Here is a 215,161-nt window from a genome sequence, read left to right as displayed (position 1 = left end):
TCCTCCCTCCCACGTGATGGGCGGGCTTCCCGACCATAGCCCCGCCCAGTGTGCCCCCCAGCCGGGGTCTTCCAGACTCGGCTCCGCCCCCGCCCGGGGGCGTGTTCTGGGCGGGGCCGGCGCTGCCGGCTCAGATCGGGGTCAGCTTCACGCTGCCGTAGCTGGAGTTCTCAGTGCGGTAGGCTTGTGGCACGCTGTAGGTGCCCGACACCGCTTCCAGTGGGGCCGCCCCAGGGCAGCTCCAGAGGGCAGAAACGATCGAGCCGGAGGAGCGGGTGCAGCGGGGGTCTGTAGGACTCCTGAGCCAGAGACAGCGCCCCACGGTGCGGCACGGCTAGCGTCGCCGGGCGGACGTGGGGCACGCGGATCCCTGGCGGCCGAGAGGAGCGCAGACGGGGCGGCCGCTGTGGGTCCCAGCCCCAGACCTGAGGCGTCTTCTGAAAGCTCCAGCAGGTCAGCGAGTCCTTGCGGGGATATCCAGACAACTCCTTCCTGTTGGTGGGGAAGGCAGGAGAGGGAAGGCACCGTTGGATCCTGGGGACAAGGCTGAGGTTCAGACCTCGGCTCCTGAGGAGCCTGTAGACGCGAACTCTGCGTTCCGAGGCGAGGACACATTTGTAGGACTCGGGGACCCCTTATGAAGGATGGGAGTTGGGGATGCCTAGCCTCGATTCCTGGGCCCTCGAGGTCCTTAAGGGCCGGGAATCTAGAATTTTCGAATCCTTGGGAAAGAGTATCTGGGAAGCAAAGCAGGTCCCGCCCGAGACCCTTGGAGCCCCGCCCCCGGTCCAGAACCGCTTCTAGGACGAGCCGCAGGTCTCATATTCCTGAGAGCTCACACTAGGAATACCTGGGCGCTGAAAGAGGTAGGGGCTGGGGTCTGAACCTCTGGTTCTCGAGCGTGCTGGAGCTGAAGACTGAGGATAACTGAGTCGGACAGGGGGAGCCGACACCGGGGTTAGGTGTGCTGGCGGCGGTGCCGAGAGAGGACCCAGACTCACTTCGGATAGGCCCGGAAGTCCTTGGCCGAGGTGGTCAGATAGAGCTGATGGCGGTCCAGGACGCCCTGGTCAGATACCGTGAAAGGCTGGCCGGACAGCTCGGGGTTCTTTGTCCAAGGGATTAAAGCCTGAGGAGGATCGGGGGGAGGAGGGATGAAGCAAGGTTTCATACCCATCCCAAGCCCGGGGTCCCAGGCTCAGGATCCCTCTTCCCTGGATGAATCCGAATCCTTCCTGACCAGTCGCAAGCCAGAACACTTTATCTTCGTTCCCCCAAATCAGAGAGCCCTTATGAGGGTCACTCCAAAATCCAAACACTTGCGGGTCGTCGAACACAAGGCCCAGCCGCCCCCCCCCCCACCGCCCCCCAAAACTTTCCCAGCTCCGCCCCCAGACTCAGCTTCCACGTCCCGCCCCTGGAATTCAGTCGCGGGTAGGACAAACGTACCTCTTCGCTTCATCCTCTCTCTAAGGAAGCCTAGCGCCGCCTCCCGACCCGATCTGGTCTCAGAATATTCAAGGCCCGCCCCCACGCACCTTCCGCTACCTCGCTCCGGGACCCCCGCCTCAGAACCCCCTCCCTGCCCCGCCCCGGGATTTACTGGTCGCGCGGCCCCGGCTTCAGAGCTGGGATTTCGGTCTCAGTCCCCTCCTCCTTCTGGCCCCACCTCAAGACGTCCAAGCTCCACCCCCAGGCTCTGTAACCTGATTCCATTCCAGACCATTTAACCCCGACCCCAGACTCAGAATTCCCCGCCCCAGGCTCTCCTAGTCTGGTCCCAAGCTTCAAAGCCCCTCCGGCCCCTCCGCAGGCGCTACAGGCTCTGCCCCAAGGTGGCAGCGGGTCTTCTCCGCTACCTGGGAAGGGCCTCCGCGGTGGTGGTCCGCAAGCTCCAGGGGCTGGGGCCCGACGTAGAAGGTGGGCCTCCGGTCCGGGCCCGGCCGGCCGGTGTACTGAGCCCTCGTCTCACTGCACTGGTGCTCTGTGACCAGCGGGAGGCGCCAGCCGCGGCGTCTGTGCTGCGGGAAGGCGACGCGGGGACCCAACGTGAGGGTGCCTCGTGCTCCAGCGCGTTCCCCACCCCTGACCTCCTCCCCCCCCCCCCCCCCCGCGGACCTCTGCATCCCAGAACCTCACCTTTTCTCCTAAATCCTTGATCCCCACAGTCCGCGTGGGGTCCGAAGGCTCTGGGGCCCTGGGCTGTGCGTAGGGCCCGCCGTGGGTCTTGGGCACGGAAGCCGAGCCATAGGTGGTCTCCCATCTGCTGATGACCTCGTCAAAATCCCAGATGTGTAAATCCTGCTTTGCGGCCGGGGGCAGGGGCTCCGCGACCGTGGACTGGGGACAAGGACGTCGGCTAAAAGGATTCAAGTCTGGCCCGCGAGCCCTGATCTCTCCCTGGCAGTCCTCAACCCTTTCCTCCCAGGCGTCCACGTTCGCCGGCCCCTCCTCTCTCAGACCCAGGACTCTGGGACCCTCCCTCCTCCTTCAGTCAGGGAGGAACGCGAGCGCCCTATCCGCTTTTCTCTCAGCAGGTGTCTGGATCCCCAGGCCTCTCCTTCAGACACAGGAGTCTGGGCTCCCAGTCTCCTCCTGGCCAGGAACCTAGGGTCCTCTTACCTGCACAGTGGGCGGGGGAAAGGGAACAGATGGGATAATGTGGTGGGCGACACCACTGCTGGTGAGATGCCAGTTGGGCCAGGATCCAGGCACCTCGGTCCCAGAGATTGGGGACCATGGCAGACCATAGCGCACAGCCAGGGTGGGACCAGCCATGGTCCCACCCCTGTGGGGTAGCCCAGCAGGAGCAGGCTTGTTGTCACTGTTGCCCCAGGTGACAGGACCCGCCCACCCTGAACCCAGCCAATGGAGGGCCTGCAGGTGTGTGGATGGTTGGATAGAATGAGAAAGAGACCAGGCAACAAGTGACAGGGACTTGGAGAGAGGGGGCACAGAAACGCAAGAGAAGTGGAGGAGAAGAGTCCCAGAGAGAGAGAAGGATGGCCAGAAAAGGGGGCGGAGGGGAAGGGGGAATAGATCAGAGTTTTAGGGAATCTTAGAGACACAGAGACCCCAGGTTGGAGGAGACAGAGGCCACCCACTGCCTCAGGGAACCCAGGAGAAACACCCCCCCCCTTTCCTACAGGGTCCCAGCTCACTCAGCCCCCTCCTCCCTCTGCCAGGCCTGCCTACCTCAGGGGTAACGATTTCCAGACTTCCCCAGGGCTCTCCCTCCCTCCCCGCATCTGCTGAAGGACTCAGCCTGGGCTTTGGCTTCGTGCGTCCTGCCTGCCTTTGATTTGGTTGAAAACTTCCACCTGGATATGGGGGTGGGTGAAGAGGGAGAGACCCACAGACAAATACACAGGGAAATACTTAGCAAAAAAGGGAAGGGAGGCGATGTGGAGAGAGCTTTGAGGAGGAAGAAAAATGCACTCAAGAATGGGTGAGAGGCACTGAATGAGAAACAGAGGTAGAGAGCTACTGACCCAGAGACAAGAGACGGGAAGAGAGAGAGAGAGGGAGGTGGCAAAAAAAAAAAAGAGGGTGGGGAACCACAGATCTAGAAACACAGAGATGTAGAAACAGAGGCAGCCAGTCCCCGCCTGGCCCTGCCACCCCTACCCTTCCCAGGGGCCCAGTCTGGGTTGGTGGGGGATGGGAAAGTTGGTTCTAAAAGAATATGTGTGTGTGTGTGTGTGTGTGTGTGTGTGTGTGTGTGTGTGTGTGTTAAGTCTTAAGATATGGACTGGTGATACATGAAGGGTTACCCCTGACTTCCCTTGGTACTTCCTCACTTTACAGGCCATTTTGTCAAGGCCTCTGCCTCCTCGGCTCCCATTATTTCAACCCCACTGACCCATTCTTCAGATGGGGAAAAGTGAGGCTACCTTCTGCAGCCTGGCACAGGGTCCCACTGACCCCCCCTCATTCAGGCCTCTGGGGCCACTTCTCCTTTTGGATTTTCCTGGCCCATTCGCTGTCCACATGACCCCTGATTCCAGCCAGGAGTCAGGTCAATTGGTCAGAACGTCATGCCACACTCAAGCCGGACACTTCTAAGGTCTATTTCTTTCCCAATATGGGTACAAGTTGGGACAGAAAAGGGAGTAGAAACCTGACTCCAGCTCCCCAGTAGGGCCAAATTCTCTAGTCTCCTGACCTCCGGTCAGTCAACCTTGCTTGTGCTCCTTCTGTGACGGGTGACTCACTACCTCAAAAGAGGACGTTCGAAGCCAACACTTGCCCCATGTGACCACGTAAGATTTCTCATTCAAACCCGGCCTCCCAGCTAGTTGCCTATATGTTCCAGTTTTTATGCTCCCCCACCCACTTCTTGACAGATCACTTCCTCGTCACTCTCTCCAGGGTGAGCAAGATGCCTTCTGAGATCAAGTGGTTAGCAACTGAGAAGCCAAGGGCCTCTGATGGTCGAATCCACTAGAGTTGATCTGACAAATTGTGTATTAGCGCTGATAAACAGTAGACACTCGGCAAAATTGGGCTATTATTATCATCATCATTACCCTCAAGTTCATCCAGGAGAACTCCTACTCATCCTTCAAAACCCCATTTGGTTCCACCACCTGTCTGGCATGGATTGAGCTCTCAGAATCAGAAAGCTGTGATTGCGTGACCATTTCACAAGTTCCCAAACCGAGGCCCGGAGCAGTCAGGCCACCCCTGAGGTCCCTCGGGATCCAGCCGTCTTCTTCCTCTGCCTGCCCCGTTCCTGGGCATGGGCCTCAGGCCCGACCAGTCCGGCTGAGGAGCGTGCAGACGCAGGCAGTGTCAATCCGAATCCATCGCCAGCCTACGCGGCCCTGGGCATCAGCGGTCAGTGCCCGCACGTAGGACTGCTTGGCTTTGCACTCAGATACCCAGTGCCTCCGGTCCACACCCCGGCAGCCCCCTCCCCCCCCACCGGGGCCACCTTCCTCGGTGCTGTCAGCCTTGCAGCGGGTCTCGAAGAAGTACTGGCGGAGGGGACTGCCACCAGCCGCGGGAACCTCGCCCAGCACCTCCACCTCACGCCCACGCAGGTCCACGGCCGTCCGGCGGTCTGTCACCCAGCCGCTGACCGCATCGCACACAGCCAGCTCTCCCCGGCGACTTGCGGGTGCTGTCTCGCTCGCCCCTCGCCGGCTGCGGTTGGCAGGGCGGCCTGCTGGCTCCCCAAAAGTCCCGGCCTCCAGCAGGAAGAGCAGAGGGGGCCCGGCGGGGGTGCCCCTGGACAGGACTACTCGGGGGGACAGGAGGTCCCACTCAGGGGCTAGAAAGGGGGGCAGTGGTAAGGGTGGGGGGTGGGGCTCCATTGGAACGCTGGGGAGGAGGAAAAGGAGGAGGATGGGGAGGGAGCAGGAGGGGCTGAGGAGCATCTCGCTGAGCACCTGAGGACAGAGGGGAGAGCGGGCATTAAGAGGTGAGGGTAAAAACTGAGTAGGGGACGGGGGGGACAGCAGTTGGGAGCTCCAGGCGGACCTGGATGCCAGAACCAGGGGGAGGCCCTTGTTCTAGAACCTGAGGAGGGGGACCTTATACTCTAGGACTTAGATACTGCCCAGCTTCTAGATTAATCACAATTGTTCTACTACTATTGCTAATAATAGCCAACAAATCAACGAAGGGAGAAACACAGGCTGAGAAGTGAGTGACTTATACCAGGCCACACAGCCAGCCAATACCAGAGGCAGGACTTGAGCCCCGTCGGAACAACTCCATTCTGCCTCCTACCTCTACACCCCCGAAGAACCCTAAATCCGGCAGCCTAGAGGAGGTTGACGGTCTCAAAATGCTGAGAAAGGCCATGTCCTGGAATCCTGGCAAGACCCAAGTTCGGCTCAAAACTGCCACTGAGAAGGCAAGACATTTCCTCTGCTATGCAGGGCCTCAGTTTCCCTGTCCCAGAAATCGGCCAGGGGCTGGGAGAGAGCGGTGAGGGCGTGGATGCTTCAGTTTGTCTGCAATATTCTGGAAGTCTCTGGTTCTGGGAAAGAGTGGTGTGGAGGGGACTGGGAAGCAGCAGGTGGTTACCAGACCTGTCAGCACCTCCTCCACCTCCAGGCTCCAGGGCTGGGGGCCCCCAGGCTCTGGGGGGCCCCGGTGGGGGACACAGGTGGTCCCCTCCTTCCTGACATCTCAGGAGAGGGTAGGGGCAGCCATCTAGGGGAAGAAGGGAACAGGCAAGTTATATGGGCAAGTGGGGGGAGGGGACGCGAACACTCCCCTTCTCTGTGTTCCTCTTAAAGTGTAGGGTACCCAGGAGTCAAGGCCGCGCCCCCTTCCCTGGGGCCCCTTCCCTGACCAGGTGATGGCTCCTGGCTGGGATGGGAAGCAGATGGGGGAGGTGTGGGGAGGGGCGAGGAGGGCGGTGGGGGGAAGGGGTGGGAGGGGTAGAGGAGGCTGGAAAAGATTACATCCTCCACGGCCCATTCATCTCCCAGACAGGGCGGGGGCGGTGCTCGTCTGGACCCCCGGGTCCCTGAGGGCCCACACTCAAGAAGCCCTGGGTCCCCGAGGCTGCTTCCTGGAATGTTCTATCCTCACAGGACAGGCCAGGGCCCGTCCGACACTTCTATTGCACATACCTGGAGTGGCTGCCTGCTTTGGCTCGGAGATGGGGAAATGGAAAAAGGGGTGTGAAGGGACCCAACCACGCTGATCCAACCTGGACCCGGAGTGTAGATCCCCAGCTACCTCCTCCCTCAGACCAGAAAGTCCTAGCTCCCAGCAACCACCTCCCCTGATCAGACCTTTGAGCTCTGGTTCCCAGCTGCCTCCCCTTTTTCTCGGGTCCAGATCCCCAGCTCCCTCTCTCACATGCAGGGGTCCGGGAGCCCCGCGCCCTCCTCCCTCGGACCAAGGAGTCCAGACCCCCCCCCCCCCCGCCCCCGCCAGCGCCCTCCTCCCTCGGACCCGGGAGTTCTGGAGTTTAGGACCCTCCTCCCCAGGGACCCCCCGAATACGTACTCCCAGGCCCCTCCTCCCAAAGAAGATTTAGGCCGGGGGGTCCGGTCTCCCGAGACCCTGACGGGGGCGAGCGGCTGCATGGCTGGAGCACTTCCCTCCTGCCTCAGTTTCCTCCGCCAAGCCCCGCCCCCGCAGGCCCCGCCCCCGTCCCTCCCTACCCGGGGGCAGGGCGACCCGGACGCCGGAATCCCGGGGGAGGAGGCGCCGAGGCTCTCACCTGGGGCGCCCTCTTCGGCTCCTCGGCTGCCCCTGGCGCGGCGCGGCTCCTCCTCCCGCTCGCTGGCTGCGGGGACGCCCGCTCGCCCGCCGGCTCCTCGCTGCACACGCTCCGGAGGGCCCGGGAGGGGGCGGGGCGGGGCGGCGCCCGACGGCGGAGGAGGGGCCGGGGGATCCCGCCTTCCACACGCGTGCCGAGACCCCGGGAGCCCGGCCTGGCTCGCTCAGCTCTTGGCCCGCCTCAGCCCCGGGAGGCCAGGCGCCAGCCCCCTTCTCCCTCAGCCCCGGCAGCCGGGACCCCCCCCCCCCCAGCCCCCTCCTCCCTCAGACCCAGGAGTCCCGGCCCCCAGCCCCCTCCTCCCGCAGAGCCGGGAGCCCTGACCCCCAGCCCCCTCTCCGTCAGACCCGGGATTCAGGTCCCCAGCCCCTCCTCCCTCAGGCCAGGAGTCGGGACGCCCAAGGCGGTCCTCCCTCAGACCCAGGAGTCCTCACCCCCAGCCCCCTCCCTCCGCAGACCCAAGGCTCCTGACCAGCAGCTCCCTCCTTCCTTAGAGCCAGGAGTCTGGGCCTGAGATTCCCTTGCCTTGTGCTGCCAATTAAGTGTCAATCCCTGGGCAGATTCCCCCCCCTCTGCTCTCATCCCCACTTTCCCAGGAGCTCCAGGCTAGACATTAACCAGCTGGACTTGGGCAGCGATAAGGCCCGAGGCCCAGGGAGACAGTGGATATGGGGGAGCTCTCCCACAGAGTCCTGTCTGCTGGAATTTCCTGGGTGGGGACTGGGGAGAGGGTCTGTCCTGAGCTCAGATAAGAGAAATTCAAGGTATTCTAGGGCACAGAGACAGCCAAGGGTATGACTTGGGAACACGATGACCTCTGCCCAGAGAAAGAAAATGAATAGTGAGGGACAAAGGGAGACATGGGAAGGGCACATAAACAGAGAGAAAGGGGGGACAGAAACCCAGAGAGAGAAGACCCAGAGAGGGAAGGGGACAGAATCCCAGAAGGGGGACGGAGACCCGTTGAAAAGAGAGAGACCCTAAGACAGACTGAGGTCAGACGGAGTCCTGGGACCGGCAGAGCCCTTCACCCCTCCCCGGGAGCTATTTCAGGAGGAAAGCTGATGCCCATCCTGGGGGGGGGGGGGGGGTCATCCCATACCCCTCCCTCGGCCTAAATATAACATGGCAAGGTGGCAGGAAGGGTGTCCCCGGATTAGGGTGTTCCCTCCTTTTCCCCAGCCTAGCCAAGGCAACATAGAAGGCGCCTACAGTTGTTTATTGGGGGGGGGGGGGGGGGAGGGGCACTTCCCAGCCTTCGAGTGTCCCCTCCGGTCACCTCCATGACCTCTCCTGGCTTCTCCACCTCTTCCTTAAGTACCCAACACATCCCACCCCCTACCAGAGAGACTCTAAGTAACTTCCAGCCTCTGATGGAGTAATACAGGTGAGTTTTCAAAGAAAAGTAAAACACTCTCTGTGCCCCTCCCTCTGGATATCTGGCCCTTCCTCCGTGGTTGCCTTCCAGCTTCTGTGGATCCCTTTCCTCCTCCCCCCCCCCACCGACACACACACACACACACCGGCCTCTGACCCCCTCCCAGGTCACTGCCCTCCTTCCACCTGCTCTCCCTCCTTCCCCTGGGTGTCCTCTCTCCAAGTCTTGGCTCCTCTCTGCATGGGCTTTCTCCTCTTTGGGTCTCTGTCCTGGGTCCTGGGCTCCGCCTTGCGTCTGTCACTGTGAGGAGGTCTGTTCTCCAGTTCTGTCTCCAAACGTGTCTTTCTCTCCATCTCAGAGAGGAGTGACTACCTAAACATTCTATTATTTTCTATCTTTATCAAACCCTGCCCACAATAATCTGTACTTTCTTCCATCGCTCTGTATAGAAAGGTGGTTGGGTTAAATCAGGGGTTTCCAAACTGATTTTTTTTTCTCTCTCTCTCTCAGAGAGGGAGAGTGTGCACACAGGTGCAGGGGAGGGGGGGCAGAGGGAGGAAAAGAGAGTGAGAGCATCTTAAGCAGGATCCACACTGAGTGTGGGGCTCGATCCCACAACCCTGGGATCACGACCTGAGCTGAAATCGAGTCGGATGCTCAGTAGACTGAGCCACCCAGGTGGCCCTCCCCCCGACCCACGCTGAATTTCTTAGCTGCATTCTGAGTTGCCAAGAGGGACCCCATAGAGGTGTGTGTCCCTCAGACCAGATCCCCTCGGATGCCTCACATTGAATCTAGGTAAGTTGCAAGTGGGGGGAGGGGTGGCAATAGCTAAAAATAACAACAACAACATTCTGTAAACCACTGGTTTTAATAAATTAATACAAGTAAAGTACTTTGAATGATGCTTGGCACATAGGAAGCCCTATATGTGTTAGTGATTGAAGCATCCTGCGTCCTCCTCCTCCAAATGCCCTTTGAGTACCAAAAGTCCTCTGAAAATGTTTGGCTTCGTGACCTAGGGTAACACCTTCCCCTCTGAGCCTCAGTTACTTTGTGAGAAACGAGGCTGTAGGATCCAAGGGGGACCCGTGCCTTCCGGCAGGCTGATGCGGCCGTGGGGTCAGGCAGCCTGCCCCCAGTCCTGGACCCTGGGGATGTGCCACGAGACCTTGGGAAGCCACCCCCGTGATCTGAGACTCTGGTTTCTCCCCTGGAAAATAGAGTGTCAGTTTGTCTGACAGCCTTCCTCAGCTGTGGGAGGATGGGGTGGTGCGCCCTGATTTGAGATCTTTGTGATTCTGTGAAAGACAGACTGTGCGTATCTCTTGGGTTCAGAGGCGCTGCCTTTTTCTGCCTTTTTCTTTCTTGGTTACCTTTCTCTTGGGGGCGCTCCGGTCTGTTTCTAAGTCTGATGTCTGTCCCTCTCTGGGTGCCTGACACTCCCCCCCACCATCTCTGTCTCCCACTCTTGATCTCTGTCTCCCTCTCCCTTTGGATTTTCTGCCCCCCGCCTTCCTCTGAGTCTCTGTCGTTCCCTCTCTCTGGGTCTTTGTCTCCTTCTCCCTAAATCTCTCTTCCTCTCTCTTCGGGTCTTTGTTCCCTCTTCTCTGGGTTTCTATCTCTTTCTCTCTCTGAGTCTCCATTACCTCCCAGGTCTCTGTCCCCTCACTTGTGTTTCTGTCCCCCTAACATGTCCTATACACAGTACATACAGTTTGTCCCCTTTTCTCTCCCCTTGTGGCTCTGATCTCCGTGTTTGGAAGCGAAGCTATAGGAGAGGACAGACAGATGGAGAGGGTTTGAATGGCAAAACGATGCAGGTGTAGGGTAAATGGAAGGAGCATCTGCATCTCCCTAGCTCCCCCAGAGGCCCTCTGCGTGAACAACTGAATCCATGGGTCCAGAACCCAGCCCTGCCCCTTATGGTAAGTGACACCAGGCATGTCAGTTCAGTTCGTCTCTCAGACTCCATAACCCCACACTTGCTCCCTGATACATGAATCCCCCCACCCCCCGCCCAAGTGCTCTTATTCTTGGGTCCTGGTGCTACCAGTAAATGCAGAACAAACCAACATGGCCCTATGGAGCCCATACACACAGTCCAACTCAACCTAACATTCCTACAGGACTCACAACGACACAACTTGGTGTAACTCAACTCAGCACGGCCCTACAAGACTCACGTGGTTATACAATTCAGTACGGTTCATCTCAGTGTAGCCCCCTAAACTTCCAGCTATGTAACTTTACACAATTCAACCCAACAGAACCCAGAAAGATTCCCACAGTCATACATTCCAACCCAACTTAACTTAACGTGACCTGGAAAGCTCACATTCGACCACTTGACTCTTTGGGTTTCTACATGACTCACAAGTTCACAGAATCTAAAATAACATAGCCCTACAAGAGTCACAAAGCCACACAACTTCCAACGTGTCTCAACTCAACTCCACAACACCATGCATGAACATGCAGTCAGTCCCAACAATGCCGTGGATGACCACCTCCCTTGACCCAAAATGGCCCCAGGGGACGCATAAAACCACAGAATCCTGCACGATGCAGTTGGACAAGATTCACCTAGACTCAACAACACAGCCCAACCCAGTGAGGACCTAAAAAACGCAACCATGGGATCAAATCTATGTCAACACTTACCACAAAAGGCTCCGTAAGTCTTGCACAACCCAAAGCAATTTAGACCAATGGAGTCTCTCCATCAACTCAGTATAACTCGTTGCCATTCACGGTCACTTAAGGAAGTACCCATAGGAGCTACCAAACCGCAACTCAAGACCCAACAAGACTCAGTGTTCCCCAACTCGTGACCACTTAACCTAGTTCTTCCTCTACCCAACCCCCTCCCCCTAACCTTCCCTTCTCCCCCTCCCTCCCTCCCTCCAAGGAAACGTGAGGTCCTGCTGACCTCCACAGTCCCTCACACTTCGGTGACCATGTGTTTCCCAGGGGGGGCCCAGAGTGGAGGTGGTAGCTCAGGCATCTCTCCGTCCACCAACCCCCCATTGACCTTGCCCTCCAGTGGGCCACAGGGCTGCGTGTCCACATGGCTGTACATTCCGGCCTCTTCGCCCTCTGTCTCCCGGTGGTAAAAGTAGCTGAAGTTGGAGACAATGACCGGCACAGGCAGGGAAATGGTCAGCACACCGGCGATGGCGCACAGAGAGCCCACTATCTTGCCACCCACAGTGACGGGTGCCATGTCTCCATAGCCGACCGTGGTCATGGTGACCACCGCCCACCAAAAGGACTCAGGGATGCTGGTGAAATGGGAATCTTCCCGGTCGGCCTCCGCAAAGTAGACTGCGCTGGAGAAGAGAACCACACCGATGAAGAGGAAGAAGATGAGGAGACCCAGCTCACGCATGGAGGCCCGTAGTGTCTGGCCCAAGATCTGCAGGCCCTTTGAGTGCCGGGACAGCTTGAAGATCCGGAAGACGCGCACCAGTCGGATAACTCGTAGTATGGCCAGTGACATGGCCGGCTGGCCCACGCCCCGTTGCCTGGCTAGCTCGGTGCCTAGCGCCACAAAGTAGGGGAGGATGGCCACAAAATCGATGAGGTTCATCACGTTCTTGAAAAAGGCCGCCTTGCTTGGGCAGGTCGCCAGGCGCACCAGTAGCTCAAAGGAGAACCAACAGATGCACAACGTCTCCACCATAAAGAACGGGTCATCGAAGCGCATGCGAGACAGGGTTCCGGGCACTGGGCTGGAGCCATTCAGCCGAGCAGGGAACTGCAGGGAGGAAGGGGGTCAGAGAGGACCACACCAAGACTGGAACACACTCGAACGGCCACATTTATGGTTTAAATGTCCAACTGCTTCTGTGCAAACTGGTCAGTGGTCACTGCTCCCAGGCCTCCAGTGCCCCAGCTGTCCTAGACTCCTTTCCAGAACCCTGGGGATCATCCCTGCGTGGCTGACTGTAGGGTCCCTGATCCTTCACTGGTGGGGCCTCCTAGAATGGTGCCTGAGTGAGACTCAGTCTCTTCCTTCCCAAAGTCCCACCGCAGCACTGATTTTCCAGATGGGGAGGGTCGCCACCCTGGTCCCACTTCCTCGTGCTCTGCCCTCCCTACCCCCAGCCCAGACTCTAATGGTTAAAGGCCTTCTCTGAACACCAAACCCTGCCCTCATGGCCCTCAGCCTGACTTTATTTGTGCTGGGTTGCTCCTACCTCAGCCTTCAGGCCTCACTCTTCTGTCTCCAGCTCCCTCCAGCCCATCCTTCTCTTGCTTACTGCCAGCCGCACGGACCCCTGATTCTTCAGTCTCTCCTCCCTTGCTTCATTTCTTAACGTACCTGTCTTCCCGCCCTCCCGCCCTCGGCCAGCCCGTTTCTCACCTGCCTCAACCCCACCCAGTGATAGGAAGGTCCTTAGGCCCCGCCTCCATTAAGCTATCCCTTCCCGGCCCCCAGCCCAGCTTTTGAAGGTAAATTCCCCTGGTCAGGCCCGGTCCCTGGGTTGCCCACCTCTCAAGCCTCTTGCCCCACCTGTGATTGGCCGCTCCCCCAACAAGCCCCCCCAATGCCCCGCCCGCCCATAGCCAGGCCCCACCTTCCCGAGAGGCCCCGCCTCCCAGTGCCCCTCACCCCCGCCTTGTAATTGGCCAGATCCCCGTGGACCCCGCTCAGCTCCTCCCAAGCCCCGCCCCTCTCCACCCAGGACACGCCCCCTCACCGGGCCGGCAGCCGCCACGGCAGCTAGCCCCGGGCTGTCGCGGTCGTTGCGGAAGTCGGGCAGCGTCTCGAGGCAGAAGACGACGATGGAGACGAGGATGACGAGCACGGAGACGACGGCGAGCACGCGCGCGGCCTGCGAACTCTCGGGGAACTCGAAGAGCAGCCAGAGCTGGCGCGCGAAGGCGCGGCGGGGCAGGGGGCGCTCGGGCGGCAAGGGGCAGCCCTCGTCCTCGCGCAGGCGCGCCAGCGCCGCCGCGCCCAGCCCGTAAAAGGCCACCTCCTCCAGGAAGACGTCGAGCGGCACGTGCGCCGGCCGCCGCAGCCGGCCGCCGGACTGGTAGTAGTAGAGCACGGCGTCGAAGCTGGGCCGGTGCCGGTCAAAGAAGTACTCGCGGCGCGCGCAGTCGTAGAAGCGGTCCCGGCGCGCCGGGTCCCCTAGCAGCGTGTCCGGGAAGCGGCCCAGCGTCCGCGCCCGCGTCTCGAAGCGCAGCCCGGCCACGTTGAGCACCAGCCGCTCGCAGCAGCCGCACGGCGGCGGGCACCGCGGCTCCATGGCGCGCGCAGCCCCGGCGACCCGCGGACGGACGTGTGGCCCCGACGCCCGACCCGGCCCGGCCCCGCCTCGGCCGCCGCCGCCGCCGCCGCCGCCGCCCCAGGCTGGTGTCCGGTGTCCACGCGTAAAAATAGCCCGGCCGTCCGGCCAGGGCGCGGGGGAGGGGGCGCCTGACCCTGGAGGGGCAGAGGGCGGCCGCGCGCCCTCTGCCGGGGCGCCCGCCCTCCCCCCCAGCCGCCGCCGCGCTGAGCTTGCTTTCTCCGCGCGCATCCGCTTTCGGGTCCCCGTTCCCTGTGTTTCGCTCTCGCCCGGGACCTCTATCCCTCGTCTCTCCGGGTTTCCGTGTGTGTCTCTCGTCTCTTTTTATGAATTGCCCAGCCCCTGTGCTGGAGTCACAAACTTCCAGGTCTTTCTTTCTGTTATCTTCTACATCTCTGCGTCTGGCTATATCTTCATTTTGGGTGTCTGTCGAGGGGTGTATCTCTTGAGTATCTCAGTGGGTCAGTTATCTCTGAGTTTTGCAATTCTAGAAGACTCAGTGCTTGGGGGTCTCTGCCAGTAATCTGTGTCTTGGTCTGTCTGGATCTCCGTCTTTGACGCTTGTATCTTAGGGGTGTGTCTGTCTATCGCTGTCTCCCTTGCTATCTGTCTCCCCCCTCCGTCGGAGTCTCTTCTCATGATCTCTTAGGACTCTGTGTCTCTCTGTCCCTGGGTTTCCGGGGGGGGGGGGGGCTCCCCTTTGGGTCCGTTTCCCTGTGTTTCGGAGTTATGGCGAGTTTCTGTCTCAGGGCCTCTGGAGGACTCCGAGTCTCTGGAGTCCTGTCTCTGAATCTCTTTCTGACTAAAACTGTAGATCGGCTCTGCCACCGGCCTGGTGGTTGCCCCGTCCTGGAGACGCTCCAGCAACTGCAAACCATGAGCCTGTGCGCCCCACACCCGGTTCCCTCGCCGAGGTCTCCCCCTGTCTTCTCGGTCAGACATCCCGAGACCCAGGGAAGCCTGAGCTGTAACCCTGGATAGTGGAAACAGAGGCCGAGCCTGCCAGGAACAGGTGGGGGGTGGGCTGGGGAGATGCCGCAGGGTCACTCGAAGGGACCAAAGGACAGACAGACGATGGCCTTCCAGCCACCGGTATCCTATGACACCGCGTAAAAATAGCCCCATCTGATAGGCTTGGGGGGAAGTGGTGGGGATAGGTTACCCGGACTCCAGGGAATGGGGTCCCGCGCGCCCTCTGCTGGGCAAGTGCAGAGAAGCACGAAGGTTACTCCCTCCGAATGTAGGCCCTCTTCCGTGTGTAATTTCTGGGAAACTATGTCACCATCCTTCTGGATTTCTGTGTCCCTCTTTCTGGGTCTCTGTCTTACCCCTCTCTGCGTCTATGTCTCTGTCGTTCTCAGAGACCCACAAGGAGACACCTTTCTGTGGGTCTCTGAACTCTGTGAACTGAACCCTTCTCCCTGCAGCCATGCCTTACACCCTCATACCTTGCACCCTCCTTAACGCACAGGTGCTCCGCCTTGCCGTTTCTAGACCGTTCTTCCTCCCTCTGACTTTTAAATTTTTTTTTTTTTTTAAGTAAGCTCTACGCCCACCATGGGGTTTGAACTCACAACCCCAAGATCAAGGGTCTCGTGCTCTACCCGGCCAGCCAGGCACCCCCTCCCTCAGCTCTTTTGAAGCTTAAGCTATCCACGGACACTTCCCATCCTTCCCTACTGAACTCACCCCTTCCCTTCTGGCCACTCCTACTCTTTCATGGAAGATTTGAGAACCTGGCTTCCTATCCCTCCTAAAACTGTCATAGGGGCGCCTGGGTGGCTCAGTCAGTTAAGCCTCCGACTTCAGCTCAGGTCACGATCTCGTGGTTCTGAGTTCGAGCCCCGCATCTGGCTCTGTGCTGACAGCTCAGAGCCTAGAGCCTGCCTCGGACTCAGTGTCTCCCTCTCTCTCTGCCCCTCCCCTGCTTGCACTCTGTCTGTCTCTCTCTCTCTCAAAAGTAAATAAACATTAAAAAAAAAAAAAAAAAAAAGGCAACTTTCAGCCCCACTCTTTTCCTTGGGACACCCGCCCAGGCCAGGCCAGATGGTGAGGTCCACGTGGAGAGGACCCTGGGTTCCTGGCTCCCGGCCGAGGCTAAACTCGCAGTTGAGAATAAATCAGGCTTGTGAGTGAGCCATCTGAAGGGCCACGTTCTCCTGCCCCGCTGATGCTCCGGGAGCAGAGGTAAGACCTCCCTCAGCCCCCCACCCCCCACCCCCCTCCAAACCCTGCCCTGATCGCAGACCTGGGACTGTAATAAATGATCTTTGTTGTTTTCAACCACGCAGGCTTTGGGTGGTTTGTCAGACACGCTGTGGCAATAAATAACAGAAACATGGCCTCTCGGTACACAGAGCCCATCATGTCACCCATCGTGCTCTCTCGCCTACCCCAAGCCATCTGCGTTCTTTTTTTTTCTGGAAGTTTTATGAAGCCGCAATTCACATACCATAAAATTCACCCATTTCACCTGTGTGACGCTGGGTTTTTTGCGTATTCCTAAGAGTTGCACATCCCTCCAATCCACTTGAGAATATTTTTGGTAACCCGCAAAGAAACTCTGCACCCCTTATCTGTCACCCTCTAAACGTGCCACCCGCGTTCATGGTCATATGCTCGTCCTTGTCATTGCCGGTAACGACATACCCTCCAAACAAACTGTTTTTATCATCCCGTGCTCTCCTTTTTCCCGTCAACTGAATTGAGAAACTTTTGAGCCTGCCAGCACATAACAGTACATTGACCCTGTTATCTTTTCTTTTCCTTTTTTCAATTTTTTTTAACGTTTATTCATTTTTTTTAATACTTTATTATTTTTTTAACGTTTATTTATTTTTGAGACAGAGAGAGACAGAGCATGAACGGGGGAGGGTCAGAGAGAGGGAGACACAGAATCTGAAACAGGCTCCACGCTCCGAGCTGTCAGCACAGAGCCCGATGCGGGGCTCGAACTCATGGACCGCAAGATCATGACCCGAGCCAAAGTCGGCCGCTTAACCGACTGAGCCACCCAGGCGCCCCTGACGTTTATTCATTTTTGAAAGAGACAGAGCGTGAGTGGGGGAGGGCAGAGAGAGGGAGACACAGAATCCGAAGCAGGCTCCAGGCTCTGAGCTGTCAGCACAGAGCCCGACTCAGGGCTCGAACCGACGAACTGTGAGATCATGACCTGAGCCGAAGTCGGACACTCAACCGACTGAGCCACCCAGGTGCCCCGACCCTGTTGCCTTTTCATTATCTCTGGCTCCCACACCTTGTCCTCACTTCCCTCTTTCTCCTGCTTCCACTGTTCATGGGCCACTGATAAAATCCCTCACTTTCCTATGTCTTAAACTCCCTTGCCCTATGACCCCTCCAAGGCACCGTTGTAGCCGAACTCCAAATCCTTCTGGTAAATCCTTCTCTCATCTACTCTGTGCCTGGCCCTGGGGGGCCTTGACGGGGGCTGGACCTTACATCCCAAGCCCTGCCTGCGACCCTGGTACGTTTCCCTCATCAGTGTACCCTCTGCCTCCCCAAGATGGCTGTTCCCCATCTCTGTTCTTAAATCCCCCATAGCACCCTGGCCCTCCTTACCCTCAGTAAGCTGATCACCTCACTCATTCTACTGAAAACACAGAAGTTACCAGAACCCCTAAAGATGTCTACCTCCTAATCCCAGGGACCTTTGAATCTGTGACCTTATATGGCAAAAGTGAGACTTTGTGGATGCGATTAAATCAAGGCTCTTGAGTTGGGGAGATTCCCCGGATGATCTGGGTGGGCCCAATGAAATCAAAGGTTTTTATAAGAGGAGGGTGGGAAGGTCAGATTCATAGAAGATGTGAGGATAGGAGTAAAGGTCAGATGGAAAAGATGCTACAATGTCAGCTTTAAAGAGGGAGGAAAGGGGGCACCTGGGTGGCTCAGCCGGTTAAGCATCCAACTCTTGATTTCCAGCTCAGGTCATGATCTCATGGCTCATGAGTTCATTCGTGAGTTGGAGCCCCTCTTCGGGCTCCATGCGGACAGCATGAAACCTACTTCGAATTCTCTCTCTCCCTCTCTCTCTGCCCCTCCCCTGCGCTCTCTCTCTCTCTCAAAAATAAAAATAAATATTCTTTAAAAAAAAAAAAAAAGAGACAGGAGGGGAAAGGCATCTGACTCGCTCAGTCGGTGGAACGTGTGATTCTTGATCTCAGGGTTGTGAGTTCGAGCCCTAAGTTGGGTGTGGAGATTATTTAAAAATAAAATATATTTTTAAATGTTCTTTAACATTTATTTTTGAGAGAGAGAGAGAGAGAAGGAGCAGGGGAGGGGCAGAGAGAGAGGGAGACACATAATCCAAAGCAGGCTCCAGGCTCTGAGCTGTCAGCACAGAGGCCGACATGGGGCTTGAACTCACAAACCGTGAGGTCATGACCTGAGCCGAAGTCGGAGGCTTAACCGACTGGGCCACCCAGGCGCCCCTAAAAATAAAATCTTTGAGGGGCGCCTGGGTGGCTCAGTTGGTTGGGTGTCCGTCCAGCTTCGGCTCAGGTCATGATCTCACAGTTCGTGGGTTCACGCCCCGCGTTGGGCTCTGTGCTGACAGCTCAGAGCCTGGACCCTGCTTCGGATTCTGTGTCTCCCTCTCTCTGTCCCTCCTCCACTCTACCCTGACTGTGTGTGTCTCTCTCTCTCAAAAAATAAACATTTAAGAAAATTTTAAAAAGTAAATTTTGAAATATTTTTAGACTTACAGAAGAGTTGTAAAGGTACCACAAAAGTTCGTAAATACCCTTCACCCAGTTTCGTCTAATATCGGCATCTTACTATCTTTGCTAATGACCTCAACATTTTTTTTTGTTAACATTTATTTATTTATTTTGAGGGAGGGCGACAGAGAGAGAATCCCAGGCAGGCTCTGGCTGTCAGCCCTGAACACTACCTCACCAACTGTGAGATCGTGACCCGAGCGGAAATCAAGAGACGGGTGCTTAACTGACTGACCCACCCAGGTGCCCCATGAACTCAACATTTTTTAAGAATACTGGTCATTTAGGGGCGCCTGGGTGGCTCAGTCGGTTAAGCGTCCGACTTCAGCTCAGGTCATGATCTCGCGGTCCGTGGGTTCGAGCCCCGCGTCGGGCTCTGTGCTGACAGCTCGGAGCCTGGAGCCTGCTTCGGATTCTGTGCCTCCCTCTCTGCCCTCTCCAGCTCGTGCTCTGTCTCCGTCTCTCTCTCTCTCTCTCAAAAGTAAATGAACATTAAAAACAAAAAGTGTGAGAATACTGGTCATTGACACCGTAGATTTTTCCTCAATTTGTTTACCTGGTGGTTTATCTTGACTAGGTAATGATTATGGAGGGTTTTTCTCGAGGGGGACAGAGGTGAAATTCCCTTCTCCTCATGTGGTGTAGACACAGGCTACGTCTTACTGCAGGTGACATGAATTTGGATCACTTGGTTACGGTAGTATCTGCTGGGTTTCTCCGCTATCATTATTTTTTTCCACCTGTAATCAATGAATGGGGGAGCCTTTTTGGTGTTGTTGTTGTTCAGTCAGGCTTATTGAGGTGGACTTGACCTACAATAAAAATTACCCTCCATAGTGTATGCTTGTGAGTTCCGGCCAACGTATACAGTCGTGTTACTGCCAGTACAAATCAAAATATAGAATCGTTCTATCACTCCTCGAAGGCTGCGCTTTGCCCTTCCTAGCCAACCGGTCCCCAACGTCCGGCTCCCGGAAACCACTGCTCTGTTTTCTCTCCCTCCGTCCCTGCAGCACTGTCTTTTCCAGAATGTCAAATAAACAAAACCATGCAACGTGTAGCCTTGTGAATCAGGCTTCCCTCGCTTGGCAAAATGCGTTGAAGACCCATTCCTGTTGTGTCTGTGACTGTAGTGTTCCAAGACACGGACGGATGCTCATTTGTCTACTTAGCCACTGTGTAGACATTTGAGTTCCATTTCGGTTTTTGGTGATTATGAATAAAGCCGCAACAGAAATCCATGTATAGGGGCGCCTGGGTGACTCGGTTGAGCATCCAACTGCGGCTCAGGTCATGATCTCACAGTCCATGAGTTCCAGCCCCGCATCGGGCTCTGTGTTGACAGCTCGGAGCCTGGAGCCTGCTTCGGATTCTGTGTCTCCCTCTCTCTCTGTCCCTCCCCCACTCGCACTCTGTCTCTCTCTGTCAAAAATAAATAAACATTAAAAAAAACTAGAAAAAAAAAAAGAAGGATAGGCTTGCTGGGGTTGTATGATAAGTGGACGCTTAACTTTTTCTTTTTTTTTTTTGCCATCAGGAGACAATTGCATCTTAAGACTTTTATTTTTTGCATCGCAAGACTTTCTTAATGTCTTTTTTTTTTTTTTTTTTTTTTTTTTTTTTTTTTTTTTGTAGGCTCCACACCCAACGTAGGGCTTGAACTCATGACCCTGAGATTAAGGGTCATGTGCTCTGTGGACTGAGCCAGCCAGGCACCCCTCTTTTCTATTTTTTTTTTTTTAAACAAAACCTTCCTTGACTTCACCTCCCTCCTCTGGTATTACTGTCTCTCTCTGCTCCTGTTGCCACAAAAACCTCTCTAAAGACTTTTCCCCACCAGAGGTCTTCTTTGGATTTCCCACTGCCTTGTTAAGGTCTCCCACAGTTGCCAAACTTCAGCCGGGATCTTTTGCATTCCCCAGCAGCACTGGACTCGAACCCTGCCTCCTTGAAGCCCTTGCCCTCTTGGCTTCCTGGACACCCGAGTCTCCCAGTTTTTTTCTTACACGAGAATTTTTTATTTTTTATTTATTTTTTATTTTTTTTAAACGTTTATTTATTTTTGAGAGAGAGAGAGACAGACAGAGCATGAACAGGGGAGGGGCAGAGAGAGAGGGAGACACAGAAGCTGAAACAGGCTCCAGGCTCTGAGCTGTCATCACAGAGCCCGACGTGGGGCTCGAACTCACGGACCATGAGATGATGACCTGAGCTGAAGTCGGACGCTTAACGGACCAAGCCACCCAGGCGCCCCAAGAATTTTTTATTTTTTAACAAAAAATTTTTTAAATTAAATAAATTGGTTTAAGTTTATTTACTTTGAGAGAGACAGAGAGAGTGAGCAGGGGAGGGGCCGAGAGAGAGAGGGAGAGAGAGAATCCCAAGCAGGTTCCGCACTGTCAGTGCCGAGCCCCTTGTGGGGCTCGAACTCAGGAACTGTGAGATCATGACCTGAGCTGAAACCAAGAATCAGACGCTTAACCGACTAAGCCACCCAGGGGCCCTTCTTACTTTTTTTTTTTTTAATCAGTTTTTTTTTTTTAAGTTTATTCATTTTGAGAGAGTGCGAATGGGGGAGGGGCAAAGAGGGAGAGGGAGAGATAGAATCCCCTGCAGGCTCGGCACTGTGAGTTCCCACGTGGAGCTCAGATCCATCCACTGTGAGATCATGAGCTGAGCTGAAGTCAGATGATTAACTGACTGAGGCCACCCAGGCAACGTTTTCTTCCTACACTTGCAATCACTCCTGCTTGGGCCCCTTTGCTGGGTCTTCCCCATATTAGCTTCCCTTCTCTCCCAGGTGAGTTCATTCAGTCTCATGTCTCCAGATACCATCTCTAACCCAAAGACTCCCAGATCTAGGGTTCCAGCCCCAGACGTCTCCGTGACTGCCATACATTCCAATGCCACAACGGCACCTGAGTGTCAGACATCTTTGCCATGTCCAAACCCAGAGCCGTGCGATCAACAGGTGAGTCTTCCTCAATAACCCCCTCCACCCACATCTCCCCTCTCTAAATCAACAGCACCGGGGCCCCTGGGTGGCTCGGTTGGTTAAGCGTCAGACTTCGGCTCAGGTCATGATCTCATGGTCTGTGGGTTCAAGCCCAGCATTGGGCTCTGTGCTGACAGCTCAGAGCCTGGAACCTGCTTCCAATTCTGTGTCTCCCCCTCTGTCTGCCCCTCCCCTGCTTGTGCTCTCTCTCTCAAAAATAAAATAAAAACATAAAAGTAAATAAATAGCACCATCAATCACCCAGTTGCTCAGTCTACAGATCGAGGAATAAAGGTTATTACTATTTTTAAAAAATATTTATTTTGGGGAGAGTACGAGGGGAGGAGGGGCGGGGGGGGGGGGGTGGGCAGAGGATCTGAAGTGGGCTCTGCACTGACAGGCTGACAAGCAGAGAGCCTGATGTGGGGCTCGATCTCTCAAAACTGTTAGATCTTGACCTTAGCGGAAGTCAGAAGCTCAACAGACTGAGCCGCCCAGGTGCCCCAGGATTATTACTATTTTTTTTTTAATTTTTCATGTTTATTTTTGAGACACACACACACACACACACACACACACACACACAGAGTGGGGGCGGGGGGGGGGGGGAGCTGAGAGAGAGGGAAACACAGAATCTGAATCAGCCTCCAGGCTCTGTGCTGTTAGCACAGCCAGATGCGGGGCGAACTCACAAATCCGAGATCATGACCTGAGCGGATGCTTAATGGACTGAGCCACCCAGGCACCCCTGCCCTATTTTTATTTATTGTGTTGGCCACAACCCCCAATTTATTCCCCCCCCTCCACAATTTATTCTTTTTAAATGCCTTTATCATCTCCCCAGTACAACGTAAGCTCCAAGAAGAAAAAGACTTTCTCTTAGTCATGTGCTATATATCTTCAGAGCCCAAACAATGCCTAGCATTACACTAGGCGCTGAATGAACAGTTATGATTTAACAGGTTAGACATCAACGTAACACCATTCACGTACGGACTCTTTGCCTCTTTGCCAGGCGGCGGAGGGGTATTTAGTCGTACACACAACAGTCGCATGCGTACAAGATCCGGGAAGTGTGTTAGGGAAAGGGGCGGAGCATCGAGGAGTCTCGCGCACGGAGGCGGTTGGAGCCGAAAGCGAAAGGGGGTGGGGGCTGGGGTTTGGTGCGGTACCCGCGTGCGCACTGCGGCCTGCAGCCAGCCGCGGCAAAGGAGTTTAAGGTGCCCGTGGGCGGGGAAGTGACCTTGCGCGTGCGCAGTCCCCGCGGCGCCGCCAGGTCCCTGTGTGTGGGTCGTTCTGGATCGCGCCGCGCGTGCGCAGCGCGGCCGGCGGAGGGATTTGAGGCTGGCTCCACCCCTTGCCCCTGTCGCGAGCCGAGGCCGCGCGGGCTCGTGAGCAGCGGCCTGGTGCGCGCGCTGGGCGGGCGACTGAGGGAGACCGACGCGGGCGCCGCCGCAGTCGAAGCGAGAGCGGGAGTCCCTGCTGCTGAGGGGCCGCCGCAGCCGCCGCGAGCCCCCGGACCGTCTCCAGGCCGAGGAGGGCGCCGCGCGGCGGGTGAGTGAGACCGAGTGGCCTTACCGGGTGCGGAGCCGCTACCCACAAACCCCTGCGGTGGGCCCTAGCCTTTTCCCCGCGGCCGGGCCCCCTTCCCGCGCCACCGCCGCAGGACCTTTCTGCACCCCTTACCCAGACTCCTCTGGGCACCGAGGCCCTCTTCCCACAGCTCTCCCGCGGCCCCTTACCCACAGGCCCTTGCGGTGTGTTGCTTTTTTTTCTTCCTCGTCTCCGCGGCGCCCTGGACCCTTACCCATAATTCCTTTCGCCTTTGGGGGCCTGCATTTATTACCCACAAGCCCCCAGCTCGAGGGGCTTGTTGCTTACCAGCTTCTTCCCTTGATCGGAGACTTGCTGTGATTCTCGCCCCCGTAACTTGGTCTCCAAGGTGTGGGACCACCAGCCGCCATTGGTTTGGACCTCCCTCGTAAGGATCGCTGAGCCCCCCCACACGCTCGCAGGGAACCTCCCAGCCCCACGGCTCCTTGCTCGGGACCCTGAGACTTTAACTCCTCGTAAACTCTTTTTCAGTCATTGCTGCCCTTACCAGCCTTGCCTCGCCCTCCCACAGCCTTCCCCCGTGAACTTTATATTTCTCGTTCAGATTTAGTTCTTTGCCGTGAGCCATACGATCATTCCGTGTTCTTCCGGGACCTGCTTTAATACTGAGATCTTACTCCTCTTTCTTTTTCTTCTTGGGAGTCCCGGGATTATAGGGGCTTCGTCTCTCCCGGCCACCCTAACCTAAGGCTGTCCTTCCTCCCTCAGACTTGGCAAGATGACCCAGTTCCTGCCACCCAACCTTTTGGCCCTCTTTGCTCCCCGTGACCCTATCCCATACCTGCCCCCCTTGGAGAAACTGCCACATGAGAAACACCACAATCAACCTTACTGTGGCATTGCGCCCTACATCCGAGAGTTTGAGGTGAGTTCGCTGAGCAGACTCTTAGTGGTTTGGGTTCTGAGGCCGGGGAGCTGGATTTGAGAGTCCAGTTTCTGGACACTTTCTGTGTGATTTAGGCGGGGAACTTAACTCTTTCTGATTCTCAGTTTCTCTGTCTTAAAAGGGGTTGATGATGCTTCCTTGTAGGGTTTTTGTTGAAAATTCAGTAAGTAGCAGCTGAGGATTCAGGTTCTGGGGTCAGGCAGTCCTTGGCACACCATTTATCAGCCATGTGACCTTGGGCAAATGGTGTGTTCTCTTAGTTGATTTCTTCATTTTTTGCCAGGGGATAGTAGTATCTTCCTCATAGTGTTGGTGGGGAATTAACTGCGACACTTATTACAGGGCTGGGCACCAACCAGTCGGCGAAACGTCGGTGTTACTGCGTTGACCGGTTTTGTTGTTAATAGGATGATGTTAGTGTGGGCTTGAGGATGTCGGCTATGCAACTGCAGGGAAAACACAAATATGTAACTTGGGCCTCTGTTTTTGTCGTTGGTAAAAACTGGCCTGACAACATCCACCTTCTAAGGTGCATCAGAACACACCTGAGAAATGCTGGCACACAGCCAGAAGTCAGAAGCGGGAAGTTCTGGCCTCAAGTAAGAAAGGGCCGTGGAGGTGGAGGAAGCTGCAGGGCAGAAGTTAGTGGAGAGATAACAGAAGGTTGGCTCTTTAGTAGGATTTGCCACCCTCGGTGAACCGGTACTGGGAAGTGTTATTAGCTAATTAAACTAATTTAATGGCTACAGGCCAGTGGCGTCCTTGATGATGTGGTCATGTGGCAGTTACCGTTTAATGAGTGGCTGGGGAGATCTTCAGGAACTGCCCTGGCCCTCAGGAGGGGTCCAGTCATTGCTTCTGAACTGCACTGTCCTCTTCTTTGGCATCAGCCCTGGTCCCGATCTCTGTCTATGATAACGGACAAATCTTTTGCAGATTGGGGTTTTTGGTAAACACGAAGGGATTGTTCTGATTTTTCTCGTATCTTTAAAGAAAGACCACAGAATAAAAGATCAAGTTTTTATTTGTTTATCTTTTAAACGTATTTTTTTTTTTTTTAATTTTTTATTTTATTTTTGGGACAGAGAGAGACAGAGCATGAACGGGGGAGGGGCAGAGAGAGAGGGAGACACAGAATCAGAAACAGGCTCCAGGCTCCGAGCCATCAGCCCAGAGCCTGACGCGGGGCTCGAACTCACAGACCGCGAGATCGTGACCTGGCTGAAGTCGGACGCTTAACCGACTGCGCCACCCAGGCGCCCCTAAACGTATTTATTTTTGAGAGAAGAGAGCACGCACACACAAGCAGGGGAGGGACAGAGAGACAGGGAGACACAAAGTCTGAAGCAGACTCCAGGCTGTGAGGTGTCAGCACAGAGCCCAGTGTGGGGCTAGAACTCATGAACCATGAGATCATGACCTAAGCCGAAGTCGGATGCTCAACCGACTGAGCCATCCAGACGCCCCAAGATCGAGTTGTTTGTTTTTGTTTTTGTTTTCAGTTTTTTTTTTAATGTCTATTTATTTTTGACAGAGAGAGAGAGAGAGAGAGAGAGAGAGCGCGTGCGCGCGCGCGCGCGCGCATGAGCGGGGGAGGGGCAGAGAGAGAGTCCCAGGCAGGCTCTACACTGTCAGGCGCAGAGCCCGACGCAGGGCTCGAACTCACTGCGAGATCATGACCTGAGCCGAAGTCAGATGCTCAACCGACTGAGCCACCCAGGCGCCCCAAGATCGAGTTTTTGTTAATTTCAGCAGGCATAAAACTGCTCTATCAGGTTGCTGTAGAAGTTTCTGAATTCTTCTGATTTGTCTATTTTTCTGGTCACAGATTGGGAACAGTTTGTGGGTAGCACTGGTCTGTGGACCAGGTTTTGATGCCACTCCCCACCTCCACTGGCCTGGGAACTGTCCGTGTTTGCTTGTTTGTGTGTGAGTGGCTGAGGCACGTGTTGTTTTCTGGATGGGTGTCCCTTGCAATTTCTCCCTGTCCCTCCCACCCTGTCACCTGTCTTCTTATTTCCAGGACCCTCGAGATGCCCCTCCCCCAACTCGAGCAGAAACCCGGGAGGAACGCATGGAGAGGAAGGTATGTAATTTTCATCTCTTGGCCACATGTCGTTTTGCCATTTTCTCTCCAGGATGTTCCCTGACATCAGGGCACTTCTTTCCTCATTCAGTTGTCCACCTTTTTCCCGACAGAGACGGGAAAAAATTGAGCGGCGACAGCAGGAAGTGGAGACAGAGCTAAAAATGTGTAAGTCTCTCTTCTTTTCCCATCTCTTTTTCTTCAAACCTTCTTGCATTTCTCTCCGGCTAATCCAACCCAGGACTCTAATTTGGGCAGGTGGGGTTTTTAGCCCACAAAGTTGGCCAAGTACCGTGTTTGGTTTAGGATTTAGAAGTACAGCGTGGGGTCAGGGTTGGTGGGAAGGGAGGCCTGGTACCTCGGGCTGCACACTGTATGGGGGAGTGCACTCAGGGAGACTCCCACAACCAGCTGGGTGTCCTGGGCTGCAGGACAGATCCGTTATAGTCGCAGTCATTAACCAGACTCACAGGGTCACGTCGGTCTCAAGTGGCCCTTTCTTGTTGGAGTAAGGACGTTGTAGTTGGAAGACTCGGTCTTTCTTTCAGCTCCTGTGAGGCTGGTGAATCGTGTCATTTTGGACCTTATTCCCTGGAGCGGCGTGTTTCCTCAGGGCTCTTATGCAGATGCCAAGCATCTAAAGGCGTGATACCAGCAGAGAGCTCTCTGAGCAATGACTCACCAGAGCTGCCTTCCTGTCCTTTCTCAGACCCTGTGTTCAAACCGCATTCAGAATTTCCTCTTCCCACCTGGTCTCCTTGGATGTTTTCTTCCCTGGAACATGGCCATGTAGCCTTGCAAGTCATGCTCTCTGTTGTTGCCACCCAGTTTGTTTTTAACGCTTTCTTTACTCCTTTCTCCAGTTCGTCACCACCACCTGCCCTGTTACTCTCTGAATGTCCCAGATCTGACCCTTCTCTCCATATGTGTCACCACTCAGGTTTTCTCTTGCTTGGACACACAGTAACCGTCTGATTACCTACGTGCCTGTCTCCACCAAGTTCTTTGGGTCTTTTTAAAGTACAACTTTGTATCATTTTCTGCTAACAGCTTCCTTTTGCTCTCAGCTTAAAGATGAAAGTCTCTTGCCCACTGTTTCAAACTTGTTGTGCACTGTGCCTCCTTCCCTCTGGCTACAGCGGCCTCTTCTCATGCCTCGTTCTTGTTGGAACGTCCCCTGGCATTGGGCTTTTGCCCAGGCTGTTCCCCCAGTCTCTGATGACACCTTGGTTTATGTGTAACAGCTCTTTGTATCCCTGTTCAGCTGTCACTTCTCAAGGAAGCCTTTCGTGACTTCCTTGCTCGGGTCAAGTCACCTTGTGTGCTGAAAGCCCCGAGTCCTGCTACAGGTTGGTCGCTTTGGTCTGCAGGGGAGATTTGAAGATCATCTCCATCTCTACGCTGTGGGTTCACAGCTGCTCTAAGAGCAGTGTTTGGATGCGATTTGCTCACCACCATGGCCCCAGCTGCTATAGGGCTCGGCACACAGAATTGTCGGCAGTTAATTTGGGGAGTCTTGGTTGTATTGTAGGGCACGGGCCTTGCAGTCTGACCCTTGTGCGTTGTAACCCCGATCCTGCTGCTTAACTGCCAGGTGGCCTTGGATAAATCTTTTCTCCCCTTAGAAGTTATTTTCCACACTTTTAAGAATGGGATCTTGGTAGGTTAAACGACATCATAAAGATGTAGTTGGTCGAATTCAGGATGTGGGAAATGGTATAAAACAAAGTTGTAACTCAGTTTCTTTAATAAATGACAAGGAGAAAGGGCAGGGAGTGGACCAAAAACGATTAAAGAATCAAAAGATCGGTCAAGCAAGTGATGTGTATGCTTGTTTGGATCCTGATTTAAATGAGGTAACTGCATTGGGGCGCCTGGGTGGCTCAGTTAAATGTCCAACTTTGGCTCAGGTCTTGATATCATGGTTTGTGGGTACAGAGTCCTGCATCATGCTCTGTTCCTTCAGCTTCAGATCTATGTCCCCCCTGCCCCGTTCTTTTTAAATAAGAGTTAAAAAAAAAAAACAACTAATTTTAAAAGTCCAGTTTTGGAAATAACGGAGTACATTTGAACCCTGGGTTTCGGGTTAAGGAGCTGACCTTAACCTTTTAAGGTCTAGTAAGAGTACGGTGGTGATGATTTCTTTAAAATTCTTTGTTAGAGACTGCAATGCTATGTCTGGTGTTTGATTTAAAATACTTTGGTGGGATGGGGGTACAGATGAAGCAAACATGGCCATGTGTTGATAATTGAAGCTGGTTCATAGGTCTTCATTATATTATTCTCTGCTTCCCTCAGTGTTTGAACTTCTGTATAAGTGGAAAGAAAAAAAAAAAAAACGGGTCGAGTACGTTAGGGTTTTCATGGCCCTAAGAGCCTCCATCTCCAACTACAGAAGTTGGCTCTGCCTTGTCACCGGTAGCAGCTACCATTCGAGGGGACCTTGTCCCTTGTTAAGCAATTGGTGTACTTCATACCGTTGACTTCTCCCAGCTTCCAAGTGTGGCGGGGGGTTATTACTCCCATTTTTAAGATCAGGAAACCCGGGGCTCGTTGAGGGCAGTATACTTCCCAAGAGCCGAGAGTTTCGAAATACTTTTCCTGCCATCTGAAAGCCTGAACAGGCTTCCCGGCTCCATAGGGCGTTTCTTCAAGCTCCTGCTCGGGGTTGCTACCTAGATAATCCCTTTAACCAGGGGTTTTCCAAGGGCAGAGGTGCCAGCGCGGGAGTTCCCTGAGTTTGTGCGCACGAGTGCACCAGCTGGTGAGCTGCTGACCGGCTTCAGTTCTCTGCTGCCCTCTTCCTGCTGACGTCTTCTTTTTGCAGACACATGGGTGTTCTCGGCTCGGCTGCACTAGTTTTTCCCTTTGGCCACACTCAGGGGCAACCCTCGAGTAAGCAAGAACCGCAGAGAGTTCTGCGGTATCCCTTGGATGCTGCCGGGCACCTCCACGGCACGTCAGGAAGTTTCAGGTGTCTGCTGTTTGGCCTTGGTCCTCTCCCCCATCCCCTGCAACCATTGTAGCCTTAGCATTCCTACCCTGCCTGTTAGGCCACCTGCTGCCTGGGGTTGGCAGATGCGTTTCACGTTGCAGCTGTGATGGTTTCAGGTCTTCAGTCAGATGTCCTCATCCTGGTGAGGCCTTTCCTGACCTGCCCATTACAACTCTTCACCCTGGGTCTGTCACTCTGTGATGGAACCAGATGACTTCCTCACCGAGTTTGCTGTCGGCCTCCCCGCATGAGTGTCTGAGCTTCGAGAGGACGGGGCTGTGTTTTGTCTTGTGCGCCACCGAATCCCCGGCTCCGTGCGACGGTTCCGGGAACTCGCCAGCGCTGCACAGATACCTGTTGGACGAACGGACGAGAGCAGTCGGTGTAGATCGAGATACCGGGGCACAGAAAACTATGACACGGAAGGATGAGGGATAGTGAGGAACTGAAGGGGGTAGGCGCAAAGGTGGCGTTGTCTTCAAAGGCCACCGTCGCTTTCCAGGTAGTTAGGCTCAGTTCTCTGGTTTGTAATACATTCCCTGAAGTCATCTTGAGTTTCGCTTGTGTTCGCAGCCTAGCCTCCTCAGATCTGCAGCTTTATTTCTCTGGCTTCTTGCGGCACCCAGCCTGTCATCCTGAGAAGCTGGTGTGTAGGTGTTCAGTGTGGAGCTTGGTAGTTAGAACGCCGGGGCCGTGAGGTTGGGCTGGGACGTAAAGCCGGGCTTGGCCTCTTTGCTGCTCTGACACTTTTCCTCTTCCATGCTTCGGGGGTTGGCTTGGTTTCTGTTTGCAGAATGAGGATTCATTTTCAGCGTGCAGCAGTGTCTGGGCCTAATTATGCGTTCAATAAATTATTAACGTTCGTTTTTTTACATTCTCCTGGGATACGGCATGTCATTCTAAGGGTTGTGCTGTGTCGTGTCACGTGGAAGAACCGCCTTTGCTCTGAAGTGGTCGGGGTGCCTTGGGGACCCCGGCAGGAGTCGAGGACCGCTGTGTGTGCTTGGGCCTCTATAGTTGGTGAAAAGGACTTCTTCCCAGGCCTGACCCACCAGAATCCCCCCAGGAATTGGTTTTGTGATAGGTTTTGGCTCCTTTCTGTGGAGATGGTTGTTCCTCAGTGGCCTCGTGGTAGGAGGGTTGGGAGTAAGCACCCGTTGAGCATTTCGTGCGCTCCAGCACCAGGCCTGGGTTTCTCCCTGGGGCACAGAGGTCATGGGGCAGAAAGCAGGTGGACACTGCTAGGCTCTCTCCCAGCCTTTGAGCCCAGGTTTTCCTGAGGGCTGTGGGTGCAAGCCGTGTCGTTGGGTGGCCGCGTGGCCCCGCAGCTGAGGGAGGGAGCCTGGCACCTGGAGTGGTCAGGCTGCCTCTGGATGCCCAGCCTTCACCTGGAAGGGGCTGGGGCTTTAACATGTCTAGGTCTGAAATGGTGTTCAGACTCCTGGCCCCCATCCAGTGTCAGCTTGAGGTCAGCCTGTCCCCTTCCCCCATCAACCTAAACTGGTTACTGAGATAAAGGCTGCTGTGCCCCAGGGAAACTGGAAAACGGAGCGTGTCCAAGGTCTCCAGGTCACCAGCAATTTTATTCTAACGGTTCTCTGTCCGTCCGCCTTTCTTGCTGTGTGTGACTGTTGATGTTTTCTACTTACACATTCTTTTCTTCTGCACAGGGGACCCTCACAATGATCCCAATGCTCAGGGTGATGCCTTCAAGACTCTCTTTGTGGCTAGAGTGGTGAGTCCCCAGCTCCCCAGCCATGGAGCCCCAGAGAAGCCAAAACCCTGCGCTGCTGAGAGCTTGGGTGTGGGACAAAGGACAGTAGGCCAGGTCCTGGAATGTTCTGAGGGCTTGGGGATGGTTAATTTCTCCCACTTAACTTTGTGTCTGTCTGTCTCCCGGTAGAACTATGACACAACAGAATCCAAGCTCCGGAGAGAGTTTGAGGTGTACGGACCCATCAAAAGAGTGAGTGGACTGGGACGGGGGGTTATTTGAATTGGAAAGGGATTTGATGGCGGGGGGTGGAGGGAGAAGGCTGGTTCCTGGCCCCAAGGATGCATCCCATCATTTCAGGGCTTCAGAGTCCATGGGCTGCCTTTCCATTCTGACTGTACTTCCTCGCAGGGGATTTTGGGTAGCAGGAGTAAAATTAAGAAGTGGTAACTAGCCAAGCCCGTTTGTTTACTGTTGTCTGCGGCTCCCGTTGCTGTGAGGCAGAGGCGGGTAGTCGGGACAGAGACTGTCAGGTCCATGGAACTGGAAGCATCTGCCGTCTGGCCCTTTAGGGAAGATGCAGAAGCGTGTGCCAATTGCCGTTGTGGAGCAAGGCTCTGTGTTTAACTGGCGGGCCTCAATTTCATCGAAAAGTCCCCTGAGCGCTCTGAGCAGTAGTGAGGGCTTGAGATCAGTGTGCGCGTCCGCTGCTGAGCCCGGTGCTGGGAGGGCATTAGTCACCTGGGGCTCTCAGGGACAGGGACGGGGACAGGGTGTGGGTGTGAGGCATCTGTCGCTGGCGTAGGCCGCCTCTGTGGTTGAAAGGGTGGGATTTCCTTGTCTGAGAACTAATCTCTGCGCCGCCCCCCACCGGCTGCCTCCCTCAGATACACATGGTCTACAGCAAGCGGTCAGGAAAGCCCCGTGGCTATGCCTTCATCGAGTACGAACATGAGCGAGACATGCACTGTGAGTACCTCTGGCCTGAGCCCTGCCCTCTGACCCTCTCTCTTCTCTGCTGCCCAGCCCCTTCCTGTCGTCTGTCCCCAACCCCTGCCCTGCCAAACCTGACATTAGCGATGTCTCTTCTCCTCCTCCCTCTGTTTCTGATATATCTTTTTTTTTTTTATATACGTGTTTTTTAAAAAACAAAAACCAAAATCCCCCACAACGTGTGTGTGTGTGTGAACCCGGGGAGGTAAGTGTCACACGTTGAACCTCAGGGGCAAGGAGGGAACTGGGTGGGAGCTGGGGCCAGCTGGATGTGGGGGGGAGGGGTCGGGTGTTCGGGGAGCCTCTCCCCATTCCCCCCACCAGAAGTGGGGGTGGCTAGGTCAGACTGAGGACTGGCCTTTGAACCTGCCCTCTCTTCCCCCCAGCAGAACTGGGGCTGGGCCACCCGACCCTCCGCCTCCCCACCCCTGGCCCCCCACCCTGTTCCTCAGCGGGCAGTGGGCCTGTAGGCGTGTTCGGCGCCTGCCCCCACATCTCCAAAGCCCCCTTTGAGGCCGCGGCGGCGTCCACATGGGCAGGGATGGGTGGGCGGGGGCGGGCAGGGCTGCGGCGTGTCCAGGGGCCGCCGTATTAATTGACTGTTCTTATTGTCACTGCAGCCACCACGCAGCTGGCTTGCAGCTGATGCTTACGCTCCCCTTACAACACCTCAGTGTATGGTTGGTATAAGGGTTTGTATCATGGGTAAGATCACTCAGCACCGCACACTAGCCCAGCTTAGCCAGGCAGTGCAGGAGCAGTGAGGCCTCCCTCCTCCCATCCCCAGTCGCCCCCTCAACCTCCCCGCACCCGGAACCCTTTCCTTGTTTGGGTGCCCTTTGTCCCTCCTGCCACCCCTGCCCCCAGTCCACAGGCTCTCTGGTAATCTTGTCGGTCCCAGGAAGGGAAGGACGGACCCTGATTGGAAAGGCGTCTGGCCTCTCCAGTTGGGCTCCACCCAGCCCCTGACTTAACCTGGCTTCATGGCGTCAGTGGGAAGGTTACAGGAATGCCGAAGACAGGACGCACTGGGGGGAGGGCTCCGCATGGAACCCTTCAACCCTTTGCTCCCTGCCCCCGTGCTTCTGTGGGGCTGTCACTGTGGTGGCCCTGGAGAATCTTTCTGGTTGCTAGATTCAGGGTGCTGTGCCCCTTTTCTGTCTGCCTTCTCCTGGTCGAGGCCTACCTAAGGGCCGTGGTGCCCAGCGGCTCTGCAGAGTGCACGGAATTGGGGATTGGAGTGTGGGAGGGACCAAGTGACAGGCTGCCAGGGGCTGAAGGTGTCGTAGATTCTACTTAAAACCCTTCCGCTGTCTATAGAGACCTAAGAGAGGGAGAGAAAGACGAGCCTAGAAGCACACATGTCACGTGGTTTCTTTGCTGGTACTCCTGGGTTGGGCTTCTTCCGGGGTTTGGGACACTGAACCAGAGCAGGGTTCCTTTGCCTGACTGTGTTCCCGGTCCTTCACTCCCGTCCCCCCACTACCCTCCTCTGGGTTCGGGGGCCGAGCGGCCCCTCCTCCTCAGATCCTGGGCTGCACGCCATCTCCTGGACCCCCGAGGCTGCCCCTTTGGGTGCCAGCCTTTGACCTGCAGGTGGCGGGAGGGAGTGTGGAACTCGAGTTGGAAAAGTCCTTCTATGTGCTGCGAGGGGGCGGGGCGTGTGCCTAGTTTAGCGTGGACTTTACCGGGAAAGGTGAGGGCGCACAGGTTCTCTGAGGCCTCCCCAGCCGCCTTCTTAAATGCAATAAGATAGTCCCGGGACTTTACCAGCTCCTAGACTTGATGTTAATCCTTGTCTCCCCCTCTTTTAAGGCCTCCATGAGGTTTATTTGGGGTCCGCCACTTCCTCTGCCTGCCTCCAGGTGGTGCAGGAGACGTGGTTCCTCTCCCTCTCCACTGGCTCCCTAGAACCCCCCCACTTCCCTCCCTGTAGCTTTAGCTGACCCCATGGTGGTGGGTGTGGGGTCTGTGCGCGTGCTCAGGTAAGCTTGGGGGCTCCAGGTAAGCGGTCCCGTGTCCCCCCCCGGGAAGCCCGCCTCCTCGCCAGGCCCCCAGGAGTTGCCGAGCCCCCCCCATCCCGCTCGGTTTGGACACCCGCAAGGCCGGCATCGGTAAATGGCACCTTTTTCTCTTCCTCTGGTTGTTATTTGGGGGGGAGCGGGCTGGGGCGGGGCAGGGTATTGTGGTTGGTTGAGGACAACTCCCTAGGCCAGGGCTGGGGGTGGGAAACGGACTTTTTTGGCCTTCCCGACGCCCGTGTGAGACAGGCCCTGGGTCGGGCCTGCCCATTGCTGTGCCCTGCCCAAGAGCAGGAACATGCCTCACCCCGAATCTCCCCCTCTACTCCTCGCTCTGCCCGGCAGGCTCAGGCTGGGGTTGGCCTCCCAGTGTTTGTTGAGCAGGGGCTGTGGAGGGAGAGATGGGACGGGGGCTGGGATTGGGTGGCAGTCAGTCGGCTCAGGTAAGGCAGGAATTGTGAGGAGCACCGCACGCCTCCCATGCCTCCCTCCACTTTCCCTCTCCCCCACCTGCTGTAGGGGGCCCCTCCAGGCCCCCTGGGAGCACCGTAACCCCACCCTTCTGCTCCCTGCCATCTCCTGAAGATTTCTCCCACCCTTTTCTGGTTCATTTTCTGTTCTGATGTCTGTTCCCCCCACACTCACCTCCGTCCCCCAAAACACAAAAAAATAAAAAATAAAACGGTGTGAACTGGGGTGCAGTGCGGCCCAGCTGGGCCTCCTCCCCCAGCACGATGTTTTAGGGTGCATGCCTGGGGTTGTGGAGGAGCCCTCCCCCACAGCAGAGTCCAACCTTAAGTTAACCTTCAGTTTCTTTGCAGCGACTTTGGCCGCCTGGACAGGAGGGGGCTGCTCTGTCGGGTGGGAGTAGGCAGGGCTTGGCAGCCCAGGTGGGCGGGTGGTGGTTGGGGTGGTCCTGCTCCCCCCAGTAGCAATTGGGGGGTGATGAACAAGTTCCGAGATGGAGCAGGCCCCTCCTGGTTTGGGAGAGGGTCAGTCTGGCTGTCAGTTGCCTGGCTGTCTGGTGGGCGTGTGCTCGCGTGCGTGCGTGTGCGCGCGTGTGCGTGTACGTGTGCGTGTGTGTGTGTGTGCGCCTGCGCACAGAGTGCCTTGATGGGGACATGGGGGTGGGGATGCCACAGAGCCGGGCCCTGTCCTGACTAGAGGACCCTCTGGGGACTCTTTCCCCCTCCCCCCCCCCCACGTCTGTTGCAGCCGCTTACAAGCACGCAGATGGCAAGAAGATTGACGGCAGGAGGGTCCTTGTGGACGTGGAGAGGGGCCGAACCGTGAAGGGCTGGCGGCCCCGGCGGCTAGGTGAGCACTCCCTGTGTGGGCTGGGCCCCGGCAGGCCTGCATCCCTTCTGCATTCCCTGCCACTTTCTGCCTGCCTGGCTGCTCACGTCTTTCCTTCCTCTCTCCGGCTTGTCTCTCCTCACCGTCATCATTCCTGAGGGCTGTCTTCCTGTTCTGGGTTACTCTCTAGTTGGTGGACTTCCTCTCTTTGTGCCTCATTCTCCTTATCCTGGAAAGTGGGGGTCACCTCAGAGTTCACCAAGCTCAGTATACCAGATGCCCAGCTTGGCAAGGAGCCCCTGGTAGGGTTGTAAATGTCACCCTCTCATCCACTGACTCTTTGCTCTTGCTTGTCTGTTGATACGTTGGTTCAGCAAATGCCTGTTTACCATACTTTTACTTTTTTAAAAATCTTTTTGTTTATTTTTGAGAGAGAGCAAGAATACCAGCAGGGGAGGGACAGAGAGAGAGGGAGACACAGAATCCAAAGCAGCTCTGGGCTCTGAGCTGTCAGCACAGAGCCCGACATGGGGCTCAAACTCAAGAACTATGAGATCATAACCTGAGCCAAAGTCAGATGCTTAACCGACTGAGCCACCCAGGCGCCCCCCATGTTTTTGCTCTAATTTTTTTTAATGTTTATTTCTTTTGAGAGGGAAAGAGAGCCATGTGCATGGGGCGGGGGGTGGGGGGGCTGAGGGAAGGAGAGAATCCCAAGCAGGCTGCATGTTGTCGGCACCCAGCCAGACACGGGGCTCAGTCCCACGAACCATAAGATCATGACCTGAGCCGAGATCAGGAGTTGGATGTTTAACTGACTGAGCCACCCAGGCGCCCTTACCATGTGTTTTAGTCAAGAGCAAGTCTTTGTCTGTCTCTAATGGTCATTCACAGTGTCAGTCAAGGTCAGTTTGGTTGCAGGTATCAGAAATACATTTGAGGGGTTTAAAGCACAAAGGAGCCTTGTTGATTGAGAATCCCACGGATCCTTTGGAGCCCAAAGATGTGTGATGCCAGTTGGCCTGAAGGGGACCTGGTAGCCAGACCTTAAGTTGCCAGGAGCCACCTCTGGTGTCACTGCAGCTTGCTTCTGTCTTGCCTGCTATGTGTGCAGACTGATCTCTTCTGTGTTTCCCTGCACTGGCCCAGTGTGTGTCCTGCTTTATACTCAGTCTTGACTGAGTCTCTGCGTTTTGGGGTGGGTGGGTCTCAGTGGCTCAGCCTTGGGCCTGGACCTGGGTCTGAGGTCTTGCCATCCAAACATGCCTGTTAAGGACCTACTTCTTTGAGGGTGAGTGACAGTTGTCCAAGAAGATGGTCCTCCTCGGGTAGACCTGTCAGATGGATGAGTACTCTGCTCTTAATCCTGCCTTCCCGCCCACTCTTCTCACCCTGAACTTGCCTGTGTGACAGAGACCACACATTCAACTGCTGGCTCTCTGAACAACAGATCGGTTTTTATCTTGCCCTCATTTCTCTGGGGTGGAGTGAGTTCTTCAGAGTGCTGTTTCCTGTTCTGGTAGAATCCCGGAATCCCAGAATCTTCTAGGTCCGTTGGCATTCAAATTCTGCGATAGCAGTACCTAGTACTTCCTGACACAGCATGTATACATGCAAAATTATAACCCAAACAAAAGTTTTATGAACAGAAGTTACCTTTTTTTTTTTTTTTAATGTTTATTTTTGAGAGAGCGAGTATGGAGGAGGGACAGAGAGTCACAGGCAGACTCCACACTATCTGCGCAGAGCCGGATGTGGGGCCCGAATTCACGAACCACAAGACTGTGACCTGAGCTGAAATCAAGAGTTGGATGCTTAACTAAGGCACCCAGGCTCCCCCAGAAACTACCTTTTTTACAGACAGTCTATACTAGTATTTTATATTCTGTTGCTTTACTTTGTTTTTTGTTTATTATTATTATTACTATTACTATTATTTTTTTAATGTTTATTTCTGAGATAGAGCATGAGTGGGGGAGGGGCAGAGAGAGAGGGAGACACAGCATCCGAAGCCGGCTCCAGGCTCTGAGCTGTCAGCACAGAGCCCGACGTGGGGCTTGAACTCACAAACTGTGAGATCGTGACCTGAGCCAAAGTCGGTCGCTTGACCGACTGAGCCACCCAGGCGCCCCTGTTTTTTGTTTATTAAAAACAATTTTTTATAATGTTTATTTTTGACCAGGAGAGAGTAAGTGGGGGAGGGGCAGAGAGAGGGAGACACAGGATCTGAAGCAGACTCCGGGCTCTTGAGTTGTCAGCACAGAGCCCGACGAGGGGCTCCAACCCACAGAGTGCAACCCACAGAATACCTGAGCTCAAGTCGGATGCTTTACCGACTAAGCCATCCAGGCGCCTTTTATTTTTTTTAATGTGTGTTGGTTGCAACCCGTCTAATTGGTGGTGTGATCCATTGCTGGGTTGTGACCTGACAGTTGAAGACACAAGTCTGTTCCGCATCATACCTGTGACGTTCCAGATGCCCGGTCAGTTGCCTGTGCCTGTTAGAACGTTTGCTCTCCGAGCATCCTTTGCCTGTTTTCACCCGGCACTGCTGGAAGTCCTTTCCTTTCGTGGAACTCCGGCCCGCCTCACTGAAGCTTGCTTCCGGTCCGTGTGGTGCAGAACGGTGCACAAGAGGGCAGCTTCTGGAGTCGGCCGGGATTCCTGTCCCATTTCTGCACCTTCGTTGCCAAGTCCCCGTGTGGGCAAGTGACTCTCTGGGTTTGTTTTGCCATCCGAAGAAGGCGCCGTTGCTCCTCAGTTGTCCTTTGACTACTGTGCGTAGACACTTACGTTACATGCTGGTGACAGCAAATCCAGACCTAGTCCTGACTTTCACGGTGCCTAACAGTCTGGAGAGGCAGGAGTTCCCTGCTCACAGGGGCGTGTGCACTGTGAAGCGCCACCTGAAGTTTTAGGAAGGAAATGTATTCAGTCCATGAGTAAATGGTGGGGAACCGGGCAGCGGGGTAGGTTCGGGAAGGCTTGCGGTGGAAATGGTGTTCAGGAGGACCCGGAAAGGGGGAGTAAGTTAACCGGACGCGGAAGAGCAGACCCCAAGGAGAGCAGTGAATGATCCCCCGAAGTGGGGCAGAAAGGAGACAGAGACCGAGAGTGTGAGGGGGTTGAAAAGCGCCCCGAAAATGAAGAACCAGTGGCCAGCTTCTGGAGGCCGCTTGATGGAGATTTGGAGTAAAGGCAGTGGGAAACTTGGAGGATTCGAGGCCGGCCACGTGTTTTAGTTAGGTTTCTAGCTCGGCGTCGTGTCAGGAGGCAGCTGAGCAGAAGGGGTTTGGGAGGCTGTGTGGACTTGGAGGTTAAGGGTGCGCTTTGGAGTCTGAGTACAGGTGTTGACCAGCTGGCGCTTGGGGAAAGGCCTCGAGCGTGTGAACACAGCTGTCCTGTTAAAGCGCGCCCGCCGCTGGCGGTTGCAGGCCTGCCTTTTGCTCTTTGATGCGCCTCGTCTCCCTTCCCTGGGTGCCCTGTTTGGACTGACCCTTTCTCCGCCTGCCCCCGCCCCAGGAGGTGGCCTCGGTGGTACCAGAAGAGGCGGGGCCGACGTGAACATCCGGCACTCGGGCCGGGACGATACTTCCCGCTACGATGAGAGGTAAGATTGGGCAGCTGGTTTCCTGGGACGCGGGCGGTCACATGGGGGAGCCCCGCCACAAACCTCTGCCCACCTCATCCAGGCCCGGCCCCTCCCCGCTTCCCCACAGGGACCGGGACCGGGACCGCGAGCGGGAGCGCAGGGAACGAAGCCGCGAGAGAGACAAGGAGCGAGAACGGCGACGCTCCCGCTCTCGGGACCGGCGGCGGCGCTCGCGGAGTCGCGACAAGGACGAGCGGAGGCGATCCAGGGAGCGTAGCAAGGACAAGGACCGGGAACGGAAGCGGCGAAGTAGCCGGAGCCGGGAGCGGGCACGACGCGAGCGGGAGCGCAAGGAGGAGCTACGTGGTGGCGGAGGCGGTGGCGACATGGCGGAGCCGTCTGAGGCTGGTGATGCGCCGCCCGATGACGGGCCTCCTGGGGAGCTGGGTCCTGACGGCCCTGACGGTCCGGAGGAGAAGGGCCGGGATCGAGACCGGGAACGACGTCGGAGCCACCGGAGCGAACGGGAGCGGCGCCGGGACCGCGACCGAGACCGGGATCGCGAGCACAAGCGGGGGGAGCGGGGTGGTGAACGGGGCAGGGATGAGGCCCGAGGTGGGGGTGGTGGCGGCCAGGACAACGGGCTGGAGGGTCTGGGCAACGAAAGCCGAGACATGTACATGGAGTCTGAAGGAGGTGATGGGTATCTTGCTCCAGAGAACGGGTATTTGATGGAGGCTGCGCCAGAGTGAAGAGGGCTTCTCCCCCCCCCCCCCCCCCCCCCAGTTTTGTTTGGATGCGTTCCTACCCGTCCCTTTGCTGTCGTCCTCTTCCCAACCTTCTTGGCCACCACCTAAGTTTGCCAGCCAAGGGTAGGCGTCTCCTTATTTGTTGTGGCCCCTTGGATTTAAAATAAAATTAATTTCCTGTTGATAACAAGCACCTTGGTTTCTTTGCTGCTTTTAATGTCTTCCCAGAAGGTTGTGTCCTTTCCAGCAGCCCTACTCTGGTCTGTGTCCCAGGGCATGCCAAAAACTTGGGCTTTTTTGACCTGGGGCTGGGGCTACCCCCCACTACCCCAGAGCCATTTAAACTGGGATAAGGAGGTGCTCTGAAAGGTTCCCTCCGTTAGCGTCTTAGATGTCTTTGTGGTTTCCTTTCCTTTTCTTTTTTTCTTTTTCCTTTCTCTTCGCCTAACATCTTTCTCAGGGCTCTTATGGGGCCGTCTCTGTAACCCTTGTCTTGGTGGAGGTGGGGCTCTAAAACGAGGTTACTGTGGAAGCTGTGACTTTGGAAGGGGAGCTGTTGTTGAGGCTGGAGAGCTGGGAAGGGTGGGGAGGTGAAATGGGAGCACAAGCTGGAGGAGGAGGAGCTGAGCCACCCAGGTGCCCCTCCTCTTTTAAATGTTTATTTTTGAGAATGCACATGTGAGAGTGGGGGAGAGGCAGGGAGAGGGACAGATCTGAGGCCGGCTCTGTGCCTACAGCAGAGAGCCTGATGTAGGGCTTGAATTCGGGAACCGTGAGATCATGACCTGAGTTGAAGTTGGATGCTTCACAGAGCAAGCCTCCCAGCCACCCGCGCCATGAGTATTTTTACTTCACACACGGCTCTGACGAGGATTAACAGGAAAGGGGAGGTCCCATCAGCAGTTGAGATTCCAGCTGTTTCTGGACAGAGAAGATCACGTCAGGTGACGGTGAGGACACTTCAGTCTGGCGACCGCTTGAGAAGGAAGCCAGTTAGCCTTGCAGAACCTTGGAGCGGCTCCAGACCACAACCACAAGTGCAGCAAGGGCAGCGGACTCCAGAATCTGTACGCGGACAGTCACCCTCCATTTCAGCCCTCGATGCTTAGGGAGCTGGGTGGGCATTTCCCGCCCAGGCAAATACAGGAGCTACTTTGGTCTTTGAAAAGTTTCTCTGTCTAAAGGCAAACTTGGCTTGATAACCCAGAGGCAGCCTGTCTATTAAGTCTGTCTGACACACATGGATTATGCTATTTGTTTTTTTTTAAGTTTATTTTTGAGAGTGCAAGTGGGGGAGGAGCAGAGAGAGAGGATCTGAAGCAGGTTCTGCGTGGACAGCTCAGAGCCCAATGTGGAGCTCAAACTCCCCAACCATGGGATCAAGACCTGAGCCGAAGTCAGACGCTTGATCGACTGAGCCACCCAGGCGCCCCTCTGGAAAGAATAGCACTTGCATTGCTGAAAACCAAGCACATGGATTATGCTTCTAACTGCTTCAGTCCTAAGCATCCAAGGGTGACAGGCGTTTGAGAAAATCCTGCAACAGGAGACCACGAGCTTAAGTAGAAAAACTGGCCCTGGAAGGAAGACCTTAGGGAATAAAAGAGAGCTCAGTGCCTCTAATTAGCATATTCTCAAAGATCTCCCAGATGCTGCAACTACACTTCTGGAATTGGCTACAAAGAACAGTGTTCTGGACTAGCGTGGCACATGCCGGTTATGTTACATAAAGACCAGTCACGGTTTATAAAAGAACTTGTGAAAGGCACTGGGGACCTGGGCTCGAGGGAGTCTGATGCCTAAGAGAAGGAAAGCCAATTCCCTCCCTTTTTCTTTGAGGACATTTGCCAATTTGGTTTGGGGGAACAGACTCAAAGTGGCAGTCCACTGGGCTGAGTTCACAGAGGTCACACTATGCAGGTGGGGCTTGAGGGCAAAATTATGCTGAGCCAGATGGGGCACTGAGCCCCCAGATCTACACGCAATCCCCACTCAAGGCCTTTGCCAACTGCTAAACTGCTTGCTGTCAGTGCAAGAAACTCCCCGCCCCCACCCCCAAAAGGGCTCACGGGAAAGAACTAGCTGGAGGCTACAGAGTTGAGCAGAAGTGGCAGCGGCCTTGCGGGTCTGGGGGAGACAGGTTGGGGGGTCCCCCCCTGGAGGGAGCAATGGCCATGCTGGAGATCCCCAGAGCGGCCACCATATTGGAGTAAGCCACCAGTGAAACCGCAGGCATGAAGAAACCTGAAAGTGAACCTCATCAGGATTTAGGTGATCTGCCTGCCAGGAGAGAACTTAGCCCTTTGGAGGAAGGTCTCATTCAGAGCCTCTGTGATTTTTAGTACACAATACTCGGCATCTACTCAAACATCATTAGGCACTTTAGAAAGACAAGGACTTGGATTGCTGAAGACCAAGGAAAGAACAGCCAGCAGACCCAGGCATTCTGACCCGGGCATTCTAATGTTGTTCTATATGTTGACAAAACAAGGAAAGGGAGATGGGGGGAGAGGGGCAGAGAGGGAGAGAAGGAATCCAAAGCAGGGCCCGTGACGTCAGTGCAGAGCCTGACCTCACAAACCATGAGATCATGACCTGAGCTGAAATCAAGAGCCAGATGCTTCCACCTCCTGAGCCACCCAGGCGCCCCCAGGATGGAGAGCTTTAACTGAGAGCTGCAGTCTTTAAAAGAAAAAAGTCAAATGGAAACTTTAGAGCTGAAGACATTAACAAGTTAAGAGTTGAGATGCATTCTGTAATCAGATACTTCGTGACCTGAAACGTTCTGTTACAAACATTACAAGTACTAGGGGAGAAAAAGAATTAGACAAACGTTCTTGAAAGTAAAAGAAATCTCACGGTCTTTTAAGGAAGTTAACAGGATATACATCACCAAAACAAGGGATTTAAAAGAGAGGAAACTATGGGGCGCCTGGGTGGCTAGGTCAGTTAAGTGTCCAACTTTGGCTCAGGTCATGATCTCACGGTTCGTGGGTTTGAGCCCCGCATCGGGCTCTGTGCTGACCTCTTGCTCAGAGCCTGGAGCCTGCTTCAGATTCTGTGTCTCCTTCTCTCTCTGCCCCTCCTCCACTTGCACTCTGTCTCACTCTGTCTTTCAAAAATAAATAAATGTAAAAATAAAATAAGAGGAAACTAGATCTGATTCAGAGCCATGGAGGAAAGTCGCAGTTTGGCAGTTTCTAGAGAGCACTTCCAACCCTTTTGGGGTCAGAGGATTCAAGTTTCCAAGGAGTTTCCAGGTTAAAATGAAGGTTCAGTAGCTGAACCAATGGCACTAATCATTTCACAATATACATAAATCAAACCATCATGCTGTTTGTCCGCCTTAAACTCCTACAGTGCTGCATTGTCAATTATTTTTCAGTGAACCTGACTAAAAAAGAATCCGTAAAATTCCTTGTGATGGAAAGTTTGAAAAATTGAGAAGGTGATGGAAGAAAAGCACATAGAAATCCCAGGAAAACAAAAACAAAACCAGAAGCTGTCCAGGAAAGGAAATGGAAGCACAGAACACTACTTGGGCTCGGCAGGAAATAGTAAGTACTCAGACATACCATGAGCACTTGACGGATGGCCTGAAAATCTGGTAGTAGAAAACTACCATGGGAAGAGAGCAGAAAGGTTGTAAGAGCAGAAAATCAATATGTAATCTATTACTAACATCTAACATTGCTACATTGAGACATAGCATGTTACTTAGATACAGAAGCAACTAGAAGATTGAACAGCCATAAGCTGCCTCTTGCAGTGGGGAGAGTTAGGGCGGGGGTAGGGGCAGGTTCTTTTCAGTATCAGCCTTCCTGTATTCTTGGATTTTGCTTTCAACTGGAAACATGTTTTGTACTCTGAGGGAGACAGGGAGAGACAAACTTGATCTAGCTCTCTCCCTTTGCCAAAGCCCTTTTCTGGCTTCCGCATCCCCATCCAGCTAATGGTGCGGGCAGGCAACAATCAGTCTTCTCCACAGTCTTGTCTACATTTCCTATGTTCCTTTGGCCTCTTTAGAATATCCGATACCACTGCCCGCTTCCCCTTTTATTTATTTATTTTTTTTTTTTTTAATTTTTTTTTCAACGTTTTTTTATTTATTTTTGGGACAGAGAGAGACAGAGCATGAACGGGGGAGGGGCAGAGAGAGAAGGAGACACAGAATCGGAAAGAGGCTCCAGGCTCCGAGCTGTCAGCCCAGAGCCTGACGCGGGGCTCGAACTCACGGACCGCGAGATCGTGACCTGGCTGAAGTCGGACGCTTAACCGACTGCGCCACCCAGGCGCCCCCCGCTTCCCCTTTTAAAAGCACCCTTTTGGGGTGCCTGGGTGGCTCAGTCGGTTAAGCGTCTGGCTAAAGCTCAGGTCATGATCTCACCATTTGTGGGTTCAAGTGCATCGGGCTCTGTGCTGACAGCTCAGAGCCTGGAGCCTGCTTCAGATTCTGTGTCTCCCTCTCAATCAATCTCTCTCTCTCTCTCTCTCTCTCAAAAATAAATAAATGTTAAAAAAATAAAAGCACTTTCTTAACAGTTTCTCCCACCTGGTTTCCCTACTACTTTCCTGGCCTTTTTTTTTTTTTTTTTTTTTTTAAATAAAATTTTAATGTTTGTTTGAGAGAGAGAGAGAGAGACAGAATCCGAAGCAGGCTCCAGGCTCTGAGCTGTCAGCACAGAACCTGATGCGGGGCTTGAACCCACGGACCATGAGATCATGACCTGAGTCCAAGTCCCACACTTAACCAACTGAGCCACCCAGGCACCCCCCCCCCCCCCCACTTTTTAAATCTTCTTTCTAACTTTGAAATGTTAGCAGTCCTAGGTCCTCTTCGTCCTATATTACCCTGCACCCAGCGTTCTTGTCCACTCCTATGGTCTTATCCACCACCTTTGCCCACATGCTCAGTACTGCTTTCAGACTTGGGTGCTGCACGGGCTCCTCAGATTCACAATATATCCGATAATCCTTCTCCAGCATAGACCATCTTAACAAGAGGCCCCACCAGCACCTTAGTATCATACACAGCAGATTACCAGGACACGTCCCGACGTTTCAAAATCTGTCCACCTGTCCTCCCTGCCTCTGTCCTGGTCCAAGGCATCATGGGACTGCTGGGAGAGCCTCCTGCTTCCACTATGGCTACCATCCAATCCAGTCGGCACACGGTGGCTGCACGGGTCTTAAAATACACATTGGAATGTCACAGTTGACTCTTAGGAGTTACCATGAAGTCCAACATCCTCATCGTGTGTATGCCAACACACAAGGCCATGCATAACCTGTGTGCCGCCTACCTTTTCACCGTCATGAACCGCTCTTAATGTTTACCCCGTGGGCTCCTTTCTGCCTGGAAACTGATCCATGCCCCACCTCCTGATGAACTTCCCTCCAAGGACTCTAGGTCAGTGTCCCTCCTAGATCATCACCTCCTTACTTCCAATTTGTCACAGTCGCAGCTGGTTGCCTACTTCCCTTCCCCCGTAGACTAAGTTCCTTGAGGGCTGTGGGTTTGTCCTGCTCACCGGAGTGTCCGGATGTTTAACATAACGTTTGTCCAACCAACGTGGAAAAAAAGAGAAAGGGGATAGACAGATGTGGCGGGCAGGGCAGACCGAAACGGAAGGAGTGTAAACAGAAGCTGCGAGAGGAGGGGTCGCAAACCGGACAGGCCTTCGGCAGCCGCGGGTAGGGCAGCCAGACAGGCGTGGCGGCAGGTGGGGCGGCCGCGACGCCGGGAGCTGAGCGCACGTCGGGCCGCGCCCCCGCAGGGGGCGCCCGCCGCCCGGGGCGTGGCCTCGCGCGGCCCCGCCCTCCTCGCCGGAGACCGGGCAGGCGGGCAGCTGGCGGCGGCGGCGCCGACATGGCTGCTCTGGTGGAGCCGCTGGGGCTGGAGCGGGGTAAGCGCGCCAGGGGGCCCTGCCCACCGGCCGCGGCCCGCGTCCGGGACCCCGGTCCCCGCCCCTCCCGGCCAGGCCCCGGCGGGTGGGCGGGCAAATCGAGCGGGGGTGGGCGGGGCGCCGCGAGTCGGCCGTTCGTGGGTGTGGGAGGGTCCGTGGGCTAGCGGGCCCGGGAGGGGCGCCCGCCGCACAGCCCTGCCTGCGTGCGTATGGGGATTCGGGGGCGCAGGGCGCCTGGCTGGCCGCAGTCCCCCTTGCCACCGGCAACTCTGCGGGTGTCCGACTGAGACTCGGCTGTCTCTCCCGGGATCTGTCTGCGTTCGCCCTTACTGGTTTCTGGCCGCATCTCTCCGAGCTTCTCCGTGTCTCTGACTCTGTGTCTATGCGCCCCGCCCCCGCCCCGCAGACGTGTCCCGGGCGGTGGAGCTCCTCGAGAGGCTCCAGCGCAGCGGGGAGCTGCCCCCGCAGAAGCTGCAGGCCCTCCAGCGAGTCTTGCAGAGCCGCTTCTGTTCTGCCATCCGGGAGGTGAGAGCAGCGCGGCGCCGGGACACAGGCGGGCGGCCGCCCGTCCTGATCGTCGCCCCGAGCTCAGGGACTACGCCTCCCAGCAGCGCCGGGGGGCGGCCCGCCTTGGGGTGCCAGCGCTTCGGCTCCGGGTTTCTTCGGGAGTTGTAGTTTCCTCGGGCTCCAGGTCGCGGGGGCGGGGCGGATCCTTGGGTGGGAGGGTCTGCGGGCCTGGACTCCGGCGTTGAAGGGAGGAGGGGGCTGGTGGCTCGCTGATGCTGCTGCGTCCTCATCAGGTGTACGAGCAGCTCTATGACACGCTGGACATCACCGGCAGTGCTGAAATCCGGGCCCACGCCACGGCCAAGGTTGGTGTCCCCCACCCCATCACCCACGCTATCCGCTGAACTGCATGGTCTGGTTTAGTATCTTCCTAAAGTCAACTGTGCCCGTTTCCTCCTTCGTGATTTTTGCCGAATCTATGTACCAGCGCTATTGTTATTTACTGATCTTTTAAATAATCTCACGTTTTACTTAATTGTCATATAAAGGCATCTGTGGCAACCGCCAGTGGAAACGAGTACCGCATACCTGACAAGAGGATACCCTTTAACACCTATACAACGAAAGAGCATTAAACACTGAAATCTTAGTAAACTATAGTTGTATGCTATTTCTTGCCGCCCCCTGGAGGCTCTCAGTTCCTTCCAGGCCTTGTTTTTCTCTGTTAAAAATCGAGATTGGCAAGTGGTGAGTATTTAAGAGGCACTCATACCAAAATGGAGACATTCTCTTTGATGTCTGAAGCACTGAGAGGGAACTAAAAGGGACTCATAACAGTGTGAGCCTGTGTTGAACGGCGGCAGGTGCCCCGTGAGTGGGGAAAGTGATCTGGCCTAAATTGCTCTCCCTGGCCCAGATCCTCCCCCCTCGTCCGTACACCCACCAGGGAGGGGCCCTCACCTCCCCACACTTTTTCTCTCCTAGGCCACGGTGGCTGCCTTCACAGCCAGTGAGGGCCATGCACATCCCAGGGTAGTGGAGCTGCCCAAGACAGATGAGGGCCTGGGCTTCAACATCATGGGGGGCAAGGAGCAGAACTCCCCCATCTATATCTCCCGTGTCATCCCTGGAGGCGTGGCTGACCGCCACGGAGGCCTCAAGCGCGGCGACCAGCTGCTGTCCGTGAATGGCGTGGTGAGTGGGGACTGAGGCTGGGCTCCCGGTCTGTTCGAGGTTAGCACAGTCCCTGCTTTTGACATTCATTCAACATGCACCGCTTGAGTACTGCCTCTTTGTCCAGCCCTGTGCTGGGCACCGCTAGAGACACTGAGAGAAGTTTGCCTCAGCTCCCATATTCAAGGACTCCTTTTTGGTGAGAGAGATAAGACTCTGACTGAAATAATCTTGATCCAGGGAGATAATAATGAGGAAGCACAAAGCATTATGAGAGCCCAAATGGGACACCAGACCAGCGTAGGTGAGGGAAGTTTTTGCAGAGGAAGGAACATTTGAGTTGGGTTTTGAAGGATGCAGAGGAGTTCTCCAGGCAAATAGGGTAGAGAAGAGTATTACTAGCTGAGGATGTTGTAGGTCGGGGCTGTGACTCTACACTCCTCTGAGCTGAACAGAAAGGGCTTGGGGCCAGCCATGCAGGGCCCAAGTGTCAACCTGGGAAGCTGGGACTTCATCTCAAGGGTTCTGGGGAGCCTTGGGAAGGCTGTGAACAGCGGAGGGATAGGCTCAGCTTGGAGGGGTCGAAGGACCCCTTTGGAACTCTGTAGGGGATGGACTGAACGTAGAGACTGGAGGCCAGAAGTTCTAGGGAGGAGGCTAGGTGAAAGTCCCTGGGGAGAAGATGAGGCCTGAACCGGGGCCAGGGTGGCAGGGACAAAGTAGGGAGTCAGAGCAGGAGGGATGGGGCCGGGGAACAGCAGGCTTTGGGGCGGGAGGGGATAAAGGTGGACTTGGAGGTCCGGCTTGGTGACTGAGGGCTTTGAGGGCTTGTCCCTGACATGAGGAACTTGGCAGGTCTGGGGGGAGGAGGACGCTGAGCCCAGAGTGAACGTGCCTCTCCCAGAAGGACACAAGGCCCTGGCAGCCCGGGCTGGTACCAGGCTCACCCACAGTAGGGTCGGGGCTGGGTGTGGGTGGGAGGCCCCAGGCCCAGGTGTCTGTACACCGCCCTGCAGAGTGTTGAGGGTGAGCAGCACGAGAAGGCAGTGGAGCTGCTGAAGGCAGCCCAGGGCTCGGTGAAGCTGGTGGTGCGTTACACGCCTCGCGTGCTGGAGGAGATGGAGGCCCGCTTCGAGAAGATGCGCTCTGCTCGCCGGCGCCAGCAGCACCAGAGCTACTCGTGAGCCCTTTGCCACCACACCCCTGCGGCCTCCACCGCCTCCTTTATCCCCAGAGTCCCAGACCAGACCAGTGACTTCTGGGACCTTGATGGCCACCACCCCCAGCCCCGGCTCCTCTCTCTGGGGTTCTGACCCTTGACCCCTGACCCAGGCTCTCACAAGCTATTCTGGCTAAATCCTTTGGGGGGGTCTCCTAGGCTCACTTTCATCCCAAGGTCTGCAGCCGACTCTCCAGAATCCCTCAGTCCACTGCCCTGGGCCCAGGCCCGGCTCTCTCCCATGCCTCCCCAGGTCCCCTTCCCTGAGCTTGACTCCCCTGTCTTCCCCCTCTTTGCAGGTCCTTGGAGTCTCGAGGCTGAAACCACCACAGATCTGGACCCTCACCCTCACCCCCTCCCCTGTACAGTATTTATTGTCACCGGCTCCTTATTTAAAGATCTTTGACCCTCATTGAGTGTCTGTGTATCTGTCCTGCATCCTGGGGCTAGAGTGTCTTGAGATGTTGGGGTGGGTGGAGAGAAGCTGAAGTCCAGAGACTGCTTTTCAGAGCCTGAGAGCAGAGGCAGAACTTTCCCCCAAGGTCTGAAGGCGGTGGTTGGCCGGCTTCCTAGGCATAAGTCCAAGGCGGAGGCTGGGACCTGGTCTGGGTCCGAGTGCGGGGTCAGAGCCGAAGACAACGTCCCCTGCCCTTAAGAGAGACTGAGGGCGAAGGCCAAGCCCCTTCTGTAGTTGGTCTGACGGAGGAGTCCCGAGAAGCTGCAGAGCCGGTGGGCAGCCTCTGTGTGGGCGGGGTGGAACGAACCATTAGCTTGGTTCGCCAGGGGAGGCCTGCAGGCCGTACTATCGTCAGCGTGGGGGGTGAGGGTGCCGCGTGCAGTTCCCAAGGTGGGCGCAGGGGGTGCAGAGTAAGGTGCACTCGCCGACCAGCCATTCACCCCACCTTCCAACCTGAGCGCGTGTCTCCGGGAGCCGCCCCCGCCTTAAAATCCAACCTTTAGTCCCACCTCACCGCCGGTCCAGCCCTGCTGTCCCGTGCGGCGCTAGGGCTAGCGCGCGCCACCTCCGGGATCCGGGGTCGCGACTCGCATTCCACGCCGCGCGCCACTAGCTCCAGGTGACATCATCCCCCTGCCGGGCTCCGCCTCCCGCCCCAGCCGCCGCACGCCGCGAGCTTATTGGCCGGCGCTCCTTGAGCCCCGCCTTCCGCTCTCCGCCCGCGCGACCCCTCCCAGTCCGTGCGGAGGCGGGGTTTAGCCACCGGCCGGCTCCGACGACGCCTTCCATTGGCCATTCAGGGCCGTCTGTCAGTCTCCTGTTAAAGGGGCCACGACCGCACGGGAGCTGTGGGGGGGAGGGAGGAGGAATTTTTTTGGGGGGGAGGTGGGATTTTGGGGGCGCTGGTGGGCACCCCTGGATCTGGCGGCTTCGGCCTCGCGGGGGGGAGGCTGAACGGTGATAGGGGCAGGGGGCTATTTTAGGGGGTAGAGGTCTGTGAGACTGTGAGGGGGAGGGGGGTCCCCAGCGCCCAAGCCGGAGCCAGAGACGCGGAGCCCGCGCGAGCGGCGGAGACAGGGCTCCGGAGCCACAGATCCGGGCCCCGGCCGCCGCCAGGGGCCCCGCCCGGTCCCCCCACCCCACCCCACGTCCCTCCTGCAGCCCAGCTCCGCCCGCAGCCGCCGCGGACCAGGTAGGTGAGAGCCCGGCCCAGCCCGCTTGGCAGCGCCCACCCCGGGAACCCCTCGCCGAGCCTCCCTCGCCTTGCCGAGATCCTGGACTCCCTTCTTTATAGCCGGGGGCCCTGGAGCCCAGATTCCACAGCCCAACCCCAGACACTCAGGCGTGCCCCTCCCGGTTCTCAGAGTCCCCAACCGAACCCTAGAATTCCAGGCGTACTGCCGCCTTGCGCCTCGTCCAGGGCCCAGGAGCCTGGATTTCTCAGCTCAGCCCCGGGAGCCTCCTCTGGACCTACATTCTCCTCCTCGGCCCAGTCCCGGGAGCTCCAGACACCTGCTGTGGCTGTGTCAGATCTCCCAGCTAGGGCCAGCTGCCCCCCGTCGCGTCTGCATAGTCCCCTATTCGTGCACCGGGTCTGCCCATCTCCAGCCCTCCGGCTTGAACAGCCAGCCCGGTCCCTCAGTCCAGGCCGGCTCGGCGGCCGCCCTGGACACAGGCCCGCTCTGGAGCTGTCCATGGTCAGCTCACTCGGCAGCCTCACCTCCCCCACCTCCTGCTGTTGCTGCCGCCAGGGAGGGGGCGCCTGCGGCGCGGGGATCCCCCCAGCCGCGCCTTTGACCCGGAGATACCCGGGCCCTCTCTGACCCGGGCGCCTGGGCCTCAGGGCTCCTCTGGCCAGCCTCTCGGCCGCGTCCTCAGTACCCCAGGTTTCTGGGACCCCAGCTGCTTCTCGAGGAGTCAGGGCTTCTGAATGTTCCTGCCTAGTCCACCTCAGGGACCTTGGCACCCAGGGATTCAGCTCCCACCTGACTCTGGGAACCCTGTCAGTGTTCACTCCATCTGCCTAAAGGCCCTAGCTGGTAGCCCCCAGCCCCTCAGGACCTGGGAATCGAGTTTCCCAGCTCTTGCCCCCTTTAGAAACCCAGTTCAGCAGCCCCTGTGCCCCTCAGGCAATTATACCCAGGCTCCTGGCACCCCAGCGGCTGCCTGATTAGGGATTCAGGCACCATGACTCTCTCCCTTTCAGGGGCTTGGAATGCAATTCTTAATGCAATTCTCTGCCTTCTGCCCACCTTCCCCCCTTGGAGACCTAGATGCTTTGTCCCAGGTCCTGTATCCCCTTCAGGGACCCAGGGGTTCAGACCCCAGCTTCTGTACTGCTCACCAAAGCCACCTGCCACAGCCCTCCTTCCCAACAAGGACTTGGGCTCCGAGCTTCCATCCCCTGTCCTTTATCTCCAGGAGTCCAGGCCCCCACCAAGTATCTAGACCCTTAGCTCTAACTCTTAGGAACCCAGGTTCCCACAGCCTCACAAACCCCATCTACGTGACCTCTCCCTTGGCCTTAACAAACCCCTGCCTCGTCCCCATATCATCTCAGGTGCTGGGGGCTCTCTACTCTCTTCCCTGAGACCCAGCTTCCTGAGATGTTTCCAACACCCCATCGAGATGTTCCTATGTTATGATGTCTCATCCTCTGAGTACACCTTCTCAGGCTGATGAGCCAAACATACACCCCTTCCTCTAGATGTGTTCTGTGACCTAGGTTCATCAGATGATCTAGAACCTACCCGCTATCTTCCATATTTCCGGTTAAACTGTGCTCTTGCAATGCTCTAGATTCATTCTAAATCTGCGAACACTCTCAGTCAATATCTCTGTTCCGTTTTCACCCAAGGCATATTCTAAATTCTAGACTAGGCAGTCAATTCTAGGCGTGTGTTTCCCTAAGGAATTCAAATATCTTGGTAGTGCCCCCAAGCTAAATGCTGATCCCACCTTCTCCTCACACGTGTTCCAGATTTTTAGAAACCAGAACTTGCTTATTCTCTGCGAAAATTTTATTTTAGGTGTGTTCTAGGCTCAGCCACATCCTTGGCATTGTTCTAGATTCCTTTCTCTCCCCGGGGACATTCTACATTCTAGAACATTTGTGTTCCAGTTATGGGCTCTAGCCTTTTTCCAAACCGTGCTATGAATTTTAAAATGCCCTTTCCTGTTTTAGGTTCCAATCCAATTCTGCGGTCTTAAATCTAAAGGATCCCCACTGAAATGTTGTACGTCTTCCCCCCTTTTCAGGTACTGGGTTCTAGGCCCATCCATTCCCACCTTTTCTGTCCATCTTTTCCCTAATGTGACCTTTGTGTAGAACTTATCTCCTGGCGGATCGTGGGCTTCCTCCTCCATCTGCTACGTTAGCATTCTTAGCAGGCTCTAGGCTCATCTCCTCTTTTTGGAGTCTTCAGCTAGAAATGTCCTCATTTCCAGAACATCTCTCCCCCCTTCCTTTGCCAGCTCAGTCCTTATGCCAGTAAATTCCCAATTCCCAGCCTGCTTCTGCATCTTCCCCCAGGCACTTCTAAGTTCCAGGCAGACTCCTTGCTACTTTCTAGGGTTTTTTCCCCACCTCCGGGGCCTGTTCTCAATTCTGAAGCATATCTTCTCCCGTCTGTCTATCATGTAGACACATGATAAAGCTAAGAGTGTGGCTCCCGATTTGTTCTTTGTTGTACCTGCACCCCTGGTGGGTGTCACTTTCTAGATTATTTCTCCTGACTGGGTTCGTTATGCATTGCATTAGGTATGTTCTTAGATATCATTCTGCACCCCTTTGTGTTCAGGGTTCTTGGGTGACCCAGATACTCTTTAACATATTGGACGGCTTTTGGCTGGTTCAAGATTCTAGGTCTGGGTTCTAGAATGTGCCCCTCCCTCTCCTTAGCCCTATGTGAGGATTTTACTGTACATTTTCTGCCCTCTGTGCTGTATTCTAGGCTTTCTAGATTCTACATCCAGCCTTGCTAAATCTCATTTCCTTCTCAGTGCATTTGAAGTTCTGGAGGGGCTTCTCTAAAACATCTTGTTTGCATCTCCTGAGTAGGTTCTGGGTTTTAGACACGATGTTGGTCTTGACCTGTCTCCTTATAAACATTGTCATGAGTTTGGCCTCTGAGTGCTGGCATGCCGGTGTCTAGATTCCCAGGTGCACCTCTTCAAAGACCAAGGCGACTGTCTGCCTCCTCTCCCAGGTTCCAGGGCCCTCCAGCCCCTCCTCTTCTCACTGGAGTCCAAGACCCCAGTTCCAGGTTTTGGACATAGTCTGCACATTGGGTGGGGCTGGGAACTATCCACTCTCAGAACCGGTTATGCTGCTGCCTGAAGGGACAGAAGGAAAGGAGGGAACAGAGCGAAAGTCCCTTCTGCTTTCCACCGGGCCAGCTGGACCCGTCTGACCTGATGTGTGTGGAGGGAGCGGCTCAGGAGACCTCCCTTTATCTCCGCCCACAGCTCATGCACCCAGATTCCTGGGACCTGGGGGCCTGGACTCCTAGGTTCTGGGGGAAGAGGGGTCTGAAGGCTGGGATTTCTGGGTCTGAGGTTGGAGATTGAAAGCTCAGATTCTTGTGTCCCTGTCTGACCCCCAAGGATTGGGGAAGAAGCGGCTGGAGGCTCAGACTCCTGGGTCTAGGGGAAAGAAGGGAATTGGGGACCTAGCCTCCTGTGACCTGAGGTAGGAGGGAGCTGGATCTTGGACTCCTAGGCTGTGGGAGATGGCTAGCAAATGGAGTGGTTTTTAGATTCTTCTGGAGCTGGGATCCAGATATCTGGAAAATTGAGGGCAGGATTTGGGCTGTATAGGTCACATCACTGTGACCTTATACGGTGCCACTGACCTAATTCTGTGACCCCAGTTCCTTGGCTTCCTGAATGCATGGTTCTCGTTTGAGCTTCCGGTTTCTCACTCATGCAGTGGGTTAATGCCGGCCCCCAGCAGGGTCAGAACAGGGAGAGACTGATTTTCCCATATTGACTCAGGCAATGGGTCACCTGGCTTTGGTTTCTCTGCCTAGACTGGTCCTAGATTTGCTGCCAGTGCCTGATGGCGTCTGGCCTCGGTTTCCCCAGATGCTCTCACCTAGGTAGCTGGGCCTGATTTCGTGAGAGCAATGGGTTTCAGTTTATCCGGTGCCATGATCAGAATGGATGCACCTCAGTTTCTTCAGTACAAAGCCTGGGTTGCCCCGCCTCAGTTTCCACCATGTAGTATCCGAATGGCCGTGCCTCAGTTTCTCGACGGGGCCGGTCTCTGTTCCCTGCCCCCTCCCCACTCCCGCAGGCCAGCACCGCCGCCATGATGTGCGAGGTGATGCCCACCATCAGCGAGGATGGCCGGCGGGGCTCGGCGCTGGGCCCGGACGAGGCGGGCGGCGAACTGGAGCGCCTTATGGTCACGATGCTCACGGAGCGCGAGCGCCTGCTGGAGACGCTGCGCGAGGCGCAGGACGGGCTGGCTACGGCACAGTTGCGGCTGCGCGAGCTGGGCCACGAGAAGGACTCGCTGCAGCGCCAGCTCAGCATCGCTCTGCCCCAGGTCTGGGCGGTACCGGGGCGGGGCTTGCGGGAGGCGGGACCTCGACCGCTGAAGGCGCGGAGGGGGCGGTCCGGAAGGGGCGGGACTTGGCGCTTAGAAAGGAGGGGGGGGGGGAAAGACCTTGCCGGTGATGGGCGGGGCCTGAGCCGCGGAAAGGGGCGGGGATTTAGCAGGGAGGGGCGGGGCCTTCAAACTTCCAGTCCTATGTAATGAGGGACGTGGGGAAAGGATTGATCTAATTGTCCGGTTCCTGCCCACATCTGGACAGGAGTTTGCGGCTCTGACGAAAGAGCTGAACTTATGTCGGGAGCAGCTGCTGGAGCGGGAGGAAGAGATTGCAGAGCTGAAGGCGGAGCGGAACAACACGCGGGTGAGGGGGAGGGGTGTGGGGGCGGGGCCTAAGCGGGGCGGGCGGGGCCACGGGGGTTTGCAGCCTGACCCATCTTTTCTTTACCCATCTTGCCTCCCTACTACCACTGCCTGGCTGTCTCCTCTGGTCCCCTCCTTGCTTCATATTTTCTCCCCTATCTCCGTAATGGTTCTCTCTTCCTGCACTACTGCTTCCTTGACCATGCCCCGACCTTTCATATCCTTCTCTCTTTTCCCGACCTCTCTCCTTTACCCCTATGCTTGGCTCCACCCCTTCCTCCGTGTGTCCGTCCCACCTGTCTGAACCACCCTTGTCCTGACTCTGCCTCTCTTCCCTTGCCTCTTTTCCTTGGCCCGGTGACCTAACCCTGTAGCTTCTCCTTGAACACCTGGAATGCCTGGTGTCCAGGCACGAGAGGTCACTGCGCATGACCGTGGTAAAGCGCCAGGCCCAGTCCCCGGGTGGGGTCTCTTCCGAGGTGGAGGTGCTCAAGGCTCTAAAATCCCTCTTCGAGCATCACAAGGCCCTGGATGAGAAGGTAGGAAAATCGGATGCAGAACGAAAGGCTGTGGTTGGCTGGGGCTTCCCTGGATAGGACAGATTCTGGCTGTGATTGATTGGGGATGTCCTAAATGGGAAGAATGTTGCCTGAGATTGATTGGGACATGCCACTTCAGATTGGGACTTGACTGATAACAGAAAAATTAATTGGGGGGGGGGGGGGCTGCCAGTGGGTGGGGCTGCCTTGGTAACTGGCTGGAGCTGCACACCCACCATAGACAGAGTAATGCTCGTGTTGCCCCATCAGGACGTCCCAGGGGTTTTCTGCCTGTCCTAGACTGGGTCTGATCTCCACTTCACTCTGTCCTGTTCCCATCCCCAGGTCCGGGAGCGGCTGCGGATGGCGCTGGAGCGGGTGGCGGTGCTGGAGGAGGAGTTGGAGCTAAGCAATCAGGAGGTGGGGGCGTGGCCAAGAAGGAGGAGGGACTAAGGGGCTACCAATGGGGCGAAGTTGATTGGGTGGGTTCGGGGCTAAGGGCAAGAACTGACGGCGGAGGAAATAGTTGGACGGGGAAAGTTAAGACTGTAGAGGACAGGGCCACAAGGAGGCTAGGGGGATGAGTAAGGGCGGACTCCATGCTGGGCGGCCAAGGAGAGATACAAGGATAGACTGGGGGTTGGGATGGCCTCAGCAGGACCAGAGCCAGTGAGAAGTAGAATTGGGGGCTCTAGGACTCCCTTTATCCTGATCTCCCTTTCCCGTTCCCAGACCCTGAGCCTTCGAGAGCAGCTGTCTAGGCGCCGGTCGGGGCTGGAGGAGCCCGGCAAGGAGGGGGATGGGCAGGTGAGAGATGCAAGTACCTCGCTCCCCTTGCTTTTCAAGGATCCCCATCCCCGTGACCTCCACTCAGCCCCCTGACTTTGTGATGGTCCGTTTAATGTTTGATGCGATCCTCAATGTCTCTATGACATCTGAAGTCCTAAGAGCCTTACTGGCCTTTGACCTCTGATTCAAGTCATCTAGCTAACTTCTGTGACCTCCAGGACCCTTACTGGTCGTTGATTCCCCTCCCCTCCGTCAACTTTCTCCTTATATCCTCTCTCTATCTCTGTGTCCCCCACTCTGGGTTCTGTCCCTTTTTCTCTCACTGTCCCTACTCCAGCCCCTTGCCAACGGCCTTGGTCCTGGCGGGGATTCGAACCGGCGCACAGCGGAGCTGGAGGAGGCCCTGGAGAGGCAGCGTGCGGAGGTGTGCCAGCTGCGGGAGCGCCTGGCGGTGTTGTGCCGCCAGATGAGCCAGCTGGAGGAGGAGCTGGGCACCGCCCACCGCGAGCTGGGTAAGGCCGAGGAAGCTAACGCCAAGCTCCAGCGCGACCTCAAGGAGGTGAGGCCGGAGCCCCTGCTGGGCTGCCCTCTGTCCCTCCCTCCCCCTAACCCTCCCCGTCCCCCTTCGCCCGAAGTCACAGAGCTCAGGAATGGTGCAGCCTGGATTCAGTCCACAAGCTGTGTGGACTCTCCTCCTCTCTGAGCCTCAGTTTCCTCACCTGTACGATGGGATTTATGACCCTTGCCAGAGGGTTGGAACATGACACATACATGGTAGGCGCCCAATGACTGTCGTAGTTAGGTTATTGCTGGAAAATTCTCTGGGCTTCTAAGTTGAATTCCTTTGTCTGCATTTCACCCCATCCTGGCTGAGGCCCCTTGAGCCTAAGTCCTATGCCCCTGGGACTGCTGGGAAGTGTAGGGTATGGATTCTGGAAGTCATCTGATGAGAAACGAGAGTGAGCCTTTTTCTTCATCATTGGGACTTGCGCCTCAGATTTTGAACCTCGGTGGCACTGGGACCTGTCGGAAAGTGTGGTCCCGCCTCACGGGCTCCCAGACGGAAGTCCATCTCCCATGAGACCCTGGGGCACCGTCTTAGGTTTTCTAAGCATGTGTGACCCTGGGGCTCTTGGGAGATGCTGCCTCCTACATGGAAGGGACTTTTGTTTTTTATGAGACCCTAGGGCACTTGCTCTGTGGTTCTAAGCCTAGGCTGTGCTAGAAGTTGCTGAAAACCTAAGGCCTGGATTTTTTTTTAAAGTAGTTTGTTATTTTTTAAGTAGGCTCTGCCCCCAGTGTGGGGCTTGAACTCATGACCACCAGATCGAGGGTTGCATGCTCTACTGACCGAACCAGCCAGGCGCCCTAAGGCCTGGATTTTTGAGGGAAGTGGGCCAAGAAGAGTGAAGACTTCCCTTCCATGGACCTTAGGTCATCCATAGGGGGAGGGTCTCAGACAGTACTGCCCTAGAAGCTCATGGAAAGCGTGGTACCACCATTTCAACCCTCCGGTGGTCGGTCGGGGTCTTAACGTTGGCTATTCCTGGGAGTTCTTGGCAGGTGTGGTTCCATCATTCTGACGCCCCGATGCGGGAGACTTCATTTCCCAGGATGCCCTGGGGTGTCTGATCCGGGGTTCTAAGCCTACACTCTTTCCCCCCCCCCCCCCCGGGGCTTTCTGGGAGCTGTGGTCCACGTGAACTTTTGCCCCCTCCGCAGGCGCTTGCGCAGCGGGAGGATATGGAGGAGCGGATCACGACGCTGGAGAAGCGCTACCTGAGTGCCCAGCGTGAGGCCACGTCGCTGCACGACGCCAACGACAAGCTGGAGAACGAGCTGGCCAGCAAGGAGTCGCTGTACCGGCAGGTGAGGGCGTGGCCAGGGAGGTGCTGTGGGGGCGAGGCCGTGGCCCCTGTGACCTAGCTTCTCCCGCTCTCCCCGTCCCCCATCCCTGTCCTCCCCCAGAGTGAAGAGAAGAGCCGTCAGCTAGCCGAGTGGCTGGACGACGCCAAGCAGAAGCTTCAGCAGACGCTGCAAAAGGCAGAGACCTTGCCTGAGATAGAGGCCCAGCTGGCCCAGCGCGTGGCTGCGCTCAACAAAGTGAGGAGAGGCCAGGGGCGGGAGTGTGGGGTGTGGCGTCTGGGGATGAGACGGGGGGTCTTCCGTCTAGTAGGGTAGGAGACTTGCAGCTGGGATTCTGGGGGAAGGGGCGGCGTCCGGGGTCCAGGAAAGTGAGGGAGCTTCGAATGCAGGCAGGGCCTGGAGGTTTGGTGGGGGGTGTTTTCTAGTCTGTCCTGAAAGGATGGCTCCGAACGCAAAAGAGACAGAACAGATCCTGAGGAAAAGACGGGGCCTGAATCCTAGCGCGGAGTCTGTAGCCCTTCGAAGGAGGAGCCTGGAGCGCGGGGGGCGGGGCCTGGCATCCAGCCTTGGGGGAGGCGGGACCTTGAGCCCAACTGAGTCCTAGCGGAGCAAAGTCAGATGCCTTGGGGTTCCGTCCACTAGGCCGAGGAACGTCATGGGAATTTCGAGGAGCGGCTTCGGCAGCTGGAGGCCCAGCTGGAGGAAAAGAACCAGGAGCTGCAACGGGTGAGCAGGCGGAAGACGGGAGAGGGTGGGGCTTTGAAGCGGGGGGGGGGGGGGGGGGGGCGGGGAGGGCAGGGGGAGGAGCTGAGGTGAGGGGGCAGAGTCGGGGGCGGGAGCTGAGAGCAGGGGCGGTGCTCTGGGCCGGGGGGGGGGGGGGGGGGGGGCTTGATCACCCCCTTCCGCCGACGTTTGGGCAGGCCCGGCAGCGGGAGAAGATGAACGATGACCACAACAAGCGGCTGTCAGAGACAGTGGACAAATTGCTGAGCGAGTCCAATGAACGGTTACAGCTGCACCTCAAGGAGCGCATGGGGGCGCTGGAGGAGAAGGTGTGCCCCGACCCGACCCAGGACTCCAGTAACCTGGAATCCTGGACCGCCTCTTGCCCGAATCCCGGGGCCCCAGACCTTTCCCCGTAATGTTACTTGAGATCCCACACCTGGGCATTGCGAGTTCGAATCCAACAGACTTCTCTGGTCTGGCTGACACCATTCTTTCACCTGGTCTAAACACCCCGAGGGCTGAATTCGGGGGCACCCAGAGCCTGAGTTCTTGGCTTTTCTCCAAGCCTCTGATCCTTGGGACCCTCAAACTTTGAATCTTCATGATGCAGGATGCCAAATTGTGGGGCTCCCAGGGATTCCCCTCCCCAGATGCATCTTTGGCCCCACAACCCCCATGCCCTCCAGCTCACTAGTCATGCCCACCTCATTCCCCTGGGGTTGCCTTCGGCCAGTCCCTGGACGCTTACAGCCCCCAGGACATGCCTGTTTCAGGCTCCGCCCCTCACTGCGCCCGTGTCCTCCACAGAATTCACTGAGTGAGGAGATCGCCAACATGAAGAAGCTTCAGGACGAACTGCTGCTCAACAAGGTAAGGAGGGGCCTGGAAGACCCCGGGGGTGGGGGGGTGGGGGGGATGCCTGGGACCAGGGACACGGAGCGGGCATTGCTGGGAGAGGAAGGCTGTTTCTCGGGGGTGGGGCAGATTCTGACGCGGTGCTTCCGACTTTCTTCCACCAGGAGCAGCTCTTGGCAGAGATGGAGCGGATGCAGATGGAGATCGACCAGCTGCGGGGCAGGCCACCGTCCTCCTACTCCAGGTGACCACAGTCCTTCTGCCCACAGGAGCCCCCTTGGCCAAGCGCAACCTTTCTGATGGCCGGGTCTTCCCCACCCCCCCGCTCCCTGTCCTCCCGAAGCTTCCGCTGACTCCTGTTATTTTTGACGCCTGACTTCGTGACTTCTGACCTTTCCTGACCTCTGACTTCGGATCCCTCTCCCCGTCCCCTGACCCCAGGCCGTTTCCCATGACTCCTGACCTCTCTTCCCTTTTCCTGACCCCTTGGTCTCTGACTGCCCTCTCCGTGCCCACAGGTCTCTCCCCGGTAGTGCCCTGGAACTTCGTTACTCCCAGGCACCCACATTACCTTCCGGTGCCCACCTGGACCCCTATGGGGCCGGCAGTGGCCGGGCAGGCAAGAGGGGCCGCTGGTCAGGGGTCAAGGATGAGTCCTCCAAGGTCAGCAGCCACTTCTGGGGCCTGGACTGAGCAGGGGGTGGCGTCCAATGGCTCTGGAAGGGGGCTGGGCTGAGAAACAGGGTCTCCTGGACCCATGCTGTCTTTTTTTTCTCCCACAACTCCATCATCCCCACTTGCCCGAACATCTATTCACGTGGATATCCTGCTACCTGGTGAGAACTTTACAGGAATGATGAGGTGGGGAGAGGGGTGGGGTCTGGGGATGGGCAGGGTATAGAATCCTACAGTGGGGGTGTAGGTGAAGAAAGGAAGAGGGCTGGGTCGAGGGAAATGGTGGAATCAGGAGACAGGATAGAGTCATGGTTGGTCGAGGCAAGGGACTTGTCAAGAGACAAAGTCGGGTGGGATCACATGGTGTGGCCAGTCATTTTCAGGGGACACGGGCAGGGTCATGGAGGGTGGACAAGATCAGTACAGGTGAGGGAAGACCCAGCACCTACTTTGGCCACCACCCACCTGGCATCCTTCTGTCCCCACACAGAGACAGGAGTGGGAGCGGTCTGCCCCTGCGGGGTCCATGCCACCCCCGTTCCCTGGGGAGCTGGATGGCTCAGACGAAGAGGAGGCTGAGGGGATGTTTGGAGCTGAGCTACTCTCCCCCAGCGGACAGGCCGACGTGCAGACGCTGGCCATCATGCTTCAAGAGCAGCTGGAAGCCATTAACAAGGAGATCAAGTGAGCACTGGCCCAGTTTTTCTCTGCCCTGCCTGAGCTGACCCCATAGCCCCTCTGGCTCTGGAGACTGATCTGAAGGTCTGAGCGTATCTCCTGTCCTACTATCTTCAAGGAACTCCCCCAGCCCAACGCTCCCTCCAGTAACGAGGATACCCCAGGAAACACCCAGAAGTCTCCTATGTTATGTGCTTCTTATCTATCTATCTATCTATCTATCTATCTATCTATCGTTTTATCTATCCATCTATCTATGTATCCATCTATCATCTTTCTATCTATTCCCCATCCAGTATTCACAATTGCCCAATACACCAAAGACTGCATCCTGAAATGCCAAAGTTCTTAAGCCACTACACCAAGAGTCCTCTGATACACCATGGAGGTCATGGCTTCACACAACTAATGCCCAGAGTCCCCCAGTATCCCAAGAATCTCAACACAACACAAGGTCTCCAATCCAAAACACCAAGAATCCTAATACTTCAAGAACCTCAACTCAAGATACCAAGAATTTTTACCTAATATAACAAGAATCCTCAATTTATTATAAATCCTCCACTGCCATAAAGTCTACCCTGACTTCCCAGAAATTGCCCTATTTGGCAATTTTCTAACAACAACTCTTCGTGGGTCTCAGCAGATATACCAACATGACCACCACTTTCCATCCAAAGTCATTCATTCTGAGTTGAAGCATCGATTCACATACCAAATGACTCCATGAACTTCTACATCCTAGGTGGACCTCAGAGTCTTTGATCTTATTCTGATCTTATTATGATCTTGCTCTTTTTCTCTCCTCCTTGGAATTTGACCTCCCGCTCTGTAATCTTTACGATTTTATGGAACCATGAGCTTATCATCCTGGTAGCCTTGATGCAGACCCTAATCATCCTGTTGTCCCCCATTCCTCCATGATCTCTGGAACTATGATGATCCCTTGACTCCCATTGAACCCATGAGGCCATGATGAATACCCCAAGACCCTCTAACCTCATTGTGCTTTCCCCAGAAATTCTTTGTGCGCCATCAAGCCTTCCTGGCCCTTTGGGATCCCCAGACTCTGTCCCCCATTGCCTGCCTCTGTCCTCTCATGCACTCTCCCCCCATTCCCTCCTCAGGCTCATCCAAGAGGAGAAGGAGACAACAGAACAAAGGGCTGAGGAGCTGGAGAGCCGGGTGTCTGGCTCTGGCCTGGACTCACTGGGCCGCTACCGCAGTAGCTGCTCACTGCCCCCCTCCCTCACTACCTCTACCCTTGCCAGCCCCTCCCCTCCCAGCTCTGGCCACTCAACACCCCGTCTGGCACCTCCTAGCCCTGCCCGCGAGGGCACCGACAAAGCTGTGAGTGTTCTGAAATCCTTCATTTGGTGGGGTGGCCAGGGGAAGTCAGATACGGGGCTCCCCAACAAACAGCAACAATAGCCCCTCACACCAGTGATTTTCAAAAGTAACCTTAGCTCTTCCTAAAAGTTCCAACTTAAAGGGCATAAAGCCTGAGCTACTGAGTTTATGAACCTTAACTTGAACTTTAGTCAAATCTGGCCTGCTTTTACCTGTTTTATGCATTAAGTTTCTACAAGGTTTTTTTTGTGACTAAACATATATTTGAGAACTACCATTAGATCATCAGAATTGACCTTTGGGGAGGAATAAGGTATATTAGTCTTATTTTATTGCCTTAAACCCAGTTTCCCAGCTTCCAAAATGAGTAACTTATTAGCTTTCCTTGAGTCTGAGCAGATCCCACTTCTGACACCAGAAGCTAGGCTACGTGAACAATGGTCAAGCTCCAGTGGGACTCATTGCTGTTATATTTCTGCAACTCACCCCTACTTGATCTAGGCTACCTTCAGAAATGGTACCCAGAACCAAGGCCATTCCAGACACTCCCTAGTAGACATCCCAACTAATGAAGAGCCCCCAACATGACCCCTCCAATTCATTTCAGGATCTCTGCTTTTCTGTCCCCAGAATCATGTCCCCAAGGAGGAAGCTGGTGCTCCACGAGGGGAGGGACCAGCCATACCAGGAGACACCCCACCTCCCACTCCCCGCTCTGCCCGTCTTGAGAGAATGACGCAGGCCTTGGCACTGCAAGCAGGATCCCTGGAAGATGGGGGGCCTTCACGGGGAAGGTCAGCAGGGACAAAGGATGGGATGGGGAGGGGCTTGCTTGGGAGGATGTATCAGGGGGATGGACAAGGACTTGGGAGAAGAGGAGACATCCTAGATGGAGTCGACCCTTACTCTGTCCTGCTCACCCAGTGAAGGCACCCCAGATTCCCTGCACAAAGCCCCCAAGAAGAAGAGCATCAAGTCATCCATAGGCCGTCTCTTTGGCAAGAAGGAGAAGGGACGAATGGGACCACCAGGCCGGGACAGCTCTTCTCTGGGTGAGTACTCTGATGCCAACCCTGTTTTCCTTTCTCTCTCCCTTTCTCCCTTTTGCCCTTCCTTCCTTCCTTCCTTCCTTCCTTCCTTCCTTCCTTCCTTCTTTCCTTCCTTCCTCCCTCCCTCCCCTCTTTCCTACCTTCCTTTGTTCCTCCCTTCCATCTTCTTTTTCACAAATTCACTTGACATTCATGTGAGTCTAGGATGTGAAAGGGGTCGGACTCAGCAGAGGTAGCAAGAAGGAGGAAGGACAAGGAGAAGGCACTCTGAGTCCTGCCTGTGTGACTTGGTGGGGAGAAGGCTAAACAAATTTATTTCATTTACCTCTTTTTAAAAATGGTTATTTATTTCTTTTGAGAGAAAGTGTGCGGGAGCAGGGAGAGGGGCAGAGAGAGGGAGGGAGAGAATCCCAAGCAGGCCCCACACCATCAGTGCAGAGTCTGATGTGGGGCTCGAACTCATGAACCGTCAAGATCATGACCCACGCTGAAATCAAGAGTTGGGCACTCAGTTGACTGGGTCACCCATGCGCCCCAGCCTATTCTTTAGTAGAGAAGGAGAGAGGACCGCTTAAAGGCAAGGCACATGTTGTGCTGAAGCCTGTTCGTACTGGCTTGTGAAAGCCAACTCGCCGGCATTTTTAGTGAGCTGTTTGACATTACCTTGGTAGCTTGAAATTTGTGGGATTCTTTCCGCCATGGAAACCGACAACCACTACAAATCAGGGAATACCCACTCCCTCCCTGGAGAGCTAGTTGTTAAACATTTACCACCTTACCAAGGCCAGCCCTGGGAAGACATCCCCCTTTTGGGGATGTCCCCAATTCACCGCCTGGGAGGTGCAATTGGTTCCTGCTTGGCTCTGTCATTCCCTCTCTGTGGCCTCATTTACGACTCCCTCGGGACCTCTGCTTCCCTGGCATCCTTCTCAGCATCCCCCAACATCAAAGAATCTCCTTCCCACTTGAGACTCTCCAAACTCTGGCCCCTCCCTGCCTCCAGCAGGAACACCCTCAGACGAGACACTGGCCACGGATCCTCTGGGGCTAGCCAAGCTGACAGGCCCAGGAGACAAGGACCGAAGGAACAAGAGGAAGTAAGTGCATGCGTGGGGGGGGGGGGGAGGGGAGGGCTGGTGGTTATATGTGAGAAGAAAATGCTGGAAGGGGATTTGCTTGCCTGAGAACTTGGGAACCCCCAAGTTTTTATCATTTTTTTCCCTCTTCTTTCTTGATTGGACTGGGGGAGACCACTTACAGAGATTCACTTTTTTTTTTTCTTAAAACCTCCTTCCAAATTTTCTACTTTCATAAAAAGTGCTTTGGATGCTCACTTTGGCAATGCATATACTAACACTGGAACGATGCAGAGAAGATAGCTTGGCCCCTGTGCAAGGATGACAAGCAAATTCATGAAGCGTTCCATTAAATAACAAAAAAGGGCTGGGGGGAGGATGATTTGTGGTAAAGGGTCCCATCCTGGAGGGCTGGGGGTCTCTACTCCTGAGAGCTCCTGCCCTAAGCCTCTGTCCCCCAGGCACGAACTTCTGGAAGAGGCCTGCCGCCAGGGCCTGCCCTTCGCTGCTTGGGATGGGCCCACCGTGGTCTCCTGGCTGGAGGTACTGGGGCCCAGAAATGCCCTGATCTTGATCCCCAACTCCTGTGACTGTGACAGCCCTGCCATTGAGTGCTGCCCAACGCCACCCCGCATCCTCCTTGTAGCCCTAAGGGGGGAACGGGACGGAGGCCAGAGGGGGATGAGGCCCTGGGATAGGTCGGCCTCACTGTTGATCTAAACAGCTTCCTCCTTCTTCTCCCCCCATCCCCTGCCCCTTTGGCCATGCCCACCTCGGCCCTACGCTCCTGTGGTCTCTCTCTTTCTCTCTCTGTGTCTCCCCATGTCTCTGACTGCATGGGATTCTCTGTGTCTTCTCTTTTGTCTCCCTCTCCATCTGTGTTTTTGTCATTCCCCACATTTCTTCCCATGTCTCCCTCCCAATGTCATTGGCTTCTTTCTCTCCCCATCTCTCTCTCATCTCTGTATGTCTCTCCTCATCTCTGTCTCTCCCCGTCCCTCTTTCCCCTGTGACTCTGGGGGTTACCCTCTGACTCTCCCCGTTTTTCCCCCCTGCTGTGTCTCCCCCTGACGCCCTCTTGTCTGTTTGCCTTGCCCCGTCCCTGTTGCTTCTCACCGCTAACTTTCCCACCTCTCTGTCTCCCCCTCTCTCCTTTTCTTTCTGTTTCTCTCCTGTCTCTCCCGTTTCTCCTCCCATATTGTCTCCGTCTCCATGCGCTGTCTCTTCATTCCCTCCCCGCCCCACCCCTCCTCCGGCCCAGCTGTGGGTAGGCATGCCTGCATGGTATGTGGCCGCCTGCCGGGCCAACGTCAAGAGCGGTGCCATCATGGCCAACCTGTCGGACACGGAGATCCAGCGGGAGATTGGCATCAGCAACCCCCTGCACCGGCTCAAGCTGCGCCTCGCCATCCAGGAAATGGTCTCCCTCACCTCGCCCTCAGCGCCCGCCTCCTCCCGCACGGTGAGTGTCCGGAGGCCAATCCCAGCCCTTGCCGCCTCAGGGCCCCGCCTCTTGTCCTCAGACTAGCCAATACTGGGCTCGCTAACTCCAGCCTGGTCTCTCAGACTCTCTCCCCTTGATCTCTCACCTGGATTATCCCTGGGGTCGAGGGGTGGGGTGGGGGAGGTGTTCCTCCTCAGGTCTCCCTGCCTTCCCTGTACCCCCACACCTCAGTCTGTCTTATACAGAGGGGACCCCATCCTGGAGAAAAAGCCGAATTCATGTGGTTCCTTATAAACCCCTTGATGAGCACCCCCCCCCCCCCCAGCTTAGCACATGCTGCTCCTTTTCCTCGAGCACCACCCCCCGCGCCCCCCACCCCGTCCTGTTTCTCCTTCTTATCCTTGAGGCCTCACCTCAAATGTCACCACTTCCAAGAGGCCTCCCTAACTCAGCAACCGAACTGGTCACCCCGCCCCATCACCCCAACACATTAACACCTAATTTTCCTCCCTAGTGTTTATTGTCTTCTAATATTTATCCTTTGATCCGTGAAGAAACGAATTCAGCAACTGTTAACTCCTTGCCCTGCTTGCTGTGTGTGTGTGTGTGTGTGTGTGTGTGTGTGCGCGCGCGCGTGCGCACGCGCACGCGCGTTTATCTGAAGCCCTTGAATGTAATTTGCGGACGTCACTACTGGTTAGCTTGAAAAATGACTTCTGCAGGGCACCTGCTAACAATAAGAACATTCGCCTACGTAGCCACCGTGCCCTCATATCCAGGGACGTTACCATTATCATCAAAGTCATCTATTCAGTCTATTTTCAAATTTCCCCTCGTGCATCCCAGACCCTACCAACTGTGCACTCACGAGGAGCTACATAAATGTTTTTGAATCAGTGTATGAATTCCTAACCCGTGGGGTTGCTGGGTGCAGGTGGCCAATAAATGTGACTACGCATCCCCATACCCCCCCCTCCCCCGCTCCAAACTTTGTCCCATTGCTGTATCTGCCACCTCATTGTGAATCCATCTGTGTGAGGTCAGAGAGGTGACGTTGTGCCCAGGACCACACAGCAAAATACCAGCAATTTACCTAAATTTGTCGGACCCCGGAGCCTTTCTTCTTCCTCTTCTCCTTCTTCTGCTTCTGTTTCTGCTTCTTCTTCTTCTTCATGTTTATTTATTGTTTTTGAGAGAGACAGAGAGACAGCACAAGCGGGTAAGAGGCAGAGAGAGAGGCGGGTGGACAGAGATCCGAAGCAGGCTCTGTGCTGGCAGCAGAGAGCCCGATGCGGGGCTCGAACTCAAAACCCGCGAGATCATGACCTGCACCAAAGTCAGGCGCTTAAGGGACTGAGCCACCCAGGCGCCCCCAAAGCCCATGTTCTTTTGCCTGGTACACAGTAGGTGCTCAATAAATGATCATTTGTTTTCTCCTTCGCTGCCTGACCCAGAGCAGTGACTGTCCTTTCTGAGGCAGCAAGCAGAATGTATATAAATGGATCTGGCCTGGGCCTCTAGGAATACTACCCCGTTCCCCTCCCCTATCCACAAGCCCTCTCTCAACCTCCGTAACATCCCTTGTCCCTCAGTCCACAGGAAACGTGTGGATGACACACGAGGAGATGGAGTCCCTTACGGCAACGACCAAGCCTGTGAGTGCCCCCTGCCGGCGACCTTGGGGGTGGCACTAACTGTCCCTGGGGAGGGGTGGGGGGGCGAATCTCTGTCCCTTCGTCTGTCTGTTCGTCCCTCCCTCCCTCCGCCGTCCGCCTGCCCCTTAACCCACCCCTTCTCTCCCCTCTTCCCACTAACGGGTCAGGAGACCAAGGAGATCAGCTGGGAGCAGGTAGGGGGCGTGGGGCGGGACGTGGACGCATGAACAGGCTGTGCACGCTGCATGCACACCCCTCTTTCCCCAAGCCCCACCCCCACCCTCGCCGCAGCGTTCCATCACCACCGCGGGGGGGCGCTGCACTGAGCTGGGCTTTGGACCGTCTCGTTGTGGCTTGTTGGGGGTCGGTGTAAGAGTCTGGACTTTTCCATTGTTAGCGTGGGGCACGGGCCATTCCATTATCGTGAGTTGCGGGGGGTTCAGGGGCTGTTCCGCTGCTGTAACTAGAGGGAGACATCGAGCAGTCCGTGTTCTCTATGGCTGAGAGGGAGTGGGACCGGTCCGTGTACTGGGGCAAAAGGGAAAGCATTTTGGGGAGGCAGGCAGGTCAGGCCTCAAGTTGGGGAGGGGGAGGAGGAGCTACACTTGGTTCTCAAGAAGGGGGAGGCTTGAACTCCCCTGACCTAGGTTAGACTGGGGTCTTTGCTTCCAGTCAGGGGGAGGTATTGATTGTTTCCTTATGCTACAGGGAGTGCAGGACTTTGGGCTGATTCAGAATATTGTCCTGGGCCAGATATAGCATTAATATTTTTGGACAGTGCCAGAGTGATGGATAGATCCATTATCGTTTGTTGTGGGAAGAATCCGTGGTCCTGACTTGGGGGGAGTAGTGATGTTGGACGAATCCATTGTTCTAAGCTGGGACAGTGCTAGCCTAGTGCTTCGCACACCGTGCTGTTCAGGTGCCTGGGGATCTTGTGAGAATGCAGATTCTGATTCAGTAGCCTTGGGGTGGGGTCTGAGGTTCTCCAGTTCCAGAAAGCGCACGGGTGATGGTGATGCTGCGGGTCCACGGCCCCTGCTTTTGAGTAGGCAAGGGTCTATTCTGTCATTCCGAAGGAGTAAGAGACAACTGGATTGGTCCGTTGTCCTGAGCAGAGAATGACCGTTGTCCTCATGTGGGGTGGAAGAACAACAACCTTGGGTCGGGGGCTGGGGTGCACCCTTTCATACACACATGGGAAGGGGCCAGAGGGCCTGACCCCTCCCCCACCTGCCCATGGCCCCAGATCCTGGCATATGGTGACATGAACCACGAGTGGGTGGGCAACGACTGGCTGCCCAGCCTGGGCCTGCCCCAATACCGAAGCTACTTCATGGAGTCGCTGGTGGATGCCCGCATGTTGGATCATCTTAACAAGAAGGAGCTCCGGGGTCAACTCAAGATGGTGGACAGCTTCCACAGGTGGGGGCTGCCCGGCCAATGGGGACAGCCCAGGGCGGGGGGCCTCACTCCCAGAGTCTTTGGCCAATGGGACTGGTGAAGGGACATTCCTTAGACTATCCTTGGCCCTTTAGCCTGGGTTCTCAGGAAATCCTGACTTCTGTGCCCTTTCCACAAATAAGATAGTTCACTAGGAAGAGTCCACGTCCTCGAAAAGCTTAGCTAGTTGACCACATACCCTGCCCAGGGGAACCAATAGGCCCTGCCTGTTGGAAACACCCCAACTCCTGCGAAGGTCAGCAATCCATAAAACTGACCCTGGGGAACAACTCCCCAGCCTTTCCCAGAAGACCGCAGCCAATGGGGAGGGAAGAAACAGCAGCCATTGGGGTTGTCCAGGCTCATCTGTGACCCCACTTTCCCTATTGCTCAGGGTGAGTCTGCATTATGGGATCATGTGCCTGAAACGGCTCAATTACGACCGGAAGGACTTGGAGCGGAGGCGGGAAGAGAGTCAGACCCAGATCCGAGGTGAGTAGGAGTGGAAAGGTCTCCCTGGCAGCCAGGTGGAGGATTTGGGGACGGGCAAGGGAGGAGGTATGATTAGGGGAGGCGGGGGACTGGGAAGGCGGGAGCAGGGGCCTTTGCTGAGGGGGTGGAGCCAGCATGGGGGCGCGGCCAGGATGAGGCAAAGGGGGTAATTGGACCAGCTAGCAGCTGACAGTCCCTTCTGTCCCAGACGTGATGGTGTGGTCCAATGAGCGGGTCATGGGTTGGGTGTCCGGACTGGGACTGAAGGAATTCGCCACGAACCTCACGGAGAGCGGGGTGCACGGGGCGCTTCTCGCCCTGGACGAGACCTTCGACTACTCCGACCTGGCCTTGCTCCTGCAGATCCCCACGCAGAATGCGCAGGTGAGCTACCGCTCGGGCCACACTGGGCCACACTGGGCATCCCCACCTCGCAGGCTGCACGCTGCAACCCTTCCTTCACCTCTCGTCCCCAGGCCCGGCAGCTCCTGGAGAAGGAATTCAGCAACCTCATCTCCTTGGGCACAGACAGGCGGCTGGACGAGGTGGGCGCGGCGGCCGCTGAGGGGTCTCAGCTCCTAGCGGCACCTGTAGGGTCTGAGCCGAAGGGGTGGGGCTTGGCTTTGCGGCGGGACGCGGTTGGAGGCGGGACTAGGGCAGGGGCGGGGTTAAAGGAGAGATGAAATCCGAGAGGTCTGGCGTCAAAGGAAGCGGCCGACTCAGACCCCGACTCCCGTCCCTCACCCTCTGTCTGGCCCCTATACCTAGGACAGCGCCAAGTCCTTCAGCCGCTCCCCATCCTGGCGGAAGATGTTCCGAGAGAAGGACCTCCGAGGCGTAACCCCCGATTCAGCTGAGATGTTGCCCCCCAACTTTCGTTCGGCCGCAGCAGGGGCCCTGGGATCTCCGGGGCTCCCTCTCCGCAAGCTGCAGCCGGAAGGTGGGCGGCTCCCAAATGCGGCAGCCCCTCCTCCCTTCCCCTTTCTCTCTCGGGGTGGGAAGAGGACCAACTCTACATTCCAGAAGCCTCCCTCCGGGTTCCGAAATGGCCTAGTCCCTTCTCCCCCATCCAAGAAAAATGGATTGCTCAGTGTGCCACACCTCGGGGTGTGGAATGGATTACTCCCTCACCCCCTTTCCAGAGTGGGAAATGAATTCGCCCGCTGGCACCCGGGGGACCCTAGATGAATCCAAGGCTGCGGGGGGGGGGGGGGGGGGGCGCTGGGGGAGAGGGAGGGAAACCGGCGTGGAGCCAGGCGTTCGTTGTTATTTCGGGAGGGGAAAATCCAAGAGAGGACGCTTGAGTTTGAGGATCAGAGAAACCCTGCTCTGTGCGTGCGTGCGTGCGTCTGTGTTTGTGTGTGTGGTTGACACGCGCACCAGACTGAACACACCCCCTGCTCTCCTTCCAGGCCAGACTTCTGGGAGTTCCCGGGCAGACGGCGTTTCGGTCCGGACCTATTCCTGCTAGTGTAGGCCTCCAGGTGAGGACTGTACAGGGCGATCTTGGGGGTCCGGGGCGGCACAATGGATCTTCACTGCTCCACGTACTGCCCCGGCGTCAATGCAGGTGACCTCCCTCGGACGGAAGAATCTTCCAGAGGCTGGGCTGTTCCCCCTCCTGCCCAGAGTATGGTCTCGCCGGGGAGAGCGGGCGGGGGAGCTCGCGCCGCGGACCGGACCATCTGTACAGACAAGCGGGGAGTGCGCGTCCCCGCCTCTCAAAAGGACTGGGCCTGGACCAAACCACACGAACTGGACTGAGAGGGGGAAAGAAGAGGGCGGGAAGAAATCCCGCCCCAAACTTCCGCCTCCCTTTTCTCTACTTTGTAATTTATTGATCAGTTTCCGATGGGAGATGGGGGCCCTTTCCCCGCGGGAAGGGAGCGGGGCTTCCCTCCCGGGCCGCATGCTAGGAGAGGCTGCCCGCTCCCCTTTTTCCTCCCCCGTCGCGGGGCCCAAGTCTTCCTTCTTCGTCCGAAAGGAGGGGAGGGGGGACTCGCTGCTACAAGCCTCGCCCCACGTGCCACTCATCCCCGCCCCGCCGGGTCAGGTCGCCGGTGCCTGGGGTCAGCTGCGGGCGGAGTCCCCTCTTCCTCCCCAGTGTCTCGTGTCCCCGGGGCCTCTCCGCCCCCCGTGCTGTGGCCGTGTCCGTGCCCCGGGGGTAGGGGGTGCAGAACTGCGCTCCCGGTTCCCCTCCGGCTCCGGGGTTTGCATGGGAGAATCCTCTTTCCACGATGCCACTGGGCGACGTGGCGTGGGGGGAGGGAGGAAGGTGGGGGAGCCCTCGCCCGAGACTCTTGGTCGGCCTCCCTGCCCCAGGCGTCACTCAGTGATCACGGGTAAAGAGAACTGTTTCAAAAAGCTCCCGTGTTGACTGATTTATTTGCCAGGACCTTAGGGAACCAACCTCCTCAAGAACCCAGGAGGCCACACAGGGAGTGGCCTCAGACTCCTCAGTCCCCAGTGCCCACCCGCGCGCTCCCTGGTGCCCTGAGAATCCAGACCCCACGCCTGACAATGAGGCTTCGGGGAACATGTTTATTCATATTCAATTCAATAAATATGGCTCGTGGGCAGGGGTTGGAGGGCGAGGGAGGTGCGTCTGCGCCGCAGCCGCGCCGCCGGGTCAGGGTTCCGGAGTTTCCAGCATGTCCGCCAGGGCTCTGGCGAGGGGGGTGCAGGGGTTAGACAGCCGGAAGTGTTCAAAGCTCACCCCAGGCACTTAGCTAGAGGTCGCTAATCTGCCCATTTTACCGACAGGGAAATGGAGTCCCAGGGTAGTCCATAACTCAGGGGTCAGTGCCTTTCTAAACAGGGCCCTTAAATTGCCCCCCCTTCCCCCCCCCCCCCCCACTTACTGGTACAGGGAGGAGGAGAAATAGTCGACGTAGCTTCCTGCGGGAGAAAAGAGAAGAGGCTTGAGGGGTACCCCACGGGTGAAATTAGGGGGCCACTTATTCACCGAATCCGGAATCACGCCTAGCTCCGCCCCCTTTTCCCTAATTCCTTCCCTCAATTGAATTCCTTCTATTGGGACTCCTTTCAAGGTCCTGCTCCTTCCTCCTGGCTCTGGGCGTTCCCATTCTCCAGGAGCCCGGGTCCTTCCAATTCTACCTGCTTTGGCCCCGCCCATTCGTTTCTAGGCCCACCCTTGAAGCCTCTACCCCTTCCCTACTGGGCCTCAGCATCAGTCCCAAACCCTCCCTCAGCCCAGGTCCCGCCCCTCCGCGCGCGCCCCGCTCCACCCGCAGCTTTGGCCACGCCTCCGCGCCTGGCCCCGCCCCAAACCTCCCGGGCCCGCCTGCGGGGTTTGGCTCCGCCTCCACGGAGTTTGCCACGCCGGGCTTCGCCCGCGCTCACCTGGAGTGCAGACCGTTTCGCAAACCAGCGGGCAGAGGTAGCAGAACTGGCAGTGCTGGGGGCGGGGATGGGGAGAGAGAAGTTTAAGATGAGATCAGGGGCGGAGCCAGGTTGGGGGCGGGTGCCGTACAGGGGCCTGAGGCAGAGGTTAAGGTCAGAGGCGGAATGGAGTGTGGAGTTGAGGCGGCAGCAGGGGTAGGGGGTTGGGTCAGTTTGCGGACAGAGGCTAGGATTTGGGACTGTGGGTGCCCAGGGGGTTCCCGGGCATCCTGGGACTTGGTGGAACCTGGGTCCGGGGAAGGTGTCACCTGGCACTGGTCGCAGTGCTCTCCCATGTTCTCCTCGTCACAGTGACAATTCTCACATTCAGTACATCTCTGGGGACGGGAGGATTCTGGTTTAGAAGGAAACCCTAACCCCGTTTGGGAGCCACCCGCCAGTCCTCCACCCTGCCCCCTGGACAGGTCCCCAACTCCTGACGGTTCATTACTTCTGCCCCCTGCCCCCCTCCCCCGCTCAGCATCTTCCTCCAACCCACTTTCCTTCCCCCTTGCTTCCCCTGTTGCAGGGCGACACCACATCCCTCTGTCACTGTGGGCTAGACGTGCGGGTGTTTTCTTCGTCCCTACTCCCTATTCTCCTTACAGCCTGCCAGTCCCCAGCCCCATTCCACCTGCCCCTTCCACCCTACGGACCCTCCCCTCTGTCCCCATATCTGCAGGTACAGCTCAGACCTCACTCTCTTTTTCCTAGACCAATGCCCCAGCCTCCTCCCCAGCTCCTGGCCTCCAGTCTGTCCCCTACATGGCCCCAGAAATGTCTTGGTCTGGCACTGCCCCTGCCCCTCCTTTGCTCAGAGCAGTCCCAAGGCACCACCTTAGAGCCCAGGGACGAATTCCAGGGACAGCCTGGATTGGACCTGGGCTGGGGACTCACATTGCAGAAAGAGCAGTAGCCACACAGGGACCCCGGCTGGTAGTTCCCGTACTCCTGGTCGCCCTGCAGGCCTGTGGGGACAGGAGAGCAGCGGTGAAGCCAGCTGACTCTGTTCCTCCCTGCCCCCACCTGGCCAGATCACTTACCAGTGTCCTCACCGCTTTCCTCCTCACTGGAGCCACCTCCAGCCACCTCCCTCCTGGCCAGTGGGTTAGGGATGATGGTGAAGGGGAGCTCATCTTCCTCCAGTCCCTCCTCCTCCTCTTCCTCCTCTTGGTGGTCTTGGCTCAGAGGGGCCTGAACCTCAGCCTTCCCTTCCCTCCTCTCCTCCTCCTCCTCCTCCTCCTCCTCCTGACTCAGGCTGAGGCCGTGACCTTCCTCCTCATCTTCTTCATCCTTCTGGTCCAGGCTGCCATGGCGGGTGTGCTCCTCTCCCTGTTCTGAACTTTCATCATCTTCTTCATGGGAGCTGTGGCCCTCTTCCTTCTCCTCTTCCTCCTTAGAATCTCTCTCCCTCAAATGGCTTCTATCCTTGATCCCCATGTGTTCTGGGGGCTGGGGGCTAATCTCATCTTTGATGGGTCCTCTATGGCCAATTCCTTCATCTTGGTGGCCTTGTTGCCTGTGGCTGGGAGCCTGGTGGCCAAGCTTGTCAGAGACGTCCGCATCTTCCTCCTTGGGGACCTCATGGTGGTGATGGTCTGGGACCGCTGATTTATATTCATCTGGAAAATCCTCTTCCTCAGTGCTCTTGTGGCCTTGGGGTTGGGAGCTTGCAACGTGGTGGCTGAATTTGACTGTGATCTCCTCTTCCTCCTCTTCCTCCTCCTCCTCTCCAAGGCTGTGAGTATGTCTGGGACTCTGGTGCCAGTGTTCAGCGGACACATCCTCTTCCTCATCTTCTTTGTCTCCATGGCCTCGGTGCCTGTGGGCCTGGTGTCCATACTCAGTGGACATATCCTCTTCCTCATCTTCTTCTCTGTGGCCTCGGTGTCTGTGGCTGGGGATATGATGATGGTGTTCATCTGAGATGTCTTCATCCTCTTCCTTCCCGTGGCTGTGATGCCTGTGGGTGTGGTGTCCGTACTCAGTGGAGATGACATCGTCATCATCATCATCAACATCGTCGTCATCTTCTTCTCCGTGGCCTCGGTGTCCGTGGCTGAGGACATGATGGGGATGTTCTTCTGAGATGTCTTCATCCTCTTCCTTCCCGTGGCTGTGATGCCTGTGGGTGTGGTGTTCGTACTCAGTGGAGATGACATCTTCATCATCATCATCAACATCATCGTCATCTTCTTCTCCGTGGCCTTGGTGTCCATGGCTGGAGACATGATGGGGATGTTCTTCTGAGACGTCTTCATCCTCTTCCTTCCCGTGGCCGTGATGCCTGTGTGTGTGGTGTTCGTACTCAGTGGAGATGACATCATCATCATCTTCATCAACATCATCGTCATCTTCTTCTCCGTGGCCTCGGTGTCCGTGGCTGGAGACATGATGGGGATGTTCTTCTGAGATATCTTCATCTTCTTCCTTCCCATGGTTGTGATGCCTGTGGGTGTGGTGTCCGTACTCAGTGGAGATGACATCTTCATCATCATCATCAACATCATCGTCATTTTCTTCTCCGTGGCCTCGGTGTCCATGGCTGGGGACATGATGGGGATGTTCTTCTGAGACGTCTTCATCCTCTTCTTTCCCGTGGCTTTGGTGCCTGTGGGTGCGGTGTCCGTACTCAGTGGAGACGACATCATCATCATCATCAACATCGTTGTCACCTTCTTCTCCGTGGCCTCGGCGTCCATGGTGGCTGGGGACGTGATGGGGATGCTCATCTGAAGCATCCTCATCCTCTTCCTTCCCGTGGCCCCTGTGCCTGTGGGCCTGGTGTCCGTACTCCGTGGAGACAACCCCTTCCTCCTCGTCTTCATCCTCCTCCTCTCCGTGGCCTCCATGTACATGCCTGATGACATGATGGTGATGCTTGCTGGACACGACCTCACCCTCGTCCTCGTCCTCATGGCTGTGGCTTCTGTGGCTGGGGAAGTGGTGCCCATGCTCGGCTGAATCGTCCACATCTTCATTCTCATGACCTCTGTGCCCACGGGCTTGCCGAGCATGCTTTGTGAAGACTCCCTCATCAGGGACATCCTCCTCTCTGACCTCGTGGTCTCGGTACCTGTGGTCTCGGAGTCCGTGACTGTATCCCCCGGAGACATCTTCGTCCTCTTCTCCGTGGCCTCTGTGGCTCCGGAATTGATACTCTCTCTCTGTAGAAACATCCTCCTTCTCATCTCCATGGCCTCCGTGGCTGTGGATGGGGTGGCCAAACTCACCTGACACGTCCTCCGAGGGCCCCACGACTCCTGCATTGTTGTTCCAGTTGCTGGGGCCTGGCCCAGCCCCTCTCAGCTGCTGGGTCATGGCAGGGGGGAGGAGCAGGCTGGCCAGGGCGGCCCAGAGGAGAGAAGTGTGCACCCGTGGCCCACGTTGGCCCATGGGGACAGACAGGCAGCAGAGCGTTGCCCAGGGCTGGCTCCAGCTGCTGCTGTGGCTTTGTGGATGAGTTCTGGGGTCCTTGTCCCTTTTGGGGTCCTTCTCGTTCTTTCTGTCTGTGTCTTTCCTTCGCCGTGTCTCTCTCCGTCTCTGCCTTCCTCCGGCCCTCACTGCTGGACACCCCTCTGAGGCAGTCTCAGGAGCCCCCTAACCCCCCTCTCGGGCCCTCCCTCCCTAGTTCCAGCCAATAGGGTCTCTCTCCTCCCCTCTCTGTGGCTAAATTTACTTTCGGCCCTGAGTTATTCTGGGTCAGTCCCCGCCTGCCCCTCCCCTCCTGTTCTTCCTCCCAGCTGGGGAAGGGGTGGGTGAAGGGGTCTCTCCTTGGCCAGGAATGGGGGCCAAGGACTTGACTTTGGACTGCCAACAAGTTCACGTTTGGCAGCTGCAAAGGTAATGGATAGAATTTTAGTGGGCCAAGTTGCGGGAGCCTGAGGCAGGGGGGAGGAGGGCAGAAGGGACGCATCTGAGAGGAGAGACCCCTCCCGTGGAAGACCGGGGGTTAGACTGGGGGGAGCTTCTGGCCAGAATGGGATCCTTTGTGGAGAGAATGGATGACAACACGGAGGCCCTGGACACGGGTGGAGACAATTGGCCCCAACACACGCACCTGTGACCTCCTGTCCCTGGAACTGAGAGCCAAGGGCAGGAGGCCAGGCCAGGCCAGGGCTATAAATACAGCAAGGGGGTGGGGGTTCAGGTTACCCAGCGAGGCCGCAGCTGTCCTTGTCAGAGCCGGCAGGGGACACGTGGCCCTGCTTATCTATGTGTCATTATCTCCCGTTCCTCACCATGCCACTACTGCCCTGGCTTTTTGGGTCCCCACCCCTCCTTATGGGTCTCCCGCTCTCATTCCTGTCATTCAGTTTCTGAGGGTCCCCGCTCCTCCACCCCAGGATTCTGTCTTCCTGTCACTCTGAACCTCTGCTCTCCACCCAACTCTTGGTCTCTCTCTCTGTCTCTCCCTGAGTCAGCGTACCCGCCCCCCCCATCTCTGTTCACCCCCTTTCTGATTCTCTTCCTCCCACCTAAATGTCAGTGCCCTCCACCCATGGATTAATTTACCCCTTCTCTATCTCTGGCATTCCCTCTTGGGTCCCTGTCCCCCTCTCTCTGGTTCCCTCTTCCCCTGGCTCTGAGTCTCTGTCCCTCCTTCTCTGGATCCTTGTCCCCTCTCTCTGGTCTCTGGTCCCCTGTCTCGGTTCTCTGGCCCCTCCCCCCTACTCTGGGTTTTTGTTCTCCCCTTCTCTGAATTTCTGTCCCCCTCTCTCCGAGCCTCTGTCCCCCTGTGCGTCTCCTCCTGGCCGGCCCGTCGGGCCCTTTGCCCCGCCTCTCGCTCTACGCGTCCACAAGACTTCCCGCCCCCCAGATCCTGCACCGCCCCCCAGATCCTGCAACGCCCCGGGCTGAGCTGGGAAGTGGCGGATCCGGTTGGTCCTGGGCGGGTCTGGAGTCAGGGTTGGCCCGGACGGAATGTAGGCAGCCGGATAGGTTGCGGCGGCTGCGGCAGCATGGTGGGTCCGGAGAAGGAGCAGGTACAGCGGCCGGACTCCCGGGTCTGAATGAACAGGGAGCCGGAGGCTTAGCCTCCTGGTTCCCGGAGAGGAGGGCGCTGGAGACCCAGATTCTTGGGTCAGACAAAGGAGACGGTCGTGGGGGTCGCTGGGGGGGGGGGGGGGGTCCGGACTCCTGGGTCCTTGGGGACAAGTACGAGGGAGGCTGGGGGAGGAAGGCGCTGGGGTCCCGGACTGCTGGGTCCCCGGGTAGGGTGCGGGGTGGTGGGCGACTCCGGGTCCTATAGGACTGAACTGGAGCCCTCCCACCTCTTGTTCCTGTCCCTAGGGCTGGATCCCCAAGATCTTCAAGAAGAAGACGTGCACGACATTCATCGTTGACCCCACAGACTCGGGGTGAGGAACTCGCCCCAGGGACCGAGCCCAGAGCATCCCCGGAGCGTCCCCGGAGCGTCCCGGCCCACCGACCCCACTCACCTACCCCCCCACCCCCTTATGTCATTGCGGACACTCCCAAGGGCGTTCCCGGTGGCGCTCTCCCTCGGGGGAGGGTTTGGGTCCCTGTGGACGCTTCCAACTTCCCTTGCCTGGTCGGAGTCAGTGTTAAAGCCCCCAGGGCTTGGTTCTGTTTCTTTCCTTCCCTGCGTCTCCTCTTTGTGTCTCCTTGCCTCACTTTCTCCTTTGGCTGTTTCTGTTTCATTCATTCATTCATTCATTCATCCATCCGTCCATCCGAGAAGCCTTCATTCAGTGCTCCCAAGGGAGCACAATTATCGGGAGCACGGGCCCTGCCAGGGTTCAAATGTCACCTGGGATTGGTGCTGTGTGGCTTTGGGTAAATCATTTCACCTCTCTGGGCCTCATCTGTCACCTGGACAGACAGACAGGCCGCCTCCTGAGTGGAGCATATATTGTGAGGATTTAAACAAGTAAATGCTCGTGATGTTTCTGGAACAGCGCCCAGCACACGGTTTGCGCTGGAAAAGGCCTGCCATCCCCCCTGGAAGATAGCAGTCACCACCGTGCGCGGGCCCCGTGCGCGGGCTCCGTGCGCGGGGCCACTCGCGTGAGTCCCGTGGGGTGTTTGCCTCCCTTGAGGAGCTCCCGGCTTTCAGTGACGGTCTTTCCATTGGGTTCTGGCCTGTGGTTGTTTTCAAGACAATCTTCGGGGCGTGGGAAATGTCAGCATTCCTAACGTTGCGTGTGCTGTGAACACATTAGCGCAGTGTGGCTTGCGATCATGTATAAATAAACAGATCTACATTACTGGGGGGTGAGTGCTCTAAACCTTTCTGCTGATGGGGAGTGTGGCCAAGGCAGTTTCGGAACCTCTGGGCTGGTGGGAGGAGGACCGGAAGGCACGGAGACAGGAACTCGGCAAGACTGCAGCTGGCCCTGCGGGAGCCCCGAGGAGAGTCTGGCTAAGGCTGGGGAGGGGACACAGGGTGTCACTGGTGGCTAGTGGACGAGGAGGAGCCAAGGGAGTGGCATTTGAAGGATGAGTTGGAGTTTGACAGTTGAAGGCAGTATAGAGAGAAGAGGTGGGGTGGGGGGTGAAGGTGGTTCCAGGTATGGGGTGTGCAGCGTGTGCGGTATGGCTGGAGAATGGAGCGAAGTTCAAGGTGCAGGAGGGCTCTGTGGCGGAGGGTGGGGCCGGACGGCTCTGGGCCTCACCGGCGGGGACCTTGGCCTGGGGGTGCTGGGGTGCTGTGGGAGGGGCGGGGTCAGCTCTGGGTGTGGAAAGACCCGCTGGGACTTGTGTCAGGTTGAATAGGAGTTCTGGAAGGCCCGGAAGAGGCTGGGCTAGGGTCTGGGTGGGACCAGAAGAGGCCTGAGCCAGGCCAGAGCTGTGGGGACACAGGGCTGGGACAGGGGCAGGAGCTTGGGGACCGATGGATTTCAGGAGCAAGAGGCGAGTGAGAAGGGGGACGATGGCTCCTGGACCTCTGGTCTGGGACCTGGGAGACAGTGGGATTGTCCCTGAGATGGAGAATCCAGGAGGAGGAGGGGCTGTGCTGGTAATTCTGAGACTTGGTTTTTTTTGTTCGTTTTTGGTTTTTTTTTCACGGAAGAGTATTTTTTTTTTTTTTTTAGAGAGAAAGAGTGGGAGAGGGGCCGAGGGAGAGGGAGACAGAGAATCCCAAGCAGGCTCGGAGCCTGACAGGGGGCTCGAACCCACGAATTGTGAGATCATGACCTGAGGCAAAATCAAGAGTCGCACGCTTAACCGCCTGAGCCCCCCAGGTGCCCCGCGTGGAAGAGTATTTTTGAAAACCTATCTCTGAACACCTGAAAACAAACATGCCACCTCAGGCCACCCCAGTTGCTAGCACATTCACAGGTTTTCCACCTCCTGCTTCTTTCCCTTGCGTTCCTTCCTTGGCCTCTGGGGGCATCGAGTTTGAGACCCAGGTTGGGAAGCCATGTGGCCCAGGGTTCTGGGAGGCGCAGAGAGAGAGAGAGAGAGAGAGAGAGAGAGAGAGCGAAGGCCACGAATGATGCCGGGACAAGGCAGCGAGGGAAGGAGGGCTTCCCTGCCAAGGAAAGGAAAGGGTTTTTTAGACTCAGAGCCTTTTAGCAGTGACCAGTGCTATTTCATGATAGTCACCTGAGACCTGAATAGGGGCCATTGTATTTGGGGACATGTCGGTAATTGCTGATGTTATCAGGAACAGTTTCAGCTCTGGTGACTTCACAGAGGAAGAAAGGTAGGAGGTGAGAAGTGCAGAGAGGGAGTCTGCCAGTTCTGCTCACCAGAACTTTCTGCAAGGGGGGCAGTGTTCCGAATCCATATCCAATATGGCAGCCACTGGCCACATGTGGTTCCTGAGCACTTGAAACGTGGCCAGAGCTGAATTTTTAATTGTATTTAATTTTAATTTATTTAAATGTAAAGAGCCACCAGTCGGTTAAGTGTAGGACTGCTGATTTCGGTTCAGGTCATAATGTCGCAGCTCGTGAGTTCAAGCCCCATGTCCGGCCCTGCGCCGATAATACAGGTCCTGCTTGGGATTCTTCTCTGTCTCCCTCTCTCTCTGCCCCTGCCCCACTTGTGCTGTCTCCCCCCACTCCAAAAATATATATATAAATAAATAAACTTAAAACAATTATTTTAAAAAGGTGTAAAGAGCCACATGCGGCTATGGTCTACTGTATTAGACGGCTGAGGTTCTGGAACATTCCATGAAGGAGTTTTGCCTACAGGGCTAGTGGGAAGTAGATGGACGGTAATGAGGGGGTCCAGGGGTGGGGTTGAAATAGGTGAAAGGATCAAGAGGGTAAACTGAGGCATGCCGGGACTCAGAAATGAAGAAGGATGTGTCTCTGTAGTTCTCTGTGCCAGGAGTTGGGCTGAGTGTATTCTGTTTATCCTGTGTGGATTGATGGCCATTCTTTTATGTGTGGATTGGTCCTTAAGTCGAGGCTGGCTCCACTTAGGTAAATGCGGGTCTCTTCTGGAGTCAGGGACCGAAGATATTTAGATACATTTTCTTTTCTTTTCTTTCTTTTTTTTTTTTTTTTTTTTTTGTTTATTTATTTTTGAGAGATAGAGCACGAGCAGAGGAGGGGCAGAGAGAGAGGGAGACACACAATCCGAAGCAGGCTCCAGGGTCTGAGCTGTCAGCACAGAGCCGGACACGGGGCTTGAACTCACGGGCGGCGAGATGGGGACCTGAGCCGAAGTTGGACGCTCAACCGACTGAGCCACTCAGGCGCCCCTAGATACATTTTCAAGTAAATCCCTCATTCGCCAAACCCATGTCGCTTGCTCTTTAAAAGGCAGGTGCCAATCACTTGCTCATTTAAAGCAAAAAGCTTCATCCATGATTACCATAAATGGAAAAACTTCCATTTGCCACAAAGAGAAAGAAACAAGCAGGAAGAGACGATTACAATGAAAAGCAAAAAAAAAAAAAAAGTATTTACCTTCTAACTGGATACTGTTGCCAGCCCAATTTTTGGAGCCGGAGGCCGGCTTCTCTGTTAAGGAAAAAAAAAAAAAAAAAGAGTAATGGGTCACAGCCAATAAACACCAGAGTGAGTTCAAAAAAATAAATATAAAGGGGGAAAAAAAGAGTAATGGGGTGCCTGGCTGGGTCAGTCGGTGGAACGTGGGGCTCTTGATCTCCCCATGGTGAGTTCGACCTCCACGCTGGGTGTAGAGATCACTTAAATAAATAAATAAGCTTAGGGGAAAAAAAAATGTAACAAAGGGTTAGGCGTTAAAGATCTTCTAGCGCCCAGCTTAAGCCTCTCTCCTCGACGGGAATCAGGAGCACCGGAAAAGAAATGACTTTCTCGCTGTGTCATTCGAGGTTATTTAAAGCTCTGTGTGGCGTGTCCCGTGGAGCGGTTTCTCGGCCTGAGTCTGGTAGGCAGCCCTCATTTCAGAAAACGCTGTGTTGTTTCCCTGACGCCTCATAATTCCACGGAGGAGGCTGTGTTACCGTCGTCTTTTGATTTGAGGAGGAAACGTGGGCTCAGAGAGGTGAAGCCCAAAGCCACGCAGCTGCCCCCCCCCCCCCCCCCGCCAAGTGCTCTCTGGATCGCTCTGAATTTTCCTTCTACTGATGGCCGCTTGCCCTTCTCCCTGCAGGTAGCTGTGAGGGTGGGACCCTGTGCTTGAACCACTGCGGCTTCTGTCTGGTGGGCAAGTGGCTCTGGCTGTTCTTCCGCCTCAGGGTCAGCATGGACCGTGGGGCTCTTCTGCAGGAAACTTTAATAAGAGTCCCGGGGGACACCCCTGGGGTTCATGGTCCCCCATCCCCCTCCTCCCCAGAGGAAACTTGTGCCAGTGCGGGCGTCCCCGGAGTGTCCACCCGTCAGTGGCTGTGGAGGATGCATTTGGGGCAGCCGTGGTGACCGTGTGGGACAGTGACTTGCACACCACAGAGAAGCCGACGGATGCCTACGGGGACCTAGATTTCCTGGGCGCAGGCCGCAAGGCCAGCAATGTGAGGCTTGCCTGTCTGGGCGGGGCTGGGGTCCGGGAGCGGAAGCTGCATGCCTCGGGGGTTCTCAGAGTTAGAGTCTGGGGGTGCCGCAGCTGAACGCTGTGTCTCCCCATTTCCCATCCCTGTCTTCGCTTCTCCCTGGATCTCTCTCCCTCCACCCCTGTCTGTCTTTTCTAAATCATCCTCCCTCTCTCTGGGTCTCTGTCCCTCTCCACTCCCCCCCCCCCCCCCATCTCTGTTCTCTGGGTCTCTGTCCCTTTCTCTGTTTCTGTGCCTTTCTCTCTGGGTTTCTGTCCCCTCCTCTGTCTCTGCCCCTTTCCCCGTGTCCCCTCCTCCTGTGTGTCCGCAGTTCCTCCGGCTCTCTGACCGCACGGATCCAGCTACAGTTTACAATCTGGTCACGCGCACGTGGGGCTTCCGGGCCCCGAACCTGGTGGTGTCAGTGTTGGGGGGGTCAGGGGGCCGCGTCCTCCAGACCTGGCTGCAGGACCTGCTGCGACGCGGGCTGGTGCGGGCTGCCCAGAGCACAGGTGACTGAGGCTGGGTGGCCGCTGCCCATCCCCCCCCCCCCCCCCCCCATCGCTGGCATGCGGTCTCCCCGCGGCTCTGCATGGGTTTTTGTCTCACTCTCTCTGTCTCTCCACACCTGTGTCTCTGGACCTCACCATCCCTCTCCGTGTCTCCCTGTAGGGGCCTGGATTGTCACCGGGGGGCTGCACAGGGGCATTGGCCGGCACGTTGGTGTGGCTGTTCGAGACCACCAGACAGCCAGCACCGGGGGCACCAAGGTGGTGGCCATGGGCGTGGCCCCCTGGGGTGTGGTTCGGAATAGAGAGCTCCTCACCAACCCCAAGGTGGGACCCAGGGTCTTGGAAGAGGAGGGGGCTGGGAATCCTGGGTCTGAGGGGGGAGGGGCTGGTATCTGTGCTCCTGGTCCTGATGGAGAAACGCTCTGGTCTGGCCCCTCGCCCCCCGCCACCCCCCCCCCCCCCCCCCCCCCCCAGGGCTCATTCCCTGCGAGGTATCGGTGGCGCGGTGAGCCGGACGACGGGGTCCAATTTCCGCTCGATTACAACTACTCGGCCTTCTTTTTGGTGGATGACGGCACCCATGGCCGCCTGGGCGGTGAGAACCGCTTCCGCTTGCGCTTCGAGTCCTATGTCGCCCAGCAGAAGACGGGTGTGGGAGGTGAGTGGCTGTTTCCACTCGGGACAGCGGCCCGAGGCTCCCGATCCCAGTGGTCCAGTCTGGTTGAGGTTTGGGGATTGAGGGACCGAGGAATTACCTCTGGTCAAGCGTCTTGTCCCATTATTTGCTCTGTTTTGAAAAATCTTTATCTCGAAATGTAAGCTACACAAGAGTGGATGGCTCGGGGGGAGGTTTTACACTGACCCCGCGTGGGCAGCCTGCACCCAGATCAAGAAATTACTGGCCCCCAGAAGCCTTCTCCCTCCTGCACCCGAGGGTCACCCCGGTCCTGCCCTTAGGGCGTGGAATGGTTCTGACCCTGTTTATGCTTCCTGTGAATAGATTCCACCATCTGTACGTTTTGGAGTCTGGCTTGTGATAATATTATTTCTGTGAGATTCATCCATATCATTGCAGGAGTTGTAGTCTGTAAATAACCCATGGGTCAAAGAAGCCAGGAAATATTTTCAACTGCATGATAAAAAACATATCACATATCAGCACTTTGGGGATGCAGCTAAAGCAGTATCTAGAGGGAAATTTGTAGCTTTAAAATGCATAAATCGAAAAAAGAAGAGGGGCACCTGGGTGGCTCAGTTGGTTAAGCATCCAACTCTTGGTTTCAGCTCAGGTCATGATCTCATGGTTTGTGGGTTCGGGCCCCACATCGGGCTCTGTGCTGATGGCACGGAGCCTGCTTGGGATTCTGTCTCCCTCTCTCTCTGCTGCTCCCCTGCTCGCTCTCTATCTCTCTCTCTCTCTCAAAAATAAATAAATAAACATTAAAAAAAGTTTTTGAAAAAAAAAGAAGAAACCCTGAATATCAAGAGTTTAAGGCTCCAATGGAGAAAAACAAACAAACAAAACTTAGAGGGGCCCCTGGCTGGCTCAGTCAGTAGAACCTTGGGCTCCTGATTTCCAGGTTGTGAGTTTGAACCCCACGTTGGGTGTAGAGATTACTTAAAAGTAAAATCTTTCAGAAAAATTAAATGAACAAACCCCTAGACCCAGAATAGCAAATCAAACCTGGGAAAAGTAGAAGCAAGGAAATAATAAACACAAGGGCGGAAATCAATAAAATAGGGAAAGGGACACCTGGGCGGCTCACTCAGTTAAGTGTGGGACTCTTGATTTTGGCTCAGGTCACGATCTTATAGTTTGTGAGATGGAGCCCCGCGTCGGTCTCGCATTGACAGTGCACAGCTTGCTTGGGATTCTCTCTCCTTCTCTCTCTCTGCCTCTCCCCTGCATTTGCACCATCTGTAAATAAATAAATAAGTAAATAAATAAATAAATAAAATAGGAACAAATGTGCAGTGGAGAAAATCAACTAAACCAAAAGCTGTTTCTTTGTAAACATTTTTTATCTTTTAAAAAGTATCCACGGAATGCCTGGCTGGCTCAGTTGGTGGAGCAGAAGGCTCTTGATCTCCGGGTTGTGGCCTCCAGCCCCATGTTGGGTGTAGAGATTACTTAAGAACAAAATTAATCTTTTTTTTTTTTTAATGTTTGTTTTTGAGAGAGAGAGAGACAGAGCGTGAGAGGGGAGGGGCAGAGAGAGAGGGAGACACAGAATCGGAGGCAGGCTCCAGGCTCTGAGCTGTCAGCACAGAACCTGATGCGGGGCTGGAACCCATGACCCGCGAGTTCATGACATGAGCCGAAGTCTGACGCTTAACCGACTGAGCCACCCAGGCGCCCCAATTTATCTTTTTTTTTTTTTAACTTCTCTCTCAAAATAAATAAACATTAAAAAAAGAAATAATTTCTTAAAACAATATTTATTTATTTGAAGTGGAGTTTCCAGTTTTCTGAGAGTATAAACCATGTTTTCTTCCAATAGATCCCTTTGTCTTTTCCAGCCTGAAAAAATACGAGTTTGTACTACAGTTTTACTTTCTTGCGTTATTACATTGGCTCAATACTCGTGTATGAGTGGGAATAGGAGTAATGTTGTCTTGTTCGTTATTTTAATGGGAATAGAGTTAGTAGAAAACTATCCGAGATGATTTTGCTGTTGGGCTTTGGCAAAGGTCTTTATTGTATTTAGGTAGTCCTTTCTTGGGCACCTGGGTGGCTCAGTTGGTCGAGTGTACAACTTCCGCTCAGGTCATGATCTCAAGGTTTGTGAGCTTGAGCCCCGCACGGAGCTCACGGCTGTCAGCTCGGAGCCTGTTTTGGATCCTCCCTCTCTGTGCACCTCCCCCGCTTACGCTCTCTCTCAAAAATAAATAAAAACATTTAGACAGTCCTCTCTTTCTTTTCTTTTTCTTTTCTTTTTTTTTTTTAACGTTTATTTATTGTCGAGAGACAGAGAGACACAAAACGTGAGCAGGGGAGGGGTAAAGAGAGGGGGAGACATAGAATCTGAAGTAGGCTCCAGGCTCTGAGCTGTCAGCACAGAGCCCAACGCGGGGCTCGAACTCACAAAACTGTGGGATCATGACCTGAGCCAAAGTTGGATGCTTAATCGACTGAGCCATCCAGACGCCCCTAAAGATCATATTTTTAAGTAGTCTCTACACTCAACATGGGGGTCAAACTCAGACCCTGAGATCAAGAGCCTCTTGCTTTACTGACTGAGCCAGCCAGGTGTCCCTAGATAGGCCTTTCTGTTCCTTATTTCCTTCGTCTTTTGTTTGAACTTCATCCTTTCCTGGCTCCTGGGCCGTTAACCAATGATAGGAGTGACTCATACCATAAATACCTGCCTCAGTCAGGAGTCCAGGAGTCCAGGCCACCAGCCCCTACGCCCCTGGCAAGCCGAAATTGACTGCCCCTCCCAAAGTGCTCAAAGATACGACAATTCCCGTGAGCCTCAGGACACAGGATTACACAGAAGCCATGTTTGTCCCGGGGACTCATGGGAAACGTGGTTCTTTCCCATCCCCGGCACAGGCTGATAGGAGTTGACCAAGCTTCTGGCTTCTTCTCTCCTCAGGGACTGGAATTGACATCCCTGTCCTCCTCCTCCTGATCAATGGTGATGAGAAGACACTAAAGGTATAGGGGCCCGGGGGGCCCCTGGGGGCCTCAGTCGCTTGAGCAGCCGACTCTTGATTTTGGCTCAGGTCACAATCTCACGGTCACGAGATCGAGCCCTGCATCAGGCTCTGTGCTGAGCATTGGAGCCTACTTGAGATTCTTCCTCTCTCTCTCCGGCTTGCACTCTCTTGCTCTAAATCAATAAATCAATAATACAGGTGTGGGGGCCCAGACACCTGGGTCTAAGTGGGGGCCCTGACTCCTGGCTCCTGAGACTTAGGGAGGGGGGAGGAGGCTGGGGATCTGGACTCCGGGTGGGGCGAACACCTGCCTTCCCACACCTGACTGCCCCCCTTTGTCCTGTAGCGGATAGAGAATGCCACCCAGGCTCAGCTCCCCTGCCTGCTGGTGGCTGGGTCTGGGGGAGCTGCAGACTGCCTGGCGGAGATTCTGGAAGACACTCTGGCTCCAGGGAGAGGGGGCAGCAGGCCAGGTGAAGTCCAAGATCGGATTAGACGTTTCTTCCCCAAAGGGGACCCTGAGGTCCTGCAGGCCCAGGTATGATACTGGGGGCCCAACTCTGGATCCTGAGATGGGAGGGAGCTCCTGGGTCTTGAGAAATGAGAATGCCGAGGACTTGGAGCCCTGGATTTCAGGGAAGAGGGGAATGGAGGCCCAGACTCATGGATTTGGGGAGGAGAGGCCTGGGGGCCCAGCCTCCCAGGTTCTGGGGGGGGGGGGGAAGGGTGCTGGCACCTAGACTACCAGGCCCTAGAGGGGAACGGTCTCCTGTGACCGTGGACAGGGCCCAGGTGGAGTCGGGCTGGGAGTTACAGAAGGTGGTATTCCGCAGGTGGAGAGGATCATGACCCGGAAGGAGCTGCTGACAGTCTATTCATCTGAGGATGGCCCTGAGGAATTTGAGACCATTGTTTTGAGGGCCCTTGTCAAAGGTGAGCCTTGGACCCCCAAACTCTTCCCTTCTCTCCGCTCGACTTTGGACCCCTTTCCCGCGCAGGGCACTTTACCCATCGTCTCGAATCTGCGTTGGGCTCCTTTTTATCTCTTTCCTTTTATTATTCCCCTTGGCAGTGTTTCTTGGGGCCTTGCCTGGTGTCATTTGGACAGTTTTCCAAGAGACTTTTCGTTATGTGCCAACATTGCTTTCTTTCTGTTGGATCCACGAGTGCCCGTGTCCATCTGTCTTTCATCCATCCAACCATCCGTCCATCCGCCCATCCATTCTCCCACTCTCCTTTTCTTCCTTTCCTACGTGGCTCCAATCTGTTTCAAGCAGCGAGCGGTAGGGGAGTCAGAGATGAACCAGAACGCTGCTTCCTGCTGAGAAATTCCCAGTATTTCACTATTAGAATGAATGGCGAAAACCGAGGGTGGGAGCATAATGGCTACCTGGTAGAGGCTGGGCTGGGGATCATTTATTCACTCAGCAAACACCACCTTAGGGTCCAGAGATCAAAGCAGATCCATTTCCTGCTCTCAAGGACCCCAGATCCTACGAGGGTTGTCCCGACACAACCTTAAGTAAAATTTAAGACCAAAGCGTAGGGGAGGAACCACTGTCAGTAAAGAGACAAGGAGGAGGTATTTAAGCGGGCCTTGAAGGGCTCGTAGAATCTGGACTGAGTAAGATGAGGAAGTGGGATAAATAAATGGTAAGGAGGAGGGCGACTGGGTGGCTCAGTCGGTTGAGCGTCTGACTTCTGCTCAGGTTACGATCCCGTGGCTTGTGAGTTCGAGTCCCACGTCGGGCTCTCTGCTGTCCACGCAGAGCCTACTTCGGATCCTCTGTTCCTCTCTTGCCCTGCCCCTCCCCAGCTTGCGCTCTCTCAAAAAGAAACATTCAAAAAAAAAAATGGTAGCGTGGGAAGGGTCGTTTTTGGTGTCAGAAATGTTATAGGGGAAACACTCCCATAGATAAAAACTCCCGAGAGGCATAGTGTCAATTTATAATTCGTTCTCAGCCCCAGGCCCCCACCCCAGGTGTATCTGTCATGTTCTGGGATGTGACAGAAAGAGCAGTTACTCTTTAAAAAAAAAAAAAAAAAAAAATTATTTTTCAGAGAGAGAGAGAGGAGCAGAGAGAGAGGGAGACAGAATCCCAAGCAAGCTCTGCACGGTCAGGGGTGAGCTCGATGCGGGGCTCGTCACAAACCCTGAGATCGTGACCTGAGCTGAAATCAAGAGTCGGATGCTTAACCGACACGAGCAGTTACTTTTGACTTTGGAGTCAGATAAAGCTGAATTGGAATACCAGTTTGGCCCCTGCCTTTCTGTGTGACCTTGAGAAAGGGACTACCCTCCTCTGAGCCTCAGTTTCTCTCTCTCTGAAAAATGGAGATAATACCTTGCAGGAGTGTTGTGAGCCCCAGGGACAGCTCATGAACAAAGCCTGGTTCCCATGGGTGGGCCAATAAATGGGAGCTCTTCTTCTCCTTCTTCTTTTAATGTTTATTTATTTTTGAGAGAGAGACAGAGCGCGAGTGGGGGAGGGGCAAAGAGAGAGAGAGACACAGAATCCAAAGCAGGCTCCAGGCTCTGATCTCTTAGCACAGAGCCCGAGGTGGGGCTCGAACTCACAGCCGGGAGATCATGACCTGAGCCAAAGTCGGAAGCTTAACCGCCTGAGCCCCCGGGGGGGCCCCTACATGGGAGCTCTTCTTAATATAATTCCATTTCTCGTAGGGACACATTCTTTTTTTTTTTTTTAATTTTTTTAATGTTTATTTTTGAGACAGAGGGAGACAGAGCGCGAGTGGGGGAGGGGCAGAGAGAGAGAGGGAGACACAGAATCCGAAACAGGCTCCGGGCTCTGAGCTGTCAGCACAGAGCCCCACGCGGGGCTCGGACCCACGAACTGTGAGGTCATGGCCTGAGCCGAAGTCGGACGCTTAACCGACCGAGCCACCCAGGCGCCCCTCGTGGGGGCACATTCTTAAATGGAGAATGGCAATCAGTGAGCAAGTCTGATTCACTTCACAGAAATTGACTCCCAGCCTCCTGGGAGAAAAGAGGGCGGCTCTGTACAAGAGGTGTTGACAGTGTTGGTGAAGGGGTGCAAGTGATCCCCCTCTGCTGGGGAAATTGGAGATGGCCCGGCGGACTGGGTGATAGCAGATGGATGGGGTTTCAGCGGGTGTGGAAGGAAGCATGTTCCTTAAAGAGTGTGGGATGAGCCTGGGCTGAGCAGTTAGCATACATTTTGCCCGTGATGCTCCATTCTTGCCCGCAGGGGGTGGGGGGTGGGGGCTAGGGCCAGAGGGTCAGGGGGCTAGAGAGGTGGGGCTTGGGGATATGAACGGAAGGGGGGCAGGCACAGCGAATCGGGGTGGGGGGGGGTCTGCCTCATCCACGGGGTGGACAAAGGGGGGCCCTCCCTGAGATGCTGAACCCAGGGAAGGTGGGTTCTGGGGAAAGACGCTGAGCTCCACAGGGGGACATGATGAACCTGAAGGGCTGTGGGTGGGGGGAGGTCCAGGTGATCACTGGGGAGACGTGATTAGGCAGAATATAAAGCGAGATATTACAAATCTTTTTTTTTTTTTTTTCCTTCTCTGGAAGCTGTGAGGAAACTAGGGGAGGTTTATTTATTTATTTTTTATTTTTTATTAAAAAAAATTTTTTTTTAACGTTTATTTATTTTTGAGACACAGAGACAGACCATGAACGGGGGAGGGTCAGAGAGAGAGAGGGAGACACAGAATCTGAAACAGGCTCCAGGCTCTGAGCTGTCAGCACAGAGCCCGACGCGGGGCTTGAACTCACGAACCGCAAGATCATGACCTGAGCTGAAGTCGGACGCTTAACCGACTGAGCCACCCAGGCGCCCCGAGGTTTATTTATTTTTAATTCAAAAATTTTAACTGTATTTATTTTGAGAGAGCGCGCGAGCCAGCAGGGAAGGAGCAGAGAGGGGAGGAGAGAGAGGATCCCAAGCAGGCTCTGAGCGGTCAGCGGTGAGCCAGAGGCAGGGCTGGAGCTCACAAACTGTGAGATCATGACCTGAGCCGAAGTCAGGGGCTTAACCGACGGAGCCACCCAGGCGTCCCCAAAGCGGGGAACCATTATCATCCCCATTTTATAGATGAGGAAACTGAGGCTCCCAAGGTCCAGTGGCTTTCCTGAGAAGACACTCAGTTGGTGCCGGCGGAGCTGGGATCGAATCCCAGGTCCGCCTGCTTCGGCCCATTGTTCATCGGCCCCCCCACTAGATTACACCCCCTCCTTCCGCCATACCCACTTTGGGAACCACCAAAATGTGATGAAAGTCCCTCCTTTGTTTTGGAAATCGACGTGGAGCGAGCAGAGGGAGAAGGAAAAACGAACTCCATGGCACAGGGGCTCTGAGGCCCAGCCGTGTCTAGACTTGCCTGACTTCTTGGCACCACTGGCTGCCTCACCTTCCAGACTCTCGTTGACTGCATCGGTTTGGATCCATGAATTGTTGGACCCAAGTTTTGCTCTTCCTCGTCCCCCACCCCCACCCCAGTGATCTCCAGGGTCTCCCAGAGCCCTTTTCATGTTTGGATATTTTTTCCAATCTCCTTTTCTGCTACTCATTTTTCTTCTCTGTCTTCTCACAAATACCCTTAAGTTTCAGGAAATCAGAGTGACTCACTTTTGCCATCACATCCTGTGTTTTCCTGCACCCAGACCTTTGCTTGGGCTGCTCCCTGCTGCCTTGAAGTTTCTTTCCTCATCTTAGACGCACACCTCCGAATCCTGCCTGTCTTTCAAAAGCCCTACCTCAGTGCCCATCCTCTAGGAGGCCCCCTTGGATCGCCCCACACCTCCGCGAGCGAAGCCTCTCCCCCCTCACCATTCCCTTTGAGGGTAGTTTTGTGGTTCCTGGACACATTTCTCTGGAATGATCTCCTTCAAGGCAGAGGCTGTATGGGGTTTCTCTCTCTATCCCGCCCACTGCCTGGTCCATAACCTACCTCGATAAATGTTAAATGGATAAATGATTTCCTTTCCTTCTTCTTGAGGACTCTAGACCACTGGTCTGCACATGACCTCATGCTTGCAATAATAGCCTGACTTCTTAAAGACCCCAGGCTGTACCCGACAACATCCCCTTTTTATGGGGTTTAAATGTCAGGTATCCCCCACAGAAGCAAAACAGACATTCATCTGAAGTCCCCCCCCCCATTTCTTGCCCCCCCCCTCTTTCAGCCTGTGGGAGCTCTGAAGCTTCAGCTTACCTGGACGAATTGCGTTTGGCTGTGGCTTGGAACCGCGTGGACATTGCCCAGAGTGAACTCTTCCGGGGGGACATTGAATGGCGGGTGAGGGGGCGGAGCGGGGGTGGTGGTGGCGGCGGCTGTGGATCCTGACAAGGAGGATGCACTCTCCTCCCTCCCTGACTTCTTCCACATCTGACTCGCCCTTGCATTATGGCCTGTCCAGCCTTCTCTTAATTGTCCATCTGTTCCCGTCTTGTTTCCACTACCCCATCCATCCATCCATCCACCCACCCACCCACCCACCCACCTACCCGTCCGTGGTGCACTCTTGGCTCTGTACCCCATCTCTTGTCCTTAACGTCTGCCCTCCGCGGGCCTTCTGTCTTCTGTGCTCTTCTCTTACCCCATCAATCCTCGCCCTGCCAGTCCTTCCACCTGGAAGCCTCCCTCATGGACGCCCTCCTGAACGACCGGCCCGAGTTCGTGCGCTTGCTCATCTCCCACGGCCTTAGCGTGGGCCACTTCCTGACCCCGACGCGCCTGACCCAGCTTTACAGCGCCGCGCCCGCCAACTCGCTCATCCGCAGCCTTCTGGAGCAGGCGTCCCACGGCGCAGGCACCAAAACCCCAGCCCTTACACCCTCTGGGGAGCCTCGACCCCCTGACGTGGGGCAGGTGCTGCGGCTGCTGCTGGGGGAGACGTGCGCGCCGAGGTACAGCGCCGGGGGCGTCGTGGATCCCCACCGGGGCCAAGGCTGCCAGGAGAGCGTAAGGACCGAGCGGGGCCAGGCTGCGCGGGGAGGAGGTGCCGAAGGACCTGGGGGCGGGGCCGGGGAGGGGTGTGCGCCTGGACGGGGGTGGAGCTGATGGCTGGGGGCGGGGCCAGGGAGGGCCAGCCCTCACCACGCCTCCCTCGCCTGCAGAAGTGCCTGCTGAAGGACAAGGCCCCGTCGGAACTCACGCTGGACGCCGTCCTCGGGCAGGCCCCCTGGACTGACCTGCTCCTCTGGGCACTGCTCCTGAACAGAGCTCAGATGGCCCTGTACTTCTGGGAGATGGTGAGTGCTGACGTGGTCTCTGATTCTACTTTTCTCTGTGTCCCGCCCTGTCCTTTATTTCTACTGGACCCCAGTGCCTGGCTCCTGACGTCACCCCCACCCCACCCCCGTTCGCCATTCCTGATAGATGACGTCATCCCCTGCTTCTCCACCCGCCCCACCCCCGATATCCTGACTTGTCGTTTCCATCAGCAATATATACTGGACGTTTTCCCTTGTCCATACACGGGACTCCGCCTCATTCTCTCGGAATGGTTACCTCCAAGGGGAAGTTAGAAGGTTATCTGGTAGCCGAGGGGGAGTCATTTAAACATAGTTACACCTGGAAAATCGAGATGCATCGTGGGGACAAAACCCGAGGCAAGGACACCAGCTAAGAAGGTACATCTGGAGGCCTCCAGGCAGCCAAGATGAGGGCCTGGACTAAAACAGGTGCGATGGAGGTGTTGGGACCCATTTGAGAAGCTTGAGAAATTTTTCAAAAGAAAGAAAGAAAAAAAGAAGAGTCGGAGGGTTTGAGTAGGATCTAAGATTGAGCCTATTTTTATAGCACAGAAATATCTTAACAGGACTTCTTCAGCCTTGGGTTGTTTTCAGCCCATCAGGCCATGGCTTAAATATAGAATGAAAAAAAAAATGTTTTTTAATGTTTGTGTTTGAGAGAGAAAGAGACAGCACAAGCAGGGGAGGGGCAGAGAGAGGGAGAGAGAGGGAGACACAGAATCTGAAGCAGGCTCGGGCTCTGAGCTGTCAGCACAGAGCCTGACGCGGGGCTCAGACTCACAAACCATGAGATCATGACTTGAGCTGAAGTCGGACGCTCAACCGACTGAGCCACCCAGGGGCCCTTAGATTTCGTTTTTCATTGAGATCAAATTCATCTAATATAAAATTCACCATTGGAACCACTTAAAACTGCATAATTCAGTAGCCTTTAGTAGGCTCACAGTGTTGGTGGAACCTCTACTTCCAGGACGGTTTCATCATCCCAGAAGGAAACCCCAAACCCATTTAACACTCGCTCCCCATTCCCTCCTCCCCCAGCCCCTGGCAATGACTAATCTGCTCCTGGTCTCTATGGACCTGCCCATTCTGGATACTTTATAGAAATGGAATCATCTCGGGGTGCCTGGGTGGCTCAGTCGGTTAAGCGTCCAACTTTGGCTCAGGTTATTATCTCGCGATCCATGAGTTCGAGCCCCACGTCGGGCTCCGTGCTGACAGCTCGGAGCCTGGAGCCTGCTTCAGATTCTGTGTCTCCCTCTCTCTCTGACCCACCCTGGTTCATGCTCTGTCTCTCTCTGTCTCAAAAATAAATAAACATTTAAAAAAAATTTTTTAAAGAAATGGAATCATCTCAGATGTGGCTTTTTTGCACTTGACTTCTTACGCTTAGTATAGTGTTTTTGTGGGTCATCCGGGTTGTAGGTATAGGCGTGCTTCCTTCTATTTTGCATCTGAATGATATGCCCTTGTATGGATACGCCACGTTTTGTTTATCCATTCATCTCTTGCTGGTCGCATGGGTTGTTTTGACTTTTTTGGCTGCTGTGAATAATAGTGCTATGAACACTGGTGTGGAAATACCTGCTCGGGTCCCTCCTTCCCGTTGTTTTGCGTATATACTGAGGACTCCAATTGCTGGATCATATAGTAATTCTGGGTTAAATTTTTTGAGGCACTGCCGTTCTATTTTCCATAGTGGCCGCACCATTTTCCATTCCCGCCAGCAGTGTGCAGGGGTTCCAATTTCTCCACATCTCCGCCACCCCTGTTATTTTCTGGTTGTTTGTTTGTTTGTTTGTTTTTTATAACTGCCATCCTAATGTGGTTTCGATTTGTGTTTCCTTAATGATTAATGACACGGAGCATCTTTTCATGGGCTTATTGACCATCCGTTTATCCTTGGAGAAATGTCTATTCAAGTCCTTTGTCCATTTTATAAATTGGTTTGTTTATCTTGTCGTTGTTGAATTGTATGAGTTCTTTATATGCTCTGGATATCAATCCCGTATCAGGCATATGACTTGCAGATATTTTCTCTCTTGCTGTGGGTTGCCTTTTCATTCTGTTGATGGTGGTCTTTGATTCACAAAAGTTTTCAATTTTGACTAAGTCCAACTTGTCTGTCTTTTTTCTTTGTTTTCGCTTTTGGTGTCATATCTAAGTAACTATCGCTAAATCCAAGGCCATGAAGTTTTATCCCTGTGTTATCTTCTGAGGGTTTTATGGTTTTGTAATTATATGAACTATAACTATTTAATCCCACACGTTAGTCTTACTGAGATTCCCCATGTGTGATCAGTCACTTCTCCTTTGCTGATCTTACGAGTCTCTGGTTTTGGCTTTTGACAATTTGATTAAAATGTTTTTCAACGTGAACCTCTTTGAATTTATCCTACTTCGAGTTCCTTGCTCTCGCACGTACAGATTCATGTCTTTCATCAAAATTCGGGGAGTTTTACTCCATTATATCTTGAGATATTCTTTCTAGCCATTTCTCACGGTCCTCTCCCTTTGGGACTCCTATTATACATATATTGGTGTGGTTGATAGTGTCCCACAGGTCTTTTAGGTTCCGTTTATTTGTCTTCATTCTTGGTTCTTTCTGCACCCCAAACCGGGTCGTCTCAATTGATCTGTCTTCAAGTTCATGCGTTCTTTCTTCTGTCTCCTCAAAGCTGCTGTTGAGCCCTTCTAGTGAATTTTTCATTTCACTTACTGCACTTTCTAGCTCCAGAATTATTACCTTTGTTTTTGTTTTTTGTTTTTTTTCTGGTAATTTCTGTCTTTTTATTCCTATTCTCTAGGAAGACATCCTTCTCTTGGCTTTCTTGAGTTTTTGTCCATGATTTCCTTTAGCTCTTTGAGCACATTTAAGGCAATTAATTTAAAGCCTTTGTCTAGTAAGTCTGGTGTCTTAGCTTCTGCGGGGACGGTTTCTGTTTCTTTTTTTTCCCTGATACTGTGCCATACTTTCTTGTTTCTTTGCCTGCCTCATAGTTTTGTTTTGTTTTTGTTTTGTTTTGTTTTGTTTTGTTTTAACTGGGCATTTTGAATAATATAGTGTGGCCGCTCTGGAAGTCAGCTCACCCCCTCCCTTCAGGGTGCGTTGTGGTTTGTTGTGTTGATGGTGGTGGTGTTTGTTCAGTGACTTTTCTAAGCTCTTTTGTAAAGTCTTTATTCTTTGTCACGTGTGGCCCCTGAAGTCCCTGTTCTGTTAGGTTAGTGGCCCGCTAGTGACTTGACAGAGAAATCCTTAAACTCCCAGGGCCTGGGAGGGGGGGAGGGGGGAGGGGCCCGCCACTCCTGGTTTGCAGATTGGCTCTGTGTTGGAGCTGTCTTTCTTTTTCTTTTTAAAATTTTTAATGTTTATTTTTGAGAGAGAAAGAAAGAGCGCAGGGGAGGGGCAGAGAAAGAGGGAGAGAGAGAGATTCCCAAGCAGGGTCTGCGCCATCAGCACAGAGCCCGATGTGGGGCTCGAACTCACAAACCCCCAGATCGTGACCTGAGCCGAAACCAAGAGTCAGACACTCACCTGGCTGAGCCACGCAGACACCCCTGGAGCTGTCTTTCGACACTCAGGCAGGCTGTTTGCCATTTTGCCTTAGCCTTCACTTCCTGCTTTTGCTGAGACAAAAGGTCGGCAAGAGGTGAAAAGTTAGGGTTTTCTCGAATCTCTCCTGAGCCTGGACCATCTTAGTCATGCATGTAGCCTTCTAGATTCCCTGATACACGTAGGAACTCCTCAAACCCTTATTCCTTCAACTCTCCTCCCCACTGCAGCCGCTTCCCTCCCCAGCTGCTGAGTATATTTATCTTTTGTTCGCCTTGACTGTTATTTTTTGCCTCAGGCGGCTGAGGCTAATCTATTTGTCCTTAAATGCTTTCTGACACCGCCCGGGAAGCCATTTCTGGTTGGGGGAAGCCCCGAGAACCTTGAGACGAACGCAGGCCCTTGAGCTGTTCCTTCGGATAGCCACCAGCTAAATCCACACGCGCACTCAGCCACAATTATTTAAGGAGAAGATCTGAATCTCCCTCTGGTACCGACAGCTTGCACCGGGAACAGGCCGCCCTTGAGCCGGGGTGTTGACAGTGGTAGTTAAAATGTCACAGCGCTCTTTTACCCAAACTTGGTGTTTTCTTTCTTCATTGAACTTTCTCCTATTTGTTGTAAGTTTTATAGTCCGGTCTTGGACTCTGAGAAAGTTGGTTCTGACAGTCTTTGCCAGCTTATTTGTTGCTTTTTTGGAGAGACAGAGTTTTGAAATTCCGTACCCTGCCAGTTTAGGGGACATTTCTTCCAACTGCTGCTTGACCTGTCTGTAACCTCTGAGGTCATTCGAACTCTACCCCAGCCCCGGTCCCTGAACTATCCGACTTTTTTTTTTTTTTTTTTTTTTAAGTTTATTTATTTATTTTGAGAGAGAGCTCACGTGCACGAACTGAGAGAAATAGGGAGAGAATCCCAAGCGGGCTCCGTGCTGTCAGCACAGAGCCTGATGTGAGGTTTGATCTCACGAAGTGTGAGATCATGACCTGAGCCTAAATCAAGATTCGGATGTTTAACCCACTGAGCCACCCAGGTGCCCCTGAACTTCCTGACTTTTGACATTTTCACCTGATGCCCAGATTCACCTACAAACATTGCTTCAATCTTGGCCTCTGATGACCCTGGTTAATTCCTCACTTCTGGCTCTGTCCTCTCCCTTGACCACAGGCTTCCCCCTCCACCACCTTCCGTGAGCCTCTCTAAACTCTGACCCTCTCTGGGGTGGCTCAGTCCCTGAAGAATCCGACTTCAGCTCAGGTCATGATCTCACGGTGTGTGAGCTCCGGCCCCGCCTCGGGCTCTGTGCTGACAGCTCCGAGCCCGGAGCCTGCTTCGGGTTCTGTGTCTCCCTCTCTCTACCCCTCCCGCGCTCGTGCTCTGTCTCTCTCTCAAAACTAATAAATAAAACATTGAAAAACAAATGAAAATAAACTGTGACCCGTATCCATGACCCCTCTCTCTGTCTCTTCAGGGCTCCAACGCCGTGGCCTCGGCTCTCGGGGCCTGTTTGCTGCTCCGCGTCCTGGCACGCCTGGAGTCTGAGGCGGAGGAGGCGGCCCGGAGGAAGGACCTGGCGGCCAAGTTTGAGGGCCTGGGCGTTGGTGCGTCAGGCACGCGTGCGTGGGGGCGGGGACAGGGAGCCGCCTTGAGGGGTGTGTGCATCCCCCCCACTCCTCCTCTCACAGCCCGGCGCCTTCCCCTTCAGTCCCCTCCTCCTTACCCCGCACACCGCGCCCTCGCTCCTTCTCTTCCCTCATTTATGTCTCCCGCCCCCAGACCTTTTCGGGGAGTGCTACCGCAGCAGCGAGAAACGGGCCGCTCGCCTACTGCTCCGCCGCTGCCCGCTCTGGGGGGATGCCACCTGCCTGCAGCTTGCCATGCAGGCCGACGCCCGTGCCTTCTTTGCCCAGGACGGGGTCCAGGTGAGCCCCTGAGGTGCCGGCATCCTCAACAGCTCCCACCTGGACTTTGGGATGTACGGAGGATAAGCCCCTGCCACTGCCGGCAGCGAATGCACTTGACCGGCCTCCTGCTGGGAGACCACCCACCCTCCAGAAATTCTCCGCCCTCTCCCAGAAGGGCTGCTCCTCCCAGAAGAAGCCCCACCCCCTGCCACGGGAAAGCCAACCTTCCCACAGCAAAGCCCACCCTCCTAAAAAGCTCCCTCCGCCATAGGGAAATTCCTGGTGACTTTAGGAAGTCCCCTCAGGCACACAGGAAGTCCTCCCCACTCCCACGGGAAGTCTCACTCCTCCCAAAGGAAGCCCTGCCTCGTCCACAGGAAGTCCTCCCCACTCCCACGGGAGGTCTCACTCCTCCCAAAGGAAGCCCTGCCTCGTCCACAGGAAGTCCTCCCCACTCCCACGGGAGGTCTCACTCCTCCCAAAGGAAGCCCTGCCTCGTCCACAGGAAGTCCTCCCCACTCCCACGGGAGGTCTCACTCCTCCCAAAGGAAGCCCTGCCTCGTCCACAGGAAGTCCTCCCCACTCCCACGGGAAGTCTCACTCCTCCCAAAGGAAGCCCTGCCCCCTCCGCAAGAAGGCCTTCCTGCTTCCTTGGAGAGGTCCTCAGTTCCAGGTCTCAGCCATTAGAATGACCTCTCTGGACAGTTGCCTAGTGTTTTGGACAGAGATGAACTCTGGTTTAGGAATCCCACCCTTCCCCCCCCCCCCCCCCCCCCCCCCGGGAAATCCTCTCCTTTGGGAAGCCCTGCTTGGCTCACGGTCGCCCCCATCCTGACCATCCTGACGTTTTAAAACCTTTCCCAATATCAATCTAAAGCTGAACAGGGGTGGGGCACCTGGCTGCCTCAGTGACTCTTGATCTCAGGCTCAGGGTGGTAAGTTCAAGCCCCAATGTCGGGCATAAAGCTTACTTAGCAAAAAACAACAACAACAACAAAAAAAAAAAACGCCTGACAGGGGCTCAGAGAATCCCACCCTCAGTACAGGAAGTCTGCCCACCCCAACCGGAAGTCCTGTCCTCCCTTGTCCGGAAGGATTTGTCTGGCATTTCAAGTAGTTACCCAGAGACCTTTGCTTTGAATGGTGGTGACACTCGTGAGTTCCAGCTTGGGTCTCTTCCTTAACCTCTCCGTGCCCCATCCGTGCAAAGGGAGAAAATAGTAGTTAGTACCTGTTCTCCTGGGGGGGGGGGGGGGTAGGGGGTTGGTGAGAGTTCAGTGATCTCATCTATGTAAAATGCTTCACCTGGTATCTAGCATATTGTGTTAATAAATGTTGGTTTTGGAACTCTACCCGCTAAAACTTGGGACAGGTCCTCCTCACCTTTGACCCTCCCCCCCCCCCAAAAAAAAGTTGCGGCCGCCATATTGGGCCCTTGCTCTGTGTGCTGCAGCTATTGCCCAGTTCTTCCTTGGGGTCTTTGGAAAGGGGCTGTGGGGAGATTCAGGCTCTTAACCCTCCTCACACCCCACAGTCTCTGCTGACACAGAAGTGGTGGGGGGAGATGGACAGCACCACTCCCATCTGGGCCCTGGTTCTCGCCTTCTTTTGCCCCCCACTCATCTACACCAACCTCATCACCTTCAGGTCAGTCCCTGGGGTCCGACTGGCGGGGGGGGGGGGGGGGTGCTCAGTTTGCCCTTCCTGCTCACATCTGGCTGCCTCCCCACTTGGTCTGTCCGGTGCTTCCCCTCCCCGTTCGCTCTCTTTCCCTCCCCAAGACTGGGGGCGTGTCTGGGAGGTGAGCTTCCGGGGGGGGGGGGGGGGGGCTCTGCAGTGTCTTTGGGGAACGGTTCCTCTGCCCTCTGGCTGTGGCTCGGGGTGGGGGGGGAGATCCCTTTGGGTGAGTCTAGGAAAGTTCCTCGCTGTCTCCCTGCCAATGTCTCTGGGTGAAGAAGTTTGGGTCTGTGTCTGGAGAATTCCTCCTCCGCTTGCCCCATCCCCGTTCCTCACTCTGCGTTTTCCTCCATGCCAGGAAGCCAGAGGAGGAGTCCACACAGAAGGACCTGGCCTTTGACGTGGATCGGGGCGTCAACGGGGAAGGCCCCGCGGGGTGAGTGGAGCCCCAGCACCGTGTGAGGGGGGGGGGCACCCTGGGCAGCTTCAGGAGCCCCAGGCGCTGAGAGCAAAGCCAGAGGGCAGAGGCGGAGCTTCTGGGGGTAATGGCTTCATGAAGCCGTTGACGATACCGAGGAAGTGTCCCAAATGCCACGCTCGGCTTGCGTCAAGCTTTGGTTCTGCCGCGAAGTTTGGAAGCCAGTTTGCCTCATGCTACACATACTTCCATCTCCACGTAGCAAGTGGAATCAGCTGGATTTGTTTCATTCAGGGCATCCTTCGTCGATTTTTGGTTTTTTTGTTTGTTTTCTGACTCCAGGGCCATTGCCCTGAAGCTCTGTGCTGTGGTACCCGGGCCTAAGCAAACGGTCTACCAAACTTCTGATGATGCCACAGAGTGGAGGTGCTGAGGGACTTGGCGGTGGGTCAAGCAGACCTGGGTTCAAACCTTGACTTTGACCTTGGAAGTGACTTCACCCCGAGCCCCAGGTTTCTTTTCTGTTAAATGAAGGTGCATGGAAGGTTGTACCCGTGTCAGCTCAGGTTGGGCAGTGCTGCGTAAGAAAACATCCCAGGGGCGCCCGGGTGGCTCAGTTGGTTAAGCGGCTGACTCCGGATTTCGGCTCAGGTCACGATCTCACGGTTTGTGAGATCAAGCCCCGGGTTTGGCTCTGTGCCGACAGCGTGGTGCCTGCTTAGAATTCTCTCTCTCTCTCTGTCCCTCCCTCGCTCGCACGCTCACGTGCATGCTCTCTCTCTCGAAATAAATAAGTAAACTTAAAAAAAAAAAAAAAAAAAAAAAGAATGTTCCGGTCTTTAAAAGATGGAAAAGAAAACACCCTAAACTCTCAGCGACTGGCCACGAGCAACGCTCCCTTCTCACGCTCCTTTCCTGGGTTGTCTGTGTCGTGCCTCCAATATGGCTTCCACCTGGGGGGGCGAGTGAGCAGCTCCCAGCTGGGATGTTGCTGGTCTCAGGGCAGAGGGAAAAGGGAAACGGGGAACCAGGTACTGGCTCTTAAAGCCGCCACGTGGAAGAGACACGTGTCACCGGTGCCCACATTTTACTGGCAAAAACGAGGCATATGGTAACTCCTCAGCCCCTGATTCTCCCCCTGAGAGGGAAGGAGAATGTTTGGCGCCCAACGGCGAGGCGTGTTACAGTGGGGGCCTCACGGGGATAACGTGTCAAGTGCATCACGCTGCCTGGCACACAGTGAGCGCTCAATTAACGGGGATCGTTCACTGCTACTGTGGTTATTAACCCATTTATCACTTATTTTGTTGAACGACGTGTGTAGGCATAAGGGTCTCAACCTCTGGTAACAGAGACACGGAGAAAAAGAGGCCCACACTTATATGCATCTTCGTACCCTCCGTCTGTACTTAAAAAAAATTTTTTTTAATGTTTATTTATTTTTGAGAGAGAGAGAGAGAGAGAGAGAGAGCAGGGGAGGGGCAGAGACAGAGAGGGAGGCACAGAATCCGAAGCAGGCTCCAGGCTCCGAGCTGTCAGCCCAGAGCCCGACGCGGGGCTCGAACTCGCGAGCCGTGAGATCATGACTTGAGCTGAAGTCGGGCGCCCGACCGACTGAGCCACCCACGCGCCCTCCCCCCCCTTTTTTTAGTGTTTAGTTATTTTTGAGAGAGAGAGAGAGACAGAGTCTGAGGGGGGGGAAGGGCAGAGAGAGACAGAGACACAGCCTCTGTCTCTACTTTAGCCAGTTAGGCGAGAAGAGGGAGGGACCCTGGCCCCCAGTATCCCAGAAGAAAAAGTATTTCTGGTAAGTGTTAGAAACATGACCAGCAGTCTCTAAAATCCACTACCTACCTCGAGGAGCAAAGTTAAACGTATATATGTATACACACACACATTTTTCCGCGATAACGCACAGCGAATACGAAATATTTGTCAAGATGGAAGAGAAAGCTAAGAAAAAAAATTGGGACCACTGAGAAAAGTCCCCAGTGTCGGGGTCAGTAACGACGTGCTCACCCAGCGAGCTCCCGACTTTCGCACCATGATGACGATGACAGTGACGGTGACCACAGCTGATGTCCTGGAACACTTGCAGTGGGCAGCCAGGGTGCTAAGTCCTTTTGAAAATCAGTTTCATTCCCTCAACAGCCCTACGCCGTAGAGTCTGTTATTTGAGGATGAAATGACTGAGGGACTAAGTCACTCGCCTCAGCTCACGTGACCGGTAGATGGGGGAGCTGGGATTTGAACCAGCTTCTTGTTCCTGAAGCCGTGCTCTTAGCCACTGTGGAGAGCCACCTCCATGGAGAGCTTTGTGGAAAGACAGAGTCCCGGATGCGTCCTCAGGGAGGCTCGGGATGCGCCCAGGAAACTGTGTGGCCCGGCTGTGCCTGATTCAAGATGGCGGACGGCGGGGAGCCTTCTGACCCACCACGCGGTCTTGGGTCCCAGGGCCCCGCGGAGGGTGAAATGCCAGATAACAGGTCTCTTTTCCCTCGACCCTAGGGAACTTTCTGTCCTCTCTGCATCTCACTCGCTTTAGCTTTTCCAGTTCTTTCCTCTTGTTTTCTTGAGACCAGCTTTTGCTGAGATAAAATTCACATTCAGGCCACCCATTGAAGGGGTTACGATTCAGTGGTTTTTAGTATGTTCACAGAATTGTGCCGTTGTCACCACAATGAACCTGAAAACACTGTCGCTGCCACAAGAAACCCTGTACCCGTTAAGGGTCACTCCTCGTTCCTCCCTCCCCCCAGCCCTGGGGGGCCAATAGTTGGTTTTCTGTGTCTACGAATTTCCCTATTCCTGACGTTTTGTATAAATGGGGCCATACGCTATGTGGTCTTTTATGATTGGCTTCATTAACTTATCATCACGTTTTCAAGATTTCTCCATGTTGTAACACGTGTCAGTCAGTGCTCCATTCCTTTGTATCGCTAAGTAATATTCTGGTGTGTGGCCACCCCATATTTTACTTATCCATGGATAAGCAGGTGGACCTTTGTGTTGTTTCCACTCTGGGGCTATTATCTTTCTTCTTGGTTTATATATACACCTTTTTTTTTTTTTAATGTTTATTTTTGAGAGAGAGAGAGAGAGAGAGAGAGAGACAGCATGACTGGGGAAGGGGCAGAGAGAGAGGGAGACAGAACGTGAAGCGGGCTCCAGGCTCTGAGCTGTCAGCACAGAGCCTGACGTGGGGCTCAGACCCATGAACTATGACATCATGACCTGAGCTGAAGTCAGACACTCAACCGACTGAGCCACCCAGGTGCCCCTCTGCTTGGTTTATAAAAAGAAGACGCCTTTCCAAGCCAATTTAATTTTCCTGTTAGCTTGTTGAGTTTACTATTAATTTGCATTATTCATGTTGGCTTTTTGAAAAATAAAGTTTATTCATTTATTTTTAGAGAGAGGGAGGGAGAGAATCCCAAGCAGGCTCCAAGTTGTCAGCACAGAACCCAATGCTGGGATTGAACTCACAAACCATGAGATCATGACCTGAGCCGAAATCTAGAGTTGGAAGCTTAACCAACGGAGCCACCCTGACGCTCCTATTTTGGCGTTTTTGATCTGAGGTCGGAATTAAGAGTCAGGCTGAAATTGGGACAGAGGATCAGAACTTGGAGGAGAAGGGTCAGAGGCAGGAGTGGACCGAGGAGGTCAGAATCCAGAAGCCAAATACGGCTGTGTGGTCCGAGGTCAGATCCGGAGAACACTGGGCGGGACAGCCTGACATCAGAATTTGTGGGTCAGAAGTTAACGTTCAGGGACAGCGCTGTCTAACCTGGGGAGCCGAGATCATGAAAGTGAGGGGGGTCAGAGGTCAGGGGGATGGTCCGAAGTCAGAGAGTCAGAGGCTATGAAGGTGAAGGAAGAGGGAGTCGGCAGTCAGACACGGGTCAGAGGCCAGAGGGTGGAGAAAGTCAGAGGTAGAAAGTCGGCAGTCTTGATGGCAGATTTCAGAGGTCAGGGGTTAGATACACGGGTCAGAAGTCAAGGCGATGGCAGGCAGCCGACTTGGTTTCAGGTCCGGCAGGGTTAGAAGTCAGATGGGAAAGGTGAGAGGTCTTGATGATGGGGAAGAGGGGCTCAGAGGTCAGGCTGAGCCCTCCTCCCCCCTCTCCCCTCCCTCCCCCCCCCCCCCCCCCCCCCCCCCGCAGGCTGGCAGAGCCCCCTGAGCAGACCCCCGTGGGGGCGCTGACGCGGCCCGGACGCGGGGGCTGCTGCGGGAGGTGCCCCCCACGCCTGCGCCGCTGGCCCCAGTTCTGGGGGGCGCCGGTGACCGCCTTCATGGGCAACGTGGTCAGTTACCTCCTCTTCCTGCTGCTCTTCGCCCACGTGCTGCTCGTCGACTTCCGGCCCGAGCCGCCCGCCGCCCCAGAGCTGCTGCTCTACTTCTGGGCCTTCACCCTGCTCTGCGAGGAGTTCCGCCAGGGCCTGGGCGGCGGCTGGGGCAGCCTGGCCACCGGGGGGCCTGGCCCGGGGCCCCGCCGGGCCCCGCTGCGCCACCGGCTGCACCTCTACCTCGCGGACGCCTGGAACCAGTGCGACCTGGTGGCCCTCACCTGCTTCCTCCTCGGCGTGGGCTGCCGGTGAGTGTCCCCGTGACCTTGGGCCGCGGGCCCTCCCCGCTGGGCTGGAGCCAGCTCCGCTTTTTCTTGAAAAGCAGGCAACCCCTTCTTGCTGGAAGGCACCCACCGCGGCAGCGCGGGCCCCCAGCAGTTTGCTCGCGTGCGGGAATCCGGCTTGAGGGACGTGGGGATCGGGGCAAGAACCGCACTGTGCTTGTTGCTGTTCTAGATCTGCGGGCTCTCGGGCTTTTCTCTAGTCCTCGAACCTGGCCCCCCAGCTGCAGCACCAGCTGGTGGACCGGAGGACTCCCCCCAGACACCCGGCCGGGCGCGGACACCACCCTGGCCTCCTCCCCTCCTCTGTCCTCCTGCCCCCCCCCCCCCCCCCCGCCTCCCTCTATCGGGTCCCCTCTCCCTCCCGCCCCCTCGCCCCAGCCTCCTGGACGCCCCTCTTCCCTCCAGTCCATCTCCCGTGGGGCCCACAAGGGTCTTTCTGCTCCCAGAACTGACCCGTGGCTGCCCAGCACCCCTGCACTTGGCACTGGGAGCCCTGGACGGTCCTGGCGCACCCACCTCTCCCAGCCTGCGCCCCCATTTCTGACTCTTTTCGTCATCCGGGCTCCGGCCCCTCCAAGCAGCTCGCAGTTCCTTCCTCACAGCCACAGGGGCTTTGACCTTGATCCTAAATATTTTCAATCTGTGCAATTACAAAATTGGAATCAGAATTTGACCAGGACAGATGAGTTCTTATCAGGGAAGTGTTTTCCAGTTTCTTCAAACTTTCTCGGTCAGTTTTATATGCAGGGCAGTTAAACTAATTAATTTTCTTTTTCCTTCTTTTCTTTTCCTTTTCTTTTTTTTTCTTCTTTCTTTCTTTCTTCTTTTTTTTTAATGTTTATTTATTTTTGAGAGCGGGAGAGAGAGAGCACGCACAAGCAGGGGAGGGAGACACAGAATCTGAAACGGGCTCCAGGCTCCAAGCTGTCAGCCCAGAGCCAGAGGTGAGGCTTGAACTCAGGAACCCTGAGATCATGGCCTGAGCTGAAGTCGAGGCTTCACCGACTGAGCCACCCAAGCACTCCATATTGTTATTTTTATTTTCAGTTTCTGAAATTACTTCAACTTCATGAATTATTATTTGGGTTAAGTCGTACCACAGATATTGGGATCATCATTTGTGTTATTGTCTGTATCGAATTTTGCCCAAACCTAGGTTCTGGGTTTGTGAATTTTACTTTGTGGCTTTGATTCATTCGTGTCCAGTTTTCCTGGGTCAAATTTTATAGATTCACATTTATATTTAAGTTTTTTAAATTAAAAAAAATTATTTTAGAGAGAGAGAGAGAGAGAGGGCAAGAGCGAGAGTAGGGGGAGGGGCAGAGAAAGAGAGAATCTTAAGTAGGCTCCTCGCTCAGTGCAGAGCCTGACTGGGGGTTTGATCCCATCACCCTCACGAGTTCAAGGCCCGCATCGGACTCTCTGCTGTCAGTGCAGTGCCCGCTTCGGATCCTCTGTCCCCTTGTCTCTCTCTGTCCCTCCCCTGCCCTCCAAAAATGTATAAACATTAAAAGAAAAAAAAAATTGTCAGGAATTCACCTCAAATATTTCTGTCACCAAGATTGGGCCGTGTAATGTTAGTTCATTTCTTCCATGGTTTCCAGATCATACTGTGTGGTGCCCAGGGAAAGGGCAGGGGCATGTCAACACATCCTTGGGGACAAATTGTCGTGTCTTTGAGTCTCGCTGTTCCCCTTTCTCGAAACACTTTTCCCTCTTCTCCTTGGCCAAGCCAATGCCTCCGCTTCCTTTAGGCCTCAGTTTTGCTGCCTCCGACTCTGGAAGGCTTCCTTTATCCTTGCCAGACTCCGGGTCCCTCCCGTGTGCCTCCCTCCTGTCCTGAGGTCACCCCAAATGGTGCTCTCAGTATGGCTTGTGCTGTCTTTCTCCTCACACAAGATTATAAACGCGACAGCATCTCCCAGCAACTTAAAATGTCTTTGAAATACAGTCTCTTATCAAAGAAATACCGAAAGATGTCCTCAGTGAACAGGATTAAACAAAAGAAAGGCACAGAACAGAAACCAACGTTATTCTTCAGTCTTTCCGAGAGTCCTCACTCTTCCATCCACGGTCGCCACAGGAGTTTGGTGCACGTTCTGCCTGGTCTTTCTTTTGTTTTAATGTTGATTTATTGGGGCGCCTGGGTGGCTCAGTCGGTTGGGCGTCCGACTTCGGCTCGGGTCACGATCTCGCGGTCCGTGAGTTCGAGCCCCGCATCGGGCTCTGGGCTGACAGCTCAGAGCCTGGAGCCTGTTTCGGATTCTGTGTCTCCCTCTCTCTCTGACCCTCCCCTGCTCATGCTCTGTCTCTCTCTGTCTCAAAAATAAATAAATTAAAAAAAAAATTTTTTAAAAAAAATGTTGATTTATTTATTTTTGAGAGAGAGGGAGAGGGAGACAGAATCCCAAGCAGGCTCTGTGCTGTCAGCGCAGAGCCCACTGCGGGGCTCGAACTCACGACCCCTGAGATATGACCTGAGCCAAAATCAAGAGTCGGACGCTTAACCGGCCGAGCCACCCAGGCGCCCCACATTCTGCCTGTTCTTTTTCTGTGCTTTTACGTGGACAGAGACACATACGTTTACACACAAATGACATTATATTTTCGGTATTTTTCGCCAACTTTTTTTTCCCTCTTCAGTATGTCTTGCCATCCTTTCCATGACCGTGTTTGCAGATATACCTTGGTCTTTGAACATGTGTCATCAGGTTCCAGAAGAAGGGGGTTTCAGCCGCCGTTGGCTACAGATTAGACAAGACCGACTTCTCCTGGCCAGAATGTATTGAATGAATGAGTTCTTTTCATAAGGCAGGGAGACTGAATTTCTAAACTGGAAGAGGTAGAAATCTGGCCGAAAGTCTTGCCACAAAGTCTCTTTCATTTTCTACTCAAGATAACAGGAAGTTCTAATCAGGTATTAGCTGATGAGGTTTCTTTCTTTTTTTTTTTTTTTTTTTTTTTAAATAAAGTCCCAGGGGCACCTGGGTGGCTCAGTTGGTTAAGCGACCAACTTCGGCTCAGGTCATGATCTCAGGTCATGATCAGGGGTTCGTGGGTTCGAACCCCACGTCAGGCTCTGTGCTGACAGCTCAGGGTCTGGAGCCTGCTTCGGATTCTGTGTCTCCCTCTCTCTCTGCCCCTCCCCCACTTGTGCTCTGTCTCTCTCTCTCTCTCTTTCAAAAATAAACATTAAAAAAAAATACATGTTCGTTTATATTTGTTGATCTTTTACGTATGTGTATGGGTAGGTGCTCTCTGAACCCTTGTTATTGTTTTTATTTTTAAGTTTATTTATTTTATTTGTTTATTTTGAGAGAGAGAGTGCGGGAGGGGCAGAGAGAGAGAGAGAGAGAGAGAGAGAGAGAAAGAGAGAATCCCAAGGAGGCTCTACACTGTCAGCCGACTTGAACTCAGGATCCATGAGATCGCCACCTGAGCCAAAGCCAAGAGTCAGACGCTTAACCAACTAAGCCACTCAAGTGACCCTGTTTTTTGGTTTTTTTTTTAAATGTTTATTTTTGAAGGAGAGAGAGAGACAGAGTATGAGTGGGGGAGGGGCAGAGAGAGAAGGAGACACAGAATCCGAAGCAGGCTCCAGGCTCTGAGCTGTCAGCACAGAGCCCGATGTGGGGCTTGAACTCACAAACTGTGAGATCATGACCTGAGCCGAAGTCGGTCGCTCAACCAACTGAGCCACCCAGGCGCCCCTAAAGAATTTTTTTTAATCATTTATTTTTGAGAGAGTGAGTGGGGGAGGGGCAGAGAGAGAGGGGCGGGGAGACACAGAATCTGAAGAAGGCTCCAAGCTCCAGGCTGTCAGCACAGAGCCTAATGGGGGGCCCAAACCTACGAACCATGAGATCGTGACCTGAGCCCAAGTCGGATGCTTAACTGACTAAGCCACCTGGGTGCCCCTAAAGATTTTAAGTGATCACATCCGATAAGGGGCTCAAACTCACAACCCCAAGACCAAGAGTCCTATGCTCTACTGACTGAGCCAGCCAGGCACCACTAACTCTTGGATTTGTTCTCAATATCTTCCCACGGTCCGTAGCTTGTCTTTTCACTTTTGTATATTATTATTATTATTATTTTATTTTATTTTATTTTTTAAAGTAGGCTCCATACCCAACGTGGGGCTGGAACTTACGACCATGAGATCAGACGTTGGATGCCCTTATCGACTCAGCCAGCCAGGCACCTCACTTTTGTATATTATCCTTTTTTTTTTGTCATCATTATCTGTAAATTGCTTCCTTTCTCTGAATAGTTTCGCATTTTATTTATTTGTTTGTTTGTTTGTTTGTTTGTTTGTTTATTGGCACAAGTGAGCGAGGGGCAGAGAGGAGAGAATCCCAGGAAGGGCAGAGGGAGAGAAAGAGAGAGAGGGAAGCAGCGTTCGAATTTTTACCCGAATTGGGGCTCCAGCTCGCCCAAAGTGGAGCTCGAGCTCCCTCGATGTGGGACTTGAACTCACGAACCATGAGATCATGACGTGAGCCAAAGTCAGATGCTGAACAACTGAGCCACCCCGGCGCCCCTTGTATATTATCCTAAACATTTTTTTACTCTTTAAGTTTGCATGTTGAAATACCCCGAGACTTACAACAAATGCTGCAGCAACAGTACAGAGAATTCCTCCACACCTTTCACCGGGATCCCCAAGTGTTAACATCTTGCATTACCCAAACCAGGAAATTCTTATTCAAATCCCTCCGTTGTCCCACTGATGTCCTTTTTCTGCTCCAGGAGCCAATCCAGTTCGCCAGTCCTTTGGCTCTTATGATCTTAACACCCTTGGACAGTCCAGACCAGTTACTGTGTACGATTTGGCTCTATTTGAGTTAGTCTTGGGTTCCCTCACGAGCGAATGTAGGCGATGCGTTTTTGGCAAACAGCGTTGCCCTTCACTGTCGGTCGTATTTATGTTACCTTTTGCTGCAAGGAAGTTTCACATGTCCAGGTTGTCAAATTAATCTGTCTTTTCCTTTAGTGTGATCTTATATATATCATTTGCATGAAAGGCTTCGCTCGTTATGTGACAGCTCATCCTCTGAAGCCCAGGAAGGAATTCTTCTATAGTTTTGTCAGATTTTATTTTATTTTAAAAAAATTTTTTTAATGTTTTATTTATTTTTGAGACCGAGAGAGACAGAGCATGAGCAGGGGAGGGGCAGAGAGAGAGGGAGACACAGAATCCGAAGCAGGCTCCGGGCTCCGAGCTGTCGCACAGAGCCCGACGCGGAGCTCAAACTCACGGACTGTGAGATCACGACCTGAGCTGAAGTCGGACGCTCAACCGACTGAGCCACCCAGGCGCCCCAGTTTTGTCAGATTTTAATGTGTTGCCTTTTACTCCGTTTTTAATCCATTCAGAGTTCAAGTACGTGATGCTGCAAAATAGGGATGTGATTCTTTATTTCCCCCATAGGATTGCTAAGGTTACTGGCCTTTGACCTTCCTCTGTGAATTGTGTGTTCTCTTTAACCACTCTCCCGTTAGGTCGTTTGTCTTCTGCTTACTGGTCTGCTGGAACTCTCTAGTGGGCCTCTTATAGGCTGGACAGGTATTCCGGCGGTTTTCCCAACTTGATTGTTACAGGGACCTCCCAAATTCTTGCCAAGGCCGTGGATTACGAAGCCGTTTTTAAGGGTGTGCGGGCGCCCCGCGCGGCTCAGCTCGGCCCTGTGAAACCTGGGTGAACCCCCGGGGAATCGGAGGGTCCCGGCTGCGGCCCCTCCCGAAGCCTGGTGTTGGTGACCCCTGCCGCGTCTCCTCGCACCCAGGCTGACCCCCGGCCTGTATGACCTGGGCCGCACTGTCCTCTGCCTCGACTTCATGGTCTTCACGCTGCGGCTGCTGCACATCTTCACGGTCAACAAACAACTGGGGCCCAAGATAGTCATCGTGAACAAGATGGTGAGGGGGGCGGGGCCCGGGGGCGGGTCCAGAGGAGGGAAGGGGCGGGGCAGGGAGGCTGGGAACCCTGCACGGAGCAGAGTGGGGGTGGAGCTTCGGTCGCAGGGGGCGGGGCCAGACTGCGTCTCGTTTCCCGCCCCCCTCCCCCGCACAGATGAAGGACGTGTTCTTCTTCCTCTTCTTCCTCGGTGTGTGGCTGGTTGCCTACGGGGTGGCCACGGAGGGGCTCCTTAGGCCCCGGGATCGTGACCTCCCGAATATCCTGCGCCGTGTTTTCTACCGGCCCTACCTGCAGATCTTTGGGCAGATCCCCCAGGAGGACATGGATGGTATGGAGGATGAGAGGGCTTGACACCCTCCCTCGGGGCTCCCTACCAGTCCCCCTGTCTCTGGGTCTCTATACCCCTGTCTTTAAGTCTCTGCCTTGCTCTCCCTAGGTCTCTGAGTGGCCCCGTGCTCCCCGCTCCATCTCTATGGGATTCTGTCTCCCTCTCTCAGGGTCTCTGCTCCCCCACGCCCCCCTGAATTTCTGTTTTTCTTCGGTCTCTGTCTCCCTGGCCCCACCTCTGAGTGTCTCCCTTTACAGTGGCCCTCATGGAGCATGTCAACTGCTCGTCGGAGCAGGGCTTCTGGGCACGCCCATTGGGGGCCCAGGCAGGCTCCTGCGTCTCGCTTTATGCCAACTGGCTGGTGATTCTCCTCCTCATCATTTTCCTGCTCGTGGCCAACATCCTGCTGCTGAATTTGCTCATCGCCATGTTCAGGTGAGGCCTGACTGTTCTCTGATCTGACCTCACCCAGCATGACCCTTGACCGCAGCGTGACCCTCAATCCCAGCTTGACCCTGTCCCCAGCATGATTGGTGATTCCAGCCTAAGCAATTCTGTTTTTAGTCCTTGAATTCTGACTCGGATCTAATGCTGGCTTGGGGGGCACCTGGGTGGCTCAGTCAGTTAAGCGTCTCTTGATTTGGGTTCAGGTCTCCCGGTTCATGAGTTGGAGCCTCGCATCGGGCTCTGTGCTGATAGAGAGGAGCCTGCTTGGGATTCTCTCTCTCCCTCTCTCTTTGCCCCTTCCCCCCCGACTCTCTCTCTCTCAAAGTAAATGAATAACCTTAAAAAAAACCAACAACAGTGAAATACCAGTTCATATCATACCAACTAACTCGGGTGGCTATAATTTTGTTTTTAAGTTTATTTTGAGAGAGAGAGAGCACAAGCAGGGGAGGGGAAGAGAGAGAGAGGGAGAGAGAGAAGCCCAAGTAGGCTCTGCTCTGTCAGCTTGGAACCATGTGATCATGACCTGGGCTGAAACCAAGAGTCAGATGCTGAACCGACTGAGCCACCCAGGCGCCCCTCACTCTGGTTTTGGTTTGCGTTGCCCTAATGACCAACGATGGGTAGCATCTTTCCATGTGCTTATTGTCCATTGCACTTCTTCTTTGGAGAAATGTCTGTTCAGGTCTTTTGCCTGTTTATAAACTGGGTTGTCTTTCTGTTGTTGAGTTGTAGCAATTCTTTATATATTTTGGATGTAAACTCCTATCAGATATGTGATATGTAAATAATTTCTCCTTTTCTGTTGGTTGTCTTTTCCTGTTCTTGACAATCCCGTTTAATGCACAAAAGCTTTAGATTTTATTAATTGTACTATTGGTGTCATATCTAAGGACTCATCAGTAAATCCAAGGTCCTAAAGATTTACTCCTATGTTTTATAGTTTTAGCTCTTCTATTCAGGTTATTGGTCTGTTTCAACTCGATTTTTGTACATAGTATGAGCTAGGGGTCCAACTTCATGCTTTTTGGCTTGCAGAAATCCAGTACTTCCAGGTCTGTGTTCAAGAGACTGTTTTTTCCCCATTGAGTGGACTTGTCACCCTTGTTAAAAATCATTTGGCCGGGGCGCCTGGGTGGCTCAGTCGGTTGAGCTTCCGACTTCGGCTCAGGTCATGACACAGAATCGGAAGCAGGCTCCAGGCTCTGAGCCATCAGCACAGAGCCCCATGCGGGACTCAAACCCACGAACTGCGAGATCACGACCTGAGCCAAAGTCGGACGCCCGACCGACTGAGCCACCCAGGCGCCCCTCAACGTATCTCTTTTGAGGGGGAAGGGGACACAATTCAACTCCTAATGCTCATAGATGTATAGGTTTATTTCTGGACCCTTATCTCTATTCCATTGGTTGATATATCTATCTTATGCCAGTACAACCACACTGTTTTGATTGTGTAGGAAATTTTGAAATTAGGAAGTGTGAGTCCTTCAACTTTGTTCTTTTTCAAGATTGTTTTGGCTACTCAGGGTCTCTTGCAATTCCCTATTCATTTGTGGATCAGCTTTTACTTTTCTGCAGAAAAGGCTGTTGGAATTTTTGTATGAATTGTGTTGAATCTGTAGATTGCTTTGGATAGTATTGGGATGTTAACAATAGTAAGTTTTTGTATTCACGAACACAGGTTGTCTTTCCATGTATTTAGATGTTCTTTTAAATATCTTTTAGTATTGTTTTGTAATTTTCAGTGTAGAAGTCTTTTCCCTTGGTTAAATTTATTCCTAGATGTTTTATTCTTTTAGATTCTATTATAAATGGAATTGCTTTCTAAATTTCCTTTTTGGATTGTTCATTGCAGGTGTATGGAAACACAGTTGATTTTTGGTTGGTGATCTTGTACCCTGCAACTTTGCTGAATTTGTTTGTTATTGTGATTCTCTGAGATTTTTTAGAAAATGTTTTATTTATTTATTTGTTTTTTTTGAGAGAGGGCAAGTGGGGGAGGGGCAGAGAGAGGAGGACAGAGGATCTGAAGCAGGCTTTGTGCTGGCCGCAGAGAGCCTGATGTGGGGCTCCAGCTCACGAACTGCGAGATCCTGTCTTGACCCAAAGTCTGACGCTAAACCAACTGAGCCAACTAGGTGCCCCTCTGAGATTTTTGATATATAGGATCATGTCATCTGTGACTAGAAATAGTTTTACTTCATTTCCAATTTGGATGCGTTTTATTTCTTTTTCTTGTTTAATTGCTCTGGCTGGTACTTTCAGTACAATGATGAATAGCATGGTGAGACTGGGCATCCTTGTCTTATTCCTTATTTTAGCAGGAAGTTTTCAGTCTTTCTTCATTGAATATTTTGTAGGCTTTAGGTTTTTCATAATTATCCTTTACTATGTTGAGGAATTTTCCTTTCAGTCCTGTTCTAAGTCAAAAGGAAAAAAAAATTTTTTTTTTTTTTTTATCACAAAAGGGTGTTGGATTTTGTCCTACGCCTTTTCTGTGTCTCTATGTCAGTTGAGATGATAATGTGAGATAATCATGGGTTTTTTGTTTTGTTTTGTTTTGTTTTTGCTCTATGAAGGCGGTGTGTTGTATTGATTTTTGTATGTTGAACCACCTTTGTATTACTGGGATAAATCACTTGGTCATGGTGTATAATCCTTTTAATATGCTGCTGAATTCGGTTTGCTAGTATTTTGTTGAGGGTATTTGCATGTATATTCATAAAAAATATTTATCTGTAATTTTGTTTTCTTGTGATCTCTTTATCTGGGTAACCTCATTGGCCTCATAGAATGAGTCAGGAACTGTTCTCTCTTAATTTTTTTGGAGAATTTGAGAAGAATTGGTGTTAATGCTTTCTTTCTTTCTTTCTTTCTTTCTTTCTGACTGGTAAAATTCACCCGTGAAAACATCTGGGCCTGGGCTTTGTTGTTGTTGGGACATTTTTTGGTGAGTGATTCAATCTCTTTACTTATTATAGGTCTTTTGAGGTTTTCTGTTTCTTCTTGAGTCAGTTTTGGTGATTTGTGTGTTTCTAGGAATTTGTCCCATTTATTTCATTTAGGTTATCTAATTTGTTGGCATACAATTGTGACAGTGTTCTCTTATAATCCTTTTTATCTCTGTAAGGTCGGTAGTAATGCCCTCATTTTCATTCTGATTATAGCTATTTGTGTTCAGCTGACTTTTTTTTTTTTCTTTTTTTTTTTTTTTTATGAGAGAGAGAGGAAGAGGGAGAGAGAGGGAGAGGGAGAGAGAGGCAGGCTGAGAGAATCCCAGGCAGGCTCCACGCTCAGCATGGAGCCTGACACAGGGTTTGATCTCACGACTGTGAGCCCCTGTGAGCCGAAATCAAGAGTTGGACTGCTAATTCATGACACCATCCCAACTTGACTCCTGACATCTGACCCTTGGCCCTCCTCACCCAGCTTCTAAGTGCATCCTGTAATACCTCTGACTTTATTGATTCCAATATCTGCCTGGTGCCTTGGACTTCAAACATATTGTTCAACATCTAAGGTTGGTCTCTTGCTCGCTTTGACCTCTGGTAACCCTTGACCTCTCGTCCCCGTAGCTACACCTTCGGCAAAGTACAGGGAAACAGCGACCTCTATTGGAAGGCGCAGCGCTACAGCCTCATCCGGGAATATCACTCTAGGCCTGCACTGGCCCCGCCCCTTATCGTCGTCTCGCACGTGCACCTCCTCATCCGCCGACTACGCAGGCGCAGGGCCAGCTTGCCGTCCTCCCCGATCTTCGAACATTTTCGTGAGAGCGGGATTTGGTGAAAAACACAGGGGACGGGACCTGGAGAGAAAGAAGAGCATAGACAGGCGGGGGAAGGATACCCAGGTTCACTAGTGGGGCGGGTGTGCAATATTAGGGGGCGTGGCCTGGGAGGGCTCCCTCGGGATGCTTTGGGTAGGGAGACGAGGTCGAGGACTCCATCCTTACTCCGCCCTCCAGGGGTCTACCTTTCGAAGGAAGCAGAGCGGAAGCTGTTGACATGGGAGTCGGTGCAGAAGGAGAATTTCCTGCTGGCACGCGCCCGGGACAAGCGCGAGAGCGACTCAGAGCGTCTGAAGCGCACTTCGCAAAAGTGAGGGCGGGGCGGGCCGGGGACTGGGCTTCCTGCTTCGGGGGCGGATCTTGTGACTCGGGTTGAGTGGAACCCGCGGCTGGGCTAGAGAAGAACGGTGCTCCAGGTGGAGCCTGTGCGGGACACGGTCCTGGAACTTTGGGGAGGAAGGCGGGCCTTGGCGGGGGGGGGGGGGGGGGGGAACGGGGCTTTCCAAGGGCGGGGCTGGTGGGCTGGTGGTACTGGCCTGATGCCCTAGGTTGTCCCGGGTTGCAGGGTGGACACGGCGTTGAAGCAGTTGAGACAGATCCGCGAGTATGAGCAGCGTCTCAAAGGGTTGGAACGGGAGGTGAGGACTTCCGGACGGGGCTGGGGGAGTATGGTCGGGGTGTGGGGTTTTGGTCTTGTTCCTTTACGTCCCTCCTGCTCCCAAGGTCCAGTACTGCAGCCGTGTCCTGGGCTGGGTGGCGGAAGCCCTGAGCCGCTCGGCATTGCTGCCCCCAGGGGGGCCACCGCCTCCAACCCCACCTGGGCCCAAAGGTCAGTGTTGTAGGGTCCACCTGTGTCTATCTCTAGCCTCTGTCACCACCACCGTGCTTTCTGGGGCCTGTGTTCCTCGATGCCTGAGTGTTTTTCTCACGTTGCCGCCCTTCCTTTGGCCCTGGGTCATTCTCTCAGTCTCCTTTGGGCTTTTCGTCCTTCTTGCTCCTTTTTTCTTTTCTTTTTTTTTTTTGGCCACTTTTCCATTTTTTTTCTGTCCTCTCCATCCCCACCATCTGTTCTCTCTTCTCTCTCTCCCCCAGACTGACCCCTGCTGGCAGACTTCAAGGAGTAGGCCCATAGGGCGTTTTTACTCCCCAAGTCCTAGCTGGTCTTGGACCCTTGCACCTCCTGGCCTTGCCCTCCAGGTGGGCCCCATGCTCATGGAGGACCACCAGGGCTGCTGTCAGGACCACCTCAGGGAGTGTCATCCGTTGGGACCACGGCAGGCCTGGTTCCCCACAGAACCAGTCCCAATCTAGAAGGATCGGCCTCTGGAACCCAGGCATTGACCTTCTGAAGGTCCTGCCACAGCCCACTGGGCAGAAGGCTGCAGGGTCCTTGGGATGCAGGGACCACAGCTCCTACTTGTAGCTCCCCACACTGGGGAAATAAAGCCATTTGAGAGGAGTAGAGTCTGCTGCTTGATTCTTGGGGAAATGATGAGTGTGTACCATTTGCCGGGCCAGGGCCGGGTTTGGGGTCATTGAGAAGTTTGTCGCTGTATTTTAGATAATTCCGGGTCTGTTCCCCCATCCCAGGCCCACTGTTGCTGTCTGACTTAGGCCCAGCATCTCTCTCTCTCTCTCTCTTTTAATGTTTATTTTTGAGAGAGAGAGAGAGTGCAAGCAGGGGAGAGGCAGATAGAGGATCTGAAGCGGGCTCCGTGCTGACAGCAGAGAGCCCATTGTGGGGGTTGAACTCACAAACCGTGAGGTCATGACCTGAGCCGAAATCGGACACTTAGCTGACTGAACCACCCAGGTGCCCCCAGGCCCAGCACATCTTGGCACTATTTTGTTGGTTTTCACTTTGGTGGGACAAAAACCCCCAACCATCTGCACCCCCTTAGTTTTTCCTTTCCAGTGGAAAAAGAACTCCGTGATAATAAGCAAATTATTTCCTGGAGAGGGGGTGGGTGGGTGCTGCATACATCTGCTTTGGCAAGAGGGGAACAGATGATGCAAATTTGAGAAGCTCACTGCAGAAACGTCTTTAAAGAGTCTAATTAGTGGGAAATTGCAGGCCACGCACACATGGAATTGAGGCAAATATGCGTCATTATACATGCAGTTTAACTAAACAACCCATAACAACCTAAACTGGTAATGACAAGACTGAACTGACAGCAGTTATTAAATAGCAAGAAAACCACCAACAACCATCGCGTCCAAAAATCAAAACCAAAACATCCTTCCTCCAAATTGGAAGAATTCCAACTATCTGCCACCTTCGGGTGCAGAATAGCTTTGAAATATTGCCAAGTGTTGTGTGGCAACCAGATTTCTCCGGAAGATGCTGAATTCTCACTAGCCCAAGTAGTAATAATATAAACGATGGTGGCAATATTAATACAGCACTGTTTGAAATTTTTAAATTTTCTAATTGCTTATTGCTGGTCTGCAGAAATACTGCTGATTTCTTTTGTTCATTGATGTATTCTATGACTTTGCTAAATTCACTAGGATAATTTTCGCAGGTTCTTTGGGATTTTTTTTCTTAATTTGTAAAAAAATTTAATTTTTTTAATGTTTATTTTAGAGAGGGAGAGAGAGAAAAAGTGAGTGAGCAGGGGAGGGGCAGAGAGAGAGGGAGACACAGAATCCGAAGCAGGCTCCAGGCTCTGAGCTGTCAGCACACAGCCCGATGGATGTGGGGCTCGAACTCACAAACCGGGAGATTATGACCTGAGTCGAAGTCAGACAAACGACTGAGCCACCAGACGCCCCCTATCCCCCCAAATTTTTTATTAGAGAGTGAGCACGAGCAGGGGAAGGGCACAGAGATTTTTTTTTTTTTCAGCTTATTATTTATCCAGTTCCAGAAGTCTTCATCACTCCAAACAGGAACCTTGTACCCATGAAGAACTCACCGCTCATTCTTTTCCCCAGCCCCCGGCAACCACCATTCTGCTATCGCTTAGATTTGCCTATCCTGGATATTTCATACAAATTGAATCAGAACATATGAGGTCCCCTGTGTTTGACTTGTTTCACTTAGCACAGTGTTTTCAAGGTTCATCGGTGTTGTATCAGAATTTCATGCCTTCCTGTGACTGAATCACATCCACGGTGTGGACATACCACTTTTGTCCATTCATCCGTTGATGGACATTTGGATGGTTTCTACTTTTTGACGATTGTGAATAATGCTGCTATGAACGTTCACGTACAAGGTTTTGTTTTTGTTTTGTTTTTTGAACAGTGTCTTCAGTTCCTTTGGGTGTGTGCCTAGAGTGGAATTGCTGATATTTCTATGTTTAACTTTTTGGGGAACTGCCAAGCTGATTTTCACGGTGGCTACATTTCACATTCCCACCAGCCATGCCTGAGGTTCCAATTTCTTCAGATCCACACTGACACTTGGGACTTTCCATTTTCTTTGGTTATGGATATTCTAGTGGGTGTGAAGTGGTACCTCATTGTGGGCTTGATTTGCGTTCCCCTGATGATTAATGGCGTTGACCTTCTTCACCTGCGCTTGTCGGCCCTTTGTGCATCTTTGGAAGGAATGACTGTTAGCCATGAGCTCCACCACTTTCGTGGCGTTGCCTGCCACCCAATCACAGTTAACTAGGAATAGGTGGGTTTTAAATGAAGACAAAAAGGCCCCGTGACCCAAGTCATCACCTGAGGACTATGTGGGCTCAGACATTTCGTAGTTTAGGAAAGACGAGTGGTTGGTCCTCAAGCCTCCAACAAGGATCAGCCTTTTGCGGCTCTTGTATAGCTCACAGGTGGAGATTTTGCTGAAGCTCCTTGGTCCATGTTCCCCAAGGAGAAAAAACTGAATTCAACTGATGAGGCACACTTGGGGGAAAGTGAGCTGAAGTGACTGTTGGGCAGGGGCCCTGGGGCCAGTTCAACGTGCTGTTATGGCTTCTACTAGTACATGTTTCTCCGGTCCGTACTGTGAATGTCCTGTTGTCAGGGGATTCTCCCGTCCAGAGACTGGAGCACGTGCGGTCGTCTCCAGGGCGGTCAACAGAAATTGCAGGAATCCCAAAAGGAGAAAGGGGAATCCCGGTTTTCCTGTCCTCACGCCTGCCGCGGCCCTCAGGGAGGCCATTTCCCGGCACAACAGCGCCACCTGCTGACACAACCTCCCTGAACGCACCTTTTAGGAAAAGGCGGCTGTTCCCGCTTTGCTGTGAAACACTCCTTGAAAGAGGAGGCCCCGCCCCTGGAGGCGTTGTGACTCTCTAGCCTTAGGTCTGCGTTCTGGGGTAGGTCAACTAACTGGTAGTATCCACTGGGGTGCGGCAGCCACCCAACCCCAAAGCCAACCCGGGAAGACAGACTGAAATTTATAGTTAAGGTATTGGATGAGACTTTCTCTTTTCCCTACCCTCCACAAGCATCTGGTATTATTGGAACGATTTCCTCAAAAATCAGTGCAGAATATATTTCGGACTACCTTCCTCGCGTTCTCCCGGTCCACACACCTTAGGTAGGCGGTTTGGTCCCTGAATGTGCGTGTTTCCGGAGAGGCTTCATCTCTTCCAGGCCGTCTCCTGGATAATGGCTGAGGCTGAAGGGGTGGGGGAGTTACAAAGACTTATTCTGAAAATTAAGGATTCTGGTTCCTGACCATTCTTGGGTCATCTTTCTGCTGGACAGCCTGGTGGTTCCAACCCTCTGGATGACAGCCTAGCCCAAAGCGGGCCAACTAGGGAGTTCAAACTAAATTCTGGTTTAGCCACCAGCATTTTCTTGTTGGCCTGACATGGCCCTAGATCAGAGGTTGGCAAACTACGGCCTGTTATCTCTGGCCCTTGAGCTAGGACTGATTTTTTTTTAACCTTTTTAAAAGTTATAAAAAAAACAAAGAATATACAATAGAGGCCATATGTCCTGCAAAGCCAAAAATATTTATTATCTGGTCCTTTATAGGAAAGGTTTGCCGACTCCCGTCTGAGCTGCAGCTACTTGCTGATGCCACGCATGTGGCTTAACTTAGCCAATGTATGGTCATCCAAATCCAGGTTAAAACAACCCCCCTCACCCCTGCTGCAAGACCTCTTCCACCACAGCCGTTGCAGAGGGGCCAGAGGCTCCCACTCCACTTTCACCAAGATCGCCAACCGCCGCGCCTCCCCCCCCCCACCCCCGGCACACAGGTCACCTCAAATGTCCTCGTTTTCGCCTCCATGCTTGTGGAAGCACCCACCTCAGACTGGGGAAGGTAGGTCAAGAAGTGGTTAACCTGGTATGGAAATGAACAAGAAAAGGTTCCCAGACTAGAAACCCGAGGACCTCAATTCTATTTGCACCTGAGTCACTGACTGGTTACTTGATCTCAGAGCAGCTGTTTCTCTTCTCTGAGCCTCCTGCAGTGTCCACTCCCTGGAAGGAGAGGTGCGTGAAGGAGCCCAGCAAAGGGCCCGTCTGTTGCCTTGTCTAAGTGCTAACAGAGGCCTGGGGGCTTCTGAGGTCCCAGAGGACCTGGGACGGCGTCCTCCATGCGGGGACTTCTCACCCCACAACCTCGCACAAAAAAAACACCTTCTTGCTAGAGCCCTACGTGGGTTAAGATGCATCATCTACACTGGCTTTTATCTTACCCCGCCGGACTCTTGGCATACCTGGCCTGGGGTGGCCGGCCCTGGCTCGGAGAGGGGAAGAGACTCGGAGAGGGTGAGAGAGGGTACGGGGACCAGGCCCTCTCCACCCAGCTCGTTTCCTGAGCCATGTCATCCCAGACCCAGGGTCCCTAGAGAGCAAGGGAGGAGGCAGGAAGGCAGGAGGGGTGAGTCTTAGACACAAGGAAGGGCCTGTGAGCTTCTGCCTGTGCCTTTTCCGGGGCTCTTCAAATCAGGTTGTAGAAGCCATTTACACTGGAGATGCAGGAGGAAAAATTTAGATTTTTTTCAACCAAAATAAGCAAGACAAAGCTTTGCCAATATTAAGTATGTAGAATGACAGCAGGTCACAAGTAGATTTCTTACATATGTTGGGAATATTTTCTCAAAAGGTTGTCATGGATAGGGGAGTGTGATAAAGAATGTTTAGAGGCCTCTGAGGTAAATAGAAGGTATGAATGGGCAGGCAGGCACTTGGGAGGTGATTGGGAACCAGAGAGGGTGGTGATGGGACCTTGATGCCCAAGGTCATGACCTCTGGGGATGGGGAGTTACCCAGGAAGTCCCTAAGAGGTGTGGCTTCTAGAAGGTGCCTCCCCCCACCCCCCAGGTGCCTTCACTCCATCTGATATTCAAAGAGGTAGGGTGGTGCCACTTATCCCCGCAGACAAACCTAGTAAGCTCTATGTTCTTTCTCTAAGACTCCTGGGTCCTGAGCCCACAGAATCCAGGTGACCTCCCTCCCAGCGCCCAAGTGGGTGACCGACCACCCCACGTGAGAACAAAGCATGATAGCTAGAGAGGACCTACCTGCCAGGTGCTGTTCTAGGCATGCTACCCTCTTGGTAGATGATAATTATAAGACATTTAGTATGGTCACCCAACTACCAAGTTAGGTTTAAGGGTTAACACACTTTCTAGATTGAGTGATACTGATTGCTGCAAAGTTCCCCAATGGTTTGGCTCAACTCCAGAACAAGGAGGAGTCTAGAAACTCAGTATCTGTGTCCCAAAGGGAATGGGAGATTGGAATCACCAGATGGGACACTCAGTTCACCAGAGGTTGGAGATCTGGACGATATGTGTGTAGAAGGAGGCTGATGGAAAGAACACTGTGCCCACAGCCTGTGCGCGGGGTCTCAGTGGATCAATTTATTGACTCAGCTTTGTTATCCCAGCCCCGTTCTGAGAGAGCAGCCCTGGAGGCGTTAGCTACCCCAGTGTTCCAGGTTGGTGGTCGAGTTTGGGGTTTGGAGAGAACACTGTCTGTCTCCATGATAACTGGGAAGGCTGGATCCCGGAAAGTGCCTCGAGGCCCATCTCCATCATGCCAACATGATGCTCCCTCCTCACAGGGAGAAAGGAGGCCCTAGGTGCAGCCCTGTGAATGGCTGAGTTGATTTCTTCTGAATTCTCCAACCCCAGAGCAGAGTGTTCCACTTAGCAGAATCGGTATTATTCCAGGAGAGGAAGGCGCTCCTGAGTTGTCCGTTTCCTCCCAAGGCCAACTGAGTGATGTCAGTGGTTGCTAGGCAAAACTTCCATGTGTCCCTCTCCCTACTTCCCGACAGGACCGATTATTTCTGTAGCAAGGTGGACGCTAATGCCAGATTTGGAAAAATGGGTGGTGTCACCAGTTATTGAACAGAGTCCTAATTTTCTTCCTGGGTCTCCCTGCTCTTGTCACTGTTGTCTATGGTTACTGAGGCCGGGCTCACCTGCCTTGAAACGGGAGTGCTGGCATTCCTCATGGACAGCGCAGATGTCAGGGATGAAATGACAGGCAGGCTGAACCAGGAAGAGCTCTGGTTGTACTCACTCAAGGGCAGGCTGAACCTCCATAAGGAGCTCAGGTTCAGCCTCCTAATCAAGGGTGGGTTGACTTTTCTAGATGAGCATTCAGTGTCTGTCTTCTGGGACGTCACCAGTTGGTGTCTGGGGTACTGCAACGACTTGGGGGGCACCAAGGGCATCTTTTTGGACTGTAGCTTTTCAAAGGGATCAGAAGCAATGTGGTCCTCGAGGTGCCACCAGTGGTGGAGTGGCTGCACTGGGATTGGCAGAAAGGTGAGGATGCTGAGGAAGGTGACCCAGCTCAGGGTGCTCTGCAGGTAGGGCTGTTTTACTTCTTGGCTCTGGAGGCCGAAAGAAGGGAGCAGCGTGGGAGGAAGTGGGGGGGGGGGGGTTCAATCCCTGCGATGCTGGGGATTCCACTCCCCAGGGACTGGGAGGCTGGCTAAAGGTTCCCTGGGGATGGAAGGAGCCCAGACCTTGGGTCTCCGTGGAGTGGGAAATGAGATGAACGGGGCCCAGAGTGGTGGTGAGAGGCCAGGGTAGGGGGACCTCACCATACTGCTGTTCCAGGCGATGTAGTAGGACGGTACCCTCCGGTGGAGCTGCGTGAGGCAGATGGTGAAGAGGGCCAGCAGCCCAGGCAGGGTCACGTAGCGCCACAGGAAAGTGAAGAAGGACCACAGCAGGTGGCCCAGCTTACTGAACATTTCTTCCCTGAACCTGGGGAGGGAACAACAGGCGTAGATGTCTGGGTAGGAGCCCTCCTCTGGCAGCCGGCACCCGAGCGCTTGGGAGCGGTTCTCTCACTGGCTGCCAAGTCCTGCTGGGCCCTCGCTGAGGACGGGAACCTGCATGCGTGTAGTGCTCCAGCCCTCTGCCTTCAGACTGTCCCCTATGGCCCCTGGTTCCTGACTGCTCCTTGTGCCTGTACCCCGCCAGCTGCTGGCTGGGCCCCCCTGCTGTGGGATGGACAAAGGGAGCAGAGACCTGGGGTGGGTCCCTGGCTGGATGGGCCCCCGGGGCTTGGACGTCACCTCCTGGCTCCATAGATCCAGGCCAGGGCCACATTCTGGAAGGCCACAATGACGATGAGGGTGAGCGGGACCAGGCAGTCATCAAACAAGGACATTATGTAGCTGCCAGCATGGCTGGTGAAGACGAGGCTGCCCAGAAAACCTCCCAAGCAGATGAGCACTGTGACAAAGGCAGGTTTGGCCACACTGAGGTCTATGCGCAGGGCTGGGCTAGGGGTCAAAGTGAGCTCTACAGATTGGGGTGGCCTGGGGAGAGGGGGCAGCAGGGCAGGGTCTTTGCTAGGCCGAGCACCCACAGTACCTGAGAGCAGCTTGGGATACCTCCTGAAGAGGGAGAAGGAGGTCTGGAGGGGACAGACAATGCCTTCCAAGATGCTCATCAAGGTGCTCAGCCCCATGATGACCAAGGCCAAGAAGAAGAGGATGGCCCAGAGAGAGGCGCCAGGGAACAGCGAGATGGCTTGGGAGAAAGCTGCGAATGCCAGGCCAGGGCCCTCCATGAACTGTGGGGGAGAAGAGCTCTCAGGCAGTGGTGGGTCTGGATTGGGGGTGGGGAGGGGGAAATGGTGCAGTGATCGATTAGCAGTGTCTGTCTCGGACAGAGGAAAGAGGCAGAGAGTGGTGGGCAGACGGCAGAAGGCTGAGTGTTTGCCCTGCTTGCTTTCCTGAGCTGTGTGAGCTTCACCTCTTTAGGCCGCAGTTTCCTCCTCTAACAAACTGGGCTCCTAGGGTTGATGTGAGGATTAAAGTCAAGTGACCACTTAGCGAAGACCCTAGTGCACAGGTAACGGTGGTGGAAACTTGATTATAACTGCCACCTTCCTCTGAAGATGCATGGGTGGCCCATGAGGCTCCTGGGAAATGCATTTCCCAGTGTCGTGTGGGGCCTCTGGGAAGCACCCTCCCACCCCCACAAACACACCTTATCCTTCTGGGTCATGATGCTGCAGGATGGGGAGAAGTGGATGACCGGGTACTGGAGGTGTTGAGGGAGATTGCTGATCCAGTCTAGGTAGTCCAGGGCGGGCAGGAGGAGGATGTCTTCCGGGGGCTTGGCATCCTGAGGCAGCACCCCCTTTTTTATCAGGCTTATCAATTTTGAGACACTCCTGAACGGGAAAAGCAAAGGAAATGTGGTGAGCAGTCTGGCCCCTCTGCTGCCTGAGAGGAAAGTGAGTTGTGCAAGAGGAGTTCAGCCGAGTAACAAGGGCAAATAGACAGGGGCTGGAAGTGAATCAGGTGGACTTGGCAGGGGAGTTGCGCTGGGGAGTCCCCGAAGGGGCAGAAGACTCTAGATTTGTTGTAGCTAGGACTCCTCAGTGTTACGGGTTGAAGTGTGCCCCCCACTAAATTCATATGTTCAAGTCCTAAGGCCCACTACCTCAGAATGTGACCTTGTTTGGAATGTGACCTTGTTACAGAAGTAATTGAAGATGAGGTCATACTGGCCCCTAATCCAGTAGGACTGGTGTCCTAATAAAAAGGGGGATATTTAGGGGCACCTGGGTGGTTCAGTCAGTTAAGGATTGGACTTCGGCTCAGGTCATGATCTTGTGGTTCATGAGTTCAAGCCCCACATGATATTCTGTGCTGACAGCTCAGAGCCTGCAGCCTGCTTCAGATTCTGTGTGTCCCTCTGTCTCTGCCCCTCTCCTGCTCATGCGCTCTCTCAAAAATAAACATTAAAAAATATTAATAGGGGCGCCTGGGTGGCTCGGTTGGGTGTCCGACTTCGGCTCAGATCATGATCTCGTGGTTCATGGGTTTGGGCCCCATGTCGGGCTCTGTGCTGACAGCTCAGAGCCTGGAGCCTGTTTCAGGTTCTGTGTCTCCCTCTTTCTCTGCCCCTCCCCCACTCATGCTCTGTCTCCGTCTCAAAAATAAACATTAAAAAATATACATTAATTAAAAAACCCAGTTCATTCATTTTAATTGGCAGATAGTATTCCATTCATTGAATGACTATACTAAGATTTGTTATCTACTCACCTCCTAGCAGACATTTGGATTGTTTGCAGTTTCGGCCATTATACCTCTCCTCCCACAACTCCAATTAAACATAGATTAATCTTGGGGCGCCTGGGTGGCTCGGTTGGTTAAGTGTCCGACTTGATTTTGGCTCAGGTCATCTCATGGTTCATGAGATTGAGCCGTTCATCGGGCTCTGCACTGACAGCACGGAGCCTGCTTGGGATTCTGTCTCTCTCTCTTTCTGCCCCTCCCCTGCTTGCTCTCTCTTTCAGAACAAATAAAAAATAAACTAACCCTCCCCCCCACATATATTAGTCCTATAGGTCACTGAAGGTCTTCTTCAGTTTTTTCGTTCTTTTTTTCCTCTTTGTTTCACTTTGTAGAACTTCTATTTACCTGTCCTCAAATTAACTGATCCTTTATTCTGCTGGATGAATACTAAATACATCCAGTGAAACTTTGTTTTCATCGACTTTGAGTTCTATAATTTCCATGTGGTTCTTTGTTAGATTTTCCATATCTTTCCTAAAATACCTCCACTGCTTCCATTTTACTCATCTTTTCTATGCAATCCCTTAACATATTTATAATCGTTGTTTTAAAGGTCTTGTCTGCTCATTCTAATGTCTTGATGATCTTTGGGTCTTCTTTTTTTTTCTCTTGGCTATGGATTCTATTTTCCTGGGTTTCGGAATGTCTCGAGAGTGTTCAATTCCATGTGGGGCGTTGTAGATAGAACAACAAAGGAGGAAGGTCTGTGATCTGTTTTATTTTGTGAAATCTCGATAAATTTAAGACTTTTATTCCAACAGGCAGCTAAGAGTTAGGGCTATTTAGTTAGTTTTCTAAGCGTTGAGGCGAGCTGGGGTGGGTGACAGTTTTCATTAGTTTTTTCTCTGCCTTCAAATGGGATTAAGGAGGGCTCACGTTGCCCTCAGGCCATGCCCCCAACTTCCTGCACACTGCCCTTCCCCCCCACCATGAGGACTAGTATCTTTGATGTTGTCATTATTTGGGTTGAAGTGGGCCGGATAGTAGCTGTAGATGTTTTGGGTTTGTCTTCGCACACAGCTCCAGTGGGGCCACAGGTCCTGAAACCACAGGACTAGGCGGAGCTCCTCTGCTTGCTCCCTTGTCTCCCTTGCACTTCTGCCTCTTCTCCAAAAACCTTTCCTGGGAATAGAGAGGCAAACCGTTGGGTCCAGTGGTGTATTTCCTTCTTGGGGGCTCGTTGCGATTCCAACACCTGCTGGCAGCCCATACTGTTATTAAATGCTTGCACGGTTTCTCCTTGTCAGTGCAAAGTCTCTCCATCCGTGACAGGCCTGTGCCTCCAGCCACATGCACCCGAGGAGCCACTTACCCCCAGATATGAAGGCATTCGTGGCTCTTTGCTCATGTACGATGAACTCATTACTCTCCTGGCTTTATTTAGTTCATGAGGGCTCCTTTGTGTCTACTGCTCTTCAGTAACATTATAGGAAAGTATTATTTTTATTTTATCCATTTTTAAAATTGCTGGTACCAAGGAAGCATGGACTTTTGTATCCTTCAACATCCTAACTGGAAGAAAAATCCCACCTTGGAGATTTTTTTTTTTTTACATTTATTTATTTTTGAGAAACAGAGTGAGACAAAGCGTGAGTGGGGAGAGGCAGAGAGAGGAGACACAGAATCTGAAGCAGGCTCCAGGCTCTGAGCAAGCGGTCAGCACAGAGCCTGATGCGGGGCTCGAACCCATAAACTGTGAGATCATGACCTGAGCCGAAGTCGGATGCTCAACCGACTGAGCCACCCAGGCGCCCCGGAGATTTTTTTTTTTTTATAAAATTTTTTTAATGTTTGTTTATTTTTGAGAGAGAGAGGGAGAGAGAGAGCAGGGGAGGGGCAGAGACACAGAATCCAAGACAGGCTCCAGGCTCTGAGCTACCAGCACAGAGCCCAATGTGGGGCTCGAACTCATGAACCGTGAGATCATGACTTGAGCTGAAGTCAGATGCTTAACCTATGAGCCACCCGGGCATCCCCCACCTTGGACATTTAAAAAAAAAAAAATCCCAATGCCTGAAGGCATCCCAGACCAAGTAAATCAGAATCGCTGGAAGTGAGACTCAGGTGTAAGTGTTTTCTAAGGTTCCCCAAATGATTACAATATGTAGCCTAGGCCAGTAACCTTTGATTGTGGCCCAGGATGCTGTACAACCTCTGCGAGTTAAAGAATTGATTTTGAAGTCTTCTTTACACCAAATACAATTTATGGAAACCTTTGGACAGTCCTGTCTCTGGGCCTATTTTCTTATCTATAAAGTGGTGGATATTAGAACAGTATCATTTGGGGGCACCCGGGTGGTTCAGTTGGTGGAGCGTCCGATGCTTGGTTTCAGCTTCGGTCATGATCTCACAGTTTGTGGGATTGAGTCCCACTTCAGGCTCAGTGCTAACAGCGCAGACCCTGCTTGGGATTCTCCTTCCCTCTCTCTCTGTCCCTTCCCCCCACCCCCACCCCCAAATAAATAAACATTAAAAAAAGTTTTTAGAATATTATCATTTGGCAGCTTTCTCTGAGAATGTGATATTATGATGACTATGATAACTGTTGCTGTTATTGTTATTATTATTGGAGAGGCCAGAGCGTGAAGGCCCATGAGGCTGGGGGATTGCTAAGGTGGAGGGAGGGACCTCCTGTTGGACCTGCAAGGCTGTAATTACTCACTTCTCAACACAGGTGTGGCCGCTGGTGGTGGCCCAGAACTCCAGCACTATAAAGATGATGGATGTGAGCAGCAATGAGGTCACCAGGTTGACCAGGGCCACCAAGGAGGCCACCTGGATGTAGCTGTTGCCTCCAGCCTTGGAGGAGAAGTTGATGGTGGTGCCCAGGCCCAGGCCTAAGGAATAAACCACATGGCCTCCTGCCTGACGCCAGAGGTCCAGCGAGGCCCAGGATGAGAGCTGTGGATGGGGTTGGGAGAGAGAGACGTTTGGGGGTGAGCCTGAGGGTAGACCCGTCGGTGAGCTGGAAGAAGGGCAAGCTGGGCTGGGGAGCAGAGGGATGAGGGGCGGGCTGGGGGCCTTAGGAAAGGTGTCTGAGAAGAAGAGTCAGAGAAGGCCTGGGGAGCTGTGGGAGGGAGGAGGTGTGGAGTCCCCAGCCTCACCTCTGTGGTCACCATACGTCTGAGGCTGGCAACTGCACCTTCCAAGAAGAGACTTCGGATGAGGAAGCAGAGGAGGACGATGTAGAGGAGGAATACCGAAAAAATCAGGATCTGGCCAGGTGGGTCAAGACAGAAACCAGAAGTCAGGAGAAGTGGGGAGGAGGGGCAGGAGGAGGCAAGCATTACAGGGAGCACAGGTCGGCAGGCCTAGAGAGAGGGAGATAAGCTGGGCTGAGCCGGGTGAAGGTGGCCTGGCTGTGACATGAGGGAGCTGTCAGAGGATTATCCTTAGGAGACGGTGATGTTGTTTTGGGGGAAGAATCTACCAATAAGCTGCTCAGAGGTGAGGGGTGAGACACCAAGTAGAGACGGCATTTATGTGGTAGGGCAGCTGGACATTATCATCTGCCTGGGTTTTATGGTCTTGGCGTGAGTTAACCGCATGGGACAATGTCACCGGTGAAGACAGAGGAAAAGCAACCGAGGAGAGACTTTGGGAGAGAGTAACACGGTCAGTGGGAATTTTGAAGTATTTCTGGTTCTTTCCACTCTGGGAGAGGAAGGCAGGCCCCCTCCCTCCATGTGCCCCTACTGAGCCTTTAGTAAAATCTGCTTTATCTCGAAGGCTGTGGAGAGATGGCTCCAGGGACACATGGGGTGGAAACCAACTGCATGAACTGTTTCGGGGGCCAGAAGCTGCGGGTAAGGTTAACTGAAGTGACCTAATAAACACACCAGAATAAATTTTCCACGTAAGGAGAAGATGATCCAGGTGGCAGGGGCGTGGGCTGGAAGTATGGGTTGGAATAAAATAAAATGGAAGACTCTGGAAAGGAACTGGTAGCCAACTGGCCCCTTCAGGGATTAACAGGCCCTGTCAATATGCGGGCAGGCACAGGGTGCAAGGTTCAAGGGGCGAGGCTGTGGTCTGCTCTAGAAGGTCTCCACTGCTGTGACCTGGGGGTGAGGCATGGGGAAGAGTGGGTACCAGGCGCTCCTTCCTGCAGTGGGTGGGACAGGGGCAGTTCTTTGTGACAGGAGGGGTTGATGCTGCTGCTTTGGGGAGCCCTGGATGGCAGAGCCTGTCCTCTGGGAGTGGGGGAGGGTCTTGGGGATTAGAGAAGAGAGGTCGGCAGGAAGGAGTGGGATGGTGTCCGGCCGGATTGTGGCGGGGTCGGTGGGGGGGTAGGGGGGGTGGCTTACCTGCATTGAAATCTTCAGCCCTGTGATCATGGTTAAGAAGAGGAGGAACCAGGCTGCGAAGATGCCCAGTGTGAGGTGCAGGACGAGGGCGTCGACCCCTTCCTCAATGTGGCCTGAGGCGCTCAGGGTGGTGTGGTACCAGAAGTACTGGTGGGACACAGTCCGAAGGCAAGAGAGGTCTGGGGGGGGACCCAGGTGCTTAGGCACCACCTCACTAGGTGCCTGTCCCCCGCTCTTCACTTCCTCCCCCGTGGCTCTCACTGCCTCTCTCCCGCTCCTTGGTGCCCTTGCCTCCCTTGGCCCTGCCGGCCTCCCCTCTCCCTCTCCTCACCAGTGACATTGGTGGTCTTCACCAGTGGGCACTGGTTCCAGGGCAGGGAGTTATCAAAGGAGTTGGCCAGGTAGGAGAGGCTCCAGGTGATGATGACGCTATTATACAAGCTCATCAAGATGCACACCTAGGGGTGGACACAGTGGGCCTGAGGGACGGGATGGACAGAGACGGGGGGCCTGGAGACCACAAGGGGTGACTTGGGGATGCCTCTTGCCCGGGCCCCTCATTCACCAATATGCTAGCGTATCCTATGCCGCCCAGCCAGGGGACGAGCTGCTTCCAGACCCGGATGTTGTCCACACGCAGCCAATGCCCCATGATCATCTCCATGTACAGGAGGGGAATCCCAAACGAGAGGAGCATGAAGAAGTACATCAGGATAAAGCTGCCTGGAGAAGGGAGCCAGGCGCTGTGCTCAGGCAGCCAGGAGTCCCGGCCCCCCTCCTCTTTATCCCCTAGAAGTCTGGGTGAACCTCCAGGTGTCTCCTCCCCCAGGACCCGGGAGTCTGGGCTTCAAGACTTAAAACTCCTTCCCCAAACTCAAGACCCAGGTCCTTGGCCTTACCTCCTCCGTTCCGCTGACACAGGTAAGGGAAACGCCATATGCTACCCAGCCCAATGGAGAAAGCGACCTGCATTAAGATATCCTCGGTTCTTTTAGTCTCAGCAAAGTAGTTTTGGGTCTTGGTGGCCAGAATCTCCTTGGCTGTGAGCTTCCCGGACAGGAAGGAGGAAGTTCTGGGTCCCTTGGGAGCCTCTTCCTCTGATATTTCTTCAAGGGACTCCATGACTTTCTTCTTTCAGGCCAGCTAACTCCTGACGGAATCTTGGGGTCATCAAAAATAGCAGACTTTAGGGGCGCCTGGGTGGCTCAGTCGGTTAAGCGTCCGACTTCAGCTCAGGTCACGATCTCGCGGTCCGTGAGTTCGAGCCCCGCGTCGGGCTCTGGGCTGATGGCTCAGAGCCTGGAGCCTGCTTCCGATTCTGTGTCTCCCTCTCTCTCTGCCCCTCCCCCGTTCATGCTCTGTCTCTCTCTGTCTCAAAAATAAAAAAAACGTTAAAAAAAATAAATAAATAAAATTTTAAAAATAGCAGACTTTACGGGCTATGTCTCAGACACTGAAACTTCATGCCGGCAGGGTTTCAGGGCAACAAAGGGCCACAATTTACCTCTTGGCCCTTCTCACTAGTGGACTTTGGGCAAATAATTTCATCACCTCGAGACTCGGTTGTTGTTTTTTTCTCTCATCTTACAAGCTAGATGAATTTCAAAATATTTAGTAATGTTATGGTGTGAGCACCAATCAGAATGAACCAGCCATAGCCCCTGGAATGTCAGCTGAACATTAGCCCCATCTGGGGGCACCTGGGTGGCTCAGTCGCTTAAGCGTCTGACTCTTCATTTTGGCTCAGGTCGTGATCTCACAGTTTGTGAATTCAAGCCCCACGTGGCTCCACGCTGACAATGTGGAGCCTGCTTGGAATTGTCTCTCTCCCCCCTCTCTACCCCTTCCCTGCTCAAGCTCATGCTCTGTCTCTCAAAATAAATCAATAAACTTTAAAAAACTTAGTTAAAAAAAAATCAGCCCCATCTGAAAGGATTAAAAATGACATAGTGGATATTGAGTGCCAAGGACACAGTAAAGACTCAAGAAACTCAGGTTTCTTTCCTTTCTCCTTCTAGTCTACTTGGCCCAGCTAATGCATGTGGGCTTCTAGGCCAGCGGTTTTCCAACCTGTGTATCCCAACCATTTGAGGAGCTCTCAAAAACCTCCAGACTCCTGCCTTTCATTCTCCAAGCCTCACTCTTCCAGATTCTGATTCAAGAGATCTAAGGTGGGGTATAGAGATTGGTGGAATTAAAGAGCTTCCTTGGGGTTCTATTTCTGGAAAGGCAGCAAGATGGCGGGGGTGGGGGGGGGGTGGGGAGGGGAGCAGTGAGTTTCTGTGGACCCATCCCCTAGTGAAACAAACACAGCCTGTGAACATTACCAAGAAAGAAAACATTCAAGGACTCTGGGAAATGTCTTCAGGGCACACAGCAAACGTTTAGTCAGGAAAATCTACTAAAACTCACCATGAACAGGGAGAGTCTGTGGCATGTGACCCACAGCCTGCTCCCTCCCTCCTCACTCCCGGCCCAGTGCTGTGGAAACTGCACAGGGTTCCCTCTCTCCCCAGTTCCCACTCAGAGGCTACAGGCACCTTCCCAGGAGGGGCAGATCACCAGCGTTTGTCATTCCTTTTTGGCGACACGTGGCAGAGACGAAATTCCAGGCAAGTGTGTGGTATAAAGGTCCAGAGCCCCTTTCTTCCACTCTGCCCTCATTTGTGGCCCGACAAGTGGAGAATACTGGGGGCCCTGGTCACCCCCTTGCCCCAGCTCATTGGTGAGGTGGAGGTTCTATGTCAGGAGGGGCAACTCAGTAAGACCAGAGGTTAATGCTCCACGTGGCACCCTGCTCCAAAAGCACTCAGAGAGAAGCAGGCCTCTGTTCCCATCCAGCTCTGAAGATCTTGTCCTGGGAGAGAGACAGGCCTTCAGAACAAATGGGCCCAGAAGCTCTTCCCAAAGAAACTGACTTTATTTGAAACGGGGTGTGAAGAAGTTTAAGCCTGAGGGCACACTCAAAATCAGTAAATTTAGGCCAGGAATACACTAGAGAGAACGGAGGAAAGAGACAGCTAAGAAGATCCCTCCTGGCGTCAGAACACACGTCAAACACTGAGTTCAAAAACTTACTGCCGTAAAAAAGCCTGAATTTAACTGGATTAGACTGTGGAACAATTTATGCGTCAGCCACTGTCAAAAGCAATACAGCAATCAGCCGGGAATTCGTGGATCCCCGAATTATTTCAAGAATGAAGATGGAATAAAGACAAAACTTCAGAGAGTGCTCTCACCAGAAGCCCTCAACTCCAGGAAATAAGACGGAGGATTCTTCCATAAGAGGGAAAGTTATCTTTTTAAAAAAAATGTTTATTTCTGAGAGCGGGGGAGGGGCAGAGAGCGAGGGGGACAGAGAATCCAAAGTGGGCTCTGGGCTGTGAGCACAGAGCCCGATGCAGGGTTCAAACCCACAAACTGTGAGCCAAAGAGGGACACTCGACCGATTGAGCCACCCAGGCGCCCCAAGAGAGGAAATTATCCTCGATGGAAGGTCAGACACGCAGAAAGGAATCAGGAGTAATGGAAATGCAAATATGGGGATGGAACTGAGACTGCACAAAAAGTAATCGTAACATCTTGTTTGGTTTTAATTAAGCAAAGAGGAAGAATTGCACCACAGTGAAGATAAGGAGGGTGGTTAGTGGAATTTAATTGTTGTAAGTACTTTTTATTGTCTGGGAAGAGGATAAAAGTCCTGAGACCAGCGATGCAAGCCCCCCCCCAGACCCCACAATTTAGACATGGGGCTCTCAGCTGCTTCTGACCAGAGTCACGTAGCCCTTAGCTACTGTTAAAGAAACTGCCTCAGGAAATGAGTTGCCTCCTGAAAAGTCTGTGGGATGCTGTTCTGCCGGACGTTAACAAGTCTAAGGTGCCGCGTTCGCAAGAAAACATAATAATTTGCGGCTTAGTAGTCACAGGATGTGGAACTTCTGCCTCTGTACTCTAGAGATGACATCACTAATGCAGTCTGCTCAGAATGGTTTATCGGTTCAGGCCCCTAAAGCAGAGCGATGGCCCTGCTCCAGTCACACCCAAACCAGTCAGGAACTTGCCAGAAGGTCAAGATGGTCAAGAAAGGAAATATAGTTGAGCAAATCCTTAATTAGTCAACATGATCTGGGGCGCCTGGGTGGCTCAGTCGGTTAAGTGTCCAACTGTGGCTCAGGTCATGATCTCACAGTTTGTGAGTTCAAGCCCTGTATCGCGCTGTGTGCCGACAGCTCAGAGCCTGGAGCTGCTTCGGATTCTGTGTCTCCCTCTCTCTCTCTGCCCCTCCCCTGCTTGTACTCTCTCTCTCTCTCTCTCTCTCTCTCTCTCTCAAAAATAAACAAAAAATCAGAGTGATCCAAGACCCTGAGACCCTCACCCTGAATTTTCACCCTTTAAACTACCCTCCAACTCCCCCCCCACCACCCCCACTTGGAAGTCATCAGGGAGTTTGGGACTTTTCGGCATTAGCTCCTGGTTCCCCTGGGTGGTAGCCACCCAGTAAATCTTTCTTCACTGCAAAAGCTTGGTGCCGGTTTTTATTTGCTTGCTTAGCATCAGGTGGACGAACTCTCGTTTGGTTCGCTTAGGGTACCGATAAATATTATTTGATAAAATGCTGCATATTTAATATCCAGGGGAACCATTAAAAGAACAGCAAAGAAATGGAACTTCTAAGCTATAAGAGGGGAAAAAAAGACTAATAAAAACAAACCATGCACAAAGAATGCAAGAAGAAGAGAAAAAGTAATCTAGAGTAGATAGGGCAGGTACAAAACACCTAATTAAATGGTAGATTTAAAGTTAAACATTTCAGTATTTGTATTAAATGTAAATGGACTGAATGCTCCAATTACAGATGAAGTTTTCAGACTTAATAAAAACCTGAAATCAGACTAAATGCTGTTAACAAGAGACACCTAAAATGTAAGAATTTGGAATAATTAAAAGTAAAAAGCATGGAAAATAGTATTTCATGAAAACTCTACCCAAAAGAAAGCTTGTATAGCTTTACTAATATATTAATACATAATTTTTACACATTATAGTATTAATGTTTATATGTACTTAATATTTATATATTAAGATGCATTTAATATTTAAAGTAAAGCCTCCAGAGATAAAGAGGGAAATTAAAATTTTTTTTAATGTTTATTTATTTTTGAGAGAGAGATTGAGTGTGAATGGGGGAGGGGCAGAGAGAGAGGGAGACACAGAAGCAAGCTCCAGGCTCTGAGCTGTCAGCACAGAGTCCGACTCGAGGCTCAAACTCACAAACCAGGAGATCATGGCCTGAGCTGAAGTCAGACACCCAAAGGACTGAGCCACCCAGGCACCCCAAGAGGGAAATTTAATAATGATAAAAAGTTCCCTTTCACTGGGAAGACATATGCATCCTAAAATGTTATGCATCTTTTTTTTTTTTTTTTTTTTTGAGAGAGAAAGAGAGAGTGTGAGTAGGGGGAGGGGCAGAGAGAGAGGGAGAGAGAGAATCCAAAGCAGGCTCTGTGCTGTCAGGGACGTGGGGCTCGATCCCACGAACCATGAAATCATGACCTGAGCTGAAATCAAGAATTGGACATTCAACTGACTGAGCCACTCCAGTGCCTCTAAAATGTTATACATTCCTTAATGTGGCCTCAAAATGTAGGAAATTGATAGAATCTACTTATCTTAGGCATAAAAGATAAAGAGCAAAAATTCATTAAGGATATAGAAGACCTGAACAACTTAATTAGCACATTTGACCTAATGAATATATATTTATATGTACACACACACACACACACACACAATATTCAACACCTGCAGATTACATACTTTTAAAGAACATGCTAAACAATTACACGAAAAAATCAACCATATTTTCTGTAAAACAAATCTCAACAAATTCCAAAGGATCATAGTCACACAGAGTACACTTCTGACCACACGCAATTAAGCTAGAAATTAACAAAAATTAGTTTAAAGATCCCTATGTTTGGATATTAAGAACTACATTTAAAAATAACCAGTGGTTAAAGAATTGATTATAACAGACATCAGAAAATATTTTGAACAGAATGACAATGAAAATATTACATATCAGGGCACCTGGGTGGCTCAGTCGGTTGAGCATCTGACTTCCACTTAGATCATGATCTCATGGTATGTGAATTCTAACCCACACTGGGCTCTCTGCTGACAGTGTGGAGCCTGCTTGGGATTCTTTCTCTTTGCCGCTACCCAACTCGTGCCCTGTCTCAAAATAAATAAACTAAAACATACACACACACACACACAATATAACTTCACAACTGTATTGAGTTTATTCCAGTAATACAGGGAAGTTTAGAAGTAAAATGTCAGAGACCCCTGGGTGGTGAGATTGAGCCCTGCACTAGGCTCTGTGCTGACAGTGTGGAGCCTGCTTGGGATTCTCTCTCTCTGCCCCTCCCCTGCTCGCGTGCTCTCTCTCTCTCTCTCTCTCCCTCAAAAATAAATAAACATTTAAAAAAAGAAGTAAAAAATCAATGATAACATAAAAAGGATAAAAATGATACAATCATTTCAATATTTGTGTAAATATTCTACAAAACCCAACAACCATTCCTTTAAAAAAAACAAACAAACTGGGGCGCCTGGGTGGTTCAGTTGGTTAAGCGTCAGACTCTGGCTCAGGTCATGATCTCATGGTTTGTAGGTTCGAACTCCACATCAGGCTCTGTGCTGACAGCTCAGAGCCTGGAGCCTGCTTCGGATTCTGTGTCTGCCTCTCTCTCTGCTCCTCCCCTGCTCATGCTCTGTCTCTCTCTTATCTCTCAAAAATGAATAAACATTAAAAAAAAAAAACTTTAGGAAACTAGGAGTAGAAAGGAACATCTGTAATTTCATAGAGGTTATTTACAAAAAAGCTACAGCAAATACTGTACTTAATGATAAATTGTTGAAAGCTTTCCCTTGGAGTTCGGGAATAAGACAAAGATGCCCACCACAGTCCCTTCTAGTCAAACTGGATTTAAAGTCTGGGCTGATTGACAGCATTCATGGTTCTAAGTCTTCAGTTTGTCCCATATCCACTCCCTTTGCAATGTGATTCTGCAGTTCCTCTCACTAACGAGGCCATAATCTACTTCCCTACCCCTTGCATTGGGGCTGGTGTGCCCATTCAGAGCCTTGCTGAAAAAGGCCTTCCTTGTTGCTTCTTGTTCTCTTCATTTTTTTTTTAAATTTTTATTTATTTTGGGGGGGGGGGGGGCAGAGAGAGAGGGAGAGAAAGAGAGAATCCCAAGCAGGCTCCACACTGCCAGCACGGAGCCCTATGTGGGGCTTGAACTCAGAACCGGGAGATCACGACCTGAGCTGAAACCAGTCAGACGCTTAACCGACGGAGCCACCCAGGTGCCCCACTTCTTACTCTCTTACACTCTTGTCACCACCCTGAGGACATATCTAGGCTAATTTGCTGGAAGACGAGACATGTAAATCTGAGCTGACCACTCCAGTGGTCCCAGCTCAAGCTAGTGTCGAACAGTCAATGGCCAGTCAACTAACTCCCTTACGTATTAGTTGAGCCCACCCTCATGGCTTATGAGGTATAATAATAAATTCTTGTTGTTTTAACTCACTGAATTTTGAAGTAATTTGTTCTGCAGCATTTGGGTGGCAATCGATAATTGGTACAAGGTGCCAGCAAGCGCAACAAGATTTTTTAAAGTGTAAAGTTGGGATGAGAAGTAAAAAATGTCATTATTTACAGATACGATTATGTATGTAAAACATAAAACAGAATCTATAAACACATTATTAGGACCAGCAAGTGAGTCTAGCAAGGTGGCTGGATACAGGGTTAACGGAATACAATAAATAGCATTTCTAGATACCAGCAAGAAATAAATAGGTAATGAAAAAAATTAAAGATGACATTAATAATAAAATTAAGATATTTCAAATGCTTAGGAATAAATCTAACAAAAGAAAGAGGAGACTTCTATACCAAAACCTAAAACAGATTATTAAGAGAAGTAAAAATTTTAAATAAATAGAGATTTCATGTCAACCCAGAGTATCATGGAAATGACAGTATTAAATAATTAGGATGGGAAAATATATATTCATATGGAAACAATGAAATTTGACCATGAGATTAAAAAATGAAAGGCAAATTCATAAAGCTTCTAAAGAAGTTAATAAGAGGGAGTATCTTCATGATCTGTAGGTTGAGAAAGATTTCAGAAACAGGACTTGGAAAACACTAACCATAAGGGAAACAATAAGTAAATTTGAGTTCATTAGAATTCAGAACATCTATTCATCAAGAGGCAGCATTAAAATGTTAAAAGCCACAGAGAAAAAATCTGCCACACGTGTAGCTGAGGGAGGTTTTTTAAAAAAAATCCAGAATCTATAAAAAGCTCCTACAAATTAATAAGAAAAATATAAATAACCCAATAGAAAAATGTTCCAGGAAATGTGGAGACCTTTCACCAAAGTCATCCTCCAAATAAATGGGCAGTGAACAATATATCAGAGGGTTCAAACTATTTAAACAGAAGGGAAATGGTGATTAAAACCACACCGAGGGAGGAGTGCCTAGGTGACTCAGTCAGTTAAGCATCTGACTTCAGGTCAGGGCCCTCGTCAGGCTCTGGTGCTGATAGCTCAGAGCCTGGAGCCTGCTTCGGATTCTGTGTCTCCCTTTCTCTCTCTGTCCCTCCCTGCTCGTGCTTTGTCTCTCAAAAATAAACAAACATTCAAAAAAAAATTTTTTTAATTAAAAAACACATTGAGGGGCCACTTCACACCAGTCAGACTGGTAGAATGGAAAGGCTAAGAACACCAAATATTGATGGATGAGGAGCCATGGGGAATATTAGACACTGCTGGGGGGGGGAGGGGAATGGAAACTTACAAAATTAGTTTTAGAGATGGGTGGGCCATTACCTATTAAGATTGAAGGTATACAGGGGCGCCTGGGTGGTTCAATCAGTTAAACATCCGACTCTTGATTTAGGCTCAGGTCATGATCCTCACGGTTTGTGAGATCGAGCCCCGAGCGGGACTCTGTGCTGAACGTGGAGCCTGCTTCGGATTCTCTCTTTCCCTCTGTCTCTGCCCCTCTCCAGCTCACACTCCCTCTCCTCTCGCTCTCAAAATAAGCAAATAAACATTAAAAAAAAAAAAAAGGAAGATATATATATCCCACGAACAGCAATTTCACTGTGTGCAACAGAGCACACATACAGGAATTTCCTTAACAGCACTGTTTGCAACAACCCCAACAGGAAACGATCAGGAAGTTCAACACAGTAGCGTGGATATATATATATATGTATAGTGATATCGCCAGTACAAAAGAACACTACACAACAAAGAAAATGAGCTACAGCCACACTTAACAATATGGATAAATCCCCAAAACTTCATATTCGGTGAAAGAAGCTACATCCTAAAGAATACATATCATATGACTCTGTTTATATCAAAGTCCAAAAACTAAAGTGTTTAGGCATGCACACTGAGGTGGTAAAACCATAAGTGAAAGAAAAGTAGTAATGGTCCTAAGGGTCAGAATGGTGAGTCCCACCGAGGGGCAGAAGGAGTTGGGGTTTGGGAGAGGCTCAAGGGAATATTCAGAGGATATAGGCGATGTTCTTTTTCTGACCAGGATGGTTGGGGTATTTGCTTGAGAATAGATCATTGAGCTGAACATTTCAGTTTTGTGGACTTCCGTGAATATGTACGATATTTTATAATAAAAAAGAGGTATATGGTATGTAAGAACATAACAGAGTCTCCAAAACACACTTCTGGGTGAAAAGTCACAGAATATCAAATGTTTGATATTATGTAAAAAGAGAATCCATATAAAGAAGACGTCACGTTTCTAAGTGTTCATACACACGCCTGTAAATGCACAGAGGACTCTTTCTCACATAACACCCTCCCTTCTGCCCCTTCCCATCCTCCCTCATCCAGATAACTTCAACTCATCACTGATGTCTCCTCTCAGATCTAACTTCCTCCAGGAAGCCAGCCTTGATCACCTTTGCCAGAGGTCTCTTGAGATTTTAATACACCTTACACCTAAACACCCTTTCTCGTGCCTAGTGCAATGCCCCCAGTAGCCCCTCTTGGGGATGTCCTGATTAAAATGCTTCCAACAGGGCTGGGTGGCTCAGTTGGTTAAGTGTCTGATTCTTGATACTGGCTCAGATCACGATCTCACGGTCGTAAGATGGAGCCCGCCATCGGGATCTGCGCTAACAGCTCGGAGCCTGCTTGGGATTCTCTCTTTTTCCCCCTCTCTCTCTGCCCCTCCCCCACTCACGCTGTCTCTGTCTCTCTCAAAATAAATAAATAAACTTAAAAAAAAAACACAATTCTTCCACAAACTGTTGAAATCTGGAAATGTTGCTATTTTGGTAGTCGGATCGCATCTCCCAGGCTTTTCCTCTTATTAGAACAGCCCTTTGTCAGGTGACCAGTTTCCAGTTAGAGGTTGGAAAGTGTGTGGCCCCTCTCCCACCCCACCCATTCAAGAGCCCACTGCACAGACTCCAGCCTGAGGGGCAGCCAGTCACCCTGCCCTGCAAATGCCTCTCAGCTCCTCTGTGGGCAGTACTGGCACCAGCATTCGCTTCCAGGGCAGCACACGGTCTGGCTCAGTTCAACCCGGTGACTTTAGAAGATGGCTTAGGGTTGTTGCTATTTGTAAGGCAGGCCATCTGCCTCTTCTTGCTTAAGTTTGAGGTTTTAGTTTAACTAGGTGCAACGTCTATACAGTCTTAAAAAATACCATGATTTAAAATGTTTGCTCCCGGGGCACCTGGGTGGCTCAGGCAGTTAAAGCATCCGACTTCGGCTCAGGTCATGATCTCACCGTTTGTTAAGTTCGAGCCGTATGTTGGGCTCTGTGCCGACAGCTCAGAGCCTGGAGCCTGCTTCAGATTCTGTGCCTCCCTCTCTCTCTACCCCTCCCCCTTGTACTCTGTCTCCCTCTCTCTTTCAAAAATAAACAAACATTTAGAAATAAAATAAAATGTTTGCTCCCTTTAGTTCTTTCTTTCTTTTTCTTTTGGAGGCACTGCTGGGATTCCCTTTAGGTTTTAGAAGGAGGCACAGCCAATTTTATAAATTGGGTATTATTATAGTATATGTATATATGAATATGTTATGCATGTGTATTTCTTACAAACTGGATATTACTATATATTATGTATTGGATAATGTTAAATGCAGCATATAGCACATAAATATATATTAATATATACTCTATGAATATGTGTATTACTTGCAAATTGGACATAATATTGGAGATTATATATATACATCCACTTTATCGGGAGTGTTTTCCTATGTGATATTCTTTACGAATATGATTTTTAATGGGTACTTATTCCAGCATCATTATATAAACCTGACCAAATCTATCATTTGCTTAAATCTTCCTGAGGGGACTCAGTCCTGTTTAGGTCAGCACCCAGGGACCCTCCTGAATGGCCCGGTGCTTCCAGCTCCTCCCAGCCCCCACCCGCAGCTGCAGCCACCACTGTCACCCCATCAAGGCTGCCTGCAATTCACTCTGCTGCCAATGCTTCTTCTGCCTTCACACCCCCATCCCCCGCCAGAGGGGTCAGCCCAGGTAGCACTTGCCTGGGATAGTTGTCTTTGTCACCAGTCCGGCCCCGCCTGGATATGGGAACTCCGTCTTTCTGGGCTTCCCCCTGCTCTGTCTACTCTCCGCCAGGCTCTCAGAGAATCAAAGGAGCGACAAGCAGTTTGAAGACCCGGCAGGAAACTCTTCGATCCAGATGGGAGAGTCCCAGGAGTCCACCTCGGAGCCGGTCAGTGAAGGATGTGCCTACAGCATCCCAACCCCACAGACTCAGCCCAGGTGACCTGCTGGGGAAAGTTGGTGTCCCCCATCGGTGACCTGAGGAGGGAGAGAGAGAAAGGGGGAGGGGAGGGGAGGTGGGATGGGGAGGGAGGAAGGGGCAAGACGTGCCACCAGACTTCCGCTCTACCTGCTGGCCTTTACTACTCTGCCTCTCGGTGTCTGGTGTCCAACCCTCCCCTCCCAGACTCAGGGCATCCTGGATCCCTAAATTCCTGGAAAGAAAGGGAGATTAGGAGGGGAGGCTGGGTGGTCTACATCCAGAGGCGGTGGGGGGTGGTGGCCGGGGAAACAAGATGGCTGGCGCCCCGAGAGTTTAGGAGCTGGGGGCTAGGGCCACTGCACCCCCCTTTACCCGCCACTGACGCGCGAGTCTGGAGAAGACCGGTCGCTTCTGTGGGCGTGGCGAGGCAGGGGGGGCTGCCTGGGCGCGCGACAAAGGTCGGAGTTTCTGCGGGGAACCACCGCTATTGGGGCCAGCGGTGATTTTAATATTTCGCTGCAGCCATAAGGCGATTTAGGCAATTCACCCTGGAGATGCTCACAACTGAGCCCAGCCCCTAGGCGTCCCTGCCCCTGTTGATTCATTCTTCTGGGCTTCGGGTCCATAGCCCACATCCCATTGCCTGCGTCTGGGCCCCATCACTCTGCAGAGTGACGCCTGCCCCGCGGTTTCGCGGGCAGAAACCCGACGATCTGAGTACTTAAGTGTGAAGCGAGAACCAGCGGTTCTCCCCACCCCACCTCCATCCCTTACTCCTTGGAGCATCATCTCTCCAAGCTTATTCTTCGGGTTAGAGCCCAGATTCGGCCTTGCAGTGGGCGGAGTGATGTCACCGGTTGCCAGGCAGATTTCGTCTGGCTGGTAGACTTCATGGTTAACACATTTTGCGGACGGAGGTAAGGGGAGAGCCAAGATAGGAACCGAGGGGGGCCTGTTTTAGAGTTCACGTTCTTAGCCACTGTGCCATAAAGATTCAACATTATGTAAAGCTTCAATATCTAAAAGAGGGGGGAGCAGGTTCGCAGTAACCTGATGGCGTAGACTACAAAGTGTAGACGAGGACCTGGGTACTGATGGAAATTAGGATGTGATAAAGTGGAATTTCAAATGGGTGGACAAAACATGAATTATTCAGTGATTGGGTTGAAACAATTGGCACCTGGGAAAGATTATGCTCCTTACATCACAGTACATTTCAGATGGGTCAAGGATCACACTATAAAAGATGAAAACATAATTCACTAGGAAGAAACATGGGCGGACATTTCTATAATCTTGGCACGGGGAAGGGCTTTCTAAGGATAACATAAAAACAAGAATCCGTAAAGGAGAAATTTGGTAAGTTTGACCATATAAAAACAAAATCTCTGTAGGGCAAAATAATAAGAAAAGGGATGGGCTAAATGTGTAAGGGGCATTAAGGAATCTACTCCTGAAATCATTGTTGCACCATATGCTAACTAACTTGGATGTAAACTAAAAAATAAATAATTAATTATGGGGCACCTGGGTGGCTCAGTCGGTTAAGCGTCCGACTTCGGCTCAGGTCATGATCTCACGGTCTGTGAGTTCGAGCCCCGCATCGGGCTCTGGGCTGACAGCTCAGAGCCTGGAGCCTGCTTTGGATTCTGTGTCTCCCTCTCTCTGACCCTCCCCCATTCATGCTCTGTCTCTCTCTGTCTCAAAAATAAATAAAAACGTTAAAAAAAAATTTTTTTTAAATAAAAAAATAAGAAAATAAAACAAATTAAAAGGCATCAAACTCATAAAAAGTTCATTTATAACAAAAAGCTTAATTTCCATAATATACCAAGAATTTTTAATTTTTTTAAATATTTATTGATTTTTGAGACAGAAAGAGAGAGAGCGAGCAGGCTGGGGAGAGGCAGAGAGAGAGGGAGACACAGAATCTGAAGCAGGCTCCAGGCACTGAGCTGTCAGCACAGAGCCTGACTCACGGCTTTAACTCATGAGCTATGATCATGACCTGAGCCGAAGTTAGAGGCTTAACTGAACGAGACCCCAGGTGCCCCTTCATTTGTTTCTTAAATTCCACATATGATTAATCTCATATTTTTAATACTATAGTTTCTCTGTGCTACATTGATGGTAATTTATTTCCATATGTCTCTTTCTAGTTTTCTAATTGGTTATTTAACCCATCCATTGATGTTTTTAATCTTTGTGATTTTTCACTTCTTTTTGGTTCTTTTACAAATACCCTGATCATTTCTTAGTCTTTTGTATCTTTTTAATTTCAACTCTTTTTGTCTTTAAATATACTAAGCATATTGAGTTTATATTATGTACCTGTTAATTCCAGTACATTAGGTTTTTGAAGGTCTAATTCTGCTACTTTTTTTTTCTTCTAATCTTCCCTTAGGGTACCTTTTTCCTTGCATATTTTGTGATTTCTTTTTGTGACCTCATGTTCATGAAATGCTATGGGGCTTGGGAGAGGTTGTGTTTCCCCAGAGATTATGTATATTTACTTACGACAGGTGCTGGAGGCAAGGTGCTATCCACCGGCACCTTTTATATTAATCTCAACTGGGTTTTTCAGACTATGCATGTGTGAATCTGAACCAAAATTCCATGTGAGAGAAGGTTTTGGGTTACAAATTCTCAAAAAAGAAAAAAAAAAAGACATTATTTGCCTGCTATGAGAAACAGAACCAATACATACATATTTTCTTGCTATCTAACCCTTTCATAGCTTTCTATTGTGTGGGGATTTCCTTTTCTTTCATGAACCCAAGTTCTTCTTTAGTCTTCACCTAAACTTTAAACCCGAAATCTCTAAGATCCTACACTGGCATTTACTAGCTTTAACCCTTGCTGAATTCCAGCTTAGGTTTAATTTTTTTTAATGTTTTTTTTTGAGAGAGAGGGAGAGAGAACATGAGCAGGGGAGGGGCAGAGAGAGAGGGAGTCACAGAATCTGAAGCAGGCTCTGGCTCTGAGCTGTCAGCACAGAGCCCAATGCTGGGCTCGAACCCATGAACCAGGAGATCATGACCTGAGTCGAAGTTGGAGGCTTAACCGACTGAGCCACCCAGGCGCCCCAAGCTTAGGTTTAATTTTTGAACCTCTTAAAGATTTTCCTTAATTTCTTCTAAGCTCATCTATGCATTTAAAGAGGATTGTTGGGGTGCCTGTGTGCCTCAGTCGGTCACGCATCTGACTCTTGATTTCAGCTCAGGTCATAATCTCACAGTTCATGAGTTCGAGCCTCACCTCAGGCTCTGCACTGTTAGTGCTTGGGATCCTCTCTCTCCCCTGCATACTCACTCTCTCTCTCTCTCACCCAAACAAATAAACTTAAAAAATTTAAAAGAAATAAAGAGGATTGTTGAAATATACCTGATGTTACACTTTAGGTGTCTTAATCTATGGTGTGTCTTGTTTGTCTTATTTTGTTGTCATATTGCCTTCAATGAAGTCCTCCTTGAGTCTTCAAACTCTGAAGTTAACCTCTACTGTCTCCCTCATTCTCTGGCAAATATCCTTCCTTCAGGCTCCTAGACCACCTTAGGAAAAATATATAATGTTGGATAAAGGTTTAAGCTCCTTGGTAGACTTGGTAAATTGATCAGCTATTCCTGCTTAAGAGAGACAGGAGGAAGTCACCAATTAGCAGATAGTTAACCACTTTGCCATAATCGGTAACTCCACTGCTTTCTGAGACTATGGTCTCTTATCTGTTTCCTTACAGGAAGGGCCAGGCAGAGAGGGCCTGGGATTCTAGCATTTGAATTGAACAAAGTCAATGGAAGGCAAGAGTGGGAGTTGGGCATTTTTTTTTTTTTCATGACAAAAGCAAAGTTTCACGGGTACTAGCACCATTTTTACCTTAGTTTCGTAGGGATCAGACCTGACAGGTACCACCAATTCCAAGAGGAAGGCAGCCTAGGAGAAGTAGGGGTCAGCCGTCACCATCAACCAAATACTGGAAGTCAAAGAACACCATTATTATGTGTCTGGTGAGGGCAAGTGTAGGAGATGCAGAGAATGACTGCTGTGTTAACCTCCATCTGGCCAGAAGAACTTTCCCAGTCCAGGAAAACAAAACATCTTTGAGTCCAGTTACATTAGCAATTGCTACTTTTACCTTTTCTAACGTCAAGTTGCCAGCCGGGGAGTTCCACTTTGAAAAAAAAAAGTGATGTTTTGCCAAATAAACCAAGTCTTTATTTCCAAGATGAATTACTCACATGGCAGAGAGGTTTTTCCCTGGTTATTTATCCATTTTATTAACCTTTTGACTTTGCATCACCTGAAGCCGTGGATGGGGCTTCAGCGAGTTCCCTTTAGCTTCAGGTTTGAAGATAACTGTGACCTTACTGTGAATCACGGAGACTGAAAAAGCCACATCAATGAGTGTGTACAGGAAGTAGGCAGGGATAGGCAAGATGGTAATGACGATGGAGATGATGAGCAAGACTTTCGCCCATGATGGGTAAGTTCGGATCACCTCATTTGACTGTGGAGAAAGGGAAGATTTAGAATACCCAGTTTCTCTGAAGAGGAAGGCTACAGAGGTTGGGGGTAGGGACATGAACCGAGACAAGAGACTAGATAACTGGGTCCCCAGGGAACCCGAGAATAAGGTGGCAGAGTCTTAGAGGCCAGAGAAGATCACAAAGTCCTCACCCGCTCCCTAAGGGGTTCTGGGGTCTGAGAGAGAGGCTCACAATACTTGAGTCCCAGGCCAAGTAGGTGATGTTCTTCAGACACAGATGAATCAGGGTGTTTACAAACAGGACTAGCAGCACAAATGGAGACAGAAAGCACCACAGCCAACGAAAGATGGGGGAGATGGGGCGGCCCAACATGATAATCAGGTCTGCAAGGAACCTGGGAAGAAGGGCCACGAGGCTTTGGAGGGGCCTGTACAGGCCTTTCCCAGCCTTGTGGAGGGGTCAATCCAAACCCAGCCTGGGAGACAGAGCTTCACGTTTCTTAAACGTTTCTGTTTAAGAAACCTCCACAACCAGTTTTCTTCCCTCTAATTCATCTCGTTTCAGTCTGATTTCTGTCCCAGCCTCAGGATTAAAACAAAACAAAACAAAAAACAAAACAAAAACATTTCTCTCCTCCATCACCCTCAGGATAAAGGCTGAGTTCCTAATGTAGTTTCTTCAAGCCTACTTATCCAGCTTTCTTTGGTGCACCTTCTTAACCCCAACATATATGTACGTTGGGTTCCTTTTGCCTAGAACGCCCTCCTTTTTTCTTTCCCTTGACAAACTCCCCTTCATCTGTCTCGATTCTGTTCAAGCATCACCTCCTTGCCTGACCCTTCAATCTTCTTTACATAACCATCTGTGTTCCCAGAGTACCCTCGGCTGCCTCTATCATAGGCTTACTACCCTGCCCCCCAAATCTGCTTACATACATCTCCTTTGGACTCTGAGAGCAGAAACTCGGTCTAATTTATCCCAGTATCCCCAGGGCTCACAAGGCCTGCCTGCCCCTTGGGCACACTCTGGGTAATATTTGAGAGTGAGTGTACGAATCAGCAACTGATGGCAAGAACCACTATCACCTAGAAATGCTGCCACATTTGGATTACACAATGCTTCTCAAATGTTAATGTGCAGACAATTTACTTGGGGTTCTTGTTAAAATTCAGATACAAAGGTCTGGGGTAGAGTCCAGGGTTTTATATTTTAATAAACTCTCAGGCGATGCCAATGCTATTGGTCCAGAGCACATTTGAGAAGTGAGGGACTGTATGCCCACACTACCCTGGTTAAAAGTAGGGCTCAGGAGCTGCTAGGAGTTGATATAGTCTGTTCACTGCTTTTCCATTTTACAGCTATTTTCTCCAGGCATCAGCCCAGGCCTTCCTCCTTCCCACCCTCCTGGGGGCTCCCCATAAGCCCTGGGATCAGAGACCTGGCAGTGAGAGCAAGAGGGGCCGACACTCCCTAGAGACCCTAGCTGTGTGGGTGTATGGCTGGAGATCCTGGGCTTGGGACATCACCTCCTGGCTCCATAGATCCAGGCCATGGCCACATTCTCCAAGATGACAATGAGGAGGAGGGGCAGAGATGCCCAGTAATCATCCAGCAGGTTCACATAGTAGCTGCCAGAAGGTCTCACAAAAATGAGGCTGCCCAGGAACATAAGCACACAGATGCCCACTGAAGGAAAACATCAGATTTGTATCAAGGTCAGAATTCAAACTAGGTTATAAAAGAGTCCCAGTGGGGTTAAGCTAGACAATGGCCATAGGTGGGAGTGGGGTCATAGGTCTGAGTACCTGTAAGCAGTTTTGTCTGTTTCCTGAGGGAAGCGAAGGTGTCCTGGAGAGGGGTAATAATGCCCTGCATGATCCCTATCATGGTGCTCAGCCCCAGGTTTGCCAGCAACACGAAGATGACGATGGCCCAGAGAGTGGATCCAGAAAACACAGAGATGGTATCAGTAACTGCCACAAAGGCCACACCAGGACCCTCCATAACCTGTGAGTGAAGGGAGGAATGGTAAGGGCTCTGAGCTCATTCTGTAGAACCCTAACCGCATTCTCCTCTCCTCCTCTAGGAAATGACCTGTAGCACTGTCGATGGACATTGTTAAACTCCTCTGGCCTTGAGGCATGAGGACTTCCTCCAACAACAGCTGCTAGTCTGGCAACTCTTTGGGGATGGGGTGAACAGGCTTATATGAACTCTAGTGCTTGGTGCTCTGGAGGCTACACCTGCATTATCACAGAAGGATACTGTGATCCAGTTCAGGATGCTGCCGAGAATTGCCTTTCTGAATTCTAGAGGCACCTAAGGAGAGCTGACGTTTCTGGTGTGCTGGGGGCTTTGAAGGGAACATTTGGACCCCATCCCCAACCCCTACCTACCTCCTTCAATTGTTCAGATAAGTTGCAATTAGACAAATGGGGAAGGATCATGCTTTTCATTTGTTCAGGAAGGTTCTTGAACCATTTGGGGTAGATGGAGCTTGGCTCATAATACAGACTGTCTGGGGGCTGGACCTCAGGAGGCAGCACCCCGGTAACTATCAGATTCATCACTGACTCGGCATTCCTGGGGACAGGGGTAGAATCACATAAAACCATTTGGCCCTTTAAGATAACTTCTCTCTTATCTTTCACACAAGAAGGAAAACCACTAGTCTGGAGTTTTTGATCTGCTTAATGTGCAGCCTGCACTGAAACCTGGGTCTCCAGGGTCCTGGCCCTCACTGCCTGACACCTACTTTCATAATGTGTCTGCGGGAGGCCACAGAGTTTCTGCCTTAAGACCTGGAGGGGTCTTTCCTACAGTGTCACGGAGGGCTTTAGGACCTATACCTCCTACTAGACAATTTCAGGACGATGTTAAAGCTTCTCAGCTTCCTTGACCTGCTGGCCTCTCCAATCTCTTAATGTACAACTCTTCACCTTCTCTATTTTGGACATACTCAACCATTAAGCCTGCTTCCACTTGCCATGCTCCCCAATGCTCAGTATCTCTGGCACATGGTGTTCTCTCTGCCTAGCACCACCCACTCTGATCCCACTCAGTCTACCCAAATTCTACCACTATACCATTCTCCATATGCAAGTTCCTACACATCCTTACTCAGCCCCCCAAACTCTGTTTACTGCCATGGAAAGCTATTCAAGATTTACTTCCATAAGGGCAAGTCAACAAGCTGCAGAAAAGTAGTATGGTGTGATCCGATCTTTTTAATGATATGTTTTTATATATAGGTCTAAGAATGGGAAACATTATGATAGCATGCTAAGTGGTGGTTATTTGTCAGGAGACAGACTCAGCTTGGGATTGCCTCCACCGGAAAGTCTTCTCTGACTGCCCCAGGAAGTTAGTGGTTTGCTCTTCTGTGTCTCTTCATCATCCCTTACTACCAGTTATCATCTACTTTGTGATTATCTTTAGTATCTGCTTCCTCAAAAGACTGTGGTTTTCTTTAGGGCAGGGATGGTGGTCTGCCTCACCATTGGTTGTGTTTCCAGAACTCAACACAGGGTTGGCAGATAGGAGGTGTTTTATAAATGTTTCATGGATATTTTTTAGAATGAATCTTATAGAAGAAAATCAGGAATGGGCTCTGGGGGCTCTGGTGGTACTGTGGGTCTTTTTTTTTTTTTTTTTTCTTTTTTTCTTTTGCCTCTTGTCTAATGATTCAGCTAAAGCTATTCTCCTAATTTTCCAGGCAATCCCCAGTTAAGAATGGGGTGAACACACCATTGACAACCTCTGAGTTTAGGGCTTTACTAGTTTAGAAAGGCAGCCCCGAAAGAGACAGAGTTGGAGCGATTCAGGTGTTGCTACAGTTTAGGATGCTCCCATTTGAGGGTCCCATACTGACTGAGCCTAGATGGGGGCCTAGGCTGGAATTCCACGAGCTATTTCTAAGACTTTGGTCTTTTTGATGATCTGCATATGAAATACTGGGCTCACTTTACGTAACATTTGTTGTTGTTCTTTGTGGCCAAGTGGCCCACTGTGGCAAATACAAACACCATGGCGGTCAGTGAGGCAACCAAGTTGAGAAGAGCCACAGCAAAGGCATCCATGACACAGTTGTTGGATCGAGGGATGTATGAGCTGATTGCGATGAAGCTGCCAAAGCCGTGGCCCATGGATAAAAAGATCTGGTTCCCTGTCCGGCGCCACACTTCCACAGAGTACAGAGCTGGCACCTGGGGAGAAGTACCATGCAAACTGGGATATAAAGTGAGGAGGGGTCTGTGATCTGATGGAAGATGAGGAGGGGGTGAAGGAGGGAACTAGGAGGACCTCTACCAGACTGACAACCATCCTGTCCCTGACACCCCCATGTGCGTAAGAGAATTCAAGGGCAGGGGACACCTCACCTGGGCAGCCAACAAACTGTCGAGACCAAATTTTGCACCCTCCAGCATGAGACTCCGGATAAGGAGACAGAAAAGGATGAAGTAGGGAAGGATCACTGAGACATACAGCATCTGAGTGGGAAGTATGATTCAGAAACAGAGTTCAGCAAAGACAGATGCTGGGACAAGTAGGATCAAAGGCTACTGAGTCAAAGGTCATATTAGTATGTGTTAGAAGGTAGAGGCCTACAGGCATCGGGTTAGGAGAATATTAGGGGGTCTCAGGTAGAAAGGAGTCCATCAGATTAGTAAGTTAGAGAGTGGCTCACCTTTCCAGAGGACTTGGGTCCTCTGATCATGGAGATGCAGATAATTAACCAGGTCACAAAGACAGAGACACTGAGATGCTTAACTGGTAGCCCACCCATTTCGATTTTGTCTGTGGCCATCAATACATTCCGGTACCAAAAGTACGTAGTGGATGTTGTCCGCACACATTCAGGATCTGAGGTGAACTGGGCATGGAGGAAGCTGCAAGACCACGTGACTCCCCCTTCCAATTCCCCTCCACCTCCTCCTTCCAATCTCATTCAACATCTTCCTGCTCATCCCAGTTTTCTCAACAATCTTCTTCCTTCTTCATTTCCCTATCCTTTTTTCAGCCCTCCCAATTGCCCTTTTCTTCCCTCTCTTCTCACCATAAGTACTGGAGTTCCTCAGTAAGGGGCACACTGACCAAGGCAGTGGAGACTGGAAAGACTGAACTAAATAGAAGAGACTCCAGGCCATGAGCACACTGTAGTACAAGCCCACAATGCAGCACACCTAGGGACCAAGGAGAATTCTGGAGACAGGAGAAGAAAGGTAGGCCAGCAGAAAGCAGGGGATCTGACAGAGGACTGGGAACTGAAGAGACTTGACCTGTGGAAGTGAAGTCATGGGACCCATCCCAGGACAAGGGTCAGGGTGCGAGTGGGGTGTAAAGGGCAGGCCGGGGCAGCCCAGGACTCCTCACCATGAAGCTGGTATACCCCACACCACCAATCCAGGGGCTGATGACCTTCCATACACCAATGCTGCCCTGACGCATTCTCTGACCAGCTGCCATCTCCAGGAATAGAAGAGGAACCCCGATCAAGAACAGCATGAGGATGTAGATGATGAGAAAACTGCCTGTGCAAGGGAGTCAGGAGGGCTCTGAGAACCACCTGGGTTTTCAGTGCCTAGACTTCTTTGGGGGCCAGGAAAACACATTCCTCCCGCCCCCCGTGACCTCCCTCAGGGCCACAGGCATCAGGGCTCAACTGTTTCCACATCCCTCATAGTCCCAGGTGTCCCTTCTCTCCCAATTTCTGGAAGACCCAGATGCTTAGGTTCCAGCCCACCCTGGACCCAGGCCTCCAGCTCCACCATCCTCATGAACCTAAATGTTCAGCTACCCTGCTCCCACCCACCCAACATCCTAGGTGTTCAGGTACCTGCCTCCTGTCCTAGTCAGGATCCCAAATCCCGCCCCCTCCCTCCCACATATCTCAGAGACCTCGGAGTAGCAAGGACAGTCCTTTGGCTCCTCGCCCCCTTGTGGGTCCATGATTCCTGGTCCCCAGGCTTACCACCTCCGTTGTGAAAACACAGGTAAGGAAAGCGCCAGATGGTGCTCAGCCCCACAGAGAAGCCCACCTGGGCCAGAAGGTACTCAATTTTATTGGCCCAGTATGGTCGATCAGGGGGGGCTTTATCCTTCAGTTCATCACTGTCTGTGGTCTCCAATATTTCATCACTATCTTCATCAGACCAAATGTTTGGTGACAGAGTGTCAAGCTTCTGTCCCATCCCCATCAATTCCTCAGTAGGCAACTCAGACTTTAATAGTTGGGGAGTTGAGGAAGTAATAGTCAAGGATTTGGAGTCCGAAGGTCTAGACGTCTGGGATTTCTCATCTTGGGCCTCCATGTTTTCACTAACAGTTGTTATCCAGGGTGGACTCTAGTTCCTGCTTCTGCAGGGGTGAGGCCTCCTTCCTTGTTGACCTTAAGGACATCAAGAACTACAGACTTTAGATATATGAGCTAAGTAAAGACAAGACTAATTGTACAAGAACCCCTGAGGCCTCCAAACCCTCTTATCCTTATGTGGATAAGAACATGGAGTTCTCCACCCTTGAAAACATACCAAGGATATGCCTGCCTTTAGAAAATAATAATTTTAAAACAATACTATGTACAGTAATGCCAACAGACATAACATGCGTAACAATAATTTTAACAAAAGATGGGCAAGACCTTTACACACACACACACACACACACACACACACACACACACACACACACATTATTGAGAGAAAATAAAATTAAGGGATATAGCATGTTTGTGAACTAGAAGTCTTAATAGTAAAACAATGTCAATTATCCCCAATTGATCTATAAATTCAATGCAGTTCTTATTGAAATCACACCAGGGTTTTTTGGGGAAATTGACAAGCTGATTCTAAAATGTACATGGAAGAGCTCCTGGGTGGCTCAGTCAGTTGAGCAACCGACTCTCAATTTCAGCTCCGGTCATGATCTCACGCTTCATGAGATCAAGTCCCGCATCGGGCTCTGTGCGGACAGCTTCAGATTCTCTCTCTCCCTCTCTCTCTCTGCCCCTCCTCCACTCATGCTCGCTCTTCCTCTCTCAATAAACAAACATTTTAAAATGGAAAGCAAAAGGCTTAGAATGATTAATACAATCTTGATAGAGAAGAAGCAAATGTAAAGACTAATTATAAAGCTACAGTAATTAAGAGAGTATGGTATTGGCACAGGGATCTATGGCATGAATAGATCCATGGATCAATGTGCTGCACTGTTTAATATGGTGCCTACAAGCCACATATGGCTGCTTAATTAAAATTAAGTAACATCAACGATTTAGTTCCTCAGTCATACTAGCCATGTATCAAGTGCTCAGTAGCCACACGGCTACCATACTGGAAGGACAGATATCAAACATTTCCATTACCACAGGAAGTTCTGTGGATACCACTGGGAGATTTCAGAAACTCACACAAATATAGGTGCCTGATCTACAATAAAGACAGCACTGCAAAGCTGTAGAGAAAGGGCATTCTTATCAATGAATCATTGGTTGTTAGAGGAACTGGATATCTACACAGAAATAAGTGAACCCTGGCCTCCCCAACTTCACATATCAAACAATAATCTATTCAGAGAAGATTGAAGTTCTAAATGTGAACGATAAAACAATAACATCCCAGAGGAAAAACCTAGGAGGGTATCGGCATGACTTGAGTGTAGGCACAGATTTCTTAAATGGGACACAAAAAGCACCAATCATAAAGGAAAAGTTTGACATATTGGATTAAATTAAAACTAGAAACTTCAATGGAAACAACAGTAATTGAATAAACAGACAAGCCCTAAGGCAGTGGAAGATGTTTGCAACATACGTGGTAGACAGAATAATGCCCTTCTCCAAGATATCCACATCCTAATCCCTAGAACCTATGAATATGTTACTTTATATGGAAAAAGTGACTTTTCAATATGGTAAAGTTATGGATCTTGAAAGGAGATTAGCTGGATTATCTATGATGGGTCCAATGTATTTATAGGATCCTTATATGGGAAAAGGAAGGTAGAAGAGTCAGAATCCAAGAAGAAAATGGGATCGCAGGAGCAGAAGTTGGAGTAATGCACCTTGAACGTGGAGGAAGGCGCCATGATTCAAGGAATGCTAGCTGGAAAACTCTAGGAAATGGATTCTTCCCTAGATCCTATGTAAGGAACACAGGAACACTGACACTTGCTTTTAGCCCAGCCAAATGGATTTCAGATTTCCAACCTCTAGAATGGTATGATAATACATTCATGTTGTTTTAAACCACTAAGTTTGTAGTTATTGTTAGAGTAACAGTAGGAAACTAACAAAATATATAACCCCAAAAGGGCCTGTTTCCCAAATGATATTTATAAAAGAAAGAAATATCTATAAATAAGAAAAAGTGGACAAGCTAAAAAGTGGAGGGAAGGGAAAAGAAAGCTTGAATAAGCTTACTAATAGAGGCTTGTAATATATACAAATCAATAGCCATAGGAAATGGTGGTCATTACTCAACTTCACTGGTCAACAAGAAAATGTAACTAAAACCACAATAAGAATAGATGGATATATATGTGATAAATTGCATAGAGTAAAATGTTAATTGTAGAACTGAGGTTGATGGTTATATGGATGGTTAGTGTATAAATATTCCAACTTTTCTGTATGCCTAAATATTTTTTCACACTTGATCTTAGCCAAAAGGCCGAGAAGCGATTGCCTAAATATTTTTTCAAAATAAAATGTTGGGGGTGCCTGGGTGGCTCAGTCGGTTAAGCATCTGACTTTAGCTCAGGTCATGATCTCACACTCCATGAGTTTGAGCCCCACGTTGGGCTCTGTGCTGACAGCTCGGAGCCTGGAGTCTGCTTCGGATTCTGTGTCTCCCTCTCTCTCTTTGCCCCTCCCCTGCTTATGCTCTGTCTCTGTCTCAAAAATAAATAAAAACATTTAAAAATAAATAATAAATAAAACAAAATAAAATGTTGGGAGGAAATCACATGAGATCACTACATACCCACTAGATGAGCTAGTATAAATGAAAAAGTCTGATTAAACCAAATGATGGCTTGTGTGGAAACTTTTGGAACTCACGTACACAGTTGGTAGAAGCAGAGATTGGTACAACTACTTCAGAAAACTAGTTGAGGGGTGCCTGGGTGGCTAAGTTGAGTGTCCGACTCTTGATTTAAGCTAGGTCATGATCTCACAGTCGTGAGATAGAGAGTCCCATGTCTGGCTCCATGCTGGGTATGTGGCCTTCCTGGGATTCTCAATCTCTCTCTCTCTTTCTGACCCTCCTCCCTCAAAATAAATAAACATTAAAAAAAAAAAAACTAAACTAGTTGAATGTACCTACATACTTTATTTTCACATTTTACAATCCATTCCAAAGGGACCATCTAACAAATGTGTACATGAGTACACCAAAAATCATGTTCAAGAATGCTAATAGTTGTACTATTCATAACTGCCAAAACCTGGAAACAACCCAAATCTCTTTCAACGGTAGAATGGATAAGTAATAGTATATTCATATAACGGGTATACAATAATAAAAAGAGTGAACTGCTGATATGCATAACAACCTGCATGAATCTCAGAAATATTACTTTGAGGGGCACCTGGGTGGCTCAGTAGGTTGAGCATCTGACTTCAGCTCAGGTCATGATCTCGCAGTTCGTGAGTTTGAGCCCCACATCGGGCTCTGTGCTGACAGCTCAGAGCCCGGAGCTGCTTCAAATTCTGTGTCCCCCTCTCTCTCTGCCCCACCCCTGCTTGTGCTCTGTCTCTCTCTGTCTTTCAAAAATGAATAAACATAAAAAAAGAATATTACTTTGAATGAAAGAAGCAAGGCCCAGAAAAGAACACAGTACATAATTCCACTTATATGAAGTTCAAGAAGAGGCAAAACAAATTCATGGTGTCAAAAGCCAGGATAGTGTGCTTACATTGTGATAAGTTATAACTATGTGATAACTATAATAACGATTTGGACATACTTGAGATACTTTTTAAAAAAAATTTTTTAAATGTTTATTTATTTTTGAGAGAGAGAGAGCACAAGTGGGAGAGAAGCAGAGAGAGAGGGAGACACAGAATCCAAAGCAGGCTTCAGACTCTGTCAGCACAGAGCCTGATGCGGGGCTCAAATTCACAAACTGTGAGATCATGACCTGAGCTAAAGTCGGACACCTACCGACTGGGCCACCCAGGCGCCCCTGACTTGGGATACGTTAATGAAAGTTTATCTTAGGGGTACCTGGCTGGCTCAGCCAGTAAAGCATGCAATCTTGATCTCTGGGTTGTGAGTCTGAGCCCCTATATTGGGCATAGAGCTTACTTAAAAAAAAAAAAAGTTTATCTTAAAAATAAACATTGGAAAAATAACTAAAAACCCTGGATTTCTATAAAGCAATAATAAACAGAAAATATATTTTATTTGTTTTGTTTTATTTTAGAGAGAGAGAAAGCATGAGTGGGGAGGGGGCAGAGGGAGAGAGAGTCTCAAGCAGGTTAGTGTGGAGCCCAATGCAAGGCTCAAACCCACAAACCATGAGATCATGAGCTGAGCCAAAATCAAGAGTCGGCTGCTCAAATGACTGAGCCACGCAGGTGCCCCAGAAAGTAGATTTTAAAATAGAAAGATGTCACTCACAACAGCAACAAAAACTATATGGCATCAAGAAATAAACCTAAACGTTAAACCAAGACCTTAAATATGCAGAAACATCTCATGTTTATGAATATAAATACTCAATACTGTAAGGATGGAATTTCTCCCCAAAATGATTTATAGATTGAAGGCAATTCCAACCAAAATCTCAACATAACTTTTCATGAAAGCTAAAAAGATTTTACAATTTATATAGAAGAATAAAGTACCGAAAATAATGAAGAGACTGACACTAGTTCTTTGTTGCTGGCCAAGATGAAGTAAAGTAATGATACGCAGCCTCTCCCACTGATGACAGATAAAAATCTTTTTTTTTTTTAATAAAACCTTTTTTTTTTTTAACTTTTTTTTTTTTTTTTTTTTTTTTTTTTGAGACAGGGAGAGACAGAGCATGAACAGGGGAGGGTCAGAGAGAGGGAGACACAGAATCTGAAACAGGCTCCAGGCTCTGAGCTGTCAGCACAGAGCCTGACGCGGGGCTCCAACTCACGGACCGTGAGATCATGACCTGAGCCGAAGTCGGCCGCTTAACCGACTGAGCCACCCAGGCGCCCCCAGATAAAAATCTTAAATAGCATATAAGAAACAAGAGCCTGTGAACTTTGAAAAGTAAACTGAAAAAAAAAAAAGCAGACCAGGGATTTAAGTTAGAACTTGAATAATGACTTATAATGAGGGGAGGGGTGAATTTCATATTTCTTTTCCCTCCTTTGTCTCCTGATCCAAGAATAAGCCAAACCACGTAACTGTGCAACAAGCACCAACAGCAGATAATCTAGGAGAAGCTTCCTGTTTCCAAAGGACCAGGAAAAGAAACTCCTATGTATTAGAGAGTAAGGGGGTAGGGACATTACTAATTTTCCCTTTTCACCTCAGAGGCTCACCTCTGAACTACACAAGCAGGAAACAAATGTGAAGAAGAGCAACAAGGTTCTGAAAACTGAACAATGATATAAACCAATGCCCAAGTCACAGACCAACCCCAGGGCGGCACATGCTAATCCAAATAGCACAGCAAAGGCTTTAGAGATTGAACTAACGTTGTAACCAACACCCACAGAAGATGGGACAGAACCTGCCATCTCAACCTACCCAGGTTGATGGCCTGCTAAAACGAACAAGCCAACAAAATCCAACATTCTCCAAGGGATATTAACAGGATCCTGAGTTTGCAATATAAAATTGCAAACTTAAAAGTTAAGTTTGCAAACTTAAAATTCCCAGGATACAGTCCAAACTTACTCATCACTTAAACACACACATGTGAAAATCTGACCATTTCCCAAGGGAAAAGACAATCTACAGATGTCAACCCTGAGATGACCCAGATGATGGAATTTTTAGACAAAGACTTATTATTTTTAAAAGTACAGGGGTGCCTGGGTGGCTCAGTCAGTTAAGCATCTGACTTTGGCTCAGGTCATGATCTCGTGTTCATGGGTCCAAGCCTTGCATAGAACTCTGTGCTGACAGCTCAGAGCCTGGAGCCCATTTTGGGGCACCTGGGTGGCTCAGTCGGTTGAGTGTCCAACTTCAGCTCAGGTCATGATCTCGTGGTCCGTGAGTTCAAGCCCCGCATCAGGCTCTGTGCTGACAGCTCAGAGCCTGGAGCCTGTTTCAGATTCTGTGTCTCCCTCTCTCTCTCTGCCCCTCCCCTGCTTACGCTCTGTCTCTCTGAGAAATGAATAAATCTTAAAAAAAAAAAATTTAAGTACTTATATTTTTCCAGCTTTGAGGTATTATTGATAAGTAAAAATTGTACATATTTAAGGAATAACATGTAATGTTTTGATATATGTATACATTGTGATATGATCAGCCCATGAAATTAATTAACTTATCCCTCACCTCACAGTTACTCTGTGTGTGTGTGTGTGTGTGTATGTTTGTGTGTTAAGAACACCTAAGATCTTCTCTCTTAGCAAATTTCAAGTATACCTTATTTTTTTTTTTCCTTAACGTTTATTTATTTTTGAGACAGAGAGAGACAGAGCATGAATGGGGGAGGGTCAGAGAGAGGGAGACACAGAATCTGAAATGGGCTCCAGGCTCTGAGCTGTCAGCACAGAGCCCGACGCGGGGCTTGAACTCACCGACCGCGAGATCATGACCTGAGCCGAAGTCGGACGCTCAACCGACTGAGCCACCCAGGCGCCCCATACCTTATTAACTATAGGTATATTAGCTATATCACCATGCCATACATTAGGTCTCTAGAATTCATTCAGCTTATACCGGAAAGTTTGTACCCGCTGACCAACAAACATCATGTTTCCTTCACTCCTCATCCCCAGGTAACTATTCTTCTACTCGCTGTTTCTATGAGTTTGACTTTTTTTAGATCCCACATATAAGTAAGATCAGCAGTATTTGTCTTTCTGTGCCTGGTTTATTTCACTTAGTATAATGACTTCGAGGTTCATCCATGTTGTCACAAACACCAGGACTCCCTTCTTTTCTAAGGCTATATAATACTCCAGTGTGTGTGTGTGACATTTTCTTTATCCCTTTGTCTGTTGATGGACACTTAGGTTGTTTTCATGTCTTGGCTATTGTGAATTATACTACAATGAATATGGGAGTGCAGATATCTCCTCAAGATATTAATTTCAGTTCCTTTGGATATGGACCCAGAAGTGAGATTTCTTGATCATACGGTGTGTCTATTTTTAAGTTTTTAAGGAATCACTATCCTGTTTTCCATAATGGTTGTACCATTTACATTCCTACCAACAGTATATAAGTGTTCCCTTTTCTGCACATCCTTGCCAATACTTATCTTTTGATTTCTTCATGATAGCCATCTTAAGGTCATGAGGTGATCTCCCACTATGGTTTTGGTTTGAATTTTCCTGATGGTTAGTGATGTTCAGCACTTTTTCATATACCCATCAGCCATTTGTATGTTTACTTTGGAAAATTGTCTATTTCGGTGTTTTTCCATTTTGTTTATTTTTTTTGCCACCGAATACTATGAGTTCCTTGTATATTTTGGCTATCAACACCTTATGGATATATGGTTTGCAAATATTTTCTCATTCTATAGGATGCCTTTTCATTTTGTTGATTTATTTGCAGAAACTTTTTTTAATTTTTTTTTAATGTTTTATTTATTTTTGAGACAGAGAGAGAGCATGAACGGGGGAGGGGCAGAGAGAGAGAGGGAGACACAGAATCCGAAGCAGGCTCCAGGCTCTGAGCCATCAGCCCAGAGCCCGACGCGGGGCTCGAACTCACGGACCGCGAGATTGTGACCCGAGCCGAAGTCGGACGCTTAACCAACTGAGCCACCCAGGCGCCCCTGCAGAAACTTTTTAATTTGGTGCTGTCCTACTTGCTTTAATTTTTCTTTTGTTGCTTGTGCTTTTGGTGTCATCCCCTGAAAAACCATTGTCAAGACCAATGTCAAGGAGCTTTCCCATATGCTTTTTTTTCTAGGAGTCTTATAGTTTCAGGTCTTACATTTAAGTCTTTGACCAATTTTGAGTTGATTTTTGTGTATGGTGTGAGACAAAGGTCCACTTTCCTTTTTTTGCATGTGAATATCCAGTTTTCCCAACACAATTTATTAAAGAGACTATCCTTTCCCTCATGGTGTATTTTTGATACCTTAGTTGACTGAACATATGTGAGTTTATTTCTGGGCTCTCTGTTCTGTTCCATTGATCTGTGTGTCTGTTTATATGCCAATACCATACAGCTCTGATTACTATAGCTTTGTAATACAATTTGAAATCAGGAAGTGAGATGCCTCTGGTTTTTTTCTTCTTGTTCAGTATTGTTGTAGTTACTTGGGTCTTTTGTGGCTCCATATGAATTTTAGAATTTTTTCTATTTCTGTGAAAAATTATCATTGGAATTTTTATAGGGACCCCATTTAATCTGTAGATCACTTAGGGTTATATGGGTATGTTGACACATATTATTTGTTATTAATTCTTCCAATCCATGAACACGGTATCTTTTAAATTATTTGTGTCTTCTTCAATTTCTTTCATCAATGTTTAATAGATTTCAGTGTACAGATCTTTCACCTCCTTGTTTAAATTTATTCCTAAGTATTTTATTCTTTTTGATGCTATTGTAAATGGGATTGTCTTTTTTTTAATTTTTCAAATTATTTTTTTTATTTTAGAGGGAGAGAGCACAAGTGGGGGAGAGGGACAGAGGGAGAGAGAGAGAGATAGAGAAAGAGAGAGAATCGTAAGCAGGCTCCATGCTCAGCACAGAGCCTGACGGGCTCAATACCACAGCCTTGGGATCATGACCTGAGCTGAAATCAAGAGTTGGACACTCAACCGACTGAACCAACCAGGTGTCCCACACGGGTTTGTCTTCTTAATTTGTTTTTCAGATAGTTGGTTGTTAGTGTATAGAAGTGCAACTGATTTTTGTATGCTGATTTTGTATTCTGCACCTTTACTGAATTTTTTTATTAGTTCTAACAGTTTGTTTGTTTTTTTTTTTAGGAATCTTTAGGGTTTTCTGTATATAAAATCATGTTATCTGCAGATAGAGACAATTTCACTTCTTTCTGCCCAAATTGGATACCTTTGATTTCTTTTTCTTGTCTAATTGTTATGGCTAGGACTTCCAGTACTATGTTGAATAATCACGGAGACAGACAGCATTCTTGTCTTGTTCCTGATTTTAGAGGAAAAGCTTTGAGCTTTCACCCTTTAGTATGATGTTAGCTGTGGGCATTCATATATGGCCTTTATTATATTGAGGTACATGCCTTCTATACTAATTTGTTGAGAGATTTTATCATAAAATGATGGTGAATTTTATAAAATACTTCTTCTGCATCTATTGAGATAATCATATAATACTTTCTAAATTTTTATTTATTTTTTTAAATTACATCCAAGTTAGTTAGCATATAGTACAACAATGATTTCAGGAGTCGATTCCTTAATGCTCCTAACCCACCTAGATAATCATATGCTTTTTATCCTACATTCTGTTAATGTGATGTATCACATTTATTGACTTGCATATGTTGAACCATGTTCGCATCCCTGGGATAAATACCACTTGATCATGCTGTATGATCCTTTTAGCAATTCAGTTTGCTAGTATTCAGTTGAGGATTTTTGCATCTATGTTCATCAGAAATATTGGCCTGTAATGATCTCTTCTCATAGTCTCCTTGTCTGGCTTTGGCATCGAGGTAATAGTGGACTTGTAAAATTGCTACAGTCAAGTCCACAGACAGCAGGTCTGTTATCAGGCACAGATGGGTATGGCTCCCACAGATCCCTGACTGCACTTGCACCATGTCCCAAGGAAAGTCCCTGGGTGGGAAGATTGTCTCTGGAACTGTGGTAGAGCAGGGCTGGAACGGGGTCACAGGGTTGCTTCAGGTTCTGCAGTCAAGAACTAGGCCGACAGGCCTGCCATTAGAGGCTCAGAGGGGCAGGTCTGTTACCAGTTTCCTGGGTGGTCAGAACTGGCTTCCAACCATGTCAGAGAGGAGTTGTCACTGAGTCTCAGGGCCATTTCAAAGTATGTAGCTGGGACTGGCTTCAGGGTCCACAGCCAGGACTGAGGTTGGTAAGCCTACTATGAGGAGAACAGACCAGCAGTGCTGGATCCCTGGGTAGGTAGGACTGAGATCAGGGCTGAAACAAGGTTACAGAGCTGCTTCAGGATCCAAAGTCAGAACCAAGGTTAGCAGGATTGTTACCAGGAGCATGTCTCCCATAGGGCCCCTGTGCAGGCATGTCTGACTCTAGACTGGCAGTTAGAGTAGGGCTTGAGCTGGGTCACAGGGATGCTTCAGGATCTGCAATTGTGTCCAAGGCTGGCAGGCCTGATACTGGTGGCGTAGATGACCATGGCTCCTCCTGGTGCCTTGGTGGATGGAACCGGTTGCAGGACTGCAGCCAAGTGGGGTTGGAGCCAAGTCAATAAAGAGATGGGGTTATTATTCTGTACCCAGCACCACATTTGGTTGGCTTTCCACCAGGGTTAGAGCCTGCTTCCTGAAATCAGTTTTCCTTAGTCCTGGGCTTTCCTGGGGTTTCACAACCTCCTACTAGGATCCCAAAGCTCCCACAAAGGCACTTTTTTTTCTGTGGATGGCTGCTGGATTGTTGTCTGTGTGTGTGTTGAGGGAAGTGAGCTGGGGACCTCCTATTCCACCATTTTATTTATTAGGAAAAAAAAACTAAATGAAGATATTAAAGAAACTATTATACCCATTCTCCATTAGGTAAAGGTGAAAACTCTCGAAATTAATGGAACAACATAAGTTCTGAGTAGAGAAATAGAAACTAAAAAAATAACCAAATGGCAATTTTAGAGCCAAGAGGTAAAATATTGCAAATTAAAAATTCATTAGATGGAATATGAAGATAGGACATTAGAAATGATCCAATCTGAAGAACAGAGGGAAAAAAAATTGCAAATAAAATGAGCAGAGCCTCAGGGACCTATGAGACAATATCAAAAGTCCAAGAATGAGGGAGAAAGAGATTGGTGGGAAAAAAAGTCTGAGGAGTGCCTGGGTGGCTCAGTCGGTTAAGCGTCCGACTTTGACTCAGGTCATGATCTCATGGTTTGTGGGTTTAAGCCCCGCGTTGGGCTCTGTGCTGACAGCTCAGAGCCTGGAGCCTGCTTTGGATTCTGTGTCTCGTTCTCTCTCTTCCCCTCCCCCACTTGTGCTCTGTCTCTCAAAGATAAATAAATGTAAAAAGGAAATTTAAAAAATCTTGAAAACTCCCCAAATTTGATTAAATATATAAATTTAGATTCAAGAAGTTCATCAAATCCCCCCCCCAAAAAGCCATATCATATCAGTCACATCATAACTGTGCTGCTAAAAGGAAAAAAGAGGAATCTGTAAGGTTAACAGAGAAAAACAATAGATTACATAGAAGGCTATAACAATCAGAATTGTGGATTTCTCATCATAAACGATGGCAGCCAGAAGTCAATGGAATATCTTTAAAGTGCTAACAGGGAACAAAAAAAAAGTATCATCACATAATTCTATATCCATCAAAAAAAAAAACTTCAGGAATGAAGCGAGGTAAAAACATTCTCAGTTGGGGGGACCTGGGTGGCTCAGTTGGTTGAGCATCTGACTCGGTTTTGGTTCAGGTCATGATCCCAGGGTCATGGGATCAAGCCCTGCCTGCATCAAGCTCCATGCTGAGGATGGAACCTGCTTAAGATTCTCCCTCTCCCCCTCTGCCCCTCTCCACCACTCATGCTCTCTCTCTCAAAGTAAAGAAGAAAATAAAAACTCAGATAAAGGAAAACTAAGAGAATCCCCCACTAGCAGACCTGCTATAACAGAAAGGCTAAAGAATGTTCTCTGGATTTTAGTGAAATCGTATCAGGGGAGAATTAGGAACTCCAGAATGTCTCCTTCAGAGAGGAACAAGAGAGACAGTAAACAGTGGGGTAAAAAAAATGGACTCTTTTACTCCTTTTAAAGACTTTTAGAAAATGTTTGCAATTGAGAGGCACCTGGGTAGCTCAGTTGGTTGAGCACCCAACTTCGACTCAGGTCATGATCTCACAGTTAGTGAGTTCAAGCCCTGTGTCGGGCTCTGTGTTGACAGCTCAGAGCCTGGAGCCTGCTTCAGATTCTGTGTCTCCCTCTCTCTCTGCCCCTCTCCCATTCATGTGTGCATGTGAGCTCTCTCTCAAAAATAAACATTAAATAATAAAAATAAAATGTTTGCAGTTGAAAGCAAAAAAATATATAATTGGTAGGGGAGGCTTTCAATGTATATAAGCATCATACATATGATAGCTATAAAATAAAGGGAAAGGGTCCCATGAGGTTATAAGGCTTCCACATTTATGTGAAGTGATATTAGCTCAGGTAGTCTCTGTGAAATTGGAGGTGCATAATATAATCAATCCTTAGAACAACCACTAAAAAACTTAATTCAAAGATCTATAACTAAAAAGCCAAATATAAATTCAAATGGAATACTAAAAAATATTTAAATAAGTCAAAAGAAGCAAGAAAGACAAAACAGAGGGAAAAAACAGAGAGGACAAATAGAAAACAAATAATAAAATGGTAGCCCTAGATTTGACCATAGCAATAATATATTAATATACATGACATATTAAATGTAAATGACCTAAATAGATCAATTAAAAAATAATGATTATTAGCTGGGGTGGGAGGGGTAGATCCAACTATATGCTGTCCACAACACACACACACACACACACACACACACACACACACACACACCTTAAATATAATAATATAAATAGATTAAAAGTTAAAAAAAAAGGTTTTGGAGGGAATGATGAAAATGTTCTGAAATAACATTGTTATTATAACAAATGCACAATGCTCTGAATATGCTAAAAAGCACAGAGCTGTACACTTTAAACGGGTGAATTTTATGACATGTAAATTATATCTCAATAAAGCTGTTTACTGAGACATAAATAAATGTAAATTTATTTATGCAATGTCAAAAGAAATCTAGAGTGGCTGTCTTCATACTATACAAAGCAGATTTCAGAAATTAAAAAAGAAAATTCACCAGAGTCAATTCACCAAGGAGACAAAACAATCCTGAATGTATATATACGTAAAATATTGCTCCAAATACATGAAGCAAAAAATAATAGAAATGATAGGAGAAATAGAGAACCTACTATTACACTTTGAAACTTCATCACTCCTGTCTAATTCACAGAACAAGCAGATGGAAAATCAACAAGAAGAGAGAAGACCTAAATAACATTACCACCCAACATAATCTAAGTTGCATCTCTAGAATACTCCAACAGCAGAAAACACATTTTCAAATGAATACAGCAATCTGCCAAGAGACATCATATCCTGGCCCACAAAACAAGCCATAACAATTAAAAAAAAATAAAATCACACACAGTATGTTCTCTGGCCACAACAGAATTAAACGAGGAATAAAAAACAAAGACACCTTGAGGGGGTGTCAGTCGGTTGAGTGTCTGACTCTTAATGTCTGCTCAGGTCATGATCTCACGGTTCATGAGATCAAGTTCCACCTCCAGCTCTGTACTGACAGCGTGCAGCCTGCTTGGGATTCTCTCTCTCTCTCTCTCTCTCTCTCTCTCTCTCTCTGTCTGTCTCTCTGCCCCTTCCCTTCTCATGTTCTCTCTCTCTCAAAAATAAATAAACATTTAAAAAATAAAAAAACAAAAAACAGGGCGCTTGGATGGCTCAGTCAGTTTAGCGTCTAACTTTGGCTCAGGTCATGATCTCGAAGTTCATGAGTTCCAGCCCAGTGTCAGGCTCTCTGCTATCAGCACAGAGCCCCGCTTCAGATCCTCTGTCCCCCTCTCTCACTGCCCCTCCCCCGCTTGCACACTTTCTCTCTCAAAAATTAAAAAAAAAAAAACATTAAAATACACACACACACACACACACACACACACACACAACAAAAAAGCAAAGATACCTCAAGACCCCCACATGTTTGAAAGTTAAACAACACTCTTAAAAATAACCTATGTGTCAAAGAGGAATTATTAAGGGAAACTGGCAAACATTATGCACTAAACAAAAATAAAAATATAACATGTTAAATTCCTGTGTTGTAATTAAAACAGTGTTTGAAAGGAAATTTATATCACTAAATGCTTATATTGAAAAAGAAAAAAAAGGAGAAATTAAGACATTCTCAGATAAACAAAAACTGAAGGAATTCATTACCACTAGAACTGCCTACAAGAAATTTCATGGGAGATTTGCAGGGCGAAATGAAAGATACTAACTATATGTTAACTTGAGCCATATGAAAAAATAAAGATCTCAAAAAATGTAAATTATAGGTGATTATAAAAGCTATTATTATTATAACAACAGTTTGTAACTCTACTTTTTATTTTCTACATGAAAGAGATGATTTCAAGAAGCCAATACATTTAAAAAAATTTTTAATGTTTATTTATTGTTTTGAGAGAGACCAACAGAGTACAAGCAGGAGAGGGACAGAGAAAGAGGTAGAAGAGAGAATCTCAAGCAGACTTCGTGCTGTCAGTGCAGAGCCCAACATGGGGCTCAAACTCATGAACCATGTGAGATCAGACCTGACCTGAAATCAAGAGCAGACCCTTAACTTACTGAGCCACCCAGGAGCCCCAAGAAACCAAAAGATTTTTAAAAATTGCAATGGACAGATATTCTAAGCAGAAAACCAACAAGGAAGCAATGGCTTTGAATGACATACTGGACCAGATGGACTTAACAGATATATTCAGAACATTTCACCCTAAAACAGCACAAATACATTCTTTTTTCTTCTAATGTTTATTTTCTTTTTGGGAGAGCAAGAGACAGAGTGCAAGCTGCGAGCTGGGGAGGGGCAGAGAGAGGGAGACAAAGGATCTGAAGCAGGCTCCAGACTCTGAGCTGTCAGCACAGAGCTTGATGCGGGGCTTGAACCCATGAGTCCTGAGATCATGACCTGAACTGAAGTCGGACGCTCAGCCGACTGAGCCACCCAGGTGCCCTACTGTGTGCACATATTCTCCAGAACAGATCACATACTTGGTCACAAATCAGCCCTCAACAGGTACAAAAAGATAAAGATCATACCATGCACATTTTCAGATTATAACACTATGAAACTTGAAGTCAAACGAGAAAAAAGTTGGAAAGTCATGTCATGGCAAAGCCATGTCAAATACATGGGGGTTAAAAAACACCCCACTAAAGAATGAATGGGTTAACCAGGAGATAAAGAAGAAATAAAAAAATACATGGAAGCCAATGACATAACAGTCCAAACTCTTTGGGATGCAGCAAAGGCAGTCCTAAGAGGAAAGTATATTGCAATTCAGGCCTATCTCAAGAAGCAAGAAAGGTCCCAAATAAACAGCCTAACCTTACACCTAAAGGAGCTAGAAAAGGAACAGCAAATAAAGCCTAAAACCAGCAGAAAAAGGGAAATAATAAAGATGAGTGGAGAAATAAACGATATAGAAACAAACAAAAAACCAGTAGAACAGATCAACAAAACTAAGAGCTGGTTCATTTTTAAAAATGTAAATTAGGGGCGCCTGGGTGGCGCAGTCGGTTAAGCGTCCGACTTCAGCCAGGTCACGAGCTCGCGGTCCGTGCGTTCGAGCCCCGCGTCGGGCTCTGGGCTGATGGCTCGGAGCCTGGAGCCTGTTTCCGATTCTGTGTCTCCCTCTCTCTCTGCCCCTCCCCGTTCATGCTCTGTCTCTCTCTGTCCCAAAAATAAAAAAAAAAAAAAAAAAAAAAAAAAAAAGTTGGAAAAAAAAAATGTAAATTAATCTACGGGTGCCTGGGTTGCTCAGTTGGTTAAACATCCGACTCTTGATTTTGGCTTAGGACATGTTCTGAAGGTTTGTGGGATCAAGCCCCACATCAGGCTCTGTGCTGACAGCACAGGGCCTGCTTGGGATTTTCTCTCTCCTCTCTCTCTGTACCTCCCCTACTCTATCTCCCTCAAAATAAATAAATATTTTTTAAAATATTAGTCTAAAATCTCGTATTATTGCAATTTATGTTTGTAACTCCACATTTGGTTTTCTATATAAATTAAGATACTAGTGCATTGAAATGAATTATTAGTTTGTGTTTTGGGGCACACAATATATAAAGATGTATTCTGTGACATCATCAACCAAAAAGAGTGGTGATGGAGCTATAAACAGGCAGTTTTTGTATGTTATTGAAGTTAAGCTGGTAGGAATTCAAATTAGAATGTTATAACTTCAGGATGTTATATGTAAATACCATGGTATCCATAAAGAAAATAGCTATAAAACATACAGAAAATGAAATGAGAAAGGAATTTTAACATTTCACTACAAAAAATAATAATAATAATTAAACACCAAAGAAGACAGGAAGAAGGAAATAAACATGAGGGCAAGGGGAGCTCTAAGGTACATAGAAAACAAATAGCAAAATGATAGCATTAAATCTCCCTTTATCAGTAATTACTTTAAATGTAAATGGGTTAAATTATCTAATCAAAAGGCATATTTTCAGAATGCATAAAAACACATCCAATTATATTATGTCTACAAGAAACACATTTTAGATCCAAAGACACAAATAGATTGAAAGAATGGAAAAAGATATGCCATAAAATATAGCAGCCAAAAGAGAGCAGGGGTGGCTATACTAATATCAGAAAAAACAGACTTTAAATGGAAAAATTTTACAAGAGACAAAGGAAGACATTATATATTAATAAAAGGTTCAATACAGCAGGAATATGTAACAATTATAAGTATTTGCACACCTAATTACAGACCATAAATATAGATAGAACTAAAAGAAGAAATAGTTCTACAGTAACAACTGGAGACTTCCATACCCCACTCTCAATAATGGACAGGATTACCATCTGGAAACAGAGATCTTAACACAATAAACCAACTAGATCTAACAGACACAAACAGAATACAACCTACAACAGCACATATATTCTTCTCAAGAGCACGTGGAACATTTTCCAGTGTAGATCATATGTTAGGCCAAAAATTAAGTTTCAACAGATTTTAAGAGACAGTTATATAAAGTGTCTTTTCTGACTACAAAGGGATGAAGTTAGAAATCAATAACAAAAGTAAAACTGGAAAATACACAAAATTGTGGAAATTAAAAAACATACTCTTAAACAATGAGTGGATCAAAGAAGAAATCACAAGGAAAACTATAAAATACTTAGAGGTGAATAAAAATGAAAGCACAACATACCAAAAGTTATGGCATACAATGAAAGCAGTATGAAGGAGGATATTTATAGTTGTAAATGCCCACATTAACAAACAAGAAAGATCTCAAATCAACAACCTAACTTTACAACTTAAAGAACTACAAAAGAAGAACAAATTAAACCCAAAGCTTGCAGAAAGAAGGAAATACTAAAGATCAGACCAGAGATAAATGAAATAGAGAATAGAAAAGTAGAGAAAATCAATGAAACTGAAGGTTGGTTCTTTGAAAAGATCAACAAAATTGACAAACCTTTAGCTAGATGGATTAAGGAAAACAAGTGAGAAGATTCAAATTAATAAAATCAGAAATTAAAGTGGGGACACAACTTATTCTATGGAAATCCTATTTATGGAAATAAAAAGGATTATGAGAGTATCATGAACAATTACATACCAACAAACTATATAACCTAGGTAAAATGGACAAATTCCTAGAAACACAAAACCACCAAAACGTATTCACAAAGAAATAGAAAATCTGACTAGATGTAACTAGTAAGAAGACTGAATCACTAATAAAAAATCTTTCAAGGAGCGCCTGGGTGGCTCAGTTGGTTGAGCATGTTGAGCATCCGACTCTTGATTTCAGCTCAGGTCATGATCCCAGAGTTGTGGGATCAAGCCCGAAATAGGGATTCATGTTGAGTGTGGAGCTTTTCTCTCTCTCTCTCTCTCTCTCTCTCTCTCTCTTTCTGCTCCTCTCCCCCGTTCACACATACTCTCCCTCTGTCTCTCTAAAAAAAACAAAACAAAAAAAAGTCTTTCAAAAAAAAATCTTACAACAAGCCCTGGACCGGATGGTTTCACTGATGAAATATATCAAACATTTATTTTTTAATTTTTTTAATTTAATTTATTTTTTTAGAGAGAGAGAGTGAGAGCATGAGCAGGAGAGAGAGAGAGAGAGAGAGAGAGAGAGAGAGAGAGAGAGAGAATCTTAAGCAGGTCCCACACCCAGTGTGGAGCCCAACACTCGATTTCATGACTCTGAGATCATGACCTGAGCCAAAATCAAGAGTGCAATGTTTAACTGACTGAGTCACCCAGGCACCCCAATAAACCAAACATTTAAAGAAAAACTAGTATTTATCCTTCTCAAAGTTTTCCCAAAAACTGAAGAGAAGGAAATAATTTCTAACTCTTTTTATGAGGTCAACATTATCATGATACCAAACCCAAACAAAAATGTTACAAGAAAAGAAAACTACAGACCAATATCCCTGATTAATATAGACACAAAAGCCTTCAATAAAATATGAGCAAACTGAATTCAGCAGCATATTGAAAGGATAATACACCATGACAAGGAGAGATTTATTCCTGGAACACAATGATGATTCAACACTAACAGAATGAAAGCTAAAAATCATGATCATCTCAATAGATGCATAAAAAGAATTTAACAAAAATTCAACATTATTTCATAAAATATTCAACAAACTAGTAACAGAAGGAAACTACCTCAACATAATAAAAGTCATATATGAAAAACCTGCAGTAAACATTACTGGTGAAAGACTGAACGCTTTCCTACTAAGATCAGGAACGTGGCAAGGATGCTCACTTTCACCATTCTATTCTACTCATTCTTTTTACCATTCTACTCACCACAGTACTGGAAGTTCTGGCCAGAGCACTTAGGCAAGAAGAAGTAAAAGGCATCCAGGGGAAAGGGTTCAGGGTTTGAAACATGGCAGACGATGTGGACCATCAACAAACTACCAGCACTTGTAGAAGAGCCCTGGATCTCACCAGGCTTGGCCTTGATGAGTGAATTTATATGAAAATGAGAAACAACAGAGAGTTTCAAGGAAGACTACATGTTTATGATCTGGATGTAAATACAATGTTGAGAGATGTGGAAGAAACTGGGATTACCAGAGAAATTGATGAGGAAACATACAAAGATATGTGTGTGTGTATGTATATACACAAAATGGAATATTCTGATGCTCTTTGTCCCAGGAGATGTTGTACTAGTTGCCCTCCATTAAGAATTGGCTGAAACAGGGGTGCCTGGGTGGCTCAATAGGTTAAGCGGCTGACTTCGGTTCAGGTGGTGATCTCACAGTTTGTGGGTTCAAGCCCCGCATCGGGGTTTGGGCTGACAGCTCAGAGCCTGGAGCCTGCTTCAGATTGTGTCTCCCTCTCTCTCTGCCCCTCCCCACTCTCACTCTGTCTCTCAAAAATAAATAATAAACATAAAGTTTTTTTTAAAAGAATTGGCTGAAACAAAGAATTTATCACGTATGGAATATGGAAGACTTTGTACGATTGTCTCTTTAAATGTAGAAGACATTCAAAAGAGAAACCTGTGTAAATTTTGATATTAAGAAATGACCAAGGATCCTTCCACTCCTGAAATGAGTTGATTTGCAGATAACTCAAAAATTCTTACACTAAAGTGCATTCAATTTTTTTCCAACCCTTTCAATACATGTGATCACCCAAAAATAAATAAATAAATAATTTAAAAAGCCATCCAAATTGTAAGGGAAGTAGTAACGTTATCTCTGTTCATAGATGGTATGATATTTTATGTTCAAAATCTAATGATTTTATTAAAAAAAGTTTAATAAATGAACTCAGCAAAGTAGCAGGATACAAAGTCAACACTCAAAAATCAGTTGCATTTCTGTATACAGACAGCTAATAATCTGAAAAGGAAATTATAAAAACAATTCTATTTACTATAGCATCAAAAAGAATAAAATATTTAGAAATTAACACAATAGGAAGTGAAACACTTATACAATGAAAACTATAAAATATTGCTGAATGAAATTAAAGAAGACATAAATAAAGAGAAACATCTCATATTCATGAACTGGAAGACAATGTTTTTAGGATGTTAATACTATCCAAAGTAATCTACAGATTTAATGCAGTCCCTATCAAAATCCCAGTGACTTTTTAAAAATAGAAATTTTAATTTCCATCCTAAAATTCCTATGGAATCTCAAGGGATCTTGAACAGCCAAACAATCTTAAAAAGGAAGAACAAAGAGGCATCTGCATGATCTTGCGGTTGTGAGTTCGAGTCCTACATCAAGCTCTGTGCTGACAGCTCAGAGCCTGGAGTCTGCTTTGGATCCTGTGTCTCCCTCTCTCTCTGCCCCTCCCCTGCTCATGCTTTGTCTCTCTCTCTCATAAATAAAAATAAAAATAATTTAATTTAATTTCTAAAAAAAGAAGAAAAAAGATGAAGGACTCATACTTTCTGATTTCAAAACTTAGTATACAAAGCTACAGTAATCAAAACACTGTGGTACTGGCATAAAGACAGACATATAAACCAATAAAATAGAATGGAGAGCTCTTTGCATACACGGTCAAATGATTTTTGACAATGGCACCAAGACCATCCGATAGGAAAAGAATAGTCTTTCCATCAAATGGTGCTGGGAAAACTGGATATCTGCGTGCAAAATAATGAAGTTGGACCCTTATCTAACACCACATATGAAAATTAATTCAAAAAGGATCAAAGACCTAAATATAAGACCTCAAGCTGTAAAACTATTAGAAAAAAACATAGAGAAAAATCTTCATGACATTGGATTTGGCAATGATTTCTTGGATATGACACCAAAGGCACAGGCAACAAAAAAACATATAAATAAGTCAGATATCATGAAAAAATGTTCCAATTCATTTATCAAAAGATAATGCCAACAGAGTCAAAATGAAACCCATAGAATAAAAGAAAATATTTGTGAAATCATATATCTGATGTGGGATTCATATCCAGAATATATAGAGAATTCTACAATCTGATTCAAAAATGGGCAAAGGACTATGATGAGACACTATCTCACGCTCGTTAATATGTCTAGTATACAAAAAAGAAAAGAAAAAAAGGAAAAAAAAGAAAAGAGCAAGTATTGGTGGGGATGTGGAGAAATTGGAACCCCTATGCTCTGTTGGTGGCTGAAAAATGGTACAGCTGCTGTGCAGAAAACAGTACGGCAATTCCTCAGAAAATTAAAAACACGGTTACTATATGATTTAGCATTTATACTTCTGGTTATATACTCAAAATAACTGAAAGCAGGGTCTCAAAGATATTTTTGTACACCCATGTTCACAGCAGCATTATTCACAATAGCTACAATATGTAAGCCATCCAAGTGTCCATTGAGGGATAAATGGATAAGCAAAATGCAGTATATCAATGTAATGGGATATTATACAGCCTTAAAAAGTTAGGAAATTCTGACATATGCTACAACCTTGAGGTTCATATGGATGAACCTTGAGGATTATACTAAGTGAAATAAGCCCGTCACAAAAAGACAAAGACTGCATGATTCTACTTATATAATGTACTTAGAATAATCAAAATCATGGAGACAAACACTAGTAGAATGGTAATTGCTAGGGACTGTGGAGGGTGGAATAATAGGGATTTATTGTGTAATGTACACAGTTTCAGTTTTACAGGATGAAGGAAATATGGAGGCAGATGGTAGTGATGGTTGTAAAAACTATTAATGTATTTAATACCACTTTAAACTGGTTAAGATGGTTTAAGTTTTACATGTATTTTACCACAATAAGAAAATTGGAAAAAATGGAATACAAAATGGTATAGCCATAAAGAGTCACAGTTTCTTAAAAAAGTTAAACATATGCTTTCCATATAACCCAGCAGTACCACTCCTAGGTATTTTCCCAAGAAGTTTTGTTCACAAAAACCTGTATGCCAATGTTTATAGCTACTTTATTCACGATCGCCCAAACTGGAAAAACCCACATGTCTTTCAATTACTGAATAAAAGATAAATGGTACATTCATGGAATGCAATATTAGCAGTAAAAAAAGAACAGGGAATATTGATACAATGAACAACATCCATGAATTTCATACATATTATGCAAAATGAAAGAAACCAGACTCAAAAGGCTACATACAGCATGACTGCATTTAAATGACATTCTGGGACACCAGGCTGGCTCAGTCAGTAGGGCTATGACTCTTGATCTCAAGGTTGTGAGTTCGAGCCTTGTGTTGGGTGTAGAGATTACTTTAAAAAATAATAAAATAATAATATTAAAAAATTAGTTTCTCCAAGAAATCTGTGGGATTAATTCCCCGTCTCCATTTGACAGATAAGAAAGCTAAGACGAAGGAGAGAAAGTGACTTGCTAAAGGTCATGGAACTACCTAAGGGTTTGATGTAATAAACAAACACACACAGATTTCTTTGTCTCTAAATGCTATATTCTTCTTACCAGGCCAAGAAGCTGCTCAAGACAGAGACTGCAACAACACTCTACCAGTCACTGGGTCTGGGATTAGTCTTGCTGCCCTGGACACCTATACCAGTGATGGGACATGTGGACATTTCCATATTAGAGGTCTACAAACCCTACCACCCAGAGTCCTAAAACATGTTTTGCCTCAATTTGCCTGCCTAGGCTCTAGGTCCACCTGCCCTGCTCCCTAGGTGGGAACACAGGTGGATTTGTAGGTTTGGGGATGCGAAAATTGATAGAGACAATGATGAGTTCAATTTGGGAAACAATGAGTGTGAGGGCTTGTGGGCACCAACTTCTAGCTGAGAAACATCAAGAGCATCAGACCACATGACAGGAAAATATGTAAATGTAAGATCTGAGAAGCTAAGTAAAAACCCTATAATCCTGAATTTGAATTGAAAACATAAGTATGAATTTATGATGTATTTAACCTTAGAAGGCTACTTCCTAGCTCTATCTATTGAAAAGACCTAGAAACAATGAGCAATGCGGTAGCAATGAACACCCCTAGCACAAAATTGTGATCTCTAAATACCACTTCCCATCAAAAGAAACTAAGTATCCTTAGAAAAACAGCAGATTTTGGGGCGCCTGGGTGGCGCAGTCGGTTAAGCGTCCGACTTCAGCCAGGTCACGATCTCGCGGTCTGTGAGTTCGAGCCCCGCGTCAGGCTCTGGGCTGATGGCTCGGAGCCTGGAGCCTGTTTCAGATTCTGTGTCTCCCTCTCTCTCTGCCCCTCCCCCGTTCATGCTCTGTCTCTCTCTGTCCCAAAAATAAAAATAAAAAACGTTGAAAAAAAAAAATTAAAAAAAAAAAAAGAAAAACAGCAGATTTCAGAGCTGGGTATGAAATGTACAAAGTAATCCTAGACCAGAAGGTCATACCAGAAATCAAAGAAATTATTATATACTTCTGTGGTCTTGTCAAAAGGACGCAGGAGTCAAACTGAAGATGCTTCCATGTGCCAAAAATGAGATGATTTGAGCATCAATAAGAATAGTTGCAAGGGCGCCTGGGTGGCTCAGTCGGTTAAGTTGCCGACTTCAGCTCAGGTCATGATCTCATGGTTCACGGATTTGAGCCCCACGTTGGGTTCTGTACTGACAGCTCAGAGCCTGGAGCCTGTTTTGGATTCTGTGTCTCCCTCTTTCTCTCTGCCCCTCCCCTGCTCATGCTCTGTCTCTCTCTCTCTCTCTCAAAAATAAATTTAAAAAAAATTTAAAAATTAAAAAAGAATAGGGGCGCCTGGGTGGCTCAGTCGGTTGAGCGTCCAACTTTGGCTCAGGTCATGATCTCACAGTCTGTGAGTTTGAGCCCCACGTCGGGCTCTGTGCTGACAGCTCAGACCCTGGAGCCTGCTTCGGATTCTGTGTCTCCCTCTTTCTCTGTCCCTCCCCCACTCATGCTTGCTCTCTCTCTCTGTCAAAAATAAATAAACATTAAAAAAAATTTAAAAATTAAAAAAGAATAGCTGCAATGGATGGAAACACATCAAATATATGTAAATCTATGAGTCCGGAGAGATGCTAAAAAGAACAAACTCAATGACCATTTTTGCAGAGTATTAGGCAATAAATTCATTTTTTAAGCTGGCAAATGAGAGGAAAGAATCAAAGTTTATTCTGCTTTCCTCATACAAACTGTATACCAGGGCAACAAATGTTTGATAAAGGGAAGTTTCTCTTTCTAGAAGTATTCCAGCTAAAAAAAAAAAAAAAGGAATGATAAAGCTGGAATACCACCATTTCATAATCTCTAATGAATATGTGTATCTAGACAATGACTATTCATGGCTGCTCACATGACAAAAAGAGGGAACATCTAGAGAGTTTTTGCCTTCTGACAGAAGCATATGAAACCATTCATGAAGTATTCTTGACAGAATACTGACCCTAAAAGGAATCAACCTCTTGCCCTAACTACCAATTCATAAGAAAGCCAGGGAACAGAGAACATATTAAATGACACCACAGGGAGGGAAGCAGCAAATTCCAGATGGTTAGAAACTACAGGACAAATAACCCAGTTTCATCACTAAATATATTGCAGAGGGGGGAAAAGAGGGCAGGAGATCTATAGATTAAAAGATTCTTTTTTTATGAATATAATTTATTGTCAAATTGGCTTACATACAACACCCAATGCTCATTCCAACAAGTGTCCTCCTCAATGCCCGTAACCATTTTCCCCTCTCCCCCACACTCCCAAACACCCTCAGTTTTTTCTCTGTATTTAAGAGTCTCTTTGGCACAAAATCAGATCAACCACTGGAATATATACATAACCAACAAAATAGGTAAAGTTTAAAAGGTTCAGATTTGTTTTAAGTGATAAAAAGCTAAATAGAAATAAAAAGTAGATAGTAATATACAAGAAGGTATATTACTTAACAGTATAGACTTAACAGTCACTAGTCACATGTAGCTCACAAGCACTTGAAATGTAGCTGGTATGACTAAGAAAGTGACTTTTTAACTAATTTAAATATAATTTTAAAACTTCTACTTGATTCAGTTACTAGAGAACTTTTTAAGTATGTTTAGAACAACCTGGATATGTCAATCTACTTTTTCACATGTGGATTTTAGGAAATTTAAATACAGATCAAATATTTTCTGGTAAAAATTTAGTGTTCAAATTGAGATGTGCTTATTAGTTTTAAATACACACTGGATTTTGAAGACTTAGTAGAATATAAAATGTCTCAATTTTTATATTGGTCACATGTTCAAATGATGTTTTGGCAATCTTGGGTTAAATAAAACTATTTTATTAAAATTTAAAAAAAAAAGAGTCTCTTCTGGTTTGCCTCCCTCTCTCAAAAGATTCTTTAAAAAAAAAAAAGTTTATTTAGGGGCACCTGGGTGGCTCAGTCGGTTGAGTGTCCGACTTCGGCTCAGGTCATGATCTCAGTTCGTGAGTTTGAGCCCCGCATCAGGCTCTGTGCTGACAGCTCAGAGCCTGGAGCCTGCTTCAGATTCTGTGTCTCCCTCTCTCTCTGCTCCTCCCCTGTTCACACGATGTCTCTCTCTCAAAAATAAACAAAGATTAAAAAAAATTTTTTTTAAGTTTATTTATTGAGCAGGGAGGGGCAGAGAGAGAGTGGGAGAGAATCCCAAACAAGCTCTGTACTGTCAGCGTGCCACCTGACATGGGGCTCAGTCCCACGAACTGTGAGATCATGACCTGAGCCAAAATCAAGAGTCTGATTCTTAACCAACTGAGCCACCAAGTACCCCAAAAGATTCTTAATGGATACAGCAACAAATTACAACATACGAATTTTACTTGGATGATGATTCAAACAATCTAAAAAAGTTCTGAGACAGTCTCTCAAATAGTGAAACAGAGTTGGGACACGATCGAGCAATTCCACTCCTAAGTATCTGCCAAGAGAAAGAAAAACATATGTTCCCCCCCCAAAATTGTACATGAATATTCATCACAGCATTATTCATAATAGCCCCAAAGTGGAAATAACCTCAAATGTCCATCAACTGGATAAATAAAATGTAGTATATCAATACAATGGAATATTCGGCGATAAAAAGAAATAAAATACTGGTAATATGCTATACAGGGATGAAACTTGAATATTATGCTCTGTGAAAGCCAGTCACAAAGGACTACATGTATTGTATGATCTCATTTATATGAAATGTCCAGAGTAAGCAACTCTGTTGAAACAAAAGTAGATTAGTGGTTGTCTGAGGTTGAGGTTGGAGGCTGAAGCATTTGGGGTGACAGCAAAAGGGAGGGGGGTTTCTTTTGGGGGTAATGAAATGTACTAAAATAGACTGTGGTGATGGGTACACAACCCTGCCATACTTTACAAGCCACTGAATTGTACATTTTAAATGTGTGAATTGTATGGTAGGTGAATTACATCTCAACAAAGCTGTTAAGGGGCATCTGGCTGGCTCAGTCAGTAGAGTATGTGACTCTTCATCTCCCGGTCATAAGCTGAGCCCCACCTTGGATGTAGAAATTACGTTTAAAAAAAAAAGGTTAAAAAGAAAGCTGTTAAAAAGGATAAAGCTACCAGAAAAAAAATACATATATATATATATATATAAATATAATATATATGTATATTATATAAATATATAAATATATAATATTTATATATATTTATTGTTTATCATATATTATATATAACATATACATACAGATATGTATGGACATACCTACAGATGAAATGATAAATTTGGGATCTGCTTCAAAATAATGGGGAGGCTTTCAGTGGGAGGAGGTAAGTTGAAACCAGACTGGTCGTCAGTTGGTCACGAGATGGGTGATGAGTACAAAGGAATTCATGAAGTTATTCTTTTACATATGTTTGAACATTTCCGAAATAGAAGGGCCAGAAGCCACAGCAAGAATCTGTATCAGGCTACCCTGACTCACCGTGTAAACCCCTCTTTCTTCTGGGTCTCCTGATGAAAATTAAGGATGACAATAGCTGTGTCTCATACCATTCTCATATAAGGTACCATACCAAGGGACGGGGCTCCATTTTTGTCTAATGAGGCCGGAGATTCCCCAGAGCAGTGCTAAAGAAACTGCTCATCACACGCAAGGGTGCTACGAAACTCGACTTTCGACAGTAGGATCCCCAGAGCTATCTAGTAGAGAGGAGTCTATGATAGAAATTGGTCTATCTCTAATCAGGAGCCCTACAGCAGTGTGAGATATTCGCATTGCAAACCACCTTGCAGTTAGGTACCAAAGGACATTCAACAAGTAGCTGGAGAATATAAAAATTGAGAGTGGGAGGAGACACCCCAAGATCCTCATTCCACTCCTATCCGTTTATCCGGTAGGCCCCTGCTTTTCAATCCCCTCCCCCACGCAGGTTCCATTCCCAAAGCTGAGAACTGGATGGGGAGGCAGAAGGGAGCATGAACACCTGCGTTCCCAAAAGGAAGGGGGTTTAAAACTCAAGACTATTTGATCATGAGAAGACGACTGCCTCCGCTGATTTTCACCTTACCCAACTCAATAGCACCAAGCTTCCAGCCGACAGATCGTTTGGATGGGGGGGGGGGGGGGGGGTGGCGAAGGAAAGTGAGGGGCGGGGCTACAAGGTACAGGAGCCAACGGGTGATGACCCCGACCTTCCAAGCTTGACCAGCGAGAAACACCGGAGGTCCAGAGACTTCCGGGACCACACCTCTTCCTATTTACCCGGCCCACCCCTCGTGTCCCACCCGCCAATGGTTAGGATGTCTGCTTTTTCTTCCTCAATCACGGAAAGTTAGGTAGAGGCAACTACCCTGTGGTAGCTGAGCAATCCGAAATACTGAGATCTCTGAGTACTTAAAGGAAACCCATTCCCTGGATCTTCGGGAATCCCAACCACCTCTACCCACAGCTCCCAATCCCAGTCGCTGACTGACCCCTATCTCCTTTTGGTAAGTACGTCAGCTCAGTTGTGGACTCACCCCTCCGGAAGTTCTGAGAGACCCACTCGTCATCACCCACTAGGCAAATTCATTTGACTTAGCCCTGTAGTAAAACCTGCCAGGTCTCCTACCACGCAGATATGGGGCCCTAGTGGGCTCAGCAATAGGTAGTTCCCTAAACCACTTGTGTTGATTCACAGTCTTGGAGCCTCTTTTTAAAAATAATTTTTAGGGGTGCATGGGTGGCTCAGTCGGTTAAGTGTCCAGCTCTTGGTTTCCGCTCAGGTCATGATCTGGTAGCTCATGAGTTCAAGTCCTGCATCAGGCTCTGTGCTGACAGTGCAGAGAGTGCTTGAGCTCTTCTCTATCCCTCTCTCTCTCTCTCAAAATAATAAACTTAAAAAAATAAAAATAAAATTTTTAGACTCATATATGATTACCATGTCCCATTGGCAAGTGATTAATATCCTTTCCATCTTAGCTGAAACCCCATTTCCCACGTTTCCCTTGGCTAAAGGCCAATCCCTAGACAAAGCAAGTCTAGTAATCTAGATCTGAATTTGCCATGACAAGGATAGGGCAGGAACTCTAGGCTGGACATTTGGCTCTCAAAAGAATGGAAGACTTTTGGGAAAAAGACATTTATAGAAAAAAAAAATCGCTGACACCCAGGACTTAGTCCTGGTGGACTGATTTATTGACCAACAACATTACTCCTCCAGCTTCCTTCCAGGAGCTGCACAGATCAGTCAAGAAGCAGATTTGGTAGACATGACAAATAGTGAATATCATAGGCGTGTGTATATACTGAGGAAGGGGATGGGGAAAACACAGTGACAGTGGTAACCAGGAAGGATGGGGTCTGAGAGGGGGATGCAAAGCCAGGCCCCATGTGTCCACCAAATTATGCCTCTACTTTTGGGAATAATAGCAGTTCTGTGTCTGGGGACATCAACAGTTGCGAGTTGGTATGAGTTGCCTCTTATGCTATTTCCAGGAATGTGTGATGTCAAGTCAAATGAATGAAGTTAGGCAATCATACAACAGGTTGATCAGCAACTTGATTATCACCTCACAGGATTTCCTACTTTTGGACCTCTTTAACAGGCGTTGGCTGGATTAAGGGTAAGGATTTGGAAGATATCATAGGCTTACCCTGGCTTGTGGGATTGAAGGGAATCCTGTGGGTGAGGCAGTATGCAAAATATGTGTGGATGGGGAAGATAACAGTGAGAAAAAGGGCAATCGTTGCAAGAAGCCCCAATGATGGGTATTGGTGAAGCACCTCTTTTGACTGTGGAAAGATGGGAAAGGGGTTCAGAACATCAAAGTTCCCAGAAAAGTGAGGACTGTAGAAGGGAAGGGTGGGATAGGAACCAGGGCAGATGACCAATGAGTCTTCAGGGAGTCAGAGAATGAGACAATAGCATCTTTAGGCCATGAGTGGATTGAAAGATCTGGCCCCCACTCTCTAGCAAGGTCTAGTGTCTCGGGAAAGAAGCTCACACTGAGTCCCAGGCCACATAGGTGATAGTCTTCAGAGACAGATGAATCAGAGTAATCACAAACAGGGCTAGCAGCACAACGGGACAGAGAAAGCACCACAGCCAATGGATGGGAGAGATGAGGGGTCCCCACGTGATCGCCAAGTCTTCAAGGAACCTGGGAGGAAGGGCCACAAGACTGTGGGAGGCCTAGTCGGGCTTCACCCAGCCTTGGGCGTGGAGGGCAGCCCAACCTTAGCATCTTTCAAATATTCTACTTCATCTCCCAAACTCTGCCTCAGCTCAAGACTCATCCTCTCTTATCTTCTCCCTAGTCAGTCTTGCATCGCAACCCAAGAAAAATTTTCAAACATTTCTCTACTGCTCAAAATTGTTCATGGGTACCCAATGCCCTTGGGATAAAGGCCAAGTCCCTTTCATTCATTCCATGAATATGAAAATGTTTATGATGTGTGAGGGACTCTTCTACATGCTGGGTATCCATACTAACCAGCTCAGACTGGAAAAGGCGGCAACACTTGACCCTCGGGGGGAACTTTTCTTAGTTTCTTCAAGCCCATGTATCCAACTCCTTTACTGCATGTTCTCAATTGCAATAAATATCCAAGTGGGGTCTTTTGGCCACGAAGGCCCTTCTCTTTGTCTTTTCTTTGGAATATTGCAATAGCACCCAACTGTTCTCCTTGCTTCACTCCTGACTCCTCATAGTCTATTCTCCACACAGCAGTCATAGGTATTTTTTTAAATAAATCTGACGATGTCACTCCCCTGCTCAAAACCTTCCAATGCCTCCTCTCGTGCTGCAGAAAAAAACTAAGTACTGCTATAGCTTAGAAGGTCTTCCTTGATCTCCTGTTATCTCTCTGGAACATTCTACTCCAACCTCTCCGATCTCCTTGCTCCTCAAAAATTCCAGGCATGATGCTTCCTCTTGCCTTGGTACTCAAGTGTTTCCTCTACTTGGAACACTTCCTCAAAATCATGTCTCCTTCCTTCACTTCCTTCAGGAGTCTGCTCAAATGTCACCTTATCAGAGAGGCCTTCCCTGCAATCCAACCTAAATTAGCACCCACACATACTCCCATTCTTGATCATTTTACTTTACCTTTTGATTTTCTCCTGTCAATTGTCACCACCTGACATTTTTATTCGTTCATCTGGTTACTACCTGTCACCACCACTAGAATATAAATTCCTTGAGGACAGGGATGCTTGTTTTATTCAATAACCTTGGTGATTAAAACAGTGCTTGGCACATATTAAGCACTCAAGAAATATGTTAAATGAATGAATAAACATGTTTCTCTGAAGGCCCTGAGGTTAAGAGTCCCTGCATCACTCTAGATGGGTGACAACAGAAGCAACCAGAAAGGGGTCAACCTTCCCTATAGACCCAAGCTATCACCTCCTGGCCCCACAGGCCCAGCCCACAGCCATGTTTTCAAATATGATGATGATGATGATGATGATGATGATGATGATGGGGAGGACTGTTCAGTATTCATTCAGCAGGCTGATGAAGTAGATGCCTGAAGGTCGAGTGAAGAAGAAGCCACACAGGAACATGAGCCCAAAGACAACCACTGGAGGGAATACTGGATGGGATCAAGGTCAGAAGTCTAGTTGGGTGAAAAGGGCTAAGCATAGGTTATAGACCTGGGCTGGGTAAGAGTCTCAGATAAATCAGGCCCATTGGTAGGAGTAGGGCATTGGTCAGAGTACTGGTAGGCTGTTTTGTGTATTTCCTGAAAGAAGAAAAGGTGTCCTGGAGTGGGGTTAGGACGCCCTGCATGATCCCTACCATGGTGCTCAGCCCCAATGTCAGCAAAAACAGGAAGAGGATAGACCAGCAGACAGACCCAGGAATGAATGACATGGTTTCAACGAAGGCCATGAATGCAAGGCTTGGGCCCTCCTTAACCTGTTGAGGGGAGAGAGGGTAGGAGTTAAAGTGTCCTTGGACTTAACAAAAAAATACAGAGAAGGACACTATCTACCTTCCCTGGAAGACTCCCTAAAAGCTGTGGGTCACTGAGAAAATCAGATCTCCAAGCTGACCCTCTGACATGGAAAACCAGTCTACCTGGCATTACCCGTGGAGGGCATTCTGCAAGTTCTAGTTCTCTGCATCATCTGGGCTGCAGGTTATCCTGGTACTTCTGGGATGTTTTTCTGGTGCTAGCAAAAGCTGAAATTTCTGTTTCACAAAAGGCTTTGAGTAACTCCACGCCCTGCTCACCTACTTTTACTGACCTTCAAAACCTGCTTCTCTAAGTTGCAGTCACTCAAGTGGCTGAGGACAATGCTCTTGATGTGCTGGAGAAGGCTGTCCAGCCAGGAGTCAAGGCAGAGTAGGGCTATCAACCAGATTGGAAGGGGACTGGGCCTCAAGAGGGAATTTCCCTACGGTTATCAGCTTCTCAAGCATTTCAGCATTCCTGGGGGTAAGGAGTTGAATCACACAGGACCATTTGGCCCCTCAGGAGATCGCCTCCTTTTCCCTTATCTTCTAGATAAGGAAGGGCACCACTAACCTAGCATTATTGATCCAGGCACGGTAGAGCCTGGGACGAAACCTAGAAGGTACTCACCTCCAGGATCATGAATTTATGTGAGCCTGGAGAACTTATGACCATGGGGGAAGCCCAGGAGGAGTGTTTTGCATTATCTTCACAGGAACTCTGGGATATCTGCTGCAGTGACGGGTGTCTTATTCACCACCTACCTCTTCCCTTGCTCTCTTCTTAACTAGTGGGTAAAAGGCAATCTTCTAGGCTTTGCATTACCGAATGTCAGGAAGCACCATGTACTTAGATTACCATGTACATAATGCTGCCCTAGAGGTGAGCTGGTGAGAGAAACTGCTTCTTGGACTTTTTCATCTGAATCCTGTTGACCTATTTAGCCTTATCTTCCTCCCATGATCCTCTGAACAGTTTATGCTCTAATCATGCTTAACTACTTACAATTTCAGGGCTGGCCATGCTCTTTCATGCCCAAGACCACCCTCACCCCACTACCATTCTTCACTTGACCAATCCCTACAGATCGTTAAAAATCCAATTCATTGCTCTACACGAACTGCAGTGGAAGGCTTGACACAACTTACTGCTAAGAGCAAAATGCAAGGTGCAGGGAACTCAGTATAGTTTGATCACATTTTAGAAAACAAAATACTGTATGTCCTTTTGGTAATAGGCAAGCTAAATATTTGGATCAACCTCACTGTAAATAAGTTAAAAGTCTGAAAAATATTTTTAATCTTCTTAATTAAAATATTGAAAAAATGAGAAATTATTATACAAAAATTGAAGTGCACACAAAAACAGTGGGGAGAGGGGACTTCCAAAGCAACTTGTTCCCAAAGGTAAAAGCCAAATACAGCACTGTACCCCTAGTTTCCAATTTTATGACTTTTAAGAAATAAAAGGAGAATGAGGGTCAGATATAAAGCACCAGAGCCTGCACAAAGTAAGAATCAGACCAGAAGGTCTTCCCCTAATCTCGCAATTCAAAGGGCTACTACACCTTCAGTATAAAAATGAACCAGAAGCTTGCACTCAACCCTTCCACAAGACAGGGAATGCCAAAGAAGGCTGCTTCAGAAATGATCAGAACAAAGGGAAATGTTTTAAAGTTACTGACATGGGGTGCCTAAGTGGCTCAGTCGGTTAAGCACTCGACTCTTGATTTTGGCTCAGGTCATGATCTCACAGTTCATGGGTTCGAGCCCCATGTTAGCCTCTGCACTGACAGCATGGAGACTGCTTGGGATTTTCTCTCGCTCCCTCTCTCTCTGCCCCTCCCCTAATCACTTACTCTCTGTCTCTCTCTCTCTCAAAATAAATAGACATTAAAAAATAAAACTCCGAAAAAAAAATAAATAAATAAAATAAATAAAACTCCGGGGGGCGCAGGGGTGACTCAGTCATGTAAGCGTCCCACTTCGGCTCAGGTCATGGTCTCATAGTCTGTGAGTTCAAGCCCCTGTGTCGGGCTCTGTGCTGACATCTCGGAGCCTGGAGCCTGCTTCAGTCTGTGAAGATTCTCTTCAGCTCATTCATTCTCTCTCAAAAATAAATAAACATTAAAATTTTTTTAAAAATAAAGTTCCTGACATGTCATAACCAAGTCAATCCTAGGTTGGATGTGCAGCCCAAATATTTGATCCTGGTTGTCTCAAGAACTCAAGCCAAGAACTGAGTTTCAAGTAGTCTCTTTCTAATGTCCCTATGCATCAGGTAGAAACAAAAGTCCTATTTATAGGAATATACCTTCATCCTAGGCCTTAAGAATTCCTACAAATAATGGTCAAATAAATAGGACAAAGAGACAATTAAGTACACAAAAAGAAGACACCATGAGCAATAACCATCAGAAACAACACAGTAAAAATTGACCTAAAGTTACTTCCAAATATTAGAATTATTGAAGATTATATTTGCTGTGCTTAAATAATAAAAGACAAGCTTGGAAATATTTCAAAGGAAACAGAGCATCTTTTCATGTGTCTGTTAGCCATCTGGATGTCTTCTTTGGAAAAGTGTCTATTCATGTCTTCTGCCCATTTAACTAGGTTGTTTGTTTTTTGGGTGTTGAGTTTGATAAGTTCTTTATAGATTTTGGATACTAACTCTTTATCAGATGGGCTAGATGGGTGATAGGTATTAAGGAGGGCACTTGTTGGGGCACCAGGGTGGCTCAAGTCAGTGAAGTGTCTGACTCTCGATTTCAGCTCAGGTCATGATCTCACAGTTCACGGGTTCGAGCCCCACGTCGAGCTTTGTGCTGACAGCTCGGACCCTGGAGCCTGCTTCGGATTCTGTGTCTCCCTCTCTCTCTGTCCCTCCCCAGCTCACTCTCTCTCTCTCTCAAAAATAAACATTAAAAAAATTTTTTTAATCAAACTGAAAAACATTAAAAAATCTTGAAAGAGGCAGAGAAAAATGATACACTACATATTCAGCAACAGCAATCTCAAAGACTACAAATTCCTCATCAGAAATGGAGCCCAACAGCAAACAGTACATTTTTTTAAAGTTTATTCATTTATTTTGAGAGAGAGAGTGAATGTGCGAGTAGGAGAGGGGCAAAGAGAGAGGGAGAGAGAATCCCAAGCAGGATCCGCACTGCCAGTGGCAGAGCCCAGTGTGGGGCTCAAACTCACAAACTGTGAGATCATGACCTGAGTTGAAGTCAGATGCTTACCTGACTGAGCCCCCCAGGTGCCCCTGAAGTATTTATTCTAAACAGACTATAGAAAGTTAAGTGCACACTTTTGTTGGGTTGTCCTCTTAGTGTGTTTTAGGAGTTCTTTACATATTCTGAATATAAATGTATAGAACATATAAATTTCTCCAATACTGGGACATGCATTTTCATTATCTTCACGGGTATCTTTCAAAGAGAAAATGGTTTGAATTTTTATGGTGTCCAGCTATTGACTGTAACAAGGCCTTACATACTAAGGAGTGAAGAGAACTCGAAAGAATAGAGGAGCCACTGATCTACAGGACGGCAGGCACTACCACCAGGCCTTAGATCATCTAAGAAAAAAATTAACATGGAAAAGTGATTCCCAGGATATACTGTTAAATGAAAAAAGCATAAAAACTAACTTCTGCATAAGAAAGAAGGGTAAAAAGGGGGGCCTGGGTGGCTCAGTCGGTTAAGCATCCGACTTTGGCTCAGGTCATGATCTCGCAGTTGTGAGTTCGAGTCCTGCATCAGGCTCTGTGCTGACAGCTCGGAGACTGGAGCCTGCTTCCGAGTCTGTGTCTCCCTCTCTCTCTGCCCACCCCCCCCATTCATTCTCTCTCTCTCTCTCTCTTTCAAGAATAAACATTTAAAACAATTTCCTTTAAAAATTTTTTTTTAACGTTTATTTATTTTTGAGACAGAGAGAGACAGAGCATGAACGGGGGAGGGGCAGAGAGAGGGAGACACAGAATCTGAAACAGGCTCCAGGCTCTGAGCTGTCAGCACAAAGCCCGATGCAGGGCTCGAACTCACGGACCGTGAGACCATGACCTGAGCCCAAGTCGGACGCTTAACCGACCAAGCCACCCAGGCGCCCCAAAACAATTTCCTTTTAAATAAAAAGAAGGGTAAATAAAAATATATACATCTTTCTCTTTGTTTTTACAAACACACACAGGAAGGATAAATAAAAACATAATGAGATCGGTTTACCTATAAGGGATGGATGAGAAATGGGTTGAAGTGCTGGTGAAATTTCTGAGTGTCCCTTTGTATAATTTTTTTTGAAACCACATTAATGTTTCACATTAAAATAAAAGTTTGAGGGACATTAAAATTCCATATAAACAGAAACAAATGAACATAACTGTATTTCAAGTAAGTGACAATCATACTGAATGAAGGAAAAAGAACTAACCCAAGTAATTTTTAAACAAAATTTTTTTTAACGTTTATTTATTTTTGTGACAGAGAGAGACAGAGCATGAACGGGGGAGGGTCAGAGAGAGAGAGACACAGAATCTGAAACAGGCTCCAGGCTCTGAGCGGTCAGCACAGAGCCCAACGTGGGGCTTGAACTCACGGACCACGAGATCATGACCTGAGCTGAAGTCGGCCGCTCAAACGACTGAGCCACCCAGGCGCCCCTAACCCAAGTAATTTTGAACACAGCATTTTAACTATAAAATTCAGGATAAAGACAAAAAGTTGTCAACAAATACTGAACTCTGGGATTAGTATGTTTGTTTCCGCAATGGAATGAACTAGCAATTCTGTAACTATTTGCTGTGCATTCTAGCATGGAGATTAAGCAAGTGTGTGTGTCTGTGTGTGTGTGTGTCTGTGTGTGTGTGTGTGTGTGTGTGCGTGTGTGTGTGTGTGTGTGTGTGTGTGTGTGTGTGTGTGTATGACAGTGAGACCAGCAACAAGAGATAGAAAGACCATTACAATCCTAATAATACTGTGGAAGGAAAGACCATTACAATCCTAAATACTGTGGAAGGTAACCTGGCATTATCCACTGAAGCTATACGTGGGGTAGAAACATGACCATAGTATTTTGCAGTTCCTCCCATCAAGAGGTAAAGTCTGTTTCTCCACCCCTCAAATCTGGGGTGGCTTTGTGACTCCCTTTGACTAAAGAAATGTAGCAGCAACGACAATGAGAGTATTCCCATGCTTAGGCTTCAAGACACTTTGCTGATTCCACCTAGGTTCTCTGTGAGCTGTCATATGAGGAAGCCCAAGCTAGCCACACAGAGAGGCCTCCCGGAAAGAGCAGGACTTGCGGACCCACCAGCTGACCGGAGCGCTCAAGCGAGCCCTGTCAACACCGCACACAGCAAAGCGGTGCAGTCCCAGCTGGGCCCAGCTGAATGCAGACATGTGAGTTAACCCATGCAAGCCCAATAGAAGAACTTGCCAGCCAACCCATAGAATCTTAAGAAAAAATAAATCATTCTTGGTTTCAGCCATTTACTTTCGGAGTGATTTGTCACACGGTAACATAGAACTCGGCATCAACAATCTCACTCGTAGATATATACCCTACACACATAAGCACATGTGTAGTACATCAGGAACACGTGTAAGAATGTTTAGAACAGCCTTGTTTTAATAGCCCAAAACTGGAAAGACTCTAAATGGTCAATAGTATAATGGATAAATAAATTGTGGAATATTCATATACTGGAACATTATACAGCATTAAAAGCACAGACCATATGGATGAATCTTATGAACACACGTTGAAATGAAAGAAGTAAAACACAAAAGAATACAAAGAGAATGTATGTGTAAATGAACAAATTAAACTATATAAATGGACATGTTAAGCCATATTGCTTCATATAAGTGTACAAACAAAACTACATTACTTAGATATGCATACGTAGATAATAAAATATAAAAAAAACCAAAGAACTAATTACCATAAAAGCCAGGACAATGGGTGTGAGGAAAGAGTTTATAATTAGAGATACACAGAGATCTTCTATGGGTCATTCTAGTTCTTAACATGGGTGCTGTTTATTTTATAGTTATTTATTCTGCATATGTTGTTTTACGTGTGTTTCTATATGTATGTAATACCTCATAATAAAATGTTTTTTATTTTATTTTATTTTTTTTTTAAATTTTTTTTTCAACGTTTTTTATTTATTTTTGGGACAGAGAGAGACAGAGCATGAACGGGGGAGGGGCAGAGAGAGAGGGAGACACAGAATCAGAAACAGGCTCCAGGCTCCGAGCCATCAGCCCAGAGCCTGACGCGGGGCTCGAACTCACAGACCGCGAGATCGTGACCTGGCTGAAGTCGGACGCTTAACCGACTGCGCCACCCAGGCGCCCCATAAAATGTTTTTTAAACATTAAAAAATACCATTACACTCCCACCAGACTGGCAAAAATTTTCAAGTGTGACCAAGTCTAATCAAACGTGCAGAAAGCAGAATATGCAGAATTCTCACACATCATAAGCCATTTTGGTAATGAGACAACACACAGTAAGACTAAAGGTGTGGGCACCCTACCCACCAATTCCATTCCTAACTATACACCCCAGAGGACTCTTGCACATAAGCACATGAATATTCCCGGGTTAATTCTAGAAGAAAAGAGTGCTTATTTACATGGATTAGGATAGGGACAAATTCAGCTTAGGTTTGCCTCCTCTAGGAGTCCTTCTCTGACTAGCCCAGTCAGAATTAAAGGCTCTGTCTTCTATACTCCCCATCACCCCTGGTATTAGTTATCATGAGTCTGTGACTGTCTGATTATGCAATTCCCCCACCTCCTCCCTCCGAAAACTGAAAACTCAGTGAAAGCAAGAACTGTGGTCTGATTCACCTGTCCACATCTCTGTGGTACACAAGGAGTTCTTTGTAAATGTCTGATGAGTGTTTTTGAAACTAATGCCTAAAGAATGAAAAACAAGGGGTGAGCAAACAATAAAAAATCTCGTTCTGAGAGTCCTTTTGGGGTTTAAGTGCGACAGACTGACAGAAATCCCTAAACTTAGGAGTTGAAAGTTAAGAGTGAAAACATTCAGCAAGTGGAAAGTTCTCCATATAGGTGTGCTCTTAGATGGTATCTGAGACCAGAGTAATCTTGAATGTTTGCCACTTTTAGCCTATCTCTGTGGTGGTACTCTGAAGTGGATGGCTGGCAATCTCTGAGTTTGAAGATTTCTAGGGCCAGAAAGAGGCTCTGGGCAAAATATTATATGACAGAGATTCTACTGTCTCTGTGTTTTGCTCCACGGGACAGTAGAGACTTGCAACTGCATCTGATGTTGCCAGCTGTGGACAGGAGTCTCTGTAGCACGTTGAAAGTCAGGGTCTCTAGGTTTTGTAGTTCCCTGGCACTGGCACCCTCAACTAAGGGGCTGGCCTTACTTCTCACTGCAGCGGTGCGTGATGACTGTGGCCCAAAAGCCCAGGACACAGAAGTAAAAAGATGTGACCAGCAGCATGCTGAGCAGGTTGACCAGAGTCACAACGAAGGCATCAATGAGACAGTTGCTGGATGGGTACATGTGCGAGGATAAGGAGACAAGGCCAAAGCCTAGACACAAGGCAAACAAGACCCGGTTCCCTACTTCATGCCATACATCCATGTTGTACATAGTTGATATCTAAAAGGGGGAAGACAAGTACAAGGTGAAATGTCAAAGAAGGAGAGGAGAACCTTAGCAAGTATGGGGGGAAGGACACGGGGTAATAAAGGGGAAAGGATGCCCTAAAAATAGACAATAGGAGTCTGCCAAGGCCCGGTAGCAGAGTGAGGAAGATGTACTTTACCTCGGAAAGCATCCAATACTGAAGGCCAAATACTGCCCCTTAGAGCAGTAGACACAGATGAGGAAACTGAGGACGATACAATAAGAGACTGGTACCAAGACATACATTACCTGAATTGAGAATGGGACATATCAGCAAGCATGTACCAGTGAGGGGTCAACCAACAATCAACAGGGATCAAAAGTTCTGAGTCAGAAGTGAGGAGGAGACAGTTTTCAGCAAGGGTCAACGGCTGGTGGGAGCAAAAGGCCAGAAGGAGCAAGACATTAGGAGATCAGTGATAACAATATTAGATGAGGTCTAAGGCATCCGAGAATGTCAATGGTGGCTTACGTTTCCAGAGAACTTGAGCCCATTAATAATGAAAGCGCTAACAAGATACCAGGACACCAATAAGAACAATTTCAGACTGAAGACTGGTGACCCACCATCCTCAACTCTGTCTGAGGCCTTCAAGGTCAGCAGGTACCAGAAGTACATGGAAGCTGCTGTCCTTCAGGATCTGGGGGGACCTGTCTTTGGACATGCCTGCTAGATAGGGTGATCCCTCCCTCTTCTTTAGCCTTTCTCCCACTTCCTCCATCTCTTTCTCCCTCCCATTTCTTCTTTCTAAGATTTTCCTCTTCTTTATCCCTCCTCACTCGTTTCTCCTCTTCCAAATTCCCTTCCAGCTGTTTTCCCCATCTCCTCCTCTCTCACTTCTTCCTCACCAAATTCACTGGAGTTCATCAATAAGGGACAGTTCTCCCATGGAACTGGAAACTGGAAAGACTGGGCCAAGTAGGACAGGATCCAGGCATTGACCACATTCAAGTATAAGTTGGTGATGAAGCACACCTGAGGGCCACAAGGGAGGTGGCTGGGGAGGAAGAATGAGAACAGGAAAAAAGAGGGGATTAGAGAGAGAGAGGACTGGGAACTGAAGAGACTTGGCCTGTGGAAGTGAAGTCATGGGACCCATCCCAGGACAAGGGTCAGGGTAGGAGTGGGGTGTAAAGGGCAGGCCGGGGCAGCCCAGGACTCCTCACCATGAAGCTGGTATACCCACACCACCAATCCAGGGGCTGATGACCTTCCATACACCAATGCTGCCCTGACGCATTCTCTGACCAGCTGCCATCTCCAGGAATAGAAGAGGAACCCCGATCAAGAACAGCACGTGGATATAGAAGATGAGAAAACTGCCTGTGCAAGGGAGTCAGGAGGGCTCTGAGAACCACCTGGCTTTCCAGTGCCTAAACTTCTTTGGGGGTCCGGGAAAACACATTCCCCCACCCTGTGACCTCCCTCAGGGCCACAGGCATCAGGGCTCAACTGTTTCCACATCCCTCATAGTCCCAGGTACCCCTTCACCCCTAGTTTCTGTAAGACCCAGATGCCTAGTTTCCACCCTCACCCTGGACCACCATCCTTATATTCTGATACCCTGCACCCCTACCCTCTTATGATCCTAAGTGTTCAGGCACCTGACTCCTATCCTGCTCAGAGTACCAAATTTCCAGCCTCTACAGATCTCAGAAACCTTGGAGTTTGAAGCCTCTTGTGGATCCATGATTCCTGGTCCCCAAACTTACAACCTCCATTGTGAGGTCATAGGAAGAAAACATGCCAGAGATCACTCATCCTCATGGAGTAGCCTACCTGAGTCAGGATGTACTCAACCTTATTGGACCAGCATGGACGGTTAAAAAAGGCCTCTCTCTTTTCCTTCTCTGCAACCTGCCCCTTCCCACATAAGGGTTTCTGGGTCAGGGTAGCTGCCACTCTTTTTTTTTTTTTTTTTTTTTACGTTTATTCATCTTTGAGAGACATAGAGAGAGACAGAGCATGAGGGGGGAAGGGGTAGATAGAGAGAGACAAAGAATCCGAAGCAGGTTCCAGGCTCTGAGCTGTCAGCACAGAGCCTGACATGGGGCTTGAACTCATGAACTGCAAGATCTTGACCTGAACCGAAGTCAGACGCTCAACCGACTGAGCCACCCAGGTGCCCCGGTAGCTGCTACTTCCAATGCAGAGATGTGCCTGGATTGGCTAGCTCTGTACTTGGCCTCACAAGCCTGCATCTCCCAGGCCTAAGCCTTTGCCATCTGGGCCTCCAAAGCCTGGGACTCTGAAAGCCGGACCATCGCAGGCCAGGGAGCCATGCCCTTATCTTCCCAAGATTGTCTTTCTTGGGCACTCTCAGAAAGTTCTGTCTCAGTAGAGATGGCTTTTGCCAGTAAAGATGTGGAATCCTGGGCCTCTATCTTCATTCTAGGCAGACTCCCTGGAGCAGCTCCAGCTTTTTCAATGGGGTGTTCACCTTCCTGAACAGACCTTAAGGACACCAAAACCTACATTTAGATTTGAGAGTCAAAACATATGAAAATCTCTATATAAGTTTTACCTCTTAGAAATATTTCAGTACAAGGGAGAAGGGTAGAGATAGCCAAGCTAACAGTTGGGAATCGCACTCAAAGGGCTTCTAAAAACATTGAGGTATACTCCCTAGGGAGGGAAGTACCATTTATAGTGGGCTTTTGAATCAATGAAACAAACTTCAGGGTGCCTGGCTGCCTCAGTCAGAAGAGCGTGTGACTCTTGATCTCAGGGTTACAAGTTCAAGCCCCGTGCTGGGTGTAGAGATTACATAAATTAAAAAACTGAAAAAATAAAGAAATGAATTTAATACATCTTGCTTATAACCTTAGGAAGGTTCCTTTAACTCTCTGGGCTTTCTCATCTGTAGAACACTCAGGTCTCTGCTCAAATATCACCTCACCAGAGAGGTCTTCCCTATCCACCTTTAAAATAGCAGCTACCCATCCCCACTACTCTCTCCATCCTACCCCCTTTTATTTTTCTTCATAGCATTTTTCACCTCCTGATGCGATTAGCTATTGATTATTCATCTCTTTTTTGTCTATCTCCGCCCCCCCCCCCACTCCCCACTGACTGCTCTTTCCCCAGCAAGAGGACAATGCTCTACCTCACATCTGGGGACACTCTCCTCTCTGCCCTTCTGCCACTCTGACCTGTTGCTGACTCCTCAAATGCTCTACAAGAGAATGGGCAAGGAGTGTGCTGAAAAATAAAAGGAAAAAAGAAAAGAAAAAAGAAAAACAACAGGATGTGGTGGAGGGGAAGAGAGAGGGAACTGGATTTTTCTTTCAGAAGGGGAAGGAGCATGCCATCCAAAAGCAGAGGCAACAGGTAGGTCTCAGGGCAGCACTAGCGCATCTGGGTCACAAGAATAATCAGTTGTGAGACATACTGTTTGGAAAGAGTTCTTAGTAGCTCAGGAAATGCTTATAATTCAATGACAGGTTAAAAACCAAAACTGAGATGCAAATCTGTGTCTATAGTTCTATCTCTACTACCTTTAAAAGCGCAATGAAAGCAAAGGCTGAAAGAAAATACGCCAATGTGTAGAAGACAATAAGATATTTTTATATCTTTCTCTCTGATTTTATTTTATTAAAATGTCTAAAAAAAGTATTGCTTCAATAATCGAGAAAAGTATATATTGACATGTAAAAATTAAAAATAAAAAGATGAGGGGTGCCTGGGTGGCTCAGTTGGTTAAGCGGCTGACTTCAGGTCAGGTGATGATCTCACCATTCGTGGGGTCAAGCCCTGTGTCAGGATCTGAGCTCAGAGCCTGGAGCCTGCTTCAGATTCTATGTCTCCGTCTCTCTCTCTGGCCCCCCCTCGTTTGCGTGCTCTCTTTCTCAAAAATAAATAAACTTAAAAATAAAAAGATGATACTGGACACAGAAGTCAGATGGAAGGAGTTCTTTCACCCATGTATGGGGCAACTAAAGCATCAAAATAAATAATAGTAACAGATGAGAACCCATAGAATAAAGTAAGAATCCATGAATCCATAACGATATAAATGAGCAAAAGGAAAATTTCTCCTTACAGCAAAATGAAAACTAATAAAAGTAGAAGCAATGATGGAATTAGAAAGTCATCATTTGGAAACCATTGAAATTTATAACTAATTCAAGCAAGAATCATCAATGGTTACTAACACAAGAAAGTTTGGTGGGGACAAATAATTGCCCAGTATTAACATATCTCCTCCAAAAAACAAAAACAAAAAACAGAAAAATAGTACCTTTATAGTGTTAGACACCACCTGAACCAAGTAATGAAAGCCAACTGATATCATCTGTCTCCTGATATGATGCACTGAAAAGAACACAACATCATTTCAGTGATATTCCTGCCAAAAATGTACAACCAGAATCCAATCATGAGGAAACATTAGACAACACAAATTGAGGAACATTCTATAAAACAACTGGATTATTTTCATTAAAAATTGATCAAAGTCATGAAGATAAGGAAAGATGAAAGAATTGCAAGATTGAAACTACAATTGTAAGTCTGAAGTTATGTGAAAATAAGAAGTTAATACTGGGGGCGCCTGGGTGGCTCAGTTGGTTAAGCGTCTGACTTTGGCTCAGGTCATGATCTCACGTCGGGCTCTGTGCTGACAACTCAGAGCCTGAAGCCCGCTTCAGAATCTGTGTCTCCCTCTCTCTCTGTTCCTCCACTGCTCATGCTCTGTCTCTCTCTGTGTCTCAAAGATAACGAAATATTTAAAAAAAAATTTTTTTAAAGGTTAATACCAGAACTTGAAAAGCAGCTGGGCTGGACTTCCAGTTTCCAGTTCACATGTTAGGAACTTGGAAGTCACCACTCCATCCTAACAAGTAAAAAGCTGAACAGATTGCAAATCAATAACTGGATCCCTAAGGGAGGTAGGGGCACAGAGTAAACCACTGCCCCCAAGACTGACAGATAGTCAAATACAAAGATTACTTGATTACTGGAGCAGAAATTTAGGAGGAGAAACTGCCAAGGAACTGAAAGAGCGGACCTACGCTGGCTCCATCTTGTTCTGTGTCCTCCACCTTGAGTGACTAAGTCCCAGACATGCCCCCTTTCCAGGAAAATCGCAGAAACCTCAGACCACGCCTCCTCCCCTTGAGTAACCTCCCGCTCACCCGTTCAAACTTCCCGATCAAAACACGGATCAAAACACAACCGGCGGCCTGCCTGCGTAACAGGACTCCGACCCTTCCCCAGCCAATCGGCTGAGGCCACCGCCATTACCTCACCAACTACCCCTAGACCCCTATAAAACCTTTGTGCTTTTGAAACTTGCTCTCTCTCCTCCGCATCTCACCGCTGCGTCGGTGCAGGTAGGGGATTGAGCTCGAGCTAGCTCGAATAAAGGCTCTTTGCTTTTGCATCGGACTTGGCTCCCTGGTGGTCTTTGGGGATCACGAATTCTGGGCATAACAGGAACCAGTGCCAGAGAGGGAAAAACTCAATTGTAATTGACAAATTGCTGGAGGCTCAGTGTGGATAATCCTGAGAGTTTAAAACTCCAGGAGGACCCAGTCACTGGGGTGAGGCACATTTTGGTGAGTTTGACCTCCGAGAGCCTGATCGAGTTCTCATGGAATATAGGCTGAAAATCCCCTCAGGCTTCCAGAAGGGGAAGGAAAAAGGAACCATACTGAAATACTCCAGGGCACTCTATTCTTAACAAGGCCTGCCCTCAGGAGAAACTAGTTAACCACAGCCTAATCTGTGGGGTAATATCAAAGTCAGTTTGAGCTAGGGGAAAGAAAATATCAACTCCAGCCCACTCCAGCCATCCTGTCCCACCTAAGAGAGGAGGAAAAAAACCCCAAGAAACACTTGTGAAATTCAGTCTAGGGCCAAAGGCTCACTAAAAGACTGAGACCCAGGGGCGCCTGGGTGGCTCAGTCGGTGAGCGGCCGACTTCGGCTCAGGTCATGATCTCACGGTCCGTGAGTTCAAGCCCCGCGTCGGGCTCTGTGCTGACAGCTCGGAGCCTGGAGCCTGTTTCGGATTCTGTGTCTCCCTCTCTCTGACCCTCCCCCGTTCATGCTCTGTCTCTGTCTCAAAAATAAATAAACGTTAAAAAAAAAAAAGACTGAGACCCAGCACAGAATACTTGCCCTTCCCCACACCTTATCACCACATTACTTACAGGCCTACTTTACAGCAGTTCCTTTACCCCGTTCGTCATTTGCAGCTAACAACAACAACAAAAATTTACAAGGCATACCAAAAGGCAAAAAAAAAACCGTAATTTGAAGAGACAGAGTGAGCATCAGAACCACACATGGCAGGCATGCTCGGATTGTCAGCTGAGAATTTGAAACAACCGGGATTAATTTGCTAAGGGCTGTAATGGATAAAGTAGACGGCATGCGAGATGGGCAATGTAAACAGAGAGATTGAAATCCTAAGGAGGAACCAAAAAGAACTGACAGATTAAAAAATAAAACAAAACTGTAACAAAAATGAAGAATACCTTTGATGGGCTTTTTAGTAGACTGGACGTGGCTGAGGAAAGAAACACTGAGCCTGAAGATGTCTCAATAGAAACCTCCGGAACTGAAAAGCAAAGAAAACAAAGACTGAACATCAAGCAGGCAGAAAATCAGTAAGGATATGTCAAATCTGACAACACCATCAATCAACTGGATATAACTGACATCTGCAGACCATTTCATCCAATAACAGCAGAATGCACATTTTTCTCAAGCCCACATCCTGGGCCATAAAACAGCTTAACAAACTCAAAAAGCAAAAAGTCATACAATGTCTTCTCTCAGTTCACAATTGAATTAAACTAAAAATCTAATGGAAAGATAACTGGAGAATCCCAAAATATGTGGAGATTAAACAAATCATTTCTAATAGTACATGGATCAAGAAAAACTCTCAAGAGAAATTTATAAATATTTTTAACTCAATGAAAATGAAACAAAACTTACCAAAATTCGTGGGATGAAATGAAAGCAGTACTTGGAAGGAAATTTATGGCACTGAGTGCATACTGGGTGGCTCAGTAGGTTGAGGGTCTGACTCTTGATTTTGGCTTAGGTCACAATCCCAGGGTTGTGGGATCAAGACCCATGTCAGGCTCCACGATGAGTATGGAGCCTCCTTGAGATTCTCTCCCTCCACCTCTCTCCCCAGCTCATGCCCACACTCTTGCTCTCTCTCTAAGATAAATAAAAAATAAAAATAATAAAAAACTAAAATTTAAAAAAAGAAGAAAAAAATACCCTGAAAACTATAGAAGACTTACGAAAGAAACTGAAGATGACACAAAGAAATGGAAAAGCATTCCATGCTCATGGATTGGAAGAACAAACATTCTTATAATGTCTATACTACCCAAAGCAATCTACACATTTAATGCAATCCCTATCAAAATACCACCAGCATTCTTCACAGGGCTAAAACAAACAATCCTAAAATGTGTATGAACCACAAAAGACCCCAAAAAGCCAAAGAAATCCTGAATTAAAAAAAAAAACGAGTCATCATGATTTTGGATTTCAAGCTATATTACAAAGCCGTAGTCATCAAGATAGTACTGGCACAAAAACAGACACACAGATCAATAGAACAGAAAACCCAGAAATGGGCCCACAACTATATGGTCAACTCATCTTCAACAAAGAAGGAAAGAATACCCAATAGAAAAAAGACTCTCTTCAACAACTGGTGCTGGGAAAACTGGATGGTGACATGAAGAATGAAACTGGACCACTTTCTTACACCATACACAAAAATAAATTCAAAATGGATAAAAGACCTAAATGTGAGAAAATCAAAATCCTAGAAGAGAACACAGGCAGCAACCTCTTCAAAACTCAGCTGAAGCACTTCTTACCAGACACATTGTCAAAAGAAAGGGAAACAAAACCAAACATGAACTATTGGGACTTCAAGACAAAAAGTTTCTGCACAGCAAAGGAAACAATCAACAAAACTAAATGGCAGCCTACACCATGGGAGAAGATATTTGTAGATGACATACCTGACAAAGAGTTAGTATCCAAAATCTGTTAAGAACTTATCAAACTCAACACCAAAAAAACAACCCAGTTAAGAAATGGGAGGAAGACATGAATAGGCACTTTTCCAAAGAATACATCCAGATGGCTAACAGACACATGAAAAGATGCTCAACATCACCCAACATTAGGGAAGTACAAATCAAAGCCACAACGAGATACCACCTCACACCTGTAAGAATGGCTAAAATTAACAACACAAGCCAGGTATTGGCAAGAATGCAGAGAAAGGGGACCTCTCTTGCACTACTGGTGGGAATCCAAACTGGTGCAGTCACTCTGAAGAACAGCATGGAGGTTCCTCAAAAAACAGAACTACCCTATGATCCAATAATTGCACGATTTGGTATTTACCCAAAGGATATAAAAATACAGATTGGAAGGGGTACATGCACCCTAACGTTTAAAGCAGCATTATCAACAATAGCCAAACTGTAGAGAGAGCCCAAATGTCCATAGACTGATTAATAGATAAAAATATGGTATATATATATAATAGAATGTTACTCAGCCATCAAAGACAATGAAATCTTGCCATTTGCAATGACGTGGACAGAGCTAGAAAAGAATTATGCTAGACAAAATAAGTCAATCAGAGAAAGACAAATATCATATGATTTCATTCATATGCGGAATTTAAGAAACAAAACAGATGAACATATGGGAAGGGAAGGTGGAGGAAAGAAGAGAGGGGAAAAGACCACAAGGGCTTTTAACAAGAGAACAAACTGAGGATTGACAGAGGGAGGTAGGTAGGAGATGGGCTAGATTGGTGATGGGTATTAAGGAGGGAACTTGTGATGAGCCCTGGGTGTTGTATGTAAGTGATGAATCACTGCATTCTACTTCTGAAATCACTATCGCACTGTATATTAACTAAAACTTAAATTTTAAACAATGGAGAAAATCCTGCCAGATACACAACGGACAGGATCAAACTGTAGTCACTAAGGGGTTAATTGACATCGATCCTTCCTGATGAAGTCGTTTAATGTTTTAGGAAATAAGTTATAATTTTCCAGGCAGCTTGTTGGAGAGAAAAAGAATCCCTCTCCAAAGCCCTTCTGCTCCAATGAACCAACAGCTTCCAGAAGCTGTATCCCAGAGGGTGCAAAAATCTGTGAGCCAATGTGTGAGCCACTTTAGAGAAAATGTGAATGAGTTAATAGGTCTCTCCCTGAGACAAATTGTGCCACCACAGCATTAGCAGGAAGCATTAATTTGAACCACAAGTGTTCCGAGATGAAGAAAAAATTAGAGAAACTAGCCTGTGGCACAATACCTTTAGTTAAAAGGAAAAAAATTGGGAAACACAACAGAGATAAAAAGTTAAGTCTAGGGGCGCCAAGTGTCCGACTTCGGCTCAGGTCATGATTTCACGGTTCATGAGTTCAAGCTCCACATAGGGCTCTGTGCTGACAGCTTAGAGCCTGGAGCCTGCTTCAGATTCTGTGTCTCCCTCTCTGCCCCTCCCCCGTTCAAGTCTGTCTCTCTCTCTCAAAAATAAAAACAAACATTAAAAAAAAAGTTAGTAGTATGAATTATAATCCCTAGAAAAACTGCTAAAAAATGTTACGAAGAGTTATAGCTACTAAGACAATAAATAAATAAATAAAAATGGATACTAAAAATGATTCAAGCTATCCAAAAAAAAAAAAAAAAATCAACAAACAGAAAATTGGAGACCAAAATGCAACCATGTCAATAATTACAGGAAACGTTTTTAGTTTAAGCATTCCAATTAAAAGGCACAAATTTAAAAAATAACTAAATAAAAGGCAAAGATTGTCAGGATGAATAAAACAGACCCAATTATAAGCTTCTGAAGAGATGAAACTTAAGGTCAAAAACAGATAGATTGAAAGTAGCTTAATAGAAAAAGACCCATCCTGCAAATGAAGCATAAGAAAGCTGTAGTGACCTTATTAATGTAACATAATATGGGCTTTGAGGTAAAGAGTATTATCAGATTTAAAGAAGGATACTTACTGAGGCGCCTGGGTGGCTCAGTCAGTTAAACGTCCGACTTCAGCTCAGGTCACGATCTCGCGGTCCGTGTGTTCGAGCCCCGCGTCGGGCCTCTGGGCTGATGGCTCAGAGCCTGGTGCCTGCTTCGGATTCTGTGTCTCCCTCTCTCTCTGCCCCTCCCCCGTTCATGCTCTGTCTCTCTCTGTCTCAAAAATAAATAAAACGTTAAAAAAAAATTTTTTTTAAAAAAGAAGGATACTTACTAATGATAAAAAATGATGTCAATTCATCATGAAGACAACTAATATATGCAAACATAACAAATCTCAAAATACATGAGGCAAAAATTTACAAAGGCTAAAGGATACATGATGTCCACAATCATGGTAGAAGTTAACACTCTTTCTCAGTAAGTGATGGGGAAAAAGAAGACCAAAATATCAGTAAAGATATAGAAGATCCAATAACACTACAAGCATCCTTGACCTAACTGACATTTATAAAACCCCCAAATAGGCACTTGGGTGGCTAAGTCCATTAAGCAACAGACTCTTGATCTCAGCTCAGGTCTTGATCTCAAGGTTGTGAGCTCAAGCCTCAAGTTAGGCTCCACTCTGGGTTTAAAACCCACTTAAAACAAAACAAAACAAAACAAAACAAAACAAAACAAAACAAAACAAAACAGAATACACATACTTCATCAATGCCATAAGCTGGGCTATAAAACAAGTACCCATAAATTTACAAGGATTGAAATCACACAGGGTCTGTTCTCTGACTACAACATAAATAAGTCTGAAATCAGTAAGATGTGTAAGAAAGCTGCAAATACTTGGAAATTAAAGAATATATTATTAAGCAATATATAGGTCAGAGAATAAGTCACAAAGAAATTATAAAGTATTTTAAATTGAAGGATAATAAAAATACAAAATATCAAAATTTGTGGGATGCAGCAAAAGCAATGCTTAGAATTTTATAGCTTTACATCTGTTATTAGAAAAAAAGGTTTCAAATCAATGTCTTACAAAAAGCTTTCAAGACAAGAACAAAATAAATCCAAAAAAGAACAAAGAAAAATATAAATACAAGTAGAAAACAGATAATAGCAAAAAGTAAAGAAGCCAAAGCTGGTTCTTTGAAATGATCACAACACTGGTAAACCCCTAGACAGATTAAGACAAAAGGAGACATGCACATCACCAATATCAGGAATGATAGTGAGGTTATCACTATATATGCTATAGACATTAAAAGAATAAGAAAATATGATGTCAAACTTATGCCAATAAACTTAACAAATTAGATGAATGAGAAAATTTCTTAAAAATACAGCTTAACAAAACTGCAATCAAATGAAATGGGAAATCTGTACAGTTTCATTAAATAAGTTGAATTTCTTATCAAAACCTTTCCCACAGAGAAAATTCCAGGCCCAAACAGTTAATAATTAGTGAATTATATCAAATATTGAAAGAAAAAAATAACACCAACCTTACACAAGTACTTCCAGGAAAGAAGAGGAAACACTTCCCAACCCATTTTATAAGTCTATGACCCAAATACCAAAACTTGAAAAAGATATTAGTAAAAGAGACAATTTCAGACCAGTATCTTCATAAACATAGATGCAAAAATCCTCTACAAATGTTACAAAGCAAATCCTGCAATATATAAAAAGGATAATAAATAATGATCACATGGAGTTTATTCCAGAAATGCAAGGTTGATTTAACATGCAAAAGTCAAACAATGTAACTCAAAAACGGACCCGTAAGTATATGTATTGGTCTTTTGTTTCTTGACAGAGAATCCAAACACATTCAATTGGAGGGGGAAAAGTCCTTTCTAGAATAACTAGATATCCATATGGGGGAAAAAAAATGAAACCCAAACCCTACTCTGCACCATACACACACATTATTTTGACATAAATCACAGACCTAAATGTAAAATCTAAAACAATAAAGCATTCAAAAGAAAATACAAGAGGGGCACCTGGGTGGCTCAGTCTGTTGAATGTCTGACTTCGACTCAGATCATGATCTCACGGTTCACGAATTCAAGCCCCACATTGGGCTCTCTAATGTCAGCGCAGAACTTGCTTCAGATCCTCTGTCCCCCTCTCTCTCTGCACCTCCCCCACTCATGCCCTCTCTCTCAAAAATAAATAAATATTTAAAAGAAAATATAATAGAATATGTTCATGACTTAGGAGTAGGTAAAGTTTCATAGACAGGACACAAAACACAATTATCATAAAAAGTATTCATTTAGACTTCACCCAATTAAAAACTTCCACTCATTGGGGCGCCTGGGTGGCTTAGTTGGTTGGGCGTCCGACTTCAGCTCAGGTCATGATCTCACAGTTTGTAAGTTCAAGCCCTGCATCGGGCTCTGTGCTGACAGCTCAGAGCCTGGAGCCTGCTTCGGATTCTGTGTCTCCCTCTCCCTGCCCCTCCCCTGCTCATGCTGTACCTCTCTCCTTCAAAAATAAACATTAAAAAAAATTTTTTTTAATTTAAAAACTTCTGCTCATCAAAAGACTTGATTAATTTTCTAAATTAATAAGCAAGCCAGAGGCTAAGGGAAAATGATCTTCATATATATATCTGACAAAGGACTTGTATTTAGGGAATAGAAAGAACTCCTACAACTTAATAAAAATAGATACAACTCAATTAAAAAATGGATAAAGGATTTGAAAAGATATTTCACAAAGAAAGATATATGAAGGGCCAATACACATCTGAAAAATGTGTTCAACATCATGTCATCAGAAAAATCCAAAACCACAGTAATATACCAACCCCCTTCCCAAATTAAGTATAAGTAGTACAAGACTAATGGTGCCCCTAAGTACTTTGCAGAATAAATCGGAACCCTCCCTGGAGTAAGACATCTTCATTCTCAGGCCTTAAGTTATTCCTACAAATAATTTGTCAGGGTGCCTGGCTGGCTCGGTCAGTAGAGCGTGCAACTCTTGATCTTGGGTTTGTGACTTCCAGCCACACATTGGGTGTAGAGATTACTTAAAAATAGAACCTTAAAAAAAAAATAATTTGTCAAGAACAAGAAGCATACATAGCACATAAGGAAAAAAAGGCACTAATAGTGAGAACAGACAGAAACAACAGATGACAAATGCAAATGATTCCAAATATTAGAATCATTAGCCAAAAGTAATAAAATAATTGGTTTCCTTAGAAAGAAAGAAAGAAAGAAAGAAAGAAAGAAAGAAAGAAAGAAAGAAAGAAAGAAAACGAAAGGAAAGGCAAAGCAAAGCAAAATGAAGGAAAGGGATGCCTGGGTGATTCAGCGGATTAAACATGGGACTCCTGATTTCAGCTCAGGTCACCATCTCATGGTTGGTGAGACTGAGCCCCAGCTCAGGCTCTGCTGACAACTCGGAGCCTGCTTGGGATTCTCTCTCCCTCTCCCTCTGCCCCTCCCATGTTTGTGTGTGCGCTCTCTCTAAGTAAATTTTTTTAAAAACTTTAAAAATGAAGGAAAAGTTTGAAAAAATCTGCAGGGAACAGACCTCTAAAAGTGATTTATTTAACAGGCTTTAAGAAACAGAACGTGGGGCGCCTGGGTGGCTCAGTCGGTTAAGCGTCCGACTTCGGCTCAGGTCACGATCTCGAAGTCCGTGGGTTCGAGCCCCGCGTCGGGCTCTGGGCCGATGGCTCAGAGCCTGGAGCCTGCTTCCGATTCTGTGTCTCCCGCTCTCTCTGACCCTCCCCTGTTCATGCTCTGTCTCTCTCTGTCTCAAAAATAAATAAACTTAAAAAAAAAAATCTTTAAAAAAAAAAAAAAAGAAACAGAACGATATGAACATGTATGCTTTTAGCAGGTAGGAAGTAAACAGAAAGAGAAATCTTAATTCAATTTGTACAAAAGTTAAGCAAGCTGAGGAAGCTGGAGACATGTAGGTAAAGGTGGCAGTTCTCTTAAGAAGCACAAATATTCCAGGACACCTGGGTGGCTGTCCATTAAGCATCCAACTTCCACCCAGGTCATGATCTTAGAGTTTGTGGGTTTGAGCCCCTGCTTCCGGCTCTGGGCTGGGCAGCTCAGAGCCTGGAGCCTGCTTTGGATTCTGTCTCCCTCTCTTTCGAACCCTCCCATGCTCGCGCTCTCTCTCTGTCAAAAATAAAATATTAAAAAAAAAAAAAGCACAAATGTTCCAAAAAGGGGGTGGGGGCGGGGCTGTCTAGCTCAGTCCCTAGTGCATGAGACTCTTAAACTCAAGAGTTCTGAGTTCCAGCCCCACCTTGGGCATGGAGCCCACTTAAAAAAAATTAAAAAAAAAAAAAAAAAAAGCACAAATGTTCATTACAACTAGATATCTCGCCAGCAGCTGAAATGTAACATACCTCAAAATAACCAGGAGGACTTCCGACTCTCATAATCCCATGCTGTTGACATTGATTCGGACTCTCCGCTCCCCTGGGGGAGAGGAAAGGAAAATTGTATTCATGAAAAATACAGCCACCTCTCTGAAACACATTCCAAAAGGGTCTTCCTTAAAACGAGTTTTCTGGCAAATGGGGAAACTGGACCCTTCGGCGTGAGAGCTGGCCACCTGCGCCACCTGTGAAGCCCCCTGGCCCCGCGGCAGACCCCCTCCTTCCGGCTGAGCGGCCCTGGGGGTGAGGGGCCACACGTGATCACCTACATCACCATTCGCGACAACCGCTCCTCCAGGCCCATGGCCTCGGGGGGGGGGGGGGGGGGGCACTCAGGGTCCCCCAGAAACGCCTCTTCCCCGCGGAGGCCCTCCTTCCTGGAACTACAACCTCAGGAGAGGAAAGGAGGGAGCGGGTGGCAGGTTCCTCAAGGAGCAGGGGTTGTGTCCCTAACAGGCCGATGGATGGTGGGACTGGCCCGGGTTTCCGCGGTCCAGGCGCTTGAACCGCTGGGTCTCCCCAAACGGCGGGGACCCAGGGCCGAGTCCCGTGAGCACGGGGCCCCAAGTCAGATTCAGACCGCGAAGGGGCTGAAGACAGTGCGCGGGGTCCTGGCGGAAAAAAAAGGAGGGACCCCTCGGGGCCTATCTGATCCCTCAGCTCCTCAGAGCCCGGGGCGTCCAGGGGAATCCCGTGACCCCGGGCCTCAGGAGTGACGCCCAGCTTCGCACATGCCGGATCTCTGAGTTTTCAGGCCTCCCTGGGGCTGTCACTCTCACCCCAGCCCGGAGACCCCCGGGCTCTCCGGTCTGTTCAGTCTGTGAAAAAAAATGAATGTGAAGACGCCTCTGCCGAGAAGCCTACCGAACATCTCAGGCCCCTCCAGGCCTCGTCAGGCCAGCTCGCGACGCACGCCTCGCTCCGCCTCAGGTGCAGCCTTTCCCGCCCTTCCTCTGCGCATGCGCCCCGCCCTCCGACCCGCCCCCTTCGACCCCGCGGAGGATTCCGTCCCGAAACTCTTAACACGCCCTCCTGCACTGCGCACGCGCGCGCCTTCACGCGCCCTCCAGGAGCTTCCCCACTCAGTTTCCTGCGCGAGCGTCCTGGCCGGGCCCCGCGTCCGTCTCTTCCCGCTTTGGACCAGGCACCCAACGCCCTCCCCACTGCGCGTGGTGCTGAAGCCAAGCTTTTAGCCGTATCCCGAGTCTGAAGCATGAACTTTGCTTCCACACCCCTGAGTGAGGTGGAGATGTGGGTGAGGTGGGAAGCTTGTTCTTCCCAGTCATTTCTCTTGCTTTCAAACTTAACGGTGTTTAGTTAAGCTTCCCCTACTGTTATCCAAAGCTTAAATATGTGTCCAACAGGACAGACACGGACCTTGCCTTCAGAGAGCTCAGAAACCTACTGGGATTGCAGACGTGAAATATTAATGAAGGGTAGCCTCTCTAAAATTGAGTCTGGGGGCCAGCAAGGGGAGCTCTCACACTCTACCACTCCAGTCAATTGTAGACCCAACAGGAAGAAACCTACCTTGGCAGTGACTACTGTGCTATCTCACCAGGAGGAAGAAAGTTTTTTTCCTACCCAGCAACACCCCAGCCAATGAGAGACTTTATCACAACTCAGCCGATGCAAGTCCCTACACTTCAGACTCCCAGTTCGTTCCAATAGACTTTTATTCGCAAAAGCCCTCCCAGCTCCCCGCCTTCCTCTATCAAAGAGTAGTTTTCTCCTTTTTTTTTGGACTTGACTGTGGTTTTGCCCTAACTTGCCTGTCCTGAATTGCAATTCTCTATTATTCCTCGGGGCGGGGACCAATAACAACTCACTTTTGCTGGTAAAATAACTGACAAGTTTTGTTTATTTTAGATATTTTTTAAGTGTATTTGTTTATTTTGAGAGAGACAGAGACAGCAGCGCAAGTGAGGGAGGAGCAGAGAGAGAGGGAGACAGCCCAAGCAGGCTCTGCACTGTCAGCACAGAGCTGGACATGGGGCTCAACTCACAGACCTGAGTGGAAACCAGGAGTAGGATGCTTAACCCACTGAGCCACCCAGGCGCCCCTGAGCTTACTGCTTTCTTGATGACCCGCGAGTTTGAAGGTGTTTTCTCCTGGATTTCAACTTCACTCTTCGTGATTTGAGCACTCCAGGATTTATTTGGGCATCTGTTTTAAGGCTTTGTCCTCCCTGAGACTACTCTTTTGGACTTCATTCCCCCTCCTGTTTGGAACTGGGCTGTTCTTATTCCAACTGTGCCATCTAGGAATTTTTCTCTTTGCTCTAAAGAGAAACCTCTAGGAACTGGGGTTCCCAGGCATCAAAACGCTCTGAGGTCGCCCTGCCCCTTCTGGGATTCTGGCAGGTTTTTTGGCACACTTACAAGGAAATGGAACGACTTGACAGAAAGTATTTTAGAACTCCCAATGGCAATCATGGGGAAATTCTGATCTCTCCAAACTTTTTTTATTATTCAAAATTAAATTGGAGAGCTACAGCTGTAAAAGAAGCAAAAACCTGTATGGGATGCCTATTGTAAACAGTAGCTTGAGGCCTGCAGATGTTTTCAGGATTCTGTTTACCTCTTTGTAAAATGAACAAAGATGAGAGAAATGTAGCCAAAGCTAAGTTTCCTTACAGCTTGCAGCCCACTGATAGATACCTGAAACATACAGAGCATGACATTCCTCAAGGAACTCATGGCTGCCTTAATGCCTTAATGTGTATGTTTTATTAAAGACCAAAAGTAGGGGCGCCTGGGTGGCTCAGTCGGTTGAGTGTCCAACTTTGGCTCAGGCCATGATCTTGAAGTCCTTGAGTTCCAGCCCCGCATCAGGCTCTGTGCTGACAGCTCGGAGCCTGGAACCTGTTTCAGATTCTGTATCTGCCTGCCTCTCTCTCTCTCTCTCTCTCTCTCTCTCTCTCTCTCTCTCTCAAAAATAAGTAAACATTAAAAAAAAATTTTTTTTAAGAGTAAAAGTAACCTTATCTTAACGGCAGCTAGCCCCTCAAGATCCTGAAAGCCATGCTTCCAAATTCCTTAGAGACTTATGCAATCCTTAAACCCCACTAATTAAAAAGCATATAATCAGTCCCTCTTCACAATCCCAAAGCAGTCCTTTTTGCCCACGGGTCCTATCCCCGTGCTGGAATACAATCACCTTTTTGCACCAAAAATATGTCAAGAATTCTTTCTTGGCTGTTCGCTCTCTAACCCAAACTTCAAATCACATCACAAAGTACTATTTCTAAATTAAATGAGGCAACTAAACAATTGAAAGAAGTCAGAATGTCTTCTAAGGCCTCTTTACCTCCTCTCCTCCTCCCCGCCCTTCTTTGTCTCTATAATACATAGCATCCACCTTACTCTTGGGCCTTGCCTCTGGTGCCAGCTTCCTCTGCACAGTCCTCACCTCCTTTGTCCCCTCTGCTCCCTGGTTCTAATCCTTTCAACAAACTCCCCTTTTCCTCCAAAACTCTCTCCACCTCCTCTCCTGAACCTATGAAACCCTGCCCCTTTTCAAGTTAAGTCTTTCTGAGGATCCAAATAAACCCCAAATTTCTTACGTTCCCTGGCCTAAGGCCAAATCATGAGCCATAGTCAAAGAGTTTCCTAAAATAACTTGCAGCTGAATAATTCCAATCTCTGCCTCTTCCTTCGCCTGGCATTCTCGTCTCTCTGTCTTCTCCTGTGTGTCTCTTACAGTATAAGACACTTACCGTTAGATTTATTTAGGGCCCCCTCAGATAATGCTGGTTGATCTCATGTCGAGATCCTTAATTACGTCTGAAAAACCCTTTTTGCCAGATAAGGACACATTCACAGATTCCAGGACATGGACATATCTTTTTTTTTTTTTCTGTTCTAGTGTAGGTAACATACAGTGTTATATTAGTTTCAAATGTACAATGTAGCGATTCAACAATTTTATACATTACTCAGTGCTCATCATAAGTGTACTCTTTTTTGTTTTTTATGGTTTTGTTTTTTTTTTTTTATTTTTGAGAGAAAGACAGAGTACAAGTTGGGGAGGGGCAGAGAAAGGGAGACACAGAATCCAGAGCAAGCTTCAGGCTCTGAGCTGTCAGCACAGAGCCCCACGCAGGGCTCGAACCCGAAAAGCAATGAGATCATGATCGGATGCCCAACCGACTGAGCCACCCGGGTGCCCCACATCATAAGTGTACTCTTAATCATCTCCACGTGTTTTACCCATCCCCCTGCCCAGATCTCTTCTGGTGGCCGGAAGTTCGTTCTCTATTGTTTGGGGTCTATTTTTTGAGTTGTCTCTTTTCTTTCTTTGTTCAGTTGTTTCTTAAATTCCATATATGAGCAACTATGTCGTTCTCTGACTTGTTTCACTTAGCGTTTATATCCTGTAGATCCATCCATGACATTGGTAATAGCAAGATTTCATTCTTTTTTATGGCTGAGTAATATTCCATTGTATACATATCTCACATCTTCTTTTTCCATTCATTTATCAATTGACACTTCGGCTGCTTCCATAATTTGGCTGTTGTAAATAATGCTGCAATAAATGTAACGATGCATGTATCTCTTCAGATTAGTGTTTTTAGTATTCTTTGGGGTAAATACCTGGTAGTGGAATTGCTGGATCATATGGTAATTCTGTTTTTGTTTTTGTTTTTGTTTTTGAGGAACCTCCATACCATTTTCCACAGTGGCTGCATCAGTTTGCATTCCCACCAACAGTGCACAGAGTTTTCTTTTTCTCCACATCATCATCAACACTTGTCGTTTCTTGTGTTTTTAATTTTAGCCATTCTGACAGGTGTGATATCTCATTGCGGTTTTGATTTGCATTTCCCTAATTATCAGTGATGTTGAGCATCTTTTAATGTATCTGCTGGCCATCTATATGTCTTCTTTGGAGAAGTATGTGTTCATGTCTTTTGCATTTGGATTAACTTTTTTTTGTTCTGTTTTGGGGTTTTTTTTGTTTTTATTTTGTGGGTTTTTTTTTTTATTGAGTTATAGAAGTCTTTTATATATTTTGGATACTAACCCTTCACCAGATAATGTCATTTGCAAATATCTGCCCCCATTCAGTAGGTTGTCTTTCAGTTTTGTTGGTTGTTTCCATTGCTCTCCAGAAGCCTTTCATTTTGATGTAGTAACAGTCGTTTATTTTTGCTTTTGTTTCCCTTGCCTCAGGAGACATATCTAGGAAAATGCTGCTATGGCTCATGTCAGAGAAATTACTTCCTGTGTCCTTTTCTAGGATTTTTATGGTTTCAGATCTCACGTTTAGGTCTTTAATCCATTTTGAGTTTATTTTTGTGTATGGAGGGAGAAAGTGGTCCAGTTTTTCCTGGACCATTTGTCTTTTTTCCCACTGTATATTCTTGCCTCTTTGGTCAAACATTAAGTGATCATATAATCGTGGGTTTATTTCTGGGCTCTCTGTTCTGTTCCATTGCTCTATGTGTCTATTTTTGTGCCACTACCACACTGGTTTGATTATTACCGCTTTGTAGTGTATCTTGAAATTGGGGGTTATGATACCTCCAGTTTTGTTCTTCTTTTTCAGTATTGCCTTGGCATGGACATGTCTTTTTTTTTTTTTTTTTAATGTTTATTCATTTTGGACAGAGAGCAAGCATGAGTGGGGGAGGTGCAGAGAGAGAGGGACAGAGGATCCGAAGCGGGCACTGCACTGACAGTAGAGAGCCCGATGAGGGACTTGAACTCAGGAACCGTGAGATCATGACCTGAGCCAAAGCTGGATGCTCAACCGACTAAGCCACCCAGATGCCCCAGCATGCACATATCTTTTTAGGGGCAGGGGCAGGGTGTCACCATCCACACCCTACAATCGGTAGAGAAGCAATTGTAATTATTTGTATGGAAAATAATACAGCCTGGATTAGGATAGTGGCCTTGGAGAGAAGTGAGTGAATTTGAACTGTATATTAGTAGTAGAGCACAGAAGATTTAATGATGGCTTAGAAGAGCTGCTGAGGGATGAGGGGTGGTAAATCTGTGTCCTAATAGATGTGGACATAGGGCTGTATAATCCAGGTCTGGGTTTCAAAAGATCCTCTCAGGCCACGTAGGGAGTGGACTGGAGGGGAGAGACTAAGAGAATGGAGGAGGCTGAGGTCTGGGTCCAGATGGGAAAGCACAAGTCCTGAGCCAGCCCAAGCAATGAGGACAGAGAGAAGGAGAGAATGTAGAGAATCAAGACACAGGATGTATTGGCTTAGGAACTGATGGGCTGTATGGGAATGAGGGCATCACCCAGGGTTGGTCCACCAAGGTAGAAGGAATCTGTGAACTTGAAGACATATTTCTTGATGTTATCCAGTCAGAGGAGAAAAAAAGAGAGAGAAAAAGAGAAATAAGAATGAAAAAGAGTGAAGTCAGTTTGCTAGTACTGTATTTTGTTGAGGATTTTTGCATCTGTGTTCTAACATTACACCTCAAGGAACTGAAACAAGAACAAACTCAGCACGAAGGTGGCATAATAGTGATTACAGCAGAAATAAATGAAATAGAGACTAGAAAGACGATTTAAAGGATCAGTTAAACTAAGATTTGGTTTTTTGAAAAGAGAAAATTGAAAAATCTTTTTTTCGTAATGTCTATTTATTTTTGAGAGAGAGCGTGAGTGGGGAGGGGCAGAGAGAGGCAGGCAAAGGATCCCAAGTGGGCTCTGCACTGACAGAAGAGAGCCTGATGTGGGGCCTAAACTCATGAGCTGTGAGATCATGACCTGAGCCTAAGTCCAACACTTAACCAACTGAGCCACCCACGTGCTGCAAAAGTTGAAAAATCTTTAGCTGACTAAGACAAAAAATGACAAATGACTCAAATTAACAAAATTATAAATAAAGAGGAGATTTAATAACTGACACCCCTGAAATACAAATGATCATAAAAGATTAGTATGAACAATTATATGCCAATAAATTAGATAACTTAGAAGAAATGGATACACTGCTAGAAATACACATCTTACAAAGACTGAATCGTGCAGTAAATCTGAACAGACAAATAATGAGCAAGGAGATTGATTCAGCCCCCAACAAATAAGAGTACTGGACCAGATGGCTTTATGAGTGAATTCTACCAAACATTTTAAGGAAGAATTAACAACAATCATTCTCAAATTCTTCTCAAAAATTCAAGAGGAAAGAATATTTCAAGACTCATTTTACGAGGCCAGCTTTACCAAAGCTAGACAAGGACCCTGCAAGAAAAGAAGATTGTAGTCCAGTATCCCTGGTGAACATAGATACAAAAGTCCGCAACAAAATACCAGTAAACTGAACTCAACACCACATTAAAAGGCTCACACACCATGATCAAGTGGGATTTATGACTGGGATGCAACATACATATGGTTCAACATAGGTAAATCAACACATGTGATGTAGCATGTTAACAGAATGAAAAATAAACATCACATGATAATTTCAATAGATGCAGAAAAAGCATTTGACAAAATTCAACATCCCTTAATGATAAAAATCCTCAACAAATTAGGTATAAAAGGAACGTACCTCAGCATAATAAAGGCTAAGGACACCTGGGTGGCTCAGTCGAGTATCTAACTCTTGATTTCAGCTCAGGTCATGATCTCACAGTTTGTGAGATCAAGCCCCATGTTAGGTAGGCTCCATGCTGACAGCACAAAGCCTGCTTTGGAGTCTCTCCCTCTTTCTCTGTCTTTCTCCCTCTCTCAAAATAAATAAACCTAAAAAACAATTTTTTTAACATAATAAAGGCCACATGTAACTAGCCCACAGCTAACATTATACTCAGTGTTAAAAGTTAAAAGTTTTTCCTCTAAGATCAGAAACAATACAAAAATGCCCACTCTTGTCACCTCTATTCAACATAATACCAGAAATCCTAGCCATAGCAATTAGGCAAGAAAAAGAAATAAAAGTCATCCAAATCAGAAAGGAGGAAAAGTTTATGTTTGCAGACAACATAATCTTATATAAGAAACCCTAAGACTCCAACAAAAAGGTGTTATAACTAATAAACAAATTCAGTAAAGTTACAGAATACAAAATCAAAATACAGAAATCAGTTGCATGTCTATACATTAACACACTATCTGAAAGAGAAGAAAGCAAAACCATTTACAGCAGCATCAAAATAATAAAATACCTAGGAATAAATTTCAATAAGGAGGTGAAAACTATAAGATACCAATGAAAGAAATCGAAAAAGAAAGAAATGGAAAGACATCCTGTGTTCTTGGATAGGAAGAATCAATATTGTGAAAATGTCCGTAGTATCCAAAGCAACCTACAGACTCAGTGCAATCCCTATCAAAATTCTAGGGGCACCTGAGTGGCTCAGTCGGTTGGGCATCCAACTTCGGCTCGGGTCATGATCTCGCAGTTTGTGAGTTCGAGCCCCGCGTCAGGCTCTGTGCTGATAGCTCAGAGCCTGGAGCCTGCTTCAGATTCTGTGTCTCCCTCTCTCTCTGCCCCTCCCCTGCTCATGCTCTGTCTCTCAATAATAAATAAATGTTAAAAAAAATGTTTTTTAAATTCTATTGGCATTTTTCATGGAAGTAGGAAAAACTGTCCCAAAATTT

General features: G+C 49.5%; 10 protein-coding genes, 1 non-coding gene and 2 pseudogenes across 38 annotated transcripts; 6 read left to right on the top strand and 7 right to left on the bottom strand.

Moving 5' to 3' along the window:
* Positions 1-8: 8 nt before the first annotated feature.
* SAXO3 (stabilizer of axonemal microtubules 3) lies at positions 9-3,093 on the bottom strand. Its single transcript, XM_078439550.2, is given in 6 exon segments — positions 9-221; positions 223-492; positions 1,002-1,129; positions 1,860-2,021; positions 2,140-2,340; positions 2,623-3,093. Coding segments are annotated over 6 exon segments (1,008 nt in total). The 5' UTR covers positions 2,779-3,093; the 3' UTR covers positions 9-130.
* A 1,342-nt stretch (positions 3,094-4,435) lies between these two features.
* Positions 4,436-7,444, bottom strand: NTF4 (neurotrophin 4). Of its 2 annotated transcripts, none has more exons than XM_078439206.2 (3): positions 7,190-7,444; positions 6,042-6,165; positions 4,436-5,393 (listed from the first exon to the last, which is right to left on the bottom strand). In XM_078439206.2, exon 3 carries the CDS (start codon positions 5,379-5,381, stop codon positions 4,749-4,751), a length of 633 nt encoding a protein of 210 aa, XP_078295332.1. In that variant the 5' UTR covers positions 5,382-5,393; positions 6,042-6,165; positions 7,190-7,444; the 3' UTR covers positions 4,436-4,748. The 2 variants fall into 2 exon arrangements, with proteins under 2 accessions (XP_078295332.1, XP_078295333.1); XM_078439207.2 differs by lacking the exon at positions 7,190-7,444 and adding an exon at positions 6,973-7,178.
* Positions 7,445-9,476: 2,032 nt separating this feature from the next.
* KCNA7 (potassium voltage-gated channel subfamily A member 7) lies at positions 9,477-15,882 on the bottom strand. Its single transcript, XM_060651695.3, has 2 exons — positions 13,331-15,882; positions 9,477-12,384 (listed from the first exon to the last, which is right to left on the bottom strand). The coding sequence occupies exons 1-2, from the start codon at positions 14,153-14,155 to the stop codon at positions 11,569-11,571; spliced, it is 1,641 nt and encodes a 546-aa protein (XP_060507678.3). The 5' UTR covers positions 14,156-15,882; the 3' UTR covers positions 9,477-11,568.
* A 7,119-nt stretch (positions 15,883-23,001) lies between these two features.
* SNRNP70 (small nuclear ribonucleoprotein U1 subunit 70) lies at positions 23,002-39,795 on the top strand. 3 transcript variants are annotated; one of them, XM_060651697.3, is made up of 10 exons: positions 23,002-23,212; positions 23,981-24,137; positions 26,182-26,244; positions 26,358-26,412; positions 30,910-30,974; positions 31,143-31,205; positions 31,841-31,922; positions 35,183-35,284; positions 38,786-38,873; positions 38,983-39,795. In XM_060651697.3, exons 2-10 carry the CDS (start codon positions 23,991-23,993, stop codon positions 39,605-39,607), a joined length of 1,290 nt encoding a protein of 429 aa, XP_060507680.2. In that variant the 5' UTR covers positions 23,002-23,212; positions 23,981-23,990; the 3' UTR covers positions 39,608-39,795. The 3 variants fall into 3 exon arrangements, with proteins under 3 accessions (XP_060507680.2, XP_060507679.2, XP_060507681.2); XM_060651696.3 differs by having other exon boundaries at positions 38,956-39,795; XM_060651698.3 differs by having other exon boundaries at positions 26,336-26,412; positions 38,956-39,795.
* Positions 39,796-45,402: 5,607 nt separating this feature from the next.
* On the top strand, positions 45,403-48,821 carry LIN7B (lin-7 cell polarity scaffold B). Its single transcript, XM_060651700.2, has 6 exons — positions 45,403-45,510; positions 45,917-46,035; positions 46,311-46,382; positions 47,002-47,211; positions 48,207-48,370; positions 48,709-48,821. The coding sequence occupies exons 1-6, from the start codon at positions 45,474-45,476 to the stop codon at positions 48,728-48,730; spliced, it is 624 nt and encodes a 207-aa protein (XP_060507683.1). The 5' UTR covers positions 45,403-45,473; the 3' UTR covers positions 48,731-48,821.
* Positions 48,822-49,775: 954 nt separating this feature from the next.
* On the top strand, positions 49,776-79,055 carry PPFIA3 (PPFI scaffold protein A3). 5 transcript variants are annotated; one of them, XM_078439543.2, is made up of 30 exons: positions 49,776-50,058; positions 54,163-54,417; positions 54,686-54,787; positions 55,161-55,325; positions 55,671-55,745; positions 56,058-56,132; positions 56,452-56,673; positions 57,837-57,983; positions 58,083-58,217; positions 58,623-58,706; positions 58,901-59,032; positions 59,514-59,576; positions 59,726-59,805; positions 60,080-60,224; positions 60,733-60,920; positions 62,042-62,264; positions 62,895-63,058; positions 63,189-63,316; positions 64,317-64,410; positions 64,851-64,932; positions 65,651-65,851; positions 67,426-67,488; positions 67,656-67,682; positions 68,738-68,913; positions 69,326-69,423; positions 69,632-69,807; positions 69,900-69,968; positions 70,192-70,363; positions 70,836-70,907; positions 78,118-79,055. In XM_078439543.2, exons 2-29 carry the CDS (start codon positions 54,178-54,180, stop codon positions 70,892-70,894), a joined length of 3,585 nt encoding a protein of 1,194 aa, XP_078295669.1. In that variant the 5' UTR covers positions 49,776-50,058; positions 54,163-54,177; the 3' UTR covers positions 70,895-70,907; positions 78,118-79,055. The 5 variants fall into 5 exon arrangements, with proteins under 5 accessions (XP_078295669.1, XP_078295670.1, XP_078295672.1 ...); XM_078439544.2 differs by lacking the exon at positions 78,118-79,055 and adding an exon at positions 70,994-71,863 and having other exon boundaries at positions 64,320-64,410; XM_078439542.2 differs by lacking the exon at positions 78,118-79,055 and adding an exon at positions 70,994-71,863 and having other exon boundaries at positions 49,777-50,058.
* Positions 64,644-64,745, top strand: LOC132691409 (U6 spliceosomal RNA). The gene has a single exon (XR_009615760.1). It is a non-coding gene; the product is annotated as a U6 spliceosomal RNA (small nuclear RNA).
* HRC (histidine rich calcium binding protein) lies at positions 71,945-76,436 on the bottom strand. Its single transcript, XM_060651701.3, has 6 exons — positions 73,869-76,436; positions 73,723-73,793; positions 73,095-73,163; positions 72,787-72,841; positions 72,285-72,321; positions 71,945-72,089 (listed from the first exon to the last, which is right to left on the bottom strand). The coding sequence occupies exons 1-6, from the start codon at positions 76,219-76,221 to the stop codon at positions 72,053-72,055; spliced, it is 2,622 nt and encodes an 873-aa protein (XP_060507684.2). The 5' UTR covers positions 76,222-76,436; the 3' UTR covers positions 71,945-72,052.
* On the top strand, positions 76,551-117,318 carry TRPM4 (transient receptor potential cation channel subfamily M member 4). Of its 4 annotated transcripts, none has more exons than XM_078439539.2 (25): positions 77,651-77,810; positions 78,118-78,185; positions 82,570-82,744; positions 83,094-83,274; positions 83,435-83,598; positions 83,749-83,932; positions 86,874-86,935; positions 87,284-87,475; positions 87,771-87,870; positions 92,111-92,223; positions 92,548-92,889; positions 93,045-93,179; positions 98,207-98,336; positions 98,512-98,657; positions 100,174-100,286; positions 100,675-100,752; positions 104,901-105,332; positions 111,158-111,290; positions 111,445-111,619; positions 111,877-112,054; positions 115,645-115,838; positions 116,037-116,169; positions 116,425-116,497; positions 116,583-116,688; positions 116,952-117,318. In XM_078439539.2, the coding sequence occupies exons 1-25, from the start codon at positions 77,787-77,789 to the stop codon at positions 116,954-116,956; spliced, it is 3,636 nt and encodes a 1,211-aa protein (XP_078295665.2). In that variant the 5' UTR covers positions 77,651-77,786; the 3' UTR covers positions 116,957-117,318. The 4 variants fall into 4 exon arrangements, 3 of the variants coding, with proteins under 3 accessions (XP_078295667.2, XP_078295665.2, XP_078295666.2); XM_078439540.2 differs by having other exon boundaries at positions 77,659-77,789; XM_078439541.2 differs by lacking the exons at positions 77,651-77,810; positions 82,570-82,744; positions 83,094-83,274 and adding an exon at positions 76,551-76,668.
* Positions 117,319-122,619: 5,301 nt separating this feature from the next.
* LOC132690821 (orphan sodium- and chloride-dependent neurotransmitter transporter NTT5-like) lies at positions 122,620-142,891 on the bottom strand. 10 transcript variants are annotated; one of them, XM_078439535.2, is made up of 13 exons: positions 142,649-142,890; positions 142,278-142,526; positions 131,546-131,806; positions 131,212-131,369; positions 130,978-131,104; positions 130,647-130,825; positions 129,444-129,650; positions 129,002-129,240; positions 125,240-125,426; positions 124,619-124,820; positions 124,318-124,477; positions 123,838-124,003; positions 122,620-123,534 (listed from the first exon to the last, which is right to left on the bottom strand). In XM_078439535.2, exons 3-13 carry the CDS (start codon positions 131,766-131,768, stop codon positions 123,142-123,144), a joined length of 2,241 nt encoding a protein of 746 aa, XP_078295661.1. In that variant the 5' UTR covers positions 131,769-131,806; positions 142,278-142,526; positions 142,649-142,890; the 3' UTR covers positions 122,620-123,141. The 10 variants fall into 10 exon arrangements, with proteins under 10 accessions (XP_078295661.1, XP_060507687.2, XP_060507686.2 ...); XM_060651704.3 differs by having other exon boundaries at positions 122,620-123,624; positions 142,278-142,557; positions 142,649-142,889; XM_060651703.3 differs by having other exon boundaries at positions 122,620-123,624; positions 142,649-142,889.
* A 3,455-nt stretch (positions 142,892-146,346) lies between these two features.
* LOC132690823 (orphan sodium- and chloride-dependent neurotransmitter transporter NTT5) lies at positions 146,347-202,353 on the bottom strand. Of its 9 annotated transcripts, none has more exons than XM_060651712.3 (13): positions 202,193-202,353; positions 198,646-198,728; positions 152,957-153,373; positions 152,359-152,516; positions 152,042-152,168; positions 151,673-151,848; positions 151,365-151,475; positions 150,949-151,190; positions 149,382-149,568; positions 148,791-148,992; positions 148,512-148,671; positions 147,217-147,379; positions 146,608-147,005 (listed from the first exon to the last, which is right to left on the bottom strand). In XM_060651712.3, the coding sequence occupies exons 3-13, from the start codon at positions 153,294-153,296 to the stop codon at positions 146,760-146,762; spliced, it is 2,112 nt and encodes a 703-aa protein (XP_060507695.3). In that variant the 5' UTR covers positions 153,297-153,373; positions 198,646-198,728; positions 202,193-202,353; the 3' UTR covers positions 146,608-146,759. The 9 variants fall into 9 exon arrangements, with proteins under 9 accessions (XP_078295660.2, XP_060507695.3, XP_060507697.3 ...); XM_060651714.3 differs by lacking the exon at positions 202,193-202,353 and adding an exon at positions 199,112-199,258; XM_078439528.2 differs by lacking the exons at positions 198,646-198,728; positions 202,193-202,353 and adding an exon at positions 180,607-180,659.
* LOC132690824 (U6 snRNA-associated Sm-like protein LSm3 pseudogene) lies at positions 172,042-172,356 on the top strand (annotated as a pseudogene).
* Positions 182,091-194,081, bottom strand: LOC132676905 (orphan sodium- and chloride-dependent neurotransmitter transporter NTT5-like; annotated as a pseudogene).
* Positions 202,354-215,161: the final 12,808 nt, after the last annotated feature.

Source organism: Panthera onca, chromosome E2 (assembly GCF_046562875.1).
Source record: "Panthera onca isolate mPanOnc1 chromosome E2, mPanOnc1 haplotype 2, whole genome shotgun sequence".
In the NCBI taxonomy this organism is placed as follows: domain Eukaryota; kingdom Metazoa; phylum Chordata; class Mammalia; order Carnivora; family Felidae; genus Panthera; species Panthera onca.
The sequence above is the reverse complement of the archived record's forward strand: the minus strand, read 5'-3'. Positions and strand labels throughout refer to the sequence as shown.

What these genes read in the sequence shown, in the direction of transcription:
- NTF4 (XM_078439206.2), bottom strand. Translation starts at nt 5,381, where the DNA reads ATGCTCCTCAGCCCCTCCTGCTCCCTCCCCATCCTCCTCCTTTTCCTC.
- SNRNP70 (XM_060651696.3), top strand. Translation starts at nt 23,991, where the DNA reads ATGACCCAGTTCCTGCCACCCAACCTTTTGGCCCTCTTTGCTCCCCGT. An exon ending in AGGAACGCATGGAGAGGAAG is followed by an intron (nt 26,245 to 26,357) that starts GTATGTAATTTT and finishes TTTTCCCGACAG; the next exon opens with AGACGGGAAAAAATTGAGCG. An exon ending in TGTACGGACCCATCAAAAGA is followed by an intron (nt 31,206 to 31,840) that starts GTGAGTGGACTG and finishes TGCCTCCCTCAG; the next exon opens with ATACACATGGTCTACAGCAA.
- LIN7B (XM_060651700.2), top strand. Translation starts at nt 45,474, where the DNA reads ATGGCTGCTCTGGTGGAGCCGCTGGGGCTGGAGCGGG. An exon ending in GCCGCTGGGGCTGGAGCGGG is followed by an intron (nt 45,511 to 45,916) that starts GTAAGCGCGCCA and finishes CCCGCCCCGCAG; the next exon opens with ACGTGTCCCGGGCGGTGGAG. An exon ending in GGGCCCACGCCACGGCCAAG is followed by an intron (nt 46,383 to 47,001) that starts GTTGGTGTCCCC and finishes TTTCTCTCCTAG; the next exon opens with GCCACGGTGGCTGCCTTCAC.
- LOC132690821 (XM_060651702.3), bottom strand. Translation starts at nt 131,768, where the DNA reads ATGGAGTCCCTTGAAGAAATATCAGAGGAAGAGGCTCCCAAGGGACCC. An exon ending in GAAGACCACCAATGTCACTG is followed by an intron (nt 130,826 to 130,977) that starts GTGAGGAGAGGG and finishes GTCCCCCCCCAG; the next exon opens with ACCTCTCTTGCCTTCGGACT. An exon ending in TCATGACCCAGAAGGATAAG is followed by an intron (nt 124,821 to 125,239) that starts GTGTGTTTGTGG and finishes TCTCCCCCACAG; the next exon opens with TTCATGGAGGGCCCTGGCCT.
- HRC (XM_060651701.3), bottom strand. Translation starts at nt 76,221, where the DNA reads ATGGGCCAACGTGGGCCACGGGTGCACACTTCTCTCCTCTGGGCCGCC. An exon ending in GGAAAGCGGTGAGGACACTG is followed by an intron (nt 73,794 to 73,868) that starts GTAAGTGATCTG and finishes CTGTCCCCACAG; the next exon opens with GCCTGCAGGGCGACCAGGAG. An exon ending in AGCACTGCGACCAGTGCCAG is followed by an intron (nt 72,842 to 73,094) that starts GTGACACCTTCC and finishes CCCCGCCCCCAG; the next exon opens with CACTGCCAGTTCTGCTACCT.
- LOC132690823 (XM_060651712.3), bottom strand. Translation starts at nt 153,296, where the DNA reads ATGGAGGCCCAAGATGAGAAATCCCAGACGTCTAGACCTTCGGACTCC. An exon ending in ACAGTTTGTTGGCTGCCCAG is followed by an intron (nt 151,191 to 151,364) that starts GTGAGGTGTCCC and finishes ACTTCTCCCCAG; the next exon opens with GTGCCAGCTCTGTACTCTGT. An exon ending in TATCTGAACAATTGAAGGAG is followed by an intron (nt 148,993 to 149,381) that starts GTAGGTAGGGGT and finishes CTTCACTCACAG; the next exon opens with GTTATGGAGGGTCCTGGTGT.
- KCNA7 (XM_060651695.3), bottom strand. Translation starts at nt 14,155, where the DNA reads ATGCGCGCGGAGAAAGCAAGCTCAGCGCGGCGGCGGCTGGGGGGGAGG. An exon ending in CCGTGGCGGCTGCCGGCCCG is followed by an intron (nt 12,385 to 13,330) that starts GTGAGGGGGCGT and finishes TCCTCCCTGCAG; the next exon opens with TTCCCTGCTCGGCTGAATGG.
- TRPM4 (XM_078439539.2), top strand. Translation starts at nt 77,787, where the DNA reads ATGGTGGGTCCGGAGAAGGAGCAG. An exon ending in GTTGACCCCACAGACTCGGG is followed by an intron (nt 78,186 to 82,569) that starts GTGAGGAACTCG and finishes CCTCCTCCCCAG; the next exon opens with AGGAAACTTGTGCCAGTGCG. An exon ending in CAGGCCGCAAGGCCAGCAAT is followed by an intron (nt 82,745 to 83,093) that starts GTGAGGCTTGCC and finishes GTGTGTCCGCAG; the next exon opens with TTCCTCCGGCTCTCTGACCG.
- PPFIA3 (XM_078439543.2), top strand. Translation starts at nt 54,178, where the DNA reads ATGATGTGCGAGGTGATGCCCACCATCAGCGAGGATGGCCGGCGGGGC. An exon ending in CCACCGTCCTCCTACTCCAG is followed by an intron (nt 59,806 to 60,079) that starts GTGACCACAGTC and finishes CCGTGCCCACAG; the next exon opens with GTCTCTCCCCGGTAGTGCCC. An exon ending in CCGTGGTCTCCTGGCTGGAG is followed by an intron (nt 64,933 to 65,650) that starts GTACTGGGGCCC and finishes CCTCCGGCCCAG; the next exon opens with CTGTGGGTAGGCATGCCTGC.